At 39.2% G+C, this 208,509-nt stretch overlaps 6 protein-coding genes and 2 long non-coding RNA genes across 8 annotated transcripts in view; 5 read left to right on the top strand and 3 right to left on the bottom strand.

The window, feature by feature from the left end:
• bco2l (beta-carotene 15, 15-dioxygenase 2, like) overlaps positions 1–5,544 on the top strand; it is a 17,249-nt gene extending 11,705 nt beyond the window's left edge. The window contains exons 7-12 of the mRNA XM_088008459.1: positions 637–797; positions 2,203–2,373; positions 3,001–3,138; positions 3,786–3,968; positions 4,110–4,220; positions 5,005–5,544. Coding sequence (XP_087864585.1) covers positions 637–797; positions 2,203–2,373; positions 3,001–3,138; positions 3,786–3,968; positions 4,110–4,220; positions 5,005–5,121 — 881 coding nt within the window. The 3' untranslated portion in view covers positions 5,122–5,544. The remainder of the gene's footprint in view (positions 1–636; positions 798–2,202; positions 2,374–3,000; positions 3,139–3,785; positions 3,969–4,109; positions 4,221–5,004) is intronic.
• Positions 5,545–10,756: 5,212 nt separating this feature from the next.
• LOC106928045 (GDNF family receptor alpha-2-like) lies at positions 10,757–84,133 on the top strand. The gene is made up of 8 exons (XM_088008964.1): positions 10,757–12,157; positions 13,228–13,575; positions 29,724–29,810; positions 44,744–45,122; positions 63,085–63,197; positions 65,140–65,280; positions 71,468–71,613; positions 83,009–84,133. The coding sequence occupies exons 1-8, from the start codon at positions 12,106–12,108 to the stop codon at positions 83,132–83,134; spliced, it is 1,392 nt and encodes a 463-aa protein (XP_087865090.1). The 5' UTR covers positions 10,757–12,105; the 3' UTR covers positions 83,135–84,133.
• A 16,504-nt stretch (positions 84,134–100,637) lies between these two features.
• Positions 100,638–102,647, bottom strand: LOC148157713 (uncharacterized). The gene is made up of 2 exons (XR_015764198.1): positions 101,594–102,647; positions 100,638–101,312 (listed from the first exon to the last, which is right to left on the bottom strand). It is a non-coding gene; the product is annotated as an uncharacterized LOC148157713 (long non-coding RNA).
• A 13,882-nt stretch (positions 102,648–116,529) lies between these two features.
• Positions 116,530–137,195, top strand: lzts1 (leucine zipper, putative tumor suppressor 1). Its single transcript, XM_014988704.2, has 9 exons — positions 116,530–117,158; positions 127,892–128,226; positions 128,315–128,443; positions 133,429–133,573; positions 133,654–134,045; positions 134,132–134,305; positions 134,476–134,607; positions 135,520–135,714; positions 135,951–137,195. The coding sequence occupies exons 2-9, from the start codon at positions 127,996–127,998 to the stop codon at positions 136,470–136,472; spliced, it is 1,920 nt and encodes a 639-aa protein (XP_014844190.2). The 5' UTR covers positions 116,530–117,158; positions 127,892–127,995; the 3' UTR covers positions 136,473–137,195.
• LOC106918728 (uncharacterized) lies at positions 123,361–128,416 on the bottom strand. Its single transcript, XR_001418453.2, has 3 exons — positions 128,342–128,416; positions 128,092–128,188; positions 123,361–123,477 (listed from the first exon to the last, which is right to left on the bottom strand). It is a non-coding gene; the product is annotated as an uncharacterized LOC106918728 (long non-coding RNA).
• Positions 137,196–138,159: 964 nt separating the features above from the next.
• Positions 138,160–143,653, bottom strand: hspb11 (heat shock protein, alpha-crystallin-related, b11). Its single transcript, XM_014988710.2, has 5 exons — positions 143,443–143,653; positions 143,208–143,314; positions 142,301–142,369; positions 142,159–142,202; positions 138,160–142,062 (listed from the first exon to the last, which is right to left on the bottom strand). The coding sequence occupies exons 1-5, from the start codon at positions 143,520–143,522 to the stop codon at positions 141,970–141,972; spliced, it is 393 nt and encodes a 130-aa protein (XP_014844196.1). The 5' UTR covers positions 143,523–143,653; the 3' UTR covers positions 138,160–141,969.
• Positions 143,654–143,668: 15 nt separating this feature from the next.
• smn1 (survival of motor neuron 1, telomeric) lies at positions 143,669–149,325 on the top strand. Its single transcript, XM_014988709.2, has 8 exons — positions 143,669–143,801; positions 144,161–144,232; positions 144,313–144,432; positions 145,967–146,158; positions 146,355–146,534; positions 147,029–147,103; positions 147,368–147,475; positions 149,116–149,325. Exons 1-8 carry the CDS (start codon positions 143,754–143,756, stop codon positions 149,170–149,172), a joined length of 852 nt encoding a protein of 283 aa, XP_014844195.1. The 5' UTR covers positions 143,669–143,753; the 3' UTR covers positions 149,173–149,325.
• Positions 149,326–157,367: 8,042 nt separating this feature from the next.
• The window catches only part of rtkna (rhotekin a), a 65,347-nt gene continuing 14,205 nt past the window's right edge, over positions 157,368–208,509 (top strand). Inside the window, exon 1 of the mRNA XM_014988696.2 lies at positions 157,368–157,520. Within this exon, the coding sequence (XP_014844182.2) occupies positions 157,407–157,520 (114 nt within the window). The 5' untranslated portion in view covers positions 157,368–157,406. The remainder of the gene's footprint in view (positions 157,521–208,509) is intronic.

The raw sequence follows: 208,509 nt of genomic DNA, 5'->3' as shown, positions 1-208,509 counted from the left end.
TGGATCACAAGGCCCTGCTGTAATTGAGACCTGTTTTTATTACATCTGGGTATCACTTTATCAGGATTAGTTACTCTTTTCAGTGACTTTTCTTTTAAATCTATACAGTACCAGTCAGAGCTTTAACTACACTCATCATTAGCGTGAATGTGCAGTTGAGTTGGTCCAATTTGAGCAATTCTTTCGTGCACACTGGATTAGTAATGTAGTATAAATCTTTAATAATTAAAAAAAGAAACATTAAAATTAGTTCTGTTCTGCCAATTCTGATACTAAAAAAAGTTTTTTTCTCAACACCTTGTAAAAATAATTTTGACCAAATTTTAGTGGTGATGTATGCATACAGTGTGACATTGAGTAGATTAAAGAAAACCGTCAATAAATTCAAACTTATTTAGCATTATTGGTTTAAAAAGCACTGAAGATGTAAGCTGTGTTAAAGAATCTACCCCCAATTAACAGCTCAACATTTGCAGGTAATGACTGTGTAATCCAGTCATTACCTGAATTTTATATACCTTATCTTTCATAAAAAGCTTGGAAAACTTTAATGCGCTATGTAAGAAACGAGCAGTTCTTCATCTTGTTCTTTCTCATGCATGCATTTCCTCCTGTGTGTTTCCCGTTTCTCTCCAGTCATGTCTGAGAACTACATTGTGTTCGTGGAGCAGCCGATAAAGCTGAATGTGCTCAAGTTCATGCTCTACAAGATCATGGGAGAAAGTTTTCAAAAGATCCTGAGCTGGGAGCCACAGTACGGCACCGTTTTCCACCTGGTCGACAGGCACACAGGCCAGGTGCGTGACAACAGCGTCTGAGCTGCTGGAAACGGCTTAAATAATCAAAAGGTCGGTAACACTTTATTTGAAGGGGGTTGAATAAGACTGACATGACACTGTAATAAACATGACATAACACCTGTCATGAACATGAATAAGCCTTCAGGAATATTTATGACTGTTGTCATAAAGTGTCATTTGGTAAATTACGACACTTTTAATACAAAGTTGACATTATTCAAAATGTCGTTGCTATGACATCTTGACATTAACCAAGAAATCATTACTGTTTAAACTTTACCTTTAATAACATAAAGTTACCTAATTTTTAAAGTGCAATCAGTAATACTTTTATAACAAATTTATATCAGTAATGATTTCCTGGTTAATGTCAAGTTGTCATAACAAAGACATTTTGAATAATGTCAACTTTGTATTAAAAGTGTCATAATTTACCGAATGACGTTTTATGACAACATTCAAATATTCATGAAGGCTTATTCATGTTCATGACAGGTGTTTATGACAGTGTCATGACAGTCTTATTCAACCCCCTTCAAATAAAGTGTTACCAAAAGGTCTAATAATCGCTAGAGGGCAAATGGTTCAAGAAACATTCTTCTTAAACTCTAAGCAAGGTGTGCGTGACATCTTTTGTTTTGTTTTTGTTAACCGGTATTTGTGCAATTTCAGACTTTAGAAAAGTTTTTTTTTTTTTTTTTTTTTAAAGTTCAGCTCAAGGGTTCTTGAAGAAACTTGGCTGAAGTTATCGTACAACTGCATCTGAAAAACATTTAGCAGCTTTATACTCATCAAAAAGGAAGCAGTTCCTCAAGTGATCTTTTTTTTTCTTTACATTTAAAAGATTTTTCAACTTAAATCCCAAAAAATTGAAATAAATGATAATTTTTCTTAAAAAATATGAAGGGATTTTAGAAACGACACAACCTCCTCTCTCCCCCTCCCCAACCTGTTGTTTAAGCAGTTTGGAAAGCCTAAACTTCTGTGTGTGATCGAATTCAACGAGTACAATGAAGTGCAATGAAACCCGCAGTCGCATGTAGCTGCTGAAAAAGCAATAACAAAAATTTGAAAGCCGTGCATAGATCTGTGCATGCACGATTACATTTTTTTCTTATTTGTTCTGATGAGGACACACTCGGATGCTGGAGCCTTTCCTCAAACATTGTTACTACTATCATTTTCTTCGTCTCATTACACAGAGCAACCAATAAACTCACAGAAAAAAAAAAAGAAAAGAAAAGAAATTCTGAAAAAGTTAAGGTGCAGGAGAACATCTGCAGATGGAACTCATCTCCAAATATTTAGCAGAATCAGCTCACTGCCCGCCAACTTGTTTGTCTGATGGATTTTTACGTTGCTGGCGTTTCGTACTGTTCAGTGGTTCTAACTGGTCCAACAGGAGAGCAAAGTGAAATACCGAACGGCACCGATGTTCACGCTGCATCAGATCAACGCCTATGAGGACAATGGCTTCCTGGTGATGGACATGTGCTGCGGGGATGATGGCGATGTCATTGGAGAATTCACTCTGGAGAATCTGCGGCGGGAATCGGGAGACGATTTAGACAAGGTGGACTAAAGCCTTCCGTTGAAAATCTGAGCTCAGAGTTATGTGTTGAACTTTTTTTTTTTTCATTTTGTCACATAACAAACTTGAATATATTTTCTCAAGATTTTACACGATAGACAAGCAAAACATAACCTCCAAAGTCTTTTGTAACCTATGAAAGGTTTCCTGTAGCTCATAGTTCTCACTGCTTTATCACAACTAACCATGATAAATAGTTTATATCTGCAGTTTGAAGAAATGTGAAAAAAAAAATCAAGAGGTGTGAATATGTTTGGAAGGCTTTTGTAATTAGCAACAAAATTAAGTTTTGTTTTTTTCAGGTTGTGTTTGTTAAAAAAAAAAAAACATTAAATATGCTTGTGTGTGTTTTTTTTTTTTTAAGAAAAAAGGTTTCTGGTACTTTGAGCTTGTAAAGTGTCTGCTTTCAAAAGTGTGGGAGAGATTTGTTTTAATCAAGAAAAACTTTCATCAAACCATCAAAGTCTGTTTTTTTTTCCAATTGTTCTGAGTCTTATCATTTAAATAGCATCATTGTCCAAAGTAGCCACACGTTTTGCAGCTTTTCGTCTGTGATGTCTGACAAATGTTCTGTTTTTTTATATTTTTATTTATTTTTTTTTTTTGCAGTTTTACAATTCCTTGTGCAGAAACCTCCCGAGGAGATACGTGCTTCCTCTGAATGTGGACGAACAAACTCCTCTGGACCAAAACCTTGTCACGCTGCCAAACTGTAAAGCCACAGCAAAGAGGACAAATTCTGGGGAGGTGGGATCCTACAGTATTCACTTCTCTGTATGGTCACTGCACTTCCAAAGTAATATGTTTAAGTGTAAAGAATCAGACCTATAATCATGATAAATACAGGCAATTCTCTCCCACACATTCCAAGCAATTACCCAGCATAATGAGATAAGCTACTTTCTGCAAGACAGTAATTTCATGACTTATCATGGGCGAAAATGATGTCCACCATGCAGTGAACAATTGCCATTTAATAGCTTCTCTGAACTCCCCACACACACACTCTCTCTCTTTACGCTCCGTTTTCTTATGGCACAATAAAGAAAGAAATGGTGATGTCCAAGTTGTCATGGCTACCTGAGCAATAGTTTTCTCAGTATTGGTTCTTAGACACTTTGTGTTATATTCACCTTTAAAAAAACGGGAATGTGTTGCTGATTTCCACTGAGAACAAATGAATATTGCATATTGCAGTTAATTGGAACCGCGTTTGTGCGGAAATGTGTATGTTTTTATTTGAGGGATGATTTACTGCAGGGATCCATTCGTCTTTAGCAGGCAAGAATTGAATTTTCAACATCCCCAGAGAGCAGTGTGATGTAAATTAGACCTTTTAGGGGGTTTGGTGGGGGGGAAAAAACCCTCCTCTGCATTAATTTCTGACCCAACAGGTTTACATGACCCACGAGGAGCTTCACAATGATGAGCTGCTGCAGTACGGTGGCCTGGAGTTCCCTCAGATCAATTACGACAAGTACAACGGCAGACCTTACCGCTACTTCTACGCATGTGGCTTTGGGCACGTCTTTGCTGACTCGCTGCTCAAGATGGACGTCCACACCAAGGAGCTTAAGGTGCCCTATTATCCAGAGACAACTTAGATAGAGCTCACGGCTAAATGCAGCAGTTTTACAAAAGAACTCTGTAAGCTGGATTTACAGCCTAAAACTGGCGCCGATAAAAGGTCTGCAATCCCCTCCCGCCCCCCTGTGTAGGTGTGGCGCTATCCGGGCTTGTTCCCGTCTGAGCCTGTCTTCGTTGCCTCGCCCGACGCTGCGGAGGAAGATGATGGAGTGGTCCTGTCAGTCATTATCACTCCTAGAAAGGTAATTTAACAAAAAACACCACTGACACAAACCACCAGCACTTATTGTCAACTTAAAGTGCCTCTCAAAAGCGTTTATAAACCTTTCACATTTTATTTACGACCACAAAGTGCGATGTATTTTCGTAAGACTTTATATGACAGATTAAAATCACATATAGGATATACAGCAAATTTTCAGCTTCTCACTATTCGATCTGTTTACCTGAACTCGGAAAGCAGTATTTACCAACTGCACACAAGGGTGCTCTGGTCAAATTAGACCAAAACCGATCTTTATGGCTTATATACAAAATGTTATACTAACACTGCACATCACCCTGAACACACCATCCACACAGTGCAACAAAGATATGCAGCTGCAGAGCAGCAAAATGTGTTTCTGCAAAATATTGACTACGTATTTACACCGCATTTAAAAAAAAAAAATCATTTAACTTTTATCCTTTGCCTCTTTCTTCTGCTTTCTGTTGGTCTTTCATACAAGATCCACTGAAGTTTGTTGCTGTAATGTTAACAAAGGTTCCAGGGGTATGAATACATTTCCAAGGCAGTGTAAGTAGGTTTTATTCAAGTGATAATAAAAAACCTACTTTGTGAGGTGTGTAGAGAAACAACATTGTTAGCGAGTCTTTAAACTTTCTTTTTCCACTTATTCACCGTTGAAGGGAAAGATAAATCCACTGCTACTTTTAGTGAGACTGTGCTCCTTTTGTAACCCCTTTATTTATTTTATTTTATTTTTTTACGTATTGCATTTTATCTCCTCCTGCATCTGTTTCCAGGAGAAAAGTACTTTCTTACTCGTTCTGGATGCCAAGACCTTCACCGAGCTGGGGAGAGCCGAGGTCCCTGTCAGTATCCCATGTGGGACCCATGGCGTGTTTAACGAGACGGGCTAGACGTGCCACTGTTTGAAGCTCTACAGCAAACCGCTGAAAGCAAACCAGCAAGAAATCCACTTTATCCACAGGATGGAATATTTCTCTTGATATCGCTGCCTATAAACATTCCTGTAGTGAAAAAGAAGGAGAAGACGTAAGACCAGGGGAAAACTGCACACTCATAGTATTTGTTTGTTCCTCTCTGAATGAGATTGATGCACTTCCTTGCTGCGTCTTGGTGTACCAGTTGGATGGTGATCTTTTAGAGACTCAAAGGCATTTTTTTTTTCTAATTACTTTCTCAAAAAATGTGTAATGCCCCTTTCAGAAAAAGGACTGAGCACCTTGCACTTGAAAGTACTAGAAAACAATAAATTAAAATCAATATACACTTAAAAAAAATCTTTTTTTTTCTTTTAAAGTGTTTTTGCATCACCACACCATCAGAAACACTATACTCCCATAGAGAAGAAAACAGCACTTAGGAAACAAAAATGCATCAGAGAAAATTCAATTTCTGTCGAAGTAATGTGATAAAAATGAACAACGTCTGAAACAGCTGCAAAACAAATGGATCTAACAGGTCAATAGCTTTCTGAGAGTCTAGTGGAGGTTGCATTATTCTGTGTTGTCTTACTGAAAACAACCCAAAACAAGCTGCCGGACACATACGCATTGATATTTAGGGCCACATATGAGACCAACGGCAGCTTGTATTGAACTGTGAGCTGAGCAAAAACACATGTTCAACCTGTAATGACAAGTTAAAGGTGTTGCCCTTCAAATCCTCTCCTGGATTGACTTTATTGATATTTTTTTTAAATTCCTACAGTGACTGGATTAACTGATTTGAAGCGACTCTTTGTTCTTTTCAGGCACTTTGTGAAAAAGCCGAGAGGTTTGAAAAAATGTCAAGTCTCGTAAATATGGATATTTTATGGCTTATGCATTTGCAGTGCTTTGAAAGTGACTATAAACCAAGGGATTTTTGATAAGTTTTAAATATGTCTCAACTTTAGATGACTCAAAATGAAAGAGGTTGTGCAGAGGTTTCATGTTTAGCCTGTCCCTATTACTCCTCACTAATTGAAATGGGATGAAAAAGAGCCATAATGCAATATTTAGATTAATTACCAATTACATGGCAGCTCCATATTATCCTAGGGAAATAACAAAACCTCTGTTTTTTTGTCATTATTCTCTTCTCCAGCTTCATGTCCTGATAAATTTACTTTATGGGTCTCCCATGACACAAATTAATTTGTTCACAATTCTTGATCTAATCAATCATGCTTACCTTCTGTGAGTGTTTGGCTGCTTGTGTGTAAGGGATGGTTTTCTGTGTATCCATCCCAAGACTGCTGCTAATCTGAGGTTGGGTCATATTGGTTAACGGTACCAGGAGGAAAACCCAGAAGTCAAGCTTATTTTGGTGTGTTTCTGGACACAGAGTCATGTTAATATCTGATCCATCGCAGATTTGTTCTGCGTTTCCTATTTTGTTACACTTAAATGTTTCAGATCATCAGATGAAGTTTAACATAACAAAAATAACATGCAGTTTTCGAATGCTATTTATTTTTTAAAAGAAAGAAAGCCATCCAAAACAAGCAATCTCTGTGTGAAAATATATAAATAAATGTGTTCGCCAAGCCCTGTAAGTAGTTGTGCCATCAAGCGCTTGTGCAAAGTGGCAATAAGTCATTCAGAACCTTGTGGACACTTTAGTGATCATTTCTCGCTGAATTCTTTCTACTCGACTACGTCGTTTAAAAACATGAACAGCTGATCTGCGTCCAGACTCTGATTAGACCTTTACAAAATGTTTAAGTCCCTTGGAAATTGACTTTGTGGAATCAGAATCTGAATTCTTCTTTTTGCCACTGTGCACAAAAGAAAGCGCAACAAAATAATTATAATACTACTAATAATAATAGCAATCCTTTATATCAGTGTCCTGCTACATAATCCAAATATGGTTTGGTGGGTTGTCCACTCCTGGGAAGGTTCATGACTTCTTAATTTTTAGACAATGGCTTTTGTTGTTCACTAGAGTCAGATAATAACCATCAAATCATTTGGGGACAATCGGTCGAAAAAAAAAAAACAACAACAAAAAACATACACAACCACTATTTAAAGCAGTATATAAGAAAAGGACACAGATAGAGATAACAGGAGTTGACGTTCCTTAAAATGAGCCTCATTTCCTCGTGCATGTCCAGATATGAAAGGGCGTGACTGCAGCTAACGGTTAACCTGAGTTATACTACAGAAGCAGGCTAATTTCAGTGGCTTGTAGTTACATGTACGTATGACATGGCTGAGCTGTTTCATATCTTATTCTGTTTGCACAGCAGAAACAAAGCAGACTTCTCAGTCGTTGAGTTATCTTTCTATCATTGGTGTGAAACCATTCCAAGCTCCTGTAAATGTCTTTAATTAGAGCCAATCTCAAGTCAAAAATAAATGCTGGCCTTTTTTAATCTTGACCACAGTATGAGACGCACTTCTGAAAGTGTTTCTGAGAACATTTTAAACGACACGATTGTCAGTCATGCTTTCAAGGTGACAGTTTCAGACTGACTAACCCTGAGAGCAAGCCTGAGCTCCATGGCAGCTCTCCAGCTGTTATTGCTTTTAGCCTTAACTTTGACAACTATTTGAATGATTATTTCATTATTATACTGTGAATTTTTAATGATACCATGTATATTCAGCATATTAGCCACACTTCTCTGAAGCTGACTGTGATTACTCTCAATAGTGAGAACAATGAGTTCCATATCTGGCTTTGTAATCCCCGACTGTCACAGCTTTGTGCCATCTTATTTTGACACAGTTATCTGGCATATGTTTGTGGTGCAACCGTCTCTCTCCACTGCACATAAGTATGCCTATTAAATGAAGAGTATGCAAGTAGGGGAGTCATGTAAATGTGTGAGTGTGTGTGTTTCCCTCGGGGGTTTTTTCTAATTGCGCAAGTAGGAAAAAAAAAAACCCTGCAAATGTATAATGTAGTCAAAATGGGGTGTTTAAATATCCTCAGAGATCATGAATTGTGCAAGTCAACAGAAATGAAGTCTGACCTTGGACCTGACAGGGAGAAAAATGAGTTGAGAAAAGTATTCATTATAGCACTATTTTGGAAATAGAGGAAAAACGGGTTTGATTCAGGAGTTTCAGCTGTTAAATAATAAAAAAAAAAGAAAACGGAACTAGATACTTAGCATGCATATCCCTAAACTTTTCTACCCTACAGAGTTAAAATTAGAGCAATGCATCAATTCATAGACATCTCATGTAGTCTGTATGAATACCATACACTGCAGTCCTGAAATATTCATTCCCCTTGAACTTCTTCACAATGTGTTATGCTAAAGCCACAAACTTCAATGTGTTGTACTGGAATCTTGTGTGATAGACAAACTCTGACATCATATTCTAATTCCAATTATTTTTACAATTGGAATTGGAATAAAAATCATACTTGTATATATATATATATATATATATATATATATATATATATATATATATATATATATATATATATATATATATATATATATATATATATATATATATATATAGTACATTTATTTTGATTTCCCAACTGCCTTCAGAAGTCATCTCAACGGTAAAGTTAATCAGAATCTGTGCGTGATTTAATATCAATATGAATGCAGCTCTTCTGTGAAGGCCTCAGAGGTTCGTCGGAGAACGTAAGTGAAAGTGAAAACATAACCTTGTTAAGACCAGGGAACATGATAAAATGTCAAGGATTCCATTGTGGAGAAGTGCAAAGCAGGGTTAATTGTAAAGCTACATCTCTTGCTTTGGTTATCTCACGGAGTTCTGTTCAATTCATCATGGGAGGAAAATGAATGCTGTAGATTATCGTCCCCAAGGCGAAACCTGGTGCTGACAGCACCACACTGTGGATATGGTCCGCTTCAGGGAAGCTGGTTGTTCTTGATGCCAGGATGGACCTGAACACAGCACAGCTTAGAAGAAAATCTGCTGAAGTCATAAAAAGACTTGAGTGGTGTGGCAGTCCATCCATTCTAGAAAAACATTTTTTTAAAAATCACAGCTTTTCTTTCTCTTCCTTGTTATGCACCACATTATGTGATTGTAATTCACATAAAACATATGGAAAACATATACACAATAACATGTGAAAAATATCCCTGGGGTATAAAGACTTTGTTCTTGAATTTCAAATGTGTGACTTTCAGAGATAAGCACCTCTGCTTCTGCACGGCGCAGGACTAGACCGTACCCGTCACTGCAGCACTACTCCACGACATTTAGAGGATATTCATGATGGTGGGACGACGCTTTACACAGTGCTCATAATGCAGCGACTTCAAACTCAGGGGACAACTACAAGCCAGGGCCAATATAGGCAGAATGAGGCTGATGCTGGCATTATAATGGCGAGCTCTTTTCCCTGTTGGACGACAGCCCAGGCTGACAGTCAAACGTCATTATGAGCTGGTGGCCGTGCAGTTTGTCACTGTCATCACTTCCAAATGGAGACTTTGTTTTCAAGATTTGTAAAGATTTATGACATTCTGGGCAGGATTTAAGCAACGATGTGCGACAAAGTCATTTTGTCTGATGCAAAGCCACGCTGAAAAATGGCAGATTCAGCTGGTTGCGGGCTTTCCTATTTCCTCTGAGCCAATATGCGCTCTATGAAATGAGACATTGTGTTCGTTTTTTTTTTTTTTTTCTTTTCATCATTTTACTGATGTGTGGGAGCACAGATGAGATATGAAGTGCTTGGTTATTATCAAAATGAATTGTGACATTCTCATCTTTACTGCTGTCTCCACCTTTGAACTCTAGGCCTAAAATAATTTGCAGATGCGGGCGCGGGGGAAAAATCCTGATGTTAGCCTGAAATATCAATGCAGCAAATGCCCTTGCCAAATTCCTTGAAATAAAATGGTTACTACTTTACAGGACGTTGAATGGTTTTGGGTTAAGTCTCCACAGAGAAACCTGTAAAGGTATTAGAACTCTATTTGGACTTTTTCACGTTTTCTGACGATGCTTGCAACCATTGACGTTAGTGAATTTTAAAGGGATTTTGAAATAATACTAACAAAGTAGAGCACATTTTTATTGAAATGGAAGAAAAACAACACAATATTATTTCTTTAAATTAAAATTCTGAAGTGTTGCATGCATTTGTATTTATGTTTATTGCTGGGTCCATACTATGGAGAACCGCCTTTCGTCTTTTGAATCTGCAGGCTGACGTCTTTGCCCATGCTTCTTTGCAAACCACATGAAGCTCAATCAGATGAAGACGTAGGGCATCTGTGAATAACAATTCTCAAGCCTTGTCCCAGACCCAATATATATATATTTCTTATTGGACTTAGCTTTAGCCTTTAGTTGGCTGATTCCATCACATGAATATGATTTGATCAAACCCATCCATTGTATCTCTGACTACATGCTTAGTGTTTGTACTCTATGAACCTCCATCAAGGTTTTAAGTCTTTTGCAGCATCTAACAGCCTCTTAATTGTCTCATAAACTCTGACCAGCTTCCCTGTTCATGCTAAAGAAAAACCTCTACAAAATGATACCAATATGCTTCACTGAGGGAATAGTGTGGACCATTGGGTGACGAGCAGTGTAGACAAACAGTCTCATTATTCCAGAGAACTACTTCCACATGTTTGCAGCAGCAAACTACAAACAGACCTCTATGTCTTTCTTTCAGCCATATTCTTTCCTCTTTTCCATAAAAGCCAGACTTGTAATATTTGTCAGGCAAAGCAGGGCTTCTGTCATCTATGAATCTCTGTAGCTCCTCCAGAGTTACCATGGGCCTCTTGGCTGCTTCTCTCACTAATCCCTTCCATACCCAGCACGTCTGTTTAGATGACAGTGTGTGCAGTTCTGGTAAACGCTTAGATGACGGATAGAACAGAGCTCTGTTAGATGTTGAAACCGTGGGACATTTTTTTAATAACCTAACTCTGTTTTAAACTTTACGACAATTTGAACATTAACAGAATGTTTTTTTTTTGTTTTTTTTTTCCTTTCCCTTAAACTTCCAAATGCAGTGTAATCAAAGATAAACATCAGGGGCCATTTGAGGTCACTTTTTCACATGCCACCGTCGCTTCCCCTCACATCCATCTCTCTTTCTCTCTCTCAGCAGGAAAATTACAACATTCTGTAGGGCAACATTTATTATTGGGCTTCTGTGGGAACCGTGTGCGCCGCGATTTCCAATGAGAACTCCTTCTCGCAGCGCCATCTGCTGGATCAGCGATGCATTCTCCCCCCCGTTCCCCTCTCCCCTCCCTCCTTCCTTTATAAAGTGTTGTGGATGCCTCGACACGCGTGCAGTCAGTGAAAAAGACGCGTTCGCTCCTTCCACAGGAGCGCACAGCTTTGAGAGGAACCCAGTGGAGGGAGAGAAGGGGAGAAAACAAGTCATCGGGTTGTAGCACTTTCAGACGAGTTCTTTCTATCTCCTTTAATGTGCTGGCATAGATAACAGATTTTTTCTGTAAGGCACTTTGGGAACTGTTTGTGGGACAAACTGCCTGCAAGGGGGGCAAGAAAGGCGGCCAGACTGAGCCCATAATGCGGACACATCACGTCTCAGTAGTTTGTCGGCATGAACGCAGCGCAGCGGACCCCGAGAAGCAGCTTTCATGGATTCACTAGCTGACTGCATTTAATTTCTTTTTCATTTTTTTCCCCGAATCTAAGGGAATTTTTTTTCCTGACTTGTTCAGTAAAAGCAAAAGCAAAGGATTGTGGATTTTCCATCTTTTTGGGCGTCGAGGATATATATATATATATTTTTCCTTTTCTATTGGGGGATGTGTATTACTTTTGGAATAAATTAGGATATTTATTCTTGTGCTTTCCTCAGTTAGACTTTGTCAAGAATCTGGAGAAAGGAATAAACCTTTGAAGAGCTGGAGATATTAGTCTAATTGGAGTCTTAACAATTTCAACATGAAGTCTGGCACACTGTGGATGTGCTTCTGCGTTTTTCTTGTGCTCTTAGGTAAGAAGTATAGCATTAAATGTTATTTGTCTTTTTCTATTTTGAATTTCCTTAGTACATCTCAAAAGCGTTATAGTTGTAAGAGGTTACCGTCACTTTGATCAAACTAGAAGTATCTGTCAGTCCAAAGTTAATGTGCTTTTTGTGAGCCACGGAATTCTAATGGCAAAAGCTGATCGACTCAGTTATATAATGACTGATGTCAATTACAGCAACACATTACAAATACACGCAATTTGAAGCAGGTGAATGCTGAAGCAGCTCAACTTGAACTTTTAATCCCACAGAGATTCTGCGACGGACATAAGGAGGTTAAATATTCTTCTTATTTTAACAACGAACTGTTTCGTATGAATTCAAAGCAAAAATATGCAAGATTGTTTCATGCAATACGTTTTTGTCTCACTGTTTACCACCTCTAATATATTTAGAATAAACACAATAGTTGTGTTCACCTATTAAAATCCTGTAACTGACGAATGACATTTTTTCTACTGAACTTTTATGTAACATTGGCTTTGCACCCAGGATCGATACAGCACACCCTTAGCTCTCGGTTGCTCAATTCACAATGTCATCACAAGGGGTCTCTCTTGTCATTTCACCAAAACTGTCTGCACTTCGTTTGCCTGTAAAGGTGGGTTCGCGTCCTGAGTCTTGTAAAAGTCAGACAGTCTCTGCTCCTTCCGAGGATCACTGTGTTGGAAATGACAACAATTATTGAATTGTTGTCAGTTCAATAAATAACAGCAACAATGTTTTATATGAGATATTAATTAATTTCAGGTATGACATGAATAGATAAAAAAAAAACGTTTCTGAGTTACGTTGTGAGATTTAAAAGCCTTGGAGAAGTTTAAATTTTCCTAATGTTTACATGAGGTGGGCATGGAAGTGCCTACCAGCACTGAGGTATATCGAATACATTTTTCACTGCTAAGGGTTCAAAAGTGCTGATATATGTATATATATGATAGTGGCCTGATTGTGACTGATCATCAGCCACAATCAGAATAACTCCCATATTGTTCACCTTTCTGCTTCAAATAAACCTTCTCCTCCATGTCTAGGTTCTTTAGAAGGCTCTTCAGCTGTTTTAGTGCCCATGGTGGCCAATGAATCCCAAGGATCTCCAGGCACCAGGTCTACACGTGAGGCTCAGTCACAGTGGGTAGACTGCATCCAGGCCAGTGAAATGTGCAGCCAGGATTCTCGCTGCAGCCCTCGGTACAGAGTGATGCGCCAGTGCCTCGTGGGCAAAGAGAAGGATGCCATGCTGGATAACAACCGGGACTGCAAGGCTGCCCTGGAAGTTCTGCACAATAGCTCTCTGTATGACTGCCGCTGCAAGAGGGCCATGAAGAATGAGCTGCAGTGCCTACAGAACTACTGGACCATTCATATGGGCCTCAATGAAGGTAGGGAGCAGATAGAGCAGATAGGATTAGTCACTTTAGAAAAATAGCCATATGCTCATTTTGGCATCATGATAAAACTAGCTGTTGTTTCTGTAAAGCTTTAACCTCCATCGGCTTGTTTCAAACAGTTTCGGTCTTTAGTGTCTCTCAGCTCGCCTCCTTCTATGCCCCCTCTGTGACTGGCTGTGAATTCAGCGAACCTCATCAGTCATCTTATAACTAAGGATGCTCTGAAGGGCTCTTCACGAGCCTGATGGTGAAATACTAAATAACATGCCCACGACAACACACGTGTTTGCTGGTGCAGTAAATTATCTGGGAGCATACACGTATAATGCACTGTCATTAATAATATGCACATTTTTGCTTTATAGCATCCCAGAGCTCTCCAGCATCATTGTGTGTTCTGAGGAAAGTAAAGCATAATGTACTCTCTCACGTCCTCTTATTGTGCTACTCTGAACCCCCCCCCCCTCCCCCCAAATGAAAACCACATGTTTTGCAACTTTCCTCTGGTTCAAATATAATGGAGGTGTAATGGGATTACATTAGGTGGACCTGTTATTGGTTTTTACCTAAAGTGTTCCATTTTACCTTGTAATTGGGTTACGGTTGTAGAGCACAGGCGTCCCTATGTGTCCACTTAACCAGTACAGAGGATTGCACTCTGGAAACATTGTAACCTACTGTTTTTTATCCTGCTTCTCATTTAAGAGCAGATGGCAGCTTGAACCTCTGTCACTGTACGTATGCCGTCACCTTTTTAGGCACACCTTGCTAACACCAGGATTAATGCCCTTTTGCCCACATAACTTCCTTATTTCATACAGTTTTTGGAGATTTGTCAACTGCATATCCTTGATGAGAATCTCCTCTTCCCCTGCATCCCAAAGGCATGCTACTCCATTGAGGTTTGATAACTGTGGAGGTTTGAGATGGCTTGAGCTTTGTGAGGGAGCCATCAGAGGACGGCTGTCGTACAGAGATGGAGACTGTCAGCACCATTACTCAGGCTGTGGCGTTTACTTGTGGTGTGTGTTGATGCTCAATTACTACTAAAACAATCCAAAGTGTGCCAAAAAATATTCCCCACACTATTTGACATACAGCTTGAACCTTTGATACAAGGAAGGACGGGTCCACATGTCCATGTTTTTCATGCCAAATTGTGATCTACAATCCCAGTGTTGCAGCTGAAACTGAGACTCATCAAACGAGGCAAGATCTTTTGATCTGTTTGTCCAATTTTGCTAAGTCAGTGGGACTTCGTGCCCTACGCCTATCTAACAAGAGTTGCACCTTAGTGTGGTCTTCTGCTGCTGTAGCCCATCTGTCTCATGCTTTGACCTGTAGTGCATTCAGAGATGTTGTTTTGCACACCTTGGTTTTAAAGAGTAGCTGCTTGTTCTCTGTTGCTTTTCTGTCATCTTAAATCAGTCTACTCAGTCTCCTCTGACCTCTGAGACATTTTTATCCAGATAACAGCTGGCCACTTGATATTTTCTCCTTTCTGGAGCCCCCTCTGCCATTGAGCAAGCATTTCTGAAAGCCCAGCCTGTCTGGCACCAAGAACCATGCCATGCCCAGAGCATCTTCACCACAGGAGAAGATGCTCTGGGCATCCTTAATGCCTGAATGCATTTAGTTTCTGCCAAGTGATTATGTGATTAAGATATTTGTATTAAGATGGAATAAAACCGGTGTATCTAATAAAGTGTCCAGTAAAAGAGTATATTTAGACACAGAAACTTAATATATGCAGAAGTTCCCGCAAGGATATCTGACAAAACTAGCTCTGTTAGAGAGGTTGAGGAGTACAGCCTAAAAGGCTGGTAACCCTGACTCAAGACTAGCATTTTTGTGATGCTTGTATGTGTGTGGCCTGAGTGTCTGTGAATGGTATCAAGTGACACTGTCAATTTGGATGACATAATGCACTCAGCTGTTTTGACATAAGGGGTAATGGTGGAAATGTCGCAGAGCCCCTGAGTGTTCTGGACTCATGTTTGGTGATCCGTGAAATGATTCACCACGCTGATTGCTCATAGCACCAGTTACACTTCGATAGACAGAAGACAGCAGCGGCTTCCTTGACGTAAGCGCAAAGCAAAGACAGTGACATGGATGCTCCCCAGGCTTTATGTCTTTCATATCTTTCGCCTCGTTTTTTTTTTTACTCTGAGTAATGATCAGCAAGTCATTTCTCCAAACACTCTCCTTCGTTCCTCTAACATGTACGGCGGTAGTCGGGGCGCTTGTGCATGACCGTGTTGTGCAAGTCGTCCGGGCTGTCAAGCATCTTTATGTGCCGCACGTTCTTTCTGCGGAAAACTCCTCTGCACTGGCCCATTTTGGTCGTGTCAGTCCTCAGAGATAAAACCCTCTTAAACGCATATGAAAAGCTGTTACAGTGCAGCTTAATCTAATCACAATCCATTGTGCAAACAAGCAGACTTGGGTTAGTGTACAACATCTATCTAAAGCCAACAGCAAAGAATGAATATCTGCAGACCATTGTAAAATGATATTTCCACCACTTCTGTGGAAAAAGACATGCTCCGATTTAATATGGATTCAAGATATATGCAGATATTGTAATGTGAGTTTGGTATTTATTCCTATTAGAAGATGACAAGTGTGCAAGATGGAAAAGTAGAAGTAGTGAAGCTTTAACAGGCAAAAACAAGAAGAAAAGTCTTCTGCTTTAGGATTTGTGCAAAAGACTTCCAGTCTCAACCTGTGGGTGCTTTGTAATGGCTTGTGTCAACGTTTGGACTCATGAACAAAGTGGAACTGATAAAACATGCAGCACTAAAAATATAAATGCTGAAAGCCAGATGAACCAATAATATTTAGTCCTGCTCTCACACCTAATGTTTGATTTCTCATCACACCAGGCTTTTGAACATGCTTGAAGTTGGCACTTAAAATGGGACATCAGTTACTTGAACTACTGACTAAAAAGCACATAAGCAGTTGTAAGGTTGCAATAAACTTTCACTGCATCACTGATTGGTCAGTTTCTGTAGAAAATGTAGATCCAATTTGGTTTGATTATGGGAGCATCTCAATAAATGAGAACATTGGTATAAAGTTAATTTATTTTAGTAATTCAATTTAAAAAGAGGAACGTTATGTTATTTCTGTTCATTTGGATGATTATGGCTTTGAGCTAATAAAAATCAGAAATTCAGATCGGAAAAGTAGAACATGACATTAACCAAAAATTTTAATAATCTGATGAAATGGCAAAGTTGTGGCTTATGAAATCACATTGACTTGACAGCAGTCCAGCTGCAAGATCAACTTAAACCAGAGACTTAGATTTTAAATGAACTAGTTGTTAGTTGCCCAAAGTTTTATGATCAGAAAACCTAAAATGTGAATTTCTTTTGAAAAAAAAAAAAAAGCAAAGACTTTTACTGTCCAGTGTGAAGTTAACAAATCAATGCACCTGAAATATAATGCGTAACAATGTGACTGTGCATGCATCTGTCACATAATGACAGCAACTGGAAATATATTCAGGAGATAGACTTCAGCTTAGCAAGAGATAGTGGAGTTTTAATTTTGTATGGTCTTCACTCAGTATTCACTGCTGACATGTTGTAGATCAACTTACTGAAGTGCATGTTAGATTAGACAAAATGCGCTTTTGTTTGATGGACCAATTTTACCCCTTAAACTATGAAAGAAGCTGTTATCCTGTAACGAATTATTTATCTTGAAAGTTACAAGATGTTTTTTTCATTTCGAAAATGCCATAAGCATTCCTTTGTAATCCTGGGAACTGAGACTGTCATAGCGAGGCAAAGCATTTTTCATGTCTCAATGAAAAATTATTTTCTAAATATCATTCGAAGTCTTTAAGAAATTCAAAAGCACGACTTGTTCAGATTTGCTTTAATCCAGCTTACTTAAGCTGTTGATTTTTAAGCACATTCTCATACAGAGAAAATAATGATGTGTGAAGAGCAGAGTTCTTGTCTCTGCTAGATTTAATTTGACAACAAAAGAAAACATGAGACGGGGCAAAGCTTATCCATTAAACCTTTTTGTTAAATAAACTGCATGACATATAATTCTCACTGCTCTCAGTCTGATAACTGAAAATGTCACACATATTTAAAAGTAATTTGTCGTCTGCTTAGAGCCTTAAAAGTCAAGTATAGCCGCATTTAGTGGAAGTTGCCCTGGTGGAAAGGATCTAGAGCTTCAAATGACATTCATACTTTAATAGCAAACAAGATATTTCAGGTCCAACATGCAGAGTTTCAGATATTTTCATTAGCAAATTTGACACAAGGAACGTCCAGATTCAGGTTTTTCATTCTTGATATGTATTTGGGTCATTCGAGAATGGCCATTTGCTAATACTAATTCCTTTCTGCGACTTCATTTAATCAATCACGCTTGCATAAAATAAACACACTGCAATAAATCAGCATTACATGATCTACATTTTTATTTTGATTGTGTGGCACTTATCTCACTTCAGGACACATCAGTATCATTTGCCAGCAATATTCATTTTGTTGCAACCATAATTGTTGCAGGTCAGCCCTAGGCTATGTTTATATGAGACCTCTGCCTGGAAACTGAATACTCCACGTCTAAACGTCTGTAGTCACCTGCAGTCACCTATAGGTGACTGCAGGTGACACCTTGAGTCACCTGTAGCTTTCATGCCAGGCCACTCGATGGCCCTGTGATTTTTAGCACGTCATCAAACGTGCATTCATTTTGACCCTTTGCTTACACCTCACTTAAAAGTGGACTTCTGGGCAGTTTGGCGCTTAGGCAACATTACCTAGGAGATCAGCTGGATTGCTCGGCAGAGAGTGTCTTCTTATGGAATAAGTGCGACAACTGTGTCTTATTCGGTTCCAGAAATGAATTATGCTTGAGCATGTCAGTAAAAAGAATGATTAGTGTTCCAGTGTTCTTGATCACTATTGTCTCCACAAAGGCAGCTGTCCATTGGCTTTAAAATATTCACTAAAGAGGCCGTTACTGCCAGTCTTTAAATCATTACTGTTGATGACCTGCTAATTGTGTTTTCTAACACAAAGTGTCGGCTGAATTCAACGTGGCGCCGCATCCACTCTTGATGGATAACGGGTGATTTCTGCTGTGAAGTGGCTGGTGTGAGGCAGTGGGGTCTATATTGCAGCTCCAAGCCAAGAAGTAATTAATAAGTGAGAAATATTGGCTTTTTGAGGGATATTATATTGGTGGCTGTATTTCATTTTCAATTGTGCCCCGGGTCTCACGTGAATATGGTCTTGTAGGTTTGCAATGGAATTGGCCGTTTAAACGATAAGCTCCCCACCTCCAACATGTGTTATTTTATAGTTGCTGCTCAGAAATAAGAACCTGGGTCTCCAAGCAGGAATTGGATATCTTGCATGCAGGATCTTTTAGAGCAGCTTAATTAACTGGGCAAACTTTGACTGTTGAAATAAAAAGGAAAAAAACCCTTTTGTGCTTGTATAAATCCCTTAGAATAAAGTCGAATTGATTTGAGTGAGTCTTTTGTTTTTGTTGACATCAACACAGTAAAGATGTTGCTGGCCCGCTATGCCGAAGCAAGTTACATAAAATGGATAAAATGTTTTGAACGTTATTAGGAAGGGAAAATTTGTAAATAAGACAGTGAAGAAAAGCAACAAGACAGTGAAAGATGGGGGTTGTTAAATAAAAAAAAGGATAGAAATGAAAGAGAGATGCAAATAAAAGCAAAGAACATAAGAATGAAAAGAGTTTAAGAAATCTTTGGAGAAAATTACAGAAAAAAAAAGGTGAGATGGGGTTGCAAAAAGTGTGTCGTATTCCAGGGTGAAATCATCATTACTATGAGCAATGGTAGCAGTCACTGGTCATTACCTTAGCCATCCACTGTCATAAGCAGAACATTTTCCAGCCTGCCCTGCATGTTAGGGCACACAAGCTCAGCAGGGGGAACAGGCTCCTGCATGCTGAATATGTCCTCCGTGTTTTTCCCCCCTGTCCCTGCATCCCATCTGGTACACACCAGGTGAATATATCATCATATGGAGGAGGGACATGCCGATAGCCTCTGGATGTGATCAATAGGATCATTCAGACCGTTCCCCTCCATGTGCTTTTCATACCTGCTGCTTCGCCTTTCATTCTTCATCCCCAAAATGTGAGACGGATCGGCGAAATATTATGACAAAACCCCGTGCCGTTTGTCCACGTAAATCTGTCTAATGATTTCCTATAATGTAAGGTGAACAGCTCAGGAAGGCACCCATTCAACACGCAGCTGGTGCAGCGTGTGACAGTGCAGCTGAAATGAGGGCCGACTAGTGGGGGTTTTAGATTAGCCTTTTAGAGTAGAGTGAGTTCTCAGGCACTCTATCAGAGGTGAGAAGAAGTGACGGGCTATTCTGCTCGCTGAATACCGTCATGATGTGGGCATTAAAGCTCATTCCTGGCAGAAAAGTGCATAGGGGGGGCTGAATGAATGCGGAATGACAACTACTGGGCCTGGTGGTCTTTCTGTCTTTCTTGCTCCCTGGAACTCTCTCAGTACTGGGTAAAAGTTTCTGTATGGAGTAATTTCAAATGCAAATGGGAGAGAATCCATTTGTCCTGTAAAATAAATAGTTAATCTATAGAAACATCTCAACAAATTAGAAAGTCACAGGTCAATAATAATTTTAAAGTAAAGAAACAGATTCATTGTACGCAGTAATATATCTTTCTGCTAATTTTGATCTTTATAGGTTACAGTGAATGAAAATTTGAAACTGATGGCTTTGTCCCTCACTTTTTTTCTTTCATTTAACTTTTTGTTTTCGTGCTTGGAGATAGTTGATACTTGAACTTTATGGAGGAAACCTGCTGGACATTGGTCAAGTCAATAGTTTTTTTACAATCCTTAGGCCACAATGTGAGCACAACATAACATTTTTGTATTAAAACTTTTTTTTTTTTGACTGATCCTATATAATCTGACAAACTGAAATTGGGTTCTATTCATCTGTAAGCCATAAACATCAAAGTTGAATAAAGTCTATTTTGAAATCTATTATTTTATATTACATTTGTGTAATGTAATTGAAGTGAGTTATTAAAATGAACAATGGTGTTCTTATTTATTGAGATGTACCTGTGTTCGCATTTCTAATCATTCCTACAGTAAACATAAAGCAGTTATTTACAAACTACTGGTGAAATAGTTGTTAATTTGTATTCTCTATCAACTCTGTCCCTGTAAGAGTAAATCTACAGCCAGTGGCTTTACACGTCAACTGGACATTTTTACATGACACCAAATATGCACCTAACTTAGTTAAAGCAACTGTGCGAATCCTAGTATTTACATACAGCCAAAGGTAAAGGCTGGAAATTTCAGAACTCATTTCTTGCTGTGTTTGCCCATCATGCCATGGAGGAGTGGAGTTGTGACTTGAAATACTATTTTGAGCTAATCCAATATTCTATTTGTAAGGTTTGAAATTGAGTTTAAAATGTCAATAACACTTCAGAAGCTGAGCCGTTACCTGGATTTGTGCCTCGTCTGTGTTCGGTTGTGTCCAATTCGGAAAAGAAAAAAGAAAAAAAGGAAAATAATACATTTGCGGTGTCACACATCCTCATCTTTGTTATGTTAAAAAGAACACACATAAGAAAAAAGTGGAGATGCATCAGTACAAAGGATGTAATCATTCTGAGCCATCACAACACAGATGCAACATTAGCCACAAGTTGTTTGCATACGAGAGAGGATGTGCACATGTACTTTTACTGCACTGTGTTAAGAACCAAGACAGACATTAAAGCCGTCTACAATCCTTTTAAAAGCAACGGCAGAATAAATAAATTTACGTCAAAACAGGACACTGGAACACTAGTGTATGCTTTGGTTTTCAGTAGGTTTCATTACAGTAATGTCATCTTTACTGGTGATTTTGCAGATCATGCAAAATCTCTTTGTCACAATCCTGACCAACACAAGGAAAATCGATCACATCATACTAGAGTTTAGATTTTCTTTATAACCCAACTGAACACAAAACCGCAGTCACATCAGGCCAAAATCATATGCTTGATGGTCTGCTACAAACAGGCTACAATACATACAGCACAGACATAAAACTGTGTTAATTTAAGTATTATTGTTTAAATAGAGGAGTGGGAAATTTATCCTGTTGAGAAAGTAAAGTTCAGAGGTTAATTAGACTGTAACAAGCCCTGCACACTGCACAACTAAATGCCACTAGTCCTGCCCTGCTCCGCTCCTATCAATCACACATCCCATAAGGTTTGCACTTGACTCACCCTGCGATTACATGTGATACAATTAAGCTGAAACTTGTTAAGCAAAAACTTAAAATGGGAGAAGTTACACTAATGACTCCAGCAGAGTGTAAAGTCAGAGGTCTGGAAGTACTTTAAACTGGTCGCAGTTTAAAACAATATGTCAGGTTGACTTCAGGCTCAGGCCTCTAATTAGAGTGAATAGTTGGGTTGGATTGGGCTCAGACACAGTGTCTATGGGCTAAGGTCGGCCGTGTTGGGTGGATCTTTTAGGGCCGAACTAACCTCTAAGACACCAGCTCTTAAATTAATATACTTGGTTACCAGTTTCTCACAGGACACGTTTTACTTTTTTTTGTCTAAGCAATTCAACCCAAAGAAAAACCCATATTTCTGTAAAAAAAAAAAAAAAAAAGCAGCACTTCAAGCAAAGCAAAGCAAAGTCTTCAGAACATCCAATCAAGTCTAATGAGATTTACTCTGACATGATGCCACAGCATGATTCTAGAGAGATATTATATACAATATGTAAACTGCTATACAAGGAAAAATAGGACACTGGACTTGTTTTGGCAGTGTGAAGGGTATATATTCTGCTTCATCCCTTCCTCCTATGGAGTCGTCTGACCACACAGTATGGTGTGTCTCTAGCTCACAAAGCAGATACTTTTTAAAAGAAAAAAACACACAGACCCATACTGCTAAGATCTGGAAGGAGGACAGACAGCATTATGGCACTGCAGGGATGCCTCAACTGGACCATATGAGGGAAGTTTTTTTAAGTGCTCGGACATAAACAAACAAACTGAAAAGATATTGGACCATATCAAGTTCTGTGAGGACTTAATTCTGTCCGCCCAGACATTTGAGAAGCGTCCTGAAAACAAACAATGGGTATAAAAACCTCAAACTGAAATTCCTTTTAAATGAAAAGGAACAATGCCTTATAAAGTTAGTAAAACTAACATCCAACACCGGCATGACTAGTGAGGAGAAGGACCTACATCTCAAAGTCACATCCTGTTTGGCAGAGCTGGTTGCTTGAAGACCGCACAGATGAATAGTTTTTTATTTATTTTCTTTTTTTCAGCAGTCTCCTAAGCAAAGCATTTGGTGTGGGAGAGAATAAAATAACCAGTCAGAATGCTATGGTAAAGTTTAAATATGCTCTGCTGCTTCTTAACCTAAACAAAACCCTCTTCTTTGTTTACTCGAGACTAAATAAGGAACAATATGACAACCTGCCCAAAGAAATCTACAACAAACACAGGCTTCTGAAATGTGGCTAGAAATTGCTTGCATAATTTCTTCAATTTGATAGTTCTGAGACACCATCAGAGAGCACTGCGCTGAAGTAAAAGATTATTTTGTCTCGGGCACATGGTGCAGGATGGCACTGCATTGCTTTGCTTGGCCCGGGTCTGCTCTGCCGTCACGCAACACACAATTAGAAAAAGGCTTCAAAGCGGTGTGCTGTGCATCAAAACCTGTCACTGAGCAAAGCGCAGAAACTGCCACCTGGTGAGGTCTTACCAAATCAGCGGCGTTGCTTGGAGACAAATGATTCAGTTTCATCTCATCTTATAGAAGTTAAGTCTAAATTAACTAAGACTTAATGACTTAATGTCACAGCAATACGCAATAATGGAGTATGTCGCCAGAAGATATGCTTCTCACTTTCAATTAAAGTGCCTAAACCTGCTAAATAGATTTGTCGGTCTACACTCCAAGGTGCGACACCCTGCTGTCATCATACATGTTTCTGATGAAGCTGATTAAAGTTTAGTAAGCTGCTCTGGCTTTCCTGCTGTGTCACACTGGAGGGGTGAAAGGTTGAAGGATTTAGCTCAAGTGACTAAGGAGAGGGGAATCTGGACCTCTTTGCTTAGGCTTCTGTCTCTGCGACCCAACCCTGGATAAACAGAAGCCATGGTGGATGGATGGATATTGCAGAGAGGGTTTCTCTAAAACCCTGGAATAAAAAGGCATCTTCTCTGTGTTCATTTTTTTTTTTTTAAACTCATGTCATAATCAAATTCCACCTGCTTGATTCAAGTGGGTGAATGTTTGAATTTTACATCAAAAATAATGATAGCTGAGTTACAATCAGACAGCGAGAGCAAGAAAGGGAAATCAGACTGTAGTGTGATATATGATCTACTGTTGTTGCATTAGAATCAGATTTAATAACCTTTAAAACTATTTAGTTTTGAAAAATATTTCATCTAACAACCTAATTCAGGGCAATTACAATAAAACATTTCAAATGGCATGAAAAAGCTACCCAGTCTGCGTAGTATTACAGTTAGACAAGGATACAATGCAAAACATAATTCATGCCTTTCCTGGCGTGACTTACGCCAGGATTAATTAATTGCACAGCAAGTATGTATATTTAACCTTTCTGCACCACCTTATTGCTGCAATAGATCAGTATTAGCAAAGCTTAACATTGTGAACCACATGGACTGAGTGAAAAACCTTTCTGTTGAAAGTCAATTAGCAAAGAAATAATTGAAATTCAAACACCTTACCTGTGACTGCGCATACGTAAGGACTCATCAGTGCAAATTGTAAAAACAAAAAAAAGTCTGGCAGACTTTTAGACATTTTATCAGTATTGATACATAACTAAGATAATATTTATTTTCCTTGTGTTGAAGATGGGAACATGAGTTTGAAAGATATTGCTCAAGCATGAATATAATCCCAGAAAAATTCCCTGTATGATGGGTCTAATAAGTGTTAAAGATCAACTCACATTAATCAACTGGACACACTGCTTCCAACTGTGTTTTTCTGCATTATCATAGTGTGGACACATTTTTAAATTAAGAGAGGAAAGAAGCGACATGAAGCCAACTCTGTTAGAGGCTCTCTTTGGTCAGGATCTTTCCATTTGTGTGATCTGAAAACTGAGACTAAACAGCAACTTGTCTGTTCTGCTGCAAATCAAAACTTTACATTTTCCTTTCAGTCACATTTGAATTAAATCTGTTTTTAGATATGGTCTAAAAAGTAAGCGGCTCCACAGAGCTCCAGCTTGATCACATGATTTTGTCAACTGTGGAGTCTTTGCATCAACCCACAGAACTTGCAGAGGATCTAGAGCTAAGCTTGGTCTAATGCAAAGTTTTCACTGCTAACATAATAGAAGAGGTGTATATACACGGTGGGCCATAAGTTTACATACATAGAAAAAAATAAACATTTTATATTGGACAACCGTTTTTATTTTTGTGTAATCGCTGCACGTCTTGGACCACTTCATGGTAGATTTGCGACATATTAAGTTTTCTGAAACTTGCAAATACGTTTTGCCACAGTGTTGTGTGTGATGCTCATTCCATGTTTTCTGTTAAAGTTTCGTGCAACCATGCGATCCAGATCCAGACATCAGTATAATTTCAATTCTTTGCTCTTTTCTCAAATGCATCTTCTTGGGCATCTGAAATATAAAATAAATATACATTTTACATTCTCATATGTATGGGAGCTTATGGCTGTACAATGTATTTTTATCATGTGAACGGGGCCTATAATGTAATATGCATGAGCAGTTTCAAGAGTTTTTTTTTTTTTTTTTTTTTTTCTTCAAACTGCTGGGCGGAAGAAAGTAAAAAGGACAGAATCAATGTGAAACTCAAGGACAATCAGGAGGTCACATTTAAAAATAAGATTGGATGACAGTCTGCGAAAGTAATTTGGCTTTCATTCAGAAACAATCTACCAACAATGTCACAAAAACGTATGAGTGGATTTTCCACAGCTCAAAAGTTTATCCTTCCTGATAACGCGAAGGAAGCGTAACAATTTTCAAAAATTGTGCATACATTTACACTTGCAAAGCGTCACTCTTTTGCCGTTAGGCGGTACACTCCGAGTGCTGCCGAAGCCGACGAAGTCAAATGGAGGCTTAATTACAACGATAAGTTGTTGCCCTGCAGCTTAAAACATCTTATCACTGAACAGCTGGAAAGAATTTTCCATGACGTGATGAATCCATAATTGGGTCCAGGGTGACTGTCAAACAACAAGCCTCCCTGTGGTGTCGTTTTTCATGTCCTCCGGGCATGAGCGATTGAAAGTGGGTTTTGTAGTTCTGGTGATTCAGCGTGACCTATGGCACAGTTGCATGTAAGCCTTTAAAACAAATCCTTAACCACAGCTTCTCTTAAAGGTTCACATTGTATTTCTGTTACATCAAATTGCACACTCTAAAGTTCAACATATTGCATTTTATGACTCTCACCACTCAAATTTTAGCTGGCATCACCACAGAGTGGGAAACTGCCTGGTGCAAAACGGTAAGTACCATCACAGCAAGACAGCAGGCTTTTTGGAAAAATATAGGAATCCTTCCTTCCATGTTGCTCTGCAAAGAGAAAATGGTACTCAGAAAAAAAAACATTTTACTTATTTTTTTTCTCTGAATCATTTGCTTGTTTTCTGAAGTAGGCAGGCTTGATGGGCCCTGCAGAAAACGGTCATGGAACAAAGTTTGAGGGGGTTATTTGCTGAATAAGTGGTAGTCTTGAGCTGAAAGGTTTCAAAGCAATTGGTGCAATTAGACATACTGAGCGACCAAAGTCCTGCAGCCGCTCTTGTGATAGAAATACGAAGACCAGCATGTCGATTTGTATGGGACGCAACGGAAAAGCAAAGGCATGGAAGCATACAGAGCTTTCAAATGAATTATTCTGCAGGCGTCAACATGTTTACTGACAGAAAGAGAGAAACAAAGGCAAAAAGAAAGAAAGGGAAAAAATAAACAAAGGAAGGACAAAGAAAGAAATGAGGGAAAATAAAGAAACAGAGAATGAATGAAAGAAACGTTTGGGTTGGAAAATCTAAAATAAGTGCACGTCAAGTAAATTGAAACATTATCATTTATTTCAGTAATTTCATTGAAAAAAATTAAAATCACATCCAGTATGCAACAGCCAGCGACAGTTTTAGGTATGCCTGTTCAATTGCTTGGTAAAAGAAAACAGCAAATTAATCAACAAATTTGCAAAAACGCAACCCTTCAAGATGTTGTGTAGAATAATTGCTAAATTACAAACTGGGCATCTGAGCAGAAAACAAATATAAGTTACTTTAAACGTGGCTTGGTTGTGGTCTTATTGCATTTACAGCAGATCAGCAGTTTCTGAAAAACTGAGATAAAACAAAAAAAGAAGAAAATATCCTTTAGATGACAGTTTGTGGACAGACCTGCCCACATATCTCACAGTGCCACCAAAATTGGACGATAACAGTTTGGAAATGTATTTCCTAACTTTGGAATTAGGTGTCAACCACATGGACATAAAGATCCATGGTTCTATGATGATTCTTATGGTGCAATGATGAGGGAGGTATTTTCTTGTTACACTTTGGGTTCTTTGTAACAACTGGCTAATGTTTACACACCCCAGGCTACCTGATTAGGTCCATGCCCATCAAAGTTTCACCACTGTTTGAGAGAACATGGGGAATCAACAACTTGCCTTGACTCTAATGCACATCCATATGCTTCAAAGAGGTGAACTAAATCTCTTATTTTTAGATTGAAAGTGTTATTATTGGTGAAATTTTTAACCATCAGTAAGGCACTGATGTGTGTTATTGCCTCCAAAAACTTTTAAGACGCAAATTTCAACCTGGATCTAAAATAAAATGACTATAACACCAACATATTGCTGATTGATTTATCAATGTGCTGCAGAAGGAAAATGATTCAAAACCAGAATTAAACAGAACTGTTTGCAAACAAGCAGACTAGTTTATATTTGGTGAAAAACAAAACAAAGAGTTCCAATTTTAGATTTAATTGTGAATTTTTCTGGAAATAAAAGAGCTTTCCGTCTCACGGTCGATCACAAGATTATCTTCCAAAACAGACATTTATACATCATAACAGTTTTATGTATGCTGCTGTGTTGTTAGAGAAAAATAAAACCACTTATTTTGATTAAAAGATTGAAGAAATGTTGACCTTGTGATGATATTGTTCCAGTAGAGCGTGCAGACTTACCCTCACATAACTTATTAAAACTCTTTATCAAAGAATGAATTATTGTCTGAATGAATTCAAAGCACTGCCTGGTTTACATGTTCCAGTATTTTGACTTAACTTGCAAAATTCACAGCATAAACGGACAGGCATCTAAAAAGATTATCGCAAAATTACGGATGTTTTTACTGGTAACTTGGACTGTGCCATCCCAGCACTGGAACATGCTTTGATCCGTTGTGATATTAGGGTCCTGCTGCAAAGTCAACATCGCCCCCAGCCTCCAGTTTGTAGCCTCTGTGAAGTTTTCTTCCAGGGTTGCCTTGTATTTACATCCACCCATCATCCCATCCCCCTCCGGCCTGAGGATGATGCTACTATTGCCACTGATAACCATAAAGATATTTAAATTTCAAGCTTCATCTGACTTGAACACATCCTTCAGTATTTGCAGTGTCCCTTTGTGGCAAAACCACAAACTGGCTTGTCTTTCAACGATGACTTTCTTCTTGACAGTTTTCCACGAAGGCCAAATTCACAGCATTCACTCTGTCAACAGATTCTGCATCTGAAGCTGTGGATCTCTGCAGCTCCTCCAGAGCTACAGTGGCTCTATTTAATGTTTCTCTTATTAATACTCTCCTTGTCAAACCTCAAGCTCAATCAAAGGGAACTTTTCTGTTTTACTTTTCTCCAGTGTCTTTTTTGTGGCCCCCTGTCTGCTCACTGCTCACATGAAGCCGGACTTTTTGTGGTGCCTCCATCCTGACCTTTTGGCCGGCATCCAGATTCCTGCTGGCGTCACATTGCTGGCGGTTCATGTTTTCCTGCGGCCGCTAAGCCAGGAGACAGAACCTTTGGGCTCATAGCTGCGTTTGGAGTTGAGCCAGTGCAGAGAGTCAGTTTTTCTGATGCTCCTATCCTGTCCTGTTTTTGACTCATGTCTCCTGCTTTATTTCTAAAGCTGTAAAGCTTTACATAAAGAGCTGCCTTGATTCTGTTTTTTAAGAGATAAACATTTACTGAAGTTTTTTTTTTCTTTCATGTTTCTTGTGATAATATTTCACTCCCTTTCCAGTCGTTAACAGGAATGACCCCCATGTGGCATGCGTGCAGGGGAAAAAAAGCACATTACACATCATGCAATAAGAAAAGAAAGAGCATATCTTCAACAGGAAAATCCAAGCAAAGACTGCTTTTATCTTCACTACGAACATTTCTGGGCATTATTTTGATAAATTGCACCTTATGCTCTGATTACATCTACTGATTTGTTGCTCGGGAAGTGTAGCCTCCTACCAGGAGATTTCAAATTTCCTCATCTCTAGCAGGGGGCCTCAGAGCCACCCTCACAACACCTGCACTGTGTTCCTGTTAGGATCAGAATGCAAAGCTATTACACACTGGAGGGTTTGTCTCAATCACACAGAATGGCTATGAATTTTAAATGTGGGATTAGAGCCCACGGAGGAGCGGACGCATGGGAGACACACAGTCAGTTGAGTGCTAATTTGATTTTTTTTTTTTTTTTTACAAACTGCTCCTACAACACATTGTTAGCAGGGAAGATCCATTGCTTGTGCTTTAGTTTGCCAATCGTTTTCTTGATTCGGAGATTCAGACCACAACAGGAACAGGCTGATTCACCAAAAGGAAATCATTTGATCAGGATGTAAGACCTTGACTGAACTCAGTAGAACAGCTTATTAGCACCTAATGTCTTCTTCAAATCCAGTGCTTAGATTTGTTTGGCTCATCTGTTTTCCGTCTTTAGTTTCCGTGAGCCACGTTGCTTTCTATCGGTGTTAGAGTGATTTGGGTTTCTTCAGCGGTAATAAATATTATTCCTTTGTTGTTTCAGGTGGAGATATGGAAGACTCATCTCCGTATGAACCTGTAGCCCCCAACCGGCAACCCGACGTGTTTGGCTTGGCTTCCATCTCTTCAGGTATCCCTCCTTTGATCTAAACTGAGATCAGCACTGAGCTCATCTTGCCCTTCTGCACTTTCAAAAGAGGGTGTAAAAGAGCTTATTACAAGGAACAAAATGTAGAGACTTTCTTCCAAACCTGCTATCTAGTTAATTTAAAAGCGGTTTTCCGCTTTTCACAGTTTTGATTATATTTTCTGAAATGGTGTGTGGTTTTCAGCTTAAATATTGTTCTCAACTTTTTTTTACTAATATAAATCGGAAAATTGTTGCATTCGTTTAGTTAAGCCCCCTTGAATTCAATATCGATAAGTAAGATAATGTGCCACTGTGTGTCACTTAATCTTGATAATCATTCAGATGTTTTGCAAATGCTTCAGATGTTTGTTAGGATACATTAGTGAACAAACAGAAGACCATGAAGACCAAGGTCAGGGATAAATGTCTTGACAAGTTAAAAGTCATTTCTCAAGCATTGATCATTTAATTGAGCACTGTTCATGTGTCACTGGAAAATGAAACAACTGCAGACCTTTGAAGAAATTTATTTTATAAATTTCATTTATAAGAAACTGAGACAATCAGAGAAGCAACTAAATGGGGCCGTGGTGACTGTGGAGAGCTCTCAGAGAACTACAACTCGGGTGATAAGTATCTGTTTTCTCTATATGGAAAAAAGCAAGAAGAAAGCCGACCTCATAGGAAAGCAATACAAATTCCCGCTTACAGTTTGCCACAAGACACACACAGTACAGAGCAAGCATTGGAAATAAGGTGCCAAGATCACATCAGATAGTAAGTACATTTTTTGGCCCAGATGCAAAATGCAATGTGTGGAGGAAAACAAGCAGTGCAGGTAATTCTGAACACCCATCTCCACAGTTAAACATGATGGTGGCACAGTCATGTTAGAAGGAAAAGTGGGCTGTATATAGTTTTAATTCAAGTTGGCTTTCAGATTACTAATTACAAAAAAATGTGGAAAACAATGTGTCCTTCTACTTTCTATCCATACTTTGAGTTGGCCTGTCATCCCAATAAGATGCATTGAAGTTGCAACCTGACAAAGCGTTCGAAAGTTCAAGAGAGCTTTGCACTGTCGTCAAAATCAGCTACTCTTTGCTTTGCAAGGGGCTTATTGCTTCATCTGTCCTTTCATACACTCTGGTTGTTGGATATTTATACCGCACAGTCAGTTTTGTGTTCACCACACTGCATTTTTCCTAACCATCGATTTTGCTTCTACTGTGATTTCTTCTTTGCTTTACTAATTAAACAGCTCAGAGTTATAGCCAGCTATTTAATCTGTTGGTTACCATTGCCAGGGTGTAACAAATCAATACAGCTACCCACATTTTTAAACCACAGCTACAATAGGTAGTGCACCACAGGGCCATATAATGGATGTGACTGGAGAATGAAATATCTAAATCTTGAGTTCAACTGCGCAAGATTATTTGCCTTTGTCATGTTCTCACAGAAATTTCCACTGGGTGCTCTATTTCGTTTTCCAAATCCACAAACGCCAACTGCAGTGTATTTCTTTTTTTTTTTGTCAAATGTAGCACTACTTATTGCATATTTTCTGATATCTCATAAAGAACCAAAATCTTTTTGGGAGATTTTCAGCTAACAAGCACTCAAAAATAAAAAAAGTCAAATGTGTTGTAAGTGCAGTTTGTTATGATAAAGTTCGTAATGTAGAAGCAAAAATATGTGTGCCAGGGTGAGAAGAAGTAATGCAGTAGGATGTATCTAGACATAACAAGATACAACAGGGGACTCATTACTGTATCCATTTTACTTCAGCTGTTTCTCCCGTTCTCTCGGAGGTGAAGTATTGAATTCGCTCTCCAAAAATCTTTTTAGCCTCAAGCTTTGCTCATTATTTACCATTTCTGTGGGCAGCATAATTGATTGTGGCACTGAGAGTAAACCACGGGCAAAAAAAATAAGTAATTACACACTCATTTTATGCAGTTCTCACTACATTTGCCATGGCACTGGGAAACATTCATATTCATGTTTGCGGACGTTACAGTATGGATAGCAGGGGGAATACGTGATATCTGATTGGTTGATGAGGCCGGTGCAACGTGAGCTTCATAGAGCAGGAGAAAATTGAAAAGTCTGAAAATGAAAATAGGGTTTGGAAGGTTGAGCAGAAAAGAAAAGAAATTATATAATATATTGTAATGTGCACTCTCTCTAATTTGGAAACAAATGAAACATAACGACGCATTGTTTCTCCTTTTAATACTACAAGGCAGCCAAAGCCACTTGGTTTTGTTTTCCTCGAAATGCAGTCGCGGGTTTTAAGTAGTCTCTATTTAAAAGGAAGGAACATAGTGATCCTTGTGGGGTCTGTCATATTGAATGAGGACAGTGTTTACATTCAGTTTGTTCAATGATTCAAAACTTTCTGGTATTAACACATAGATAAAATTCTGTGTGGCTCGTACTCCTCCATCAGCAGTGTTTCAGCTGGTGAATGCTCAGCTCAGCTCATCTTTACATTCTGGATGGTCTTAGTACAAAAATGTGAGCCTTTTTCTAATTATTCCCGAAATGAGATGACAATAGAGTGAGAGTTCTTCATCAGAAACTGCCACTGGCTTGATGGATTTTACTTCTGAGTATCAACTATTTATCCATTCGGGGCCTGTGAGTCTGCCACATCAGCCCCTACCTCTGCTAAAAATGATCGACAAGCAGATAGACTTATGATGGGTCCGCTCAGCCCAAACATGACTGCACGTTCGATCCGAGACATGATAGTAATTACAGCATTGATACCAAGGCGAGTGTTAGGCACCGGCACCCACTTCAGCTCCACACAAGTCACAAAACAAAGTCCTCCACTCTGTTTGTGTGCTTAGTGTTTAATGTAAATAGCAGTGGATTTGTATGTCAGGTGTCTGGTGGCTGTGCTGGTGTGTCACAGAAACTTCAAAAGGGAATATAAGTAGATTTGAGTTCTGGAAATAATCATTATCCTCAGCACTGCTTGTTACTTTTACTGTCCATCAGGCACCATATTCTGGCTCAAATATAGAAGACCGAACTACTTGCTGCATGAACGATTTCTCCATCAGAGCTATAATGTTCAGAGAAAATGTTTGTCTGACTTGGGGGTAAAAAAAAAAAAAAGCTTTAAAAATTCACTTAAGAATCTGCTTAAAGTGGTTGGTTTGGCCGAATGTTTACTAAAGCCAACAAATCAAGCTTAAACTCTGAACTTTGTGTAAGCCCTGTCTACAGTTCTTATTGACCTTTACTTTGTGCCCTTATGACTCCTCTGGACATTAGGTGACCTGGATGTCCTCTACCTAGAAGCCCGTAGTTGTTGTTTTTAGCAGACTTTTCTAAAATGTTGTATTTTGGCAAAACTCCCAATGTTTACCGCCTTGTCAGGATACACAAACTGAACTTGGAGTTATTAATATTAATAACAACAAAGACAACTTTGCCCCTGTTTTGTTTCTGTGCTTCTGGGCACTAACACAATAAACCACACTTCAGACCCGGAGCCAATCCCAAAATGCTGCAAAAGAGTGAAAAAAAATTCTGGCTTGGGACTTTTTGTCAGTCCCAGTTGTGTTTTGCTTTTAAGCTGATCTTTCCAGTAAGCTATTTCATTTGCTTGGCTGCAGTCCTGATTGATACTTTATTTATCATTAGTGTTATTATTCGAGGTACCAGTAGTACTAGTAGTAGTAGTAGTAGTATTACTTTCGAATGAACCATAAACACATGTGAACAAGCTACAAAAGGCTGTCAGAGCCAAGTGTCCCCCTCAATCTTTGACAATCACATGCAGATCTAGGCTGAATAAAATGTAATTGTTTACTTTGTTTTTCTTAGCCCTACCCTGGTGTTTTTTTTTTTTTTTCATGCCTGGTGGTGAACAATGAGATTGTTTCTCTGATGAAGGAGGAGGAAAACGAGCTACAGCTTCCTGCATTTTAAAACTGATATATTTGTGTTAGGAGCTCATTTGCAACTATACCGATTGTCTCAATTAAAATACCTTTGCTTGCACAAAAACACTGTAATGGCAATTTAATGTGTTCTAATGAACCATGTTGTTAACTAATCCTAACAGATATAAAACACAGTAAACAGAGCAACAGAAAGCAGAGGCGGTTTCTGATGTAGGGTCTTGATACCCCACACTCCTTCAATTGTGCCCATTTTTCTTTAATCACACTTGGTGGAGTAACAAAGAGGAAGGATGGGTGATCATCTGTGTGAAACAGTGAAAAAATAAAGGAAAGCAAAAAGAACAGCTTGAATCTGTAACTTGGTTCAAGACCTTTTGTTTGTAAAAACCACAGCACAGTTAGGATCCTTTCAACAAGGGCAGAAAAAAGAAAAAAAAAGAGTTGCTTTATCTTTCCTTAAAAATAACAATCTCAGAGAAAATGATGTTCCATCTAGCTGGAAGAATTTTTATCTTTTCACGTTTGGAATTAAGCTGCTGATCTTTCCTCAGTAAAAGTGAGGTATGAAGACGTATACTGACTAGGGGCGAAATGATAAACAAACTTGGGCTTTCTGCAATAACAGAGAGCTCTAATGCCAGTTGCACGTTATTGGACTATTATCAACATTATGATCTTAGATATTCCAGCCCACACTAGATTTGTTAGGTTTTAACATTCACAAAAGTTTAATATTTTGTCTGTCTCTCTATTTTCGATAGTCACTCAAGAACTACTTCTTGCATACTTCAAAACAAGAGAAAGAACAAAATGCAGAATATCAAGTCTAAAGCATTCACCTTCATGTTTGAATTTCATAGTATTTCATGAGACAGACTTTACTTCATTTGGTGACATTTTGATATCACAATATCTTGTTACACCTCTTTACAGACATCTCTGTGCCTGATTATTGATTCAACGGTTTGCACTGCAGAGGCATATTGAAGCTGCATGTGCTTACAAGAAAGAAACTGGTCACAGTTCATGATAAATCAGCTTATATGAATCAACTTATATGGTTCTTGAATTAAATGGCAACAGACACCTTTTGGTGAGGGGTCTGCAACCTGTGGCTCAGGTCTTTTTCACAATGTCACGTGATAAGTTTCGCTAAAATTCACAAAATAACCAAATGTCTTTAAATGTAGATAGAATAACAAATGCAGCTTTTTTTTCCTGCAGTTTTTTCCTGCAATATTTCAGTGATTCTTGAGAATAGGGACAAAATGGGTTTTAATTTTCCCATAATTTTTTTTTGTTATTTCTTAACCTTATGTATGCAAATATGACAAATAATGTTTAGGAAATGTAAAGATGCTAAGGTACAGGCTCCCAGTTGCAACATTTTTTTTTAAAAATTACATTTTTAATCGACTTGACTTAGAACGTTGTCATCACCATCTGACAAAAAAAAAAAAATATTATTGACCCTATTAGTGATATTTTTACTCATTTTACAGACAAATGCTTCTCAAGAAACAAAAGAAATATTATTTAAAACCAAAAACAATAAAAAGGCCATCTGACTGAGTTGACACAGAACTGACGGTGGTGACAAACTAGTAAAGAAATTGAAAAACTTGGTACATGTGAAGTAATGCAATTCATGTAAAATACATTAAAATGAATTAATTGCACATTTAAGTGAGATTTGACAACAATTTCACTGAAAGACTCAGAAAAACTCTGATGGAGTTGACATCTGACGGAGTTGAAAAAAAGCCAAACTACCTCAATTTATATTATGTTATTCTGAAGGAGGTCATATTGTAGCTCATCAGGTCCATGAAATCTTTACAGTTGACCAAAATTAAGCTTTTATTTCACAAAATTTCATCAAAGTTTTGTAAATTGTCAGTTATGGTGTTGACACATCATGGTTGTGACAAACAACTTAGGAATAAAACAGAAGAAAAAACTAAAAAATAACTTAAGCTAACCGGAGCTAACTAGCCCTCCTAGCAAAGGAAGAGAAAAGAAGAGATCATGGGGTCCTCAGAAGTTCTGGTGCCCCCCAATAATGCCTGATTTTTTTTTTTACATTCTTTTCATTTCTGATGGTGTTGACAAAAACTAGGGACAAATTTCAATGGAGTTGGAAAATATATAAAAATTATTTTTAATTCAATTTATTGATACCTCTATAATTATTTATATATTATATTACTTATACTTAATTGTCACAATATATAATTTTAGTATTTCTTTAATTATTTTAAACTATTATGTATTAAGTTCTGCTCCTGGACAAGGGCTTTTACAGGCATCATCCACCAACTACAATGTTTAAAATAAAAAAATATTCAGCAAATACCTGGAAAATATACATTGTTGTGCTCACATGACCCAGGTTAGTTGAGTCAGATATTTGAAAAAATTATATTTTGTGTATATTTTATTCAAATTTTGTGCTTTATCCATAGGACCTGTTTTATCCCTATTCTCAAGAATCACTGATTTGCATTGCATTTCTACAGAGAACAAGTCTGAAAGTATCAATGTTATGTTTTCGTTTTCATTAAGCTGGTAACTATATGAATATTCAACATCATTTACCATCCTACAGGAAAATTAAATCCATCGTCTTTAGCTAAATTTTGTTTATCTTTATTTTAAATAATAAAAATAGAGAGTAGATATTGATCTAATTCTAATTTGAATTTATTTTATGAGGTACAGTGCATATTACTCAATATGAGTATTTTTAAACAACCATGTAAATGTGCTAAATTTTGCCACAAGGGCTAATATTTTCATCTGTAATCCCGTGGCAGGTTGATGGTTAAAAAAAAACAAAAAAAAACAACAACAACTGACATGGATGAACACACATGGCAACATTGTTGTAAATGATATCTAAACTTATAAAAATTCTTAGTTACATGCACAGTTCTATGCAAATTTTTTTATTTGGCTAGGCTGAGAGCAGATGTTGCTCTTTATGCTGTAAAGGTTGCAAACAGGCAACTGTTTTAGGTGCCGGACTTTAGGGGGCAGGGAGTATAAGGATAGCAGTGGAAAGTGAGATCTCATAAATTTATCTTTGAAATAATAGAAAATCTAAAACCAAAAGCATATTTTTGTTCTGCTTTTCTTTTTTTCTTTTTCTTTCCTTCTGTCCTTCAAGTAGATTTCACACTCACTAGTAATGCATGAGTTTACTGGAGCATGGAGTTCTGTGCATAAACAACCTGCAGTGACTGGGGTTTCAAGCCCCACTTAAAACAACAGAAATACTTCCAGAAATACTGCATGGTTGTCTAATATTTAAAAAAAAAAAAAAGAAATCCTAAAAGAACCTGGCAAAATGTCTGAGTGTGACAGTGGACATCTCCAGATCGGTTGTATTGTTCAACAATATCAACAAAGTCTTGGTTGTATTCAGGAAGCAAGAGAATACAGTGAAAAGTGGGGATGAATCATTCTTCAGAATTTAACCTTTATCAAAGGTTAAATAAGTGGCGTTTTTCTACAAAAAGATGCAGAGATATTATTTATAATGATTGCAACACGGTATTTTGCAGTGTGTTCTGTTTTCTTGGATCGGTACTGAGCTGATTAACTTATCGAGAGCAAAGGGCAGCAGAAAATCCTCCATTCAGGGTTTCCTCCTGGAATTAGGTTTAACATCCTTTAGTTAGACCCTCCACCTCTCCGCTCTAAGCCCCTCACCTCTCAGCAGAGTATGTCCGCCGTCCAATTAAATCTAGAAAGCTGCTTGTAGCACAGCTGCGGAGATGGAACAGTGCACCAGCTCTGCTAAGTATGCTGCTGCAAATGTTTGACATTTTCACGCCATTGTCATAACAATTCTTGTTACTTAGGCAAACACTAGCAGGTTTTTTTTTGTTTTTTTTTGCATATGTACATTGAGGTTTCCAAGCGCTTTGGGGTGCAAGAGTAGCTTTGCATGGATTTGTGCAAGATTAGTTTTGTGTATGCCTGCAGCTGTCCCCATGTGTGTTCATATTGCTTTTGCTAATATGCTTCATTATCCTGTGTGCATTTCCTAATCAGTTCACTCTTAGTAAAGCCTTAGCTCGTCCCTCAGTGGATTTGTAATGAGACTTGCCTCTTCTCCCCTTGCAGTAGTCAGCATTTTACAGAGAAAGTCAGCGTCAGAGCGCAGAATGTGTTGTTTCAGTTGACTTGAATCCTGATAATGAACAGTAGAACTGATCATTAAAGCAATATTGCACAGGCAAACCTTTAAATACGCATCTTGTTAAGCTGTCTCGAAGCTTTCTGTATTGTCATCAGCGTTGAGAGAGCTGAATAAAGAGTGCCAACGAGGAATGCCACAAAGGCAAATTAGAAATTCTCATAAACATTTCAGAATATACACCCGTGTTTGTTGTGACTCACAGCTTCTCTGGGAGCCCAGTGTTATCTGAGGAGTTCTCTATGTAAAAATATTTAGCTTTTGCACAATGTCCGTGACTTCTTGCAGCCTCTCGATCTCAAACTGCTTCGATTTGCTGCATTTATTTCATATTCAGTTGTAAAATGTAGCTGATCTCTGAGAAACCCAGCGTTTCTCTGAACTCCACTGCCCTGCCTTTTATGAAATCCACTCACATAACCCGCTCGGTAAAGCTTAAAGAGATGATTTTGTAGATTCAGTGCGGCTCCTTTTCCTCCCCTCTGGAAATCCCTACTGCGACAGAGTATATAGCGCTAATGACTGATGAGGCCTTTGACACGGAAATGCTTGACACACTCCTCGGGGTCCGGACTAAAGACTTTCCTAACAAGCTCTCGCACGCTCACCCTGGGCTGTATTAAATTCAGACTTTGGCACCTTTCCTAATTACTGAGAACATACCAGGAGTCAACCTCATACTCCTAACCTAGCCTGAACCCCTCCACCCCCAAGCCCCATATACCCTCAAACTCCCCCAGCCTTTCTGCAGTGCAGCGTCCCTCGAGTACGGGATGATATATGAAATGCTGAATTCAAATTAGGCTGACAGAGAGCAATTACTTAAGAAAGAAGATCCCTTACTCTTTAGGAATTAAAGTATCCAAATCCTAATACAAAGTGCATGCCCCATTTCATCAGCTTTTTTTCTGTTCTTACAAGCTCTTATTTTTTTTTTTTTACTTTTTGCTCAGTTTCATTTTGACTATGCCCTTCTTTTGCACCAGAACACGGCCTGCTTCTCACCATCCGACTCTCTGACTAACCACTTTTTTCTTTCTCACCTCATTGTCTTGACTTCTCTCCCATTGTTTGCCAAAATCAGTATCACCACTAGAGAACTCTGATTTACGATCCACAAAGAGTCACTACATTTATTATGGATAAAGTGTTCATGGGAGTTTCAAGTTCACCTCCTAAACATTTTGAAATATGTTGTCAGCTCCAACATGAACTGGTTCTCATTCGTCATGTTTAATAAGAGGTCATATTTCACCATTATCACTGGGGGAGAATGCTAGAAGAGACAGTAGAAGAAAATTAATCACTTTGATTGTGTTTTTTTGCATTTGAAGGACTTTGATTTTTAAGTCTTTAGTATATTTTGACAACCTTGGTAACCAGACTGTTCTAATATTTACATGACTTTTGGTATATATTGATCCCACATCCAATATTCACTTAGTACATCCTTCCAGTTTTCTAGCCTTTCCCTTTGTCAGCTTTTCTTACTTGTTCTGTGGAACTGCTATGTTTATAGATAGGTATATTGTTATGCTGAGAGCAGTTGATTGCACCGCTGATGAGTTGCGTTAATTATTTTGTGCACTGTGCATTTTTTTTTCTTCCTGAACTAGGCTCCATTAATTGAAAGCTCTCCAGCTTGTCTGTGTGAGTGGCCATTTAATCTGTTTGTATCCTCTCACTTCATCCTTCGATCATGATCAGCTACAGTAATCAACCGGCACAAGTCTTCGCTCTGCTCTTAAAGCTTTTTCCATTTTTATACATCTCATCTCGTCGGCTTATCAGCCCGCTTTCTCCGAACATTACTGCACAACGTGTTTTCTGAAAATCTGTGTTGTGATGCACTCGGAAAATCAATTATAACTCTGTAACACAATACTAAATGTTTCCCATCTCGGCTCCACCTCTTTGCCTCCTTCCTCTTCGCCTCCTGCACTTGCATGCTTTCCTATTAAAGTGTAACAACATTAGAGCCATCAAGTGGGCTTTATGTCTTATGCCCGCCCTAGGACATCTTTTTGGTTCCAGCACCAGATTCCGTCTTTGCTTCCCAATCAAAGGTAGTAAAAACCCATCCTTTGCTGCAGCCTCCATTGCAGACTCTGCTCGGCCTGGTCAGATAAATCGTAGGAGCTCATCCTTCTCCTATTTTCTTTTCATCTCAGACCCCCCCAGTGGCCCACATTATAGCTGCAGATGGCCAGGGGAGATTTAGAAGCTGCAATCCATCAATGTAATGCAGCCTGAACTACTGGACAGTCGCCCTGTGAACGTTTCCACCAGCTGGACCGTATTGCTCTCCTCTGGCCCTGCTTGAGCTCGGCCCACTTAACTAAAACTTGGGCCGTACTTCGGCCTTATTGTAGACCGTGGTTAAAATGAGTTTTCTTTTTTTTTTTTTAGCTATTGGTGTAACAGTATAGGAACTAATTTGTTCCTGTCTGAAATTACTGATTAATTCTCATGCAAGGGTCCAAGTTTATGAAAAATGCATATGGGCAGAATAATTAGTGTAGGGTCGTCAGTGGAGCTTTTTGATTGACTGCTGGCATGGGAATACATCGAAACCCTTCTTAGCTGCTGTTTTTTGTGTTACTAGATAGAATATCTCAAGCTGTAAAAAAATCACTTCAGATTTGGTCCGTCAGTTGTTTCCTTATTTTAAAATAGTGATGATCAAATGCAGTGAAAGTTACTTATTTAGCCCAATAGTCCTTAAATTTATGGCCAAATTGGAAGCTGCAAATAAAACCTACATTTTAGCATCATTAGTCACCATATTTTCTTACATAATGCAAAATACAGGAGCAATACTTTACCTTGACTGTAAGCAATAGAAAACTCTTTTGAGACACATTTGACAATTAACTTATTCACTTAACAACTCCTACTGTTCCCAAAAGCCATGGCAGTGAGCCATATCTCCATATTAAAACTATGACTTGATATCCTTTCATTGCAAATCTGGGAATGTATGACTTAAGTTGTGAATGTGCCACATGTTTAAAAAAAATCCCATGCCAAATTTAGAGATTGTTTATGTAAATTTACGTCAGCTTGAACCAGCAAATATATAATTCAGTGCTTGGCAATTATTGATCCATATTAGTGCAAAAACTACGTTTGATAGCCAATAACTTTAAACAATTTTATTGTAGGGCAAAATAATTCTTAAAATAATGTTACTTTTATGAATCTGAGCTGATTAACTGCTGACCTGCTAAGCAGAACATAAAAGTGTTACGAGATCTGGACCAGCATGTAAAACCATTTAAACAGCCAGTGTTGTTAATGTCTTCTTCATAATTACACTCAGGAAGATGAAGATTCTCCTGGATTCAGCACTTTTTTTATGGAAAGCAATATCTGGCTTTTGATTTCAAAGACATCTAATTATGTAGTTATGTCAGAATGTAAAACTTCATTCTGCTTTGGGAAACCAGAGACCCCAAAGTCATAATAACAGGCCGTAGTGAATCACTGCTCTGGAGTACTGCAGGGGAGATTGGTCTGCCTTGGATCAGCTGGTGGAACATGGCCTAAAAACGGTAATACATTTTATGCCTGTGCAGTTCTGCACAATATTGCATTGCGTAGTCAGATTTCCTTTGGTGCTCTGAGACGTAATGACGGCAACAAGACCCCCTTCAGCATTACCCATATTTTCTGCAACATTTGTAGAAAATGTATTTGCGTGGAAAAACCTCAGTTTAGGTTTTGTGTTCTAAAATATTTGTGAGACTATCGCCCTTTTTGCTCCTTCACTGCAGGTTGTTGAATTCACATGAAGATTGTTTGTTTTCAGACAGTAAACTTATCAAGTCTCCACATGCTGAGATTGGCCACGATTTCCACAGCTTCATAGATCACATGTGAATCTACTCCCGTTTTCATAAATAAAGTCCACTGTGTTTGAAATATGCTCAAATGTCGCAAAAGTAAAAGGCACTTAAATAATACTCAGAATATGTTGAGTTTAAACTGACTCTCTGTCTGGTAGTGTTGGGACAGATGAGGATACTGTGATCTAAAAAGAGTCAAATAAAATGTAACATTTGAACAAAAAAGCTCATGACAAAACACTTAGCACCCGTCCATTTATCAGAGTTCTTACTAAATTAATCTTAAGATATCTTCATAATAGCAACGCTGAAAGGGAAGGTCATTTAAATGCTCTTCCTTCCCTCTAGGATGATTTTCTGGAATTTTGTTAGTCTTATGGGACTGCGAGTTTTGTTTCCCCGAAACCACAAAATCATTAATTTTGCTTATTTATTTTTATCCCCCCTTTTGGGCTTTTACGAGCTCTCTCCCCCAATTTCAAGGATTGATAACGTGTAACGTAACATGGGAGGACAATCCTGTGCATCTTTCAAAGCCCCTTTAAAAAAAAAAAAGGCAGAAAAAAAAGATTGTCCTCTTCCTGCTCCAGGCTGTCTGATAGACATGGAAGGAGATTGGTTCTGTTGAATAAGAGATGAGTCTCTCAGAGTGTCACCGTGCCGCCACGACCTCTGAAATATCATTATCTACAGGGGAAAGAAGGTTAACTTCTCTAATATAGCCAGAGGGGTGCCACCAGTGAACATAAAGCTGCTTTATTACAAGTATATTTCATGAGAAAAGTTTTTTCTCTTATTACCAAAATGGTACAGCATCTGAGAACGTTCAAACAACTTTAATAACATGACTTTTTTTTTTCTCAGCTATGATAAACAGCTGGATGGGTAATTTTAGGGGTTTTGTTGTCACTCAAAAATAAAAATAAATGTGCAACTGGATGGCACTGAGGAACAAAACTCTGTTCCTGCATCGTCTCCATGACCTCAGCGGATCCCAGGATTGTGCGACGCAGTTTCTCTTTCTCCACCAACATTTCCGAGGCCTTCTGTTTTCACATTACCTCCGGAAGACGAATGAATAATGATGACAACGTTTCTCGTTTGCTCCATTGAGTCAAAAGACTGAACGATACATTGAAATAATATTTGTAACAATATGACAACGTGATAATCACCTGGTATTATGGTAATCACGTCAGCTGTCAACGGGTTAACGAATAATTCATCAACATGTAATCTGAAATCATATCTTAATTTACTTATATTTGACTCAAGGTCTGTAACAGCCTGGATCGATTTAGGTGGAGTGGATGGGCCTGGCTGGAGGCGTCCCTCTGCTGGCTCACAGCTGTTTGAAAAATCAGAGGTAAAGATGATGTTGAAGTCTCTCTACCAGGGATTCATCAAACGATGTGAAGTCAGTGTTGATAAGTCAGAACATGAACAGTGAGGCAGGGCACAGGCTGCGCTTGCTTAAATATTGCAGCATGAATCAAAAGAATCACGCTTGATCACTATAATTAACCATAACATGTTTAACTAAAAATGTGTGAGCCATGTTAATAGATATAGGAACTACATAACAAATTTGCTTCAGATAAAAGAAGAATCTCCAGCATGAGTGATTTATGTAATTTTTCAGATGTTGATGAAAAAGACTTACATTCCATCAGCATTTAAAAAAACATAAATATTGCTCAGAATAGATGAAATGCTTGAAAATTTGAAATATTACAGCGACAAAGACATGAGAGATGACCCCATGTTCAGTCTGCTACACCTGCCCTGCTTCAAGAATGACTTACTTTGAACAGCAGTATAATCTGTTAATCCAAAATAATTATTGAACTGAATGTGGAAAAAGTTCTGCAGGGTTTGCAAATTTGGGGTTTTTATCAATAGGCTCCTCCTCCCGTCTTCTTCGGGGTGGGTAAGATATCCAACATTGTACTGACGTATGAGAAAAAACTAAGAACCATCCATCTAAAAAAAAATACACGAGTAAGAGTAAAAAAGTTTTTATTTGTTCCTTTGTTTCATTTAATGAAATAAATTAGTACTGAAGTACTGGGCAACTAATCGAAACATCTGATTTAATATTTAAAAAGTATGTCATCAGACGGACAAAAACACGATATCTACAAAGTGCAGTATTTTAAAGACTAAAATGGAAAGAAAAAGGTACACAAATTAGTAATGTCATTCAAAAATAACAGATCGATTCAGGAGAATCACTTTTCCAAATCAGTTTTTTTCTTTCATTTAGACAAACAAAACAAAACAAAAAAAAAACCTGAGACTAATACTTATTGTCAGCAATATAAATACAATGCAGTTTAGAATTTAGTGAATTACTTCCAGTGCTAAATTGCGCAGCAGGCTCAGCAGGTGGAAAATTGCCTTAAAGTAGCAAAGCGTGTGCGTAATAAATAAGTCTTACCTTTAACTTGGTGCGTCTGTATTTCACGCCTTTTCTTTTTTACTTCCAGCCGAGTAGAAAGTACGGTGTAATAAAACTACTCCTAAAAGTAAATCACATCTAATTCTAACAAAATTAATGTTTTCAATAATAGGCCTTGTTTGTAGGATTTAAAGGATGAGTCCTAGTTTTGTCTGTTCTTAGGGAACCCAAATGGCAAACAACAGATATTTCTGAAACTTTTTGTCAGCTACGGAGAACTGAGGCTACATTTCACACAAACTCAAGAGAATTTGACAACAACAAGTTGGAGGAACATTGACTGGTCTGCTTGTCCCAGACTCAGCTGAAAAATGTATGTACTCAAGTATCAGAAGTTGTATCAGAGGTTCAAGCTAGAACTGGTGGTATAATAGTGTGAGGACATTGTCTCGTCACACTCATCACACACAGGGATATATTTTAAGTGTTTGCTTCTGTTAGTTTTAACTTTTATTTTCTTCTACGCTAATTTTGTTCCATGTCTTTACGTTTAGGAATGCACACACTGACCCCCAAGCCCTTCCAGTGTCCTGAAGCAGAGAAGGATTGCAACCCTTGCCTTAACGCAACTAAAGCTTGCAACCTAAACTCCCTCTGCAAGAGGCACCGCAGCAGCTACATCACCACCTGCAGCCGGAGTGACACCAACAAAGGAGAGAGCTGCAACAGGAAGCGCTGCCACAAGACTCTGAGGGCCTTCATGGACCGCGTGCCTCCAGAGCTAAGCCAGCGGCTGATCTTCTGTCCCTGCCAGTCTGAAGGCTGCGCCGAGAGACGCAGGCAGACGATCGTTCCTGATTGCTCTTACACAGATAAGGAGAAGCCGAACTGTCTGGAGCTGCGGCGGGTTTGTCGCGCGGATGCACTCTGCAGGTGAAGTAAAAAAGAAAAAACATGCCGGAGTTTGTGTGTTTTTTTTTTGTTTTTTCTGTTCGTTTGTGACGGCATTTGGGTTTGTGTTCTTAGTCTAAACCACAAATTCTGGAGTGAAAAAAAAAAGTAATTTATTATCATTCAAGTCGATTTTAGCTTTGAAATTTTTACTGGAGCAGCACATTTGCACTTTTTGATTGTCTCCTACGCCATCATAAAGTTTGCTCATTTTTCCAATGCAACTTCAGGTAATTAGACGTTTAGAGAGCGGCCGCTATTAGATGCAAGATGAAGACGTGAGGCTGAGTTGAAGGGACAATGCTCAATTAAGCTGAACAAAACATTAGTGGATCAGTTTGGCTGCATGGGCCCTCTATTGGATTCCAGCAGCCAGATTTAATTCACACCTACCCAGCCGTGACATGTTTCCTTGTGTTAGTTCTCCTCGGAGGAGGTGAAACACAGTGCCTGGGGCCAAACCAGCTGTCAAGATCTTTTACTGGAGACTCATGTCCCTGTACTGACCATCAGGGGGCTTCGCGCTCCTTCTGATACTCTTTAATTTCTTGTGTTGAAATGAGCAATGTTTTAATAATCGTAGGTGCTTTTAAGATGATTTATGACACTAATGAAGATTAACCACCTGTCAGATCGGAGGAACAAAGGAGTTGTCTGCCCCTTTCTGCTTTCGCACTTTATCACATTATAAATACAAACTCCTGCCGCACAACTATTAATCACAAATCTGTCCTTCATGCTAAATACTGTAGAAAGGAAAACTTAACACTGCACATCACCCTGAGCACACCCACTCCTCTGAGTAACACGGCGATGGCAGCGTCATGCTATGGTGATGATTTTCTTCACCGTGGATCCCGGAAAATGGTCAGAGTCGATTCAAAAATTGATGGCGCTAAATGCAAGGCCATCCTGGAAGAAGAGCTGTTAAAGGCTGGGAAAGACTCTGACAGAGATTCACAGAACAATCAATGACCCCACAGCCAGGGCTATAAGGCAAAAGGTTTTCAGGTCTTTTTGTTTGTTAAAACAAAAACAAACAAACAAACAAACAAACAAACTAGAAAACATGTACAATTATGTACAATGTATCAATTATGTGCCACTATGTTGTGCTTTGGCGTATAGAATCACGCTATAATGCCAGAGCACATACTCTGGCATTTTAACTCTTTTGAATTGTGAGAAAAAGTTAAAATGTGTGAATACTTTTGCCATAGACTCTATTACTATTATTATTACTCTTTTACCATCAACAGCCGCCTGCCTCTTAATTACAAAATGCTTCTCCTCCAAAGGACATCGTCTGTCTCCAGTCTGTGCAGAAATATTGTTTTGCATGCCAACATAGGAGCTGTTGCAGGAAATTAATGTGTACATGCACTGGAAGACCAGGTTTGATAATAATAATAATAATAATAATAATAGGTAACACTTTATTTGAAGGGGGTTGAATAAGACTGACATAACACCTGTCATGAACATGAATAAGCCTTCATGAATATTTATGACTGTTGTCATAAAACGTCATTCGGTAAATTATGACACTTTTAATACAAAGTTGACATTATTCAAAATGTCTTTGTTATGACAACTTGACATTAACCAAGAAATCATTACTGTTTAAACTTTACCTTTAATAACATAAAGTTACCTAATTTTTAAAGTGCAATCAGTAATACTTTTATAACAAATTTATATCAGTAATGATTTCTTGGTTAATGTCAAGATGTCATAACAAAGACATTTTGAATAATGTCAACTTTGTATTAAAAGTGTCATAATTTACCGAATGACGCTTTATGACAACAGTCATAAATATTCATGAAGGCTTATTGATGTTCATGACAGGTGTTATGTCAGTGTCATGTCAGTTTTATTCAACCCCCTTCAAATAAAGTGTTACCTAATAATAATAATAATAATAATAATAATAATAATAATAATAATAATAATAATAAAATTTCTGCAACTTAAAAGTCAAAGTGCCACTTCAGTATCAACAGAAGTCGTACTTTTGTTTGAATGGTTTATATACTGTACATAAACATTCTGCGTAGTCTCTTTAGGCACACACAGTAATTTGTTCAGACAGGCCCTTCTCTAACTCCACTTATATACTTTCTATGGAGAGTAGCACACTCATAGTGTTAATGGTTCCTCTTCTCCAACACTAAATTCACCCTCCACTCAGCTAAAGTAATGGAACTCTATCAGGCCTCCTCCAATTTATGATTGTCTCAATAATTACCTGCTTGCCTGCATTGTGTTATCTCTTTTCAGAGCGAGCGGCTTTCTTTGACCTTTAGGCCCTCTGGTGTCTGCAGTGCTCCTCCTTTTTGAGAAAGATGAAATAGAACGTTAAAGCTCATTATCTGCGGCCACGCAAAGCCCCTCCGAGGTCAACAGCTCGATGAGTGTGTGCACGCTGCCGCTGCGTGGACACGGGCTTGCTCGTTCACCAACAGAGCAGCAATCACTCAGGAGCCGCCGCTCTAGTTCCAGTATTTTTTATTTTATTTTATTTTTTGCTTGTTCTTCAGAAGTAAACGAGGGCTGTCATGTAAGAGAATTTCACCACAATTCAGACACAATGAGCTGTTGAGCTTTATTGAGGCTTACGATTTTACCTTCCCATGAAGAGTTCACAGTCAACACTTTTAAAGTGCTCAAACTATCCTTCTTTTTTGCATAACTTTACCTGATTTAAAATAGAACAGTAATGATGCCTTTCAAAAGTTTTATTACTCCTTGAAATTTTCCACACTTTGACATGTAGCAACCTCTAAATTCAATGGATTTTACTGGGAATATAAAGCTGTCTCTTGTTTATGTCTGGCCTGCACTGGCATTCAGCAAACTGAAGTTGGTACTTTGTAGAACTGCCTTTTGCTGCTGTATGAGCTGCAAGTCTTTGGTGTTTGCTTTTGACATTTTTAAGATTTTAATTTATCTCTAATCTTCTTTGCCAAGAAGCTCCAGTCCAGTCAGATAAGATGCAGAGCAAGGGTGAAAATAGCGCAGTTTGTGGAGTCCACAGCTAATCATTGTCCCATGTGACTCTCCCGCCTAAGCTGTGAGTGCAGCTCCTCCAGAGTCACCATCTTGACTGCTTCTGAGGAAAGTTGAGTTTGTAGAGATAAAGCAGAAAAATGGGGTTGAAAATATTTGCACACTTTTTCAATTTATTGTTGTTCTACAAACTCCTATTTAAATACACATAAATGCGTGGATAATGTTTGAGTTTTAAGGGTATTACCACATTTACAAGGCACTGGAGCAAACCCAGCATGTTGTATGTCTATGTTTCAAAAACTTACAGCATTGTAAGATGCTTTGAGCAATCAGAATCATGAATTTAATGATAAAAAAAACCCCACTAAAATTTAAAGCTCAGCAAAGTACAAGACTTGAGTAAACTTTCTGGAGCCTCTTTTTACTTCTCTGTTGGTAGCCAAAGGAAGGATCATTCAGTGACAGGCCTTAACTTTTCCCCAAAGGACACCTGTCTGACTAAAAAGAGAAGATACACAGCTTGCCAGACCCATTTTATTTGAGAACAATAGATTACTAAAGAGAGGAAAGGGAATAGAAAGAGGAAAGGATAATATATAATGAGACAGAGAGGCAGAGGGTGGCAGGGGGAGGTACTCAGAATCAATGTGGGCTACTGCAGTCAGTGGGAGGTCAGTGGTTTGATCAAACAGCTATAGGTTTTTTTGTAATAGTTGCTACAGGCTATTTTGTGCAACACATGCATGTACTGATGGGGTTGCAGCAAAACGCATCCTCAGTGGAAACTGATTTTAGAAGATATTGAAGATATCAACCTTTTCTTAGCCGATACAATTTCTGTCCAAGGCATTCACTTTTTGTTCTTTCATTTTTTTATCCAACACAGAAAGAAATGCTGCAGGTTGTTTTTTTTTTTTTTTTTGATAAAGATAAGTGATGTGAATCCAAAATCTTTTCTTTAAAGAGTTACTGCTTATGCCTTAAAAATGTATCTGATTTTTATTCACTTTTTAAAAATGCATCGAATTACATGCTGTCGAATGATGTGGTTAGCGACTGAAAATAGTGGGACCTCTTTGGTACATGTATTGAACAGAAATGAAAATACTTTTTTTTTCTCTTTTGCTTTTTAACACCAGTTACTGATCAGAGCAGGATTAGCCTATTTTCCATCTCTTGAAGAATGATTGGTGCATTCATTCCACCTTTATTTTACGTCAGCATTACACTTGGAAATAGCTGCTATTTAATCATCTTAGCTGAAGTCAAGGCCTTTAGAAAGTATACCTTGAGAGTACTGGCTGCCAAACTGGCTGTGATTTCGCCTTTGGAGAAGAAGTAGATTGTTCCAGATGGAACAAACATTTGAAAAGATTTCAATTATATCATTTTGGCGAGGGCCTGGGTGGCATATTGCACTGGAAGATTTCATTCTCTCCTTGGTCTCTGTGGGGGTGATTGTTGGCTTACTAGGTGGACGGAGAACAAATATTAAATGGAACAGCGGCTTTTTCTAACACCTGGTTTCACCTCTGCTTCGGTTATTACAGAGCTGCCTCCCATAATCCTGCTCGAACTAACAGGAAGCATTTCTCTGTTTGCTACTGTTCAATCCACATTTGTCTTTTTGTTTCTTTTTTTCTGTCAGAAATGGGCGTGTGTGTGTTTTCGAATGGATGCTTGGGCATGAATGCGCGGACACTTCCCATCCTCTCCTGATAAAAACAAACCCAAAGAGCAATGAGCTGTATTCGTACTTGTACCGTATTGATTCTCTGGAAGATCAACGCAACACTTCTATCTTTGATTCATTCCCCCCCCCTCGACACGATCACTGAGCGCTCTTTGATTGAATTATTTGGCCTCTGGTTTTCAAAGTGGGCAGGTGAGAAACAGTCAATGAGCACACTGGTGAGCTGACCCAGTTCGGGAGATATACAGGATCAGGTTGTTGTTGCTTGCTGAAAATTCATTGGGAGCACTCTCTTGTTCACACACACACACACACACACACACACACACACGCACACCCGCGCATGCGCACACACCTACACACACACACACACACGAATATACACACACAGACACACACACTGTCCTAACTCAACAGTCTGTTCTCTTGTATCTGACAACTTAAGTCCCCACTGAGGGGAACCATGTGGGGAGAGAGACTGGCCCAGATGACATTACTCTGTATAGCTTCTGAGATAAAGCTGAAAGAAATCTGGAGGCTGCTGCACTTTTATCATCCGTTTCTCATCACTTTTTCTCTCTCTCTCTCTCTCTCACACACTTGCACTCAGACACGTTTGTGGTTTTTCACTTGTGAGAAGGCTTGCAGTATTCCCAGGCTGCTAGTTCTGCCCCAACCTCAGGGTCTCACATACATGGTTGAGTCTCTAAAGAGCAGAGTGCTTTTGATAATCAACCAAAACTTGGCTGTGTGGATTTCAATAGAAATGATTCCTCTGCTTTAGTTAGAGACAAAAGCAACTATAATCTAAATTGTAGTTGCTGCTGTTTTGATTTGCATTTGGTGACTTACCAGCTCAATTGCTCAACTGATCACAAGTCTCCTCCATTGTTTTGAGTGGTTTTAGTAGCAGAAACATCCAGGAAACACTGCTCTGCCATAAATGCTTTAACAAGCAAGTAGTAGTATGAACTGTGTAGCCTTTTATTCTGATGCACAAAACTCTGCTTATTTGCTTTTAAGCAATTGCTGTGTTAGTTTTCAAAGAATTCTCCGTTCCTATACCGTCTTTTAATAAACAACATATGTTGTAAAGTGGGATGTTTTCTTTTGCACAAAACGTAAAATTTAAGAAAAGTTACAACCTTGTAGATGATTGTACTATACACTCATACCATCAGGCATGGGGGACAAGTGGAAATGAATTGTTTTAGTTCAGCCACACTGAAAGGTTTTCTAGCATGAACAACCTAATTAAGTTCACGTCACACCATCCTTTTGAAATTTTTTTTGTTTTATACACATCTTATGCTCAGCTTACAGAAACCTGGAAAAGTTTTGGGGATCACAAACATGTTCTTTGAAAGGCCCTTGTGTTCATTACTTCTGGTCCTCTTTGGTATGATTTTTGCCCCTTTTCTTTCTTGCAGGTCTGCAGTGATTTAGATGATGTTAAAGGTCCTTTCGTGACCTCCTGGATAGGTTGACAGTGTCCTTGGAGAAATTTAGGTATTTCTAGGAAAGTTCATCTTTGTTCCAACTTTTGGAAAATTTCTCTCACCGTGATTCACCCGTGACCTAAATCCTTGGAAATGACTGTGTAACCCTTTCCATATTTAATTACCATATTTAATTACCTTTCTACATATAGCCAGCTTGGCTATTTTTCCTTTCATACATGAAATCATTTGTAGCATAATTTACTACTTAATAATAATACAATTTTCTTAATGAACTAGAATATATCAACAGTGCATATTTCTACAACTCTAGAACTCTAGACTGTTTTCAGCTCCTCTAGAAATATTGATCAGTCTTTTTACTGATGCTGTACACCAAATTCCTGAATTGCTACACTCATGCCTGCAACTTGTTGATAAATGGCCATTTTCCTAACTACCATGTCGCAAGCTGTGTTTTCATGCAGTAGCAGTAGTTCAATCAAGGTGAATTCAGTTGTCAGAATGAAACTAAAATGACTCTACACAGTGTGTTCATCTCATGCCTTGGGACATACACATGCTTTCAGAGGTCAGCTGAATCGGTCACGTAACACATGACTAACTAGAAGGTGAAGTGGCTCCTAATGAGACCTTAGGGAAGAAGGAACAAAGTGTAGTCGCTATAAAACGCAGTATAAATGGCAGCAGGTCTTTTGATATGGAAGTAGGTACATAGAACAGGTACTGCAGCAGACTGGCGACCTGTTCAGGGTGAACCCCGCCTCTCGCCCAGAACGTTAGCTGGAGATGGGCACCAGCACCCCTTCTGGCCCCACTAGGGACAAGGGTGTACAGAAAATGAATGGATGGATGGATGGATGGATGGATGGATGGATGGATGGATGGATGGATGGATGGATGGATGGATGGATGGATGGATGGATGGATGGATGGATGGATGGATGGATGGACGGACGGATGGATAAACTTTCATCCAGTTAACATTTGAGCCATGAGAGTCAAATAACGAAGAAAAAAATAACAGTTCTCTCTCGAAATGAGCCCTTGTGTCTCAGCGGGATTGACCTGCTTAAATAAATACTATGAATGAGAAATTCCCTCTGAATGTTTTCACACTGCGAAGCTGTCTAAAACTGCTTCTCATACTTTACGATGGCTGTGTACTTGCTTTCCTATAACCGTTGAAACTTTGCATAAAAAGATCCGGACAGAGACAGAACTTCTAGCTGCGAACTTTGATATTGATGTGAGTTCAAATCAAACACTGACAGACATACCCAGGCTTAAGTTTGTGATGGTCTCAGGATTCAATAGAAAACTTTAAAACGTAACAAATTTTAATGTTAAAAAGCTCCGGATTAAACTGAGATATGTATCACAAAGTCAATGGTTCTATGGCTGAGTAATATATCTATAGATTATTGCTAGTTTAAACCTAAATTCACCACCCTTAGTAGAAAACTAAAACTTGCACAAATACCCTCCTAAGCAAACTAGGACGGGTCAACCTGTCCTGCAAATTAGCATCAAAGTCTATTTTTTGCCATTGTTCCCACCCCAAACGCCTCAAGACTTAATATGAAAATAACCCAAAAAGCAGACAGGGGAATAAAATCACTCATACAAACAGGATATTTTTCTTTCTCACCTTTAAAGGACTGTGCTCAAGGCAGTGCCAGAACCATTTCTCCCCCCGCTGGTTACATTACAAGTTATCAAAGTGTTTCTTTTCTGATAGTGCTAAGCTCTGTTTTTTTGCAAGCAAAGCATATGTCAAATGGTGACCTTTTTTTCCTCGTACATAGTTCGGTTTTCTGCAGTGTGTAGCGTTTAATCAGACATCGCCTTCAGTGGAGACATGCTTAGCTTGCTGGCTACAAATGAGAGGAGTATAAAGGGATGGAGTGGCAAAAAAAAAGAATGATAGTGGAATTGAAGTAGTAAGAAGAATGAGGCTGGAAAAAGACTTGTGCCTTTCATTTCAATACAGAGATTAGTAAATGCCTATTTACTTTCCTAACTGTAATCTCAAAGAGAACATGGCCTCGAGGAAAATCTTTACCGACCAGGCGTTGTCCTTTCCTTTACTGTCTTTTCTTTCAGTGCTTCCATATGTATTATTAATGAAACATTATCAATAGACTGTCTTCCTTATCCACAGAATGGCCAATTTGTGGTTGTGAATGTGTGGAATGGGGCCTCAGCTTTCTTTTTTTTTTTTTTTACATTCACTGAAATGTGTCATATTTACAGGCTTTAAAATGTTCAGATTTTTTTTCTTTGCGTAACTAAGAGTTATTTAATTGCATATAGAAACCTAACCAATGGTGTTAGTAGTTGTTTTTTTTAGAACGCCTCACTACAGATTTAATATTGTTCTTGTTGCATAGTCAGATGTAATGTTAAAACTTACGGTTTTTGTAAAATCATTCAGTCACAGCACAAACTTTGTTCTCTGGAACTTATTGCATATAGTAGATGCTTTTAGTTTGAGAAAATGTTTGTTTGCTAAACATTTGCTCCCCCACAACATTCAGATGTCACAGTAGTGACACAGTAATATCACTAAATCTTGTGGAAGATGATGCAAATGCTTTGTCTGTGCTGATGAAGATTCACTCACTTCTTCAGAGGCTTGGAACTGAAAGTAAAACCGATGACAATGTGCCGTATTTTTAGATTAATTCACCTCATAGTTACCTGAGCACTTGGGGACTCTCACCATCCGATCATCAGCTATTGGGGAAAAGACAAAAACTAAACAAAACAAACTATGAAATGATGACATAATACCAAAAGTTGTGCATCTGGCTAATTTTGCAGTTGAACTCTACAGATGGACACTGTGAATTTTGCAGCCTTGATCCCAGTAAACTTGCACCACCACAAGTGGAACAGGAATGACACATACGTTGTGCATGATGGGACTTGATGTTCCATAAAATTCACCTACTTTTCTTGACCTAAACTAACTTAAGATTTTTTTTTCTTTCAAATGTTTTCCAGCATTCTAATTACAGAGTTGGCACAATTCTTGCCAACTCTGTAAGAAACTCTGGTAACACTTTATTTGAAGGGGGTTGAATAAGACTGTCATGACACTTTCATTAACATGACATAACACCTGTCATGAACATGAATAAACCTTCATGAATATTTATGACTGTTGTCATAAAGGGTCATTCGGTAAATTATGACACTTTTAATACAAAGTTGACATTATTCAAAATGTCTTTGTTATGACAACTTGACATTAACCAGGAAATCATTACTGTTTAAACTTTACCTTTAATAACATAGTTACCTAATTTTTAAAGTGCAATCAGTAATACTTTTATAACAAATTTATATCAGTAATGATTTCTTGGTTAATGTCAAGTTGTCATAACAAAGACATTTTGAATAATGTCAACTTTGTATTAAAAGTGTCATAATTTACCGAAAGACGCTTTATGACAACAGTCATAAATATTCATGAAGGCTTATTCATGTTCATGACAGGTGTTATGTCAGTCAACCCCCTTCAAATAAAGTGTTACCGAAACTCTTAATGCTTTTACATGCAAAAACATTTTCGATAATGTCATGCTTTTTACTTTGCGTTGACATTTTGAGGATGGATTGTTCCCATTTTAACTTGACTGTTGTCCTGAACACAAAGCATGGTCTATGAAAGCAAGAATGAGTGAGGCTGGTGTGAAATGATGCAGGGTTCTGACCTTCACCCTCCAGAGCACCTCTGAGATAAGCTGGAGGTGAGACTGTGAAGCCTTCTGAACCTACGTCAGCCTCTAACCTCGCAAATGCATTTTCTGGAGGATTGTACAAGAATATGCATAAACACTCCTAAACTTGTGGAAAGTCCTCCCAGAAAAGCCGAAGCTAACGCAGACACTCTGACTACTTAACGATGTTTTTGTAAAAAATACATGAACTTTATTTCAGTTTCAATTTCAGATTCACTCTTAATTTGTATTTTTATACTAGTAACAGTAAAGTTAGCCTATTTTTGTTGCTGTTTGGTTCTGGCTGAGTAAGTCAAGAAAATCTTCTGATACACATTAAGCTGTCTTGTTTTTTGACTGAAGTCATCTCTTTACAATCCCCTTTAAGAGTATTGACCGGGGAATCCCAGTGAGAATTACAGATGGCAGATTTTATCCAGAAACATTCAGGTGAAAATAGCTTTTGGATCAAACAGACAATCACCTTTAACCAAAGTCCCAAGGTCATCAGTAGCAACACAGGTTCGGAAAAATACAGGAAAAGACACTGAAGGCTGTCAAAAGATTCAAAATGGTCCTCTCACAAGGTCGGAGCTATGTTGCAGAGAAAGTTGTATTTTTATTTTTTATGACATTTTAAGGCGTGATGCAGAATCTAGGAAAAACACTGTCGAGAAAGAGTAACAATCAAATCTCTGCTTTTTTTTTTTTTTTTTTTTTTTTTTTTTAAACCATTGTTTGTTTTTCCATTTGACGTTAAATGACAAAAGGACACAGAGGGCCACTGGGTCATGTTGTCTGAACTGGGGCCAAATTCACACGAGCATCTGAAGCGACAGTGACAACAAGAGAGGAGGCGAAGATAGATAAGGTCAGAGGTGCACAAGTGAAAAGGAAGAAAGGGAAGTGGAAGAGGAAGAAGTCAGAGAAGAAACAAACATGTTTTGCTCTTTCCCGTTTGCTTCTCGTAACTGCTATCACGCCGGCCGTTATTGTTTGGGGCATATTGTTCTGCCCGATGTAGATGAGATACGGTTTGTAAAGCCTCTTTAGATTGAAGACTGAGAAAAGCGATAAGACTCAGCAGCTGGAACTTAACATTCAAGCGATATCATCATCTGCCGAGAAGCTCATATTTCTGGAAAGAGGACTGAAGAAAGGACTCCAAACGAGATAGGACTCCCAATAAACTGTTTTAAATGAAGTCTGATAACACTTTTTCTTCTTGACTCTCCTCCATCTTGAGGAAATGGTTTCCAGGACTGACACTCATCTGATTTAAGTTGCATTGTTTGTCATGGCCATCAAGTGATAGGAATAAGAATCCATAGAAAAAGCCATTAGTTTTCTATTACTGCCAAGCAGGATGGACAGGCACTCAGCGTTCACCCGGATGACTGTGTTTAAAGTGTCAGGTTGCTTGAAAGAAGTCTACCTCTGTGGGGGCTCCCCCTGCCACTTCCCTGGGGGCTGAGTGGCTGAAATGACCATAAAACTCCGTTGAGCTAGACAGCCTGTAATTTCAGCAGCGAGAGGCGCTTTGCCGAGATATAATGGAAAGTCCGTGGAAGCCATGAAATGCACCGAATCCTGGTGTTGGAACGCCATTGTCTGAACACTCAGGACACCTCTCTAAACTTTAAATTACTGTTTTTAAGCCATCATTGTCGGAAAGAGCTCTGCAGCTAGAAAGAAACTTGCGTTCGGCTTCTTTAATCCTTTGTGGTCTGCTATGTGTGTGCAGAAATCTGACATTTACATTCTGTGTTCGCACAAAAGTTAAAGACCTTTTATTTCCCCCCTTTATAATAAGAAAAATGGAAAAAAGGGGCTTTTAAAGGTTGCTTTGTTTAGGCACAGCAAAAATGTTCCCTTTTCTTCTGCCTGCTCTACATTTTTTTTTATCATTGTTGCATTACTGTGGGCACAAGTGGCTTTTTTACTCTGAATGCAGATGAGCGAGAAAAGGGGTTCTGAGAAAGGAGGGCGTGTGTTAAGAGGGGCACTTTTATGATTTTTACATTATATAATTTATTATGTGTGCTGTTTTTGTATGTCCATATGCCTGGTTTTGAGTGCATGTACATCTGTACATCTTTCAGCCTTTGCAGCAGAATAAAAGAGCCAAGCATATATCCAGTTTTCACTGCATCTTATCTCAAGAGGCTACCTGGGTTTATCTGTAAAGAATGGACAGAGTTGAAGTAATCACATGAATCTGAGTGGCATTTTTGGCTGGTTTGTCCAACTGCATGTTGGAAAAAAAACCCTCCGTTATATTGATATTCATGCTCAAGATGCAGTGAAATAGTCTTTTGGTCTCTAATAAATTTATGTGATACAGTTAGTTAATTTATTTTTATTTTATTTAATAATATAAAATATTTAATATAATAATTAAAACTGTTATGTTATGGCTGACATAATTAGTATGATAAATAATGATTTGACAGTGGTTCAGCAGACATCATGGATGGTAAGCTGCAAAAGGTCATTGTTCAAGAAGCTGGTTGTAAATAAATATATTTCTTTTTCCACAATGACAGCCCCTGTACATTCTCTTATTATCTTTTGGAAGGCACCTGTGTCATTGCCAGTTAGAATACATCTCTGTTTAATGAGAAAGGTAAATTGTAACATTGCAAAGCACTTGTATGACACTTTATCTAGACCAGAGGAGCCCAGAGAGCCATACGCCGTTCTGTCATTCACCCATTTATGCACACATGATGATGGCAAACTACATTGCAGCCACAGCCGACCTGGGGGAAGCTGAGAGACGTGAGGCTGCCATGTAATCATCGCCATTGGATTCTTTCTGGGTACTCCAGTTTTGTCCCACAGTCCAAAAACATGACTGTCAAGTTGATTGGTCTGTCTAAATTCTCCTTAGTGAGAGTGTGTGTCCATGTTTGTTTGTCCTGTTTGTCTCTGCGATGGACTGGCGACCTCTCCAGGGTGACCCCACCTCTCGCCTCTTGACCCCTCGCAATCCTGATAGAGATAAATGTGTTTGAAAAGGGATGGATGGATGGATGGATGGATGGATGGATGGATGGATGGATGGATGGATGGATGGATGGATGGATGGATGGATGGATGGATGGATGGATGGATGGATAATAGCAGGGCAGCAGAGCGAGGTATATGTCCAGTTTTGATTTGAGTAGCTTTTTATGTCATCCTACTCTCTGGGTTGGTTGTGACTTGGCCTTCTGCAGCAGTGGCATAAAAAAAAACATCAACAGAGAGATACATGACAACTGTATTTTTATTATCCCTTAGCCAAATGCTGGTCTACAAGAACAGGATGCCTCATGATGGTATGCTAGTCTCCAACAGATTATATAATGAGAGCACATGGTGTTTCTCTAACTTTTCTAAATAACAGCGTACCTCCTGCTGAACCAAAAGATTACATGTTAGCTGATAAGCATGCAGGGACAGTCTTGTGATTACGATGCATTCTCCATCTCATCCAATTACTACAGAAACTTGTGGAAATGGTGGAAAAAATGATGAATAAGTGATTAAGCTGTGCCACCGTGATACAATGCATATTTAAAGACAAGGCTTCATGCAAATGTCTTTGACATTAATATTCTGTCTTCTTACAGAATTATGGTACCCTGTCGTTTGCAACTTCGGCACTTTATTGTTTCTTTTTGATCAAGAATGTTTTAAACAGAGTGTGGTAAAGACATCAGCCAGTGTTTCGCATTAACTATGGCATGGCAGTATCAGACTTGGACTAACTTTTCTAATACCATAAGGACAAGACTTTATGTCTTTTCTCAGAATTGTCAAGTAAAATCTCTTGTACACTTTTTGCACGTTTTCCATAATGACCCAGCATAACAGACACAAACAAAGGCGTCATTCTACATTTTTAATGCTTTGGCGGCATGACAAAAGAGGAGCAACAGAAGGCAATAGGGACTGTAAATAAAGCCAGCATTGTTATGGGGCTTAAATGGATATGATTTGATTTTTCACTTGTAAATACTGTAGCCATCCATATCTGCAATGGCTACAAGTGAAAAGAAGCAAAGTTGCTTTGTCAGGTTGGCTAGGAAAAAAACAAAAACAAACCTGCCTCTAGTGAAATGGACAAGCTCTCAGTATTTGCTACAATCATCCAGAAATTAAATTCTCCCTTGTTTCTGCAAAACATCCCCCGTTTTTTTAATGTTTGGATTGAGGGTCCAGTTTTTGAAACAACACCAGAATGATTGTGATTAACGTAATTCACATAAGGCCATCACTAAAACCTTTTCTTGTTTCCATAAAGTTGTCTCCTGTTAACTGACGGTGAAACAACCCAGGGGGCTTTGAAGTGCCTTTGAACTGCGGGCTGAAAAAAAAGTGGTCACACCAGGCCAGGGTGAATGACTCATGACACATGGAAGAAAAAGAGACAAATGTGCACTAATTGTGAGCAGCTGTGATGTAACCAGCACAGGCAGGGCAACTTTGCATACATTTTTACCCCTACACCTAGCTAAGTGGATTAGCAATGCCACCCTGGGGGCCCACACAGGCTTAACACTCTTATCACAAACACATTGAAGCACAACTTATTTCTTCACCGTTCCTTCGCCTGGTGGTGAGAGTGAATTTTGAGAGACAGTTGAGAGCTGGTGTGGTCGGCGGTTTGGCGAGCCTCCACTGTGTCTATCGCCCCTGTTCATGAAGTACACACATGGGGCAGCTGGCTCTGTTTTGTGCAATGACTCCCACCGTTGTGCAGGTGGAGTTTTAGTCTCTTGCTCCAGACAGAGGTTTCTTCTCCCAAAGTGCAGAACATGAAAACAGGTGAAGTAAATATCACAGTGTGCAGAAAACGATCATTTTAACCAGCAAATGTCATAATGTGTGGTTTGGTTGGTGGTGAGGAGAGACGCTGAGACCCAGGTTATAGTGATGATGAAGAATTTAATGATGCTCACAGTCCAAAACAGGCAGCACGGCAGAAAAACAGGCACACAGCCAAATACCGGTAGCAACTGAAACACCGGACTGAAACGAGAGCTAACGCTTTCCAGGACTTCACAGTTCTACTGGAGCGAAACACAAACGACACTGACTTCGACGCATACGACGAAGATCTGACAAGGAACACAGACAACAGGTGGGTTTAAATACACACGGGGAAATTAAGGGAATGAGACACACCTGGGGAGCAATCAACGGGGAGGACAGGACAGAGACTCACAGGGAAACAGGACTGAACACAGAAAACTCAAAAACAAACACACAAAAACACGGATCCTGACAGTACCCCTCCCTCAAGGGCGGATACCAGACGCCCAACAAAAAACAGAAAAGTCCAAAAACACAACAACCCAACAGGGTGGGCGGAGGGGCGACGGAAGGAGGGCAAGAGTCCAACAAAAAAAAAAAACCCAACGGGGTGGGCGGAGGGGCGACGGAAGGGGCCAGAGTCCAGAAACAAAAATTAATCAACACAGGAACTGAAAACACAGGAAAAACAGTCCGGGGGCCGCCCACGACACAGGAGGCGGAGACGTAGAGGGGGGTCCGGCGGTCTCTTCCGCCGGCGCGGGAAGCCGAGACGTAGAGGCGGGTCCGGCGGGCGGCGTCTCCGGCGCAGAAACCGGAGTCCCGGTGGCGGGTCCGGCGGGCGGCGTCTCCGGCGCAGAAACCGGAGTCCCGGTGGCGGGTCCGGCGGGCGGCGTCTCCGGCGCAGAAACCGGAGTCCCGGTGGCGGGTCCGGCGGGCGGCGTCTCCGGCGCAGAAACCGGAGTCCCGGTGGCGGGTCCGGCGGGCGGCGTCTCCGGCGCAGAAACCGGAGTCCCGGTGGCGGGTCCGGCGGGCGGCGTCTCCGGCGCAGAAACCGGAGTCCCGGTGGCGTGTCCGGCGGTCTCTTCCGCCGGCGCAGGAAGCAGAGACGTGGAGGCGGGTCCGGCGGTCTCTTCCGCCGGCGCAGGAAGCAGAGACGTGGAGGCGGATCCGCCGGGCCGGCAGGAAGGCCGGCTGGGGTCTCGGGGGGAGCAGACTCTGGAAACTCGGGGGGAGCAGACTCTGGAAACTCGGGGGGAGCAGACTCTGGAAACTCGGGGGGAGCAGACTCTGGAAACTCGGGGGGAGCAGACTCTGGAAACTCGGGGGGAGCAGACTCTGGAAACTCGGGGGGAGCAGACTCTGGAAACTCGGGGGGAGCAGACTCTGGAAACTCGGGGGGAGCAGACTCTGGAAACTCGGGGGGAGCAGACTCTGGAAACTCGGGGGGAGCAGACTCTGGAAACTCGGGGGGAGCAGACTCTGGAAACTCGGGGGGAGCAGACTCTGGAAACTCGGGGGGAGCAGACTCTGGAAACTCGGGGGGAGCAGACTCTGGAAACTCGGGGGGAGCAGACTCTGGAAACTCGGGGGGAGCAGACTCTGGAAACTCGGGGGGAGCAGACTCTGGAAACTCGGGCTCGTCCGCAAACTCGGGGGGCGGAGCCACAGGGAACTCAGGAAGCTCGGGGGACTCTTGGAGCTGGGGAGGCGGGGGCCGCCTCGGCGCGGGGACCGGAGGCGGGGGCCGCCTCGGCGCGGGGACCGGAGGCGGGGGCCGCCTCGGCGCGGGGACCGGAGGCGGGGGAGACTGACGCCGCCTCGGCGCGGGGACCGGAGGCGGGGGAGACTGACGCCGCCTCGGCGCGGGGACCGGAGGCGGGGGAGACTGACGCCGCCTCGGCGCGGGGACCGGAGGCGGGGGAGACTGACGCCGCCTCGGCGCGGGGACCGGAGGCGGGGGAGACTGACGCCGCCTCGGCGCGGGGACCGGAGGCGGGGGAGACTGACGCCGCCTCGGCGCGGGGACCGGAGGCGGGGGAGACTGACGCCCAGGGACCGGGACCTCCGGCGGCGCAGGGCGGTAGTGACGTCGGCGCCCAGGGGCCGGGACCTCCGGCGGCGCAGGGCGGCTGTGACGTCGGCGCCCAGGGGCCGGGACCTCCGGCGGCGCAGGGCGGCAGTGACGTCGGCGCCCAGGGGCCGGGACCTCCGGCGGCGCAGGGCGGCGGTGCCGTTGACGCCCAGGGGCCGGGACCTCCGGCGGCACAGGGCGGCAATGTCGGCGGGGTCCAACCCCTGGTGGGCACAGCACCAGCCGTGTTCCCCACCAGGGATTTGTCCAGGCGTCCATGTTGGTTCCTCACCGTAGTTTGTGGTCGGGTCCTTCTGTCATGTGGTGTTGTGGTTGGTGGTGAGGAGAGACGCTGAGACCCAGGTTATAGTGATGATGAAGAATTTAATGATGCTCACAGTCCAAAACAGGCAGCACGGCAGAAAAACAGGCACACAGCCAAATACCGGTAGCAACTGAAACACCGGACTGAAACGAGAGCTAACGCTTTCCAGGACTTCACAGTTCTACTGGAGCGAAACACAAACGACACTGACTTCGACGCATACGACGAAGATCTGACAAGGAACACAGACAACAGGTGGGTTTAAATACACACGGGGAAATTAAGGGAATGAGACACACCTGGGGAGCAATCAACGGGGAGGACAGGACAGAGACTCACAGGGAAACAGGACTGAACACAGAAAACTCAAAAATAAACACACAAAAACACGGATCCTGACAGCAAATGTACTTTTAATAATTATCTTGTACATGAACTAATGATGTTTTGCCTATTGTGTTTCTATCACGACTATTACGATTGTATCTCTTTACAACTATGTTTCATTGTTTTACAATTGACATCCGAAGCTCTATGTACTCTCTTTCTACAGCGCAAATGTACCTACAGGTCTTAGTAAAGTTACCTGAAACTGAATGCACTGCCACTGAGGCTGCAACATAAAGACATGGAGATAGCTGGTAGTTTGCTGGAAGTCACGCATCGGTGGGAAGTGGTTGCTAGAACCTGTTGACCAGAAAACAGATGTTGCTTATCATTTTACGAGCCATAACTGGCAGCTGCTCTTTAGTGAAAAAGGTGCCAAAAATTCAATTCAGTGTTGCATGTTTGTGTGTGTTTCTCTCTCAGGCACTCAAGCTCCTGCCACTGTTTCTCTCTCTGTAGGTCTAGACTAGCAGACTACATAGCAAATTGCTGGATGGCTCCAAACACCGTGGGAACCTGCCCCAACCAAGACAATCACCAAGCCTGTTTGAACTCTCTTGCGAGGCTCATCGGTGAGTGAGTGTGGCTGCGAGAGACGTGGTGGTTTCAGAGTGTATGGGTGCAAGTAAAGGTCTGACTGAAGATGTGATAAAAGCCTGAAAAGTATTCATGGCCTTTGAACTTTTTCACATTTCCATCTGTTTTAATTAGACTTTTTTTAAGCAGCACATTATTGTAACATGGAAGGAAAACAATACATCATTTTGTAAGTGTTTTACAAATACATTCTAAAACATATATTGAGGTCAATTTATTCGGAAATTGACACTGATTGGTCGCTTTGCTGCTTTACAAATGTCAGCCAATGGGATGTCAAGTAGTATTGTGTCCAGCTTCCCAAGTAGCATTTTATCTCAAATCATTTAGAAAAAAACTGAAAATAGACAAATAATTTGGTGTTAAGTTCCACAGAAAAATCCCTAAACATTTAAATTCACACTAAAACATCACTGAACTGCGAATAGAGGGTGATGGAGATAAAATATGCAAAAGCTAAGTTGAAATGACTACTCTAAATTCTTAGAAACAAACAAACCCAAGCTTTGAACATATCACAGAGATCTGCTCCATTCATCATCTGGCTGCTCGGAAAAAGAGAATATTAATCAGATCTGCCTCCAACAGTCTTTTAGTGGTCCTGGAGGAGCTGCTAAGATCCACAGCTCATGTGGTAGCAACTGTTGACAAGACATATTTTACTCGTGGACTTCATAAGTCTAGCCCTGTGTAAGAGAGAGTGACAAGAAGAAAGCCCTTCTTAAGAGAAAGTTAACAGAAGTTCATTGTGCCATGAGTGATGTGGGGATGATTTCCTTCTGCAGAGACAGTGGTCTGCTTAGAGTTCATGTGAAGAGCAGTCTTAAAAGGAAACCTCAAAGTCTGCTACAGTCTGGACAATGGTAAAGAGAAAATCAGAATTAAAAAGAAATATATTATACGTTTATATCTGTCACATAAAATCCTAGCAGCTATACTTAAGTTGGTAGTAGAAACTTTACAAACAAAGGTAAAAAAAAAAAAGTTTGAGGTTATGAATGTTTTGCAAGGTGGTGTTTACGATTTAGCAAAGCATCATTATAAGACTCTGGAAAAAAAACAACATGGTATGGTCATTTTCCTTTATCACATCAAACAGCCAGAGGGGCTAGATACCACATTTTTTCCCTCCTGGTTTGATATCCCCCCCAGCACTCTGGACATTAGTTGAGTACCAGAAGTAAATTAGAAAGCAGAGGCAGGCAGAAAGCGTTTACTTAATTAAAACACTCCACGACCATCTGTTTGAGGATAATAAATGTTGTGCAAATAATGCACGGCATTGTGTACAGTTCGCAGAAAGGATGCTGAGAAAAATATGGAGAATAAACAGGTGACTCGAGACAGAATATTTTCTCATTCTAATCAACAACGTCTATAGGTGATATTACAGGGGCTACAAAGATTTTTAAATGCAAATTTTATATATAAAAAAAGGTAGATTTTTTCCACTGCTTAATGGTTGCTGAAGTGGCCATAATTCAGTACACAGCTGTGCCTCACCACAACATGTCATAAATCATGAAGGTTGAAGTAATGTTATGCCACAATGCTTCCTGTGTTTTCCTGTAAAATATTGCACAAAGTGCATCTAATGCTTATGACTCCTGCTGAAAGCACTGACTCAAAGAGAGACATTTGAAAAGTAAAATGCTTGTAGCAGGATTGCTGGATTCTAACAGGGCATACACTTCCTAGAGCAACTGCTCTGCAAAACATTTATACCATAATGGCCTCTTTACATCTAAATAAAGCTCTGCAGAACGTTTCCTATAAACTCCAACAATGCAAATCCGTTCCTCTGACTAATATTTTGTGTCCCATTTTACATATTACTTGGAATAAATGTAGTCCATTATTGTCCATTAGTGACCCGCTACTATTCTCATGCGGGCACGTGTTGTTGCCCCGATGCAGGGACGGAAATGACCCCCAACTACGTCGACAACAGCTTCACCAACTGGACCATCTCTCCGTGGTGTAACTGCATAGGAAGCGGAAACCAAGAAGAGGAGTGTATGAACTTCCTGCGGTATTTCACTGACAACACATGCCTAAGTAAGCCACCCTGACACATGCACACTCTGCATATCTCCGAGATGTAATTCGCTACTGATCGGGTTCACCATATTCATGTAAAATTGATGAGAGCAAAAGTGTGTGAAGCAGTAGTTACTCTTGCAAACATGTCGGAGCTGCAGGAGCTCTGAGCTTCAATCTAATGCAACTTTAATGGTTTCATGTCAACTTCCGCTGTTTCCTTTTGCAGCGCTCCTCTGCGAGATGCAGCGTTTGTGCATATTGTAAATAGAGGAGTCATGGAACATCACAGGTGTCAGGGGCGAGACAGTCTAACATAAGGGTTTTTACAATTCATGTAGAAGTTCTGAGTACAAGCATTACAAGTTTTGAGCTGAAAGACCTGAAGTCTTGCTTTCAAAATAAAAATGTAAGCAAAAGTATTAAAAGTTTTGAGAACGAAGGCACAAAATCCTGCTTTCAGTCTGAAAATCTTAGATTATGCCAGAAATATTCGATAAAAATGCTAATAACGCTTCACCTGAAATAAAAATAACTGAATAAGTCTTTAGCATTTGTGTGTCAGGCTGCTGAGAATCTTTGCACAGTTTGCTGAAGTGCTAGGCTAACGTTAGCTTGCTTTTTCTCCGTTTCTATATGACTCAGCTATGCGTTATATGACACCTGTTTTCTTTGCAGTTCTTAAACAGATGCAAATCAGAGTTTGGATTGTGAGGGTTGTGGTTTTAATTACAACTAAAACTTTAAAGAAAAACCAGACCCCAAAACCAAGTCATTATTTTATTTTTAGATTTAAAACAACTGTCATTATTTTATTGGACAATTGACGAAATCAAACCAGTAGAATGAAAATACATAAATAAAGATGTCTGGTTGAATCCATTTGTGAATTTTTGCACTCAGTCCTAATAAAAACATATCTGCAGCACGGTTTGATTCAACTTTTCCATGAACACCATTTATCCAATGAATAAGTTAGACTAAAACGCTCCTGGTTTTATTTTTTCGCACTTCTCGTCCTCCTGTGGGCAAAATCGACCCGGGCTTTGACAGAAAAGAAGCCATTTGCATGTCATTTTCACATTTTAATCTAAAAGAGCTCGTCCTTGCTGGAAGAATGTCGTCATAAAAAAGGGAATGAAAAGAAATAGCAGTAGTAAAACACAAATCATTTGTACATCTAATACAAAACACACGGGGAAGCAGAACGGAGGGGTTAGTTTCAAATATCCCTGTGCCTTTTTCACACCTTCCTTGTTATGGCACAGTGAGCTGTGTCATCAGCCCTATCAGGACACCATTGCCTTTAACATGTTCCATTGTGTGGATAATGCTTTCAGACCATTTCAATAGATTGCTGGGTTGCCATTTTAGCTGAGTGTGCAGGCTGAGGGATGAGAGCTGGGAGCTGAGGAGGCGTCTGGAAAAATAACACCAAATGCAGCATCTCGTCTCTGCAATCGAGGGGAACACAACTTAAATTTTCACAAAGAATGTATTCTTACTAAAAGACACAAACTGACTACAAAACGTAGCAAGCTTTTATCAACCTGCAACAATCAATCTTAATGCAAAAAAAAAAAAAAGCTTTATCCTTACCTACCTTCAGATTCTGTTCACAGGCAAAAAAATAATTTCTTCTGGGTTTTTGTAAGGTTACGATATCAATTGATATAAATAAACAGAAAAGTCAAACTAAGTCAAGCTAAGATAGTGCCTGAAGCTGTTTTTGTGTGCCACCAGTAGTTACACATTCCTATAGATTTAGCTGACTTGAACATGCAGCCAAGCAATGGCTGGATTTTGTTTTTCTTTTCAGTTTTGTCAAAGTAAGCAAGCTACAAGTAAGCACTAGTGTCTCTTCGAAGTGGTCAGGTTTTTCTTTTTCTCAAAATAGCTAATTACAGGTATTATTTAGATTTCAGACTCAAGTCTTCAGTCAGTTTAATGGATGTGCTTCAGGGTGTCATGGATGCAGAACTCCAGAGAAGTTCTGCTACTCCGACCCACCAATCCATAGCATTGTTTCTGATTCCCTGTAAGATGCCAATTTTAATGGGTGGAAATCAAAGTTGTTGCTAATAACGCTTCACATGCTTTTTCGCATAAGTGATTACTTAAACACTGTGACATGCAGCAGAACGCTGTGAATTTCACACCCTTGGTACTGATATACACACACTGTCCAGAAAAGAAAGAGACTTTAAAGATGCGACAAGTCTTCATTTCTTTAAAACCTTCTACATTTTTACACACATAACCAGGAGCCACTTTCGACAGACACTAACCATAGCAGCCCAGAAACACTTTAACGCAGCTCCAGTTTTTGAGATGCTGTGACCCAATTGCCCAGCCATCACCATTTGGTCTTCCTCAAAACTATAAAATCCTTTTGCTTCCCCATTTTCCCTGCTTCTGACTTTAAGACTAGTATTTTTGCTTGGTACCCAACGTACCCCACCTACCAAGAGGTGCCATTATAAAGAGAAGCTACGGGGAGAGGGGGCTCTTCGATTTCCAGATGATGCCATAATGGTATGCATTAAAGATGAAGACAGCTTGCCTATTCATGGTGACTTTATTTTTCATGTCTTGCCGTTCCCATTCTCCCTAACACCTTGGACTTATTTAACCTTTCTTTATCTACAACAGAGGTTACACTCGCTGAAGGTCACATCATAGATGCTCTTATCTTGTTTGGCTCTAAAGTTTCTTAATTTACTCGAAATAACGGCTGTTTTGATAAAGCTGTTATTTTTAAGTGCCTTTTTAACTGTCTCTTTCTATTTCCTTCACAAAGAGATACACTTGCATATTCAGTGTGGGCTCTCTGCAGGTAATTTCTAGCATGCTGTTAATTTAACATCCTTAAATCTCATTAAACCACGCTCAGACCAGAGGCGTTATTACATTTATCTAATGATCACCGCCTTTTTATCCTTGACCACTCCAGAAGAGAGAGAAGAAAAAAAATCAAATTACTTCCTTGGGCTCAATCAGCACTAAAAAGAATTATAGAAAGTATGAACTTTAGTAGAAGGAAACAAGTATGAAATAACTTAAATAATGCTGAAGAGAATCAATTGAAGATGCTGCTCTTGGTTTTGCGGGTTTGTAGGAGATAATCCTTATGCAGAAAGTAGTTTTGTTATAGCAAGTAGCATTTTCATAGATCACAGCTTACTTTTATGAAACCCTCTTCGGTGCAGAATTATATATGTCTAGTTTCAGATAGTCTGATTGAATATTTAATATGAAATATTAATATGATATTAAATTAGAAAAAAAAAGCAAGTTACTTGAAATGGCCCTTTCCTTCAGCTGTCAATTGCATGCCAATACCAAAGAAGATGATAAGTGAAATAACATTTCTATTGTTCAGTTTTGGTGTTTAGACACAGTCATGAATTGTGTTTTAATCTCAGTTTGAACAGTATAAGTATTTAAAAGTTTGAATTATGAACAGGTCACTATACAAATCGGATACTGACTTCAGAAAACTACAAGACATTCTTAAGCTGCAGTCGGACAGTTTCCTTAGTTGTCATGCATACTATGAGCAAATGTGGAAAAACACGTTATGAGGGTAAAAATGTAAGCAAATTAATATTTTTTACTGAAATAAAGTCATGTTTTTACTTAGTTTAAGATCATTTAAATCTGAATGCTCTATGGCAGATCTCTGTAACCATAAGGCAAAACCTTTTCATAGCTTTCTTAGTGAGCTGCTCACTTTGTTAAACTAACTCTCTCTTTGGTATTGTGGAGATTGGATATTTTTACTGCAATGTCCAGCATGTGTTAATTGGTGCTCGTTACTTGTCACTGTAGCAGTAATGACCTGGCAGTTATCGAGAGTGTATCTTTCTTCTGGCCTGATGACAGCTGGGATCGGCTCCAGCTCCTCCTCATGCGGCCCTGAACAGATCAATTAATCTTCTAGAGTCGGAAGACTTTGTGGCGATAATCCTGATAGTCGTCTTTTTTTAATAAAATAAAGCCAAACACAAAAGCTCAAGGTATAACATTTACATTCTGTGGTTTAATTTTATAATAGATGAGCAAAAGAGTTTGGAGTTCTTAAGACATGCCTGCGTTACAAAACGATTTTGTTATTCGTCAAGATTTTGTTCTATATCAGTGTTTTTATTTATACAGGGCCACCGGTTTCCACTAATTACTAAGTTTGAAATAATCATTTCACCTTTTCGCTTTTTTTATCTGAGCCAGAGAAAGAAAAAAAATCAGTGTGGAGACCAAATACTGATTCACTCTGTCTTTAATTCTTTTTTTTTCTTGTCCTCCAATCTCTTATCTCTTTGCTTCGATGTCTGCAGACAGGACAATGACCAGCATGAAAGGAAATCTTGTCCAGAATCATTAAGGAATTGAACTGCAATCGCAACAAGCTTCACAGCTTAGGGTCCAAAAAGTATGTGGAGGATGGGAGATCCAGCCACTTTGATTTATGACTTCATCCCTCTTAAAGAATCTGTGGGGACAGCGTTAGCTTTAATGCATCCTGGCAAACACAGCAGTAACGACACACCTTTCAGCTCTCACCACAACTCTTTACTGTTTGCTTTGAGCGTACTTGGCTTTCTTGATTCTCTTCTTGTCAAGCTTTGGTTTTTCCAGTGGCTTTTAAGAGTGTGTTGCTTTTTTTTTGGTATGTTTTGTTGTTCCTTGTAAAAATGATTTTACCATTTTAAAGATTCCACATTTTCTTGGTAAACTAAAACAAAGTAGTTCACATTTTGAAGAAATAAAAAACATGTTTTTTAAATGTTTAAATAGTAAATCCCAAACATATGCATTTAGCCCTGTGATTTAATAAATTGCAGAACTTTTGCTGCAACGACCACTGCAGGCCTTGAGGTATGTCTCTGACAGCTTTGCACATCTACAGACTTTGAAGGCAACTTTGAGGCCAATTTGTGATTTTAGCATTAATGGATGTATAAAAAAAGTGGGTTGGATACACATGCATGCCAAACTTTTCAGATTTGTCTTTGTAAAAACCTGTTGCTTTATCACATACAGTCCCGATAAAATGTGTGCGCATATATAATTATTTATGTGACGAACATGACAGTGGTGTGAATATTGTAACTGTGACATATTTTAGAAGATACTCTAAGTGTTAGTAGGCAGGCGTCTTGATATACAAGCCTATGAGGTCAGGAGTTTTAGGCCTATGTGGCCATTTGATTGTTAACATGCATTACCCTGCTATCTTGGAACAAATGCCATTTCTCCTTGTTTGGAGATGTTTTGAATTTGATCGGCGACACAAGTCTATTCAAAATCATTTTTGCACAATGGCCTTATAAAGAAGGTGGTTGCCAAGCAATTTCATGCTTTGCCTTCTCTCTGGCTGAGAAAAAAGCAAAAGGCTTTGTATTTTAAACGGATGAACAATGGAAAGGTACTCAGCCCCGTGGTGATGCATCTAGCTGGAGTAGCTGACTGCACGAGGATGTATCGCGATTTTGCAGACTTGCTCATATACTTGCACAATTACACACATGTTCAGTAAGTCTTTCAGCTTAGATACTCAAATGTTTGTTTCACTACGCCATGCTCTGCGCGAAGCCGACTGATTTGCAACTTTCTGTGAATTCAGTTTCCACTTGTGTGCGAGGGAACAAAAACAGTTCATCATCTTAAGTGTGGGGATCCTCTCTTTTCTTGCGCTGTTGCGGTGAGCAGAGCAGCTGTTACATAAAAGCAGTTTTGTAATGATCAGAAACCAGGAGCCATAGCTGTCTACGTTCGACAAAAGTGTCAATTTGTCTCCGCAGGATGCTCTAATAAAAGGATAATTACTTGCTAAATAAACCAGACAAACATTCAAGGCTGTGGAAATAATATCTTAACATTATCATCCATCAGCTCATATTTGTGTTTTGTGTAGCCAGTATAATTTTGAACGATCTTCCACATAAAGGTTTTTAAAAGCTCTTTTCTGATGTCAACAGTTTGACACACACCTGACAAGCACAAAAAATAGTAATCTGAAACTTTTTTTCTCCTCGTTTTGTACTCTTTCCTTTCCTTACCGTTCTTCTGCCCTGCCTCATTCCCTGGGATGAAAGCGACTGGGCAGGGGACGAAGAAGATGACTTCAAACTGTCCGTCTGCTTGTGGGCTTCTTGCTGGGATGGAAGTCCGAAACAAATTACTTTAATCTCTGTCCCTGCAGGAAATGCTATTCAGGCGTATGGGATGGACGACACGGCGATCAAAAATATGACCGTCTCCGAGCCTTCAGTCACATCAAAAGCAATCAATGAATGGATGGACAGCATCCCAGAAAACCCCAACCCGAACCCTTCCTCCTCCCCTGCAGTGAGTATTTTACAATGATTGCTAATAAAAAGTATTTGTCCACATACATGTGCTTTTTCTCGACACGAATCTTAAAGGTTTCAATTCATCAACATTTTATTTAGTACCAACGATAGCCTGAGTAAAGCCAATTTCAAGTTCTGATTAAATTTATTAAAGGCAAAAATTAAATAAAACATATTCTTTGGAACGATGTGACACGGGTAGAACTTTTTCCGCTGTATCTGCACCACAGCTTTTCAGGAGAACATCAGACATGTCAAACATTGTCGTTGCACTGCCTTGGTCTTATGGTGCTTTGCTGATTCAGCAACCATTTATCAATCCATTGATTTAGGCCTGTTTATCTCATATTAAAATTTGTTAGATGATGCGCAAGATTTAAATGTGGAGATCGGAAAAAAGGTGTGACGGGAAATACTTTGAGTATGTAGGTATCACACACGTTTGTTATGCACGTTTTAAGATTTGTTTTTAAAGGGACTGTAAGTGCTAGTGAGGAGGCAAGATTTGATATCCAAACGAATGTGTACTTTATGTACACATTTATTTATAATCAAAAATAGAGGGGGAGAGAATAAACAGTTCCTAGTCAAATAAATGTGTACTTTAAACACTTATTACTCCTCTTCAAATCATTTTCTTGAGAAATACAGAACTGGGAAGATGTTCAAAAAGGGTTTTAAACAAATGAATCCTTTATACTGACTGGACATATGTTCCACAATAAAAAAGAAATATAGAATTTTATCAATACTAAGGTCTATTTCTCTCTCAAAATAGGCAAGACTAAAAATCATTGCATTTAATTAAGGTAGACGTGTGTTGATCTTCATTTAAAAAAAGGAGAGGTTGTAATAAAGTAGCCACTGGTTTGCTTTGACCACTAGAGTTAGAGCACTTATCAAAGGCCGTGTCACTGTAAACCTCTTTTGATATTTTGTGCATAGCAAGCTAAACAATTAGTGTGCTGGTATTAGGGGGAAAAAAAATTAAACATTTGAGAGAGAAACTCAAGTACCTAAAAATTGACCAAAGGTTTCTACCTGGGGGCAGCATAGAGAGCTTGACTGTCCATATGGCAGCTTAATCGCTTTCTGCTAAAAAAGTAAGTAATGAGGCAAACAGCCAGGATACTTCAAGGATTTATTTCAGACACACGCCGGGATATTAACGAGGAGGAAAATAATGTTGTTGTCAGGACACACAAGGGAGTGTATGAGCAACAAAACTGGGAAGACTGAGAAGCTGACTGAGCAGCTGGCACCTGGAGACTCATATTAATATGTGACCCAGAACGATATGTGCAGTGATTTATCATATGTTTATATTTGGAAAATTCATTATGATTTTTATTTATCACTTTGCTTAGGCATGCTAATGTGAGCAAACAACATAGCTGTTCTTGCTTAATTTTTTTGTTTCGAGGATAAAATGAAGCATTATTTAAGTCTGTGGGGACATTTAGCAGGTTTTTTTGCTTAAACCACATTTGATCTCAGAGCCAGAACTGGACTCAGCTCGGCATAAGGAGCTAAATATCCCACACACTGACTGGCCTGCACATATGACAGACACACACCCACAAATTACATGAAAACAAAAGTCTGGTTTATTTTTAATCGAAAATAGAGGGGGAGAGAATAGACAGTTCCTACTCAAATTAAATGACTGAAGGAAAACATGCAATTCACATCAGTGTTGGAACACAAATGTCATGAGCTGAGTGAAGTCATTGTCCATGGTGGTTAACATGCGTGTTGTACATGTGAAGAATAAACAATGACACTGCATTTTAAATGACAATCACTGAATTATAAAAATGAATTTAGTTTTTTTCTGTAATCTCTCAAGTTTTGCATGCTCTCTCATCTGGCTGTTCATGCAAAAACAGGAAAAGTTGTTAAAAAAAACACCAAAAAAAAAAAAAAAAGAACAAAAAAACTGCTTCATATTTTTACCAGTCCCTCAGTTCCATTTTCCTCTTTTCCTCTTGTCATCATCTTCCTGCCTTTGGTCTGTGTTAGTAACCTTTGCAGGTCTAGTGATCATCGTCACTGCATTTGAGCAGGTGAATTTGTGACTCTACGTAGGTGAAGTTGCTGCAATTCCTGTTGCAGCTTTCCTGTTCCTGGGACTAAGTTCTCCTTAAAAGCAGAGGCAGAGAGATTGAGAGAAAGACATGAGAATTCATGCTTTTTTATTCTATTTTTCTACCTAATGTAGGTATGTATACTCCAGATCAGACAACGTGGTAGTACTGGCAAAAATTTTATGCAGCTTGACGTCATCCATGTACAGTACATGTGTGTTTGTACTTGTAGTTATCGTGTGTGTTTTCTGTCCTCTCCCCAATCGCCACATATGGTTGCAAGTTTTTTATTTTTATTTTTGGTGCATAGATACCATGAGGTTATAGTCAGTTATCTATGCATTGAAAAAAAACAAAAACTGCGTTTTCTGAGTTTCCTGAATCTACGCGGAGCGACTGGGGACAGCAGAAAAATTAAACGCAGCATGATAACAACCTCATGTATGTGAATATCTGGAACTGAGTCGACTGTAAAAGCAGAGAGTGAGGGGCATGAGTGAATCTCTTTCTGAAGTACATATATTTCTCTCTTCTTTTTGGTTTTTTTTTTTGAAGGGGGGATCAGAGTGTCAGGAAGATTGCACACATAGGTTCAGTTTCTTGTGGATTTGAACTATCAGTCTGAGTAAATAAATATGTGCCAATATGGAGCCATCAGGCTGATCACGTCAGATTAACTTCAAATTAACTTTTGTCTTTAATGTTGCTATCTTTTGTTTGTTTTTAAACATCCTAACAATGTTGGGCCCCTTTGCAGACTCTGATCTCATTCCTACTATGTCAGCACAGCAGCTGCAAACTCAAGAGATGAATTGACTTGTTGAATTTAAATCTCCATTAAAAACACACTTTTACTCTCACTGCTTCTAAAGAATCTGAGAAAATGCCAGTGACCAATATTTATATTATCTTTTGTTCTTTTGGTTTTACTTGCCTCATATTCTTCTCATTACCTTTTGTAGATATTCTGTGTTTGTTCTCTTTATGTTCTCTTGGAGGTGTCTTTTATGTTGAGCCTCACAACACTTTGGACAGCTTTGATGTTTCTTTAAAGTGCTTTATAAAAATTTTGTATGGTGTGCTGCTGTGTTGTAAGGAATCCCTAACAGGGTCTTCTGCACGATTATACAACTCAAGAACTCAACATAAAGCGCCGTTCACATTACAATCCTGACATCTGTTGAAGCAATCAGCATTTTTAAAAGGCATTTCATAATACGATCATTTGGCTTCACTCCCGAATGATGACATCCAATTGAAATATCATATTTTATCCCAAAGAATAGAAAGTTAAAAAAGAACTGAACGATGCAGGATTTAATCTGGATTATAGGCTCTAAAGTAGTGGCCCAGGGCCTGCAGTCTGTTTAATTCCATCTACTTTGAAGACTTCCATCAACTCCACTTAAACCAGCTTCTCTGGTCTATCTGAAAAAGAAAGAAAAAAAAAACAAATGTTGCAGTACTGCAGAAATGAATAAATGTTTGTCTTTTAATAGAACCGTTCTTCATCTCCCACTTCAAATGAACGTGAAGATGACAGCAGCACATTGTCCGTGGCAGACTGCCTTTTTCCCTTCACTTTGTTTCTCCTGAATGGGAAAGAAATATTTCACCCTGCACTTTCAAGCCAAGAGGAGCTGGCTGTCAGATTTGATTATTTCTCACAATGAAATATAGTTGCATTTCGCAGATGTGTTTTAGATGTGCAACGCAGGTGACTAATGACCCAGCTCACCTTTGCAGGAGACCCTCTTACCCAATTTGGCAGAATTAGAAGGCGTATCATAAAACAATGCTTTGTAAAGCATTCCGCCGCCGCTGTTGTTATTGTTCGTGTCGTTCGTTTTTGTTGGGTTTTTTTTCAGTGACTGCTGCAGATTTAAATCCAAGCAGTGCAAAGTGTTTATGAATGCAAATTTGTTTGTTGACTGACTGACTCCCATTAAGACATATCACATCGTAGTCATTAAATGGTCACACTTCACCTGAGGCACTTATTGCTGTGCTTAATACGCAAACTCTCATCGTCGGAACAACAGCAAATTAAAACCTTAAAAAAACGTCGCAAAGAGGAGAATTAATGAACAAGCACCTCCGATAACAACAGCATGTTTGGGGGATATGTACTGGAGACATGGTGGAAGAGTGAGAATGGATGGCGCTTTCTGGGAAGGTTTGTGTGTGTCAGTATTGATGCACTACTCAGTGCCTGTCTCACTGCAGCATGGTGTTTAATTTATTGTAAAAATGGTAATTAGGAAACAATAAGACGTGTGATTACTCAAGCAGGAAGTTTATAATTAGAGAGGGAGCTGTTAGGGACATTTTGGGCGGCCCTGTATTCTTAGACAACTGTGGCTGGCAATTAAAACCTGTCAAACTTCCATGGCAGATAAATTGGGGGAGTGTTGTTATGGTATGAGTTCCCTTGGCAAAAGAAAGCCTGTCCAAAGCCGTAAATCTCACGCCGACCAGCAAGCACAATGTAGTAACACAAGGCATCTGTATGTGTACACGTAACAACAAATGATATGGGTAAAAGTGCGCGCCAGATGTTTGATGGATGGATAGACTTTATCATTTTTTTACAGAGTATATGCTAATCTGCAGCCCGGGGCTGTCTATGTCACTCATTTGGCTCCTTTATATGCTTTACAATATCTTCAGCCAATATAGTTGCATAATTATTCAAATGTCAGTGTCAGTTGTTGTTGGCTTTAGCATTTAGAAAGTAAACATGTGGGCTGAAGCGCAGTCCTTTGAGTATTTTAAGGGTGCTTCCAAATGAGCTTCGATTGATTTTCAGCATGCATGACTAAGCCTCTTTTCCTGGCTGGACAGAGTTCACTTTAAGGTTTTTAAATGTCATAATTTCTTCATTCATACAAGCAAAACAATAATTCTTCCTAGAAGTTTAAAGTTCTCGAAGCAGACTTTACCGTAGAGCCTAATTTCTTGTTCCAGTGTTTTATTGAAGGGTTTTAACTTTTCTTTTCTTTTTTTTTTTTTCATGTGTATAACAGACTCTTGACACCCATAGAAATTTTGACGCAATATGTTTTTGTTGAGCAGAAAAGCTTTAAGCACTTCAGAGGACTATTGACTTTGCTTAGCACTATAAAATATATCATAAGTGAAACCCTTAAACTCCTGATCTATACCCGGCCTATCAGCAAAATTCAACGTTGTTAAACTATGTTGGAGAATTGACAGATAGGGATTCGTCCAATAACTGGTGGGTCCAGTAATGTGTGTTTGAATGGGTGAATGACTGATTATACAGTAAAGCGCTTTGGAGTACTCAGACTTGATCAAGTGTTGTACAAATGCAGCGCATTTATCATTTAACTAGGACTGTACAATCCCATTTAGATGCTTAACAAGAAATATTCTTTATTTCTGAGGAAATTTTGTTCATCTTTATCGAATGCGTTTATGCCATAGAAACTGTGGCTTCTCTTTCGTAAGGTCTTTGTTTTCTTTGTCTTCTTTTAACTGTAAGATGGGTTAGCAAAAGGACATTGCCAAGGTCAGACATTCAACATAAAAGCTTGGAGTTTGGTTTGGTATAAAGTAAGTAAAAAGAAGAAGGAAAATAAAGACAGCATCAAACAAAGCTTTGTGGAATGTTTCATGTTCTACAAGAAGATATGAATGGCTGATATGTTGTCCGCATGCGTTTGAAGAACGATGAGATGGTTGGGGGAAAAAATGGAGACACTATTACTGTCTGCAGTAAGGAACAGTAGGCTTGGTGCTGCTTTCTTCTGTCAAATGATTTGCATACTTGGGTAATGCCAAGAGGAAGAAGGCTATGTCTGCTTTTGTACATGTGTAAAACATTGTTCCTCTTCTGTCAGTTATGCTATATAATTCAGATATACTAAAGAGAAATCATTCTACCACATGATTGCTCAGAATGAGGGAATGCTGCAAAGTTGGCTCCATACCAGGCACTCAAAACTACAAATTCTGCACTGGCTACAAAAAAAAAAGAAGTTTGTTCACTGAAAAATCTGCAGTAATCTACTCTTGAATATAGAAAGAACTACACTGTTAAGGAAACTGAATAAGATGCTATGCTAAACACGTGCACTGTAGATCCTTGTGAATTTATTCATTTCTCTCAAATTCCATTATATTTTCCCGAATTCCACATTTTACAGTCTAAACAGGCTGCCGTCTTTCATGGAAAATCTTTCTACAATTACTTAGGTAATTAACAAATAGCGTTTCACAATTTAATGGAAAAAAAAAATAATTTCAATGGGATTTATTTATTAATATAACATGTTCATACAGATACTTCTGTAACTTAAAAAAAAGAAGAAGCTCACACCTTCGTTGTGAACCATAACAATTAAGAGTGTACGTATTTTATCGGTATTATTAAGCACTGATAATAATGACAAGAATGATTTTTATTGATTGATATCTACCTTCAATGACTCTGGACTGCAAATGTCAAAACCTGTATAATTTTTTTCCCAAAATGACAACAAACGACTTTCTCTGCTGAGGAACTTTGTACAGGCACGAGTTTGCAGGAATGCCAAACAAATGACATTGTGTTTTTGTTGTGTTATGCTAGCGTGCTGCGCTGTGTTCAGATCCGTACTCCTTATCTGAATTCAATTGAGTGCAGCGAACCTGAACACAATGCTGATCCCTGCCTGCGCAGATTATATCAAGCAGGAGGAGACTCAGGCTCACTGTTGCCCCCTACAGCTCAGCTGTAGAAATTGAACTAAGTTCAGCTTAAATTGAAAACCTGCCTCTGTGGCTTCTGAGTTGATCAAATTTTGCTGCCACTTCATAAACATACATCGGCTCATAGCGAGTGCTAATTTCCACCTCTGGATGTAACTTAGATTGAATTATAATCTATTCCCAAAGCAGACTGCATGATTGTGTTGCATGAGAATGAACTGAGTGCCATGAATTGAATACAGACAAAGAGTTAATTTTACATAATGAGAAATAGCCTTTGTTTATTTTTGTAGAGCACCACAAGTTACCGTTGTTATGAATTGGTGCTATTTAAACAAACTGCACTCAAACAAAATTGAATCCAGGTCTGACAATGGAAATCAATAGCAGCTGTGTACCTTTAGGAATCACATTGTGGTCAGTAAGATCAAATTTAAGACAAAAAGACTATGATTTATTTATTTTTTTTTTTTTTTAAGGAATTCTTGTGTCTTTAAAAATGAGTTGAAATGAGAAATTTTTACAGCACTTATACTCGTAGACCCTCTGGGAAGCTGCAGCTGTCTGCTCTCCCTCGTAACCTTTGTTTATTTTAAGCTCTGCTGAACGGAACGGAGCGTGGACAGCAGCTACGTAACTCGATTACCCAATAACTTGCCTTGGGAAATGAAGCCCTGTTTACTGTAAACTTGAAAATGAACTGATTGACAATAAAAACTGATCTCGGCAGGAGGAGCTGGTTCGATGAAAAATCACATATAACCTGAGCGGTTTGTTCATGCACCTTTTAAATATTTGAAACCCATTTTTTCTTTTTCTGTGGTTGACGAAATATGAGCGAATGAGTGCATGAAGCTGGCTTTGTTCTGTCACAGTGTTTGCGTGCATCTCCTGCTCGTGTTCAGTCACCCGTTAATATGTGTGTGTGTGCATGTGTGTGTGTGTGTGTTACCCTTCTCCCAGGCCTCTGTATGGATGTGTGGATATTGGCTGCAGACAGCGATCTGGACTCATGTCAACAGGCTGCTGCCACACATCACTGCCCCTGCTAATTAATTGGCTTTTAGTTGAGGATGTGTTTGGTGCATTGTCAAGTTACCCACTGCTGTCCCCGCATACATTTCTCTGTGGTAACATTTTATAATACTATTTATCTATAAGTGATTTAGAACTATTAATGAAGATTCATAGTGGATGAAGAGAGTGGCCAACCATAATTAAATATTTGTTTTTCTTTTCATGCGCTAAATTTCTAAAATGGACAAAAGTGCATTTTCAATACATTGGAGCACAACAGAACAGTAATCTTATTTCAGTCGGGCAACTCATGTAGCTTGTAGAAAGTTTGTCCATTGTGGAACAATGAAGGATATTTCTATTCTATTTTTTTTATTCTCACAAATTCCTTGCATACAGAGTGGCATATTGTATTAATTTAGATTATAATGATTTAGAGCTAATGAAAACCCAAAATTCAGGCTACTCAGGAATGTTTGCATGTTTTTTTTTTTTTCCCCAAGAAATTATCTTTAATGACAATGTTCTGTTATGGTCATGTCATAACCTACATAGTGACAGGGATGTTGTTCAGCAAACTTATTGTCACCATTGACAAGAAGGATGAGCTGAAAGTGTTCATTGCTAAAGAAGCTGGCTGATAAAAACACAAATGGAAGTGTGGTGGGGGAAAAATGCACAAGCCTCAGGGATATGCCTGCAGGCCAAGCAGGGTGTTAAGAAAATACTTTTGAAGATTTTCATAGAGATTCACAAGTTGAGTGTTGCAGCTAGAGTTTAAAAAGTTGCCACACAGATTTAACCAAATTCCTAGTTTGAAAGCATTCCTGCACCAGTCCGTGACAGAACTGTTCCTCAGTGGTCCAAAGTCCTTTTCAAGTCAAAGTCAGCTTTGCATTTGTTTGGAAAATCAAGTTATCACATCTCTGAGGAAAAGTGTAGTAGAAGCACATCATCAGATCTGCTGGGACGTTTCTGCATAAACGATTAGATGAACCATTGCAACAGAAGACGTTGGTCCACTCTGCTCTATCAAGTCCAAACATATTCACATCTGCTTACACTGCAAACAGTACCGTCACCTGGTTTAATAATAATGCTATCACTGTGTTCGGCCAGCAAACGGCCCTAAAACCCAATAAGAAATCTATGGATTATGTTCAACAGGAAGAAAAAGTACACCAGAGGGAAAAATGCAGACTCAACCTGGGCAGTGCAAAGATAATTCATGCAAAAGCAACATAGACATACAGTCGGCTGATATTTCCGAAAGATAGTAAAATGGTAACATTTTCTTTAAAACTTGATTTTTTGTTGTAATTAACACTAACTGAAATAAATCCCTAGAACATATTATCTGTGTAATTAATAGATATGTTTTTTTCAGTTAATTTATTTTCTGAAATAAATTTACTGAACATTTTCTTCGCTACACCTTTACATAGAACTCAGCTACCATCATAGGACTCTTTTATTTCTCCTTCTCTTCTTTTTACTTAATATATTTCACCACTTTCTCATTTCTGAGATATGTTGTTGTGGTGTAAGATGGGTGGAAACATCTGGGTAGAAGCTTTCTGTATGTGGAGAAACGGACCAGCGTAACCTTTGCAAGGGATGCTTTGGTGAAAATGAGGGGAGCAGAAACGGTTTCACGTTCCTGATGACGTGTTGCTGCAACGCTCTGCTGGACTGAAAATGGTGCCTCAACAAATTGACCAGGACTTCTTTAACTTGAGGACAAATGGTAATGTTTGATATTCCAAGTATCCCTGAAAATGGGAGCAAAATTATTACAAATGCTAACAGCTTCACGGAGCAACACATAACGGAGCCGACTGCAGTGTGGGTAACACAGGGAAACTCTGGAGGCCAAGAAATTTAATATCTGAACTCATTCTAACCTTTCTCTGCTTTAACGATTACAGTGTTATGAATTACCTTTTCTAGTTTCTACCCTGAACAACAAAAAAAGTCTCCTATGCATAAAAAGGAAGTGCTTTGATTTCAGATAATACACTGTTAATAGTATTTTTCTTTCTTTTTTTTTTTTTTTTTTTTTGGAGTCACAAATTCCTGTAAGGTAGACCTTATGAAATATTGAAATTTCTGAGCCGCTGCTGGCTCCTGTAATGTAAGTTTGGCATCGTAGAATGTTTTGCTTGTAAATAAGGTTGGTGATGAAAGCTTTAAACGCTGTTTGGAGACTTCCTGGCACAAACTAAAAGGACTGAAAAACGAAAATGCACACAAGACGCTCTACTTTGTTGCCAATTTGTTTAAAAGAGAAAGGATCATACTAAGCTGCAGAAGCCTGAGAGATTCAATATTGTAAAAAAAGTTTTGTCGTCTTACAGATTTCTTTCAGATTTTTTTCTTTTTTGTCAAACTTGAAGGATTCAGATCCTCAGAAAAATGTTATCAAAGATAACCCAAGAAAAGTTCATTCATCAAGGAAAAAAGTTAGAAAAGCTAACCTTTTTGTTTGTGAAAAAACAAAAAAGTTTTGTTTATTAAATCTAATAACTGGTTGTGCCATCCTTTAGTGAAAGCTGGACATTCTGCTGCGTTTACCTCCATTGCTCTGCTGCACAACCCAAGTGAGTCTGAACTTCATGTTACAAACTGATAGTCAGTCAATTTCTTTAAGAATATTCAGGTAGAGAGCAGAGTTCCTGGTTCCGTCAATAGCAGCAAGTTGTTCAGGTCCTCAGGCAGCAGAACATGTTCAATAAATCGTACTAGCACCACCAGGTTTGTCTACAAATCGTAGGACAATTTTTGTCTGAAATGTGGTGATAGGTAAAAGCCAAACACAAATGTGTGTGAATATGTCTTCCAAGAAGATCCACATTTGTGTTTTCAGTAAACAGAACACTTCCCAAAAGATCATGCAGATTTTGTCAGACGGTATTTTTTTTGGTCAGCAGTGATACTGAACTAAAAACTCACTTAATTTCCTTCTTATTGTCAAATCCTGAACTCAGACTTTAACTGAGACAAGTGAGGCCTGCAGTGTTTTACATTTGTTTTCTTTTTTTTTCTTCTTTCTAACCAGAAAATGTTATACTTCACATGATCTCAAACTCTTAGGAAGTCTCACAGCTCCCTCCTACTGCAGCATTTTTATATAATAGTTGTCCAATACCACACAAAGAAGTTCTATGTTGAAAACAAAATACAAGAACTTATTTTTGCAGGATGAATAATATTTTTCTGTCTCTCAATATTCTTTTGGAGTAATTTTGATAGATTGGCCCCTCGAGAGGAAGGTCACAGTTTCGTGTTTCCTCCAGAATAAGTCCGTATGAGGGCAAATACTTTTACATAAGACTTTATTTCATGCAACAAATTTAAATATGTTTGATCAAATTGATGTTCATGGCAAGTACAATCTTCCATTAATAAATATAACTTCTCAGTCGGAGTCTCTTCTTTTTTCCACCTCTATCCTACATCCTTAATAACCGTATCAATTGTGAAAACAGGGGGGGAAAAAAACAGAACAAGTGTCTGAGTCATGTCTAACCTTTTCAAATCTCTCCTCCTCTCTGTGTCTTCCTATCTGCACAGATTAGTAAAGAAAGGAACGGTGGCCTGGCCCTGGGAGAGGATCGCTCTCCCTGTCTGCATGCCAACGTCTTGGCTCTGCTTCCCAGCCCGGCTTTGGCTCTGATTTTGGCTCAGCTTGTCTTGTAGAACTGCCAGGAGGAGGAAAAAAAGAGGTCATGCATCCACAAGCTGATCCCAAAAGCAGAAGGTGTCATTTCTGAGACTCTTAATAAGAAGTCCAAATCACTGGTGACAGTTGACGCTGAATGAAATTTGTAAAAGCGGACGAGATGGGAGGAAATTAATAACATTTCAAAACTGAGAGTTTGAGGTTTGTGTGATGCATTGTCCGCGCAAAAGGCTTTCTAAAGGACCTTTGTAGAGAACGCCGGTAAGACCACTCATTGACTGTCTCATTAAAACCCCGAAACTGAAGTTGTTGCTAAGATTTTCTTCACTTAAAAAGGAAAAAAACAAAAAACGAACAAACAAAAAAAAAAAAAAACAAGTCAACATCAATACAAGAACAAGAGACTGAAAATGAATTGTTGTGGAGAGAAACCAGAGCATGAAGTATATATAGCAAGGGCAACAAAGAAAGAGACTTTTTTTTTTTTTGCCTTGAATTGGCAAAAATCTTTACATGAAAGACCAGAGCACAAATTTAACGGTGTGGATGTAGGATGATTACATTCTGTCTTTTCAGCGCTAGTGTAAACCTTACAGACTGTAAAGCCTTCTCAGTGTTCTGTGTGTTGGTATAATCTGTGACCATAATCAATCTGCCGTACGGAGCTTTCATTTGGTGCCGCAGTATAATCCTCAAGCTGATGGCGTAAAAGAACTAAAGCTAAAAGTTAATGGTTCTGTGCTCATTTAAGGTAATGTTGTTGACCGTGGGTGTTCACCATGCGTCCACCTGCAAATGTGTGTATAATCCAGTCTCTATGTATATAAACAGCATTTTCTTTCATGTAACTTAATGATATCTAGTATTTTGAAAAGGACATTATTGTATGCTAAGACTGCTCATTATGGGTGCTGATGGAAGGCCTTCATTATCTGCATTTATATTTGTCTATTAAAGTTTAATCACAAATGTATAAAGCGATGAGATTAAATGAACTCAGTCTTTAAAAGCCATAACTATTTGTGTCCTTATCATATTTTCTGAGTGCAGAGCATTTAAACATTCATGTTGTACAAGGAGCACTTTAATGCATTTAAAATGTTGTGTTTTTCATGTTTTGCATCAAAAAAAAAAAAAAAAAAAAAAAAGCTGGAATAGCAAAACAAAACAAACAGGGTTTTGCTAGCCAAGTTCTGGGTCAAATATGGACTGAGAAAATTCTGTGTTAATTCATGAATAATTGTCATATATATATGTATATATACATAGAGAGAGAGAGTAGTATTGAGTTGAATCCTCGCTAAAAAATTGAGAGGAAAAATACAAGCAAAAGCAGAAGTTACTGCAAAATAAAAAAACTGAAAGGTGCTAATTAGGTCCAACGCAATCCATTACTATTTAAAGATTACATAAAACAATTGCACATTTCTCCCAGGGCAGATTTAAGAAAACTTTGAAGATTGTACAGGATTTTAAAGTCTGAAAATCAAAGACATTGTGCAAAAAATATATTTAAAAAATTCACCCAGGAGTCTGTATTCTTCAGATTGACATGTCAAATAATACTAACATAAAAACTGTGTAAAATAGTGCTTACTGACACAACTACCTGCATACTTTAGGTCAAAACTTTCTTGCAGGCAGCCAACATTTTAATTCCAGTGCTCCATGACAGACAGAGGTTGAAAAGTCAGATGGATAAATGAGCCACAGACGTCTCAACATGTTGTAGAAAACCTCTGGTTTTACTTTTTGGGGCTTGTATGAACTTGTACATATCTAGTATTTATATACTGCATACATGCATACATATAGAATCATTTCATAACAAATGTATTTGTTTATTGTTCAAATAAGTCTAATCAATATTAAAATAGTTAATGGCCACCAATTTACATGTCTCGGTGCAAAGTCTGATAAGATTGCTGCTGTACTTTTTAAATGACAACTTCTTCATGCTGAGGTTTTTTCATAGACTTTGACCCAAAATTTGGTTATGATTTTGTAAATTCTTTCCAAATTATACACAACACAGAACAGGGTTAAATAAATTACACAATATTTTTTTGTGTGTGTGATCAAATAAGTAGTTTCATTTATTCTGAATTTTATAGCATATCCACATTTATAAAACAAAAGCTCATCTGCCATCTGTAGATGGAGTTTGAGAGATTCAGCAACAATTGTACTCAAGGCCATATGTCCGTAACTCACTGTATAAAGTAAAATTATATAGGGTGTATAAACATAAAAATACTGCAGCTATTCCACTTGTGGAATCCCACAACGGTCCCTATTAGGAGCGACTTGTCAAGCTGTCAACCTATCCCTTAAATGGGTTCCCTTGCTGACTAAACGATGTTCCATGTGGGAAGGCTTGTTTCATCTGTTCACTGGCTCAAACAAAAAGAGCTGTTGTTTTCAACGACGACAGAAAGGATGTCAAAGCCGAACTAAAACGCCTTCATTTGTAAGGGGGAAACAAAACCTGAGAGGCAGTGTGGATCCAGTTCCGACATTCATTTAGAAAGCACTGCCGTGATAAACAAGGAGTAATATTTTACACAATTCCACGTTCTTTCCAAGCCAACAGTCATACACTTTCATAGGGGTTTGTCGATGACAGATGTATTTTTAAATGTTTACTCCTACACCCGTTTTTTTTTCCCCCCCTCAAAGTGAATGAGTGTTTAAATTTGTTTCTCACAGACATTTTTTTTTTTGTAGAAATATCTACATCTTTCAGGCAAGAGATTAGCATAGCGCTGAGTCATGTAAATGTACACCATGAAACCGAGCGGTCTCAAATTAACAGCTGATTTAGAAAAAAAATGTTTACAGTCTGTCGTGAAGAAGGAGTGCTAAATTAAACCCTGCCGGATGTGTTATTGCACAATGTGGTTGATCCATGGGATGGTGGGCTCTGGAAGAAATTACAGTCATTTCTGGATGAGCTGACTGGGCTGGGCTTTAGAGAATATACAGTAAAACTTGAAACGCTTGAGAATGTAATTAAAGATTTCCTCATAAGCTTGGAACAGTAACATCCTGTTTGATGTTTTGGCACATTTCCTTTGTATTTCATTATGCATTATTTAATTGGAATGACACCAAGAAAAAAAAAAAAAGTACAACTTGTTCCTATTTAGGGCATGTCCACTCATTTTAACTTAAGTTTATATCTCTGACTACCTCCGTCTGAAAAAAAAAAAAAAAAAAAAACATGTCAAAGAATACATCAGCGCTTTGTTCCAGTTGTCACCGCACTGACAGTATTTACATGAAAGTAAGTCCACATCCCACACACCTATCAAGCGGCTCTCCTTTTATCTGTTCCTGGCAGTGCTGCAGTCCTTTTTAAATTATAATATACCCCTTAAAGTTTACAGCACATGCTGTTCTATTTCACTTCCCAAGACAGGGGATACAGATACAGCGTTTGGCTAAGTGAAAACAGAAAGTGGGTCTGACCATGAAAAAAAAAAAAAGAGAGAAGAAGAAGAAAATACTATTTTAGTTTCAACAAATATCCAAACATCAACACTGAATGTCAGGCTCACAGCCTGAGATTCTAAACTCTAAATAAATGAGTATACCAAGAGTTTCTTATCTCGTATTAATAACATTTCATGGGTAAAAATCTATCAAAGGCAAAGCTGAGCTACCACTTATCCAGCAGGAACAGCCTTGGTAGTCCGTAATGCAATAATATAGTCCGGATCCCAGGAAAGACAACCCAGTATTTATATTTCTATTTTTTTTTTAAAATATATATATATTATTTTTTTATCCAAGAGGCACAGCACCGCTTCACAGCAAGTGAACCCGATAGGTTTCATTTGCATTTTCTTTTGAAATTACAAAATATGCTTTAACTCACTCCAGGAGAATGTCTTGGTTTGGCTTGACTCCACGGCTCCTTTTTTATACCTTCAGTCACTTACATCTCTATATATTTTAGATTGGACATGAATAATTTAGTGCTTAGCAGAGTGCACAGCAGGATCATTACAGGAAGCCAAGTTGTAAACAAACTCCAGTATTTGTACTGGGGTGATAATGAGAGTCTGATGGTGTTTCTGTGTAACAGTGCTTCACAAGATTATTCATCTCTTCATATTTTGTCATGTGACATGCACACAGTTCAGTGTTTTCATTTGAATTTGATCTGATGTACCAACACAAAGAAGCAATTAATTGTAAGGGCCGGAGATAGTTTTCACTTAAAAAAAAAAATACAATCACAAGAGTGACTTGCAAATATATTCAGCTCCATCTGGCAATATTTTATAATGAGACCTATCACTGTTAATTACAGCTGCAAGTCTTTTTGTGTTTTGTCTCTTTTTGCTGGGCCTGTAAATAGACTTTTCTCTACAATGCCTTGCCAAAACTAAACTTATGTAGAGTATAGTTGAACATTTTTTAAGTCTTGCCACAGATACTCATTTGGGTTTAGGTCAGACTTTGTCTCGACCATTTTACGATAATTCTAAAGCACTTTGACTTCATGACTTTGATTTGGGTTGATCTCCAGTTACAAAGCAAAACTCCATCCCAAGTCTGTCAGAGCCGCAATCATTTTTTTTACAGGGTTATCCCATATCTCACTTGAACTCTGAATCAATATCTTTGTCGCTGTTATAGTATGAAACTCCAACTCCCATGCTTCACTTGTGAAAAATCGTTAAAGTAGATTTTTATGGCTTTCTTTGGAAAATGGCTTTCTTTATCAGACCATATTGACGACAGCGGCGAAGATGGTCGGCGCTTGCCCCTGGTTAGATTCCCGCTCTGTTGTCCTGGGCAGAGACACTTCACTGGCCACTGCTGGAGGTCAGAGGCACCAACAGGCAGCCTGTCAGTGTGTCCCAGGGCAGCTGTGGGCAATATCAAGTGGCTTCCTACTATCAGAGTGTGAACATGTGTGTGAACGACTGAAAGTAGTCTAGAGCTTTTTGGGGTCCTATAGATTTGATAAAGTACAAGCCATTTACCATCAAATGCCAGATTTTTGTAGTGTATAACTAAGTAGTGTCGCTTAGGCAGATTCACACACACACACACACACACACACACACACACACACACACACACACAACCACTCAGGTTATTCTTTTTACTCGTTATGTGACTTTATTTATGGGAATCACAGCTTAGCAGAATATGCACACCACACCAGACTTTCTTATTTCTGAAAACATGTGATATAAAAATCATTCTTACCATTTTGTGCAGCTTTTGTTGCAAAATACTTCCTGCCGATGAATCAAGTTTTGATTCAGTTAGTTTGTTGCTCACTTTTCGGTTAAAAAAATAAAAAAATATGAGTGACTGATTATACAGTCGGCTTCCACAAAGGCATTCAGAATTGGCAGATGAAGTAAAGGTTCTGACATGTAGAATAGGCAAATAAACTCATCAAAATTCAAACTCCCTCTCTTCATACCCCCACCTCCTCCGTTCCACGTGAAAAACACACACACACACACACACACACACACACACACACACACACGCACACGCACACACACACACAGGATATCAGCAGTTCTCTCAGGGAATGTAAAATGTTGAGAGGATGTGTGTGCAGGACACATCCACTTCATGCTGCATAATTTAAAAATATATCTGGGATTTTACTGGTGATAGGGCTAATGCAGGGGAACAGCAGTGGACAAGCTCAGAGAAAAGGAAAAAAAAAACGATTAAAGCTTTTTTTGTAGGAGGGTAAAAAAAAAATGAACTCTGATAGCATGCTGTCGATATTTGATGTTAATGCTAAATTTTATGGTTGTCTTCCTGTGCCAGTGCAATTTAGGTTTTTCAGAGACACAAACCATCAGATGTGTGTCTATGTGTGGAGCAAAGTACTTAGCTTTACATCTTCAGAGCGCAAAGCACAATCAAAGTAGCTGGCAATCCTTTTTTGTCCCGTGCTTTTGCTTATGGTTGTCTCTTTCTCAGCATGTAAATAAACAAGGCTGTGTGCTTGAGGAAATGATTGGGAAGGCGTAAACAGTCTTGAACAGGAAATCTTGCTGGGGGAGCAGTTTTTTTTTTTTTCTCTCTCTCCCTCTCCCCTTTAGTGAATCCTTATGGTTTCCAGTTTGTTTCCTCTCTTTACATACATCTAAGAGAGGAAAAGCAGAGGAGGCAGGTAGTGGAGCGGTTTTGGGGCCATGGGAATAAGAAGGCGGCAGGTAGCTGTAAATTTCACAGTTGATTAATGAGTCAGTGGGATGATGTCTCTTATCAACACTCTGCACATGGCTGAGAAAGAAGAAAGGTTTACCGAGGATAGCAATGCTCCAATCACAGATGTCTCCCATTGCTGTCCCATCACCCCTTTCTTTGCTCACCCACCTGTTTTTGTAAATGCTCTTCTTCTCTTCTCCGATGTGTTGCAGCTGATGAAACGCGCCACATCGCGTGAGATAGGGTTTTTTTTTTTTTTTTTTCTTTGCTTGGGAAAGTCGTGATACATCTGTTGTGGAGTTCTCAGTGTGTGTGTTTGCTGGAAGATCAACACAGGAACTGATGCAAAGTCTTGTAATGAGCTGGTAATATGACTTATGTCATCCCGCAGAAGGAAAGAGTAGTCTGTCAGAACCCAGCTATAGAGAAAAAAATATGTTTGAATATATTTAACTCTGATGTTTTGCATGAATCGGTGTTTAAAACACAGTTTCTTGCAGGTATCCACCTGTCTCCTTGAACTTTTCCACATTCTGTCCTTTGCAGCAACGCATTTCAGTGAATTCAACTGGTGTTTTGTCTTGTAGATCAGTACATTAAAGAAGTCAACTTATTGGTTCAGTCAACATTTGTAATTTAATTTCTGCAGAAATAGATGTTCCGTTTAGGCCTCAAAGGTTCGGTAAAGGGCATTAGTGATGAAACAACTAAATATAGAACAAAGTTAAGCAATGCATAATGCTTTCATCTCGAAATTGTTACATTTAACATCTGAAAATGAAAAAACCCGGAAAGACATGGCCGTCTACATTAAGTGACAGATTGGGTGTGTCGAGGTTTAATGAGAGAAGCAGCAAATTGGTCAACATGAACTCTGGAGGAGCTCCACAGCTCAGGTGGGAATTGTCCACATGGAGGTGATGCAAGAAGAAATTCGTGTTTTGAAATGAAGACAAAATAACACAGTGAGCATCTTTAACTCAAAGTACTTTTAAAACAATATATGATGTCAAAATATCTTTATATGATGCGTTACACGCCTGTCACACATATGTCCCAGGACTTTGTCATGTGTACTGGTCTTCGTTTTGTTGTTTTTGTTATCAGCTTTTTTGTGTGCTTTTAAGAAATATCAATTAAACTTTGTCCCTGACTTCCTTCTAAGATATTCTGCCAGTGCTACATAAACAAGAAGCAGCTCAGTCCCAGAGGTGCTGCCTGAGTGTAATAGTTTTTTCTGGTTGGAAATTACAAATCATGTTGAACTGACATTTCTATTTTATGAAAATGAACTCCACTTTTCTCATATTTTCAAAATATAAGCTTGTAATCTAATAAACACCTTAGCTAAAAATATACTTCCTATGTAAGCATGCTGTCAAATTCAATTTTATTCTCAAATTTCTTTATTTTACCAAAATCCCCCAAACTCCTTTTTGCTACATTGATATTAATAATGGTTCATCACAGCACGGAGCATTTTTAAATCGTTTTAAACCATATTTCAGTACAGTTTATAGGTTTCACATTTTTGCTCGATTTACAAACTTTTTTTTAGTCCTTTTGATAATGTGCACAAACATCTATGTCTAAAAATATTTAGAGCAAACTGTTGTTTCGTCCAATAGAGAAACTATATCAGGAGAAGTTATAGATTTAACTTTAGCTTGTGTCTAAATTAATTTTTTTGTGTGTTTTAGTTGTTTATTTCTCAGTGGAAAGTGCACTTTGCGGTTTGCAAAAGGTTGTGTTCTGAACACAGGAAATATTTAAAGAAAAAGAATGCCCTGGTCTGATCTGACAAAATGTAAAGTTTTTAGGTGGAGACACTCTAATTCTACTATCTGCACAGTATTTGCAACAACATGCAAGGACAGGAAAGCTGTCCTTGCTGCAAGAGGTGAACATGAGATGGTCAAATACACACTTGTAATTACAAATATTAGGTTTTTTCTTTCTGCAAGAAGGAAAGTAATATTTGTAATTATGGTGAAACTGAGTCTACCAAAGCATATTTTTGTGCCATAAGGGCAGTTTTTACATCCAAACCTAAATCCAATTTTAAGCTTAAAACTATTTCACAAAAATAAATGTGCAAGAATTTCAGTATCTATGGCAAAGATGATCAAGCACCGAAAACATTGGTTCTACAAAGTATTGACTAAAAGTTTGAGACCCATGCATACTAAGCATTTTTAGGTGTTTTTTTTTTTTTTTATTATTCTTAAGGTACAATGCAGAAATACAGAGCAGCAGAACAGGATCTGAAAAACAACAAAGTATTTATACTAACTACTAATTCACATCTCCAGCTTCTGGTTCTTTGCAATTATTTGTAGGATAGTTTTGAATTTATAATTTTCCTTCCACTTTAAAATTATGTAGTTAATGAAAGTAACATGAGAAAATGTGAAAAGCGTCTGTCTACAATGCTCACATGTGTTAGCTTTTGTTAACTATTTATGGGATGCACTAATGGCTTCTAAAACCAAAGCCATACAAGCTCAGAACTGCACTTCTTTTGCCACCAGGGTTCATAAATCTGTGCATAAACATAATAATAATGTTTATGTACCATAAACATAATATAAAGAAGAGAAAGAAAAAAAAAACGTATTCCAGCTGACAAACAAATTTAATGTAATGGAGTTCCCCCACTGATATGCATAGCAGACATGCTCATGAGATTAGATATCTCTTTAATGCCAGAAAAAATGGGAGGGGGGGGGAAGAAATAACAGTTTGTTTTTTGTCGGAAGCAGTAAACCACATTATTTTCTCTGTGGTTCATTTGTTCCAGAAAAGGTGTTAGTATTTTGTTTATAATGTGATAAACTCTCACTGGTTGATAGAACTGCACAATATTAGTGGCAGCTGTAGGAAACAGAAGTGATTAGAAAGAGACAAACGACGTAACGGAGGAGCATACCGCAAAGCACAAAGCATTAGTCTCCCAGGGTAAAATATTTGCTGTCTAAAAACAACTGTCAGTCTTGCTTTAGAGTTTAAAAAAAAAAGAAAAAAAAAACTGAACTGAGGCGCTTTTTTTTCTTGTTTTGGCACAGAGCTTGAAAGCTTTTCTGTTTGTGTCCTTGATCCATAGGACATACCGATAAAACATTAGACCATGCTGCTGCGTTGATGCTCCAGAGCAGGTCTGTCGAACTCATTTTCATTTCCAGCCATATCAAGATCATGAATGTCCTCAAAGGACTGGCTGTGGCAAAATGTATTGGAAAAAAATCACTTAACAGATTGTTAGAATATTGTACCTTTCTTTGGATTCAGTGAGTATTCATTTATTCTACCTTTATTAAACCAGGATAAAACTCTATGAGATCAAAGATCTCTTTTACAGGGCTGTCCTGATAATGATACAGTTAATATTTATAGTATTTAACATCTTTTCACATTGGTGTAATTTGCCACTATATCATATATAATGCTACAGAAAAGAAAAGCTGCTTCATTGTAAAAAATAAAAAAATAAATTGTCTGTTAGCTTTTCACTGTGGTGTTTTGGGAAACATTTTAATCGGTTTTAGTTGGTAATGATGTAACAGCATTTATTAATGAACTGAATAGGACCACTTTTCTTTGTGAAGTGTTTCATGGTCAAATGACTTTGATAACTGTGTTAGGTTATAAGAACACCTGGGGATTCCTTCACACAAAATGTTTTCAAGAAACAAAGTGTTCTGTCAAATCCTTAAAAAAAATGTTTGAATTAAATCCTTGAGGACTGTGAAGAATTGAAATGGCAAAATTTTATTAGATTTTTGTAATACCATAGCTGTCTTCCAAATGGAAAGTTACAGAAATGTAAAGTTAAATGACAACTCTGCCACAGAAGGACACAACTTCTCAAATTGATTGTTCTTTGAAATTAGAGTATCTTTGTAACTACCCAAAACATGAACACAGTTTTTCCGCCCCAAGGTTAATACAAAATCCATCAATTAATGGTTAATTTCGGTGCAGGAAAAGGAAAAAGGGACCAAAGCAATCTGCTGCAGTTCTGGCTTCATAAAAAAACAAGTCGTACACGTTTACACATGTATGACACACAAGGTCATACGTGTTCACTCACTAACCCGCAGCACTTATTTTCTTTCTCCTTAATTTACAGTTGCCATGTATCTTCTACTGTGATAAAATCAAATTAAAAAAAGAAGATAGTTCCAGAGTCTTACAAACAGCAGCATCTCTTACTGATTTAGACATCCCTATTTGATGTGATTCCCCCAATCAGATGTTGGTAAAGTTTTAAGTACGTACGGTCATGCATGACCTAAAGTTCACTGTTAATTAAATTAGCAAAGAAAAAAATAAAAAAAAATAAATAAATACATTTTATTTACAAACGCATCAATCTCTTGCGTTTGTGATTGATGAGAGGATAACAGCGCCCTGCCACTGAAATAGATCCAAATTGCTCTCGTCTTCTGGAGCTGATTGATGTATTTAGTGCAATCTGCTTCATGAATCCAGAACGGAAATAAAGCAAATAGCACAGATTGCATGTGTTGTTATGGAAGAGATTGAACTGCTTTCCTTGGAGTGCAAAGTTATATTGATACCAAGAAACAAGAGGATAATTTTTTTTCTTTAAATCAGTTGTCTGTGTCTTAGAAGTAAGGATACAAACGTTGTTTCACTTAAAAGAAGAAAATCCCAGAGATAAAAGACGTTTGTGGTGAAAATAAAAACAGAGCACAAATACTCTTCGGGGCTTCTTTGTATTGCGAGAAGAGTGGACAGCAGGAATGAACCAGACCACTTGAGATGTAATTCTTTGCTCCATTGAAGAAAGACTGGACATGTCTATCATCAGGACCCAAAGTGAAGATAAAAAAAGAAAACAAAAAGACAAGAGGTATTGAAAGAAAGGCATCAGCCAGAAAGAAAAAGTGCCGGAGAGAACAACGTACCGAGGGAGAGGAGTTGAGCTAGTGGAACGATATAGATTCTGCCGTGGCTGTACAACTTTGACTGGGTAATGCTGAACCCTCTGCATCTCGCATGTGGGACGGTTATTGATGGAGCCGTCATATTCGAGCAGAACATCTGTTATGAAATTCTTCTGTTCTTATTGGATTCGGTGATGGGATCTCTGCCTCTCTCCCTCACAGCTGTAGACTTGCTCCCTTATTGCGCAGCCACAGCCATCCAGGGGAATCCAGATACAGTATGCGCACAATACATGGTGCCATATGGAGCTTGGCACATGCATGCATTATTCCCCCTCACAACATTAAGGCCGCTGTTTACACATCCAGGTCTGGCCTGTAGTGGGAGTCCTTTATTGCTTTTCCTTCCCAGAAGAACTCTAGTTGCTAAACGTAAATATCACTCTTCCAAAACCCGAGTGCAAGCACAAGAGAAAAACACAGGAGTGGAAGCAAAAAGCATAGGTGGTATCATCAGTGGCTGCTGGTAAAATCCAACAGCAGATGGCTGATGGAAAAGGTTTATGAGGGGTCAGATCAGGAAACTGGTTCAGTCAAACAGAAGAACTTACGATAAAATGAAGTATAATAAATTATATAACATGGGTGGACATGATCAGGATTAAACTATACAAGTGTCTAAATCTTACAGTGGCTTCTGGTCCCAAGAATTGGGGTTTGTCGCCAACTGGAGGAGCTTTCGAAAGAGGGAGAAATGAAAGATGAGAGAGCGAGAAGGAGGGACAGCACAAGCAGAGTGAGGAGACAGAGTATAAAATTCACATGACAGGTCTGGTTATCTTGAATGCAAATGCTGGCTATGTGTTTGCTGGAGTGACACATTGGTTCTTTTATTGATAAATTGAGGGCCGCTATGCTATATTGCTACCAATACACTGCTGGAGCCTGGGTAGAGAACTCTCACTAAAAGCATAGATGATGACAGACTGTTTAGAGCGCTCCTCATTATTCTTGCGCCTCCTGGCCCAGCACGTTTATATGTTTATGACGTCCAGGCAGTGAAAGATTCATTATTCCCGGTGTCCTTGGTAAATTAAAATGGTATGGGTGGATTTTTTTTTGTTGTTGTTGTTGGGGTTTTTTTGGGTGGGGGGATTACAGAGCTCCTAGAAATATGCTTAGGCTTTTTCCACTTCTGAATATGAATTTAAAGAAGATAGCATTTTAAGATATTCTGCCAACTACACTACAAAACACGTGACCAGATATAAATCAGTTCATGTTAGATTGCCTGTCTTTCTTCTGGACTCTTAGTAGATGACTACATAATTTCACATTATGAGGTGTAAGGATGGGAATGTTGCACAATAACGATTTTCAAAGTGGATTTTTCATGTTGATTATTTATCAACTATTACAACAAACTATTATTTGTTGTAATAGTCCCTCTCATGAAACAGCCTCCAAAGCTGATGGATATTTCCTCACACTTGGATTTGTCTAAAAGTGTAAAGTCTGCAGTCACTGTGTAAAATTCTCTGTTACATACATTTTTGTTGAAATGGTCACACTGTACCTATGTGGTCTCCCTATGGTTAGAGGGACACAATGAACTGATATAGTCACACAATGTTGTCCATCAACAGAAATTGTTGTTTGATATACATTGCCTTGTGAAAGGATTCATATCCCTCAAAACAAATTCACACACATGTATTTCAACGACACATTTGTTTATGTAATTTACCCACTTTATTCTGGCAACTCATGATTGAAATCTATTTCCAACTTCCAAACCAGCATTCTTACATGAGATCATAAGCTTTATTTTTTTCTTTTCTTCCCCAACACAAATACATATTAAAAGAAAAACAAACAAAACAAAAAAACATAACCCTTTAAAAGAATGACACAATCATAGCTGCACATTCATCTTCATCAGACTGGGAGGAAGCCATGCAAAAATGGCTCCTGATTAAGTACACTACAATTTGTAGAACATTACACTCAGATGTGTATCAGTGTGTACAATGTTATAAAGTTGGTCTCTGTTTTGTTCAATACACTCATACACAACTACAGAAGCCCTGACAAGCAAATTACTTTTTTTTTTTTTTTTTTTCAAACTCATTTTCTAAGTGTGACCAAATTATCCTTTTTCTCACAATATCAAAACTTATCTGCAAGTTAAAAAAAACAAAAAACAATTCTCAATAAAAAAGTTTTATGTTTTTTTCAGGGACAGCATTTCTGGAAAAGTGTGTGGAGGGGGAATAATACATTTGTTGTGATTTACACAATCCGACCAACGATGCTTCTCCATCAAGTCTTTCTGACAATGAAAAACATGTATATTTGTTAAATTGCTGAAGCCACTTTCTTTTTCTCCCCCAAAAAGCAAAAGAGGGGAAAAATTGCCTCTACAAACCATTGCTAAATAATTAGTTGCTGTCACAAGTTTAATGAATTCTAACGAGGCAGGAAGCCACTTGTGCAATAAGTCCATCCAACTATTTGTGCAAAAGTACCAAACTGGAAGAGACTTTAAAAAAAGCAGCAAGTGAGTAAAGTTGTTGGTTGCTTAAAACCAGAGTGGGCGCAAAGCATGCCAAGGATCACAGTGTGCTAAAGTCAAAACCTCTTAGCAGAGGTATTACATTAACTTCAGACCTTCAAACTTCATGCTAAGATTAGCTCAAGAATAGTCTATAGAGAGTTCATGGAATCAGTTTCCTTCGCCCAGCAAATGCATCCAGGTCTTACACCGCCAAATGCAAAGCAAAGCATCTGTTGTAGCAGTACATACCATGCATTACTGGACTCCAGAGCAGTGAAGACAAGTTCTCTGGGGTGACAAATCACGATTATCGCAAACTGCCAGATCTTTATTAAATGCAATGTGCCAAATATAAAATTTGGCGGGTGGGATAGTAAATCTGGACATATAACTTTTATTAAGAAAAAATGTTTTTGCATATTTATTAAACCTGTCACTACGTCCTGACATCATAATGTGAGACAGAACAAACAAGCTCCTCCAACTCAGTTTATCCAGGACAGAACACAGTACACCTAATTCTCTTAAAAGAAGTAAAATAATAGAAGTAGTAGTAAAATTAACATCAACAAATGTAAACATTTTAACTAACCAATATAGAAACGGGAGACAAAACGACAAGCGGCGGTTGACATTATGAAGATCAACATAAATGGTTTGTCTTCAATCAATGCTTGAGTTTCTTTAAGCTTTAGACAGAACTAAAACCCTCCTCCTGTATTCGGTTGTTTTTGACTAACCTGTGTATTCCTCTAGTTAGTACTGGGAGCACTGGGAGAAGCCAGAGTAACTTGTTTTTTGTTGGGGGTTTTTTCCCCCACAGATTATCCGTTTCATATCGTACGATCAAAACATAGTGATGATTTTTCAAAAAATACATAAAAAACATACTGCTTTATGAGCTATGTAATTTTAATTTTTTTTATTTTATTTTATTTTTTTTTACAAAAATTACACATCTCTACTTAAGATATAAGGTTATTGCTCAGGCTGTTTTCTTCCTCTAGTTGCAGTCTGGAAAAGAGTACTAATATATTTTGGACAATTCCACGCTCCTATTTTAATCAAAACAGTGTCTGGCGATGCCCCCTTCCAGTTACACTAAGCCTGCTTACAAACGCTGACAGCAGGGACCATAAGAACATTGATGAGGAAATTTGGCATGAAGGAACTTGGCCTACCCAAAGTCCTGACCTCAACCAGGCAGAGCACATTTGAGATGAGCCAGAGTGGAGACTGCGAGTTTGATCAGTGCCTCTCTGGTTTATGGTCAGATGTTCCCACAAAACAGATTCCTAAACGTCGTGGCCTGCTTTTTCACACATTTTAAAGCTATTATACTTGCATAAAATATGTCAACTCGTCACCGCCGCCAGGATTTTGAGACTGGGATTCCCACAGAAATCCCAATATGTGTGGAGGCAAGCATCTAAATACTTATGTCAGCAAACTGTATAACTGAGACTGCTCCAAGGTGGAGAAACAAGGCACGACATGTAGATGTGCAACAATTGATCATCACTGCAAAATCAAGTTGGAGGAATTTTCAAGCCCCCAAGCTGTGATGTTGATATGAAGGCATTGCATGTGAAGCTAGGAGAGGTCAAAACAAGTCATCTCCTGTTTTTACAGGATATATTTTTACAGGAAATATGAGAAAATTGCTGCTTCGTTTAGAAGTATGGGATATTCCTGAGAATATTTCTGTTAGCTTAACATTCTATCCCTACATCCGCTGCTTATTTATTTTTCTTTTTGGGGAGGTCAGGGAATGAGCAGGGAGGTGATTGCATCCTATCACACTCCATCATAACTGTTAACGTGCAGCAGCAAGTTAACAATTATAAACGTACAACCAAATAAGCAGAAGGTAGTTCAAATCCATGATTTTCCAAGTGTCGGAACGACTATTTAACAGCCTAAGCTGCATTCGCATAGATAATTTCATGTATTTGTACAAAAAAAAGGTGTGAGGTGCACTTCTGGTCAAAATCTGAGGGCAAATGTTACAAGTATTCATATGACATACTACTGCATAGTTACCTGCTTTTATTAGTTTCAAAATAAAAAAAGCTGAAAAATGAGTGCAGAGAAAAGAAATATACCATTTTTTGACAAATGACAATAGACAAATTACTTATCAGCTCATAAGTTTTAGACAGCTCATCAAAATGAAAAAGATGTCTACAAAGAACAGATTAGTAAATAACCCCACTGCTCTTGTTGCTCACTTCAAAAATCTATTTCTAAATGCTTACAGCAAGTGTTTTTCAGCAGACTCTTGGGAATATCTTCCCATGGTATTAAGATGGCTTTTTTTACTTTTCATGAAATCCATCCTCAAACATTTGTGTGACTCTTTGATCAATTGGAAACTTGAGGTGGTCAAAAAGAGGAACAAACTTCTGCAAAAAAATACATTTTAAGAAGGAATCAAACTAAGGTATTGATCTTACCATCTTGGTATCGATTTGATGCCGATTCTGAACTGGTATCAATATTATCGATATTTTGGATTGAATTGCTCACCTCTAGTAACAAGCATTACTGTGTGTGTAGTGTACATAAAGAAGCCCGCCTCCCATCTGAATCAAAAAGTAGTAATCAGATGTATTGAATATCCAGTAAATCAGAAGGAATATGGATTATGTTCAGCCAGACATTTTTTGTTCTATTTTGTTTTCCTATTTTTTGGGATACAGGTTATCAGGCAGATAGTGAGAACACCATTCCCAACATCAATGTATGAGCACTGTGTAGCGACTACAACTCTAAACGGAGCTATTTTATATTTTAATTAAATGTTGAGGCACCAATAACCCGATTTCTTTTCATTGTCTGCACCGTAACGCTTAGCATTACGTTAGAAAAGAACAGCACAGAACTTTATTGTCCCACAATGGGGAAATTCAGGTGGGCCAGCATCAAGATAAGTGGAAGCCTGGATATTCCAACATGTTCCTGGGCCGGGAATACAAACCCAGGACCTTCTTGCTGCCAGGCAATAGCTCTACCAACTACACCACTGTGCAGCCCATGCGCCATACATACAATGTAAATAAAGCTACAAAAGAAGAAAACAAACCTTTGCAGATGTTTTTATGCGCATGGCAATGTTGCAACTATTAACCCAGTTCAAAGTAAATTACTTTAACTATACTTTTTACGTGTCATCTGAAACATTACTTTGAAATTTCAGTTTACATGGCACAGAGCATAGAGTGAATAATAATAGTAATCCTGTTTTATATTGCACCTTCCATCACTCTGCATAAAATAAATATTTGCATTTGTCCAAAGCTTTTATTACATCCATATTCCTCAAAGCAATGAATGTTACTTGTGTCTATTTTATCCTATAGCCGTTCATTTTTTAAAAATATATACTTTTGCTTGATATGTAGCTTGCTCTAAACCTCATCCCTTTTGGTTCCTGAGGCACAGCTTATAAATGAACAGTTCATTGCGTTTTTGTTTCTTTTTTCTTTTCTGATGAGGTGGTGTTTCCTCTCATTGTGGGTTCTAACAAGGCTGCAGAGCCGTTTGCTACCCCACAACCAATTAGAAAATTACTCTGCCTATGAATTACTACAGACTCAGGCTTCATCAATTACTCTAAAACAGAGAGTTTTGCTGCCTCAGCAGATTTGCTGTGACTGGTGCGGTGGCCTTATTTATTCCTCTGTGTTAACGATTGTATCATCGCCAACTGCAAATAATATTAATGAAGTATAAATATTTAAGAGGGCTGCACAGCCACAACTAAAGGAAAACAATTTTTTTTGTGAACTTGCAAATCGCTCAAGGGGAGCAGTCATCATAACTGAATTAAATTGTCAGAAAATTAAACTGTACTGATGATGAATGAACATTTAATTTGCAAAACAATCAAATTTTACATTCCAAGCTACATGAATTAACTTAAATAAATAAGACTGACGTGTCCAAATACCAAGAGCAATTTAGTGTCAGATTTGTACCTCAGATGGAAGGCCGCTGGAACTCAGTGGGACTGCAGACAGAGATTTATTTAGAAAACTGAACATCTCAAAGAGCTCCAGGAAACACTGAGGAGGAGTTCAAGGAATTTCTGCATGGAACAGCAAGCACACATGTGTGTGTGTAGCCTCATGTAAGGGAATGCTGATGCTTATATTTTTAGGTCTTTGCCCTGGGCAGTTGTGCTACCCTGGTCCTGTGCTTTACGTATGCATTGAGGCATACAAAGAGAGGTGAATAGTGAAAGGAGGTGTGTTAGGGATGCACAGAGTGAAACAGTGAATTCTGAAGGCGCTTACGAATGAGAAGAGGAGATGTTGAACCTACAGTCTATCCGTGCCTCGCTCTTTCAGAGGTGAGCTCCAGGTTAGTATTCAGCAGAGGGCGTCGAGCTGAAGAGCAGCACTCATTGACCAGCAGACCCCAACTCACAAGGACCCTGCAGGGCCCCCAGCAGCTGTGGGCGGACGTGCTGCACAAACCCAATGTTGGGTCAGAACAGCGTCTCTTGTAACCGCACCTCAAGCTGATCTGCAGCACACAGAGAGCGAATAAGATGGATGGAGGAGGAAGTGCATCAAGGGAAGACGGAAGGAAAATTTTCAACTCTAAGAGATAATGAGTGCCAGAGTAAAAAATAAATAAATGCAAGCGGCGGTGGGTGATTTCTTATAGACTGTGATTAGAGAGTGAGGCTATGTATGCACAGAGTGGAAGTGTATAATGTATTCATGTGTAAGTTACTAAAGAAAGGCAGCACATAACAGATAGCTATGAAAAGGAATGCAAAAAACAACTACAGAAAAACTTACAAGTAGGCTGCACTTTTTTCTGTCTTGTATCTCGAAGTCAGTTTTCTGGAATCTAGCTCACATTTCTTTTTGAATGTTGATGAAAGTGATGAGCACCACATCTCCACATCTCATGAGGTGTAGATCTCTGCTACGTAGATGCACACCTCAGTTGGGATAATCTGTGGAAAGGACAACTAGTGTGAGCATCACAAATCTGATCTTCATTTAGCAAGAGCAGTGAAGAGAAAGCCGTAGTTCAAAGAAAGCCAATAGAAGTCGCATTCAAAATTTCTCCACAAGCCGTGCTGGGGACAGTCCTAACGTGGAAAAATGTGTACTGGTCAAATAAAACTAAAGCTAAACCATTTGGAACAACTTGCAAAATACAAAAAACTCAGCACATTATTCTGAAAACGCTTTTCCAACTGTAGCCTGCAACAGCGGCAAGAAAATACTGTGGGGACAGAGCAACCTGGTCATAGTTGAATGGAGCTAAAAGGGTAATCCTTAAAAAAAAAATCTTTAGAGTTGCAAAGACTCAACTGTCCAAGTTTTTTTATGATTGGAAATATTTTGAGACAGTCATATTTTTCCATCTTGTAAGCTGGTGAAACATATAGGAGCCTTATTTCAGCTACTGCTTGGCAGTGTGTCTGGGGAAGGGCAATACTTTTTACTCTATGCACCACAACAGACTCCATCCACTCTGGCACTTTCTTTGGCATCTCAGTGAAAGGAATTGAAGCCATAGGAATGATGATAATGGAAAGTTTGGCATCTTAGTATTGATAATTCATTACCCATAATCAACTGAATAACAAAAAAATTTTTCAGAAAACTAAAAAAAAAAAAAGAAAAAAAATACAGTTATGTAAAATGGAGTTTTTATAATTCATTTTCAATAGTTAAGGAACATAAATTTTACAAATTAGAATTCCTAAAGTCATTAAAGGGGACATATGCAAAATCAATTTCTAAGGCCTTAAATACATTTTGTTTTGTCCTTGCAGTCAGTGCAGAAAAGTTTGGTTTAGTTTTAGATGTTTATGAGATATTCTTCAAAAAATAACCATGCAAGTTACATTCACATGCTACTTCGTGCTGCTTAATCACAGAGAGCTACAGCTGTTAGTTTGACAAAATATGTTTTTAGGGGTCTGAATATTTCTGCTAGGCCATGTCAGCGATTTTGTCTAGTCATTGAAAACATTAAATAAATAACACACCAGAAATATTATTCGTTCACTCTCTTGGACATTATTTTAAAATAAAGGATACAAAAAGACAAATATTTATAGATTTTCCAATAGATAGCAACAATAGTGCATTTCCTAAGACATTAATGCTTAAACTGGAGAAGCCACAAACTACCTTTACAGTAAATGGCTGTTTTCACTCAGCAGGATGCTGACCTTTCTGTGCTTCAAACTAGCATCACTGAAGTCTTTCCCCCACTTGTCCCCTTTCCCACAGTTCCCCTTCTCGACTCCTTTGCTCAAATTCCTACTCCATTTCTGCCAGAGATGTGAGCATCGGTGGTGAGGACAGCCATGAGAAGAGACGAGGTGAGGTGACAGGCCTGAACAAAATGAGACATCCTTGCCTCAGGCTGTGTTTACTTAAATATGATGTGTAACAAAACTGCATCGTCTATCTATTGTTTTTCTCATTATGCTTGCATTATTTCTCTCTGATTAACCTAAAATGTCAGTATGACCAAGTATAACATTTCTTTTAATTCATTTTACTGTGTGAGATTAACAGAATTACATCCCCTTCAGACGTTACAGATGCCAAAAAAAAAAAAAAGAAAAAAAAAAGGCTTCTTGGTGAAATCTGCCATGTTGCTGCTTTAACAAGGAGCCTCGCATGTGGATCTCCCCCTCTGGGTGCATTTTAGAAAATATGACATTCTTCAAAACATTTTGGCTTTGAAGGACAAATGAGATTAGCCTTCTGTGAGACGGAGAGGAAGTTTTGAACCTGTACACAGAGGAGGAAGGTAATGTTTCCACGGAAAGATGGAGGGGAGGGGTGATTAATAAAGGAGGTCAAGTGGACAGAAAGACTGAGCGATACACTTGTTGATGCTGGCAGATAATGGAGAAGATAATAAGACAGTAATGGACAAATGCAAAGCTGATGAAATGTTTCCAAAGAAATGGGGCCTCCAAATGCTTCCTGTCAACAAATGTATTGATGTCCATGTCGTTTGTCATGATTTGAAGTGGGCATTTAGGAGCAGACGGGAAGATAAAGAGTCATTATTTTGGCAACATTTCATGGTATTCAAACTTTGATGTGTTTGGTGTTTTGTCCTATTTTCATCTACAAGAAGCAAACAAAAGTGTGTGTTCCAGCAAAATCAAAATGCCATAAAGCTGTTAATTTTTCATTTGTTGCCTATAATTTCCTGCTAAAAAAAATACAAAAATATTAATGACTCTGCCTGCACATCATGCTTTTGACTAATTTCCATTTCAGCAAATGTAAACTACTGCAATGTTTTTTAATGTTTTTTTTTTTGTTTTTTTTTTCAAAGTAGCCAGTAAGTCAAACATTTAACCAGAACTTTTACTGGACTTTCTAAAATTCTTCTTATTCCTTGAGCTTTTTCACATTTGTCACATTTATGCGTTTATTTCAGTAAGTTTTTTTTTTGTGATGGGCCAACACAAAATGATTAAAAGGTGCACAAAAACGGATGATAATTTTGAAAAATAAAATAAAAAAATCTGAAATGTGGTCTCCAGGCATATTCAGTTCAACACTTTTTAGAACCATTCTTTTCTGCTGCAAATGTATTTATTAAATCAAATGGCGAACATATGCTATGTAAACAGAAATGTTCCAGTCTTTCTATTGGATTTAAATCTGAACTTTGAATTGGTCAATATACCAATTCAAATGGATATAATTGAATTTACTTTAATTTGCCCCAGTTACAAGTTGTTTCCCTCCAATTTTGCATTGCACGTATTTTTCCAACAACTTGGTAGCCTTTCTATCCTCAAAACGAAAATGTAATCACTAAAATGTTATTTCCCTCTGTCTTGGTAGTTATGTGCCTTATAAGGGGGGTGTGTGCTTTTAACTTCTAAGGCTTCTTTACAGTAAAGGTTCCTGCTCTCCTTCCAGGCTCTGCCCTGCATCACACCAACCCACCCCCACTGCATGCAGGTCTAATGAGTGGAAGAACAGAAAAGAGAGCTATTGCTGACGTTAGCGGCTGAGCATTAGCCTGAACCAGGCCCCATGCAGACCCACTTATCTGAAAATCACCTGTGTTCTGCAGACAGTAAGGCCAATTATGTTGGAGCTAAACCAGTACCTCTCTGAACAAATCAGGGCGTAACGTGACCATCCGATTAGCCGGTTCCCTATCCAGAAAGAGTTCCTGTTATTTTATTGTCTTTATCTGCTTATAGAGGATAATCTTGTTGGGCTACAATGTTTTTTTTTTTTTTTTTTTTTAAGATATAGTTTTGTCCTCACTTGCCCAGCAGACTCAAATGCCACCAGTGGAAAAAAAGGAAGCAGAGGTGTTTGATGTTTATTTGTGTTTGAGTGTCTGTGTTGTTGCTGCAAATCATTAGTTTCCTCTGCCTGTTTATTTCAGCTTAGCAGTCACAAAATTCATGTATGGGTTTATGTAGTATTTTTCCAAGAAATGAAGTCCATGCCACTATTGGAAACTTGTTTTATTTAAGCTCATGAGGCTCATCAGAAAACGGAAGTTCCTCCAGAGCTTCTTGTGTGGGCTGCTTCTGATCCAGAGTCTGGTTTAAACTTTTGACTTTTTGCCCTTATTTCCAACATTGTAATAGAGTTCCCTCTAACACAGAGGACCACGGCGCTGATCTGGACAACAGAGGCAGAGATAACAGTGACATGACATTATGTCAAGTAATTTATCCTTAACTTGCTGAAAGGACTGACAGTTTAAAGAGCCTCTTATTACGGTTTCACCGCCTTCCCATTCATCAAGATTATTTGCATGAAAGTGAGCCTGTCTGTTCAGATAAATGGACTCCCAGGGAATGTTTGATGTTGGACCTATAACGCTTTCTTGCAACTGAAGAGATGATTTTAAAATAACCTACATGGCCTAAAAAAAGCTACCTCGGAGACAAAGGAAAGTAATCGGCTCAACGGTGAATGAACCATGCCTCATTGTGTTGGTGCTTTCACTTGAGCGTGTGCACCTGTGTTCAAGCCTGTCTGTTCTCCTGTAGTGGTCAACTCAAATTACACACTCCATCATCTGCTCTCTTCAGCCAGCAAGCTCATTTGGAAATGAGATTTGAAACAGCAATAAATATAGAATTATGTTGGAAAGAAGGGGAGAAGAGGGAGTGATTCTGAAATTATTTTGTCAGGGGTTGTTCCAGCTCACTATGGGCGTTTGGGAAGAGCCTGACAGACGTAATGGCGGTGACTAACGGCTAGCCAGTGTTTTTTTTTTTTTTGTGTGTGTACTCAGGCCCCCCTTCGCTGAAAGCAGTATTTTCTCCACAGTTTGAAATCCTTTTTTTTTTTCTTCCCCTCCTGGATAATTATCCATTGTAGATGCCCATTCTCAGATAATGACTGCATCGCCACTGAGCTAGGAAATTAACAGGGAGCAAGAGTGCTGCAAGCACAATGGAAAGACTGCCCCCTGCGTCAGCACTCCACTAATTTTAAACAAGGAAAAGGGGAAAACTGTTGTTAGCACTTCCCTCCTGCTTATAAGGAATAACATAATTTCATTTTGTGTGTGTGATACAATCTAAAAGGAAGAGTAAAGAACAAATAATGCATGAGGTCTACAGTTAGAGTGAATGGCAACAGTGCCCCCTTGTGAAACAGATTTGCAACTTCTTTGAATAAAGACAGCAACTCAAGATTTGCAGTGACTCCCAAGTTTTTTTTTTCTCCACAGTAGGTAGCTGATTTGTGTAGTTCAGCTCCATACAGTAATCACACTGTAGTCGCTAAAGCTGCACTGAAAAGGATAAAGTGATCAGAAAATATCATCGCTGTTGTTCAGAGGCTTTATTTTAAACCACAACCTCAAATGGATTAAAAAAATAAGTACATTAGCATGCAAAGTGAAATCGCCGTTGCAGCTGTTGCAACATTTTTATGAGTGCAGTTTCGCTTAACATTAGCTTTCTCTATAATTGTTGATGAAAGGATAGGGGGGCAGTTTTCTTACAGCTCTGCCCCTTTGCAAGCAAAACTCGGGTTACAATTTTTTTTTTTTTTTTTTACGATTTTTATTTATTTAGATGTTTTTATCTCGGGTACTAGAGTTGTCTAAATGCTTAACACCATCAATTTTTAAAGGAGACTTAGCAAAGCAATAAAACTGTCACAGCGAACAAACACCACCTAACGAGATGCAGGACAAAAACATTTCAAAAGAAATTGACTATCGGTGTACTCTGCTATTCTGTTCACGATGCCCGACTGCGCACCTCGACGCAATTTATGGCCCTGTTACACTCCATATAATCCCTATTAGCAGATGCTTAGGACTTCTCAAAGCGGTTAACTGTTGTTAGCCCCTGAAACGTTAAACACCAAGGGAGATGGATAACTTTATATGAGCACTTTATGGTATGCAAATCACACCTGCAGGGCAAAACGGGCAGATGATGGCATCTTCATCAGAGACCTATCCACACTCCATGCGTCTCCACTTCACCTGTGTCTCAAATGCTCTGCAATAAAAACTTGCGCTGTTTATTAAGCTCTTAGACCTTAATATGTTTTGTGTGGAAGTCCGGTTTCTGAAATATGGCTTGAAAGTAGAAAGAACGAAGCTCCTAACAAAGATGCGCTGTGTGACGTTCACGTCCTACCATTAACCTTTGAGGCTTTCAGGTGTGGGAGGGATCGGGAAGTGTACCGAGCAGGAGATGTGTGCGTAATTGGACCTCTGCTTTTATCTGAAGTCACCTAATCCTTTTTCGTCTTTGAAGACGGAGCTTTGGCTCTGAGCCCGACACCTTCAGCTTCACGAGTGCGTTGATGAATTAAAGCCTCATCAAGCTGTGGCTTTAAAGAGTTGAGTGGGGCTACACTAAATCAATACTAATAACTTCTTCATGCATTTGTGCAAGGTAGGGGAGGAGGCCTGGCGACAACAGAATTCTACGCTCTCAACTTTTGACACTCATCTGGTGTGTAGGTCACTCCGACGACTTCATTGTCCTCATCCAACCTGACAGACTGCTGCTCTGCACTTTGACTGCTTGATTTCAGACTCATTTATATTCTACCTTTGAAGGAAATCTTGGTGGAACTAAAATGCCTTTGCTCGCACAGAACAGCCATCACCTCTCTGAAGTGAGCATCTGTATGTGAATCTACAAACAGCTGCAGGGTTATTTCTTCAATCCAAATGCAAGGCTTATGCTGTTGCAGAAGAAGTTGGGTAGTATTAATCAAACTGTTGAAGACTGTGACCAGGTTTTTGGGGATAGAAGAGAGAATATAAGGGGCCTTCAGAGCTCAAATAGTGACTAATTATAATCTGGAAAGTGGAATGCCATCAATCAGCAAACTAAACACAGAACCATGAAGTGGATGGGCCACACAGCAGCAAAAGACCACACAGGGAGCAGCTATTATCAGCTACGAAGAGGCTACAATTTGCAGAAACTCACCAGAAGTGAACAATAACCAATTGGAAAAATGTTGACTTGTTGGATGAGTCTCAATTTCAGCTGCAGCTTTCAGAGGATGGAGTCAGAATTTGGGGTAAACAACATAAACACTTGGATTCACTCTGCCTTTTATCAACAGTCCAGTCAGGAGATTTTATGTTGTGGGACGCATTTTGACCCTTAGCACCAACTCATTATCGTTTAAACACCACAGACTACTACAGTATTACTGACCTTGTCCATCCTTTTATGCCATCATGTGATGGCTACTCCCAGCAGGACAATGGACCATGTAACAAAACTGAAATGAGCTCAAATTGGTTTCTTGAACATGACAACGACTTTACATCAATGGCCTCCACAGTCAGGGCATTCTAATCCTGAATACTGAATTAACAATTCTGCAATGAGCACAAAGTTTCCCACATTTAGATGGACAATAGTCTCCAAGGAATGTATCTGGAATCTTGTTAAATTCATGCTACAAAGATCTAGGGCAGATCTGAAGGCAAAGGAAGATCCAACCTAGTTCTAGGAAGGTGTATCCAATAAAGTAGCCTGTGAGCATACATTGACTATGAGCTTGTTAAAATAGTTTGATAGCAAACTTAAGACATTAGGTCATTGTCTTATTTATGTTTTATTCAAACTCACAACTCAAGTCTGTGTTAAATCAACCCATTACAAGGCTACAAAAATAACCCACATTGCACTGTTTATATCCGAGCAGGTTTTAGCAATTATAAAAATTCTTAAAATTCACACATATGGAATAACGACCTCTAAAAAGAACATCTATGTTTCGCATTTGGTATCACTAACATTCATTTAGTGAGCTTCACAGGAAGAAATGCTCAAACAGGTCAACATGCAGGGGAATATCCTGTTTTCTGTTGTGTAGCCCAGCTCTCAGTGGAGTAATGATGTACTGGGGTTCAGAGGGCTGCCCTGCCCCTTCTGTACTGGCAGCGTAACTCAAGGCCCCTATGGTGCCTGACTCCCTGACTCGTGTCCCCTGCTACAGCGGCAGGGAATGAAACAGCCATACATCATAAGGCCAACTGTGTCCTCTGAGGCAGTGACAGACAAAGCCAACAGAATCAATAAAGCCTTAGCTCAAGCCCCACTTCTCTGCACTCAGACCTCTTTCCCTTCTTTTTTTCTGTCTCAAACCCTGCCTCTCTTTTCCCTCACAACCTAAATTTTATGTCCAATTTTCTCTGCGGTTACACCGTTTTTCAGGTGACATCATTTTTCCGTGTAGGGACTACAACTAATGTCAATATTATCTGTGTCTGCCCTTCGCTCAGTCCTCAGCGAACATGCTGAAACAGAGTGCGACTGGCAGCCTTGACAGGAGATGAAAAACAAGAGAAAGCAGCACTTCAGAAAGAAAGAAAATACCAAGGTCTGAAGATTACCGAAGGCCATTTAGCTTGTTAGTGCCTAGGCACCCACATCAGACAAATGCATACTTTGTTGTTTCACTGGGGCTGAGTGTTTCAAGTTGTGTAGGGGTGAAAGTTCCCCAAATTGACAATTTAAATGATGGAGGGCCTTTGTAGCAACCCACAAACCATTTTAGACAGCGGTGGAAATGCTGTTAGAGAGATACGGGCAACACAAGGGAGTAGTTTGCTGTAATTAAACTGGAGCGTCAAAGTTAGCGCTGCTTGTTTACAGCAAAGGAGAAAATAATTCTTTTGGCATACAAGTTTAGGTTTCATTGATCAATGTTGATTATTGTAAGGATATGATCCAACTGAGACTTGACTCCATTACGGGAAATAATACTTCCACCTTTTCCTGGAAAAAGTCCTAAAGCTGTATGCCACACTATTTCTTGTCTTGACATATATGCTGGAATATCTAAGGAATTGCATCCTACCTGGCAATGCTTGAAGAAATAAAACACACTTTGTGAAACTTCAATATGTATAACAGTTAGAGTGTGAATATGGGTTTTCATTTTTGTGTGTCTGTATGTTAAGGTGAAATTTAAAATTCTGCGATATGCTGTGTCAGGATTGGGTACATTTCTTTTAAAATTTGCTGAGAAATGTGAGTGTGGAGACTCATTTACTCTGTATGGTGAACTCATGTCAAGTTCAAGAAACCAGTTTGTGATGGTTTGAAGATGGGAACACAATGGTCATAAAAGAAAATGGTCGTCAATGGTTTAGGTTTTGGTACTGAGAGATCCAAAGTGAGTGAAGAAACCATCTGTCACACCATCACCATCACCCCCTACCAGCCTGAAACTTGAATACAAGGATGCATGAATACACGTTTCCATGTTTTACACAGAATTCTTAGTCTAAAAGCTAAATTCATTGGACAAGACCATATTTTTCAGAGCCATCAATGCCAATGTTTGTTCACTCTCTGCAAATTGCATCCTCCGTGTGCTGCTCCCAGCTGACAGAAATAGCATCCAGTTTGTTTTTATCCGGCTGAAACCCATATGCTACAAGGATCAACAGGGTATGCATTCAAAGATGGCTCAAGATGTGCTATTGCTAGGTTTCTATCACTGCAAAGCCGTTTACCCATTTTCAGCTTACCTCTGACATCAACAGAGCATTTTCCTCCATGCAATTGCTGCTCAGTGCATATATTATTTTTCTCTCTAAACCTAAGAGATATCTAAATGCACTTAGTTGCTGCCATATGACTGGTTGGTTTGTTTACGTTTTCTTTTATTTTTTTTTAATCTAATTTGGTGTTGGCTGTTCAAAATTCTCAAGCTGTTGTAAGATTATCTTTTATGTTCCTTAGCTTTAGGTTCAGCTCTTTCTTTCTCTGATGTATTTATTTTTCTCTCAGAAGACGGCCCCTGCCAATTCAGGTGTAAAAAGATACCTGAGCTGGCTGTGGTGCATTCTTGAAAGAAACCTAATGAAGGTGGTTGGAACCATATACAGTATGACATGTGACACTCGTGCCAAGATTCTTTTTCAATATGTCCAAAAATATGTGGCAGCGATAAGCTAAAATCCAGTGCCTCTTTCCTTCTCTGTGATGTATTTATTTTTCTTTCAGAAGACAGTCACTGCCAATTCTATGGAAAGGAGAGACCTGAGATGAACGCAGTGCAGTCTTTCTTTCTTTCTCAGCATGGCCATCTCATAGATTAGAACTGAGAATGCCTTGGAGGATTACGCTTTGGCATGCATCAAACAGAAAACTGGACAGTTGTCATTTTGAAACAACTAGCAACATTTTCATAGCAGACTAAGTCAGACCAGTATGAAAGCCTTTAAAGAGACATAAAATAATATATGTAATTTCATAGGGAAGCAGCAATCTGTGATATGTGGAAAGAAATGTGTTAATTCAAGAACTACATAGCCAACTGCTAAAAGTTGTCAAAAAAAAAAAAATCAGAACGTGGGAATGAGTACCATTTGGGTTTTTCCAAAACGGGTAAAAATGTGGCTGCACTTCATGCGAACATTCTGTAATGGATATTTTTATAGTGATGAAGAATGACTATATTGGGAAATTCTTTATTTTCAAAGCCAGGTTTATGTTTTTGTAGTATTTTACCTCTACGGTTCACAAAGATACGTAGTTCATTTGCGTTCTTGAGAGTACGGTACTTTAAAAAAGTAGATTTTAAAATGCTTGGGTCCAAACACAATGGCTTCAGTTTACCTTCATTTAAAGTGCATATTTAAGGTTCTTTTAAATAGTATAAAGTTATTTTCTGAGGTCAAATTGTATATCTGGTTGCTGTATTTGGTCTCTAATTAGCTAGTGAATGTTTTAAAGTAATAATCAACCAAAACGCTCCTTATTCTGTATTTTTGCCATACTATAAATTATTTTTTTTACATTTTGTTTTCATATGTCTACCTTTGTGCGATTTTACATGTTTCAATCTGCATCAATTTGCTACTTGTGCACCTCAGTTTCCCCACTGAGGGGCAATAAAGAATATTTCTATTTCTCTTTCCAAAGAATCAAAAACATGGAGCAGATAGGAGGGCAAAGAAGGGAAGAGGAGAGAAAGAAAGATGATGGAAGAGGGAAGAAACCAGCATTGATTGTCTTAAAATGGTAAATATTAATTCAAGTTGCCCACATGCCACTTGGAGCTCTGAAACTATTTATCCTGAACTAAGCTGTCGACCTCTACACACTTGGTATTTAAGTAACAATAAAAGTTGACTGTGGAATAATTAAGAAAGAGAAAATGTCACAGCTGGACTTACTGCAGAGGTGGCATCCTGTGCAGTCTGCATGCCAAGGTGCTTTATCTTGAACAACTGTGGACATAAAGGTGATTGCAACACATGAATGCAATGATTTGTGTGGGTGAGAGAATACTTTTTTCTATTATTTGATTTTTATTATTTTTATGAGATGGAATTTAAAGGTCAACATGTACTTTTGTACTAAGAAGTTCTCAAGACAGTGTGACGCATTTTGCAAAAAACACCAGTCAAAAGTTTGGACAGGTCGACCTTTTAAAAATGACCAAATAAAATTTTCTGAGCTTTAATTGGAGCACACAAGTTCCATCTATAAGAGATAGATGCATTTAAATTGATATCTATTTTTTAAATCAATTTTCTTTTTATCATATTTTCAGTTTGAAAGCTCCTTTGCTGTATTTTCAGCAGTTTACTTACTGCTTGAGTAAATTGCTGTTGTCAATTTACTTAAGGAGAATACATTATTCAGTTAAAAAAAAAAAAAAACAGTGTGGATGCCAATTTTGAGTCGGAACTGTTCCCATTTGGGATTTGTACAAATACTGTGTTCCCCTGAGAATTACTTAAGTCAAATACTTGACAGCTCCTTTCTGGAGGCATTTTCTTCTGAGCGCCACTCCATCCTGATTATAGGAGCTTCTGAAAGCAAACTGTTAATCTGCTAAGTGTAATAATTTTATGCTGGCAACCTCTCAGACCCAACTGAATATTTTATAGTCTTAATTTGATTTTGAGTATAAGCAATCATCAAGTGAATTTCTGCAGAGAGGGAGAGAGACATTAAAGTCACTATGTTCAAGCCAGCTTTCGAAGAATGTAAATTGTTGTATTTTGCTAAATAAAAAAAAACTGTGTGTGCGTGCGTGCGTGCGTGCGTGCGTGCGTGCGTGCGTGCGTGCGTGCGTGCGTGTGTGTGTAGGTGTGTGTGTGTGTGTGTGTGTGTGTGTGTGTTAAAGCACTAAAATGCAAAGTTCAATATAAATTTGCTGTCAATATAAACCTAATGTAATACGGATTGTATTTATGCAGTAATTAAACCAGCTATAAAATCTATTTCGCAAATGTTTACCTGACTTCTGCGACTTCTGAGACCATGTATCACATGAAGTGCTAAACAAATTCTTTTGAATAAGATAAAATCCTAAGAAAATGTTTCTCTGAACCATGCTTAAATATTTGCAAAATGAGGCTCATAGGTCTTGTCTCTGTTTGATCCATCTGAAAGACCCTGCTATCATGACTTAAATATTCACCTGCCAACATGCAAAAGATCATTTGTGTAAATACTAAGTAGGGTTATGTAAAAATTATGGATTGTAAAGTTAGAGCATACATGCTTGGCATTCTTTGTGAAAAAAAAAACATGCTCAGTTTCAGCTCATTTCATACTTCCTGTTAAAATATTTGTTTAAAAATAGTACAAAAAAAAAAAAAAAACTTTTCTATATGTGCACCTGCACATGTATGGCTCTTGACTGTGTTTTGCCTCTGGCCATGTTCCAAACAAGGGTTGATGCATCTCCAGCATGATCAACAGCGTTGCGTCTGGTGTTTTTATTCCACAAAATATTGATTTGCATCCCTGAGTTTATATCTGTGAGTGTGTTTGTGGGGGTGACTAAAGATGAGCAGCAAAATAATGATAGGCCAAGCAAAGAAATCATGTTCTGGATGAGTGAATCTGACATAAAAAGTCAATTGTTTTCTGCAGCTCACTGTGACGGCTTTAGCCTAGAAAGCACAAAACTTATGTGGGTTATAACTGCAGTCCATTTACTTGGCAGTGAGCACAAACATTTCTCAGTGAGTTTTTTTTTTTTTTTTTTTTTTTTTTCAGAATTTCAATTTTAGTGGCATACAGGAACAGTGATTACATTGCACCGCACCCTGTGGTAAGAATGTATATGACGACTAAAATCACTTTTTATTGCAGGAGCAAAATGTCATGCTGAAAGTTTTTGAAGCTCAGAGGAGAGAAAAAAAAATCAATTATTTATGAAAAATTTTTAACTGTCTTGTCAGAACTTCCAACAACCTTCAGTATTTATTTTCCATTTGTTTTCAGGGAACCAAATTTATAAGAACTTTTTTACTAAGCTGATGATCTGGATTCTGGGGTTTAAATATTACATCACACAAGTGTAAATTTTTCCTGCATTTCCAAATGGGAAAGGCAAGAGAATAAGTAAGACATTTTCCTACTGAAAGTAACAAAATTAAAAAATTTTATTAGCCATTGAAATTACCCGCAACTGCAAGGAAAACCGCAACCTGAACCCAGCACCTAAAACCGCTCAGCCATCCTGACCTCTAGCTATGTGTGACATGCCTTTGCATGCAGCATCCGCCTTCGTCTGATTAAATTTTTCATGAAAAGATGGGAATTTACCCTGTTGGCAAAACGTAGCTGGAAGACATACTGATGTAAGAGAGGTCCCAATAAGTTTAGCACTGGTAATTTTGTGGGGGAAAAAAACTCAATAGTCTGGAATCAATGTACTCAAATAAAAGGCTGGATTTTTGTAAGCAAAAAAGGGGAATTTACATCTATATATACATTTTTTTCCAATTCAAACATACATACATAAAACATTCAAACTACTCTACTATGTGAAAGTATACCAAGTACTGATAAGCTTATCGGCTGTGCACAGAAATGTTCTTGTTCTTGTCATGATCTCACTCTGAAGAAAGGTTTCACCACACTAAGCTGCAACATAAAAAAAGGTAAATATTGCTACATAGAATTGATATGACATAATTTAAATACTCTTTGGCCTCACCTGAAATTACATGCTAGTATCAAGCTCAGAAACACCGTTAAGCACAGACACAAACAACTGGCTGTGTTCCCGGCTGCTGATTACATATCATTACCCGGTCTAAAGGGCAGGATATCGTTTCAAGACAAATTGGCACACCAGGAACACCAAAGGAAGTCTTTATATCTCCAGCAAACATGCCCGAATGGTAATGAGCAACAGTGTATTTTTACTCACAGCTAGAAACGAAACTTCAAACCTTATTCTTCTTTGTATTTATTCAGGGAGACGACAACTTTAGATTTTTTGAATTTTGATGCAGCACTTGTTGAGATTTTTGAGGCAAAAGATTAAAACAAGAAACAAGGCCAGACAGTAAAAGAGGACTGAGAGTTGAGAGATGAAAATAACAAGCGAGAGAAAGACAGGCACGCGGGGGAACATAATAGATACAGACAGATAAAACAAGAGCTGAGGCAGAGAAATAGCTGGATGTGCTCGAGAGTCGAAATGGGTATTCTGCAGAGACTTCTCTCTAAGGGTTATAACCTCCACACTACTATGATAAGGCTTTGGTGAACTCTACTGAAGTACAAGTAAAACAAAGCGCAACAGACCTTCAAACTTGGCAGGCAGCAAAAGATGAGCTACTTTTAAACTAAATGTGTGAATTAGTTGGAAATCTCCCTGTAGCTCAGAGAATAGACTTTAAAATACTGTTGTTAGTTTATCAGCCACTGAACTGGCTTAGCATCAAAACATACTAAAGATCTGTTGCATCAACCTTCCAGACCACTCAGTTCTTCTGGTTCTGTTCTACTCTGCATCCCCAGAATCAGAACCAAACATGGAGAAGCAGATTTAGTTTCTATGCGCCACAAATCTGGAACAAGCCTCCAGATAACTTCAGAACAGCCGAAACACTGAGTGCCTCTACAGTGTAGAGACACCAGGTGTAAAATTGTAATGTTTACTGGGTTTTCTCAATTGCTGACTTTACAAAAACATCTAGATTTTATTTTATTTCTTAGCTAAACTGGATTTTATTTAGGAGTTTCATAGTAAAGGGAAAAAATATAATAACCTCTTCAGATTTGTATGTGTACACTTAAAAAAAAGATTCCCTTTTATATCCACTTCACAATTTTGTACTTCTTTAAAAAAAAATCTAAAAAAAAACATCCTAAAATTTTTGCCTTTAAAGATTTTGCTAAAAAAATAAATTTGCTTTTTTATGTTTTATTTTGGCTTTAACTTGTTTTTTTATTTTCTACTAAACACAAATATATATATATATATATATATATATATATATATATATATATATATATATACTCAACCTGCATAAAGAATGCAGGGCTTAAAAGTTTGACCAGGGATGATGAGCTGCTGTCTTTATCCGTGTAGAGACTGAAGTAATTTCCTGGCAAGAAAAGAGAAATAGAAGGTGAACCAAGGTGAAAATGAAAAGAATGTGGTTAAAAAAAGAGAAAGAGAACAGCTAATTTAAATAGGAAAATAGCACTGAAATAATGCACAGCAAATAAGACATGTAAATATGAGATGACCAAGGCAAAAAAGAAAAAAGAAGAAGAAACAATGGGAGGGAGGATGAGCCGGGGAGGTGGATGTTCAGAGTGAAGTGGGAGGGAGTTCAGGAGGGGAGGAAACAAGGATAGAAAGGAAAGAAATGGAAGGAGTGTGTTTATGGAGGAATGTGACAGTGTTCAGTGGAAGGAAGGTGGGCCGGTCTGATTGTGACATACCCAACGGCTGTTAACAGAGTGACGAGTTGACCAAGAGAGAACATCAGCAATAAAGGCAGATATCTCTTTCTTTCTTTTTTTCACATTAGCTCTCCAAGTCTGCATCCAGCTAATGGGTGTTTGTCCAGAGTGGCAGCAGCACTGATCGCTATTGTGAGGGCACACAGATCATAATGGAGGTAAGTCAGTTCTTCGGGGACTTGAAGGTATGGTTGATTGACTGGATTTAAAATGGAATAAATCGTTACAGAGTCTGTTTGTTTCCAGCTTGTTAGTTGCTCAAAGTTTTCTAACATTAGAGTCCTCCTAGCTCTTTGCTGCTTTCAGTGAACAAATTGTCAGAATCGCTCTTTTTGATTTTTAGCTGAACTTTAAGCTCCTTATATTAATTATCAAGAACCCAAAATGAAGCTTAGTTAAAATGCCTCATTATTTACAGAAACCTCAAATGTTTTAACCATGAATTAGAATTTAGCGCATTTTCCTGCTGTTAAATACTCCTGCTTGCTGTGGTAAATCACAACAAAAGAAGGAGGAAAAACGACAACAATGTCATACCTGTGTTCAGCAAGGAATACGTTCAGACACGTAGGGATTGTGAAGTGCTCCACATTGTGACAAAGTGTGTGGGTAAGTAAAACCCACTTGTTTAGGCTTGTCCTTCCACGGTCTGGTCTGTAATATTACGTAGAGTTAACCACAGGGAAGGGACAGAATCACAAGCATACAGAGGCAGACATGTTGTTTTCTTTAACTGTAGAGTTCAAGAAGATATGAGTATTTTATTTGCAAAATGGTCTATTCCTCATTTATACACACAATTTAAGCCTTGAGCTTCATTAATGTAGGAAATGACAATCAGTGTAAGCTGTAATGACCTACTAAAGAAGACCTAAAATAACTGTCCCAGATAACCAAACATAGCATCATCCTCTCATGATTGAAGGCTCTGTCAGGGAAGTGCATCATCCCCTGATCTCGCTGAGGCTAACCGTAATTTGATATAAACGTTTTCTGCTAGGATTTGCACATCCTATAAACTCAAACACCAGTTCCTCCCGTCTGGTAGAAGACTCCAAAATGCTAAACTAACTTGCAGAGTTTTTGTGCAGTTTACAATTGGCATCACGAAGGTCCTTTAGGCTTTGATTTTAGAGCTGAGGACAGGTATCGTATGCAGTACATACTTCCAGCTGCTTTCGGAATGATACAGACTGAAAGTGAGCACATTGTACTCCCATATTACGCCACCCACACACACACACACACACACACACACGCACGCACGCACACACACACACACACACACACACACACACACACACACACACACATGCACCCATACCCACACAGCTTAGGAGGAAAAGAGGAAGGTTGCGCTAAAGAATGACAACCTTATCAGAGTCAGCAGCTTGCAGGTCAGAGGGTCCCAATGCCAGAAAAATCATTATTTCTTCTTTTCCACCACATTATGAATATCACCATTCTGGGATACAGCAGTATTTAATGAAGTAAATTTTAATAAGCAGAGAGAGGGCTTTGTGATTGTCAGATAAATGCCAACATATGAAAGTTTATAGATTACAAAAAAAAACTTCATTTACTTGTGATTGGAAAAAAATTGTAAATTAAAACTTATTATTGCATTATTATAAGCATAACTGGCTGCAGCGCAAAACTGATAAGAAAAACTTTGAGTTTAAACAAAACATAGTCTGTGTAAATTTGAAAGTATTTAATTTGGTTGGATTGAAGTCATTCATTATTTTTGTTAAAATAATTAGTTTAATAGTTAGCGTTTAGACATGTGGGGTTTCGCACTTGAACGCGTGGATGCAACATTTTTCCACACATGGACAGGCCGCTAATTTTGCTCATCCAGTTTGTCCTAACGTACAAAATAAACAAACTGTGAGAATTATAATCTGCCATTCACTAACAAACACCCCATGGTTAAGAAGCTCACCTCTCTCTTCTGTAGCATGATCATTGCAGCTAAACTAGTGAAGGCAAGCATCAAATATTTTTGAAAATTTACTTAAGTTAGCAAATCTATTATGGCTTGTAATTCATTTGACAACAACTTATATTAGTTGTTCATTAAAATCAACTTGGGCAGGATTGAGAAGTTAGTCTTGCTAGCAATTATCACTGTTGCTAAACTAGCTAAAGCTGGATGCTAACTTAAATTTGTGAACTTTTTACAGCCACAATATTTTGAACTTTTAGTCGTACAAACCCTTACATATAACTACTATACAGCTGAAAATAACAATAGAAATTGACAGAACCAATATCACTTAAAATCTTATCTTAAACTGCAACAAATTTTGTTATTAATATCCCAAACCCTCCAAAATTATTTTTAGTGAGCATTTCAGTGACAATTATTCAGTAGCCTCTATCACACACATACTCAGAGATTGCATAAAGCTATGAAATGTTGCCTTCAGTGTGTCCATAGCCCTTTTTATTTCATAGAAGTAATGGAAAACAGTATATATTCATGGTTAATGCATGAAGAATACTCCAGAATGTCTAAAAATAAGGCTTCTTGGTATAGTGCTTCTGCAACAACTTTTCTCAGATGGAAGAAACGCTCAATAAGTAAATATTTTATGACAGCAGGGCTGACCTTGAACCGCTGAAGCAAACCAGAGAAATACATCTATTCATAACCATTTAGGACATCTAGTGCATTGTATAACTGTAAATTACCCTCAGGAGGCCTGATGTAATAATATATTTTGTAGCGGCAGATGCATTACTTCAAAACTTTAAAACCTTTCAGATTTTTTTTTTTTTTACTTCAGGACTTCATGTACTTCTCTGCATTCCTTCCCATTCTTGTAGTGCTAAATGCTCTCATTTAGGCTCCATTAAAATGCATTTTCAGCTTTATCCTAACTGACAAGGTTATGCAAATATATGCACTTTAGAAGCTCTACTTCGTCAGCCACACAAATCTGGCCGGTGATTCACAGATCCTCCTTATCTATTAACACCCGAGGAGGTCGATCGTTTAGACGACCTAATGTCTCATCTGGATGCACATAACGGTGTTTGAATGCAATCTAATTTCAACAGGAGGGTCCTTCACTGAAAGCTGGCCCCTTATCAAAGATTCAGTTATACGCCTGCAGCAGAACATGCTGAGATCAAAATAATGAGTTATAAATGTTTACTCGCTGGCTTAGGATTGAGTCTTTCTGCGCACCCTGAACAGAGGAAACACTGACTGTATGCTGGGCAGCAGTTATCAATATATAATACAAGTTTAGCCGCACAGAATACAAATGTCTCTCACCCTCCCTGACTCTCCATCTCTGTCTCTTACTCTTTCTGCCCGTGCTCCTCACTCTGTGCCTGGTACTCCATCTCCTTCACTCTGGGGCACTAATGAGTGTCTGGTATTCTGCACTTCACCACTGAAGCCCCATTCATGCTCAATCTCCTTTACAATGCTCTAAAAGGATTACCCAATTAGCTGATATTGGATGCCATTGTGTGTCTGTGTGTGCATGCGCAGCCACATGTGCAGGGGAGTGTGAAGTTGGTTGCCAGATAGACATGTTATCTGTGAAAGTGAAAGATAGATGACTGTCCCTAACCCACACTTCATTCTTAGTTGATTTTCTGCTGGAGGCCATATTACTCATCCACGCATCAGTCCAGTGCAAGAGAGAGAGACAGAAACAGAAAGAGAGAGAGAAACAAAAAAAAGAGAAAGAGAGACAGTTAGACCTTGACAGGCTATTGAGAATGACAGAAAAAGAGAGTATTAGCTCTCAATAATTCAACTAAGCAGCCCTTCAGTCTCCAGCATTGTATCCTTTCGGTTGTCATACATGAGCTGCTTTCTGTTCTTCTAATTTTAAGTTTTTAATTGAGTTTGTGCTGTCGTGCCTTCGGGGGGGAGGTTCTGTAGTACCTGTAAATCATTAGTTAGTTTGTGTGAACAACAGATTGATTGTAGTTATCTAATGTGTTACATCACAACAGGAGGAACATGTGCAGCATTTTGTATGCGACTGTACAGCAGTCTAATATTAGTAGAACACTGTTTATTAAGCTATTCAGATATTTGGTCATTAAATAATTGATTTAAATTTTTTTATTCATTCAATATGTTTATAAAATATATAAATTAATTATGTTTTATTCTTCCACCTGGGAAGCTAAAATTGGCAGCACATTTTAAAAGAAGAGTAAATGACAGTTTCAATTTTGTAGAATTTTCTCATATGAGGGAAAGTGGCTTTTTCTGTAACATTAATGGAAAATAGATCAACTTTAAATTGTTTTTCTAAATAAATTTGTACCCATGTAAAGTGAAAGGCAGTTCTAGGGTTGCTATAGGGATATGGCTGTCGCAAAGGTCAAATCTGAAATTCAAGAATGATAAAAAATGAAACTGAAATTTTTAGGCTTATCAGGATTTTTTTCTATGTGATATGGATCCAATTTTTTCCCCCAACAGAAGGTTTTGTGTGGAGGAAGTTGAATGGTCAACACAGAGCCCAGACTTCAACCTAAAGGAGGCTTTTTGGATGAATTAAAGCAGTTAGACAGCAAGCAAGACTTTCTCACCCAACATCAATGTCTGGCCTCACAAATGCTCTTTTCAAAGAAATATCAAAAATGACCATGACACACTTGTAAACTTTGTAGACAGTGAAACAGTTTAATCTGCTGTAGCAGCAAAAGGGCAGGCCAACACTGTATGTTTAAAGATATGGGCATTTCGGTAACAATCCCCATATCTTTATCCACACTATTCAACAAACTCCTGTCTTGCTCCAGGTGATAATGTTATCATGTGGAGCAGTTTAATAAAGTGGGAAGCTAACGCTAATTTAATAAAAAACACCTTTCACTGCGTTTTCTTGTGTGAAATTAACTAGGAAAAAGAAAAAAACTGTTCTCCTGGCCTCATAAATTTCACAGACAGACCAACTACAGGCATCAGGACACGAGTTTAGTCGGGAAGACTTCAACCACTTAACATTGTCTTGATTGGGAACCTGATCCAATACTTGTCCTTGACTGAACCAGCATGGGTCAGTTTTCAGAATCATGCAAAATGGCAATTTTGTCTGAATTTGCTTGAGGTTTTCAGTCTGCAATGTTCAGTAAAGATATTTCCATAAAACGAAAATATTTTAGTTTAACTACAAAAGCTTATGTAGATTAAGCCTATAAATTTGGACTTTAATTCAAAACAACTGTTGCATGAAGTTCAAGACATGCTTGAGACAGCAGGCATACACAAAGAACAATAAACTGAGATTGACCTAAAAAAACAGACATTGAACTAGATAGATTATACATGCATCTGTTAGAAATTACCATACAGACAGTGTGAATTAAAGCAATGCCATCTGGCATAGCGGTGATGTACAGAGGTACAGTGACAACAGATTTTTATGGTCATTGTTAGACAGGTATAAATCCACAAACTTTCTAACACACTACTGCCTAACATTACTGCCTATTACTGTCTGTGTTAATCGATTGGCCATGCTGCATGACAGTGTGTGTCTTTCATTGGCTAGCAGAGGGTCTATTGTCAGCTATTCTTATGGAGGTGTTTGAGGGGGGGTTCAGGATTTTGTGTCAGGCAGATCAGCTGCGGCTCGAAAAGCAAGGTCGACACCCCCACCCATGCTGCCCCCAACACACACACTTTCATGCACACAGTCCCTCCTCTGCTCACAATCACATAGATATTCAGTGAACACAAATCTCTTTTGTCCAGACAAAGACAGACCTGGAGCCAGTCAGATATGAGATTAGATATATGCAAGCGCCCACACATACACAAATACACGCATCCCCACTTCACTAGAGTTCCTGAATCAAACAATGCCCCTTGAAATCTGGTACCTCAAACCTATTGTTATCAGGTAAAAAACTGGAATCCTAGAAATACAAAATCAAGTATATATTTGCATCAAATAGATGTGAAAACAACTACCTGTGAAAAGCAAGTGAGTGGAAGTGCTACTGTTCAGACTAACAGGCTTCAATAGGACTGATCGCAGAACAAGTGCAGCCAGCTGAAAGGGTGAGTGAAGAGTACAGCTGAGAAAGACTGAAGCAGAGACACTGGAGAGTACTCAAAAAGTGGGTCAAAAGATTCTGCAAACATTTTATGAATCAAGGCTTCAGACTGTCTGATGTAACATCACAGAAACTTTAGTGCAATTCACTATGCTCAACTTAAAAGAGTGTTTTAGTGTATAGTTTAAATTTGCAATTTCACGCCTTGAAACTGGGTATCTGTCTCTTTAAGAAGCTCCTGCTTTTTCCGTCAGTCCTTCAGCACATCCTCACAACAGTGTTTCGCCATTAAGCATTTAAAAACGTTCTTACCTGAATTGCACAGAGAAGTACTTCATATGATGAACTCAGCGGATGCACAGTTCCACCAGGTGCTAATCGCTGCTGGCGCTAGTCTGAAGGAGCGATGAGGGAGAGTTGCAGGGAAGAGGTGCTCTGTAAGAAGGAGAGGCAGTGTGGAAAATGTGGTGCTCAGTGAGACCAAGTGTTTAGACATCCCCAAATGGTTGCTATGGGAGATTTTAGAATTTCTCAAACATGCATGAAATAATCAAAGCTACGGGTATGTTTTTGGAAAGGGAATAACTTTATAAAATGACGCAAAGCTAAAACAGTTGATTTTACTCAATTCTCCACAAATCTTTTAAATACAAATGTATTTTTGCTAACTTATCTGAGTTACAAAAATGGAGGGTGGTTTTCTTTTTTTCATAGGGGTGCTGTTCATTCTTTATTTTGCTGTTCTGATTGCATTATACTTTCGCTCTAGCAAGAGTTTAGTCTGTGTTGAACTTGTGGAGACACAAAAAAGTGTCTAAAAACCCATGCGTTCTGAAGGCTTGAGTTAATAAGTCTGGAACAGTAGTAATTTTCAGTAGTAGTGATTTATTTAACATTCAAATACGGTTCTGCTGTTAGGGGAGAGAATGCATCAAATACCGCACAAGGGCTTACACAAAGACAGCACACTTCAGCAGACAAAGAGCGAAAAGATAGAGGGCAAGCGCCTTTTTTTCCTCCTTCAGATGAACTGTTTGTTCAGGGTGGGTGCAGGGCAGCAAGTGGGATGGATGGGTGGAGGGAGGGACTAACAGGGTGAGGGAGAGGGAGGGATGAATGGTTATTACACAGTTAGTCGATGCACTAACGCACTAACGGGGCAGTATGCAGAGAGAACGTGTGTGGGGGGGGTTGCACTGAGGGTGTAAAAGATCCTTTGTGAAAGCTGGGAGTTAATCACTTGAGCGGCACACGCCGGTTCTATGGGAGCACATGTTACACACCAGCTCCCCAGGGAGGAGTGGGAGGTCTCTATCTCTCACACACTCTCGTTTTGGTGCACACAGATACACAACTGAATTTCCATATCAGTTATGATGCAAAACTCGGCACAAGCTGACTAGACAAGCTGGAAGACCCACCCCCTTTTATCTGGACGGTTAGCAGACCCTCCTGGCCAGGGTGGTAGTGTTTGTATTTGCACCTCGTCCATTCATACATGCACACATGCCTGGCTGCTTGTTTCCTTCAGGACTGGATGGATGACTCTGTAGGGGCTTGGCAAGATATGGGTGCTTAGTTTGGCCTGGCAGTAAGTAAAATCTATTGTTTCATTACACCGATCCATTGTCAGGGCCGGTTGCTGATATCTGAGAGTGATAGTGGGGTCTGTGGATTTAGTAGCACACAGGCTCAGTAAGACATAGCCATGTCAGAGACTGTTTACCAGAGTGACAGGGAAGACTGTTTTCCAGTATATTTGTGCAGGTCATAATTTTAACTATCTACAGTGACTGAGCATGTTCTTTTTTTTTTTTTTTTTTTCATTTTCATTTTTTCTAGAATATATTGAAATTTTCTGTACTTTTCTTTCACTTCCACTGAATTTTTTTATAGTTTCTACTACACACTCTTGCTGATGGTGCTGTGATTCTCCTCATCATGACACGTGAGGTTTGTCGTTACATCTTTCACCTCCTTTTGTTTCGGGATGATAAAAGTCTTCATAAGCTCTCTTTGTGCCTTTGTTCAAGACTTTCCTTCTCACACCGTGCTCGGGAAAGTGGACAGTGAAAGCTGTTGGGTTACAACCCCGTGTCAAATAAAGTGTACACAAATATGTTCCGTGCTTTGTTGTTGTGGCTATTATAAAATACTTAAAGCCAGAGGACCAGGTGGTTCAAAGAGCAGAGATCAGGCAGTGAGAAGCCCTTTGCCACGAGAGCTCACCCACAGAGCTGACTTCTCCCCTGTGGGTTAGAGATCATGATAGTAACATCTGCGATCTGTTTGCTTTGCAAAAGGAGGTGGAGAGAGTGAGACAGCATGAATAGTAATGATGGTAATTCAATGGATAAATGGGTTGGTAAACTAAGCAAAAAATACAGACGCAGATTTGGTTACAAGCTTAATTTAGTTCAAAGAGTTAGTGTGAATGAGTTATATTTTTAGGTTTGATAATTATGCCTTAAAACTGCATTAAACATACATTTCCATATGATATATACATATAGAACAATCTTTTTTAAGAGATTTACCAACATCTCATCAATGTATATTGATATAAGTAACAAAAAAATATATCTGATGTTTTACCATTGCCAGAAGTCATTCAGAGGGAAGCTACAGCCAACTATTGAGTTGATTGGTGCCTAGCATAGTGGCCAGTTTGTTTTCAGGAAGGTCATCCAAAAGGTTATTTGTCAAATTCTACAGCAGCAGGTTGAATCTAGGTGTACAAATCTAGGCAAAACGCCAATGTGGACTATTTTCAGCCAGTTTGTTATGCAAATCTAAGCACATCTGTTTCCTCATCAAATGCTTCAACATTAAATAGCAGCAAATACTATGAAATTACAAAAAAAACGTGAAGAGAAAAGTAGAGCTTTGGTCAATAAGGAAGAAAATCTTCTGTTGACAGGTCCAGTACTCTTTACAGTCATCTTGTTTAACTGTGTTCTTTAGCCTCTATATTTGAATGTTTTTAATCTAGATGTTTTGATTACCTAAACATTTTCAGAGAAATTGTTTTAGGTGTTCTTTTAAGACAGTTCTGCTCTGACATCAACATTTACTTCTTATTGGTGTTACTGTTATTGTATGTAAGGAATTTTAATGATTTAATTGCTGTATTCCTGTTCTTTGGAAGACTGACTGTACAAAATACAACTTCAGTGAACGGCAGAACTGGTTTGTTTCCTGCCATGAATTCTTTAAATTTCAAGAAGGTTCAATAGGGCATTATGGACTCAGAGCCTTCCAGAAGCTTAATGTCAACCAGGTCCATGATGTTACCAGCGCACTGAGACTCAGCTTGATTCCTCAAAATATTTTTATTGTTATTGTGACTAAGGAGGTGAATCTTTGTCTCATTTGATCATAGAAAATCTTTCCAGAAATTGTTTGTCTTTTCCTTGTGGATAATTGCAAATTTTGAGTCTGTTGTTGACATTGGCGATTTCTTCATCAGCACCCTCTAAGCTGATGAGAATTCAGCTTAGATGGTGCTATGCTTGAAGCCAAGAGTCTTCAAGCATAGCACTTATGAGCCAAGAGTAAAACAACTTTGAAATGCAGTCTTGGTTCAACATAAGTGAGATTAACAGGCTGGATTACTCCCTCAGAAAGTCATCAAGTTCTGTAGAGGCCAGATAATCAACCATTTATTTGAATCAAGTGTATTGGACCAGGGGTGCAACTAAATGTTGCAGAACAGTGGCTCTCAATTACTGGACTTGGATACCTTTACTCTAAACCTTTGCTGATGTTAAACTCTGTTCACTGTGAATAATGACAGTGATGTTCTAATCTAGAATATTCTAGCTTCTAGTTTCATTGTTTGATGTTTTTAATATAGATGTCTGTTGATTGGATGTTTGTTGTTCTTGGACATCCAAATCAAAATAATCTTTTCTGAAGGGGGCAGTTTTTGGTCAGATGGTGGAAACTTGGCTACAGTTGGTTGCAGGAAAATGATCCCACACCATCATCAAAACAGTTTTAGAAATGGACATACAAGGTAATACTAACCTTCTGGAATAGCTTCCAAAATGCAGTATTTTGGAAAATGTATGAATCACTTTTAAAAGCTTGGCTCCTCTCAGCTAATCTAAATGTGCTCTACCCACTCTGATAAAAAAGAGTGGGCAAATATCAGTCAGAACAATGCCAGGACCTTGTTGATGGTTACAAACAGTGATTGAACTGTAACTATAAAGTTTTTATGTCCCAGAGGAGTATATAGTATGTACTCACCTATGCAAAACTGTAACTGTCTTTTGAAACAATCAAGATTAAAAATGTACCTAAACTCAAAGAATGAGCCAGTTTGGTGCCTGCACAAAGTAGATACAACAGATAATTTAGCAAGGAACAACTTTTATATTGTTATGAACAATCTTTCACAAGTACAACATAATCCCTTCCAATAAGTCTGTAGAAAAATATGTAAAAGATCTCAAACCAAAATCTCTCCCAGAGGGGGCGATTAACTAACGGATGAGGCATCTGTCAGGTCCTGTTTCAGGTCTCTGATGGATTTTTTTTCAACTACTTCTTAAAGACATGATTTTCAGAGGCTTTTATGTGCAGTAGGTAGTTTGTTAGCTCTGACAACTAATGTTTTGTACAAATTTCTTGCCTTTTAAGCCCAAATTGAATTGTACAGAACATTTATGAAAAAAAAGAAACAGCCAAAGACCAAAGAAAAACCTTCAAACACCTTTCATAAACCTAGAAAAACTAAAGAATACTATTATTTTCATTTTGTTAGAAATTGTTTTTAAGCATGTAACAAAGCATAGACATATTACATCTTGATTGTTTTTTGTCTTGTTTTTCTGTCTCCCAGATGAGGCCAATGTCAGAAATGTCCTGGTGTCATGAGACGTGTCACCCATACAGTTCTTTGTAAGTTTTCCATCTGGACCTGTCGACACCTGTGCTTGCAGGACCATGGGTAGCGTCAGCAGCCTTGTTGCTGGAAACAGTCTGAACAGCAAGCACTGCAAGGCTTCTGACTATCGGTTAAAGGAGGGGACAAATACTCACAGGAAGAGTGGAGGGTGCAATCTTGATGGGTTACTGAAGTGTGGCTTTGCTCAGAGTTCCTCTTCCACCACTCATCACTCCAGAGGCCTCTCCCACTCTAGGTCAGGAAGAAGTGAAGATTTCTTTTACATTAAGGTAAGATACTGTAAGTATGAGTGAGAATTCCTTGTACGGAATGTGCAGAAACATCAGTTTTAGGGGAAATGTTTTTGTGTGACATAAGGTGAACCATAAACCGAGGTCTACGCACCACAGAGAGAGATCATTGGAAGATGTTGGGAGTAGAGACAAGGACTCTGATGGACGATCGCAACCAAAACTGCTGTTCATGCCAGGAAAGATTTTAGAAAGGGTGAGTTTGGAATTATCCTGCATGTTCATTGATTTAAAAAAAAAACATACTTTACCTGAACTTTTACATGCCAATCCGTGAACCATTCAATGATTCTCAGTGACAACTAAAGAAAGCAGCATGGCTAGCACAAATGTTCTCTACCACCTTGAAAGGTTTATACTTGAAAACCAATCAGCAAAACCTTATGTTTAATGAGGCTGCAGATGTTATGCACACATGCAAAAACAAACCTCTTATCTTGCAGTTTCAAAACTCAGGGCAGTGACCCCCAAAGAGACTGCAAAGGACACTCAAGCTCCGAGGCCTCTGGTAGGGGCACCGAGCTTAAGATGAACAGCCACCAACCCACCTGGGGGAATGAGAGTCTGTGTGGGGGGGTGGGGTGCCAGGGATTGGGAGGGGTGGTGGTGGAAGCATCCCTGTAATTATATATGTATGTGTGTGTGAGTATATAGGTCGCTGCTCCCCATACACACCTGGACATTACCATCATCACATACTTAATGCAAAGGCTTTAAGGCCACGTGAACTGTGGATAGCTGTGTTGGTGCAGAAAGAGATGATTCCCAAACTGTTCCCACAGAATCAGGAGCATAAAACTATCGTGTTGTACACTACAATCTCAGTGTACAACACCATCAAGAGTCTGTTTCACTAAAACTCAGGGCCAAGCACACAAAATCACAATCCTTTGTCTACCAAACTTTACAGTTGGCAAAATGCAGTCCAAAATATATTGGCAAGCCTCATCTATTGGATTGCAAGACAAGGAAACATGATTTGTCAATATGTAGATCAGGTCTCTAGAGTACAGAGCCTTCAAGCTTTATACTAATGCATCCAACACTTTGCATTGCATTTAAGTTTTGACTTTGAAGACAGTTGGTGACTTCCGCACACTATGCAGTGCTACTCCCCACTCTGATTTTTCTATGCTGTACTTGGCACTTGCTTTGTTCATGATACCACAAACATCTGACCATGGGATTTCAGAGAGGAAACTTAATGAAAGGACCTGTTTCACAGATGACATCCCATCACTGCACCATGCTTGAATTAACTGAGCTCCTGCGAGTAAGCCACTCTTTCACAGATGTATTTTGAGAACAGAGCATACATAGGTGCAGAATTTTATTCACCTGTGGCTATAAAGCTGGTTGTAATACCGAATTAAATTATTTGGATGGGTGCATGAATGGTTTTAGCAATAAAGTGTATATTGTTCAGGAAGGAAACGGGTTCTGTGTCCCAAAGATGAATGTATTTTAGTGAATGTGGGTATCACGCACAAAACAAATTCAAAAGTCCTGTTGAAGATGCTCACTAAAGTTGGTAAGAGAGTCATTAGCCACAGTAAAACAAGTCTTGAGATGAGCTGAAAGGCCACATATTCAAAAACAACATAAATCAGATCAAAGTTTGCAAGTTTGCTTGGGAAGAAATTCTATAATTTTTAGAGAAACATCCTGGTCTGATAAATCTAAAATGGAAGTGTTTTACCGTTTTAAACATTATATCTGGAGAAAAAAAGGGAAGGGTTGCTTTCAAGCCTGAAAACACCATCCCAACTGTGAAATTTAGGGATTGGCAGCATCATGCGAGAGTGTTTCACTGCCGGGGGTAATGTTGTACTTCACAAAGTAGATGGCTTCATGAGGAAAGAATAAGATAAGAAAGTGTTGCTTATGAGATCAGGCTGGAAAGCACAATGAGGTCTTTTAAATGGGCAGTGAGTCCAGTCATACTACAAAATTTGCCAAAGGGGCTGGATGATAACTAAGTCAGTGTTGTAGGCAGATCATTACAAAGCCTTGATCTCAGTTATAAAATGTAAGCAAACTATGGGTGCATTCACACTGCAGCCTGAAGTGACTCAATTCCGATTTTTTTGCCGGGGCCGTTCACACTGCCAGTAATTGCGACCTGTATGCGTTCTGCAGTGTAAACGGGCAAACGACCTGAAAGTGTCCCGCATGCGCAGTAGAGGGCGCAATAGCGTCAGCATTCTAAGTGTTCTGCCAACTGCCATAAAAAGAAGAAGTGCTCAGTGTTTGCGGAAGTAAACATGGAGGCTAACGGTGGAGCTTAGCTTACATATTTGAAGTTGTTATCCGGCCGGAGCAGCATATTAACAACTTAATCCTCATATATTCCGTCATGGTTGTTGTTTTTCTTCCCACTTGCGCGTATCAGGACGCAGAATAGTGAGATTTGTTGAGAAACAGTGACGTTCAGTTCGGATGAATGCGACCTGGACGTTAGGTCGCATTCATCGTATACGATTCCGATACGTATACGTATCGGAATCGTATATGTATCGATTCCGATACGTATACGGAATCGGATACGTATTGGATATGGGTCAGATTCGAAAAAGAATCCGACCTGTGCTGTTCACACTGCCATGAAAAGATTGGATACAGGTCGCATTACGTCAAAAAAATCGGAATTGAGTCACTTCAGGCTGCAGTGTGAACGCACCCTATCTGTCATTCTCAGTTGCACCAATTCAAAATTCAAACCCTGCTACATTTGACACATTTGTATGTTCCCCGAGTGTCAGGACTGCTATAACAGTAATGAGCACATTCTGAAGGATAATAAAATAGAAGTCAGCAATGATGACCGAAGCGCTGCCATTAGCATCCAGATTGCGTTTTTCTTTATTTGTTAACAAACAAATATTTTACAGTGTATAGTATTAATGTTTTACATAACCATTGTCTTATAAACCTGACTTACTTTTCTCACAAGTAATAATTAACTTCACACATTATCCTTTTCACATTTCCATCCTTCACTTAGATGAAGGCAAGGTATAGTGTATAGTATACCTTGGTATAGTGTGTCAAACAGGATAAATCTGTTTTAAAGCTTTACTCCATTTAACTCTGCATTAACTGGCACAAGCATTAAAATCCATACTGATTTTAACTGAATACTGATCAAAAGTAGAATTACAATCTTACAAAACAAATACAGAATTTAACTTAGCATTGTTTCACCTTAAACCTCAATTCCCACACTTCATGAACAAATAGTTTATCTGCCTTTAACTTTGGCTGGACTCACTTTACTCTCATGCTCCGAGCTACTTTATGAGTCAACAAGCAACTTTCACTGAATATTATTCAAACAAAAGCAAAATAAAACTCTTAAAACTCGGAGTTAATAAGATATCACGGCCTTCTAATCACCTTCCCTGTGTGACCTTCCCAGCGCGTGCTGGCATACCTCCAACTTAATCCTCGCCTGATAAAACTGGCAACTACCGGCAAAACAGTGCACAAAAAGCGCAACACAGTGCTATATACTGGTCAAATAAGAGGTAAACATCTTACAGAGTATTTTTGGTGTGTTTCCACCGTCTACTGACCTGAAGGATAATAAAATAGAAGTCAGTAATGAAAACTGAAGCACTGCCTTTAGCATCCAGATTGCGTTGGAGGTAAATCCGGAACTCCGCCCCAAAACCAACCCGGAAGCAACGCCCCCCAAACAAAGGTTCCGCTTCGCCATTACTACTCCGATCCCAACCACAGGAAAGCTAGCACTATAGATGCAGGCAGATTAAAATCCCGAAATGCAAACAAAATATAATTTGTTCATTTTTGGAAAAAAAAAAAATAGAATAAATTATACATGAAAATATTTCAAAAATCATAAAACAACCAAAATAATGTGGTGGCATTTTTAGGTGCACCACATGTACAGGTTTAAAAGCATCCAAAGTCCCACATATTAAAGATAGTTAAAAAAAAAACTAAAAAAAAACTTGCTAAATAATTTTCTTCTAAGACAGTCTATGTAAAAATCTCCTTTGGACCAGCAAAAAAACATTCTAGTTTTTGAGCCTACCTGTTATGTGCATTTTCCCAATGGCTCTCAAGTAAGCTCTCAAGTTCCATTTGAGGTCTCCTGCAATACACTGACCCGGCAAATTGTTGCTATAAAAAGGACTAATTCAGTCAAATGTTAATTGTTACACTCAGCTGCAGCTAGCTATTATTAGCCTAATAGTTAGCATTCAGACTTAAGAACGGTACAAATCATCTGACTCGATTTCTAAAAAGCATATTCCTAGAAGTTCCACAAGTCATGCAGTCATGTGGAGAATGAAAAAATAAACAGAAGGCCCTATAATAATTAATAAATAACAGACATTTCTCATAGCCTATCTTAGATCTTTATAGTGTTTTAATCATCTAGATTAATGACCTAAGAATGCCCCGATCTTCTCAGAGAGGCACTTTCTGTGCCAGGAATACATAAGCAAAAGCATTTTCCTCAATATGTCTTTATTCCTTGGACGAACAGTACAGACAAAAGGGGATAAGAGAGAGAAAGAGAGAGATCGAGGGTTGGGGAGAATTTGACAGTTTGAAAGAAAAACCACAAAAAGGCATCCCAGCCATGAAGTCAGTGAGAAGGAATGCTGAGCTCACAAGCCTTGCCTCTTACACTTCAGCAATAGCTCATATTATTAATATCATGGAGAGGGGCTATTCATCTTTGCTCAGACAGCATATGGAGGGGAGATGTAGGCTGCAGAGGGGAGGAGAGGAGTACAGAAAGAGCAGGAGGGGAGGTATGGTGCTGTGGTACTGCTGGTGACAGCCTTTAAATGCACAGACGGGGCATGTGGACTATAGGTTCGCTCCAAAAAAGGAGTTTTCACTTCTTTAGTTAATACAAAGAAATTTACTTACAGTTATAACTGTGTGGCTCACATAAGAGTCAGCCTACAGTACAGCAGGTCTCCATGCATCACTGGTTCCATTTCTGATGTGAGATGACACAATGAAAGGCAAAAAAAGAACATTATTTTACTCGATTGGACCCAGCTTCTGAAAGTAACTCTATTAGAAGAAGTTTAAAAACTCTTTAGCTTGAAGGATAAGAGCGTCATTTATCAAATCTTCTCTAACATGGCATCCTATTTGCTGTGCTGTCAGCTAAGAGGAATTCTTTTACTCTTCCAGCCTCCTGCTGAGAAATCGCTCGTCCATACCACCGCCTTCAAGTCGGTGAACACAACGACGGCTTCATCCACAGAGACTGGCCACGTCCTCTGTCCCATGAGGAAAGCAAGCACTCCGAATGTTGGACACAAACAAGACCCCTTAGGTTTTTGTCAGCCTTCTGGTAAAACGTTGCCCTAAATTTAAATGACAAGAAATAATTGTGATGTAATTTCTGCCTTTCAGGAACTCTCTCTGACTCTGGGCGTAACTCAATGTCTAGCCTCCCTACCCACAGCACCAGTGGCAGTCTAAGAGCCTCCACAGGCCTTGTCAGTCAGCATGATGGGAGCTCAGGTCTGCTAAACAGCCTCTGCAAAGGACAACAGCCCAATTTCCCTCCATGGGTCAATGGAAATAACACAAACCTCGAAAGCAGTTACAGGGCTTGTTTAAGCAGCAGTGTGTTGGCTTCTAAGGCTAATGAGGATGCTGGCTCCCCACTGTCTGCAGACGAACCAAGAACTCTTTCAGAAACGGCAGGTGGGATCCGGTCCCCCATAACGACAGATGAGTTGCTGATTGAGCATCTAGAACAGAGACTGCTGGAGAGGGAAAATGAACTTCAGGAGCTGCAGGTACTTACACTTAATGAAAGAAGCACCCAGCATGATCAAAATAAGCCTGCGAGCGATTCATTTCTGACTGTTTAACTTCACAACAGGTGAGTTTAGAGTTGAAGGAGGCAGAAACGTGTCATTTGTTTGAGGAGAGACAAAAGTTCTGCGCAGAGGAGATGGACGGACTGAAGCAGCGGTGCACCACACAGCTGCGAGAAGTGTCTCAGATGAATGCAAAAACCCACCAGGCTCTTCAACTGCAAGTTTGCTACCTCCAGGTCAGCTCCAACCTGACTCCTCAGCTCTGCTATTTAAGCCTCATCCTTCTACTCATCCACAATTTTAGTTATGATGCAGCAAATGATGCACTGATTTATTTGAGAAACAAAGCACTGGGAGGTGTATATCCTGCAGGAAATTGTTAAGTGGGAATTGTGTTTGTCTGCAGAAAGAAAATGGGAAGCTCCAGGAAGATCTCTCGAAGCTCACGCGAGAGAAGGACCTCGTTGAACTCAGACTGAGGTCATATGAGAAAGAGAGCACCCAACTCATGCCAACACTCGAGGAAACCCAGTGGGAGGTCAGTGGCATATGTAGCCACTTCAGCTGATATGGCTGTAGCCATAGGCTAGTTGCAAGAACCAAGGTTTAAAGAAAATCATGATTGAGTAAACTTCTGTGAGGACCAGAGATTTTTGCGTATGCAGCATAGAGTAACGTAGGATGGCGCCTTCCTCACCTGTTGCTGTGCACTGCTGTCGAGTTAGCTGAAATAAAGTGAATACACAAGACAGTGAAATTTGGTAGTTTGGGAACATTTACATACGTAAAAACAAGAACAGACACAGTGTGGAAATGAGCACCACCAGAGTCTACCACAGCCATTAAGGTGCCCCCTACTGACTCCAAACTGTATTGTCTTGAACCGAGAACCATGTTGGTGAATGCAAAATAAATGACTGTCCTTTGGGATAAAAAGGAAAAAAAAATTTTTCTCTCCTAAATATTTCCAAAGTTTACAATTCAATAAGTTGTTTTATTCTTCTCTCCTCCACCATTTCTGGCCAAACGTGTCACCTACAGCACTGTGTACAAAGTGCATCTTGTTGTGTATTGAGAATGAATGCAATTGTTATTAAAACAAGAAATCCAGCTAGAATAAGTACAAACCCATATACTACAGCCAACTGTGCCAAAAAAGAAGCTAGCTGAACAAAGGACTGCTGTACCAATTTTGAAGGACCTGGGCAGATTAGGCACACATATACTAAAATTTGATTGGACAGGATATATTTTTTATTGTTCAATATACCGCTAAAGTTACAATATTACTGAGCTACAATTGTGCAGAATATACCTTGCCACTGCTAAAATATGCTGCAGTTTAAGGAAAAGCTTAAACTATTCTCCATTGTCTTCCAAATTCAAATTTTCAAAATAGAAACCGTAACTTCCTTCTTTTATTATCACCATCATCTCTGTTGAAATGTAGGTGTGTCAGAAGTCAGGAGAAATCTCTTTATTGAAGCAGCAACTGAGGGACTGCCAAGCGGACGTGAGCCACAAGCTAAATGAGATTGTAAGTCTCAAAGCATCACTAAAGGAAAACACAGCAAAAGTGGAGAGGCTCGAGCAACAGAACAAGGTCTATGAAGACAAACTCCAGTCATGCACCAGAGAGGTTGAGGTAAGTACAGTTGTATTATAGAACAGATGTTCACAAAAAGTACACTTTCCTACTCCTGAATCTGACTGTAACCTGCCAAAATAGGATTTTCTTTTTTTTTTTTAATTTTCATGTTGTGACACATAAATACCATCCTCACTTCTAAATTTAAGGGAACCTTTATTAGGTTCAACAATTATTAGCTAACAAAAGAAATGATAATAATCTTCTAGTTGTGTTTTTCCCTTTTTGCTTAGGTGTACCAAAATGAACTTCAGCGCAAAAAGGTTGAGGCTGATTTTCTGAGAGACAACATTGGCAAACTGGAGCAAGACATTCAGCAAGTCAAACAGGATCTTGTTGCAGCTGAAGAGCAGAAGCTGCAGAAAAGCACTGAACTTAAAAATCCAATCCAGGAGTTAGACTCCCTTGACCAGGTCCGAGGGTCAGAGAACAAGAAGTGCATTTTCACCGGCTCACTCCAAAGAGAAGTGGAGAGACTGAAGCAGGAGCTCAGAGAGGAGAAGAAGGCTCAGGGGAAAATGGTCAGCAACTTTGAGCTGGAGAGGCAGACTTGGAACCAGGAGAAAGACAGGGTGATCAAATACCAGAAGCAGCTCCAGATCAATTACCTGCAGATGCACAAGAAGAACAAAGACCTGGAGAGGATCCTGAAGGAGCTGACGGCCGAGCTGGAGAGCCGAACAGAGCTGGGCTTGGACCTCAGATACAGTGCAGGGTTACAAACTTATGAGGATGTTATTGCCACAGAGATTTGAGAGAAGCAGCCATTTGTATCTTTTCTAAAAACACAAACACAGTTTGACACTTACTTCAAGCACTGACTGTTTTTTTATAGCTTAGCTTATTTATTCAAATGTGGGTATTATAGCATAATCAATGCTACTGAGAATAGTTATTGATTATCTCATTGTTCTTACTTGTTTAAAAGTAAATTATAGATTTGTTATGTTTAAATTTGATAATTTTCTTAAATTATTCTGTCCAACAAGAACAATTGTGGTTTTAATTTGACGTACTAGTTGAGAGAAAGTGTTTGTATGTTAATAGTATTGTCTTATAGAACCATGGAGTAATCATGATCATTTTCCATGACATGTTCCATGACAGTAAGACAACAAGGTCTTGTGTTATAAATTAGCACTGATTAATCTTGATCTGTCTCTCACTGTATATTTCCGCCATTTTCTCTTTTAAGAAAAGTTTGAACTGTACAGTCTTTTCAAATAAGCACACATATCTGCAAATGCTTCCCTTTATTTCACTAATTTGCTGTAAACAGTATTGACCTAAAATACATGTTTTAGTCACCTTTAATAAGTCGTGTGTTTTCACCCTAAAAATGTAATACTTGTATATGTAAAAAAAAACGGCAAATTGAATATATTATTGTCAGTCTTTAGATCTTGTAAAATGTAACCTTTCTTACAGCATTTCAGTGTTTAGTATATTTATCTTGCCAATAAAGATGTTTATTTGTGTGAACGTCTCATAGGACATATTTACAGCTGAAACCAGATATTTTCATAACCTGAATAAATTCCTGATTGTCTGACATCAAATGTGACAGAACTTCACAGTTAGGATTATAAAAACTATTTTAAAATTATTTCGGTTTTCTAACTTCAACAACCATGAGTGAGAAGATTTCTTCAAATGTACTTTCTTCACATTTCGAACCTATACATTTCCTAAGAACATTGTCAGGAGATATAGCCAGGTTAGAATTTACACGCCTTCAGGTATATGGAGGTGGACTCTACACTGTAATTTTAAAGTAAATGTTGCTATCAACAGAGACCAGATGAGTCTAGATAGTGATGGAGGGTAGACTCTGTTATAGAACTAAATGAAATCCCAATTCAGTTTATTAAAAATGCATTATTCATAACAAGAGTCAAAGTGGACATGGAAACTTCAGAGGAGTTGTAGAAGTTGGAGTTGCACTACTGTTTGTTGGACTATCAAAATTTGCTCTAACTACACAAGGCGTGTGGTTTTATCGAAACAAAAATTTAAAAATGTTTGAGAACACTGAATACTTTTCCACAGTACATTATTTGGTGATACAGTGGTCTGAGGGGTCTGCAGTACAAGACCCCAACATCCATAATCTTTCGTTGTCTCTTTTTTTTTTTTTTTGTCTCAACTAAAATTCTGTTGATTTTAGTTGAAGGGGGAAAATATTTTTCACTAACTATTCGTCCAGGTTCTCATCGAAAGCGTACAAAGTGCTCCCTCTCCATCCACTTCACACTCAGGGGACCACTGAAAGACGAATAGGCACGCACAGTGTTAGTAATCTGTTTAAAAGGGATAGTTTAGATTGCTTTGCTACCCACCAGAGTCTTACATTACCTCTGAAAGTCAGGGGAGATTTAGAGTCAGACAAATTTATTGGAACTGAGGTGCTGTGACCACTGGCTGAGAAACTGAAGTGACTGATAAGACCTTCACATCACTTTATTCTAAGCCTCTGTCAAGGCATGTGCGGAGGCGAACCCAAATGCAGCCCTCAACTCCATCGCCAGACAGGTAGAGGCAAAAAATACATTTGATTTTAATGAAAACAAAAGGAGCTGCACAGGCAGTAGTTCAAGAAACATAAAAGCAGAAATGTGAAGCCAAGCATTGGAAAACAAAACTGGTTTTGACATTAGGTGAGCCCTACAAAAAAAAAAGAAAAGACGAAAAAGAAATGAAATAAGAAAAAGGTCCAACTACACACAAAGAAAATGACTGAGGGAAACCAGTGGTGTTAAAATACGAGGCCTTATTGTGGGTATAAAGTAGAAAAGGATAAATGTATTGTCTACTAACATAAAATTTGCACCATGATACACAGAAATCAAAGTAATAAATTAAGCTGATGTCGCTGAATGACACAAGGACAACATATTGAACACGCTCAATGTAATTGACTAAATAAAACTGGAATAGAGAATCCTTTCTTGATAAACTTTGGCAGCATGCATTGCTCAAGTGTGACTTTGAGCAGTTCACCCTGACCAACTGCGTTTAAATCTTAAAGTTTCTGAAAGTCTCTCCTCTCACTCTGATCTTTTTCATTTGGATTCAAGTCAGACTGACTGAGCCATTCTAGCAGCTTTATTTTCTTTTTCTGAAATCAACACCTTCCTTGGCTGTTTGTTTGGGATCACTGTCAGGCAAAAAAAAAAAAAAAATGTCCCTCTTTCATCTTCTTATCAAGGAACTTGTATTAAATTTCTCCATTCATCCCTTCTTCAGTTATATAAAACCTCCCAGTATCATACATGCCATATGATGCTGGCAGTACTGTAACTGTGTAACCTTCACTGTTGGTATGGTGTTCTTGGACGTTCATTTCAATCCCAAACACATCTCCAAGCATGTCCCGGTGATTATGGTGAAATTGTGTTTTTTGCATCTGTAGATTACTGTTCGAACAATGTTCATTGGAGAATTTAGGAGTTTAGAAGTATCTCTGTAACCAAAGCCACCGGTTGGTTGTTTAGCATTAAGGTTGGGAAAGCCATGAGAGAGATCTTTGACTTTACCGATCATGAGAGACTTCTTAGCCTTCATCTCGGCAAACCCATCAGAGAAACCCTTTCACACTATTTGGACTGAAGGATTGCTTTCTACATACACATATAAATCAGCTGGTGCCTTTCTGCATCTTTGTTTTCTCTTGTGTCTTCATACCAATAGCACTGTTAGAAATATATTTAAAGGAAGAAAATCTCCAAATTAATTAGAGGCCGCACAAGTTACAGCAAACAATGACAGCATTGGGGAAGTGCTGGTGAATTATGAAAGGTTTCAAAAGATCTTTGATGTTGCTTCTTAAAAAACAAAATTCTCTGTCAGTCAATCAGTCTGTAGTCAGTCTACTTGTCTTATCTCGCCCTATGTTTCATTTACAAGAATTTTACTTTTTCTTCCGTGTTCAAAAGTACAAGGTGAGCAGTGTTCATGCATGAACGTTTTCAACCAATTTGTAACTAAAAATTTCTTTCATGTCACTTTTTGCTGAAAAATGAATGGATTAAGCAAACAAGTTAATTCTTCACCTACATTTTGACACATTTCTAACGCAGACTTATCAAAAAAGCAATTTTTGTAGTCCGTCAAGTGTATATGACCTCATAACCCACATTTTGTTTTCTGGTTTAGTTCACAAACTGTTAAAAAATTGCAGACTGTTCCTACATAGGGAATGTATTTTGAGAGGGAAAAAAAACAACAACTTGTCAAGCAAACGCTAAATGTCAGCTTACTCAAAGCGCTCTCCAACTGCACTCTTTGTCAGTCCCTCATTACCATTCTCCATTGCTCTTGGAACTTAAATAAGAATACTGTTTCCCTCTCCGTCTAATTATGTAATTTCTGCCTTTTTGACAGTGCTTCCTCTCTCACACAACAGCTCGTTGTGTTGCTGCTTCTGTCATAAATGAGCTGATGGGACCAAATCAACACTGAAATCAAATTAAGGCCCATTGTTGGTGCGTGTGACAAGAAGGGAAGGGGGGATGGAGGGATTGGAGGGGGGTTGAGAGGTGCACACCGAAGAGATAACACAAATTGGTTTGGCATGACAGAAAATAACAGAGTCGGGAGGATGGGGGGGGATATTTTTCCTCAAAGTACCCAACAGAATTTCCACAGATGCATTTACTGAACGTTAATCCTTGCTTGAGTGTTTTGTTTTTTTTTACTCTGATTGCACTTTCATTTGTGTCATATTTCTAAACTCAAATTAGTTCATATCTGTTAAGCTTGGAGTAGGTTTTTTTTAAATTATTTTTTAGAAAGGTCACCATCAGCATCACTTTTCATGGACATTTGGTCTAGCAGATGTCCCCAGGTGATTGGACAGGCAGCCGTCAGAGGACGCTCTGTGATAACTTGGCCCTGCCTGCCCTGCTGTGACATGATAATAATGTGCTCATATCCTGCTGTGACTCTCCTGATCGGCTGACAGTTAAGCACAAAAAAAAGGTCTGAATTCATTAGTTACAGAATGGCGCTGCTGCAGACCTGTTTAGCATTCAAATTAAGGATCCCCGCTTTTCATACGCACTGCCAGTAGACTTAACACGTTCACAATTTCAAACATTGGGTAAGAAACAAAAATACTGCACCCACATAAAAGCGGAGTTTGATCTATTTCACATCAAAACAGTCACCTCTAAGATTATAGTAAATACTCTATGCTGGTAAATAATGAATGAGTCAATAACACTGTATCAGTTTCTACCTCTCCCTCATTACTCACTGCGCACTCACATACTCAAATGTGCTATAACCCTGCCGTATCCCTGAGCAATTAGTTGCTCCAAAATATCAGGGGGCTAGTTATTCAGGCACGTATTTCATATTTTATTAGTTTACTCTGAGGCTTGCATGCAGACCAAGCTTTAGCAAACACAGCCTTTGCAAATTTCCCAAGCTCCTCTGCAGTCAGCAAGTAATTGGAGAGGGAGTCCCAAAGGGTCCTCTCGTATGCCGCCGAAGCCTTTGCCTCCTGACAAGTTGAAATGGCAATGGGGTTAGATATGGAGGTAGGGAGAAGTGTTTGTGTGCAAGCATTTGTGTCTATATGCGTGCGTGCCTGCGTGCGAAAGAGGTATAAGAGTGGGAGTTGGGTAGATTAGTTTGTGTAAATAACCCTGCAGTTTCTGGACACTCGCTGGTTGGCTGGGAAGCCATCTGGTTCCCCCACCCCACCACCAGCAGCATTTCCAATGATTTCTGACGTCTTTGGGGATGTCAGAACCTGTCCTTGGGGGGATTTGTTCGGGGAGGTGGGGAGGACACAGCATGAACACCAATTTAAGCCCCTGCTGGTGAAAATTAGTTAATTAACTCTATCTCTCACACGGAGAGAAAGTCCCTTTGTAATGAAGTCTGCCATTCAACGCAATCCAAGCCTTTTATTCCAAAGCGTTGCCAACTATCAGCTACTGAAATTAGCAGGAACAGTTGAATGCAGGACAAAAAGCTTTAGAAGCGAATCCACAACATTACATAACCTAAAAACAGTAAAAATGGCTTGAGGCTAATCTTGGAATTAGAGGCTGAACAGAAAAACACCTCACAGCTTTAAGCCATATGTCTTGTCTGCAGCTGGTGCTACTGCAATAAGACTAAGCGTGATTGCAATGCAGATTAAAATGTATGCACTAACGAACAAACAGCAAAACACAGATATACTTTTTACATAAGAATAAATGGGTATTTAATTTACAACAATTTCTCAATTAAAGTTCATCAGGTTTTCACACTGATTCTGTGTACTGACACAAAGTGGTCGTATCCCTCAGTGATGATAAAACGCAGGTGGGTTGCACTGCAGCCCTTTAGCTAAAGGACAAAAACACATAAAACAATAAGCTTCATTAGTAGAACATAGTGAAATGACAGGCTTTTGCAACAACAAAAAATAGTCTTTCAACCTACTGAAATAGAATTCAACTGGAGGTGTCCCTCTGTGTGTTCCAACTCTGTAAAGAAAATGAATGGCTGAATCTCAGTTACAATTTTTTGGGACTTCTAATATAAATGTGAAACAGAAAAAAATGTGAACAGACGTGCATCTCACCTTCCTGTGTGACAGGCTCAAAGTCAGCCGCATTTGGTGAGGTATTCCTCTCTATCTTTAGATGCTTAACTGTAACAGAACAAAAAAAAAAAAAGAAAAAAGAAATGGAGAACCAAATAATCAAAGGGCACAAACTATGTTCAGCGAGTGGAGGAAAAAATATATCAAAAATGTTTTGAATTGGGGGTTATAGCATGTTTTCCCTCATCAGAGTTAAATTTATCTTTTATATCTTTGAATGGTTGGCATTATGCAGAATTGAGTTTTTGAAGATTTATATCATGCTATAATGTTATTCCCTCATGAAAAACACACCTCAAGTGTTGCTTTCATTCTTTCATGCACGTTTGAGAAATTCTTAAATCTCCCGTGGCAGCTATAGTTATTTCAGCTTTCTTTCAGGATTCCTAATCTTTGAGTGGGCTTTTTGCATTGACTGAAAGTTTTCACTCATCTTTGACAGTTTTCCGGGCTTTTGCTTTATTTATGTTGTTTTCCTTGGTCTGGTCTTCATTGTGTTGTATGATCACTAAAGTTCTCTAACAAACCTCTAAGGCCTTACCAGAACAGCTGAAATCATGACAACAATAAGTTACAAGTAGGGGGACTAATTGCAAAGTATGTGAAGACAGAAGCTTGCAAAGGATTTAATTTAAGACAATAAGAGTACGTTTTATCATAAGTGCTTGATATGTTTTTCATATTTTCATTGCTCATAGAATCAAAATACAATAAAGATGTTGGTACGTGCATAACGTGAAAAGTTGAGGTAGTTTGAATACTTTTGAAATGCAATGTACGGCTAAATATATGCTTTCATTTAAAAACAGCCTAAGACAGATGCAGCTGTCAAAATATGATATAAATAGTTTTTTTGCGAGAAGAAGCAGTAGGCTAAGACTCATACTGTTGTAGCTGTCCATTATCACGGTAGAAATGTTGGTCGTTTCAGGAAAGCGAATGATGAACTCCTGAGGAAACATCCCGGTGGACATCCAAAACGTTTTATTGTTTCTAAAAGAAAACGGGAGACGCAATTTTAAGCAAACGCAAACAATATGGCTCATTGAGAAATGCTAATTAACTGCGGTATTATGTAGGTGTACTGACAAAATATCAATACAGACAAATAAAGCACTCACCCATCAGTGATGTTTTCTGGTGGGTGATTCTCGTCGCTGGATGAAGTTAAAACAACGTGTGCACCAGAAGAATCAATCATAACTATTCACTCAAACTGTGTAAAGAAAACAACGACGGTCTCGAAAAGAATATACGTTAACTGGTGTGTTTTCTCTTTGAGTTTTCGGGATATGTCAAGCTACAATCGTTGCCAAGCCAACCGTTCCGTCGCGCAGTATATACGTCACCTGTTTCCGAACATCACAATTTCCGACGCACGTTGCTAAATTAGCAAAAAGCTAACTCAGAATCCTGACTCCAACGTCTGCAAATGGCAAATGGATGCAAAGAAGTGTTATTTGCCCGTGGAACTGGACAGGCAAGTTGTGAACATTTCTCAGAGAAACATTAAAACACATTAGAATTATTTTCAGGTTGCAGCAGATTTGTTTTATATGAAGCTAACACGCTAAGATATGAAACTAACGTTGAGTCTAGCTAAGTTGGGTAACAAAGGGGAAAAAGAAATAAATGGAAATACTACTTACACCTGATAGCGCTAAATGTGAAATCTTAAGTTATTTTATGTAAAGTTGTGTATGTAATGAATCAAGAGGAGTTTACTAAACAATACAGAATCATAAGGGTCATTTTTAGGAGTCTGGGTTGAAACATAATTAAGTAATTCCAAAATCTTTGATACAATGCATGGGTACTAATGTTTTTGTCGTCTTTCAGAGTGACGATTCAGACATCTGGGATGACACCGCACTTATAAAGGCATACGATAAAGCAGTAGCATCTTTCAAGGTAAACACATTGGCTTGTGCTCATGCAAAAGCAAAGACTACTGCTCCACTGCTTTGGTCTTCTCTCTTTCTGTGTCCCAGACTGCTCTAAAAGGCGAAGATGAATCACATGCGTCAAAGAAAAACCAACCAGGAAAGAAACGAAAGAACAATAAAAAGAACCAGAGCAGAAAACGTACCAATGCGCCACCTGATAAAGAGGTAAAGAACAGCTTTCAGTGTCAACTTTTAAATCTGCATGTATAATGTAAAGCACAAACATAATTATTCTCTGTGAAGATTCCTGCTCTAACCTTCTTAGTTTGTGTCAAGCATTTGTGAAAACAAAAAGGCTTTGCATTTAGATTTTATTTAGGTTTATAAAGCCATATGTAGAATTAGTTATCTGTACATTCTTTCAGATTGATGCTTTAAACATTTGGTAAGGATTAACTTGGCGCCACTAAACTCATTTTCTAATTAAATTAATCTGGATTACCTGTTTCATATTTTTTTGTATTAATTGTTACTTTTTAAAAATGTATTTGTGACATGGTATATTTCCATAAATAGATGCAAACAAAATTACAATGCAGCATTTTAAGTCAGGGTCAAAGTTCACCACCATTTATAAAAAGGTTGACAGACTTGACATAGTCTTTTGCTACTTGTTAATTTTACATCCATTTGTTTTACTGAACTACCAAATGTTTGGGCGACAGTTGTTGTTGGTGAAAGTTAGTCCTTGTGAAATGTATGTGTTTCTGTCTAAATGTTGATATCAGACACGAGTCAGCCTTCAAGGTAAGTTAACAGAATTTAGATAAACGTATAAATCAACATCAATATAGTTGGTTCTTTAATGATAAATGCCTGGCTTAAAAATTAATATTAATATGAAAAAACTATTAAACGTAAACTGTACCTTTTATAAATTTTTAAATGCAATATAGTTTATTGTGAAGTTGCCTTGTATCTATGCCATGCTGTACACAAGTTTAATGGCAAAATAATAAAAAACTATAAGAAGCATACACCTCTACATACAAAGCTAGATTAAAATGATGTCATTAATATTTTCCTTTGAAAAGGTCTGCATCCTGCGGCTTCAGCGCTGCAAATGGCTTTTTGGACCTTCCACAATGGCTCCTAATACGTTTGGCTAACGATTTGACAGAATATTTCCATTGAAACGCCACAAAAACCCACAAAATGCTAGTAATATTTTTTTAATAAATTTTTCTTGCTATAGGTTGGAAACGATGTAGTATTATTATTATGAATATTATTATTATTAGTGTTATTTATTTTATTTTTTAACTAATATCAGAATCTCATAAAAGAATATGTATTCAACATTTTTGCAAAAGTTTATGTTTTACTTTATTTTAAAACCTAAAAATAGAATCATAATAGTGGCTGTTCATAAATAATGACAAATTTCCTAAAATATATAACATAATAGCCACATAACTGTTAGAGGTTTCTGAGTCTTAACAAAATTATTTATATTTAGGACTTACTCTGTCATGTATATGATCTCACAGAATGTGATGATTTAAGTTAAGCCATATATTATTATGCGAAAAATAAATGATGAAGTATATTCTAAATGAAATCAATAGCAATCCGTCATGTTTTATAGCACGTAGTGAGTCAAGTTAGTGTTTTGTCCAAATCTGGGTCATTTAAAATGTAGACCAGTAGAAAGCAAACTCTACTAAGCTCTATTATATACACTTTGTTTTTGTTGCAGTGGCAGGTTGGGGACTCTTGTAGTGCTTACTGGTCAGAAGATGGCCAGCTCTATGCAGCCACCATCTCCTCCATAGACCAACAGAGGGGCACTTGTGTAGTTGTTTATACTGGTTATGGTAATGAGGAGGAGCAGAACCTTGACGACCTGATGTTGGAGATTTCAGAGGCTGATGAAGCAGCAAATCCAAAGGTAAGCTAGTTCAGAAATTAGTTATATGCACTGCATAACTAACATTTATAATACAGTATACAGTTCATTATTTTTGTCTGTGCCTTGTTTACGTTTTTTTTTTTTTTTTTTTCTCAAATCCTCAAATGTGTTTCTTGGAAAATTTTCTTCATCAATTTTAGGAAAAAGTCAATATAAAAATATCTACTGCTTGTAGGAGAAAGTGGAAGAATCTTCTACAGAAGAGAGCGACAGGTCGTCCACACCAAGCCAACACAAACAGCATCCACATGGTAAAACCCAGAAGTCCAAAACCCACAAACACCTGCCTTCTATGTGGCCTCCCGGTTTCCCCGGGTTTCCCCCTGGACCTCCTCCAATGCACGATTTTGGACATGTAAGCAATAGATCTCATTAGAAAAGTTGCATTTTTATTTAATTCTCAGCAAACCTGTTTGGTTCCAGAATGATTTGTTTTTATTATTTTGAGAGTTTGTTTATTCTTCTTTAAGCTGGGGAGAAAGTTGGCTCTTTGCCGCATTAAGTAAAACGAAACGTAAACAGTAAATCGCTTACAATGAGGCAAATAAAACAGGATGATAAACAAAGCCCTCTCAGAGTTGACATTTATTGTGGAGGTATTGGATTCCAGTAAATTCAACCGGCACTTGCCTTGATGGTTTGTCTTGCTAACACTTTCAGTTGCATGTGAATATATTTCAGAGTTAAAACTACAAGGACAGAAGTAACTCTGTCTGCACCCATTTTGTTTTAGATGAAGTTTATTTAGGTTAATATTGGGACCTTTTTTGTCAACCTAGAGTTGTGCGCCTGTCGAGTCATTTTTAAAATTTCACAGCTGTGTGTCTTTGTGTGGGGGTTTTCTCACAGAGGGAAAACAGACGATCTGCTGGTCATGGACCTGTACCTCCATCCTGGCCTCCTATGATGCCTTTTGGTCCTCCTGTAAGTTTTAAGTTTGAAAGCATGGCATAATTTTTACGAAAAAGATTTTTAAAAAAATATCAGGATTATTTGATTTGAGAAGAAGAGAAGAGAATAAACTTCACCAGAGAGTAATAGAGGTGTGACAGCATAGAAAGAATCTTTCAAATTAACTCTGCTGCACAATGTTGCAATGTTGGAAACAGCTGCACATATAGGTCAATGGTGCTTTACAATATATAGTCTGTTATATTATCTGCTGCCTGATCACTTTCTGTTCCTCAGATGATCCCTCCACCTCCACCAATGAGTCCCGACATGGTGGATGATGAAGCCTTGGGTAGTGTGCTCATATCCTGGTACATGAGCGGATATCACACAGGATACTACCTGGTATGTGCTCAGAGGCCAACTGGCAGGTTATGAACTATAACTTGACATTTACAGGTTAATATTAATCAAACTTGTTTTATCCGTGATGTAGCGTCATTGGTATCTGTGAAATCTCTGGAAGAAGTGCTCTGGGAAGAGGTTATGAGCTGTTAATATCTTATCTATTGTAGATTGCTCTCTGCATGCAAACACTGTGGATAAAATACATATACAGACATGCTTTGGTGAGTCAAAGCAGGGCTAAGGATCAGCCACACTGAAACAAATAATATGGCAAGAATGTCATTGTCACAATGAAGCACTTTAAAATATAATTTTTTTCCTTTACATTGCTGTTAATTAGACTGGTATTTGGCCAGGTTGCATTCAGTGTGTTCTACTTCGGATTGCAAATTTCATATATGATATTGGTAAAGTACGGCAAGCTATCGCAGTTCTCATCTATGCAAGGAGTTGCATCAGATTCTCATGCGAACTCTAGCACCAATCAGTTACTTTTATTTAAAACCTAAAGGCATTATTGTTATTTCTACTAAAGTCTGCCATTCAACACAATTCAAGTCTTTTAATCCAAAGCTTTGCCAACTATCAACTTGTTAGTAAAGCGGTTAAAATAAAGTTATTTTTTTATTTATAGTTTTGATTTTGTTATTGAAAAATATACATAAAATGTCTGATACTTTTACTGGTGCTCTGAGTATCATCCCTTTATGTTCCTCTGCTATTTATAGAGCAACAGAAATATTACAAGCTAACATTTGCTGGGTACGTTGTTGAGCTATTTGCTCAGGTTGAGACACACGCTACACAAACATGTCACTGGTAGTTTGCTAAGTGTAGTTTTAAAACTGTTGTCAGTGCACAAGGACTGCTGTTTACACTCCTCAGAAAAATACTTCATCTTTTGTCGGTTAAAAATCCACGCCAGCTGCATCAGGTTCTGCTGATGTAAGCTTACAGCAGGAGAGCCTGATCGTCCTTGTTGAGCAAGTTCTGTTCTGTAACGTCAAAGCTCCTGATGAAACAATCTACAGTCGAAGTTCATTTGTTCTTTTTGTCTTCAGCTCAGTCTTTCCGACGTGTGTCAAAGGTACCAATTGGCATGTATCTATTGATGTGACACAGCATGGGGTTACCAAAGTGTCTCCCTCTTCATAAAAAGAAAAGTTCTGGCGCACTTCAAACTTCAACACCATTACTGTCTGTGTATTTCAAGACCTCGTATTTCCAAGTAGCTGACTTACCATTTCTTGTAAGTAGGGGGGAAAAAATTATATGCCTTCTTTCTGTCAGCTTACTGCCAGTTTGCAGCACTATCTGTGTAAGGATGTGGACTCCGATAGTCTGTACAGGTGGATACGATTCTTGTCATTGTGGCATCTTTTGTGGTAACTTGTATTTATTCATAGGAGTGGACTTGACTAATAATAATAAACCCAGGTCCCTGATAATAATAATACAATAATTATCTGGTATTCCAATGAAAGTATCTTTTTTTTGTATAGATTTTATCCTTCTATACTTTAAGGTGGTAGTGTAAACTCTTCATTGCTTCTCAACAGAACTCCATAATATCCAATTAGTCTTTAAAGTCTCATAAAAGCTTGAACAACTTTCCTTTTGTTCTCTCATAAAAACAGGGTTTGAAACAAGGACGGAAGGAAGCAAACAAGTGGACAAAGCTGCACCACAAATGAACCATCTCCAGTGTAGTTTGACCGACTGTGGGCCTCTCATGGACTGTAAAACAGAAGTCTGAGTTATGTTGTGTCCTCCTCAAGAAGTCTTTGAAGATAATGTTTTGTATTCTTTGTAAATAGATGAAATAAAGATTGTGAAAGTACACAGAAGTTGGCTTGATATTTTTGCTTTGTGACTCCATAAAAGAAAACATTCAAGGCCATGCACAGTGAAGTTCATAGTTGACCAAGCTTCAAACTCCGTTAAGGTTTAAGGTGGTAGTGTAAATTCTTCATAACTTCTCAAGCTTTGCTATGCTTGTTTTATACTTCTTATATCATGTTTAGAGGTTAACAAAGCTACGAAAGCGCCTCGCTAAATTAGAACAATCAAACTTGTATAGATTTATTACACACAGAGCGAAGCTTTACAGTGTTTTGTGAAAATATCACGATGTCAGTGTGTGCAATGTTTATATCCCAAAGGACTATTTGGAGAGCAATAATTGTCTAAACTATTCAAAGTGTTATGAGCTTGCATTTACAATATAATAGCAGCCAGTTAGTCTCACAACAGCAGATGCTCACACCACACAGAAATGACCTTGACCAAAATGCTAAGTGTAGGAAGCACAGATGAAAAAGGAGAAAATATTCATATCTGCCTTTATCCCTGTTGTTTGTGTATCTTTTTCTTCTCTTTTCTTCCAGCCCACTTTCTGATGGTTGGTTGGAGATTGGACTCTAAACACCTAGCGTCTTAAGCGATGAGTTGTTTATCGCTTGCCGCATTAGCGGAAGGTGTCAGGGACTTTTTGCTGGACAACTGTCTCATCAACAGTTTCCCCCATGATTACCCAAGCCCTAACAAGGCATCAGATGTAATATTCACATTTTCTGGACAACAGAATTTTCAGTCTGTGCCAGAAGAAAATAAATGACTGAAAGGTATCATGCTGTGTGGAATGAAGCTATTTATAAGTAAATTCTTATGACGTTTACGTATTTTTCAATCACACTTTTCCTTTACCTCTTTATTAATGTACTTTTGGAAATAATGACACTGTCAAGCTCTCTCGAGAACCCTCCTGTGAGCCTGGTGCACTTTTCCCACAGGGATAATCTCCCTCTCTCTACATGGCAGTAACGTTGAAGCTTAGCCAAACTGGAAGGTCCAAGTCAGTCTCTTGAGCGATACTTTACTTGAGCTAAAGACTGGACCCTGGTTGAGGCATGTAAATTGATCCTTTCTGGGATTACCTGTGACTTTTTTCGTAATATATTTCACTAATTGAAATACTTATTCAGTACAATAAATGCTTTTCCAGGAGGTGTGATGGCCGCAAGTCTGTGACTCAGTGGAATCTGCTGAGTTTTCTTAGAATAATTTTTCACAAATCTTAAAAGTAAATTCAACTTGACTGTTTCATAGTGAGGATCAAGCTGGAGTTTATGTAATTGACTCTGAATCTATCCTGTTTCATTGAATTCACTTTTGCAACTGACTCTTTGCGTGCCTTGACATTTTATATTTGTTGTGAATTGATGCTATATAAATAGACAAAGCAGAAAACGAACATATGTTCTCGCCAAACGTTGGCGGTATTGTGTGCAGACGATGCGAAGTCGAGCTGCCGAAATCGAAAAATGTGGAAAAAACCGTGACGGTAAAATGTGTGAATCTAGAGCCGAGAAAAGGTGAGTTTAGTTGACAACATTTGCATCAGTCAGAAACTCAAGGATGTTTGGTTGCAATTGCAAATATTGTCCAGCAGAAGTCAGACAAGTGTAATGAACTGCAATTGTTGGAACATGCTTTATGAATAAATAAGGTCGATGTTTCAACTTGTGCAAACTGGAAGCCACACACTGAAGAGAACACTTGTCTGTGAGTGTGTGTAAACACACACCTCATCTCTCTTTGGCACGCCGCTCTTATTTGTGATTGCAAGCCAGACTCGACTACAGTTTTATTTCCTCTGATGTTTCCCGCACAGTCAAATTCAGGGAATCGTTCCAGTTTACGCCTTGCATCAGAGCATCTCCTGTTTTTCCCCGGAGGTGTCCCCTCATCTCCCAGCCCCATATAGCAACACATCCATCATAATGTTTTTCAGCTCACATCAGATGGGTCGGTACCCTTTGGGCGTTAGTAAGCACTGCTTTAGCTACAGTTGTGGCATACCAGCCAGCTTTGTGGATTAAAAAAAAAGAAGGATTCCTAAAATCACTGGGATTTGAAAGAAGTTTAGTCTTGATGCCATTTACACCTGATAGACATTTTCTTTATAGGAGAATTTGTCTCCTTTTAACTTGTGGTGCCGAGTTTAAGAAATGAAATTCACAAGTCTTAATATGATGGGTTATCATTAATTTTCCTCTTTTGAATCTGGATTATTTGAGCCTCAGTAACACAAGAACAGAGAAGAAAGTAGTGCAAAGGCTGCAGATACTCTGTGCATGTTTATATTTAGAATCCAGAAAACCACATATAATTACAGTGGGAACAGAAACACTCGCTCTGCTCTGCTTGAAATGCTTTCATTCCCTGAAAGAAAGGCCTTGCAGATTTCCCATATTTCCCACACACGTAATTTGCTGCCCACTTACACCCGCTGCTCTGGCTCAGAACTGGCGGGCAGTGGCTCATGTCATGTGTGAGTTTGTGTGTGTACAAGAAAGAAACATAATGAGTCTTTGTGTTTGGATGCAACAGCATGATTGTCTTTATGTATTTTTTTTTTTTTTTTTTACCCATGTGATCTTCCTCCAGCTGCTCCAAAGCCATTGCTTTCTGGGTGAAAAGCGGCCCCTTTGTTTGTATACAGACTGCAGACTGCAGACTGCAGTCTGCGCTTTACGACCCACTGTGATTTCCCATATTTATGGCCATATTTGCTTCTTGCTGAAGCCCCCTCTTGTTTTTGCTGTTTTGTGCAGAAACCAGAGAAGAAAGAAGGATGCCAACAAGAAAAAAAAAATGTAGTTTGTGGTATTTACAACTTGAATATGCACCGTACACGAAGAGTGATAAGCCAGAGTTATCTTTTCCCCACAGACGGGGTTCAAATCTGCCACAGCAAAAGCCTACACATAAACCGATTGCTTGCCTGACTCTGCAGCAAACTAAGCTGCCCAAAGGGCCCAGGAGAAGCCCAGAAAGGAGTTAAAAGAGGGTCCGACCTTGCTCGGGAAGGCATCGCTCCCCTTCTGTGACTGTCAACCCCCTACTGACCAATGAGGCATGAAGCGTGTAAACATAATCTGCATTTTGCATAGTCCCTTCTAGGAAACTTACAGACATCCAAGTAAGATCACACCGCTGCATGGGCTTCAAGGCCTTCAGCTATTTACTCAAGCTTCAAACGTTCAAGCAAAATTGTGTGTTTGCATATAAAAAAAACAAAAACTTTGAGGGTTATTAAGCTAAGTAAGTTTATTTTATGGCGCTATTTACACACAGAATAATTACGGCTACCTTATAGGGAAGAAATAAATAGAAGGTTAAAACTTAATTCAAATTATACAAAAATGAAGCACCATATAAAATAAAATAAGTTGATAATGTAATCTTTAAAAGCAGGATTAAAACACTAATGTTTTCAGTCCTAATTTAAAAGGATCCTCATTTTCTTCTCATTTCAGGCTTTCAGGTGCAAAACAAACAGTGTCTTGACACAGTTACCCCCTTTGGATTTCTTTTTGTTTGGCTTTTTTGCCACACATTTGAAATAATTTAATGCCATAGGCGATTTGAGTTAAACACCAAAAGCAAGAGCGATCTATAATAATTTCACTAACTAGTTACTGGCCAAACAATATTACTCCTCCAAGACTTCATCAATGACTCAACAGAAACAAGCTCAAAATCCAAAGCAGTTCTTAGTATCACAGTTTAGCTAAGAAGAATATATAGGCATTAAATAAAAAAGGCCCAATATTACAGCCTTGAGGAACCCCACATATCATCTTGATGTGCCAGATGATATGGAAAATCATCTGTTCAAAATGGTCCCAGTATGTCAAATAGGATCTGAACCAATCTCACCACATCTCCTTTCTGTCAATTTGAAAGTCATGATCAACTGTGTTAAGTAAGGCTATGCAAACCTTTTCGCTTTATTTCCAAAGAGGCAGAATGCCAAATTTTCACAGAAAATTCTGAGAAAATATAGTTTGTTGATAATAGAAAACAAAAAACAAAATAAAATTTCACCAGTGAGCCACTGAAGTATGTTTGTGCTAAGTTGGAAATGTTTGGTGAGAATATTTCTAAGCACAGTGGGCTGACTTAAGGAGCTTTGGAGCTGCTGCACTTAATATTTTTGTCAGTTGCAGATAAGATAAAATGTTTGAGTTGCTAATACTTGAAAACATTAAGCAGACTGCTGGATCAGGTCTGTCTATTATTCATGCAAAAATTAAAATATAATCAGACGCGTCAGGCTGCATTTCTTCTTTCCGTTTAGTTTGACAATGCACATGTCGAAGCATCTACTTTGTAGAGACGGAGAAAACAAGAGTGAACATCTTCCAGCTCACCGCTTTCAGGTCAGAATGCCTGAGGCTTTGTTATTTCTGTCTTGCGGGAATCTCCGATTTTTCTTTCTAGAGCTGCATGGACAGGTGCGGCTGTTGATCAGGGATGGGTTAAAGCATAAAATAGATATTAGAGACTGTAGTGGTGAGACGTTGCAATATCAAAACAGAATGTTTCAGGGTATGAAAGAAGAGAAGAACAATGGGAAGAGTTTTTTTTTTTTTTTTTCTTTTGCAAAGACGTACAAGGCAATACAAAGCACATTCCTGAGGATAAGATTATTTCTCTGAGGATATGTTGGATGTGAGCCACGGCATCTGAAAAGATCAGTGCCGCCTTTATGGGCTTTGCATCAGTATTGCATTGACACCCTCTGCAACAGAAGCTGATCTTTGTCACTCTCTATGTGGCTTGACCTCTGGGTCAGCGAGAATGATCTGTGATCACCGGCTGAACTTTCAAAATTCCAGTCACAGCAGGTTCAGAAATGTTCCAGCGCCTCCACTAGTTATGATTCACATTACTACTGGATGTCCATGCTCCACTGCAGATGCTCATAAATAAAAATGTTGTACCATCAGAGTAAAGCCTATGCCGCCAGGTTTACAACCCCTTAAACAGGATGCATTATTGGTACAAAGGAAATTGGAATTCTCAGAGGCTAAGAAGGAGCAAATAAATATTAATTACACTATAGGAAAGGCTAAAGATGGATTGGGCTCCTTCAGCCTCGCACATTTATGCACGTCTATATATCCGGCACATACACTGCCTTGCAAAAGTATTCATACCCTTTGAATAGTTTCACATTTTGTTACAACCAACTTTCATTTCTTTTTTTATTATTTTAGGTAATATAGCACAAAGTAGTGTATAATTATGTAGTAGAAGTAAATAGAAAACTGGTTTTCAACTAATTTACAAACTCAGATGTGAAAAATATGACATATTCCTCAAAAATTATGTGTTTGTCTACAACCAAAAAACTCAATAAAATACTTTGCAACTATTGGCTACAAAATGTCAAAATGTAGAAACGTTGCAGGGTACAAAAAAATTTTGTAAAGCCACTTTTTTTTTTTTTTTTTTTTGCAATGGTGCAGAATCAACCAGTTATAAAATCTTCTCGTCTGTGTGTTTAGCATTTGAGAACTTTGGAAAACAGAACCATTGCCCTTTTTAGCTTGACATAGCTTTTTACCAGAGCCTTCTTGGTCACATTCTTTGCTTCACAACAGTAAACATTCCTAATGACAAAGCTGGATGGCAGGCAGGGTAGTTTACTAAGTGGAGTGTCATTTGGTATTGTCTTGCAGGAATGAACAACCCCCATATTGCTAAAGACGTGGTCTCGAAAGCAACGTGTCACTCCAACGCCTCAATGAATTGTTGATGTCTTCACTCAAGTGCATATTATCTGTGTGCTGTGGACAAATGCATGACCATTAAGGACAATGCTTTTTTTTAAATACACTGACAGCAAACCTAATTGTACTTTAAAAGCCAAGTTGATTATTCGCCAAGAATCAATCGTTGCATATAAAGGACTACATAACGTAGGATAAAGCATGAACAATATGGATCTCCAAAATGCTACGCTAATGTCTGGACTAATGGAAAATAATGTTTACAATATCATACCTAAGGTTTTTCTGTATTTTTCCAAACAGTCTTTTGGATTTTGGACCTATAGTTCATACCCCTTTTTTTTTTTTTCAGAGTTTGTTGCAGCTACATCTTTTATGTCTTCGAGGAGAAATTTTATGTGATAGGCCATTATCATATATTTGTGTTTGTCTCATCTTGCCCAATGAGTCAGTAGGTCAGTCAATAGGCGAGAGGTGAGGTACGCCATGACCAGGTTGCCAGTCCATCGCAGTGCAACATAGAGACACACGAGACAAACAATCACACACATAGCAATTAAAAGAAACCAATTAGCTTTGCTTTGTTTTGCAAGTCACGTTTGTGGATTGTGGGAGAAGCCAGAGTACCTGGAAAAAACACCCACTGTGTCTATGTATGCAATACATATGTAGCCAAGTGGTGAGGCTTTGTTTCCACAGTGGCCACCAGAGGGGGCTGTGTGTGCCAACTAGTTAGAGAACGGGGTGAAAACCGTTAGACCGTAGAAGTAGCTTTGTCCTGCTTGCTACGGGGTGCTAACGTGCCCTGTAAATTGGCTGTAAATTGCTGCCATTGTACACCAGCAGAGGTCTCCGGATGCCAACTAGTTAGAGAATGGGGTGAAAACCGTTAGGCACCCCGTAGCAAGCAGGACAAAGCTACTTCTACGGTCTAACGGTTTTCACCCCATTCTCTAACTAGTTGGCACACACAGCCCCCTCTGGTGGCCACTGTGGAAACAAAGCCTCACCACTTGGCTACATATACATACATAGTTTAGAAATTATTTCACATGCAAAAGTTTGAAAAGTGTGCCATGTATATGTACTAGCTCTGGTCAGTACTTTGTAACACCGCCTTTCACTGCATCACAGCTACAGGGAGTTTTGGAGTATGCCACCTTCAACATTGCCCATCTAAAGATTAACATGTTCTTTACAAAACAGACAAAGTTCAATTAGTTGTATGTACAGTACAGAAATTTCAAAGTCATACAACACATCCTCATTTAAATTCATGCTTGGAAATTCTAACACATGTACATTGGCCTTGACTTGAGCTAACTCTGCAGCAGTATTTGTCGTTTGTTTTGCAACGCAGAGCCTTTTGGTTGATGGTCAAAAAATTCCAGTTCATCCTCCTTGGGACAGAGCTTCTTCGACTTGTTTGCTGTGTTCCCGACAAAGCAAGTGGCAAACTGCAAAAGGGAATTCTGATGGCTTTCTTCTTGCCATGTGCAACAATAGCAAACTAGCAGCTGTATTTATATTGACATTTAATAGCGTACAGGTGGACTCTGTTTACACATTATGTGACTTCTGAAGGTAAGTAATGTGTTTTATTCAGGGATATTAGAGTAAATAGAACTGAATACAAATATTCTCCACTCTTTTTATGTGTTTAATTATAATGTTTTTAAGGATGCATATACCCACTTTAGGTACTTTATATCAGTCTCATACACAGTAAATGTCAACATGTGACAACTTCAAAAGTGTCAATGCTTATGCAAGGCGCTGCGGGTAGATATTTGATCCATAATATCAGTGTGTAAACCTACTTAAGCCACCGTATGGAGTTTACAACTCTTCCTGCTGAGCGAGTTGCATTAATACTCCTACAAAAGGGCAAATTGCGGCTGTAAATTGCTGCCATTGAACACCAGCAGAGGTCTCCGGATGCGGGACAGCGCAAAGTTAGGTCTCAGCTGCGCACCACATGGGGTGTTACCGTGTCAATATGCTGGACTCACATGCAGGGCAGTGTTAGGGGAAATAAGAACCAGCTCTTCCTCGTTCAGCGGCTGGATTTGTCTTGGTTCAGATTGGGGCTCCCGCGTCTCAAGAAACTACAGCAGAGGGTTATAACACTGGATTTATTCCGCTCCTATTTCGCCTGGGACTTTTTCGCCGGTGGGATAGTTTCCTAATCCAACACCTTGATCTGTTTGGAAGATTTTATTTGATTTATTTATTTATTTATTTTTTTTATGAATCGCTCCCCCCCCGTTTTTGCGCTCCGTGAAGCTCAACCTGGACGAGACTAGTCTGTTTGAAAGAAGTTGTCAGGAAAGAGTAAAGAGACGATGTTTTGCCGAAATCAAACGACCAGAGCCACCGTTGCCCGGGGCTCTGCTCTGGAGATGGAGATACGGCGAGGGAAGTTCAGAAAGAGCGATTTCCTGCACACATCATCACAGGTACAACTTTTTTAAACAGATTTTTTTTTCTCTCACACACATCAGACGGTGACTCCGTTTACAGCTTTGTCTGATCGCTCTGGTTCTTTAAAGTAACTTAATAAACAGAGTGCAGATGTAGGTCTCAGAGTTCATCAGTGTTTCGGTCTGTTTTTTCAACACTTCTCATTAAGGCTGTGCTGTTTCATTCTCCAATTGTTTTTTTTTTGTTTTGTTTTTTTTTAATTTAAAGCAGTTATCTCATTGCTTGTTCAAATATTCTTGGTGCTATATTTCAAGCTTTTAACTTTTGTAAATCTTTATAAAGCTGGCCAATAGTGACTAAAAATCCAAAATTACTTTGTGGGAAGAGTATTGCATATGCCCAATAAAAATTAAAATGAGTGTTATGCTATGTTCATGTTATGGTCTCAGATTTGGTAGTAGCACAGCATCTCCTTCAGGAGTTGATCACAAAATGTATTTTTTCAAGAAGCATAATAAAGGAAAGTTGAGTGGAAGGAAAAGCTTTGATTACAAAGATGGACATGCAATTGGGATAACTACAGCCCCGAGAGAAATGTGAAGCGATGTTCGTTCAAGAGTTTCGGGGGGAAACTCACAGGCTGCGAGGTCTGGAGCATTCACAGATATATCCAGAATATGGGCTGCAACTATTGCATTCCTTGGTCCAATGCACTCCTGAATCACAAATGAACTGGACTATTGCTCAGTGGTCCAAAGTACAAGTTTTAGACAAAAGTAAATGTGCAAGTCTTTTGGAAATCTTGGTCCCACAGTCCTAAGGAATAGTGAAATTGCACAGGCTGTAAGTTGTTTAAGCTCTTGTGTGAGACCATTGCTTCATACAAAAAAAAAAAACATACAAAAGGAACCATGAATCCAAATATCACAGTTGGACATACTTTTGGAGATACTGCAGTAGGGTACAATTTTCTAAAATCTTGTGAAATATACCAATTTTCCTAGAAGCTGTAGGTACTGTACTTCTGTGGCCACAGGAGTAATAAAAAAAATCTTGGCATCAAGATTGCTTCTCCATATATTTGTGACAAAATGGGACTTTATCAGAATCTGGGTTATTAAATCATCAGACAGTGTTAGGGTGGTTCCTGTGTAAAAAGATCTTTTGTGAAATCCTTTCACAAATGAAATAAATATTTTATAGTCAACTGTTGCTGGTATCACAGGAAAGTGGAAGCCATTGGTTAATGCAGCAATTCAATCACAAAGTGGCTGATCATGTAAAATCACAGAAGTTGAAGAGTGAATACCTCCAGACCATGTTTGGCCTCCAGATTTGCTCAGGAACAAGTAAGTAGAGAGTTTTTAATCATGGATTGGCTAAGCAGTTGCACCTAAGTCTTTCATCACAAAGTACAATACAAAGCTTTGGATATAGTGGTGTCAAGTATGTTAAGCTGTTCTCTGGAGAAGCAAATCATGTTTCTCTGTCTCAATGTTTTAGTAAAAGGGGATTATGGTGTGTGGCTAAGTTCCTGAGGGTGAGCCTGGTCTCTTCTGGACAGGAACACACTTAATACCGCGGCGTACGAAGACATTTTACACATGTTCCCTCTCCAGACTATCTGGGAACAGTTTGTTGATGGCCTCTTCCCACTTTTGTACTGGACTGTACACCATTATACAAAGAAGTCATTAGAATTGTATTTAGGTACAAGCTAGGTGTGAAGGATTTTGACTGCCCAGCCTTTCTAACATCAGTACTTACTTACAAATGCCCTCTTCAAAATGGCTATATTCCCACAAACACACTCCTAACCACTGTGAACAGCCCTCCCAGAAGACTTAAAGCTGTTATTGCTTCAAAGAGTGGACCAATTTGGCCAAAAGCAAGTGTCTCTGTAGATTTAGAAACATCATACACCCTATTTATACCTTTCATATGGCTGTCCTTGGATGAAAAGTGCTACTTTTACACCATGATTTCCTTATTCCTTTCTGCAAAACTACCATGTCGGCATCTGCTTCACGTTAGTTGCCGTTTGATAGTGAGCCAGAAGTGACTTCCAGTCTAACCCCTAATTATTTTTACTCACAGTCCAATTTAAATCCCATTGGGGTGGATGGCCCCCCTTTCTCTCGGGAACCCCTTCCTTTTACGTTCTCTTACAATCTCATGATTGTAATTCTGAGATTGCCTCTTTAGGCTGCAGCTACTATTGTCTCTTGTTTGAGGAGCTTTTGTAAGTCTTGGGGGAAGCTTTTTCCAGCACTGGGTTACGTGTGGAAGAATAGGGGGACCAAAGAGAGAATAGACTCGGCTGTAAGAGGAGACTCGAGGAATGTTGAAGGTGCAACAGAGTATCGATTCATTCTCTCTCTTTAGATGCGTCTTTTTTTGTTGTTGTTTCATGAAGGTTTAGTCTGTGCTAGCAGACATGTACACCTTCAGGTTATGTTGGTTAGGATTCACGTCACAGGAAAACGCAGTTAACCTCTGGGAGGTCAGGCACACTTCATGATCTATTGATCTGCTGTCAGAATAGTCTGACCTGTTTGTTTTGAGCTCAGTTCTGTGAAACAAGTCCATCCATGAAGTAAAGTGTGACATTGTCAGAGGGTAAAGTCATGTGAATGTGTTTAAATCTGAGTGATCAGGGAATAAAAATTTCAGCTTGTTTATTTTTAGTTGATGTCGGCTCGTTGTTTTCTAAGAGCTTATCATTTATCTATGAGAAATAAAACAGCAGTGCATGGGTTATTTAGGGCAATGTCAAAATTTATTACACTCGGAGAAGAACTGGCTGCACATCGAGATGTAAATAACCTTTAGATCTCGCTGTGTTTATAGTCACACTGTATTTGACTTTCTACAAAATCATCTCTCTATTAGTTATTCATGAGGCTGAATGCTTCCCGTCCTCTTACAACAATCATGTTTCCTTAACTCTGTAAAGTGTTCTGTGCTGGCTCTCATATAAGATTAATTTGTGCTCCAGACTTTGTTGCCAATGCTAATGATTCTCTTTCAGAGGCTGGGAGTTTCCTCTTTGCTCTGTGTGTCCGGTCTCTTTCTGAATGCCAGCCTGGAGCCAGTGCATGGCATCTCAATGAACTACTATGAAAGCACCTTTTTCTCCCACTAAGCCAGGGAAAATCACATTTGAGTGTTTAAGTCAGTGAATAAATGTTTAATGTTCATTTACTTAACGATATGTGTTAAAGAAGATGATGTGTCTGTGTCTACGTAAGGCCAAAGAAGGCCATGATTGTGAATCTCCTAAAATACAAGACATTAGGAATGAATCTGTTTGCTTTGCAGCAAACAGTGATAAAGGTCTAAATAACATTTAAAATATCCTGATGTCACTGCAACAACAAGTTGTCTATGCATTTATTTACATTTCCTGCCACATTAAATGCCATGCATGGAAAAGATGTGTAAACCCCTTTCATTCCCTGAAACATTAAGGATTAAAAATTCATTTTTACAAAACATTGACATTAATAAAATCCCTTTTGGCGCATGGACTGCCACCTGTGCTGTCAACACTTTGCCAGTAGGTCAACACTATATATATATATATATATATATATATATATATATATATATATAAAACATTAAAAAATATTTTATTTGAAATGGAAGTATTCCGCAAAAATTGTGACAGCTTATTTTCTTAAACGGTGATTACTTCTTGACAATGGTAAATTTTTCTGTGTAAGATCACGCTAGTGTAATATAAGATAAATTTATTCAAAGACTCTATACATCTCTGCCAGGACTGCCCAGTAAATGTTGAGCTGGCACTGTACATGCCCAGATTATACAAAAGGTGGCTTTTCTGCTGCTCTTCTTCAAAAATAATCTAAGCTCCTGAACTGAATCAGTCAAGCTGGGGTACACAACACCAACTTAACGGGTCAAGTGGTCAAAGACTGAAGGAATGAGGGACTAAGCAGAATTTGCTGTTAAACCCATTCCATGGCCTTCATGTTGCCCCTTTTACTGCTCCTCTCATTCCAAACACAAGACATCTGCTTTTTGCATCCTTTCTCTCAGATGCTTTTTGCATCTGAGAAATGTTTTTGCTGGTCTCTAGACCCTCCATCCTCCCTAGTTCTGCTCTTTCAGCTGAAGATGACCAGACATGTATTAGGACCTTGGAAATTCACCATTATTATTATTATTATTATTATTATTATTATTATTATTATTAGGGAGGAATGCCCTCAGTTTTCATGCTTTGTCGGCATGTTGCATTTAATTTAAGGATTCGCTACGCCAGTCCACACACCACTGTGGCTAACTGTGGCTATATAGGGTGAGGAAGTGGTTAGATCCACGTGATGACGCACCCGTTCATCCATCCATCCACCCACCCACACTCTAAGCCTTTCAGAGGGAATGGTGAAGCTTGGGAATCTGGCATGTGTGTTGGCTGAAAGCTGTAACAACTCTGGGCTACGTCGAGACTGGATTTGGTGAAGTGCCCTTCTCCACCCCATATGTCTCTGTAAATGTCTGTGTGTAAATGAAAATCTGAATGAGTTTAAACTAAAATAGCAGAAATAACTTTTTTTTTTTAAAGTTTGTTGAAAATATGAAATAGAAATTAAAACTTCCTTAGGAAAAAAAAGAGAAGGTGTAGATAAAAGATAAGAACTACCTTTAAAATTATCAACACATTTCTTAGTAATAAAGGAAATCCACCATTGTTCCAAGACAAACAACCTGAAAGAATAAAGCAGAGCAACTTTCCTGTACTTCTTCCAGCCTTACTGTTATCTGTTATCGTCCTCACTCCCACAATGCCTGAATGAATCACAGAGACGTCTCAACATAATGAAAATGAACAATCTCTGTAAATGGCTTCTTACACCTACGCGCCTTCATTTTACACTGAAAATAGCTAATTTTGAGTCTTCCTCTCTCTCACATCAACTACTTCCACACCGAAAGGTGTTGTCATTGCGACCTGGGAGGGATTGCTGTTTCTATTTTTTGATGCTCCCGTCTGTTCTGTACCACATTTAATCCTGTTCAGGATTGCAGTAAGGGGCTCCAGCAATAACTGGTGATGTACGAGGTAAAGCCTGGACAGATTTATTGCCAACTCATGAAAAACCAATGTAAGATTCATCAGTTAAACTGTTAATCCCCGTGGCTAAATTCTCTAAGAATATTTTCTACTTCAAACTTATAATTTGGTATCATGTTGACACCAATATTCACAATTTGGGCAATTACTGTTAAGTATGGTTTATGGTTTGGAGCCTTAAGCAGTTTCATGCTAAGCAGCCTCTCAGTGTGGCTTCTGCTGGTGTTTATTGTGGCTCGTGAAGCACCGATTTACTAAACTGGCTTACGTAAGCATGTGTCTGTCTCCCTGCGTGCAAAATAAAGAGAGGTCACACAGATGTCACCGCATCAAGTCTTAAACTCACTACTTATTTGCTTACAGGGAAATAGTGAACGATTCCTAGGCTTCAGAGTCTAAGCAAATCTGTGAACCAAGAAAGTAGTGCTCTGTTACTGCAGTGTAGCCCAAAACCAAACAACAGACTAAAGCATAAAATGCTAAGAAAAAACAAAACAAACAACAAAAAAAACAAGGTTCAGAGGCCCAAGGGTCCTGAGGAGTGGATGCACTCTGCTTTATTGATTTCTTGAACAACTGCAGTGCCAAGATTGGCCTGCATAGATTTGTCTGTCTGTGCGCGCCCCCGAGGGCTCTCTGCCGTGTTGAACACTGCGGGGCTACTGAGGAGATGCTAGGGAATATTTACCCCTCCTCGGACCCTTATTCTCAAACAAAGCCGGGCCCGCTGGAGGTTTCTGCTTGGAGGCTCTCCTGGTATGCCGACGGATATTTTAGCTAGCAAATGTTTAACTATTCTTATTACCAAGACTTTGTGTGTACATCAGGGTAAAGCATTGTTCCTAGACAGCTTCAGAATGAAAAATGGTTTAATCAGTTTCTTCAAGCGAAAAGCAAAAGCTAAGTAAGTTCTTGTTACTTCTCTCCAGGTAATGACTGGACTGTTTGCTTGGCGAGTAGAGTAATGCAGAAAGCAGAACTTTGTTTCAATATTATATTTAATTTACCTCTTTTTTTTTACCCTCCCAGCACTGAAGTCTCTTAGTGTTTACAATGCTTTTCATAAACTATTCACAACCCCTAAACTTTTTCTGTTTTTTGTGACAATTTTGAGACAATGCAACTACAAAATTTAATGCTTTTTGTTTGGATTTAATGTGAGTGTCAGTCAATCAAGGTGCGTTACATAATAAAAACAAAAACTTATAAAGACAACACCATACAGTCAAGAATTAATCAGACATTATATTTTTATGAGTGCCATCACCAAAATCATTCACATCTAATATGTTGGTCAATGTTTCCTTTATTATGGTTCAAAGGCAATTCTAAAGAGTTGAGTTTTTGGTCTTGATTTAAAGGAACTCAGTGTTTCGGCTGTTTTGCAGTTTTCTGAAAGTTTGTTCCAGATTTGTGAAGCTGAATGCTGCCTCTTCATGTTTGATTCTGGTTCTTGAGGAAGCAAAGCAGACCAACTTTTACTAATGTTATTGGTTTTGGAAAGTTTCTTCTTTTAAATTTTATTTTCGACGTATTAACTCCAAAGTCTTTGCCTCTTTCAGGGTTAAAATGTGTGTATTTTCACAGCGACCTAAAAATAGAAACAGCTGATAGTCATCCTGTGCAGCAGATGATGTTGAAGCTCAAAAGCTCCAAAGGTTCATTTCCTTTTCCAAGCGACACACATGAAACACAGATACAGGATGTCCTCTGACCCTTGACTAGTCTGCAGCACAGACTCAAGGACACTACTTTCCTCTCAGCCTTATCTTATCTGATCCCTATTGACCGAACAAGCCAGACAAGCCATTTAACGCTCAACTGGAAAAGACGGTAAACACTTTAAATGTAACAAAAATACATCCGTTTTTTGTGTGTTTTTTTTTTTTTTAAATGTGGCTGGTCTATTCTAATATCACTCAGCCAACTCTAATATCACTCCCAGGTCCCTGCTGCTGTAAATGGAAACGTCTTCAGTGTGTGTGTGTGTGTGTGTGTGTGTGTGTGTGTGTGTGTGTGTGTGTGTGTGTGTGTGTGTGGTGGAATGTGGTTTGTGTCTCTGCGGGACAACCAGTGTCAGGACGCCGTTTAACAGCTGAGGGTCAGCTGCTTATGTTACAAGTAAACCCCACCCAGCCACACATCCACGTTCATTTTAACGACAGCGCTTCTCTCTGAACAAGGCGTGAACATAAATAGCAGACACAGGAAGTGAGTCACACCCAGTGTTGCTATTTAGTTCGCACACGTCTGCTTCTTCATGTACGTCTCCGAGCCTGCCCTCTCTCTTACCGTGAAGAGTTATGAATGAAGGCTGGTGTTTAGCTTAGTTAGTCATTCACGGTAGCTGAAGTTTGTTAGTCTGTGATTCCCAGAACCACCTGACATTGTGACTAAGCAGCCGTGTCTCATTGAGCAGGGTCCATTGCGTATTGCCTGACACAGATGGGCTTTGTTCGCCCAGCATGCACTATCTTGTTCGAAGCCATCACTGCCAGTGACTCGTTTAGCAGACAGAAATGGATCGAGAAGGCTTAATCCCTGCACACAGTCCCACTCCCACAGATGTGGGAACTTCCACAATGATTAAAAAATTAATCTTGACTGGATTAATCTTTTAAATCTGAGTCGGCCAGAACATTCCAAGTTTACTGGAAACTTCACACAAAATCACTTTTTGCTGTAGTTACAGCTAAGTAGGTCCATGCTTCATTTTCAAATCTTTCCACAGACTCGCAACTGGAATAGTGTCTGGACTTTGACTGGGCCATTCTAACACATAAAGGTGTTTTAATCTACACCCTCCATTGGACAGTGCTGTGAAAAAAACATTTTGGGACCCTTGCAGTTTTATATGCTTATTTATTTTTGCTTTTTTTTTTTTTTTGTCGCAGTAAAAGTTTCCAGATCATCAACAAAAATGTTACCATCAGACAACAATTACCAGGGTAAACATAAAATGCACTTGGAAAGGTTAATAAGTTTTTGATTCTTTAACAAGAAGGAGACTGGATAAAAAATGGCATCCATGAGACTGTTCGAGGAGGAAAACCACCACTGACCCGATGAGAGACGTCTCCTGTCTCCTGTGGAATCGCCACAGTATGATGTTGCCACCACTGTTTTTTAACATGGGAGTGTGTTTTAATGTGATGTCACTTTTGAAGGTAATTGCACCGGGTTTTATTCAATTGTCTCTATGCAAAGGCAGCTGAATATAAGCCTTAGCAACTTTTTTTTTTTTTTTTAGAATGATTTAGCTTTTGGAATCTGCTCTTCTACCCTGAAATAACTTCTATTTAAATTATACATTCAAAGATTTCTTTGCAAGCCTTTGGCATGTATTGCATTAGTTCTGATACTGTTCATCTGCCTCTAAGAACTGAATCTTTCATCCCAAAGACCCTGCCTCCCTAAGAGCCATATTATACCTGCCATTTCATTACGTTCATGCTCAGGCCCCCTGATGAAGCATGGAAATGGGTCCTTTTGTCATGTGTTTCAGTACCAACCTACTTTTCTGATCCAGATTGTCTTTCTCCTCTCCAAAGACACACAGAAAACGCTACCAATACTTGAATTGGGCTTTTTCATTGGTTATTTCTGTTTACCGGTAGCATAAGACCGTGTAAACAAGAACTTCACTGTCTCATGCCAAAGGTATCTTCTTCCTGTCACCACAAGACTTCTCTGTTAAGCATAAACAAAAGGCTCACACATAGAACCAGATTCCTCTGTAGGGTCTCCAGCACAGTGCTGGACAATTGCTGTCAACGCCTTTGTCAAATTTTTCGTTCTCAGTTTTTTTTGTACAGGAGGAAATCAGTTTTAATCGACACCAGTTTGTATGTTCTTAGGTAAACGTGTAACCTCTCCAAGGACAAGTCATTGACCTTCGGATTATTCATGCATTTAGGCAGAAAAATAAAGGGCAGATCTATTTCAGCCCCCTGTTCTTCACCTTTTCTTCTCTCCTGTTTTTGCGGCTCTCATTTTTCATTTTCCTGCACACAAAGGGGCTCTTTATCCCTTACTCTGTACATCATATCGCCAACCGACTCTACCCTGAGAGCAGATGGAATCAGGGCCTCTCTTTCATAAAGAGGAATGTGCAGTGAAAGGAATCGATACAATGAAATGTTTAAAGGTGCTTGTATGGGTGAGTGGTGGGAGAGGTGTGCAAAGTCCGTTCCCGCATTGATCTGAGGTATTGTTTTTGGTCTGGGCAATCTCACTAAGGACATAAAACGACTGCCAATATAATCTGGCAGTTCTTCTAAATAGTTTAGTGTCTCGAATGGTCGTGTTTTGCTGTGTGTCCTGAATGCAGCAAGGAGGTGGCGAAGGGGGCACAAGTGCCAATGATGTTGTCTGTGTTGTTGATGCAGAACAGGTGTTTGACTTTATGGGACCAGATGGGTCCATTATGCATGTTCCCCCTGTTCCCTGCATGCCGCACAGTATATGCGTCCCCGCCAGCATGTCCATGTTTAAATGTGTTTGTTCGCTGAGCCGGGCGTAGCAGACGGTGGGATGTCAGATCTGGTTCTGTCTTTGTGTTGGTCCTGCTGCCTCAGCGGTAATCTCCGTTGGTTCTCTGCTACTTTTCTGTTTTCGTCCTTACCTGAAGGCACGGGGAATTGGCTCTGTGTTCGCCATAATGGGGATTAGGAAACGTTATCATTCCCACTGTTGATGTAGATGGTGCTGTGTGGATAAATGAGTGACGATTAAAACGGTGCGTAGCTGGGAACAACTTAGGAAATGATGTCATTTTGGCAAGAAAATCCATACCTGGTTAAATCAGACTGAATGGGAAGAAGGAACAATTTCAACACAGTAAATTTGTCTTTTTTTGTGTGTGTGTGTGTGTCTTCTCAGTTCTGTTTGCAACTTTTGACCAGCTCCGTCTACTTGCAACAAAATGTTCATTGGTTCTATGAGATTGGAAATACCAAGAGTGCTGCTGCATCCCTTTGGAAGGCTATATAAATTATAACTTTCCAGAGTCAGTGATATTTTTCTTTCAGGTCATTTTGCTTGAGCAAAAGAACTTGGTTAAAAATTAGACACATTTGGGGTGCAGGGGTGAAGCACAGCCCATTTATTGAGGGCTTGTCCTCATGCCAGTGGTCATGGGTTCGATTCCCAGCCTGGCAACATTTGCCACATGTCTTCCCTCTCTCTCATAACCCTCCTTCCTGTCAAACTACTTTCAAATAAAGGCCACTAGAGCCAACAAAACATTTAAAAAAAATTATACACATCCAAGAATAGAGTGTTGATGTCCTTAGACCACACCCTCCTTTATTATATAAATACACATTACCTCATATGCTTAAATCCAATAATCAGCTGGGACTTGGAGAATATGCAGAGAAATGATGATATGGTCAAAATAATTACCTGTTAATTTGGTCGAGGCTAATCCTTAGTCCCATGTGGTACAAAGTCATAGAAAACTACAAGATAAATTAGAGCCGTGATATCACATTTAACATTAAGACATAAACCAACATTTTCACACTTTATTGAAATTTACACTTTAATGAGAAATTAATTTGGCATGAAACTGAAACTTGATCTCAAAACTGTTTGTCATTTTTCCATTTAAAATTCTTAACTTCATGTTCCTTAGACGTATTGTTGAAAAGATACCCTCAAAATGTTCTTCTCACATGCTCTTCCTGACAAAAATAAAGAAAAAAAGTTTGCTTTTATTCGTCCCTGTCAGTTTGAATTATAGTTTCCTGTGAGTCCTCTCCACGGTTGTTTAATTTTCATATATGGATAATGCAGATGCTGGCGTTCCTGTTTAGATTTTTACATGTTTGGAGGGTTACTGCAGAGTGCACTCCCATGATGCAAGTTCAGATAGAAATGTGGAATAGAGTGTACCATACCATACCATACCATACCATACCAACTTTATTTATAAAGCACTTTAAAACAACCACAGCTGATACAAAGTGCTGTACATTAAAACACAACATAACAATTAAAAAATAAATAAACATAAAAAATAAAAACTCTTACAGTTTAAAAACAAACCAACCAACATACAATTTAAAACTAGATCCCGCTGGAGTTGAAAGCCAAGTAAAATAGATGGGTTTTAAGACGAGCTTTAAAAGTGGACAGTGAAGGGGCCTCTCTAACGTGCAAAGGCAAGTCGTTCCATAACTTGGGGCCCATGATAGATAGTGTGGCAGAAATTGCAAATAACTCTTGTGTGAATTCATTTCTTTAAACCATTATTTTTCTCTATTGAATATGCTGGTGAAGCTCACCTTTTGCATGCCTGTTTTAGCTGGGAATAATTAGTGACATAGAAAAACATTAACATTCTCTCCATGAGTGTGTTCTGATTGTAAATGTTGACTTTATTACACATGTCCGTACTGTGATATTAATGAAAATAGTCGTCTTTGTCTTCTGATGTAGACACTGCCAGCCTGCAGAGGGCGCCATTGCTCCATAACATTTTCAGCATCGCTGTAAGTGACCTTTCTCTGGCATTGCTCACCTCCCTGAACACGTTTTGACATTGCTTTATACTCCTCACGCCTTACAGTCATTAATAGTCATTTCAAGAGATCATTCACACTGTTAAGTGTAAATGAATAGCCTCTGCGCACCTGTCCTCTTACAGTCACACGCTACGTCTGTGATATTGCAGCGCCTGTGCCCCTGAGGGCAGAAATCAATGGAGATGAATCTCCTAATGAGCAAGTTTCTCTTCCACTGAAGTGTCCGCTCTCTCAGAGGGATGAGTTTCTGCAGACTTTGGTAAAAGGCTGAGGTAGCGTTCCTGAAAGTCAGCAATGATTCTGGGAAGCAAGCAAACTGCTGAACTGTCTCCAAGGGTGAAAATGTGTGTGTGTGTGTGTGTGTGTGTGTGTGTGTGCGTGTGTACCTGTGTGTCTGCGTTTCCTTTAGGGGATGATGCTGATGTGGAATCATCTATATATTTTTGCTCCAGTCAATGATAAGATTGAGTCTACTCCCCAATGACTTTGACGCACTCATCCCTTCTTTTCAGCGGAAGAAAAATATCTGCCAAGTGATTTACGATCAGTCCTCTGACTTTTCTTCTACAAGCTGCTCAAGCTTGGATGATTAAGTCTTGGATGCATCAGTGTCTCGTTTCACAAATCTTACAGTAGAACTTGACCCAGACTGGTTGAAACTGATCCACCTAATAACAAGCCAGACTGCTGACGAGAGTTACTGTGTCGTTACATTGTCTCCAGGCTTGAGCTATGACTTTGCAGCTGTCGGTGTGCGTGTTTTTCATCTTGTAAACTGAAAATTGACCTTCTGGGGGGGGAGACGGGGGCGGTTACTCATTGAAAACGTTCAGTTTCACAACTGGGGCTAATGTCATTAAAGTGAACAGATGTCACCCAGAATAAGTCACAGTAAATCTAATGTAATCAACTTGCATTTTTTTTTTTCAAAATTTTCAAATCTCTTAACTCCATTTTTAAATTTTTTTATTTTACTGAAGGAATACTTTAAAATGCTGTTCTGTGTCTGTGTAGCTCTGTAACGCTGTCCAAGCATGGCGTGTTCAATGAAGCCAATCTAATTGCTTTAATTACTGACCAAATTGCTGAACATAAAATATACACGTAAAAGTATCCATAAGAATGTCAGTCATAAATATAAGGAAAACAATACAATCACAATAGGACAAACAGTTAATATCTGAATGGAACCAACATGAATCTTAAGAACAGATTTTAGAGTGGCTAGCTAGTTGCTAGCTCACAAAAATGGATTTTACTAGTCCACTGAGTACTTCATCTAAAGTAAGTGTCCTCTCTAAAACCAACCTTTTCTATGTATTTCATACTGTGTCTCAGGAAGACCAAAACAAAATGTTTTTTCTCAGCTAATTATGATCTAAACCCATCCAAGTTGTGTTTAACAAGAATGGTACCAAGTTTCAGCAGATGAAAAAAAGAATTAGAGACCCAAATAGCAAGCCCTGAGGTAACCCACATGTCTCTGTAACAGAAAAGGATCTGTGATTTTTTAGACCTCTCACTGGCTGTTTTTTTTTATATTGCTGTCCCTTTTTCCAATCTTATGTGTGAAAGAGCAAAAATACTCAGAGAAACTCTTTTGTTTGGTCTTGCCTTTCATTTACCAACTTTGCTCTATGAGAGACAACAGGGAGAACTTGGTGGGGCATAATCACAAACTTCATCAGCTACATCTTTCTACTTATGAGGCAGTTTTGCCACAACCCCTTGCCGTTGGAGTTGCTGTGAGCGTGTTATGTCTATTTATGTCTAAAATGTGTGTTTATGATGCAAATATAGCTTTGCGTTTCTGTGTGTCTGTGTGTGTTTTAAATGAGTGGGAGGTGCGTTGGGTTTAGTTTTCACATGACAGTCAGACGTCTTTGTTGTGGTTTTGGGTCTGGCTCCCTGAAGCCCTGGTGTGTTTCCCTACCCTTTTCTGCTGCCACACACAGCAGGGAACTGAAGACAGCTTTTATCCTCTTGTACAGAAACCTTCATAACCTTCACAATAAAAGGTTCTTTAATGTATTGTAAGATAATGAGGGCTGGTGACGTGGAAGCTGCCTTTTGCTTTGTGACAAAAACTCGTTAGTCAACATTTTTCACTTTCCTTTGTGCCATTAAGTCAGAGCTAATATATATATATATATATATATATTTTTTTTTCATTTCAATAACCATACATTGAATTATTCTTTCAGATTACGAGTTTTGATTAAGCCAACATTCAGCTGCACCAAATTAACCACTAAAAAGGCCTTTTTTTATGGTCATGTTTATAAAGGATTCTTTTTTTGTTGTTGTTTTGCGTAGTTCTAAAGTTAAGTTAGCAGCTTCTTCATTTGGAGAAAAATAAATATGTTTTGTTTGGAGTTACGGTATTGTGTTATTACAAAAGTTGAAATCCAAAAGCATAACCTGTCCCCCGGAAAATAAACTTAATGTTTTAGACCATGATAATTTTGATTTCAAAATCATGAATTTCCTCAAATGATCGGTTGCCACAAGTAATTAGATTTTATACAAATAAAAACTGATTTGATTTGACTGATAAAATAATACTTAAGCGCACAACTTGTTATCTTGAAGTTCTATTTCTATGAAGTAACGGAGTTGTGTTAAGGCTTTGACAAAATTCACTCCTAATTTCTTGGGTGACACAGACTGATGAACTTTTAAAACCTTTTTCATTTGTTATCAGCTTGACACAAATTGGAACCGCTGACTCTGACGTGTTGTTACAAAGGCTCGTTTACCCCGGCTGATTTTTCCTGCTGTTCTCTTGAAGTGATTTTTTTTTTTTTGTCATAATTTCAATTTTTTTTACTTCTTAATTTTCTTAATGGACTCATTTAGCAACTTGTTTATTGTGGCCCTTTTTATTTTGTTGAATATATTTAAACTGTCTGTTTTGATTTTCATCGACGGTCTTTCTTTCCTCCCTCTTAATCAGTCTATAATGTTGTTTTAAATGAGAATTAAGTGTCTTTAAACTAAAAGCTTTCTCCTCTCCTTTCTTGCACTGAAAATACTACATATAACCACCTTCCTTCTGAAACGCTCCCTGAGCTCTGAGTGCACTCCGCTTCCTCCAGCTGATTAGGTGCATGCAGGGGGAAGTTATCCATATTCCTCCACACATCCGTTCAGAAACAACAAAGCTCCGGGCATTGTCTCGAAAGCAGCACAGCCCTTTGGGAGCTTATTATGCATGGGTCAGCTTGTGAAATTTGTAATCGATGTCTTTTCTCAGATTTCGCACGAATGTTCTTTCCTGATCGAACTCTTTTTTTCTTATTTGATCGAAAAGGATTTGGATTGCTCTGACAACATTCTCACAGCAGCTGACTATCACAGCTGGCTCTTCCGCAGTCACATGTTGCTAATCCAACCATCATCCCATCAATGGCTTGTGATCATCTAACAAGGCAGAAAACCCAGTGAAGCTGAAAGGTGTTAGGTCTTTCCACTACTAATCCTAGTAGTACCGTTTTTTTTTTTTTTTTTTTTTTCACCTCACCCTCTCTGGCTCTGGGCCAAGAACCAGCAGAACTGTTTGAGTCAGCTGCCTGTCTGCCTGCCAGCAGGACCCGTCATTGAGATAATAGCTATTTTCTTCTGGTTTTGTTCAGCTTGTGGGCTTTTGTCCTGTTAGTCTTTGTATTTATACTGGAAGGGAATTTACATGCAGCAGTTTTATGGTTCAAGATGCTTCTGGTGGGGTGATGGAAAGCCTTAAGAAGGATACAGTGGGATTATCAGTCTTAGTTGACGCTTGCTTCCAACGTGTATTGCGGTCTGATCTTTAAAGATATTATCCAGCGGTGTATTTTTTCCCCGCAGCAAATGAACAATGGCAATAAAATTTTCAATGCAGGATTTTTACAGAAATCAGGGGATTTTACAGAAAGCACCTTAAATGATGTTGATATTTGGGTCGATGACATCAAAAGAGGCAAATATTTGATCTAAGCTGCTAGAATTAGGAAGTACTATGGAAAACGAGCTTCTTTTGACATATTTCAACATAGATTCTGAAGCATTAGAGTTGTGAGGTGTTCAGCTTCACATTTAACTTCATTCTTCCCCAAGTCATGATGGTCCCAGCCGTGGATGGTGAAGCTAAATCAAACGATGACAGTGAGAGTCATCAGGACTTTAAATGATTCAAATCTGTATGCATGTAAAAAGGGGCGGGGGGACATAGAAAAATATAAATGGATGTACTCAAAGTAACACTGATTGGTTGCATTAGACTGTGGGTTACCATGTAATATTGTTCAGTAGGTGACAAACAGTAATTCAAGTGAGTTTCATTTATTTCCACTGAAGAGTCTAGCTAATAGCTTGGAAAATTTGCTTGGCCTCATCCTTTAAAAGTTTCAATGTTTTAACTTTCATTAAGCTTCGTCTGAGATTTTAAGCTTTTCTCCCAGTTCAGCAGAAGTTCTGACAAAGACACAGCATGCAGCACATGGCGGACACACAAATTCCAGCATGTTTTCTGAACCACTTTGACTTTCGCTGTGCAGGTCCATGTGATACATTTCTTGCTCTACCCCGGGAACAGTAAATCTCAGTCCTCTCTCCAGCTGTTGCTGCCTGCGACAGCTTAGCTGGTTGATCATAAAACCTGCAGGGAAGAGGTGTTTTTGTTGGGGAAATGATCCAGCTGCTTGCCTCTTTGTCCCCTTGGGTTTCCTCCTGTGAGGTGAAAAGCCTCTCAGAGCCTCTTTGTTTCCAATGTTTGCATTTGTAAAAGGTTTGCAGCACACGTTCTGGGGGTGACGGGAAGGCAAATGTGGGGGAATTTGTGTGTTTGAGCAAAAAGAATGGTTGGGGTAAAGTAAAAGTGTTGTCCAATGCATGTTTGGGCTTGCGACGCATTTAATTTAACTTGGAAGTCAGGCCTCGTAATAGGGGATGCCATCACACCTGAGTCATGTTGCTGTTGCGAGTTAGAAAATGAGTTGTTGGAATGATACAGGAAATACCAATGTAACATTTTGTGCTTTTAAAACACTGAGGAAACATGTTCAGCATCGAGAACTGAGGTTTCACAGTACGATCTGTGCCCCTAAGTTTATCAATCCTAGCTGTCCGATGTGCTGAGAGCAGTGTTGTGGTACTCGAAGTTGGTCTTGGTCTTAAGACCGGTCTTAAGACCATTTTTTGATGGTCTCGGTCTCGTCTCGGACTCGACCGCATTTGGTCTCGGTCTTGTCTCGATCTCGGGCTCTGAGGACTCGGCATTCTATTTCAAGACCAGTCGAGACCGCAACTGTGAAAATATCACTAAACATACAGCATTCTGTCCACTTTATTTGTTAACATCTTTGTTTTCAGTGGATGCAAAACCGATTAAAATCCAAGCAACTACGTGTTTCTGTTACTCCCCCCTCCCCTCCCCACCTTATACTCTCCCTCCCCCTCCCCTCCCCACCTTTCACTCGCGTGGCGCTCCAGGACATGCGCAGTGGTTTCCTCTCAGCGGCAGAAAATGTTTGTCTAATCGTCAGTAATGGAATATCGCTGCATAAATAGTAAGAAATCCGATGGCCACAGCTAACTCAGCAGCGCTTCACTTTCACAGACGGTGGGGACAACGTCTAACTATTTTTGTCACTTAGAAAAGTAGCTCAAAGAAGGTAAGCTCCGTTGACGTGATGTTAGCAAAGCTAGCTGTACAGAGACACATAAGCATTGTGATGAAAAAAAGTTGTCACTCACTGCGCTGAATTATTGTGCGGAGGTGTTGACTGACTTGTCGCATATATGGGACAACGCTATGTCCAAAAGTCTGTAATATAGTGAGGTGACATTCAGAAACAGTCGATTCTTCTCCACGGCTCTTTACTTATTAGATAGGACTGGAGTGTCACTCACTGAGAGCCGTTGCTCTATCAGATAGCCATACGCTGTCAGGATAGCATAACATGCATTAAGAAATCCGACCGTCAGAGGAGTTGTCAGTTCACCATACGCAGCAAGTTATGATGAACATAAGTCATTGAATTGTTTTCAATGATAACTATATAGATATACATGTGTTGTCATGGTTTCAAAGTGTATTTAAAGCAGGGTCTGGCTGCTGCTGGAGTCAACTACAACACGCCCGTGTAAAATTCACTTAACCGCTAAGTCAGGATGCCATACAACTGTTAATAACAAAGTGTATGACAATCTACGTCATGATTCTATGTTGTTGATTAAATAAAATCTCATGGTAATGACGTGTCTGACAGAAATAGCCGGTGTTCTATCAGATAGCCATATGCTGTCAGAATAGCATACATGCAGTGAGTACCATGCCAGCGCATGCGCATTAAGTCCGACCGTCAGTGGAGTTGTCAGCATACGCAACAAGTTATGACGAAAATAAGTCATTAAATTGTTTATAATATGACATAATGTGATAACTAGATGGATATACATGCGTTGTCGTGGTTTCAAAGTGTGTTTAAAGCAGGTCTGGCTGCAGCTGGATGCCATACAACTGTTAATAACCAAGTGTATGATGATCTACGTCATGATTCTATGTTGCTGATTAAATAAAATCATATGGTAATGACAGCGTATGCATATCTGAGCTAAGCGTACGACTATCTGACAACGTATGCTGATCTGACAGAACACCGTCAGTTCGTACTAAGCGTATGACGATCTGACCTGACAGAACACCCGTTCTTTGTTCTAGTAATGCTCTGTGTACACTGCATCATTATTTAATTATGTACGTTGATATGTAAATTAACAAATAACTAAAACACAAGAACGAAAGAGCACGCAGAGCATGCACATTGCTCTTTGATTGTTTTTGTTCAAAGTGGCAGCTGTAATGTCTGCCATGGTGTCAGACTACCTGGCTTCATGTACTGGGATAGAGAGTGAAAACAGTCACGATGAGCACCTTCTGTTTGGTTACTTCTTGCTTGTTGCTCCTTGGTCAGTGTTCATGGTTGAGCGTTATTTACCATCAGGGCATTGCCTCAATTGCTATGTTTAATGGTGCAACAGTGGTGGATTCTTATATGAGCAAGATGGGCAAATGCCCAAGGCGTTATCTTTTTAGGGATGGCACGAGACCATCACACTTTTTAGCACATAAATGGAATATTTAATATTGGTAAAATGTATTAAGTATTTAATATCTAGGTGTTTTTATGGGAATATGGATCTTTCAGATTATTTTGAGAAGCAATTTTGATCATATTTTGCATTTTATTGTGTCATGTAGCACGGCCGCTGGTCTTGGTCTTGACTCGGTCTCGACTCCCCTCGGTCTTGGTCTTGACTTGGTCTCGGACCCCAAAAGTCTTGGTCTTGTCTCGGTCTCAATACACTCTGGTCTTGGTCTTGTCTTGGTCTCGGGTTAGGTGGTCTTGAACACAACACTGGCTGAGAGTTTATAACTGTAACTTTTACAGGTTTTTATATGTAAAATAGCCACGATGGTCACTAATATTTTCGATTTTGGAATTCCGATTTCCAACAAAAGTAAACAAAAATGTCCATCTACATATTGGCAATGTGGCATTTTGCCCAGGGCGGCACTATGTCTAGTCCTGTTTCAGTAAATAGAGAATGGGTTGCAGCCTAAATTACGACAAATGCAGAAACTTCAAAGTGTTAATAGGTCACTAAATTATTCTTCATTTATTACAGACACTTTAAAACTCAGCATGGTTTGTGATCTTTGAACAAAAAGAGAGTTACATTCCCTTCACCTTTGGGTCCTAAAATACACCTCACTAAATGGTTCTGGAATGAGTGCAATTGTTATAAATCTGACTCCGTGGCCAATGGCCCGCAACGTGACGCTTATTTCCTGTGGAGGGGTCGGTTTGTGGTCTGCGCAGTTTGTCCAGGGGATGCACACTTCTCACACACAACAGCTGGAGAACAGAAGACGGATGTTGTATTTTCTGTGCTCCTGATATGCTTTTTCTTGTGCCCAAGAAAATCACTTTTTTCTTTTTGTTTTTCTCCCCAGAATCTTTTCCCGTTTTTTTGTCTCAAAGGAAGGAAGTAAAAACCTGTTTCTGTATTAAATATCAAGACTTATTTTTAATTGGGGTCCGTGCCTTATCCGATGATACGGAGCCCCAGCTGTCACGGTTCAAATTCCCTCCATTAGGGCGTAATAAAGAACAAAGCTCTCCACCCGCTAGCGGCTGCGTTCTGCTCTGGCATTTGCGGTGTTTATTGGTTTGAAGGAGAGCAATATATCTCTCTCCTCCCCCTTTTTCTCTGTTTTCTTTCTTTTTAAAGTTCGCTCTTGCTGCCCGAAGCGCGTCTTAGGGGTTAATTTAACGCCGAGCAGCCGGAGGAGCGTCCAGGCGCATACGCGCTCACTGATACAGTGGAGTAGTTGTGCCGATTGCTCCCGCAGAGGCGATGCCCTTTTGTGGAGAGGTTTCTAGTCACAGAGAACACACCACGTTCACAGCGGGGACACAAAGAAGAAGAGCTCCGTTTTAAAAAAAAAAAAAAAAAAAAAGGGCTCCATTCTTCCCCCGCTGTTTACTGTGGGTGTTTACAAGGATTTTTGTTGTGCGCATGAAAAGTAGGAGAGGAGAGAAGACCCCAGCTTGCTCTCACCCCGGAGTTGCCAGTCTCGCGTTGGATGGAGAGTGGAACTCTTGCGCACGAGTTTTGCTCGTGGAAGTGAAGATGAAGTTCCCTACAGCGGTTTCAGCAGGATAGCGGACTGGAATCCTGTAACTCGCCTTCAAAGAGAAGCAATTTTATTCCCCCTTTTATTTGCTTCCACCTGCACAAAGGATGCCAACTGATAATAAATACGCAGACATGGAGGAAAAACTTTGGATACTGGAGGACCTCAATATGATGTACATCCGTCAGATTGCCCTCAGCTTGCAGGTAAATTGCTGACTTTTGACCAGTTTTATTAGACAGGAGAGATGGGTGGGCTTGCATTGTCACATTGTAGCTTTCTGAGGTTTTCCAGTGAATCTCTTTGACAACATGCTGCTGTGGTTTGGACTGGTACATACAGAGGAGCTTCTTAAAGAATGTGTGTGTGTGTGTGTGCGTGTGCGTGTGTGTGTGTGTGACAAACTAGTCACACTGACGCTGGTGTGGTCTCTTCCTTCACAGATGGTAGATAGAAAACAACCCCACATGTCACCCATCTCTCTCTCTTTTAGTGTGTCCTCCTTCAGCTGGGGCTCACACACAGTCCACAGCTGCACGCATGGCCTCCATGACTCCCAGTGTGATTGTGAGTGAACGTGTGTGTGTTAGAGAGGAGGGGAAAATGGGGGGAGAAAATGTTTTAACATGTAAGCATTTTTTTTTTTTTTTTTTGCTAATCCACACAATCTGTGTTTCAGTCGTCTCAGAGGAAATAGCTAAGGAATTTGCCGCTTTTTATTATTTATTTATTTATTTTTCCAGATTTTAAAGAGAAGTTAGACATATAGTCACTGGCACTGTTGCAGAAATTGAAATTAGAAGCTTTGCTTTTTGCTATTTTAATCTCAACAGATAAATGTCTGTGGTGATTCTGAAGTAAAACAGATACAGCCTTGAATTGTTGGTACATTGAACTGCAGTTTCTCATAAATACAACTTTGCAGCTTAGATAAGGACATCTGGACTCTCATAAGTTTAACAATGTAATTTTTAATACTAGTGCAGAGAGATGCAATGTGTGCTCCCTTTCTGGTCCTCGTCAGCATCTTTGTCTAATCTGCTGGGGTCTTTAACTCAGACAATGAGTTTGTGCTGTTGAGGCAGAAGCAGGGTAGTCGGAACCAAAACATTGGGTCAATATTTATGACTCAGTCTAAAAACATGCTACACACTTTAGCATCTTTTGGAGATGAACAACTTCAACCAGTCAGTTGGATAAAACCCTCAGCCTCATTCCAGGCCTTGGGGTCAAGATCAGAAATATAACCCAGATTGGCATTTTTTTTCTAACTCTACAATTTAGAGTTTGAAGATTGAGCCTTTAATCTGTGACTGTGAAGTAACTTGATCACTATCAGGTTGCATGAACCACATCAACTTTCTTAATTTGTGCAGCATCTTTAAAATCTTGAGCTTCAAAGCTACTTTCACATGAGGGTACAGTAAAAATAAAAGCCCTGTTTCTGGAGGGTTTTTTTATAGTTTGGTGGCCTGTAATGCTCTGCCACAAACCAGCTATCATGGGTTCCTTATTTTGTTTCCAACAATGATCTGATCAAGCTGTAATCACGTTAACTGTGCTTTGATGATAAACTTATTTACTGCCCAGACATGGGCTGTGAAAATGCCGCCTTGTCTGATAATTGAATCTCGGGCATTATGGTGGAATGTGGGAATGTCTTTCTGGAGATCTGGCATTGCACTGTCTCAATTTTAGCTTAATTTTACTAAGTCAGTTAAAATATGATAGAACATCTTTATTTAGTCATGTGGGAAAACTCCTGTGTTACGTTTTCCCCTTCAGACGGAGCTCAGAGGTGAGGGGTGTCTTCCACAAGTCAAAGTATCTGCTCCGAGAAGAAAACAAAACTTTGTTGGGTGATTCTGATGGTACATGGCCTCTTCTTTGCTCAGAAACCCATTTCACTTGGTCGCCCACTCTGTTGTTCCCCCCTCCACGCTGCAGTTCTCCTCACTATGGGTGGGTTTATTAAACAGCGAGATTCTTTGTATGTGGCAGAGCTGCACAGCCCACGGTCCAACTGTAATTTCGGCAAGCTGTGGGGGATATAAGAAAAAGAAAAAAAAAAAGAAAGAAAGAATGGGTAATTAAAATTTGCAGTTATTAACTGTAAACTCTCTCTCTGCTGCTCTCATTTTCACGCCACAGCACAGCAGCTTTCTGCAAAGCCACTCCCACCCACGGCACAAGCTTACACATGTAGGTTTATGACTTATACAGACGTTAATATTCACAGATTATGCCACTATATTTTTCAGGTGTGCACATATGCTGTGTAAGCGCTCTAATACGTCCTTTTGTAATTTTGCATTCAGTGGGAAGTTACGTTTCTGCTCTTCAGGTTTTAACAAGTCTGTTGGAATAATAGCATTGACTGCATTCTTCGCTCCACTGTTTTCTTCCGTCTGCCTCCCCTGTGAGGCCCGCTGGGCAGCAATGTCACTTCTTTAATTGTGCATAAATTGCCAAAAAAAAAAAGAAAAACAAGAATTTTTGCCACAGGATACAGGATTTGCCTCAGAGAGGGGTGGGGATGGGGAGACGGGGGTTATGGGTGATGGGAAACAGGAAATGGTCATGTGTAATTATGTCCACCGCCACTGGGAGAGACAACTACATGTCACTGAAACTGCCAAATGAAAGAAACACGTGCACCACTTCCTGTTATCCAATATTCAGATATACAGTGTCTCGCAAAAGTATTTCTAAACACTGAACTTTTTAAGATTTTGTCAAACTACAGCCATAAACTCTTTTGTGGTTTTGGGGGAATTTTATGTGACTGACTGACAGCAAGTAGTGCATAAGGAAGGGGAATGGAAAGGAAATTTGACTTTAAATTATGACTTGCATACATAACTCTGAAAATGTTTTGCAAATTTGTTTACAGCCCTCTCTGAGTAAATACTCTGCAGGAGCACCTTTCACTGCCGTTAGGATTTGAGTATGTCTCTAACATCTAGAACCTGAAACTTTGAACTGCTCTTTTGCAAAACAGGTCATTCCCCCCCCACCGCCCCCCCTTGCTGGATAGAAAGTATCTGTGAACATCGGTCTTCTACTTTTGCCACAGTTTTGCAAAAGTCTGGACTTTGTCTGGAACAATTTGACACATGATTCTTTGATCTTAACTGCCCCATTATTTTGCTCTGAAATTATATTCAGGATCTTTATTATGCACAATGGTGGACCTCCCACCCAGTGTCACGCAGCTTCTCCAGGTTTTCCTCCTGGATTGTTGCCTGGCCATTGACTTCCTGTGTGATTCCGCTCAATTAAAATCTTGTTTCACATCACATTCTGGGCTTTCTCCCGCTGAAGTGGCCCACCAGCAAACCAAAGGATGAGTTGTGATCAATGGCGTCAATTTTCTGCGTTATTTTAGCATTGTGTTCTGCCTGTAGTTTTAGTGATGGCAGCAGTGGGAGTGAACAAAGGCGTTCACATCGTGGCCAAACTTTAGCGATGTGGAAACTTTTGAAACATCAAGAGAGTCCACGCATCCAGGAAGCAAACGTTTCGCAATAGCCGAGAGCCCAGACCCTCTGGACGAAGCAAATAACACAGGACAGGAGACTGCTTTAGTTTTCCTGGATTGGTTTGACTAAACCATTTCTCCCTCCCTCCTTAAAAAAACAACAACAAAGAAACATCCCCACAGCATGATGCTGCCATAACCATGTTTCACCAAGCGAAAAACGTTTTCAGCCTGATGTGCTACTTTGCATGCAGAGAGAGTCAAATTTTGGCTCCTTCTTCCACATGTTTATGTCCTCTTAACGGCTTGTGGCTAACTCCTAACAGGACATCCTATTGCTTTTCAATTAACAATGGTTGTTTTCTTGCCACTTGTTACTAAAGGTTTGACTGTGGATCTCATGATTAATAGTCGTCCTGTTGTCGACAGCTTCCCACCTGATCTGTGGATGTCTGGAGCTCCTCCAGAGATTTCATTTCAGATAATAGCTTGAACAGCGCTCTGTGAGACGTCCACAGCCTGCGTGTGACCTCACTCTACTTGAGACTTTCCTGATGTTTTCCCTGATATGTTTACTGTGTTCCTTGGCCTCCATGATGCTGATTGTAACATAACATTTTAAAATGTTAAAATACTAGAAAAATCTTTGCAATTTGTTTCATGTCTAAACTTTTTCTCTAGCTATTCGAATGCTACAAGCATGTTTTACATGCAAAACATGGAGACCCTTCTTTGTTTTGTTTTTTTAATGATTTTTGCCTTCTTCATTGAATTAAATGTCAAGAGTTTCTAAGCTTTGTTTGTGACCCAACTTGTAAATTCAGGATTTGTGCTGGGCAAGCCATTCTTTGTTAATCAGTCTTTGTCTGTGTCAGTACAATTCCTTCTCTGTGTGTGAGTGTGAATGTTATCTGGCTGATCACGCCAGTAATCGCAGCTTTTTGGAAGCACAAAAACTGGAGAGTGAAGAGGAAAAAACATTTAGTTGTGAATCCTTTTCAGAACAGCAAAAGTTAGCGTAGAAACTTAACCGCTTTTGCGTTTTTTGGTGTTTTAAACAGCAACAAAAACAAACAACTGAGAAAAATTCTCCTCCTTGTCAGGATGTATTCAGCGACCTTCGCGTGGTCCTTCAGTCTGTCTCAGACCTTTGGTATTCCCGAACATCTTCCGTCCTTAAACAAACACAGACACGCTGACCCTGACGTGCTGCATTAGCAGCAGCTCGTCTCTAACGTCAGCTGACTGGGAACTCACATGGGAGTGGGTCGGAGGGGGTCAGATGTCAGGTTCTTGCTGGCTCACTCAAGACATGTGGTCGACCTCTCACACGCTCCAGAGACCTAAACTTAGTTCTGACGGCGACTTGGATGCTTTTTTAGCCTGAAATATCCTGTGACTGATATTTATACAGTGGCTCCTCATTCAGTCTCAGAGCTGTGGTTCAAGATGTCGCAAACATTTGCTTGAAAAAAAAAAAAACTGAGGATGGATGGATGGATGGATGGATGGATGGATGGATGGATGGATGGATGGATGGATGGATGGATGGATGGATGGATGGATGGATGGATGGATGGATGGATGGATGGATGGATGGATGGATGGATGGATGGATGGATGGATGGATGGATGGATGGATTGTCTTCTTTAAACTGTGCTGATGTAACCAGCTTGGAATGAACTTGGTGGGTGATTCAGTTTATCCCTTCTACATATGATGTCATGTCCATGAAAGCATGCTGGGATTGTTCCACCATTTTTGCTTGTGACTGTGAAGCATTCCCTGTGTTCAGATGGGAGAAGATATCCCTCAGATTTTAGATTCTGTAGTTTTACTTTTCCTTCCTTGAAAATGCATGGTTATGTTGAGAAATAAATAAAAATAAATTAAAAAAAACAGCATATAATCTAAATCTGCAGTGGAACAACAAGAACGGTTTTGTATGTGTACATAGTAGCAGTGTTGAGATCAAAACTGAACTTTTGATCTTAATTGCGAGACACTTTTTGTCCTGGAAAACTAACACTTCACCCTAAGCGCACCATCATCACAGTGAGACATAGTGTTGGCACTGTCATGCTGAGGGGATGTTTTTAATCAGCAAATACTAAGAAACTATTGTTGATGGGAAGGCGGATGAAGCTAGGATAATTCTTACAAACAGAAAAATAATTCAATCCCAGACGTGTTTGATCTGTGTGTCTGTAGGGTGTAACCGGCACAAACGCAGATCAACTGATTTCTTTTATTTTAACTCATCCCAACATTTGTTGAAAAAAAAACAAAAACATACCGCATCATTTCCTTTCCCAACATGCCTCGTCTTTCACCACATTCAGCCTCCCTCAAGCCTTTATTCGCTGCACACCTTTCCTTGTATAACAGCAACATTTGGATTAGGATCAATGCATCGGTTCACGGAGCAGTGAGCAAGTAAAAAGAAAAAAAAAAACACACACACACACACACACCCCGTGTTTCAGAGTGTGTATGTACATGTGCTTTGGAGTCCGTGTGTTTGTGTTGGTTCAGCTGGCAGGTTGTTTAGGTAGCTCCATATTAAGCTCCGCCAGACACAAGTGGAAGGAGTGTTAAAGTCACACAAGTCATGTCAGAACCAGAGCACATTCCTACATGACAGACTTCTTCTGCCTCAACATAAGCTTGTGTTTGTATGCTTTGTAGTAAGAAAGCGTTTGCAAACAGTAACAGGCCAGCAATATGCTACATGCATTCGAAAACAAGCTACTCTTATCACTCAGGATTTCAGCGTTTTAAATGTGTTTATTCGTGTGGCAGGGTTTTTCAGTGAGCTCAGTTTGTTTGCTGTGTGTGTGTCTGTGTGTTTTCGATTAAGTATGCTTTCAGATTTTCACTCCTGAGTTGCTACAGTTGTTTGCAGTTCTCTCAGCGGTGCATGCCAAAAGTGACCAAGAAAGGGAGTCTTTGTATCACATCACACACACACCTACTGCTCAACACCAAGCCTCGCTCTCCTGCTTGGAACAACACATCTGCTTTCCAAACCGCAGCTATCCCAGCCAGCTTTCCTTCGACCGTCTAAAGTCCGAATCAGGTGGCCCCCCACCTTGGATCAGCACCCGGTGCCTCCCGTGGATGTTACCGCAAAACTGCATCGCGCCCCTCGGTAGTTCATCCTGGCTGTTGCCCATGAGGCGGTTGGGAGGAGCGGCGCTGTTCTAAATAGGAGCTCTGTGTTAGGAGAAACCTGGTTGGGTTCTGCGCTGATCCGGTTTCCTTTGAAAAACAGCAGGCACGGGCCGGGAGACGGAGCAGGAGAAAACACTGGGCTGAAGGTGATGTTGTTGTTGGAGCCTGCTGTAGGCCTGCCTCCCCGCACCTTTGCTGGCTGTGTTTTGTTGCTGCTCACCCCATCTCTGCCTGAGGCTGCCTGATAGCTCTACCTTGCTTATCTCTCTACCAGCATTCAGGCCCTTATTTTTCCTCTGCTTTCATCATTTAAAGTAGGCATGCACCAACCAGGATTTTGTCACCAATCTCTGATTTTTGTAAAGCTTTGACCAAGTTATAATATTTAGCCAATTCTGGTTTATCCCTAAATATAATGTAGGAAAATATAAGAACAGCAACCAAAATTATTGTTTTGTAGCTTTGGAAGGGGAAGGCCAAGCAGTAAAACAGGACATTTTTTAAACCAAAAACCTACAGTGTTTGATATTTTAAGCTGTGTTTAGCATCTTAGGCTACAGTGGTTATTAGCATACTTAGCATGGCTTGTGTTACAGAAACATCAGTTTTTATGTGTATTCCCTTAAGAATGTAAAGTCTTAATAATGTCTCCAAAAAAAAAAAAAGCCAGCTTTTCTAAAACCAGACCGCTTCATGACAGAGTTTGAAAGGCTCAGAGAAACTTGGCTGCATTCAAACTTCTAACATCCACAGTTCTACACTGACTGTCTTTAAAGCTATTACAAGCTTTTGAAAGACTTCACTACCTAATTTACCTAATTGGCCGTACCATGAGGTGAAGGAGAGAAGAACTGCATTACGGAAGAGACGGAGACTCCAGTTAAATATGTTTAGAAGTACTAATAAACTTTCTTCTGTTGATTTTTTTGTTTGTTTGTTTTCATGTTCCAATAAAATCCCTCTGTGTTTATCTGGGTAGGTAGAGGCTCAAAGAAGACACTCTCTTTGTGGTTGTTTTAGCATTATTTTTTTTAAACATTTTTCTCTTTTTAGGATTTTACTGTAGTCATCTTGTTTGATTACAACATTTCAGTCATTTTAAAAGCCTGAAAATAACTCTAACTCTGAGTCCTCTTCATTCATTTTGAACTTTTGTTTCGCTATCATGAACATGCATTACGACAGTTTGAATTTAGTATTTCTAAGTAAAACCTGGAGCCTGAGTTATTGTGTTCACAGCCTTGAAAGTTACAGTTTTGTTACTTTTGTGTTTATACAGCCTGTTCATGAGCTTGTGTGGTGTATTTGTTTTCTTTCCTGCCAGTGAGATAAAGTATGCGCAAAGAACTGGGCAAGAGTGTGGGTCCGTCAGTTCACTCACTGAGGATCATGTGCGTGGGTTTAAATGAATCTATTTGTGCGTACTTGGCTCTCTCTCTCTCTCTCTCTCTCTCTCTCTTTTTTTTTTTTTTTAGTTTTTATGTTCTTTATGTCCGTCTAATATCTATCTACAGACGGAGCACAATGTGGGAAACAAGGGCAGAGCAACAGCTCTCTAACTAACAATTACTCCCATTAAAACAATCCATTCTCGGCCGCATGTTCTCCTGCAGTTTAGAACAGTAGTGCTTCTTGTAGAGCTGTACTTTTCCTGCAGCTCAACTTCTGTTCTTTCAGCAACAAGCCAGATTGTAAAATTAAGTCACCATTAATCTGAACTGGAGTCAAAGTTAAGCAACCAGTGGGCGTGTTGATGCGTCTGTTGATTGGAAAAGCTGAAGTCAGTATGTATAGAGTTCGTTCCCAACCATTTCAGAGTGTTTAATGTCAAATTAAACTTATGTTCTCTCTCTTTAACGACGTCTCCATGCTTAATTAAACCCATCTGAGATTTACAAAACAAAATGTATTTAACGACACGCAAGAAAGGTTGTGGGATTGCTTTATAAATCGATGGGTTGTGAATGTTTTTACCTCAAAAAGTAGAGAAGTATTAAAGAATCCCAAATGGGATCTACTACTGGGGAAATCCCAGGCCTGGAGGTGGGGGCGGCAGCAGCAGGAGTCGGGGCTTAATGTGGTAAATACTGAACAGCTGAAAGAGACCTCTTGTTGCGGTGCAAGGTGTTGATAGGCATGGAGGGACTGAGCTTTCCCCTAAACACCCGACCCCACCCAGCACTAAAAAACAACACTCTGTCTCACCATGATGATGAGATCAGTCGTACTCTCTAGTTAGATGATATCATGTTTGGTACTTGGGGTTAAAGGCTTGGGGCCACGTTTGGAGGGGCCGGGTGTTTGTAGGAGGAGCGACGCTCTTTGAAGGCTTGGTGAATTTGACACTGAATGATGTGTTGCTGCCAAAAGCTGGCCTTTTCTCCTACTGTGACTCTGACGTTGGCCTCTTTCACCCAGAAGTTTTTGTCATACAAAGATGAGTCTCTCTTTCATGGGTTAGTTAGGGGTTTTTGAAATGAGGTTTTATATGGAAGCTTATATCTTACTTGTACTGCAGTAGATAACTCTCTTGATGTTTCCGATAATAATAAATGTAGATCGGACTAAAGCCAGCAGCTAGTTCAAGAGAGGCCCAGAAGAAAATAGCTTCCGTCTTTACCATTTTTTTCAAATTTTAAAAATGTTTTAAAAGCTGCAAACACAGTTTTATTAACCTTTAAGATGCTCTATCTGGTTGTATGCACATGAATATTTGCACCCAAAATAGAAGTCCATCTAATGATGTTCTTATTTTAAATGCATATCAACACCAGAACAGATAATGGGTGACACTGACTGGAGTTCTCATTTTAAGCAGTAGATGTCACTACAATCTGTCTCTTTTCGATCTGTTTTAGCAGAAGAAGAATTGATATAAAGTATATTATTGATACAGCTGTCCACAACAAAGTTTGAAAGTGCTATTTTTCCACAAGAGCAGGCATCAAATATGCCATAATAAACTATGCATAAGCTTGCAGAGACCAGCCAGAGTTCAGACACTGTTCTGTTCCTGATTTACAAACATCACTTATGGTGGATGCTCCAAACTTGCAAAAACGGGGATGTGCACAGCCGCCTTGAAATGCCGGAACATGTCTCCTCTCCTGATTGTTTTTTGGTGCAAGGCGTCATCTTTTCTACGCCGTGACTGCCTTGCTCAGGGGTTGACTGCAGTATCTCTCACCCTCCGGGTCCTTCCAGAAATCACACAGAAACGACTCAAAGCGTTTTTTAAAAGCGGGTTGGGTCTGTAGGTTCATCGCCCTCCTACTAAGGAAACTGCTGTAGAAAATCCAGCTTCCTCTTGTTTTCAGACATGACAGGTACCTATGTCTGTCCAAGTGGTCTGATCCGGTGATCCTTAAGAGATGAAAAGGTTAATCCACCTTAACTTTGTCTGACTGGGAGACAGGTCAAGGTCTCCTGTTTTGTGCTACTCAAGGCATCTCGATATGACTGGTTGACAACCAGACCAAAAGCCCCCATTAGCCCCACTGTTACACCTAGCTCCTATACGTGTCATTGCTCAGTATGTGAGCAGTCAAAAACTGGCTGCTGGTAGTTATGTAACTACACGAGCCATTTATTTTTGGACACCATTTTAGGCGTACATGATAACTCACACATTCGGGTCATTCAGGTCTTTGCAGTTGGTATCTGCAGCTGTCACTGTGAGCTGCATGAAGACTGTTAGTCAGTATTTATATTTATCTCTGGACGTGATCCCTGCTCACGTAAAACAGTTGAAGTACTGACGAACTACACAGTTTTCCTCTTGAGGCTGTGTGCTCCATAGTAGAGGTGATAAATCTATAACCTACAGGTTTTTTGCTGCCTAAAACATAACTGTGCAGTGAAGAAACCACTTTTAGACATACTGGTTACTTGAGTCTTAAAACCCTAGAAAGGTTCACTGTTACAGTATGTCAATAAAAATAGTTTTCCTACTGCTCTGATGTCTGCTTGGGAGCTGGCTTCAATCCTCTCTCAGCATACTTGTGGTTAGGCAACAGTCATGCCTGCGAACAGCTGTGGAGAAACTCATGCTTTCTGACACCGGGAGGAAAACTGATCTTGTCATCCTTTTGCCGTCCATGTGTTAAACAAAACCACAACAGACGCATAACAATAAAGATAGAGTTTCTCAGACAAGGAGGCAGAAGTTAGCTGCGAGAACGAGGGAGACGAGTGAAAAATCCCGAAGAGCCTGCCATGCCATTGTATGGCCAGCAGAGGGCCGATAGGGTCGACTCTGAAACACCAGACTGAGTCTTTCTCATTTGGGAATAATGTGTGTTCACTCCTCTAGGCCACTGTTAGCCGTAGGTTCTCACTCTCATCTAACGCTGTGAAAACATGACAATGGGCAGCAGTGATTCAGAAACATGTTCTATAGATAGACACATGCGAGGCTTCCTTATCTGTGTTGGGAAGGAAGTAATCTTTAGAAGGACATTTAGCTGGAAAACAGAGGAAGAAGCACGCAGGTCTGAGGGGGGAAAAGGCGCTGTTGGTGAGTCAATAGGAAGTGCTTTAGAGTCAGACGGCATAGCAAGGCTTGTCAGGCTGATGGAATGTGTTATTCTTAAAATGTGGGACTTATGGTTCCTTGAAAGAGTATTCACTTCAACCTGACAACACATAAATGTGTTTCACTGGGATAGACAAACGCAAAGCAGCACATCATTGTGAAATAGAAAGGAAATAATCTATGGTTTTTAAATTTGGTACAAATAAATATGAAACTTTTGTCATATTTTGCTCTAGTTGCAGCTGCAAGTCTTTTGCGGTATGTTTCCTTCAGCATTGTACATCTAAAGATGAAAAAATTCTGACCCTATTTTTTTTTGTCAGATTAGATGGGGGAGCACTGGTGAAGTTCTTTCAGTCCTACCACTAATTCTGGATTTGATTTTTGCCTGAACTTTGGGCCATTTAACACTTGATTAATCTAGACCACTCAAATGTATCTCTGGCTGTATTAAAGGTCTTTGTCCTTTATAACAGCCAGAGACTGTCTCAAGTCACCTGCAGTCTCTAACAGGTTTTCTTCCAGGTTATTCGCCCTCCCATCACATCACTGTTCCTCCTGAAGAAGGCACAGTGAGCTGCTATCTTCATGTATAGATTCATTTTTTAAAACTTTTCCAGTAAAGCTAAATTTGAGCACACGATTGCAGCTCCTCCAAAGTTACCGTGGGCCTCTTGCCCAGTGTGTCAGTTCACACCATAAGTTGACACCCTTTCACTAGCATTAAGGCTTCTGAACGCAACTGTTTGTACTTGATCATATGCACAGCTATCAAAGTGAAGAACGTTGAATACAAGTGAAATGAAACATTTTCCATATTTTTATTTGTGAAACAATTTCAAATCCCTGCCTCGTTTTTCTTCCCCTTCGAATTTTCTCTTTGCGGTGTGCTGCTTTTTGTGGCTCTAATTATAAAGTTAGTTAAAAGCTTGTGGTTGAAACACAACAAGAAGGTTCAAGGAATAAAAATACAAGTGTAAATCTCTGTTAAATAGTCATCCAAATCAGCCTTCACTTGAGTTACAAAGCAGAGCAAAAGTAATAGAAGTTCCCTGTTTGGTTTTACTTTATAACTAGACCTCTTGAACCTCAGACTCAGCAGATGTTAGTTAGTACAGCAGATTGATGTTGCACTAGGGCAGTAGTGTGACTCACCTGGATTCGTAAACCAGCACTTACACTATATTCCCTGCTGCCTTGCACAAGCAGTTGCTTGTGAAGCTTTAATCTGATTAACTCCAGGATATTTACAGCTCTTAAGTCCTTGATTATCAAGGCTGATTTTGTTTGTGTGTGTGGCTTGTAAGAGGAGAAAAAGATTTATTTGAAGAGGGCTGATGACCAAAACTATGAAACGAAAACCTGTCACAGCCCTATTATTATTACCTTGTGACTCCAGTTTCTGTGGGAATGTCCTTTTACCTGGAGGTAAAGTGCTGCATTCTTGCACTGGTGTAATGTCTCTTTAATGAGATGGACTGTGTTGCTCTGTTTTCTAATAGCCAAGTCTGCCCACAAACAGAATTTCTCCCATCCTCCTACACCTCAGCTGCTTGCGTCTCTGGACTGCATGCCACTATTCTGCTCACCCACAAGCAACAAAACAAACGCTGTGAATTTTCTCTCCCATCACTTAAAAAAAACAAACAAAAAAAAAACGTTTTGCTTCCATTTTGCTCTGATGATATTTAGAGAAATAATTAGAAAAATTGGAACAATGCTTGGTGCAGAACCAACTTCCTAACAGAGGTCGGGTTTCTTCCTATGTTTCCAAAATAAGTCCGTTATGCGTTTTCCATCAATGACTTCCTGGGGCCAAGCGCTCAGCTGATTCTTACCTCCCTGCTTAAATTCCCACACATAACTCTTAAATGGCCAGTGTGTGTTTTCCTTTCTGTTCGCCCGCAAATCACTCCCATATATCACCAGCGGACAAGGCGATGCGCTCGACTGCACATCGACATCCAAGTGCGCCGGTATGGGAAATGCAAAAAGCAGAGGGAGGCAGAGTAAGTGCAATTGCAGACGTAACTTGATAAATATGGCTGTTATTTGTTGTCACCTTGATGTCTTCACATTAGACGACGTTTATGACTGAGGGAGAAATCATTTTCAACACCATCACTTACACAAATAGGGATTTTTAGTAAGTAGCTGAAGAAACCAAAGAAATACTTCCTCATACTTACTATATGGACATCTAGCTGTGCAATGTTTCACATGCAATGCCTTTCTGAAGTATTAATGCGTCTTGGACGTTTTCACATTTTGTCATGCTATAAAACCATAAATGTCTGTATATTTTCTTGGTACTTTATGTAATACACCAAAACAAAGTAGAACATAACTGTGAAGGCAATTATTATTATGTATTTTTTTTTATTTTTTTACCAAAAATTATCTGAAAGGTGTGGCATGCATTTGTATTTGCCCCCCTTTAATCCCCTAAATAAAGTCCAGTGGTGCCAATTACTTGAAATGTCACATCATGAGTGGCCCTGTGAAAGCCTCTGAGGTTTGTCAGAGATCATTAACCTGCTTGTCCACCTAAATGGAGAGACCAGACCATGGTATCTCTAGAGGAGCTGCAGAGGTTCACAGCTCAGGTGTGCAAAACAACGATTAACTGTTAATTTCATAAAGCTATCATTTATGAAGGAGTGGTGAGAAGAAAGTCATACAGAGTCCCTTTTGATGAGTGACAAGTGACAGCCGCATGCTGTGGGAGTGAATTTCTTCACGACGGGATCGACCAGAGCTGAGATTCATTTCCCAGTTGAACAACAGACGTAAACTCACACCCAGATATTTAACTCCGATCCAGAATCCGTGACAAGACTTGGAAAATAGATGTTTGCCGACATCCATTATGGCTGAATTTCAGCTACAATTTCAGTTGCTGGATGTTCAAAGCTGATTTAGGAAAAAAAGAAAGAAAAAAGACTACTTGAGTGAAGAGTGGTTGGGCCTGAATGCACACCACATTCTTAGATTTATTTGTATGTATATTTCTGACAGTCCAAACAGTTACTAGCTACTACAGAAACACTATGACCCAACCAGCTCTGACCATGTGCCTTGTGGGGGAAAAAAATTTAGTCATAGCTTGAAAAAGAAGAAGAGAGTGAGAGAGAGAGAAAAAAAAGCTTTTCCACAGTGGGCGGTGTAGTGCAACAGTAGATGCTAGTGGCAACTTAAACCCACTTTAAAATCTGCCAGATCCTTTTTGTCACTCTGTCATGGGAAAGGAAGCACTGAAGTGCGTCTGTGTAGAGAGAATTGGACGGAGCGCAAAGCCCACGTTTCTCTCGGTTAACACACTGAGCTGGGATCATGCTCCTTAAAGACCCGCGGAGATCCCTGCTGGACGCTGCATCGACTTTCAATGGCATTTCACTCTGCTCTGTTTGCGGCCAGTTCCACACACATTAGGACGCACACACTCACACCCGCCTCCTCGGGAACGGCTCTCGGTTGGTCCATCAGTCGGTCAGTCTTTATCCTTCCTCTGGCTGCGTTTGTGTGTGTGTTATTCCTGGACTGCGACGACGGACATGAGGAAGATTTGTCTTATGAAGGCTGCAGAGAGGGATTCAAACGCATGACTGCTGACGTTCCCAAAAGGGACAGTAGGGGTGACTGGGAGCTTTACGTGGACTATTTGAACTGACGTTTTCTTTTGTCGTTCACATTTAATTTTGGCTGTAAATGGAGGCACGTCGGTGGGAAAAACTGAGTTAAGGTCTTCTTCGTTGCCTCTGGGACGCTGACAGGGCAGTGCGGTTGCGTAACGCGCCTGGCAGTTTTGGAGAGTTTTATTGGTGGAGAAGAAAAGCGCTGCTCCTTCAGAAAGGATGAACAACTCCAAGAATCTCAGGGTAAGACTGCTTGTTTCTGGCTTCACGCTTCTTCTTCTTCTTCTTTTTTTTTTTTGCTAAATGGAAAATGGAATTAGTGAGACGCGTCGCGTCACGCTTTGAGTGGGCCGTCAGAGCCACGCACAAAACGCACGAGGCTCCGTGGTTTTACTCTAAACATCAACACTGGAGAGCTTCAGCAGATTCAGTCGTGTGTGCGATGACAAGGAGAGACTGAGTCCAGATCTCACAATCTGAAGTTGTCCTGCTTATATCAGTGTCCGAATTATTGATCGAATCCATTGAAGATCGATGAAGATCTGGATTGATCAGCAGCACAATGGAGTCAATCAGGCCAGGCGAATTTATTCTTCAAAATAATTATTCAACATTAATCGACAACGCTTCAGTAAATGGTTAATTTACCATTGAAATTAGCTCTTGTTCCAACTCTTTCACACCGTTTGGTTATTAGAAATGTCCCATATTATAGGCAATTATAATCAACTCAACTCAAGGCTTCACACAAATAGGACATTACTGCGTTATCAGGTATGGGTAAGATGACATTAGTGCAGCTGACCCACATCTTCCACTCATCACTCCCTTTACTATGATCACAACTTCCCACATTTTCAGCATCTTGGTCACAAAGATTTTCATCAATTGAAAGTGGCTGCAGAGTTTCAGGAAAATATTAAATTCACAGTACCGCTGACGAAAAATTGCAATATCTATTAATTTTATATTTTATTTTCTGACACTTTATTTCATATGGTTCCCAACCACTCATTGCAATTGTAAGCAGATCAGACCCTAAAAAAATACCGAAGGTTTGTCAACTAATGGGAACTGGATCACATTCGACTGGCCAAATATGTTACAGACATGCAGAGCATGAATGTATGATGATTGAGTTATTATTTGCCAAATGTTGCATCCAAGAAGCAAATAATTTGCAAATGTGATATTGTGTCTTCCATAATACAAGGAGTTAATACAGACAATCGCACATGACACACACAGATACTGTAATTGTGTAACTAAATAAGAGATTGAAACTTTGAAAAAAACAGTTTTTAATCCATTGTTTTAAACTTCCTAAACTCGGAGCAACTTCAGTCATTTAAGGTCAGGAGCTCAAAATAACTCTCTCAGTGTGTCGGCGTAACAAATTGGATAAATGTTTGGAGTAAGCACTTAAATCTTCCACTCATCTGTCTTTTTACTTCAACTGTGAACAAATTTCTCCTAAAACCTCGGGAACTGGAAGCAATTGTGCTAAAATTGAAAGATGGGTGTAGGACATGCATTCATCTCTTGTAGGTCTTTTGAACAAATGTTTTTATCCTGCGAGTCCTTTTATTGGTAAACCAAAATCATCCTTCTCGTAATTCCCTCTGCTTGATGGAGAAAAAGAGCTGTGTCCTGTTGTGTGAGCGATGAGTGTCGGCCAGAGGATTAGGGTTCAGATTCTAGCCTCGTATGGATTGCAAAGGTCAATCAGTCAGATATTGAAAGAGCAGAACCACTTGTGTGTATCGTCACTTGTTTCTGTGCAGCGGGCATCTCCAAGATGTGTGTGTGTGTGTGTGTGTGTGTGTGTGTGTGTGTGTGTGTGTGTGTGCTCAGTGTGTTCCTACTACTGTTACAGCCGCCTCAGCCATCTCTGATTGTTAGTGCTGAAAAGGTCACTGATGAGCCAGAGGATCTTATTAGCACTATGGCACCTGATGCAGTTTTCACATTAATATCTCCTTTCATCGCATGGGTTGTGCGCTATGTCGTGTTTACTGCAGTCAAACCGGTCCGCTCTGCTGTTAAGTGCTGTTTCTCTCGCGCTTTTTGTTGCGTTTGCATTTATAGAAGCGAAAGTCCGCAGCCTCCCTCATCAGTCTGCCGGACGTGGAATTCTTTGGCCCTCGTCTTACAATCAATAACCACTTACTGCGGAGGAGGTCTCTGTAGCCAAATCAGTGGCTCCCCCTGTCAAGATAGGTATCTCCAGTGTCTCTTCTACTTGCGTCTGTCTGCCACTCCCACCCTTCGACCTTTATTCACATCTGCAATCACAGTGTTTCTTTTCCTCTTGTCCTTTGCTGCCGTGTTTCTGCGGTAGAGGTCATTCGGTTTTCTCTGCTGATATTGTCCCAGGAGTCTTCAGCCGATGTTAAGATTGGTCGAACAGAATCGCTGGGAGTGGAGTGCAACCCATTAATCTAAGCACTGATCTGCATGAAAGCAGCTTTAGTAGAGGAATGTGTGAGAGATTTGTTTCCCCCAGAGCAAACTGTCTGAGACTTATTATAAAAAAAAAAATTGCCACCTATCCTCCTCTCCTCCTCAATATTGCCTCCCAGCCTGCTGAATTATAGATCTCTTAACTCAGACTCACACACACTTCTTTCCTCTCTTGCAGCTTTAAACTTTCACATTGCCCTCGTCCTTGTTTTTTTTTTTTGGATCCTGGCCTAAAATAAACAAAACAAACTCAACACTGCTTTGCAACACTTTCTTACTGCATTGTTACCTTAATATTAAATTATTTCTTATTTTAGAGGCAAAACTCACAAAATAAATTCTTATGTTTCAAAAGTGTCCTCATATGAAACGAAACTGCAAAACTACAACAAAGGCAAAGAGAAGAGAAATGTTGTCCCTTTTGTTACAATCTGTATGCAGATTTTTCTGTAAAATCTCTGTAACTTAGAACATTACACGGGACTTTTAAAAATTTGGCAACAATAAAAGTCAAAGCTGGCTGGTTAAGAGAACCTGGCAAGACAGAAATTACAAGATCATTTTGAGCCAATTTCTCTGACTGATGCATCAGACTGCTAACGTGATATTCAAATCTTTCTGCCTCATCTGCCAACACGGATCACCAGGCTGACATCACTGAGCCCAGTTTGACAAGTTAGCCTCAACATGCATGCACTTGCAGTAAAGCCTATGCCACCGCCATTATTTCAGTCGATATCAGCCGATATCAGTGTTCATGGTGCAAAACCCTATTTGGAGTGCAATAATTGGATGATGTGTTCTGAGTTTTATGGGCTTGCATTTTTCATATAAATGTAATGTTTAGCCAGTTGGACCGAGTGTTGCAGCAGCAGATGCTCACAGCGGACGGTAATGGGATCAGCCACAAAAGGTCACAGAGTGACGGATTGAAAACAGGCATATATCACACCTGACATCATCATCATCCTCGCAAGATTTTCTCATATCGTGGAGCATTAAGCAGAAAGACGACTTTGGTTTAGTAGATGAAAAAAAAAGGGGTGAATTAAACAAAAGGGAGAAATAGCAACAGTTAGAATGAGGTTATGGCGCAGCAGCAAGATGTCGAGTGATTGATGGAGAAAAGAGCTTCGTCTCACAAGGAGATTTTCAGACAAGCAGCTAATGCAGAGCTGCTGGCTAAGGATCATGGTCAGACCCCATCCATGTCCATTTATCATGTCTGTCTCAGGGAGCAGATGCAGAGCTGTGCGCCATTCATCTCGTTTCTCTCCGACTCCCTGTCCAATACCTGCTACCTGCTACCTGCTACGTGTGTGTGTTTTATGGCCGCTGTTGATGTTTTCCCTCATTTTACTCACCTCTATGCTGCTCATCAATGATGCTGTTTGTTTAGCAGAATTGCTTTTGAGCTGATGATATGAGCAAAAACAGAATGAATGTGTGCACTAAATCTCTGAAGGTGTCAGTAAAGGGCGAAGGCTTCATTTTGCTCTCGTGGCTCTATGATGAAACGCTAACATGGCAGTATAAAATCGATAATAATAACAGCAGGGATTCAGTTTAATGCTCTGTCAAACACATCCACGAACACTCACTACTCACTATTGTACGTCTGCAACAATCATCCACCTTCAGCCAGAGCAGTGTATTAGATTAGGGCTGAAAGAAAATCCAAAGCAAGTCTGATAAATATATGGCTGCTGCAAGTTAGAAGATCTGGAAGCAATTTGTCTTGTTCTTTTTTGTTGCACTATACAGTATGTCCTATTTCAGTTCTCTGAAATAGCTGAAACTTGACTAATACCCCAACCACTTTCCCTGTGCATCACTAGCAATTCAAACATGTTTATATTAAAAAAAATCAACAACTAATTGTTATTAACTGCAAATAATGAATTATTTTTTATAGTCTTTGAATTTGTAATTAGTAATGTATTCGTTATTTTATGTTGGCCGAGAAAGGTCAACAAAATTTAACAGAAGCTATGCTAACACAAAACTTGCTAGCATAACTTCAATTGTAGCTTTTTGTTGTGTTGCGGCTTTTGCATTTTGTTGACCCTTCTGGGTTAACATATTATCTTACCTATGTATTTTACGTTTAGTAAAAACATTTCCATGTCAAATAAAGATATAAAAAAGAGAGAAGCGTTTTTCTCACATCAGTTTGTAAATAGGTCTATATATAGTGAAGGAGAGCCTCCATAAATCCACACACTGAGCAGTGAATGACCTTATTGACCTTTACTCTGTAGCACAGGGGAAAAACTTGGCCAACTATAAGTGTGTCTAATATTTATAGACTGACTGGGCTAAGAGCCAAGCACATGAATACTGGGAAGATGTGATTTTTCAAAGACAATAATATTTACTCTGCATTCACTTTGCATGGCCCACTTATTCATTTTCTGGGTTAAAACCCAACTAACCCATAATGACAGTAGATCTAAGGCTGACCCAGATGCTTCAGAGTCCCTGTTGGTTACAGTGAGAATTAGCATTGAGGTTAATGTTGCAAATGCTTTAATCTTAATGGAAAAAGTGAACTTCTAGATACAGAAATGGCACGGAATAAGTCCAGATGATCCAATAATATCAAGTGTCCTATTACATAAACAAATAGTTGTCAGTTTTTTATGCTACTCTTGCTGCGTCCATATTGTCCTATGCCCCCATTTCCGTCCAGCCCCCCTTTCTCATATGCATGCTGCAGATGTTAAAGACATAGCAGGGTTTGGAAACAGCTGTGTAGATGAAGTAAAGTACCACACACACACGCCTCTGCTTCTGGATTAAACAGCTACATGACAATGTAAATAGAAGGATTTTCAGCATTGTTATTGTAAATTTCAAAAACGTCCTGCTTGTGAGCCCTGATATAAAACCACTAGGGCTGCTAATTTACACCTTACAAAATCCATCCGCACTCAGAGGATTCAAATTGTTCTGTTCTATCTGAATAATGATTGTGTTGTATGTGCGTTGTCCCTCTGCAGATAAAGTAGTAAATCAGTGTGCAGAGGTGTACTTATGTAAATATGAACACCCTCCCTCCACTACCAATCTGAAAAAGATTTGCTGGAAGGCACAGATAAGAAGAAACTCACAATTGCTGGGAATAATTAGACTGTCTTTTGTTTTAGTTTTTTTTTGTTTGTTTTTTTTATTTTCTTCATTTTCAATCTCAGTTGGTCTTATCTGCTGTCTTGCCTCTCCGATTCATTTTCTCACTTTCTCCTGCTGAACTGACACACAGTTGCGTGGACGCATGTATGGAGGCCTAATGCAGTAGCCATTAGTAACCGGAGCTGGCCGTAAGTGCTGTAAAGTGGCCAGAGGGTGGAGGCCAAGTGGTGGAATCTGGGACTGAGTGAATCTCACCTTACATATGTTCTCTTTGACATTAATATATCTGTCATTAATCCGTGCTTTGAGACAAAAACTGTCTTCATGATCATTTGATACACGGGCTTGTAAGTGGTTTGTTCTTGTTATGTACTAGGGTTGGAAAATATCAATATTGTTATTATCATTAAGCTTTGCCAAAATAATACTAGCATATAGTTTCATTTCCTCCATAGACAAATTGCACCGAATGGAGAGTGTTGTTAAGACTCTGTTGGAAATTTTGAACTTTGCTTACTTGATTTAAAGGCTAAACTGCCAAAATTGCTTTATGGGACAAACTGATAAAAGCAACAAATGCTTTTGTAAGCACTCAAAATGTTTTTAATTAAGATATTGGCTGATACTGATATTTCATCAGCTTTAAAGAGGACTGACACTGCTTCCCTCCTCAGTATTTGGCAGACTCCTGAGTAAAGCTTGCATGATGGGTAATGAAGGCAACCACTTATTGTTGTTTTAAGAACTTGGTAATTTTCTGTAGTTCTGTTGGGAAAGGCACTGACGTCTTTATTTGACTTCAAATTAACAGGTAATGCCAAATGTAGCTGCAGATTTGTAGTGATGTAGGAAGTAACTGTAGTCACCTAAACACATCGCTGCTGAACAAAATAATAATAATACAACAGACTCATAGTTGCGGCAGCAGATGAGTTACCAATAAGTAAGGCTAGATGTGACACATTTGAAATGATCTTTGCACAAATTACATAACTTTTACAGCAGCTTAGTATTGAGAGATAGACTTCTGCTATTTTTGGAAATCGCAATGGACCCTATTACGACGTAACCGTAATTATCACATGTGATGTGCTGTGGCTCTATCCCAGCCCAGCATTGCTCTGCAGCGACACTCTGATTTCATAGTAGTTCACTTACTGAACAGGACGGTCTGCCTGTATCACTGAAAGAACCCTGCTCAGGTAATGTGTCGGTCACTGCAGCTTCTAAACTTCCCAGATTCTAATCCAGCAAGGCAATCTTAGGTTACATCAGTCCACAGATGCTTACCTTGGCAATCGTAAGGACCCAAAGAATCTGCTGCCCAGAGCCAAACACTGCAGAATCTTCAAATATATATGTTTTCTCAATTTAAATAGTTTTGGTGTGCAAGGGGAAGCCACAGCACATTATTTAAGCAGATTGTTGTACTGATGTCATTGAAAATGTATTCAAAGTTACTGAACTCCACCACTCTGAAAGAGATTCTGGTCAATTTGCGTCTGTGCCTTTTCATACTTTGTGTCAAACCTTTGGTCTGCTACAGGACCTTTTGTACCTAAACTGACTTAAAGTTTTGTTCTACCCAGTCTGCAGCAAGCAGCTTAGTATTGAGAGATAGAAGTCATGTGACTTTCATTAAGCAGGAGGTTGGCTATATTAGGTTTGATCGTTGTTGTTTATATGAAGGGACTGGTCCAAACTGGGGTCGAGAAAATGGAAATGGTGATTTGCTTAAAGTTCTTAGAAAATAATATGCAGAAATGATTTGTGATTATTTACTTTATTATTTGCTTAGAGATGTTGTATGAGATGTTTTTTTTACAGGTTGAAGCTCAGGGGTGTTTATTGTATTTTTTACATCATACTCTGGATTCCTTGGTCCTTTTCTGTCTCTTTGCTTCCCTCTTTGCCGATTACTAAAATTAAAATTAAAATTACTAGCATGCAGGAATTTTTTGGGGGGAGTCTGCATCATGTCAGTGAGCCTCTCAAATCAAAATTTCAAATTGTCGCCACATCATAGTTGGTGAGTTCTGGTCACACACAATTAGCCTCACTCCATTTGTTTTCCTATTATATGTTGTTGAAAGTCAGGGTACTGGCTCATAAATCTGGCATTAAAGACAGAATCTAAAGCAGCAGAATGGCTTCTGAGTCCTCTTAGAGTCATATTTACCTGGAGTTACCTGTAAGTGCTGTATATCAACATGAAAACTGGAGTCACTCCCTTCATGAATCACAAATATATGCTGGCACAATCTCTAGCTATGTCTCATATGTCCCTTTCTCTGTGCTTTCACCCTGAGGATGAAGGATTTGGGTTATGCAACATTCTGGGGATGCACACAATGTTGTATATTCCTTTTTTGTACTTTTTGACCTTACTATGACAATAAAGTGACTAAAACAAAATCCTTGAAAACACTAAAGTCAAGTGGTCCGATCATTTGAATAGTATTACGCATGCTAAGGTTGGATTGTTTTAATTGTTCCTATAGTCCTTGGGTTAGGGGTTTGCATTGGCAACAAAAGGTTTCCCTCATTCGTATTCAGTAAAGGGAAGGATTTAAGAGCAAAAATTGCATAGAGATAATATTAAAAGGCTCAGTGTGTTATTCACCAGCCTTTTTGCTAAGGCAGACCGAGGACTGAAGGTCAATTTAATGATATCTGGTTCCGGTCTCTCTCTGCTCTGAAATCCTGCTTCATGAATATTATAATGAATTGCATTCACTCAAAGCCTTTGCTGGTCGATAGCTGTTCAATGAACCCCCGCTACACACACGCACACACACGCACAAACATCTGGCTTTTAAGCATCTTTATCTTTTTTTTTTTTTTTTCAGTTTTTTAAGCCTTTGTGACAAAGAAACGTCCCATCAGTGGTTGAATAAAAAAAAAATACAGCTTCATAGTTTAAATAAAGCAAGAGCAAAGCTAATAAATAATAGAGGGTGTTAAAAGCAGTCTGAACAGAACCCATTGCTTGATGTGACTCTCTGGCCTCTATGGGAAATGGAAGCAATTCCAATCACAAGAACCGCAAAGCAAAGATTCACCAAAAAGTGTCTGATTTCCGGTGTCAGATTTAAAAAAAAAAAAAAAAAAAAAAAGCTTCGACCTTTAGATATCAATTTTGGTCGAATCAAATTTCTATTTATGAGCTAAAATTAAGTGTAAAAATAAAATGACTGCTCAGTATACATTTTAAGCTGTTTACTAGCTTAATGTTATTCATTAGTGCAGCTAACATTAATAAAACTACAGTCTCTTATTGTGATTTTAGTTTCAAACACTCTTTAAGTATTTCCAAATCCAATGTGTTAGACAACAGATAACCGATTGAAAGCTCAAAAGGACAGCTGCTTTTCAGTATTTTGTTTAGCCTTCCTGTTATCTGCTGAAAGTCTCGCTTTCTTGTACTCTCACTGAACTGCAGGTTCGGCATCGAAAATACATTTATTTTAAAACAGGGTTGTGTGTTTCTCTCTTCCCTCGGACCTCACATACTGGAAATGGCAAACTTTGAGTCTACACTTTCAGTAACAGCCTTGGGCAGGGCTGTTGTGTTGTGGTAGAGCTTTGACATAGTGCCTTCACTAACCAGAAGAAGATAGCAGATTGAGTTCCTAATAGATCCATCTGGAAATTGACCAGTTCCAGTCGATAGCTTTTTTCTGAGTGCATCTCCATTGCAAAGTGTGCATTGACTGTTTATTTAGAAAAAAAAGCAGCAAAATGCTCTCTCTCAATATGTTTCGAGAGACTTTGCTATAATGGAGGACCAGTATTTCATTTCAGTTGCATTTTTTATGTATATTTGTACATCCCGCTTTCCACTTAACAGCTTGTTTCCATTGTGCAAAGAGAGGAGAAGTAAGAAAAACAACAAGGCGGACAATTTGGAGGTTTAAATCCTGGTTGAGCTTATTAGTCCAGATAGCCTCATCCTGATTGTGGAGGGAAAGCCTTGGATTATTGAGACAAGCAGTCTGCATGCATGTGTGACAGAGAGAAGGAGGAGCGTCTGGTGCACTGATTCACATAATAAGTCAGCTAATGAGAGTTTTCGACAAATGTTGCCGTGTGCTATAAACAAAGAGTTTGGAGAAGGTTGCTGTCAGGAAATAACTTGTCACCCTTCACCCTCTGAGCGTGAAAAGAAGGTTAGGAGTACAACACCCAGCAGGGAAGCCTTATTCTGTCAGGAAGCTGTGGCACTGTGACCTTTTGCCCTCTATGCTATCCCTTTTGTGTTTTCAGTTGTTTCTCTACGGCCATTTGTCCTCATCCTCCCAGGACAATGACATTCCTTTCATCGACGCCCTACTGAGGTTTTTTTTTTTACAACCAGAAAGTGCTTTGGCTTTTTCTCAGTTAATGGGTTTTATTGTAAATAGTTTGATGGGGTTTTTTTTAATAGTGGCAAGTCTTGCACTTGTTTGGATATTATCACTGAATATGATAATCGTAGCAACATTAAATGTCAGCGTTTTTTTTTTTTTTAAATCCTCAGCTCCATGAGCAACTTTTCCGCTCTCCATTCAGCCTTCCTGTTATCCGCTGAAGTCTAAGAACAGGAAGGCTGTGTATTTCTTAGGCTTGATTATGTGCAGCCTAAGAAAAAAACTGACATGTCTCAGCATGTTTCTTTTTAACTAGCTTCTTACCTCTTTCCTTGACTTAATTTTAACCACCTTACTGTGACCGAAAGTAGATATTTTCAAGTCAGCTTTTCATAATAACAGCATTCACTCTAAAGATTGTCAGCATGATGCAGTATGGCTTATTATTAAATTTCCCAAATGCACCAATCCTGAAATCCTCAAATAATGTTTTTGTTTCTGTCTTTACCTGTCTTTTGCCATGATTAAACTGAAAGAAAACACTCAGTATTCCTCCTGTAAGGCTGCAAGTATGACCAAAACAGCAAAACCGTCCACCACTTATGCTTTCCTTTTCCATGTTTAGTGGAGGTGTTGGGTCCTGAGAGCTCCCAGGCGTGAAGAGAACTGAGTCACACATCCCTCTAGAGCCCTCACAGATATATAAGCAGAGTCAATAAGCGACACAGCCGGCTTCCGCTCGCAGACTAGCACCTCACTTCAAACACTAACCTGATGTATTTCCTCATGGAAAGAACAGCCTGCAACCTCACAGAGACAATTCTTGCACAGCTTGGTTTATGTCACTGCAACGGCTTTTGGCCTAATGTGCCATTTTCAAAATGTGGATAAATCCTCTTTTACTTGATCTTAGGGATGTGCCGACATTGTGTTCTTGTTTGGATAGATCACAGCGGTCTTTGATCAGGAGCTTAGAAAGACCTGCTTCACAACACTTCCTCCTCTAAATCCGCCTCTCAGTTCTCCACATTAGGCTCAGGGGTAAAGCCAATCACTTACTAATACAGTATCAGCTTGTGTAGTAGACACTGGCTGTGCACACTTACTGTTCCGGTAAAGTGCTCTCATAAGGCTACAGTGTTAGTGTGCACATGTGTTCACTAATTCGTCTATCAGTGCTTGTAACATTTAAACCATCAGCTCTGCCAATTCACTCTCATTAGAGTTCCCCAATTTCTGTTTAATAGGGAAATGAAGGAAACAGCTCTGCTCCCTGCTCTTTTTCACTCTTTTTATCTTAAGATGGGGTACAGCTTTTTACCAGCTGTGAAACACAAATAACTTCTCACAAAGAACATAATTGATGCCATTACATTTTTCTCCCCAACAAGCTTTGTGGGAAGTGATTGGGGCAAGCTGCTCTTACGTTCAAGCCTTTTATGGTTTGCTTTTGTGTTTTGAGGATAAGCATGTTTTGTTTGATTTCTTTTTCAGCCTCACAGATCAGAGAGGACTTACAGCCCGTTTTATGATGCCTGAAGTGAGCATTATTTTTCTCTCTGGACCCCTTAGAGTTGCAGTCAAAGAGAAGCAGAAATCACCTGCTGCTGTTCATGGTGTGTTTGTAAAGGCGCAGGTACTCTACTCAACTGCAGCGCACTTTATTAGTGTCGGCTGTGGCTGTGCGCAGTATTTTATGAAACTTTGTGCTGTGCGATCATTGTTTTCGCAGCTTGTTATATTAGAACGATACCTCTCTAGAGTGCAACTAAAAAAATCTCTTGACTGGAACTTTCTTCTTCTTTCTTGGTTGCACTAGTGCTCACATTTTATGGCTTTTCACGTGGAAACTATCAATTAGATGAAGTGAACATCTGACTGAGTTTTTTTTAAATACTTTGCTGTTACCTCTCCTGAGGTACCACATCTATCGGTTTACTCGGGATCTGCTAAACTACCCTACCCCCACTGAGCACCTGAGGCTTATTTCTCCTCATTACTTCTGTGCAATGGTGTTTTTTTTTTTCACTGGCGACCCCTACTGCTTGGAAAGAGAACTGCAGGGAATGAGACAAAAACACAAAATGAGCATAAGGAGCATCTAATATTCCTGTGAAAAATGACAAAATGGCATGCGGATAAAAATGCAACATGCAGTTTTATGTATATGTTCTGACTTGTTAAAAGGTGTTCTGTCTCTATGTGGAAAATATTTCAGTCCATTTAAATTATTCTCACCACTGTTAGCGTACATTGCTGTCAGGGTTGAGGAATAATGTCACTTTGAAACTATTAAATGTCTACTGAATCCTGTGATAGCTTAGATTTGATCATTTGTAAGCAGTTGCAAATATTTCCTTTTGAAACATGAAGCCACCAAACGAAGCCACCCAGCCCCACAAAAACGATAAATCTGTCAGTTGCACTAACGCACACAAGCGTGCACACAAACTGTCATTGTTATCATTTTTGAGTTGCCTTTTAATTTATTCTGCAATCTGCTTCTACTCTTGCCAGCTCCCAGTGTGCTTCTGCATAACACTGCAGACCTGGGCTGAGTGTGCACAGAACGTAAGAGCTGTGCAGATTTATTGGGCCGATAAATTGCCGGAGTGATCAGTTCTTGGAAGAGTCTGAGCTCCATGTGCTCGGTTGCCATTCTAAACAAATTTGCTTTATCGCCTGAGATACACTCAGCTGTTTCTCTCCTCCGGACCACCTTCCATCTAAACAAATGCCCTTGCAAGCTCAAAATGCACATGTGGAGCAAATGCGCTCTAATTGACTCGCGTACAGTTTATTGCATTCACAGGCATGCTCTTCTGTCTTGTGCTTGTTCATAAAACATGATTTAGTAAACAGAGACGGGCAGATTATTTCCCTCTTTAACACGTCCTGCTCTGACTCCGCCCGGTGCACACCAGCACTCGGCTGCGGCAAGACACTCACTGGGAATTTGTGAGAGAACAGCTGGCCGTAAAGTCACTCGCACACGACCTCACATCACAACCCCATAACTCGCATGTGCGAGTACAGTAGTTTTGAGTCCAGGCAGAGCTGAAACAGCCTCCGTTGTCAGAGTGTAATTGAATGCATACGGTCTCGGGAGGTGCGAGAGTTCACTTTGTTCAGGCTGAAAGTGCAGCCAGGCTCACCGTTGAAACGCTGTAAATCACCTAAAAAAGTGAGATCAGCATGCTGGCCTTCACGGGGCATTTTTGCCTCGCAGGGCTCTGTCTGCTAGTGTGTGTTTGAAATCTTAAGTATGCCTTGGCTGAGATCAAGCTTCCATTGTTTTGTAGCCAACTCTGCTATAGTAAAAGCTAATTTCTAGAACTCCGTTGGTTCCTCTATTCCCTCCCTCCTCTCCATCTTCCATGATCAGTACCAAACCAGTTGCCTTCACAGTTGCCGTGCCCTGACTTCCCAGCAGCAGCTGGAGTCTCAGGCACTGTAGGGACATTGTGTGGTGAAAGGGATCATTGTTTTAGGAGCGGTTTGGGTTTAGATTGTTGTGTAGTCTGACTGCCGGCTATGTGTTGTGTGAACCAATGCACATGTGGGGGCATTGCACTTTTTTTATATATAAAATGGTACACAGAGTTCCTACTGGAATATGCAGCCCCACTTTAACCTTCAGTCTATCCTTTATACCTTTTCTTTTACGTTCTACATCTCCCTCCGTCACTAAGTGCAACCCTGGGTGCAGAAGAGGAACAGAGTAAGTACGAGGGAAAGTAACGGAAGAGGGTGGAGAGAGGCGAGGCACATAGTTGTGGCTGGCTAATTGAAAGCCTGCAGTTCGGTCAGTAAAGTCCCCGTGTTTGGGAGTGGTCAGGAATTTTCAAGTCATTCCTTTTGAAATATTTTGTGCAGTCAAATAGCTTCTTTTTTTTTTAGAGTTGTTTGAAAAATTGGTTTAAAATTTGTATGACTATTGAAGTACCTTTCATTATGTGCCTGTCTGTTCACATTTTTGTAATTTGACCAGAAAATCTGCTGCAGTGTGACCCCTGTTAGTAACATGACTGTGTAGTGGCTGGAGAATAAGTTATTTTCTTTATTCTCCAGCATGGTAAGAGGAAACATTTTGCTTGGTTGGACTTCATACAACAACTACTTACTGCAGTAGTGTCTATAAATAATATACCTCACATACTCTGAGGGCCAGAGGTGTAACAATATATGCAGCTGAGGAGATGAGACGATGTATGAATCTTAGAGTTACCAAATAACCTATCATGCATAATTTTTGGTCTGTCAGAGGAAGCTGGAGTATCCAGAAAGAACCCGTTCAAGGAGAGAACGCACCAACTACATGCAGAAAGTTCCTGGTCACGTTTGGATCAGAGGGTTTGATCTCGTGAGGCAGAAGTGCCTACAAATTTGAACCCTCCTTTTTTGTTGCTATTTTCTCACCCAAAGTATTTTTGCATTTGTTTAAATATAAGGTGGTCCTATGCAAAAAATAAAAAAAATAAATGAATGATTCTTTCTAATGTATTTGTACACTGTAAATCTCAATCTTTATTTTTCTCTCTCAATTTTCCATTTTTAAGACAGTAAAACTGAATATATGTGCTGACTTTTCAGGCATGCAGTAAAATATAAATTTCACTCTCCTAAAAATGTCTGAAGTGCACTTTCCATTTCTATACACAAATTATTGCGTAGAAACGTTTTGTACCTCCATCTGCTCCTTTTCTCATCCTCTTTGAGTTATTGTGTTTTTACAAATCATTTGCGTGTCAAATCTCAGCTGGAGGGCTGATATCATGGTGTATCCGCAGGCGTCTGACCTGCTTACAGATAGCAGTCAGAGGTCAAGGGTTGCTGATCTGAACAGGAAAGCCTATCCATGCAGAACAACACAATGTAAACAAACCATTAAACACCATCTGCAGTGGCGTCAATTGCCCCGAAGGGTGTTGTTTGTGTGGCTGTTTGTGTCGTCGTAGTATCTCTGATTTCCTCCCCCAGTGACATGAGAGCCAAACAGGGACAGAGAGGCAGCAGAGGCATGACCATCTGGTATCTACTGTTGCATTAAATATCCCGCTAGACGGTTATATTTTTAAAAGAGAAGGTTGATATCTGCTTTTTTGACCCTAAAATCCCAAAGAGCACCACTGCGTGAGCTCGTGTATTTAAGATTCAGAAAATCGAATTATTTTTGGCTTTTCTGGATTTCCATTTTTTTCTCCACACATACCGTTTTGATTTCCCCACCTTTCCTTCCTCTCTCTTTCTAAACCCAGAACTCTCTTTCTATCTTCCTAATCTCTCCCTCCACTCTGCTCCCCATCCTCTTATCTCCCGCTTGTTTTCTCTGACAACATCACATCCCCTTAATGTCACTGCCTGATACCCCACCCTCCGATCTTTCTGCTGTCTTCTCTGCTAACATTGCAGGCAGTCAGCCTCTATTTGGCCACGTCCGCTGGTCTAACACCTGCCACTCCGATCTCATACTGGGAAAATGTGTGTGCGAGTGCCAGTGTTCACCTAGGCCTGTGAGCATGTAAAAGGTCACATTTGCTGCTTGCTTCAATGTGTCAGTTTGTTTTAGCATCTTAACCCTACAAACAGGGGGGATGTGTGGATTATAGGCAGATTTAGGCTGCTACGTCTCTATTCTGAGATGCCCAGAAGGAGAAGCCTGTTAATTTAGCTGCTAAAAATACAAACCGTCTTCCCAGCAGGTCACTCCAAGGCCCGCTGTGCACGACGGGACTCTGATGACAGCTTCTTTACAAGGCGTGTGTGCACATACACATGTGGGCATTCTTCAGTAGTCCCTTGTCAGGCCTAGTTTCAGTGATGCATTTAGTTTAGTTTAAGGTACGAGAGCCCAGCAAAGACATTTGAACATTTCACGGTTTTCCATGCTCTCTATGTCTGATCTAGTGGGGGGGTTTTTCGGGGGGTTTTTTTTTTTTTTTTT

Source organism: Poecilia mexicana, unplaced genomic scaffold (assembly GCF_051168715.1).
Source record: "Poecilia mexicana isolate PSO_F unplaced genomic scaffold, ASM5116871v1 scaffold_9, whole genome shotgun sequence".
In the NCBI taxonomy this organism is placed as follows: domain Eukaryota; kingdom Metazoa; phylum Chordata; class Actinopteri; order Cyprinodontiformes; family Poeciliidae; genus Poecilia; species Poecilia mexicana.
The sequence above is the reverse complement of the archived record's forward strand: the minus strand, read 5'-3'. Positions and strand labels throughout refer to the sequence as shown.

What these genes read in the sequence shown, in the direction of transcription:
- smn1 (XM_014988709.2), top strand. Translation starts at nt 143,754, where the DNA reads ATGGCAAATGGATGCAAAGAAGTGTTATTTGCCCGTGGAACTGGACAG. An exon ending in ATGCGCCACCTGATAAAGAG is followed by an intron (nt 144,433 to 145,966) that starts GTAAAGAACAGC and finishes TTTTTGTTGCAG; the next exon opens with TGGCAGGTTGGGGACTCTTG. An exon ending in TGATGCCTTTTGGTCCTCCT is followed by an intron (nt 147,104 to 147,367) that starts GTAAGTTTTAAG and finishes TCTGTTCCTCAG; the next exon opens with ATGATCCCTCCACCTCCACC.
- lzts1 (XM_014988704.2), top strand. Translation starts at nt 127,996, where the DNA reads ATGGGTAGCGTCAGCAGCCTTGTTGCTGGAAACAGTCTGAACAGCAAG. An exon ending in ACACAAACAAGACCCCTTAG is followed by an intron (nt 133,574 to 133,653) that starts GTTTTTGTCAGC and finishes TCTGCCTTTCAG; the next exon opens with GAACTCTCTCTGACTCTGGG. An exon ending in CATGCACCAGAGAGGTTGAG is followed by an intron (nt 135,715 to 135,950) that starts GTAAGTACAGTT and finishes CTTTTTGCTTAG; the next exon opens with GTGTACCAAAATGAACTTCA.
- LOC106928045 (XM_088008964.1), top strand. Translation starts at nt 12,106, where the DNA reads ATGAAGTCTGGCACACTGTGGATGTGCTTCTGCGTTTTTCTTGTGCTC. An exon ending in CGTTTTTCTTGTGCTCTTAG is followed by an intron (nt 12,158 to 13,227) that starts GTAAGAAGTATA and finishes CTCCATGTCTAG; the next exon opens with GTTCTTTAGAAGGCTCTTCA. An exon ending in CTTGGCTTCCATCTCTTCAG is followed by an intron (nt 29,811 to 44,743) that starts GTATCCCTCCTT and finishes CTTTACGTTTAG; the next exon opens with GAATGCACACACTGACCCCC.
- hspb11 (XM_014988710.2), bottom strand. Translation starts at nt 143,522, where the DNA reads ATGATTGATTCTTCTGGTGCACACGTTGTTTTAACTTCATCCAGCGAC. An exon ending in CCAGAAAACATCACTGATGG is followed by an intron (nt 143,315 to 143,442) that starts GTGAGTGCTTTA and finishes GTTTTCTTTTAG; the next exon opens with AAACAATAAAACGTTTTGGA. An exon ending in TGAGCCTGTCACACAGGAAG is followed by an intron (nt 142,203 to 142,300) that starts GTGAGATGCACG and finishes TTTTCTTTACAG; the next exon opens with AGTTGGAACACACAGAGGGA.